Here is a 288,358-nt window from a genome sequence, read left to right on the forward strand (position 1 = left end):
GAGGTTAGCATCTATGACTTCTACTTCAATATTGACGACCTTCCCCCCAACACATATAGGAAAGGTCGGGATAATCCCACGCGGCTTATGAGAATGACCATCAAATGCAGTCAAGATGGTGGGTGAAGGAACAACCGAAGGTGATCCAATAGCCTTCCAGCATGACATCGACATGATGAATGTGGAAGCTCCTTCATCGATAACGGTACGAAAAATGTTGATTTTCCGGTATGTAGACTTTATTTTGAAAGCCATATGATGAGGGAGTCGCTTTTTGACATTTAACATGTCAAAAGTGAGCACTAAAGAATTATCTGGATCGACTGCTCCAATCACGAAAAGTAAAGCACTTCGCTGAGCCGGACACGACTGGAGAACCTCTAAAGCGGACATGGGGCACGAACTCTGAGCCAGATCCTCCACAATGGAGTAATTCTGGGCGGACCTGGCATTAGGATTAATAGTCACGCGTTTAGCGGAACCTTTCGGTATCCGTGGTATAGTCTCAACAGGGGGTTGCTCAATATGAAGGTCGGTATTTCCGGGAACAGTCTTGTCCTTGGAAGTCTCGGCTTCACCATAATCACGTGATCGAGTAGTCACATGGATGTTAGAACCCATCATGAAAACATTCGATGATTTTTCCCCTTCCTGGTTGCCCCCTGCGGAGGTACTAGGATTTGAACTCGCGCTAGCAAGAAGTTGCTGCCCTTGGGGGAAAGGGTTAGTTAACACAACCTGAGAACTAGAAGTCCCTTGCTGTCCTAACAAGCGCTGAGCATCTTCAATCTTAGGGCAGAGATGAGTTAAATGGTCTCCACTGCACAACTTGCATGGAAACTTAACTTTCTTTCTAGACTCATTTCTACCACCACCAGCGTTGTTGCCGGACTTATTTGCATCAGGCTTCCCATCCTGGTTCTTTTTCTTACCTCGTCCTTTATTTTTCCCATTGGAATTTTGATTTCCTTTGGGGTTATCAGATTGGATGGCATTAATTGAAGAAGTTTGGGAAGCGGGGGGATTAGACGATGTGACTTGGTTGTTAGAAGCAGTTTGTAAGGACAACTGCTGCAATTGGTTCAACAAGTTCACGGTAGTTGTGTCTACTGACCCAACGATACCATCCGCGTGCGGACCTGGCTTCGACTTAGCTACGTCAACCTTAGACCCAGGAGCATCTGGCAAGTATTTTTGTAGGATCCCAGACTGAGAGTAGATCAATTCTAATTGCTGGGCCCTAAAAATGGCTTGCTCCTCAGAAGAGACCCCAGACATGGAGACATCCTTGGAGATCTTGGGTTGTAAAGATTTCAGAAACCACTCGAGATGGTACTCCGAAGGGATTTCGGCTTTAATGAGCCTCTTTCTCCGTCTCCATTCCTGAATATGGTCAGAAATGTAAGTTGCCTTATCCTGACGAAAAGTGGCAAGAAGTTTAGTTTTGGCATCATAGCGGACAGGCAACTGGAAATGATTTAAGAAAATATTGGCTAAGTCAGCGAAAGATGTGAAGCTGCCCCCTGGAAACTCTATATACCATTTGGCCGCATTACCAGTCAAGGTGCGCTGAAAGAGTCTCAACCTAATCGAGTCATCGATAAGGGAGTTAGATGAGCACCACAAATGGAATGTGGTTACATGGTCGCCTGGGTCCTCACCACTCTTCCCTTCGAATTTTGGAATGTCCGAAGGGAGTCTGGTTGGGACCGGAGTCCAGGACAGATTGTATTTGATTGGGTCATTTGTTAACTTAGTGAGATCTGGCAAGTTCAACGTTGCTAGAAACGGAAGCCTAGGAGGACCTTGGGGATTCCACCCAGACTGGGCAGAACTCCCAAAGTTCTGAAAAGATTGTCTTAGATTTTGGGAGGCACCAGGCTGCCCGAAGTAACCAGTAGAACCAGCTGAACCAAAAGGCAAGCCTTGTGATCCAGCAAAATTCAGAGTTTGACCAACTCCGGCCGCAAAACCTCCATAACCAGCAAAGTTTCCTCCTAAAGGATTGTAAGGAGTTGATAACCCCTGATAAGGATTCCAAGCCGAAGCTAGGGGAGGAATACTTTGAAACGAACTAACCGTGGAGTACGGCCTATTCCCATGTTGGCCGATAAACGGATTCCCAGTTCCCGTGCCACTGACCCCAGGGTTAGTCCAACCTTGGAAAGGATTACTGCTTTATCCTACAGAAGAAAAAGGCATGGATCCTATCGTCGAGTTGGAATGTGGTATATGACCACTTACGAAAGGAAAACCCTGGAATGAAGCCGATCCGCCCATCATGGACGTAGTGGCACTAAACGGAACTGATGGAATACCCTGTGAGTGGGTGCCAAATGGAAAGAATCCAGTACCAAAAGCATTGGTTTGGGCATTTCCACTCGTGGACGGAATGGAGGTAGACCCAACTAAAGATGTGCTAGCAAAAGATCCAAACAAGGAAGCAGAGGAGATGGAAATCGTTCCTCCCCCTTGCACCGATGTTGGAGTTTGCATAGTCGTAGCACTTGTAGAAGCCATGCTTCCAGTAGTGGTCATCGATGGTAAGCGCGTAGCGTAACCTGGACTTGACGGTCTATGCGTCGGAGTCCCAACGTATTGTAATACGTCTGGATGACTAGATGGTAGTGGAGAATTCGGAGCTGCTAACGACTCTGAGAGTTCTTCTACCTCTATGTTATTCTCCGGTTGAAAGAGAACTCGAGAAAGGACTGGAGTGTCCCTCTCTTGTTCAGAAGTGCCAGGCCTTGATTGAACACTAATGCCCTTGAGAGGAGGATCAATCCCCGATGCGTCAACCGGCGTGGGACGGATCCCACCGGTAGTATTACCTCTGCGCCTTCTAGGAGAAGGCTCTAAACTTGGTGGTGAAAGACCACGAAGTCTTCGAGACCGTTTGGGAGATCGGTCAGCCACTTTGAATTTTTTGTTATGATCTAACTAAAGACTCAAAAAATTGAAAGCTAGGCCAACTAAGAGCACAGAGCACACACTATAAAGTCCCTAAAGATAACAGCCAGTCAAACAACTTCCAAGTATTTCTGCTCCGGGTGATTAGGACCGGACACCAAAATACAAGAAAGTGAAATAAGGGGCCTTCCGAAGATAGTCTGGGATGATGAGGGCCCAGTCCTATCAGCGAAGGTATCAGAGGAAGTTACGCTGACCTCCTAACAACAGCCTGCGCTGGTGCAAGCCCCCAAGCTTTGCAAGGGTGCCCTCTAGTAGTACTGTCGAGAGTGATGCAACGTTGACCTCAGGTGCCACGGGATTCCCCTCTGCAGCCACCTATGTAGATCCCTAGGAGTAGCAACTATGGATACCAACTCGTCGCAGAAGCCATGCGGAACAGTCGTGAGGTAAGTTCGGACAAGTAGGAGAGGGGGTATCTCTCTTCCCTGTCTTCACAGACCCTCGTGCTTAACTCCCAGATCTGGAGCTTTCTTGGTCTTCCTAACGCTATTGGATTTTCTCTCGTTATTCAGACTCCTACGTTTGACGTTTATATGGCCTTGGAGAGTTAACTCTCCACTCGCCTAATCCAAGGCCCTAAAATCCTAAACTTGTTGGTGTAACTGACTTAAACAAAAAGTTCTAGTGAATTTTAGTTAGCACTTGATTTTAAAATAGGTTGTTCTTTAAGTCACAAGGTAACGGAAGTGAAACTAGTGGTGTTTTTTGACGCAAAAGAAATTAATAAAAACTTAACTACATGCACATGCACTTTTTTCGTTTTTCGATGAAGAGCAATTTCTATAGGGTTCAGAGGAACTTCTAATAAAACAAAATTTTCTTTTCTTTTTGTTAATTCATGCTTCACACCCACAAAATTTAACAACTCTATGTATGCCTAAAAAGGTATGCAAATCTATCCTAATGCAACAAATATATGCGGATGCAAGATTTAAAACTACTCTAAAAACAAAAAAATGAAAGTTGCTTGCTTATCAATCTTTATCTTGCCACTTAAAATGTCTAGATGGAATATGAGATGCTACTATTCATTTCGTCTAAACACTAAAAACAAGTTCTAAGACAAACATAAAGCACTTTCACTCACTAAAAGGAAACCAAATGAAAACCAAGTTCAAGAAAGCAAAACTAAGTTTTTCAAAAAGATTTTCTTCAAAAGTAACAACAAAAGAGTCTTTTCAAAAATGCTCTCAACAACACTGAAACTTGTGATTGAAGAATAGGCAATCAAACACTTTTTCAAGTTGACACCACACAACGGATGAAAACTTAACAAAAATAAATTTGCTTAAAAGTACTCTTAACAATCAAAAGCAATAATGAAAGCTTTGGCAATGAAACCAAAAAGATGAAAAAGACAAATTCCAAGAAAGTGTCAATCAACAACTTTCATGAAACAAAGAAGTGGATGGTCACAAAAAGCGGTTTTTGTCAAGCAAACAAAAAGTAACCAAAAGCCAGGCTAACACAAAGATTGAGATCAATCTTCCTACCCTGATGAATCAGAGCAGCCAAGATTCCTAGCAAGAAATCTTGCGTGCTTTAGCAAAAAACGATGACGCTTGCAATCAACGAAAAACAAGACCAATACTTCTTATACTCAGAGAGAATTCGGAACAAGATGCTTGCTGTAAAACAAATAACTGATACTGGAAAATGACTGTTTCAGACTGACTCAAACTACCAGACAGACCTTCAGAGACAAAAAGATTTACAAATCTTGAAAATTGCAAGATATACGCGACTGTACTTATGTACAGAATGCGTGTATATGCTACTGTAACTAAGGAAACTTGCATATACGCGGGTTCACTTAAATCAACATGCGTACATACGCCTCTGTAACTAAGAAAAACAACGTATATAAAAGGTTTCAAGAAAAACAAACTGAAGAAACTGGCAAAACTTAAAGTTCAAGAACAGACCAGACAACAACAACAAACAAACAGGCAGTTGAGCCCTGATTAGCTTGAAAAACACCCAAACTAGGAACAACAAGAGTGTTGTCCCCAGTGGAGTCGCCAATTCTGATGGAGGGAAATGTTCCCCTAGGGCTTTTTGGGTTGAAACCCTAGCAAACAGAAAGTTGTCTATTCAAAGAAGCACACATTCACACAGCCATTATGCTATTATAAGCAAATTCTATTGTAAAGGGTACGTACCTTAGGTCCTACGTTCGAGAAGGCCCTTAGGGTCCAAACCCTTCTTGGAGTTCCCTTCTTTTCTTTTGCCCTGCAAAACAACCAATTCCAAAGAACACAGCAGTATATGGACAAAACCTTATAAAGAAACGATCTTCATGTTATAAATAAAGGTAGTTAGTTATGAAATCCAAACAACCATTTACATATGAATTCTGAACATGAATATCATTAACATAAAGAGGATTCATTTCGGGAACCAAGACATGTGTTTCTTTTATTATAGACAAATAAAGTACATAAAAAGGAATATTTTCACCTGAGTCACCTTCAACAGGCTCCAAGCAAAGCTTCCTTCCGGATCAGTTCCAGCCTCAAGCCTCTAAAGAACTCCTTCCATGACTCTCTCCATGATGTCACAAGTAATGGATGAACATCAACACACAAGGAAACAAGAGTTTCCTGTACAAATGGGGGAAGTGCAGAAGGTACAAGGGACTTCAGACCTGGTCAGGGGAAAAATCTCAGCATAATAACCTTTCTCTCTCTTCTCTCCTCCCTTAGGCCTTCCCTTTGAGGTCTTTTTATACCTCTCCCAAAGTAGTTTTTAGTTGGGAGTTGGTTGGGAATAGTTGGGCCACGGGCACTAACAGATGATCAGCAGGTAAAACCCGCAATCTCCGCCCGAAAATAAGGAATTTTATATTTTTTAAAGTGTTTTAATACATATACGCGGGTTGGGTATACACAGACCCGCGTATACACGCGTTTAACTCAGGGCAATGTCTTCAGATCCTATATTACATTCCTGAATGTCTGATTTCAAAGGTTCCATTTTAGGCTTTTTAGGAATATCATTTGAGTCGAATAAGTCCCCCAAAGGAGTTAATCCCTTGGGTAAGAAATTATCTTTGAGATTTATGACTTTAGTTTCATCATCAATTACTTCATCAATTTCCATTTGTTTTAACTCCTTAATGTCTGAATTTGTGAATTTTTTAGGATGAAGTCTGTCTATTGAATCTTCTTATAATTTGTTAATTTGTATTTCATTATCATGATCAAAATATGAAACTATGTATGTATCTATATTAATATTAGCAAATTCTTCATCTAATGTCAAAAAATTGTTATTCTGCTTATCGTTTTCAAATACTTGCAAGTTCTTTAAGTTGTCAGGTATAGCTGGTCTGTGCCTAACTTTAGCAGTGTACCGATGGTTGGGTTGAAAGGGAAACTTACAGGTACTAGTAAACATAGCCAAACTGTGAGCTTGCCTGTTATGTTTTTTGGGGATAACAGCAAGCTTGGTTTCTAAAAACGTGTTAAGAATTTCTACAACTGTACCTTTATAAAATCCCAGTTTAGGGTCTCTAGTTAGGTAAACACCATTAATTTGTTTAACTATCAATTCATAATCTCCCATAATTGATACCCTTATAGCTCCTAGTCTTTCAACCAGTTTAAGACCTAACAAAAGCGCTTCATATTTTGCCATATTGTTTGTGCATTTGAAATTTAACCTATAGGCATGACCTTCCGCATGATCATTCTCCAAGTTATAAATCCATACACTTGCTCCTGCACCTAGCTTGTTTACTGAACCATCAAATTCCAGATGCCATAAAATTTCATGCTCATAATTTGTATCTGGAGTGGTAGCTTATTTTTTAACTAGGGCTTCTAGGTTTTCTTTGTCTTCTGATATCTCATGAATTTGAACACTTGAATTTTCTTTTAGTACTGCAATTTATTTTGTTATGTTGTAATGTTATTTGAATCAACTTCCTATTTGGTTTCAACATTATAAAGAATAAAAGAATCCATGTCAGAATGTACTGAATATATAGGAAAGTTTTGAGGTCTCTCCTAACAACTCACTACATACTTCATCAAAGTTTCTCTATGCAGTTTCTTGGGATGTCCAAAGACTGAAATGGTAGCATAAGACATATCAAGTTGAAGGGATCCATGGAGTTTGGCACCCTAAGATCTGGACAATAGCATTCCATACTTGGGAGGTATATCAGCAACAACAATGTCCATGAGTATAGTTTTGGCAGGGTATTGAACCAGAGAAACACACAAATCCTTTATAAGCCCTAAGCACCTAACTTGACTTGAATCAAAGGAAAATAAATCCCTATAAGGCCTAGTGATGTCTAAGTTAAGTTTCTCCATAACAGACTTGGGCATGAGATTATGTGAAGCACCAGAGTCAAACATGGCATTATGTAATATTTTGTCATGGATGTTGAGGCTGACATAGAAGGGTGGTATCCCTCCTTCCATTGGTTTCCCATTTACATCAGGGCCAAAAATTAACTCAGGTTGGTCATCAAAGAGGTTTACAGAATCTTCATTTTCAATGAAATTTAATGATTTGCTTATTTGAGACCTGTAAGTATCATGTTTAATCAATTCTGTTAAAGGAACTGAAATTTTAAGTTTGGCCACCTCTGCCCCCAGATTGAAAGACAAAGGGGCTTTATCTGTTGGAACATTTGAAACTTTGGCAACAATGTTTTCTTCTTTTTCAAGATTTGGAGCATTCTTTGTTGGGTTTTCTAATATAATCTTTGGAGATTTTTCCACTGTTTCCTTGGGGGGAAATGAAGTGGAAGGTTGTTCATTAGTGGGCTGATTATCAGTTACATCTTCAATGGTGGGGCTGGGGGGGTTTTGATTTGATTTAGAAAGGATTTGAAGAGTTTTTGTCACTGGAGTTGTTTTTGTTTTCTTAGACTGATTAGGAACTATTTTCTGGTTTTGTTCTGGGGCATCAATATTTCTTCTGCTTCTTAAATTGTACTGTTTATGTACCTCAAAAATGGCAGAGTCGTACCCCTGCTTGAAATCAAATGATTCTCCTGTTTGGGTTTGGAATTGTTGGAGCATGTGTGATTCTTGGTCATCCTGAGTTAGGAAAACATTTTCCTCATCATCTAGACCCATCAAATTAATTTAAGTGTCTTGTTCAGGGTCTTCTAAGTGTGAGGCCTCTGCATAGTTTTCTTGGAAAGGTGGTTTGATATTCTGGTCAGGAATATTCTTTCCAACATTCTGGTTCTGGTTTTTCCTAAAGTTCGGATTTCTTGCTGGGGGAGCTTGCTGGTTATCCTAGTGAGGTTTTCTTTCAATGTTTTCGATTTTTTCCATCAACCTTTCCATTCCTTTGGCCAAAGCATCCATTTTTTGGTCAAAGGGTGAAGTTTCCTCTTTCAAGGGTACTCTTCTCTCATTTCTAGCTCTGGCTCTTTTGGCAAGCAGGTTAGCTTCAACGCTTACTGCTACACTCTGCATTTCTTCCAGAGTGGGGGGATTTCTTTCTCTTAATTGAAAAGCCATATTTGTATCAAATCCATCCAGAAATTTGATCAGGGCTAAGCCAGGTGGAGGTCTAAGGTCGAGTGGAATGGCATTATATACATTATTAAACCTAGTGCAATAGTCCTGAATAGTTTCATTTGGTCCCCTTTTAAGGTTTTCATATTCAAATAAAATTTGAAGGGGGTTCTTCTTCTTCTCCCACCTATTCAAGAATTGTTGGTAAAGGACTTCTAAACTATCTATGCTCTGAGGGGGTAGAGATCTAAACCATGTTCTCACTTCTCCAGCTAGAGTTTGGACAAAGATTCTCATATGGACATCTACTACGTCAATCTCATAAATTTCAAAGTAATATGTCATTTTCCTAGTGTGCTTTTGTGCTGTGTATGTTCCAATGCCATCAAAGGTAACCATTTTACTCTGATAGTCCTATGGCATTGCACCTCGGGGAGCAGGAATCACAAGGGGAGCATATCTGTTGGCCATGATTCTAGGTGGTGTAGGAGTGGGAAATAAAATTGGGATAATAGGGGGTGCTTGGGTTGTGGAGGAAGAATTAGAGGTAGTGGTAGGGTGTTGAGTAGTGATTGGATGAAGAGGGAGTGAAGGAATGAATGGAGGGGTGGATTGGACTTCAGAAATGTGATGGAATAATGATGAACTAATAGAAAGTGAAGCTGTTTCAGAAAGTTCAGGGGTTCTATCAGTGGTAAGGGATGACTGAGGGGAGTTCTGTAGATGTTGATCGATTGACAAGTTGGCTCGTTGGATTTCAAGTTCTCTGATGAATTTTGGATTTGGGACTAAGTCCAACAGTTCACTATCAAATGTAGTTCTAAACAGAGAAGTTTCAAAATATTCTCAAAAGGAAGGTCTTCTAAGAAAAGCCACTCAACAGGGCATGAATGTGATCTAAACAAAGGTCTAGGGTTGACTGAACTCTCTTGTCTTCTGACGATTCTCAGAATCAATTTGGGATTTCCAAACACAGGGGGGGGATTTGGATCAAGGTTAGCCTTGGTGTAATGAGTTCTCCCTGAAGCCAGATTTCGAATCTTTAAATGTTATTCTTTTATGAATGTTCAAAATAACTTCTAATAATCCTTTAAGATGCTTTAAAATTAAACTTTAGGTTTCTCAAAGGTTTACTTCAACTGAGGATTTGTTCTTCCCCAGTATGGTCGCCACTATGTTATCACTCAGATTTTCCTTAGAAGTTATTAAAAGAAGGAAAGAATCCAAGGTAACTACAAACCAATCTTTTAAGTACAGATCCTAGCCAATCCACACTCAGAGAGGGCTCTCTCTTTATGATTTAACATTGTTTTGTAACGATATTAGGCTAGTTATTAATGCTTAAGGAATTTGTTTTGATTTGTTTGGTGGAATTAAGGAAACAGATGGGTAGAGCAGGTATTCAGGCCATTGGGCTATGGAGTCAAGTAGGAAAGGTTTAACAAGATTTTATTAATCACCGAGGTAAGATTTCACAAGGCAATCTAGCACAGCAAGGACAAATATGAAGGTCTCAATGGATGAAAATATTAACCAAGGCCAAGGGCAATGAAGAATCCTTAACATGGATTAAGATGAAGAAGAGAAGTTTGGAAAATAGTGAGGGTAATTAAGAATCCTGTACTAAGGGCCAATAGAGGGAATGAATTACAGAAGTAAGGGAGCAACTAAGAATTCCCAGACTTAAGCAATTTAGTAGAAAACATCAAATAAGCAAACAGTTAAAACAGAGAGCACTTAAGCTAATTATGATGATATTATTTCTTGTTTTCTTTTAAGAATTATAATAAACACTTATGATATTTCATAACATAAAGGAAAACAATAATCAAACTCAGAGAAATGATACTTATTTGTTTCCCAAAGTGCACATTAATCGAGTGAAATGTCCTCAGCTTTATTTAATCTAGTAAACTAGTCTAGCCTTGATTACAATAACTCCTTTAGCTCAAAACAAAAAGTATATAGAAATGCTTTTTAATCCACCCTAATTACTTCAATTTGTGAAGTATTTATACAAAAATCAATACAAAATATCTCATAACTATATGAGATTTATTCTAGGAAACAAAAGTTATCTTCCACACGAAGATAAAGATAGATATAAAACAGATTGTTTGCTGTCCCTTTATTTGTGAATGTGCTAGACACTAGAACTCTAATTTGGCTCTTTCAGTTACCTTTGTACTTATGTGCTAGAATTCACTCTTATCTTCACCTACTGATACTCTTTACCTGTGCTGTTTCATCCTATATTACCAGAATTTACCATAGTCAACATTTTTTACTTCACAGATTTACTATAGTAACTTTATAGTATATCAGTTAAACTGGTCCACCATTCATTATCTGGTAATTTCATCCTGATCATCTTCTTGTAGACTTCAACAGCTTCTATGTACTTAGAAAAATTGGGTTTGCTGGTGAATAGATGTTTTACTTCATGTTCTATGTAAAATAGATTCTCCAGGCCATCATAAAGCACCTTTCCTGTAGGTAATGCTTTCACTCCTGAAGAACTTGCTTGACTCCTGGCCTATTTATTTAATCTCTCAATATAGTCTTCCTGTGTAATTAACTTATCATGTATAACTAGTGGGCTAGGAAGGCCTTTCTCTCTCAAAATTCCATATTTCAACATGAAGCTATCTATGTCTGCTTGAATACTTTGACACCTTTTCTCTAGATTAAGCATTAAGTTCCTTTTAGTAAGAACTTTCTTTATCTCAATAATGGTAGCTGTTCTATCCTCAATCTCTAACTCCTCTAGCTGGTGCCTGTTCCTGCTGTTCAAAAAATCAATTAATTGGTTTGCCTCTTTAGGTCTATCTCCCAGTTCTTCTTTAGTTTACTGTATAGCTTCCATAGCAACTTTAACTAACTCAGTCTGTTAAAAAATAACCTGAATTGAAGGACAAACATCATTGATGGAATCAATGATGTTGGCTCACAAAATATCATTCATATCTCCTAACAGTTTTTATAAGGTCAAGTCCTTCTCCAGGACTCTAATTCTTTCCTCCATACTTTGGTTCTTTCTTTCTTCTTCTTTATTCTGAATTTGTGCAAGTTCATAGTTTGTTTCCAAATTTGTCATTTGTTCTCTGAGATTTTGCAGTTCTGTAGCGTGGATACTCATTTGTTCCATGGCTTTAATCAACTCATATGTTGTTTTTGCTGATATCCCTGCACTGGTTGATGTACCTGTGGTTGAAGTAGTCCCTACTACTGGCAATGCTGTCATTGGTGGAAGTGTTGGTGCCAAGGAAGTTGCCAGAGTGGAGGGTACTGCTGTAGAAACTGTAGGTTTGATAGTTTGAGGAGCGGTGGCCAACTCACTTTGCTTAGACTATATAGCATTCTCTAATTCCTTCTCAGTTTCTTTTAACTGATCATTTAACTTAAGGACTAGGTCCATAAGTTCTTCCTCCTTTTGCCTCTCTATAACTTCTGCAATTTGAGGATGATGGAGAGGAGGGATCTTGAGCTGCTTCTTTAGTGCAGCTATATCATCATTTTTCTTTTTAATCAATTTCTTTGATGCTTTGACATCCTTGGGATCATGTCCCAGCTCTATCACCAAGTCTTCTAGAGTTTTTATGCTAGTGCCTTTAGCCTGAGAGGAGGCCTTTTCCAGTTGCAGCTATGCAGTGGTATTGTTCAATGAGTTCAACAATTGATGTGCTGTGATGGCCTTATTAGTCAATGTGGAATATACCATCTCGCCAGTTTGCTTGTGCAGTTCTATTTGGTCAATAGGATGGATATCCTTTGCCAAAATTTCAAAATCGGTCTTTAAATAATCAGCCATGGATCTTGGCTATTGCACAGTTGGTTTGAGGAAGCTCATCTTCATTTTTCCTTCCTTTATTTCAAAGGCTGACATCAACCTGGTCTGGTTAGTTGGAGCCATTCTGAGGTAGTGAGCATAGAATTAAGCTTTCAATTTCTCATTCCTTGCTTTAATTTCTTTATATTTTCCTTTAATGTCATGGCTTTGTTCAGAGGCGACCTTGAAAGAAGACACCTCTGTGCTTTGTTGTCTTTCCAATGCTTGTATATGTGAAGTAGATGGTGTCCCACTTGTTGGGATAGTCTCTATACTATCTGTCCTTTCTGCCATTGCGTTTCCTATGTTTTCCTCAGTGTATTCTTGTTCTACATGTGGGTTTAACCTTTGCCTTTTAGCGGAGGTTTGATCAATAGGCCTGCTGGAAGGAGCAACCTCTTCTTTGTCTCTTTTAAGATTTCTTTCCTCATTGAGAGGAGTTTGCAAAACAATAGGGTTGCTCATGATTTGTTCAGGTTGAGAAAGATCCTCTGAGATTTCAGGTTGCTCGGATTCTTCTTGTTGTTCTGAAAGCTCCTGTTGTTTTGATGGCTTTGCCTGTTCTGATGTCCCTTGTTGCTCTGATGGCTGTGTACTGGGTTCCTGTGACTGCCTTTGCGATGAAGTCTCTCCTGGAACTTGTACAAACAAATCTTCATCAAGCCTTCTTTCTAAATCCACCCATACATTGTCAACTTCAACTTGTGTGCTATCTTGATCTATTAGAGTGCCTTCCACCCATTCAAATTGATTGTCATATTGTTCAATTTCTGGGATCCTATGGTGGATGTAAGGTGATAGCTTATTTTTCTACCTTTTGTTACAAATGAAGCTGTGGGGGTCATAGTTCCAGATGAAACTATTTTTAATCTCAATCTCTAGAGGATTTCATCTGCCTCCTTTCCTCCTTCTCTATTATTGCGAATAAATGGGCCTAGATGATCTTTTATTCTCAGCTGAGCCTTCTTCTTAGTTTTGATGAAGTGAATCTCATCAGAATTGATCATTTGCCTGTAGTACTCCATAGCAAATAATCACATGGGGAGATATCTAGGTAATTTTCAAGGGGGCAACTCACAGCCATAAATTCTGATTTCAGTATGGTTTTGGTACAAGTACCAATCCCCTACTTTGTATTGTATGGAAAACTAGAGAATCCTCTTAATGTCTACACTGATTCTGGGAGGAGGATTTCCTAATAACATTGTAGTTACTGGATGTGAAAACAAGTCAATAAAGTCTGTGTATGGATAGTGAGAAGAACTAGACCTATGGAATAGATAGGTCTAGAAGATGACAGATCTAGGATTCCCTCTAGTATCAAGTTTTTGTACAGCGAAGGTGAATAAACCGTTCCTGCAGAAAAAGCTGTATAACTTGAGGATTAAAGATGGAGACTCAGTGACAGAGCCTCTAAACGCATTTAATACTGTGGTAAATCAATTAGCATCTATTGATATTAAAATTTTAGATGAAGATAAGTGCATCAGTTTGTTGTGTTCTCTATTAGATTCGTGGGATAGTCTGGTTATTGCAAAAGGTAGCAATGCAACTGCCTTGCAGTTTGATGAAATAGTCTCATCCTTGCTGACAGAGGAGATGAGACGAAAAAATATGGAGAGCCAGAATGGTGATGCCTTGTTTGTATGAGGATGGTCCTAGAATAGAAACAAAAATAATTCATCGAGTGGGAGATCTAAATCTAGAGGGAGATCTAAATCCCCACGAAAACCTATAAAGGTGCTGTGCTGGAAATTCGGAAAGGAAGGGCACTACAAAATGAATTGTAAATCTAAAGCTCCTGATAAAGGAAATGGATTTGATGATGCTCCTTCCGCAGAGGCGAAAACCACCTCAGATGAAGGTGGGGATGTGTAATTGGCTTCTTCAAGTACACATGTAGTTCATGAGGCATGGTTGATTGACTTAGGTGCATCCTTTCACTTCACTCCCCATAGAGTGTGGTTCTACGAGTATGAGAAATACGATGGTGGTGATGTCTTCTTAGGGGATGATAGGAAGGCTAGAATGGTTGTTCATGGAAAAGTAAAGTTGAGGTTGCAAGGTGGAAGGGTTAGAACACTTTCGGGTGTTCTGCATATTCCTGTATTTGCCAGAAATCTGATTTCTGTAAGCAAGTTGGATGATGCAGGTGTAAAAATAGTGTTCGAGAAGGATACCTGCAAGATGGTTCGGGGAGCACTGGTATTGATGCGGGGAGTTCAGATTGGAACTCTGTACATGCTGCAACGTAGCACGGTTGTTGATGGGTGCAACAGTTTTGTGGTTCCTAAAAATGGAGCAGAAAATCTAGTGGTCCCTGGAGAGAAGACCACGCTGTGGCATCAAAGGCTTGGACATATTGGAGAGAAGGGCCTTCGAATACCTGATGGTAAAGGTATGGTAGAAGGTATGAGTAATAGCTCTCTGGATTTTGATTTCTGTGAAAATTGTATATATGGGAAGCAGAATCGAGTGAGTTTCCCCTCTAGTGGTCAGAGGGCGAAACATATAATAGAGCTTGTGCATAGTGATGTGTTTGGACTTGTGAAGGTTCCATCACTAGGTGTGCCTGTGTACTATGTATCATTTATAGATGACTTCTCAAGGAATACATGGATATATTTCCTTAAGAAGAAATCTGAAATCTTTGGCAGGTTTAAAGAATTCAAGGCTCTGGTGGAAAACTAGACAGAGAAGAAGATAAAGGTTCCAAGGATAGATAACGGTGGAGAGTTTTGCAGTAAGGAATTTGAAGAATTCTGTAAGAAGTGTGGTATAGCATGTTAGAAGACTACTCCAAATACACCTCAACAAAATGGAGTTTTAGAAAGAATGAACAAGATGTTGATGGAAAGGGAAAGAAGCATGCTCAGTGGTGCTGGGTTAGGATAGGAATTCTGGGTAGAGGCGGTGGAGACAACATGTTACGTGGTCAATAGATCACCTTCATCAGTGTTGGAGGATAAAATTCCACAAGAGGTATGGACTAGTAAGAAACCCTCTCTTTCACATCTGAGGATTTGGATGTGATGCATATGTACATGTTCCAAAGGAGAAATGAACCAAGTTTGATAGTAAATATGAAAAGTGCATCTTTATTGGGTATAAGAATGGTTTACAGGGTTATAAGCTTTGGAACCCAGTAACAAGGAAGGTTGTGTACAACCAAGATGTGGTGTTCAGAGAGGTGAAAGATGTTATTAAACATGAAGTCCAACCAAATGAACCTGAGAAGATAGAGTTTTGAGCTAAAGGAGGAAGAATCAAACACTACAACAGAGGAGCAATCAGAAGATGAAGAGCCACAAACTCCGGGTGTGAGAAGATCAGTTCAAGAAAGAAGGCAGCCAGAAAGGTATAGTCCATCTTCTTTCTGTTCAAATTCTTCTTTATCTATTACTGATGATGATCCCATAATTGTGAAGGAAGCAGTAGATTCAGAGGATGGAAAACTCTGGAAAGAGGCCATGGTTGATGAAATTGCGTCTTTGCACAAAAATGAGACTTGGGATCTGGTGGAGTTGCCGACTGGAAGGAATCCCATTGGCAGCAAATGGGTGTTCAATAAGAAAGCAAATGTAGAAGGAAAGGTGGAGAAATATAAAGCTCGGTTGGTAGCAAAAGGCTATTCCCAGGTGCCAGGAATTGATTTTGGTGATATTTTTGCTCCTGTTGCCAAGGTAACTTCTATTAGAATACTTTTATCTTTTGCTACTGCTTTTGATTTTGAGGTAGAACAGATGGATGTGAAGACAACATTTATTCATGGGGATATGGAAGAGGAAATATACATGAAGCAACCTGAAGGCTTTGCGTTGAAGGGTAAGAAAGAACTGGTATGCAAGTTAAAGAAGTCTCTGTATGGGTTAAAACAGTCACCAAGGATGTGGTATCAGAAATTTGATACATTTATACGGGGACTTGGCTTCACTAGAAGCAAAGCATATCACTGTGTGTATTTTAAATTAATTGGTGATCGTGTTATTTATTTGGTCTTGTATGTGAATGATATGTTGCTGGTTGGAAATGACAAAGAAATTATCTAGGATTTGAAGACCCAATTGTCCTCCAAATTCAACATGAAAGATCTTGGTGCTGCAAACTATATTTTTGGCATGGAAATTAAAAGAGATCAGGCAAAGAGGAAGCTTTGGTTAAACTAGAGGAAGTATGTCGAGACAATATTGCAGAGATTTAATATGCAGGATAGTAAACCGGTGAAGGTTCCTATTCCTATAGGTGTAAAGATATTTGATGAACAGTGTCCCAAGACACAAGAACAAGAAGAGGACATGTCCCGTGTTCCATATGCAAATGCAGTCAGTAGCCTGATGTATGCAATGGTATGTACTAGACTAGACATTGCACATGTAGTGGGAGTATTGAGTAGGTTTATGTCAAAACCAGGAAAGGAGCATTGGACAGTAGTGAAGCAGGTTTTTTAGGTATTTGCGTGGCACTAGTGATTATGGTTTGTGCTACCAAGGAAGACCAGGATTGGACAGAGTGTTGGATATTCGTGGCTTTGTTGATGCAGACTGGGCTGGAGATCTAGATCAAAGAAGATCTACAAGTGGGTTTGTGTTTAACCTATTTGAAGGTGCAGTCAGTTGGATGAGTAAGAAACAATCTGTAGTGGCACTATCAACTACAGAGGCAAAATACATGGCAGCCATTCATGCAAGCAAGGAAGCAGTTTGGTTGCAAAGATTGTGCTCAAGTATGGGGTTAGTACAGGGAGGTATACGGATAGATTGTGACAGCCAAAGTGCAATTTTCTTGGAAAATAACCCTACACATTCAATGACAAAGCACTTTGTGAGGGATATGATAGAAGACAAAAGGGTGTTGATGGTAAAGGTGGACACTTTGAAGAATACTGTAGAAGCATTGACAAAATCTATGAGCTCTGAGAAGTTCCCTTGGTGTGGAGAAACAATGGGCATTGTAGGGCTAGATAAATGACTAAGCTCTCTTGTGCCCCCCTGTGGAAAGAAAACAACAAGTGGGAGAATGTTGGGTTGTGTTATATCCTTTCCACGACTAGCCCATGTAGTTAACCAGGGGGTTATAGTGGGGGCAGAGCCCCCCCTTCATTGCGCCGATTGCGTAGCGCGGGGGGGGAGGGTCACAGGGGGTTTGAGCGGTGCAGGTAACCCCACTCTATGGGGTTCGAGGCAACGCCTCATAACATTTTGGTTTTGGAACCTATCTTAGGTTGGGCGGACCCACCTATTGTTTTGTGCATGATTTTCACACTTGTTTTTGGAAGTGATGGTTTTAGTCCATGGTATTGGATGCGATGGTTTTCGGTCCAAGGTATTGGATGCTTCGACATGTATAAATATTTATTATAAAATTGAAAGGAACATAATGAAAAATCAAGCTGGTAGTCCCGATTTTGGGATCCAGGGGAAAATATTTCTATATATGTGCTTTATGTGTTATGCTCTCGCATTATTTATTTTATGTCTTTTAGAATTCGTATGCAGGTAATTTCTGTATGAGGTTAAAACCTACACTATTTGGGAAGTCAACACCATGATTCTTATATTTTGTCTCCATGACTGTAACAACTATTTGAACTTCATAACTACATGGATCCCTCTTTCCTTCACATCTCTTGCATCAAGCTTGCCTTTCTTTTGAGGTATCATGGAGCCCTCTCGACTATTCATTCTTGTGATAGGATCCAGGTCCTTTTTCTTGCTCATCACTTTCATTTTTGATATGAAGGAATTGCATTGATCCTTCCCACACTTTAAGCTGATCATGAATTCCCTATGAAAGTGATCTCTTTGACCTTCAAGTTATCTTCTCGCACTGCTACCTTCCATTCCCAAGATTGCCATATCTTGACTTCATAGATGCTAGGCATTAGATATTGATATTTCCTCAACATTCTTCATACATTTTCCATTCACATATTTGAAATTGCCTCAACTGTCATCATGTATTCTTGCAACATACTTCCAAGTAGAAAAATAAAAAGTTAACCAGATAATCAACAATTTAAAAACAGACTTACCTCATCATGATGACCTTCTTGTACCATCAACATCCTCATTGACTATCTCCACTTGAAACTTTTGTTCATGCATTAGAGTGCCCAAGAATCGAACTTGAATACCAAGTTACAACTTTTTCTTCTGAAGATTATACTGGATGTTAATCATTGTTTACTTATTCTAGAGAAAGTCCTAATCTTTTATTCATTTTAAAGTAAGTCAAATCCTATTATTTTCAAGCATCATATATCCATATACTTAAGCATATTATACAACCAAATTTCTTTTCACACGATTCTATACATATGAATCTTATCCAAAGTTTTACATCCAACATCCATTCTTATGCTTTCACCCAGTAATCTAGCTATTTTCCTTAAGGTGAACTTGCAACTTGGCCCATTGCATTCCTTCATCCCTTTTAAAAATATTGATTCCACATTACATGGAATGTCTACTAACCTTGTTATGATGCTTTTCCTAAGGACCTTCCAAAATGATGGCCCTTCTTGAATCATGATGATTCAACTAATCAAGATGACAACTTCTAATATAATATTAGATAATACCTGGATGAACATTATGCAAGAATAGTCTATCTATCTATCTTTCCAGATGATATTTACAAAGCAACTTAATCATGTAAATTCTAGACATGCTACTATCATATGCTTCTCCCTATGATGCTATGCATGATCATAATATCTAAAGGAAAGAACATATAAAGAACCTCGTTGTTGGGTGTGTGTTAAATTTTTCCACGACTAACATAAGGTGTTGTATGTTGCGTCAGGCGTAGTGGGAGCGGGGTCTGTGGGGCTTTCAGGGGGGAGGAAACCCCCTTGCATGGGGTCCAAGGTAGTGCCATGAGGAATTTTTTTATGTGGACCCAATAATAGTTGGGTAGACCCAAGGATGGGGGCAAACCCATAGATGGTGGGTGGACCTACCCATGGTCTCGTGCATGGGTTTTATACATGGTTTTTGCCCATTGTATTTTGTAGTTCTGTCAAGGGAACTATGGTTATGTTCTAATTCAAGGTTATGGATTGAGGCTTATGAATTCTTTGACATGTATATATATGTATTGTAACATTGAAATGAATATAATGAAAAATCAATCTATAAGTCCTAATTTTGGGATCCAGGGGAAGTATTTGTGTATATTTTTTTTTTCATGTTTTCACCATTGTTTATTTTTATGTTTTTACGAATTTATTTGCAGGTAATTTCTGTATGGGGTTTAAACCTACACTCCCACATAGAGTGCCTTATTTAATAGTAAATATCTTTCATTTTTTCGTTCTTTGACTTCTTTTCAGGTTCTCCCACTTCCTTGGCTACATGAGCTTCACTTCTTTCCTTTCTCTTGTTGTTTTGTTGACTTGGACAATCCCTCTTAAAGTGTCCAAAGTCATTGCATTTGATGCATTAAACCTTGAATATGTCTTTCTTCTTGGACTTTCCAAACTTTCATTTCTTTAGCTTCTTGACTCAGGCTAGAAAGGATTGAGACTTCTCATCTAACACAATCTCATATTTTACCTTGATCCTTGATTCTTACAACATGCATTGAGCCCACAACTCATCAAAGGGAATTGAATCTTTCTTGGAGTAAATACTTGTTTCAAAGCTACTTGTTACACAAAATATTGTCACCATGACTATTTGCAGTCAGTATGGGTCTATCATCACTCATACTGTCCTCCTTAGCAAGTCTCAAACCTCAGCTCTTCATTTCAAGCTTTAAAAATGAGAGAAAGTCTTTGAAAATCAATAAAGCTCTGGTTCCGCACTATCTCTTACTGTTACCTGTGGTCCCGCACCCCTTGGTCATGTTACCTGCAGACCTGCCTGCTCTGTCTCTAAAGGAGTGGGTGCAGACCACTGTGAAAGTAAAAAAGGCACAAGTTTATTCTTAAAAACTCACTTGTGGTTAATTCTGGATGCTTCTAGAAGGAATCTTGATGTGGATGGTTCGCTCCTAGGTGGTTCATGCATCCCATAACTAAAGGAGCTAATCCCTTGATGAGAGGAGCTTATCCCTTTGAAGGAGGGCTTTATCCCTTTGAAGGTGGACCTAGTAACTTCCCTCCATTGCACTATAAATTAAGGCATTGGGCTGGCTGCTAGGGAGGTTAGAAGCTGAACATTTTTGAGGGTAAATGCTGTTGGAATTGAGACTTCCTAGTTAAGATTGAGAGGAGAGATTACATACCTTTTGGCTTCTTTGGGAAGAGGGTGAAACTTGTCAAAGTAGAGGAGATTCTTGCTGGACCCTGGGAGGAGCTTGTATAGCATCAAGGCACCAAGGTTGTAAAGTTCTTCTTTGATTAAAGTTAATACAATCAGATTCATTTTTCTCAATAAATTGTCTTATATGGTTTGTTTCATGAATTCCTTGATCATCATGAAAAATATGCTTTATTATATTCATTTTTCAGGTGCTATTTAATGTGTGTGCTTGTTTGTGTTTTCAGATTCTTTAAAAGGGAGTTCATTTGGTTCAATGGAGCATGGCTTCCACAAACTAGCACTGGACCCGAGGTAGGCCTAAAACACCTGTTTGCCTTTATTTATAAATTGCATTTTTAGAGAAAGATAGAATTTGTTTGGTTTGATTGTCGCTAGATATCATTAGATACTAGGGAGGTCGGTCTTGTCCGCAAGAATGACTTATCCGGCCGACAAAATGGCGACTCCGCTGGGGACTTAAATTTTTGATTTTTCCTTTGCTTTTACTTTGACTTGAGAAACTGTTTCTTTGTTTCTGGTTTTTAACTTGACGTGTGTGGGATTGGGCAGGTTCAGTAGATCTTTAATTATTTTTTGTTTTTCGTACTTTTGGAAGAGGACCACACCCTCTGCTTGTAACACAGTGCGGATATCTCGCACTTTTGTTTTACACACAGAGCGGTACCGCACCTGGGTATACTGGGGGCCTGCGGACCCTGTCAAAATTTTGAAAAACTTGAAATTTTCTCTTTCAGTCAGCTTAGGATTTGTTTATGTGTTTTTAGCCTCTGCCCAGATCTGCACGTATCTTGTCAGAAACTTTTCGTAGGTTAATTCCATTGGCATTAGGGTTTTAGGTGAAATTCCTAGAAGTTTTGTGTGCCGGGCTTGATTTTCGTTTGGTCTTGTAGTAACTCAGAGCTTGGAAGCCTTAGAAACCTCAGATCACCTTGGTTTTTGTTGGCCTTCTTATGAGTCTGACCATTTTGTAAAATATGCCTTTGTTGAGGAATCCATCTTGTTTTTCTCTTTGCGAAACTTCGAAAGAACTTGTGTTGAAAGTTTTGGATTTCATTTTTAGAAAAGAAAACAAAAGCTGGTTGTTTTTTGATTAATTTGTGATTTTGGACAAATTAGTCCTTAGTTTGCTCATAACTAAGTAAAACATCCTTGAAAAGAAATCTTGTAAGCTTTTACTTCAATTAGTTTTTTAGAATTTATAGATCTCAAGATTAGATTTTAAAATAGTTTTGAGTGTTTTATAAAATTAAAAAAAAAAAATCTCTTTTGAAAAAGTTTGTTTTTGTAGTATTTGAGTGTTTGAAAAGAAAGGAAATTTTCGTCAGCATAACTAGTTGTCTCGTTTTTGAGTGTATTGGAAAAGACAAAAATTTCTTCTTTTGATTTGATTTTTAAGGAAAGATTTGTTTTTACAAGCATTTGCATCCTCAACTCTTTCTTTAGCTAGAAATTCATTGAAGAAAAAGGATTGCTTATCATCTTAAGTGCATTTTTAGTGATTTGGAGTCGAGTCTTCACACCATAAAGTTTCATCTCTGCACCTTTTGACTTAAGAAAAAACAAATAAAAATAACGCTTAAAGTAAAATCTATCTAGTAATCTTTTTATTTCTAGGGCTCTTTATCACCAACATAGCTTAGGCTAGTATCTTGGAGTAGAGAGTAATTAACTCTCCAAGATAGTAAAACAAACAAGTAGCTGTATCTTACGGTAGGAGATAAATTCCAATTGTTACATCTATGCTCTGGGAAGCTCCTCTTATAGGAGTCAAGCACGAGATCGTGTCCGAACCAGTGGGGTAATCAATCCTTTCTCATTGGGAACGATACTAGATATACACGTATTAAAAACGGTAAACCTCGGATTAACCATTGTCGAGGAGCTTGGGGTCACTTGTTGGTAAACCTTGGATTATGTCAAGGAGCCTTCAAGGGGATTGAGCTTGCTACTCTGACCTTGTGTGTGTATCAAATCATAGATTGTTCCCCCAGGTATATTTTTTTCCATTGGTAACCATAGTGACTATATTCTATAGGATTCTTTCATAAGGTGACGATGGAGGGAAGATCCCACTATACCTGGAGCAGACGTCGGCTAGACTCACTTGGATTTTCTGGGGGGTTCTCTTCACTTGAGACGGTTTAGTGGAGAAACTTGTGCCAGTCTATTCATTAAGTAGGTTTCCGGGGTAACTGTTCCAATTGCCATTTATGTATTGAATTCTGCGACGTTGGATTTCATCACCAACTAGTGTTTTCGGTATGGAAAGTTACCGGTTGTGTGTGGTTTGACCTCCTAGATTCTTTAGGCGTGTGATTCAAAAATTGTTTGGTTCTTTAGAGACTTTAGGTGGTTTTCATTGAGATTTTTCTTTGTTTGCGTGTGAAGTAGTTAAAATATTTAATCGTGGCTGAATTACTGAGGAAGTCCCGTAGACTTCGGGGCCAACCTCCTGAGTTTTCACCGAGCCAGCTTGAAGGGCTACGAGTCCTTGTAACTCCTAGTGACAGTAGAGTTGGGTCACTTAAAGAAGGAGAGTCTTCTTTAGTTATACATCCTGATTACCAAGTTCAAGCACCAGAGTATATTTTAGAACTTGTTTCTTTTTCCGAAGTTACTGGTAGTTTTTCTTCTACTAGTGAATTAGCCGAGGAACCTGAAATATCTGAACCTGAAACTGAACCTGCTGCTACTCCAACATCAGGATTTGCCTCTCCAACTTCTAATGGTCCTAGTTCACCCAGGGTAGAAAGAGTCATTACCCAAAATCTTCCTTCTAGACTTATTGCTATTGAAGAACTTGTTACTCCGGAAGAAGGTATACCTATCCCTGAAAATCAACCAGCTATAGAACTTAGGGAGCGTGAATCGATCTTTTACAGTCCACCTAGGAGGGACACTTGGTATCTTTCATTGACCAATTTTTTGGAAAACCCGGGATTAAGTTTTTCACCATCTCGCATTCCTTTTCATCCAACACCTAGGGGTTATTATCCTCCTTTGAATATGTCGAGACAATCGTCCATGTTTTATCAATCTCCAGACCTTTTTATATGGAGGTCCTTCTGTTCCCTCTGGGTATCAGTCACTTACTAGTACTTTTTCGGGATCATCTCCTTAACCTATTGAACAAGGGTTATTAACTGGTAATAACGGAACTAAGCTGTTGAGTGTAGAAGATATTCTTATGATGTCAGGTACCATTCCAAATCCACAACCTCAAGGTGGCCAGTTACTGCCTGGGGGGAAACCTCAAGGTCCTCAATTATCGCCTGGGGGGAAACCTCAAGGTACCCAATTACCGCCTAGGGGGCAACCTCAAGGATAATACATACCTACGGGACAGTACATTCCTCAAGGTCAACCCCAGACTCAGTATGTACCTCAAGGTCAACCCCAGTATCAATATGTACCTCAAGGTCAACCCAGTATTAGTACGTGGCTCAAGGTTATCAACCTCAAGGTCAGTACCCAACCTAAGGTTTCCAACCACCTTTCGCTCAGTCATTTGTCCAAGGAACTGGAAATGTACCTTTGAATTATCAACCCTACCCTCAACCCGGTTATGGTCCTCAATATGCTCAACCTGCTATGGGTCCATACCTCGGAATGAACTTAGTGTGGGATCCATCTCAATCTCAATAGATCTTGCAACCGAATGTGCAGTTGTCATCTCAATCTGGACAACCCTTGGTTTCTAGTTCAACCCAGCAACCTGTCCAGTCTACTATTCAAACTTCTGCACCTTCTGTATTTTCTCAGCCTAGGCCTAGTTCGCCTCGAACTCTGCCTCAAACGACTGTTGCAACTACTGCAACATCTGTTCCTTCAATCCTACCTACTTCTGGAGTATCTAGAGCTTCGGTTTCTACTGTTCCTGTATCAACTCCTCAAGAATATTTACCTCAGTCTGGACCCACAATTCAGACTTCGGTTCAAATGCGTGTAGGACAACCTGGCCCAAGTACGGTTGTCACAAGTCAACCTCAATTTACTTATCAACTGTACCAGGGATAGTACCAATTCGGTCCTGCTATGCAGCAGCCAGTCTATCAGTATCAACCGTACCCTGGATATACGTATCAACAACCTCAACAACCCCAGTACGGTCCAGTTAATCTTGGTTTTCCGGGAGGATATAATATCCCAAATGCAATTCCAATTCCTAGCTATCCTGGATATCCTCCTCCTGGGGTTGGTCTCATGACCCAGGGTTTCAGGGACCCTAATCGTCAGTTACCGTTCATTGCAACTTTGCCTGATTTGTCGCGCCTTATGAACGATCTGATAAATTATCTTCCATTTTGGCCACCAATGCCGAATAATTTTCCTAGTGATATTCCTAAGTTTGAAGGTAAATCAGGAGAGGACCCGTCGAACCATGTGATGACTTATCACCTCTGGTGTGCGTCTAACTCCATTTCAAAGGATTCAATTCGTTTAAGGCTTTTTCAACGCACTCTAATTAGTCTTGCGGCCAAGTGGTACATTGAGTTACCGCGAGCCACTTTTTATAATTTTAGTCAGTTAGCTACTTCGTTTTTAACTCATTTTTAGTTGCCAGTCAGATATGACAATGGCACAAAATTATTAACTTCATTAAAGCAATCAACCTCCACTTACATTTTAGATCACATTCATGAATGGAGACGTCGACGACGTTTAGTGAAAGTTTTTATTCCGAATCAGATCTTAGCTGAATGGTTTGTCAAATATTTATTACCGAAAATCACTGAGGATGTAGCTAAGGCAGGAGTCGTTACTGAAGAGTAAGTAATTCCTCAAGCTCAGTACCTTGACCTAGTTTATACGCAGTCAGGTACGATACACGAGAAAATCCCCGACCTTCCTAAACAAAATCAAATAACTGCAGCTCCTTCAGGGTCTCATGCCGCTGATGGTATGATTGGTATAGCTAATACCAAAAGTAAGAAGAAATCTTCCAAGAATTCTTCTCCTATCATAACTTTACCAGATTCCCCGACAGGAGATTCTTCCGCGGAAATTTCTGCCGATATTCATGTTGTAGAGTCATCTACAACCAAATCAAAATCCAATGGTAAAAAGAAAGGGAAGAAGAAAAATAAAACAGATAAAAATTCAAAAGAGAAACCAGAAAAAACGGAATCTACTGATGAGAAACACAAACCTCGTTATCCTTGTCTCATTTGTGATGAAGAGAATTTTACAAGAGACTGCCCTCATCGTGCTGAGGTTGTGAAAATCGTCAAAGGTTCCCAAACGCCTGCCATTTTGAAGGATCCTTTTGCTAGTCAAGACAGTAAGATGATAGGTTCTTCCTAATATGCCTCCGAAGAACCCATAATGATGATGTCTCATGTTAGGATTGCGACACGATCGCAAGATTATGGAAGTAAAAGACCTGTTGGTGGTAAGGAAGCAGAATCTTCTAATTCGAACCCATCAACTTCAATTCCCGGTTCCGATCCACTACAGATCGAGAAACCTAACCCAAACTTAGTAATCAAACCGCCCGCCAAGGGTATACTTCGAAAGTTAGCTTTCAATCCACATGTGAGAGCTGCTTAGAACTATAACATTGTTGAAGATTTGGCTATTTCACCTTCAGCAATGTCGGCTTTGGAGGTGCTGCAATCATGTCCAACACAACGGAAATTGCTATTGTCGGCTATAGGAGCTGTTGACATTCAGGACTCGAACCTTATAATTTTCGATCTAGAAAATGGTACACCTCGCTTACCTCATCAAATGGCTTTCCAGATTCCAGTGTTAGTAAAAAACAGACCTTGTTATAGGACTGTGATTGATGAGGGAGCCTCAACGTGTATTATGTCAATTCAATGTTTGATATCGCTTGGTTCTCCTACACTTAATCAATCCCCGACGATTCTATAGGCCTTTGATGGCCGTGGGTTCCATCCTTTTGGCATTCTACAAGATTTACCTATAGGGGTTGAAGGCAAAACTGTTAATCTAGATGTGGAGGTGGTTTATGCCCCTCTAGATTACAACCTTCTCTTGTGTCGTAGTTGGTCTTATGCTATGACAGCTGTTGTTTCATCGGTCTTTCGGCTTGTAAATTTTCCTCATAATGGAAAGATTGTAACTATAGACTAGCTAACTTACTTTTCATCTGACCCTGCCTCTTCTGAAAGTATCCAGCATGTCGGCAAAACAACTATCCCTTATAAGGATGTTGGAGTAGGACTAGTTAAAGATTCTGGTTTACTGGGAACTTTTTCCTTTCCTCCTCCTAACGTATCGCCTTCTACTGAAACCATTCATATGATTTCATCAGACACTATTGTTTATGATGATCCTTGGATCATACCTTCTGAATCTGAGATAGATTCATTTGGCGATGCTATGCCTTTGAGTCCATATGAAATTGCGTATCAAGCCGTACAGTCGTTTTCTGACCCTTCTTCAACCGAAATTGACTTAATCAATGTGGTCCATGAAGAATCACTTTCAACATCAAACTCAGATTCAACAACGTTTTCCGAACTTGTTCACATTGATGAGAAAATTCGTGAAATCCTGTGTGTTGATGATTTACCATGGGAAGATCTTGATCATAGATCTTCGTTTTTACCTGAGATTGATCGCTTTGAAAATGATTTTTCATCTATTTTTATGACTGATTATGTCAAGGAACCTCAGAATCCAATGAAAAATCCCGATTCTGAGTTAAATTTGGGAAATATTTCTCGAACTATTCCTATTGACCTTTCGGTTAAGCCTGGAATTGTTGAAAACATTCATATAGGTGCCTCTTGTACGGAAGATGAAATTCAAACATATAAGGCCCTATTTCAAGAATTCTGCGACGTGTTTGCTTGGTCATATGAGGAAATTCCAGGAATTGACCCAGCAATTGTTGTTCATGAAATCAAAACTTACCTGGATGCTAAACCTGTCCGACAACGTTTGCGTTAGATCCACCCGCGAAAAGCTGCTGCTATTAAAGAAGAAGTTGAGAAATTACTTAAAGCAGGTTTCATTTATCCAATTCCCTTAACGGATTGGGTATCGAATATTGTTCCTGTTAACAAAAAGCAAGGAACAATAAAAATATGTATCGATTATAGGTATATTATTCGAGCCTGTCCAAAAGATAATTACCCAACTCCCTATATCGATCAAACCATTGATGATTGTGCCGGCAGTGAAATATTCTCCTTCATGGATGGTTTTTCCGGATACAATCAAATAAATACTCTACCTGCTGATCAACCAAAAACGGCTTTCATTTGTCCATGGGGGACATTTGCTTATTGCAAATTACATTTTGGGCTCAAGAACACCGGGGCAACTTTTCAAAGAGCCATGTCTTACGCGTTTCATGACATCAAGCACATTGTGCAACCCTATCTCAATGATTTACCTGCTCATTCATTACATCGAGCCGATCATCTCATCCATTTACGAGCAATCTTTATGAGGTGTAGGCATTATCGAATTAGGTTGAATCCACATAAGTGTGTTTTCTGTATAGAAACGGGTCGGTTACTGGGGTTTGTTGTTTCGAAAGCCGGCATTCGCGTCGATCCCTCAAAGGTTGAAGCTATTGTCAAATTGCTTCCTCCTTCGAGTCTTCGCCAACTCCAAAGTTTGCAAGGGAAAGCAAACTTTTTACGTCGATTCATTCCTAACTACGTCGAGATCACAAAGGGTTTTACCCGGTTGTTGAAACAGAATACTCCATTCTCTTGGGATGAGATAGCTAACAAATCTTTTGATGCATTAAAACACGCGTTGACCCATGCACGATTATTGCATCCTCCCAACTACAACCAGGACTACTTCTTATATCTCGCCGCTTCGCATTCCACCATTGAAATGGTGTTAGTTCAGGAAGATGAATTCGATAGTGAACATGTGATATATTACCTTAGTCGAACCTTAAATCCAACCGAGCTAAAATATTCACATGTGGAGAAATTGGCATTGGCAGCTGTTCAAGCTGTCCAACGTTTTCGTCATTACATTTTACTACGTAAAACTATAGTAATTTCTGATTGCAACCCTATGATCTATATTTTGACGAAACAATTGCTAGGGGGCAAGTACTCCAAATGGATTGTGATCCTGTAGGAGTTTGACTCGGAATTTGAAAAGTCTAACTCAAAGAAATCTTTAGTTTTTGCGGAGTTGATGTGCGACTTCTCGCGTGCTGACACTGAAACTGTGGTAGAGGAGCCCATTGCGGACGAATCCTTGTTTCTAATCAGTACTTTAGATCCATGGTGTTGTGGAGGTAAATCCCCTTTGCAGACAGAGATGATCCCTACTAGCCCAGACCGGGTCTAGCAACAATCAAACAATGCTATCACGCAAGTTCCTAATTGCAAATTAAAGGTGGATGATGAGAACCTACTTGGATTCCAACGCTAATATTCGTAGAAGAGACGTCACTCTCGTTCCTTTGCTTCGGCCGATCACGATCCCCACGATCTCCGTGATTGGCCACCTGCACATGCAAAGCAAATACAAGCATAAAATCCAATAGATGCAATTATATATCAGTCAGAAAAGATATAACTCAACATCAATCATTACAAAGGACAATGAGAGTGGAACCATAATGACAGTCATCTATTATTGATAAACAACAAAGAAGAATACAACCATAGTTCTGACGTCAAATGGCTGGGTGATCAGCTGCAAAAGTCTTGCAAAGCTTGTTGGGATAAGCCTCTCTCTCCTTGGTGACAAGAATCTCCTCACTTAGATTTGGCCTTTTGGATGCAAAGAAGGCTCTTGCAACTTCAATCTCTTGAACTCCTGGAATTCTTACTATCACTAGCACTTGCTGGAACTAGCTTGCTCAAGGCAAAAGAACAAGCTTTTATAGATAGAGAGGAAGGAGATAGGATCAACCACAATATTCATGGGAATGGCTTTATCACTAAGAAGCTTCCATGAAAGGTGGCAAACCACTATGGAGATTCGAAGAGCTCAACATAGATTCAGTTGATGAATGGGTTAAGGAGAACCTTCGGAAGTTTGTTCGTTAAAAACTTTACCCAACTGGGTTGGCGCGAGTGCGACTCTGAGACAGAGCGCCAACTAGCGCGCCCTCTTTAGAGGATTTCCCCCATTGGCGCGAGCAGTAAACTGTGAAACCGCGCCAATGCAAAAGAGGTCTTTTTATGGGTATTCTGCAGGAGATGTCTTTAGGGCATATGAAGCTCATACTTAGAGGAATATAATGCAAGTGGTTTTAGGTTATGTCACTTCTCATAGGTCCCGGAATGAGTCCTCCAGCATGCGGGAGAGGGGTAACAGGGACGGTGACAAACGGTGACAAATTACTATGTAACACATGGTATGGGGATATCATAGTTTATCTCCAAACCCAATCCTTTCGGCCATAAATTTCAAGATCAGAGCGTCGGAAAATACGATTCCAGTCCCAACAATTCAAAATTATTGGAGATACACTTTATCGTCGTGGGGCAGACTCTGTTTTCCAACGTTGTTTAACTCATGAGGAAGCTGAAAGGGTTCTAAATGACTGTCACTCTGGAGCGTGTGGTGGTCATATGTCTGGGTTTACCACAACCCAAAAGATATTGCGCGCTGGCTATTTTTGGCCGTCTTTGTTTAAAGACTGTATTAACGTGGTCCGAAAATGCCACAACTGCCAAATTTTTGATCGAAAGATGCGTGCTCCACCTGCTCCTCTCCACCCTATAATTACCGTCGGTCCTTTTGCGAAATGGGGTATCGATTTTATTACATGTAACCCTCACTCGACCGGGGGGCATGCGTATATCATCCTTGCGGTAGATTATTTTACCAAGTGGGTCGAGGCGATGCCTACATTTGAGGCAGATGACAAAACTGCTGCGATTTTCGTGTTCAATCATATAATTGCTAGGTTTGGTGTTCCACAAGTGATTATCACTGATCATGGGCGTCATTTTTGAAATATTATGATGACTGAACTTACAGACCAACCTGGCCTGCGCCACGATAGTTCAACTCCATATTATCCACAGGCTAATGGTCTAGTTGAAGCCATCAACAAAGTTCTAGGCATCATGATTTGACGAATCATTGGGATTCATAGGTCGAATTGGCATAACATGCTATTTTCAGCGCTTTGGGCGTATCGAACCTCAGTAAAAACGTCAACTGGTTTCACTCCTTTCCAACTAGTTTACGGTTTGGAAGCTATGTTACCCATTGAATGCGAAATCCTGTCATTGCAAATGGCCATAGAATTACTTCCAGCCACTTCCGAAGAGGAAAAACGTGTGTTTTACTTGGCTTAGCTAGATGAGAATCGACGTGATGCTACACTAGCAATCGAAGCTCATGCCAAACGTATTAAAGCTCAGTATGATCGAAATGTTACACCTCGTAATTTTTCGGAAGGAGACCTAGTATTACTGTACGATCAAGAAAATGATAAATTAGGCGCTAGAAAATTCGTACCCATGTGGCATGGTCCTTATGTTGTTAAGCGAAAGCTGGCAAAAGGGGCCTATGAATTGGTAGACTTTGACAGGGTCTCTTTAGGTAAACCCAGAAATGGTCTTTACCTGAAGAGATATTATGCTTAAATCTGGGTGTGGAGATTTTTAGTTAGGTTAGTTTTCTTTCTAGCTGGTGTGTTTTAGATTTAAAAGTGTGCTTAGCTTAGAGAGTGTTTTCGTCATTATTCCTGCTTATCTTGATTTTACTCTTGATATTGCAGATGTCGACGTCTCTCCAAACATACATTGGTTTTGCTGATGGTGCTTGTCATAATACACGAAACATTTCTTCCGCAGCTTGGGTTATCTATTCGCCCTCTGATGAGTTGGTATCTATGCATGGGGTAAACCTCGGTCAAACAACAAACAAAATTGTAGAGTATAGTGCAGTGATTGAGTTATTATCTGAATCCATCTCATTTGGGATTCGAAGTTTGATTGCGAGGTTAGGTTCTGAACTCGTTGTGTTACAACTTAATAGAGTATATGCCATTAGAAATCTAGTATTATTGAGATTATTTTTGAGAGTTCGTCTCTTGGAACGTGAATTTGACTATATTGAATATCAACATATTCCAAGATATTTAAATACATTAGCAAATGCAATTGCTTCTCGAATGTTAAGTAGACATTTGAAATAATCATACAAGTAAATTTAAAAACATTCCATAACATGTTTTACAAGATAGCCGGTAATAGTGATATAACATAGCATAGAAGTGTGTCAAATATACATCGTCTTCGATCATAGGTTGAAAAACACCTTATGATTGGCAAAATGATAGTACAAAAAGAAAAAATGTCATATGAGTCTACAACAGGCGATCATCCTATCACTGGTGATGATCACGATAAGAAACCACTGTACGGGCCACCCTACAAAGGAACCTCCTGAAAGGTCCTGGGACCCCAATCACATAGCGCTTTAGCCTAAGAGGAATGTCATCTATGCTGGTCTCTGGAATGTCTGTTGTCAAATGCTCTAGATGGCTTTCCAATTCGGCCAAGGTCTCTGTAGATTCGTCTTGTGGGGCTAGTGCTGCTGCAGCTGGCTGTTTCCTCTCATAGGGCCGGAGAGTGGCTGGTCGCTCTAGACCTACATCTGCATTTGAAACTTTTACTATCAATTTTGGGACGACTTTAAAAAAAAAATTAAATTAGAAAATGTTGAAAATGATTCTACCTGAGTCATCCCATTGCTCTCTTGGTGGAAGAGCCATGTCTGGGTCACCACGATAATCTATCCCAGCATAAGGAAAATCCTGAATAGCAAAAACTTGGTTCTCCAACCAATGAAAATACTCAGGAGGAAATCGAATGACTTCTGTTCCCTCCTCAAGATGAGGGGCCATAACTGCAACCCAACACATCAGTTTGGGCTCTCGGGGAAGTCCAGCTCCAATGGTAAGATGCTGTGGGACCAACACTGGGACCCTCTCTAGACCAAAGCTCACAACTAAAGCACCGTATCCAAAGTTCTTCAGTTTTCCGTTCTTTGCTCTAGTCAGTTGGCCTTTTACATTAGCCAACACAGCCTCGCACCAGTTGAATATGGTGCCTCGAAAGCAGTCTACTGCCATCCAAATTTGGGATCCAGTGGCCACATGTAGTGCTGCACTTTCGCAGAGCCTGGCAACAGTAAATACAATCACGTTGAGTTCAGGACGGGAGATGGTTTTGATATCAATCCCTTTGTCTCTAGTTTTGTCATTACAGAACTCTAACCAGAGGCTATCGACAGACTGGCCACCTGGCCTAGTCCCAAATAGAGTCAAATGTTCACCTCTCTTAGGCAAACCAGTTAGAAAGTAAATGTATTTCGGCTCCATTTCGAGTTGGTGGCCACCAATAAAGAAACACTAGTCCTGTATATTCCACCTGTCTACCAGCCACTGCAAAAAGTCCACTTGGGCCCTCATGCCAGGTATGGCCCAGAATTTGTATAAACCGCATACCTTCAATGCATCAATCGAAGGTTGATGATTAATCGCAGCGAGATCCACATCCTCGTGCTCCCATTCCCTCCAGTCAAGCATAATGTATATCCTACATTCAATAAACAAGTGGATTAGAATATTTAAAATCAAAATTTTTGGGTGGAATTTGAAAAATTTAAGTTTGAAAACCTTTGCTGTGGGGACCGCACCCTCTATGTTAGAGACAGTGCGTAGGTCTACACTATGCCTTAACGGCAGGTGCGGGCCCCTGACTTTTTTCCTTTTACGAAAAAGTCGGGGTCCGCACGTTTCATATGCTATGCCTGCGGACCCCCGTGCGCGGTTTTTAACCTAAAAATTTCCTAAAAAACAAAATAAAACCCTAAAAAAAAATTTCAAATGGATGAAATGCAAGAGTAAGATGATGTGGATTACCTGGAGGTGACGGTGTTTGATTCCAACGGACGGATTTTCCGTAATCTTCACGGGAAGTTTCTGACCAAAAGCTCTCTTTTCTCACTCTGAAGTCAAACGGTAAAAATGAATTTACAAAATCCCTTTTTATAAGCTTTTTTGAATAAATGAATTTTTAATATGTTTATTTTTCACTTTAAAGAGGTAACTTTTGAAGCATTTTTATCTATTTTAAACAGGTATGAGTAATGTTTGAGTTTTTGTGCAAGATAACGGAATTTTCAGGCAAAATTGATCATTTTTGACAACAAACATTAGAGTCACCTTTAAGCTCTTTTCTAACTCCTAAAATATGAAAATATTGCCGAGTTTTTCTTTTTAAGCTCGTTAAAATGGAACTAAAGAGACGATCCACTTACAACCCTTTTCTGACCGTAAAAACATGAAAGGATTGTCGTTTCAAATTCGATATTGGTTATAAAACGACGTGTCATTGATCTCTTTTTTACTTTTTCGGATTAGAGACACTAATTATGAAAAGTACTCCTTGGTCGTAATGATCAAGCGGTTCTCTCAAAGTATTATTTTATACTTTGTCGGGCTTGGGAGACACAAATTTACGAAAAAGGATAACCATGGAGTTTCCTTAAGTTTTTTTAGACTCTCTAAAATTGAAAAATGCCGAGTTTCTCCTATACTGGACTCGTTAAAATTTAACAGTAAAGGACCTGTTCAATTACAAATAGGAACGGACCACTCCTTCTTAGGGTTCGAATTTAAACTAAGTTGGACTCATCCGAAGGATGAGCTTATAATCAAGCAAATGTTATCCTCCTCAAGCTTGTTAAAAATAAAGAGGTACTTGCCAGAAATGGTGGGGGAAAAGAGAGAAAAATGAGCCTGTTTGTCATACTTTGTGTCTCAGAAAAACATTTAATCACTCTTGAACACGACACTTTTTATTCACCTGGGTTGGGAAATCCTTTGCCTAACAGTTGATCAAACCATATTGAAAGTCTTCAGTCGGTTTCTGGGTATTAACTTTGGGTCAATTGTCACCAAACCATCTGCTGTGTTGTTATGTGTTCAAGAGGTCAGTGAAAATAAACCATTCATCTGCAAAATATCTGTCATCCATCTTGACCATCCCTGAGTCAGTCCTTGCAACTATATTTCTTCAAACTTGATCTATGATTTCGTGTTGTGGGCTTGCCTATGACGGATCGCTTTCTATCGACTTCAGCTCATTATCTAGAAAGATGATCTAGAAATCGTTGACCTTCGATCAAAGGATTTCGTGACATGTTCGACATCAACACATCTATTCACATCTCATGGATTGTACTGAGTACTTTGAGAGCCATTGACATTAATGGTGGTTTCTCTCACACTTGTTAACAATTTACATCATTGACTGGTAATCCAGTGGTTTCTACCATGTTCGACTTCGACACATTCATTCACATGGATAGAATCGTACTATTTCGGGAAGTAGAAATCAAGACCCTGGATCTAGTTTCCACCATCTAGGCTGCGAGGAATTTTGTATTCATTATACAGTAGACTATTCATAAACAGATGGCTGCGTCCATACTGTGTCTGTGTCTATACTTGTGATGTATTATAAGATCATTCCTATATCAGAGCAGTTTAGTTAGTTTTCTAGTCAGTTATGATCTGAGTATGGGAATGCCTACCTCAACGATGATATGATCTCATATATATATTTTGTATTGAATGTTTTTACAGGTTCCAACCGGGCTCTCCACAAGATGATCCTCAAAATGATAAAGTACTTCACTCTTCTTAGATGATAAATGAAATCGTCATCTACTACAGACTTCACACTTTAGGGGGAAATCTGTTACACAAAATATTGTCACCATGACTATTTGCAGTCAGTATGGGTCTATCATCACTCATACTGTCCTCCTTAGCAAGTCTCAAACCTCAACTCTTCAAGTCAATCTTTAAAAATGAGAGAAAGTCTTTGAAAATCAATAAAGCTCTGGTTCCACACTTTATCTTACTGTTACCTGCGGTCCCACACCCCTTGGTCATGTTACCTGTGGACCTGCCCGCTCTGTCTCTAAAGGAGTGGGTGCGGACCCCTGTGAAAGTAAAAAAGGCGCAAGTTTATTCTTAAAAACTCACTTGTGGTTAATTCTGGATGCATCTAGAAGTAATCTTGACGTGGATGGTTTGCTCCTAGGTGGTTCATGCATCCCATAACTAAAGGAGCTAATCCCTTGATGAGAGGAGCTTATCCCTTTGAAGGAGGGCTTTATCCCTTTGAAGGTGGACCTAGTAACTTCCCTCCATTGCACTATAAATTAAGGCATTGGGCTGGTTGCTAGGGAGGTTAGAAGCTGAATATTTTTGAGGGTAAATGCTGTTGGAATTGAGACTTCCTAGTTAAGCTTGAGAGGAGAGATTACATACCTTTTGGCTTCTTTGGGAAGAGGGTGAAACTTGTCAAAGTAGAGGAGATTCTTGCTGGACCCTGGGAGGAGCTTGTACAACATCAAGGCACCAAGGTGTAAAGTTCTTCTTTGATTAAAGTTAATACAATCAGATTCATTTTTCTCAATAAATTGTCCTATATGGTTTGTTTCATGAATTCCTTGATCATCATGATAAATATGCTTTATTATATTGGTTTTTCAGGTGCTATTTAATGTGTGTGCTTGTTTGTGTTTTCAGATTCTTTAAAAGGGAGCTCATTTGGATCAACGGAGCGTGGCTTCCACAAACTAGCACTGGACCCGAGGTAGGCCTAAAACACCTGCTTGCCTTTATTTATAAATTGCATATTTAGAGAAAGATAGAATTTGTTTGGTTTGCTTGTCGCTAGATATCATTAGATACTAGGGAGGTCGGTCTTTTCCGGAAGAACGACTTATCCGGCCGACACTACTCCATTCCAGTGGCAATGCATTTAGTACAGAGATGGTCATTTCTGCATAAAAAATTGATTCCGCAAGTCCCCGCAGATGGTCTCTTAGCTGAGATACTTTCATGAGAAAGGATGCCATATCCTCATCGTTTGATTTCTTCATTCTATATAACTCATTCCGCAAAGACATATTTTGTCCTAATGTACTTACAAAGTACAAATTCACTAGCTTGTCATACATAGCCTTGGAAGCTTTCAAGTTTGCAACAAAAGGAACAAGAAAATATTTAATAGATTCGACTATGATCCTTTGATCCCTTACTTCCCCTTTCTTGTACTTCACTTGTTCTTGTGTCTTGTCTTTTCTAGGTTCAATAATCTCCCTAGTAACATACTCCATTACTTCTTGATATGTGAGTATCAGTTCAATCCTTTTCTTCCATTCTAGATAATTTGATACTCCAACAAGCTTATTGCTCTCCCTGTAGAAAGAACCCATATGACCTATAGATTTAGACATGATGTAATAATATGATACTTGTTAACGAATATTATCCTTGATGATGTCTCCAACCTTCTTGATGATTTCAAGGTCTTTGGAGAGTATTTAATAATGTCCTTGAAAGATGTCCCCTAGGATTCCTTCAACAACAAATTCCAAATCCTTTTATGCTTCCTTTAAAGAGCTCTAACAATGAGTCTTCAAATCGATCCCTTCAAGAGATAATCCTTCTTGAATTCTTATTCTTCAAGATTTCCTTGAGAGTTTCCTTTTTCCTTCCCCTTGACATGTAATTCCTTCTAGTGTCCTTCCAACTGCCTTCCTTGTTCACCTTAGCTCTGATACCATGTTGGAAATGCAAAGTGACAAATTATTAATTCAATTTTCCTTAACCTTAATACTTGCTTGTGAACTTTATTATTCTTCTCGTGTTTGTTTATTAGATTTTCTTCATAAAACAAATATCAAGGGAAAAATAGAGACAATGGAAACATAAATTAGGCTCCAAGCCAGGGAAAAACCCCTCTAAGGGGAAAACCCAAAAATCTCTTCTCTTCTTATAGTATCTGCTTCAATTGAGACATAAAGACCCCAACCCTAGACCATGTCCTTCTCCAAGTACCAAGTCAGCCTTCCAAAAACCATTTCCCTGATTTTTCATCAACAAGATTCAACCTGCAACTTTGATCTCCTGCAATTATATGTGAATTCTTGTAATCACGAATTTTAGTAATCACACTCGAATTCCTTTAATCACAAGTTCCTGCAATCACACTGAATTCATGTAATAAAAAATTCAATTAATCGTATCCGAATTCCTATAATCGTGAATTCAGTAATTTCCCCTGAATTCCTGTAATCACAAATTCCTGTAATCACACCCGAATTCCTGTAATTTCACCCGAATTCCTGTAATTGCACCTGAATTCCTATAATCGTGAACTCCTTCTAGATATCAAAGTTGAGAGTGAGGGAGTGCTAAATGAGGTCGACCTGCTTCTTTATATAATCTTCTCAAGGGGTCAACTTCCCTCCTTTAGGCTAACTTCTATCTATTAGGGCCGACTTGTACTTTTGGAGTTTCTAGGACTTTCTAGACTCAAAAGTAATTAGTTTTACAATTACATTTCGCCTTCAAGGGTGTTATAAATATGATGTTGATTTTTTTAACTCATTACAATAAATCCTAAGACCTAACAAACCCTAGAAGCATGAAGAACATGATTTTACGTAGAAGACCATCAATACAGAGCATGAAAACCATGCTTTAATAATAATAAATTTTTCTTTTCTTCTCTTATTTGTTACATAGGATACATATCGAAATGAGTACAAAAATTATGAAGACAAAAACTAGTTACATTTTCAATAGTCCCTCTTAACAAACAAGAGAAGAAATTTGTTCTTGGGAAGTGAAGAAATTCTTTCCTATGTATTTTTGTATCTTTTCACTTCCCTAATGATTTAATTCTTTGGAGGTTCATTTTGTGTCCTCTCTTCTTTGATTTTTTGGAGCCTTTTTTGTTTTCCTTGGTGATGGTGGTTTGGATGCCTAACTGGTGAGCTGGTTTGGCCTTATAAAGTGCAACCGCAAGGAGATTGAACTATTTATGGGGGATTGATTGATAATCATTTCTTTTGTAAGCATATACCATCGTCATTAGGTCAAGGCTTTCTATTTCCATGAGGTCATCATCATTCATCATGTTAGAGTCTTTCAGTAGACTAGGGGCTTCTTCTATCACGTTCGTTTTGATCGCTTGGGTCATGGAAATGTTCAGGGGCACGATTTCCTCTTTCATTTGTTGCAATCTCCACGTTTCCGAGTTTTTCTCTAGGATTGGGGCTGAGGTTGGGGGTTCTTGACCATCATGGAAATAAGCAAACACCTCAAAACTATTGTTGGTGGCTTGCTTGTTAGGGGGCAAAGATGCATTGGAATTCTTGTTGTGACGACACTTGGAGAGAATCTTGGTGAATTCTTCTCCATCTTTGGTTGTCGTTTCATATGAGACTTTATTGAGAGTATTGAGAGTATAGTCTTGGAAAAGATGTCCATGCTCATGACCTTTCCTACATCAGAAGGGGACGTGCTCATAGTCAAGCATTTGGATCCAGTCAATGTCCTCTTATACAAAGCTGGTGGCTTTAGGGAGAGAGACAAAAATGTTCATGTAGATACAAATCCTTGCATAAGAGGTGTTTCTTCATTTCTTGGTTTGTTATGAAATATAAACGAATTTTCCCAACTTTTTTATGATCTCAGTGAGGATTTTAGGATCCTAGTACTCTTGTGGGAGTGAGTGTAGGTGAATCCACATCAACACCCATGAGTAGTCCTCTTTGTCAGGGTTGAAACACTCTACCGATTGTCTCATGTAGAGCTCAACTAAGTTGAAGTAAGGGCCACCCTCCATCACTAAGAAGAGGTCTTCTTCTAGTGAGGATATGATAGTGAAGAAGCCTTTGGAGAATAGTTTCATCTCATAGTGGGCCTCCAACTTCCAGCTTAGAGAAATCCAGTGGAGAAGGGCCTTCTCAATAGACTAGATATCAACGAATTTTCATACGAGTGTGTGTGTCCACATGTGCTCATTTCTAGTGTTGAACCTTTCCAGTGGGATGTGTAATTTGGGGATCTATGCAGAATTAACAATACAGGTATTGGTTCTTTTGTGGGATAGGCACTCGAATTTTATAGGAGCGATATGTTAGCCTTTTATAACTCCATAGCATCAACAATTTTGGACTGTAGGGGTTCCAAAGCAAGGTGCTGATTTTCACTTGCAAAGTGGTTGGAGTGACTGGTAGCCCCTCCTCCTATGCCGACCATTGGACGAAGATCAATAGAAGAGGCGGTCAAGGTCGAGGGTGTCGAGGAAGGGGGGAGGCTAAGTAGTGGGAAGAGGTGGCATAAACCTTAACAAGTGGAGTTGTGCTGAATTTTACATGGTATTCTATACTGATAATTATCTTTGATGGTTATGATCATTTTATCATTCTTGTTCATTAATTCCATCATTCAATAATTACAAAAAAGACATCAAACATGATTAGACAGTAAGATAATAAAGAAATAGCCACATAATAACACAAGAAATTTACCCTAGGAAAACCCTAATAGGAAAAACTCAACAACCTTTTCAATACATACTTCTTTAGACAAATAGAGATACATATCTAAGTCAACTATGTCATACCTAGTTAATCCTCTTAGTCAAGTTAAATAGCCAATGCTCTTCTTCTTCATTCAGAAAACGATCATCATAATCTTACCTCAGAAGTGTGAACCTTTGTGCCTTAGGCTTCGCTTCTCTACTCTCTATGTTTCCTCTTACATATACCATACGAAATCATAAAGATATTCCATATGCTTACTCTCTATGCTGCCTCAGACATATACTATTATGTAACCAGATCACAAAAACTAAAAAAAAGATAGATCAACGACTTAAAAATAAGCCACTTCAAACATCACATAAAAAAACAATTCTTGGATGATTCAAATGAAAATACCTACTAAGTGTATATAGGAGTCTAAAGGGCCAAAATATAATTAGGGCCTACATAAAAATAATAATGTAAGGGCTCAATAATAAAATTAGTGGGTTTCTATGGGGAAAAACAGTAACAATATGGGGGCTACACTAGTATTATAGGGACCCTACATGCCCCTCCGCTTCAAAAAAATGTTGTCCTCAATGTTGGAGTGGTTCCAGATGCTTTTGTATGAAATTCCCATCCTCTCATGTGGAATATTCAATAGGTAAGTTCTTCCACTTTATGAGATACTGTTATGAAACCAGCTCAAGAAAAGATAGAAAAGATAGATCAACGCCTTAGAATTCAGCCTCTTCGAGGGGGCAACCTCCTTTACATTACATAAATGAACAATTCTTGGATGATACAAATGAAAAAACCTCCTTTCTATATATAGGAGTCTAAGGAGTCACAATATAATCTAGCCGACCTAACAATAATAATATAAAGCCACAAAAATAACAATAGAGGGATTCTATGGGGCACAGAAATAACAATATGGGGGTAATAGGGGCACAACAATATAAATAAGGGGTATAACTACAATAGTAATGGGGTAATCACTAGTATTATAGGGACCCAACATGCCCCTCTCCGTAAAAAAAGTGTTGTCCTCAACGCTTGAGTAGTTCTGGATACTTCTGCATAAAATTCTCATCCTCCCATGTGGAATCTTCAGCGGATAAGTTCTTCCACTTGTTGTGGTGTCAACCTTATAGGTTGTGGAAGACTAGGGGCAACAACACTTCCGTCTTTATAGTTGTGAGTGGTATGCTTCCTGGTTGCCATAATTTTGCTTTCCATTTTTCTTGCTAACCTGAATGCCTTCTCTAATGAATCCGGTTCCCAAAGGCGAACATCATGTTGGATATTATCCTTTAAAGACCCTATGAACACATCAATCCTATGCTCCTCTGGAATATCTTTTACCCTTATGTTCAATTTTTGGAACTCCTCAATGTGCTCCATTACTGAACCCTTTTGTTTGAGACTTATCAATTGGCTAAAAAAAGTGTTGCTTTTTGTATCTTCATAATGTGCTATCAATTCTTCCGTAAAAATTGCCCAAGTGATAAATTGTTTACGAGAGCAAAGCCATTGATACCATACAAACTGATTTGGTTCCAAATATACAGTTGCCATACGTACCTTTTGTGCGTTTTGCACATTATTGAGATCGAAGAATTGATCCATCTGTAATATCCATGTAGCGGGATCCTTGCCATCAAACTTCCTCATATCGATTTTGGAATATGGTGATTCTTCAATCCAACATTAGCGTCTATGGTATCATGATTAACATTTCTTTTGTTCTCATCATGAGTTTCCTTTACTACCTTTTCACCATTAGTGACCCTTTCTTGTAGCAACTTCTTCAATTCTTCCATATCTGTCTTCAAATCTATCTTCAAATCTGCCATGTCTCTCTTCAAATCTGTCTTTGAATCATCCATATTAGCTTCCATGCCCTTTATCTTAGATTCCACGCCACTTATCTTAGCTTCTATTAGCTTTTGTGAGCGTGACATTTGTTGCACTTGTTCTTGTAATTTTGATATATCATGTAGCATTTCTTCTTCTTCTTCATGAGTCATGCTAGAGCTTTCAGGTTCCTTACTAGGTGTTTGAATTTTCTTTCCTCGGGGCATCAGTTACCGATAATAATGCTTTACTGTGCCCTTTGAATTCCGTTAAACCAAGCTTACAAAAAAAAAAAAAAAAAAAAAACTACACACCTTTTTTCACTTTATAGAAGCCTGATATTGAATCTGATGTATCTCTGTAATTTCAGATCATCCAGTTCTGAAATTGCTACCTATAGTATCCTTCTGTGTCCTCTTTCTAATGCCACAAGTTTGAGCCAAATTGGATTCTCCAAGGAAGAGTTCTGTGAAATCTCCCACAGTGACTTGCTTTTAGACTGGTTCAGTAGAGCGAACTTGTACGACGTGCCATGAGTCACTGTTTCAACCTTTGAATATGAAACACACACACAAGAAACTACAGTCTGTACTCTTTCTGTACCTTTTTACGAAATTTCAATCCGATCCTCAGAGAGAGAGTTATGACGATTTTCCCCAGGTCACCTGTTTTGAATGTAATTCAGGAGTCTGCAAAAAGGCCAACTTCCTCAGATCATATCTCCGAAAGTATCACGCGAAAAGCTCTGAAATTTGGACCCACGGTTCAGCGCCAATTCGTCTAAAATGGGTTTCTTTTGCGACTTCTGAAACATCACAGAAAAAAAGTTATAGCGAAAAGTCTACGATGACCTGTTTGGAGCAGCAAAACCCTAGAATCCAAAGCTCTGATACCAAATGTTATGAAACCAGCTCAAGAAAAGATAGAAAAGATAGATCAACGCCTTAGAATTCAGCCTCTTCGAGGGGGCAACCTCCTTTACATTACATAAATGAACAATTCTTGGATGATACAAATGAAAAAACCTCCTTTCTATATATAGGAGTCTAAGGAGTCAGAATATAATCCAGCCGACCTAACAATAATAATATAAAGCCACAAAAATAACAATAGAGGGATTCTATGGGGCACATAAATAACAATATGGGGGTAATAGGGGCACAACAATATAAATAAGGGGTATAACTACAATAGTAATGGGGTAATCACTAGTATTATAGGGACCCAACAGATACTATGAAATTGATTGATTTAGTAAATGTCATATTCTTGTTTCTGTGATTTCTTAATTCTCAAATACGATTTTTCCTTCCTTGTCAATTTCTGTAAATATAGTTTGAACTGAGATATTTTCACCTATAACCTTCTTTAAGCATGAAACATGGAAAAATGGGTGTACTTGTGAAAATGCAGGCAACTCCAATTTAGTATGGCATCATACCAATCTTTTGCAACACCTTATAAGGGACATAGTACTTGAGTGATAATTTATTATCCTTGTTAGCTTGCTTGAGGGACATTTTTTTGTATGGTTGTAGCATAAAAATACCCAATCACCCACATCAAAAATTCTTTCACTGTGATGTTGCTCTGCTTATTGTTTCATTCGATTTTTGCGCGAGAGTTAGGTTATCCTTTAAGATTTGGAGAACTTGTTGTTTATGCTCGATGTGATCTTCCACTGCTTGAATCTTAGAATTTTCTTTTGAAAATGATGTCATGGATGATGAATGATATCCATAAATCACCATAAATAGCGTCACTTTTGCTACAGTATGGGAGGAAGTATTACACCACCATTCTTCCAGAGGTAACCACTTGACCCATTGTGTTTGTTTATCAAATACAAAGCAACGAACATATCCTTCCAAACATTTGTTCACTATCCCAGTTTGTCCATCAGATTGAGGATGATAAGATGAGCTATGAGATAATTGAGTACCAAGGCAAGAAAATAATTATGTCGAAAAATTTCTAGTGAAAATAGAATCTCTGTCACTCACGATATTCTTTGGGTTTCCATGTTACTAGCTTTTGAACTATTTTCACAGATGGAATGTGACTGTACTAGCTTTGAAAGGATGAGATAGTGCACAAAATTACACATACTTGGCAATTCTATTAACAACCACCATGATGACACTCTTTCCTTCAGATTTGAGTAAACTTGTGATAAAATAAATTTAGACCTCCTCCCAACGTTGACTTGGAATGGCTAATGGTTGTCAAAAACTTAGGGTCTTAATTGTCTCCACTTTATTTTGTTGACAAACCAAACATTCTGCTACAAACTTATGAATATCAAATTTAAGGCCATCCCAAAAAATTTCCTTCTTGACCTTGTGGTAAGTTTTTAAAAATTCCGAGTGCCCTCCTATAGGAGAGGTGTGAAATTCCAAAATAACCTTTTGTTTTAGTTGGGAATTCTTACATAGATATAAGCGTCTTTGTACCATAGTGAATCATTTTTCCAGATAAATGTATCATATGCACTAATATCTTGCTGCAAATTTTGAATGAGTTTCCACACCTCTTTGTTCTTCCATTGAACCCTTGCTTCAATTATCCAATTAGGCTGGATAATAGAAATGGCACTAAGCAATGCTTCCACATCCTCCTCCCCTTCTTGAGAGTGCATCTGCAATAAAATTTTCTTCCCTTTTTTGTAGATGATTTCAAAGTCATAACCCAACATCTTTGCGACCCATTTTTGTTGTTCTTCTAAAGATAATATTTGTTCTAAGAAGTGTTTAAGACTATCATGATATGTGTTTACATTAAAATGTCTTCCCATTAGGTAAGGGCATCATTTTTTAGAGTTGCATGTAGTATTTCCAACATTTCCTGAGTCTTAAATAGGTTTGTGTAAATACTTTCTTTTAATTATATGACTTTCAAAAGAAATGGGGTTTCCTTCTTGCATTAGAACAACACCAGTGCCATTTCTCGAGGCATCACATTCCACAATAAATGTTTTTGTGAAGTCTAGTGTAGCTAAGACCAGAGCTTGAAACATGATTTCTCTAATATGTTCAAAGGCCTTAATTGCTTCTGGAGTTCAAAAAAAGAGTGGTGCTGTTATTTTACCATAATTCTTAACAAACCTATGATAATACTTCGTCAGCCCATTAAATCCTCGAAGATGCTTTAAGGTTGCGGGGATTTTCAATTCATTTATGGCTTTAATTTTCTTAGGGTCTACCTTAACACCCTCGTGAGATACAATATTCCACTTCCTGTACCCCAAAGAAACATTTGGAGGGTTTTGCATACAATTGTTTCTCCTCCAATAGTTTGAGCACCCTATCAACATGTTGAGCATGATCTTTCCAAGGCTTGTATATTAATATATCATCAAAAAATACGAACACAAATTTTCTAAGGAAGGGTTTGAAAATTGAATTTATCAAACCTTGAAATGTGGAAGGTGCATTAGTAAGGCCAAAAGGCATGACGTAAAATTCATAATGACCTTCATGAGTTTTGAATGTTGTTTTCAGAATGCTTTCCGTATTCATTCTAATTTCATATAGGAAATTTCAACCTAAAAGTGGCCTCCTAAGGAAAAGAAAGAAATTAATAAAAAATGTAATGTAGATAATTTTTAATATTATTTTACTTTTATTTATGTTCCACATATTTATTAGCATAAAAAAATTTAATATATTATTTGCAATTTTTTACTTTTATCTAACACTTATATATATATATATATATATATATATTTGATTGCCTATATTTATATTTTGTTTTTAACTGTCAATATATATTTTATTTTTAACTATTTTTTAATGACATTGTCTACCAAAACGAAAATTTCCCACAGAATGTATTTTTTGGCCGGGATCTGGTAATTTGACCTTTCTGGAATATATTTTTTAATGATTTAGTATATTATATTTAACTATAACCATATTTTATTTTTAACTATTTAACTATTTTATATTTTATATTTAATTACTTTTTAACTATTGAGCTATTTTATATTCTTTATTATATATATATATATATATATTTTTTTTTTTTTTTAATTTTTTTTTTTTTTTTTTAGGCATGGATATTAATGGAAAATGGACTTGCATTTTTAATTTATATTTTTTCACCACTATGAAGATTTGCATTGCATTAATAACCTTTTCAATATTGTAACTCATATGGGTAATTTAGTTAAAAGACATTGCATTAATAGTTTTTTCAATATTGTAATCCATATGGGTAATTTAGGTAAATGACATTATTAAAATATTTCATGAATACCCAAATTAATAATAAAATATTTCGTCGATACCCAAATTAATAATAAAATATTTCATGGATAACCAAATTAAATAATTTAAAATTATTTAGGATATGTACCTCTTTTTAAATTTAAAGGATTTTGATTGGTTTACATATTATAACATGGAAATTATGTGAAAATTTCATGGGCACTTTTATGCTGAAATTTCCTCTAATGGATGATATCCTAAGCGAAGATTCAACTTAGTGAAATAATTTGCTCCATGTAGTTCATCTAACAATTCATTAATGACAAGAATGAGAAATTGATCTTCAACAGTGAGCTTATTGAGCTCTCTATAATCCAGACACATACGCTACGATCCATTTTTTTTGTGCACCAATACTATTGGAGAAGAGAAAGAACTTTGGTTGGGTTGTTATACCTATGTCTAGCGTTTCTGCAACCATACATTCAATTTCACTCTTCTGGGCATAGGGATATCTGTAAGGTCTAATGTTTGGAGGAAAACTTCATGGAATCAAGTGAATAACATGTTCATGATTGCGAATAGGTGGGAGACATTTAAGAGTCTCAAATACCTTGGAATAATTGTCAAGGACTCTTTGGAGATCTGGAGAAATGGATGACTTAGATGTTTGAACATCTAGTGAACATAATTGTGCAATTAACCCTCGTTGTTCCTTATTAAAATCTTTCCATTAGAGTTGAATATATTCCCAAGTTTCCTTGTGATACCCTTTATTCAATTTCCTTTCCTTCCGAGAAAAAATTCAAAAAAAGTTCTTAAAAATAAAAAACTATTGTCCCCGAAGATTGTAACCATTGGAATCCTAATACAACATCTGTGCCACCCATTGAAATGAAAATCATTGGAGTATTCAATACATATTCCCCCATGGTTAGATTGATATTATGGAATTTCCCTGAGCAATTTATAGTTCCTCCATTTGCAACTATCACTTGGCATCTGGTACCGGATATAGAAAGAAATTTAATTCCTTGGATATCTTACAATGGATCAATCAACACTATTACCCTTTTCTTCTTGATATATCCTTCTATCTTGAGAGTTTAAGGAGTGGTGATTCTTTCCAATGCATTACAAGATATGGTTGGATTTATTTCTTCTTTTTCAATCCCCAGGGTTAGTTCCTAGTGTATATCGTCTTCTTTTGATGTTTCTTGTTCATTTTCTTCCTATTATTCATAGTCTATGTAAAATAATTTATTTTAAGCACACTTATGACCTTTAGTGTATTTTCTATCACAATTGTAACAAATCCCTTTTTCTCTTTTTTCCTTGAGTTGTTGTGGTGTCAGCGTTATAGGTTGTGGGAAGCTAGGAGCCACAACACTTCCATCTTTATAGTTGTGAATGGTAGATCTCCTTGTTGCCATAATTTTGCTTTCAAATTTTTCTTGCTACCCCAAATGCATTCTCCAATGACTTAGGTTCCCAAAGGTGAACCTCATGTTGGACATTATCCTTTAAAGTCACTATGAGGATATCAATCAGATGCATCTTTGGAATATCAATTACCTTGATATTCAATCTTTTGAAATCCTCAATGTTCTCCCCAACTAAACCTTTTTATTTGAGATTTCCCATTTGGATAAAGAAGGTATTTCTCTTCGTATCCTCATAATGGTCTATCAATTCCTCTGTAAAAATTATCCAAGTGACAAGTGCTTTACGAGAACAAAGTCATCGATACCAAACAAATTGATTGGGTTGTAAATATAAATATGCAGTGCATACATTTTGTGTGTGTTTCATATTGTGTAGATCAAAGAACTATGCCATCTGTAATAACCATGTTATGGGATACTTTCCATAAAACTTCCTCATATCGATATTTGGAATATGGTTGGTCTTTAGCCCAAAGTTGGAGTCTCTAAAATCATGATTCACATTCCTTTTATTCTCATCATGAGTTTCATGGCATACCTTGTCACCACTAGAAAACCTTTCTTATAACAACTTTTTCAAAACTTCCTTCAAACCTTCCATGTATGCTTTTAAACCATCAATCTTAGCTTCCATTTGATTGTTGGTTTCTCTTTGTGATAACAAAAATTGTTGCACTTGATCCTGTAATATTGATATATCGTGTTGCATTTCTTCTTCTTCATGCATCATAGTAGATATTTATGAAGACTTAATCGGTGTAGATTTTTTTTGTTTATTTGGGAGACATTTTTGAATCAATTAATGATATATATGCTTCACTATGACCTTTGAATCACTTCAAACTGATTTTCCAAACAAAAGTTATGCAATTTAAAAATACACACCTTTTAGAGGTTGATTTTGAGCTTGTTGATAGGATGATCTTGAAACTGTTGTTTCTATATAATTTCAGCCTCTAAGGGTCCAAAATTGCATACTGTGTCCTCTTTCCAACCCCACTAGTTAGACTGAGATTGGATTCTTTAAGATAAAGTTAGACCAAATTTCTTAAGATGACCTACTTATGGATTGATTCAGTTGAGCAAAATTGTGTGGATTTCCACTTATCATTTTTTCAACCTTCGGCCTTGAAAATCATACCCAATAAACTACAATTTTTTTACTTTTAGCTATTCTTTATGAAATTAAATTTGGATGCTTGAAAAGAAAGTTGTGACGATTTTCCCCGAGACATTTGTTTGAGACACAATTCTAGAGAAACAAAAAACATAAATTCCTTGAACCATATCTCTGAGAATATATCGAACCAAGCTCTGGAATTTTTACATGATGTTAATCAAATTTTTTTCTCCACGTGGTTTTAATTTTAGCTTCTAAAGCCTTGCAAAAAAATATTTATAGCGGAAATTCCAAGATGACCTGTTTGAGGCAACAAAACCATAATATCGAGAGCTATGATACCAAATGTTATGTAACCAGATTAGAAAGACAAAAAAAGATAGATCAACGATTTGAAAATAAGCCTACTTGAGGGGGAAACCCCCTTTTACATCACATAAATGAACAATTCTTGGATGGTTCAAATGACAATACCTACTAGGTATATATATGAGTCCAAAGAGTCAAAATATAATTAGGGACTACATAATAATAATAATGTAAGAGCTCAACAATAACAATAGTGGGATTCTATTGGGGACCACAATAACAATATGGGTACTACACTAGTATTATAGGGAGCTAACATAAAACATACAAAATCACAATTATATTCCATACACTGTCACAAAGATGTTCCATATGTTGCCATAAAGATATTCCATATGATATTGCAGACCATCCAAAGTGCCTCAGAGGATGTGAGCCACTTTCTGTCCTTAGAAGGAAAAAATGATGGTATTTAAATAGTTTTCTTGAAGGCTAAATATATTTGTCTCTTGGATGAAGCCGACATGATCAATTAGATGGCCGACTTGACTAAGAGGAGGCTGACCTTAATTTTGAAACCAAAAACCTTAATTCAAAAAATTCAAATTTCTTCCTTTGAAAGTCACAATGGGACTTTGTTATTGCCTAAAAAATGATCACCTAGCCATTTCTAACTAGGTGGATCAAAATACACCATGTAGGATTAATTTTACCATAGTAAATCACTTTCACCATAGAAAATAACTTATTACACCATTTTTGTTAAATTATTTTTGTTTAAAATTAAAAAACTCCATGAGAATAATTAAATAAATCATTATTTATTTAATTTTCTCTGGAAATAACTATTAAATCATTATTTGATAATTATTTCTTATCACATTTGACTAAATCAATTTGGAATCAAATAGATCACTATTTATTTATTATTCCTTATTCTTATTTTTGTAATAACTGTTAAACTACTATTTTAATTATTTCAAATTCACACTTTTCTTAACCCTCAAAAAATGATTAATAAATAATTTTATTTGTTAATTACTTCAATAATTTTCTAAATAAAGATATTTGACCATTTTGAATATCTTTTCCCTCTCCAAAAAATATAATAAAATATTATTAATGGCTAAATTTTGATTTGGTCAATAATATTTTATTATTTTCGAATTCCTAATTTAGCTCAATACTTTGTTAGAAATAAGAGGATTTTTCATTCATTTTTCACCATGATTATTATCATCGTCACCATTATAATATTATGACATTTGAGGTCCCACTTGAGTTCCATCTTGCTTTTGGGTTTTCTACATATTGAGAGAGAGAAACAAATCGCTGAAGCACAAGGACATCAAAAGGACCCATCCCACGGAGGGGGATCTACAAACCCATGTTGTAAATCTTCCTCACCAAGTGTTTTTTAATAGAATATTATTAATTTAAAGTCATATTATTTGGTTATTGCAGTTTTCTTTACTATTGCTATATGCTTTGGACTTGCATCATATACTTTCTTGCAGGGTTTTATCATGTTTTATTGTAGATTTGAAGCATAGAAGAAACCATTTTCTATTATTAGGGTCACTTGTCACCAGTGACTTAAGGGAAGCATTTTTGGTACACATACTAAAAATTTTCATACTAATAAGTTTAACTCAAAATGATTTTTATTTTGACTCTTAATATAAAAATATGCTTTACAAATTCATAATGACTTAAACATACATTATGAAGACCAACCATAGTTACAAAAATTAACACTCCCTCTTAACTAGGGAGGTATTCATAATGATTATCTAGATTTTTTCATGTTGATGTAATTTCTCTATGAAAAGGTTATAATAAATTATCATCAATCTTATCAGCATCTCTGACATCATTAGCATCATCTCATCATTAACCACTATTTGAAATCTCTGGTGCATTGTCATCACCAACTAGTAGGTATCTATGATATCAACATCACCATCATGAACATCTGCTAGTAGCCATATCCGAAGCGGTACCAAACACATGGCAATGTCATTAGCATATCAGGACTCACTCCTCCAAAGTGAATGGTCCTTAAATCCCATGACCTCTTCCTAGGCCAAAATGATGATACCCTCAACTAGCAAGCACTCACTCACCCTTCCTAGTAAGCACTCTAGGTCAAGCCCTCACTCAACCCCTCCTTGTTGGTGATTAGTGTATAGATGTTGAAAGGACCTCACTCCACCCTAATCGGTGTGTGATAGGGGTCAAGGACCTCACTACACCCTACTCTAAGTGTGATTAGGGTTCAGGACCTCACTTTAGCCTACTCAGTGTGTGATCAGGGTCTAAATGTTGAAAGACCTCACTCCACCATTCCTAGTGTGTGATCATGGTCTAGATGTTGAAGTGAATTCACTCCACCATTCATGGTGTGTGATCAAGGTCCTCTTCTAAGATGCACTCTCTCAAACTGTTGGCTTGATGGGGCCTGACCTAGGTTCAGAGTTATTTAGCCAAATAAATCCATGTACTACTGACCCTTTCGGCAACAACCTGCAGAGCACAGATTGAGGTCTCACCCGAAGCAGTAAGGGGGGGATGCTGGAACCAAGTTTCCGCAGCCTTAAGATGTTTGAGGGGTTGATTTAGTCTGACTGTGAATATCTTCGTGAAGGTTACTTCGCACACTTTCCTTGTCCTGCGAGGCCTTCGTGCCCTGTTATACTTAACTTTGCGCAGCCCTAACCAGGGGTTGAGGAGCTTTCGCACTGCTAAAGTAGCGATCTACACTATTTCCCCGTGTTGCACCGCAAATCTTACTTATATTCCTATACCAGTTAGTTATCTTCATGTAACCAGATACTTTAAATTATATTCACTTTTTTAGCACATTCATATAAGTTTGCGCAACAAATAAACAGTAAAATTTAAATTCATACCCAATATACTTCAAAGTATAAAACAAGAAAAGATACACATAAATATTGTCAAACTTCTCTTTATTAATGCTTTAATCGGTTACAGACTCTACCTACCCTGCGCACTCAGCTGCAGGGGTCCTGTTGGCTTGTTGAGGCCTAATCCAGGTTCAAAGTTAGTTAGCCAAACAAATCCCTGTACTACTGGCCCTTTCAGCAACAGTCCACGGAGCGCGGACTGAGGTCTCACCCGAAGAAATATGGGGGGATGTTGGAACCAGGTTTCCGCACCCTTGAGATGTCTGAGGGGTTTGATTGAGTCCAACTATGAACACCTTCGCGCAGGTTGCTTCACACACTTCCCTGACCTGCGGGGCCTTCGTGCCCTGTTATATTCACCTTCGCGCAACCCTAACCAGGGGCTGTGGGGCTTCACGCTGCTGGAGCAGCGATCTGCACTATTTCCCCAAGTCACACCGTGGATATTAGTTTTCTTCTTATAACAATTAGTTATCTTCACATAAACGTATACTATATATTATATTCACTTACTCAACACATTTATATAAGTTCACGCAGTAATTAAACAGTAAACTTGCAATTCATACCAAATATACTTCAATGCATAAGACAAGAAAAGATAACCAGAAATATGGTAAAACTTCTGTTTATTAATGCTTTGACCATTTACAAACTAGAATTTCCTTGCACACTCAGCTACAGGGGTCCGCGCACTCAGCTGTGGACTACTAGGCCTCTGCGCACTCAACTGCAGAGCCTTCTCCTACTCTACGACCCATAACTAGAATTTACACTTAAGATACTCCGTTATGCTTCTATTCCATGATCATCAATCCATTATGTCCCTTTACACTTAGAGCCTTGCTCTATTTATACAATCCCATGGTCCGCGGACCATGGGTAGATCTCTCAAACCGACTCTACATTTACAAAAATAAGGGCGGACAACCCTATGACTCTATTACAACTGCACGCTCCGCGCCTGCAATTTTCGGAGTCTTTACAATGGAATTAGTCAAAACTTGGGCTTTAAGCCCCAAAACTTGCCTTGGGGGGATCCCATGCCCAACATGTCTGCGCACTTAGCTGTGGAATACTAGGCCTTTGCGCACTCAGCTACAGTGCCTTCTCCTACTCTATGACCCAGAGACTCGACTTTACACTTTTTACTCAGTGCTTCCTCATTATATCTTCTATCTTTTTTCTATTAGATGTCCCTTACACTTAGAGCCTCGCTCTATTTATATAATCCCATGGTCTGTTTATATAATCCCATGGTCTGCAGACCATGGGTAGAACTCTCAAGTCGACATTACATTACAAAAGTAAGGGCAGACAAACCTATGACTTAGTTACAACTTCGCGCTCCACGCCCACAAATTGCGGAGTATTTACATAAACTTAGTCAAAACTTGGGCTTTAAGCCCCAAAACTTGCCTTGGGGGCATCCCGCGCTCAACAAAAACCTAACTGTTGAGCACTCTGGGCATCTCGAACCCATTATCCCTACCTAGAGAATGTCCATCCATGTTGCAGATGTTACTTTGGAAACTCTAGGATAAATTCCCTCCTTTGGAAAATATTCCTCATCAAGAAAGACCCCTCCTAGCCCTTGGAAGAATTTAATTTGGTTAAGGAAAAATATATTTTTAATATGAAAATCAACATGTGAACAAAAGGTCAGGTTGGGCCAAAAGAGACTGGACACCCTTGGAAGCCTATAAATACAAGTCAAGTGAACATAATTTGGATATCATCATCAATAATCTTCTTCTTCTCTCTTCTTTGATTTTGCTCACACAAGTCTAAGGTTGGTTCATGGAATTCATTCATACATGTCCAAAATTGGAAGGTTTGAGCTCCCACGTTTGAATTATGGTCTTAGCTGGAACATGAAAATCTAGGTTGTAGCTGCTCAAATATATGGTTCTTTGTGTAGGCGGATAGTTGCATCTTCCCACATGGTCACAGGCTCCATGCATCTGTGACCTAGGGTACTTTGACAGTTGACTGCATATCTTGATCGTTGACTGCAAGCTTGGAACTTTGATTTTGATCAGTATTGTTGCTAGGTTATTCTCTTGGATATTGTTTGGTTGGTTTTAATGGATAATCTTATAATTGGTGAATTGAATCATTGTACTTTCTCTTTATTGAACATTTTACGACAATCTAATAAGAATAATATTTTGGAACGGTTTCCCCCCTTGTGGGGTTTTTCCATGGTCTCCAACCAAATTGTGGTGTCTCTACGTGTACATGTTTTTATTCTAATGTTCCTTTTATTATTATGCTGCATACTTGAAGCTATTTTTCTTTCAACATAATTGTTATTGATGTTATGATGATATGGGGTAAATGCAATGCAAATGGTGAAATGTTTGTTAATGTAATTATCCAAAGTAAAGAACAATCTAGCCCTAAGAAAAATTAACATGGTATTAGAGTTGGGTTAAAGAAAAATCATTGAAGATCACCCCTATGACGACACCATTGATGTTAGGGTTTGAAGGATACCCTAGGTAATTTGGTTATTAGGGTTTGCTGGATAATATGAGGTTAGGGTTTGGAAGAAACCCTTGAGTATGATAAAGGCTTGAGTTATTCAGTCTTGAAACCATAACACGATCAATTAGAAGTTTTTCTTGAACTTGTGATATATTTAGTGTAACCCTAGTTGGACTAGTCTCAATTAGGCATGGTTGTTGATGAAAAAAATGGAAATATTGAAAGAAACATTGCTATATGGATAATGGACCATAATAAATATTGAATGCTAGTTAAAGAGGGATTCAATCACCTCTTGTTAAATATAAGTACCTTTTTGATTTATTTCTTCATGAAATTATTCTTATTTAGATTTATTTGATTATTTCTTATCCCTCATGCATGAATACTTGATTATTTGAATAGTTCTAGCCTCCAGATGAGATGTGATAAGAAAATCCTTCTTGACGATCATCTAAAGTGTAGGAAAAGAGACCCAGTGTAAAAAGAGAAGAGTTGGTGCTAGAACAAGAGGAGCTACCTGATGAAAGTTCTTGCAAAGTTGAGAAAGTAGCATAAAATTCGAAAATTACAATATCTAAGTGTTATAAGTTACTAAGGTATCATAATATTACAAGGTATGTATAGTATATTGTTTCTATGTTATGATTTAACTATAATATTGAATGGTAAGGTAAGCCTTTCAGAGGTATGACAAGAATATCACCTTCATAATTATTAATGATTGTGTTAAGAATGGTAACCCAGATGGAAATTGATCTTCTAATTATATTCTTGTTGAGTTGTGACTACTATGTAAATGTGATAAAAATGCATGCCTTGACTTGATGGTTTAGTAATGCGATAAAGAAGTGAAGTTGTGATTATGATCCTCAAAGTATGAATATAAACTTGTCATCTACCCTAATTATATGGCATTAACCTTTGATGAATGTGTGATGACATGTTCATATGTGACAATGAATCAACTAATGATGATTTGCCATAAATTTGATGTATATATGCCTAGGAACCTGATATAGATTGACTATGTGATCTGACAATTTTGTTGATACATGATAGTATTATGATAGATAGGTTGATGTCTTGATTGATGATTCATGAGTCTTCTCATTTAGAGGGAGAGAATCTCCATGAGATCCCAACACGTATTATTATTTTCGATGTAGGATTGTAGAATAAAGCTAGGATGTTGTTGAAGGAAGAGACCAAAGTGACTTTGTGATACATTATATGATGTTGAGAGTCATGTTCCTACTAAAAGGTCCTTGAGAAGTTGTGCCGATATTAGGGATATGTCATATCTATGAGTACTATGATTTAGGTTGAGTCTTCCACATTTGAAGTAATAGTGAAAGAATGGGTTTGGAAGGATGCTATGGACGAAGAATGTGAATACTTTATGAAAAATGATGAATGGGATATTGTTTTAATACCTAAAGAAAACCTCAAAATGGTTGTACAAGATCATTGAAACATGGGGTTGATGGAAGCATTGAAAAATACAAGGAAAGATTTGTGGCTAGAGGATTCTCCTAAAAAGAGGGAGAAGATTATGATGATATCTATGCACCCATTGTTTCCCTTGCTTATAGTCAAGGATGGAAACTTCACCAGATGGATTTAAAGACATCATTTCTTCATGGAATTATACAGGAAGATATATATATTGAGTTGTAATACCCTTCCCAAAATTCACTCGCATTTACTTGGTCAGTGGGGTAAACATGAGATGAGAGTTACTGTGCATGACCCAATTTCCAAGATGCACCTGTGGAAAATGGGGTCCACATGTCTAGAACTGACTAGTGACATATGATCACACTATTATTATCCTAACTTGACCCGACACTATTTCCTTTCAGTTTTGTTTCCTTAAAATTAACATAACTTTCTATAGTTTCAATAAAACAAAAAATAGCTCATGCATTCATATAAATCAACCATGAGCCATCAAACCATGAATTAGATCTAGATCAAGAGCACATCATATAATAAGAAATATACCATGCATGTAACCAAAATTTAACTAGAATGAGACAATGACATACCAGTCATATAAATAACAATAAATCAACACTTATGCTCATTGATAATCAATAAACAATAACACATATTAACATATTCATTGTACCAACCAAGTCAGGGAATTTCACGTACCACCCGACCATAGATTGGGCTGAACCAAATATCTCTTTCAGCCAATCACCCTCGTGCCATATTCCAAGAATGAATGTGGGATTACATGGGATAAACCAAAACATAACCAAATAGGGAATCCAGAGGTTAAATCACCTCCACCCTCAATCCAAAATTATCTCCACCTAAATTGGTCTAGAGATCACTAAAACCAACAAAATATTGCATGCCTCAAAATTTCTTCACCATACCCAAAGGAATTTTCTTGTCTCCACCCACTTGTCCAGGGATTCTCGGAGAAAGTTATCTCCATACCAACCCTTGGGATTTTCCAGAGACCACCTCAACCAAGATCCAAAATCTATCGACAATCAAAATCTCAACCAAATATCGAACCCACTACATCATGGCTATCCAGGAAATGACATAGGCAAGGTTGTACACCACTGTCAAATCAGAAAACCCCATTCTAGTGACAAAAAAAAACCAATATACCAAATGCATGAACCATGAATTCAAATATGAGTAAGATAATCACACATACAACTTGTTACCTGCAAAATCCTCCTGATCGATTCTCTTTCTTTGCTTCATTTCTGGCCTTGCTTACTACTGCTTAATTCCTCTTACGATCCCTTAATTTTCCTTGCTTGTTCCTTGCTATAATTTCTTGTGTATTCCTTGTGTCCCAATGTTCTCTCTCTCTTGTTGTAGCTGCTCTCTCGTCTTTTCCTCCAAGTGAACAATGCTAGAATGTGCAAGAAAGTGTTGGAATGCTCCCTCTCCTCTTTTATTTTATTTTACTTTTACTTCAATTTCCCTTACATGCATATTCTTGTCTCTTCATCTTCCTTTTCTCTTATTTTCATTTATTTATTGAATTAATTTCCATTAATTTCCCTTTACCTTTTTCCAATGCCATTACTAGTGCCATCTTCAATGTTATATGACTCTTATGACAAGTTAAAAATATTGAAACTATGACACACATATTGCTTATGGAGCTTTATAAATATAGTTTGATACAATATTTACAACGAAACATATATAAATATATATAGACACATTTTGCTTCAACCAACAAACAAATAAGGATATAATGCTTTCATCTGATCAACCATCTCCCATGTAGCCTCATCAGGCCCAAAGTGTTTCCATCGCACTTTGCTCTATTTCTCGGTTCCTGAGCATAATATTCTTCTGCTGCAAGCTGCATTGAGGCTTTGGCTGGAACTCTCCATTTGGTTCCACCTGCAATAAAGACGAATCAATCACTGTTAGGTCCCTATAATACTAGTGATTACCCCATTACTATTGTAGCTGTATCCCTTATTAATATTGTTGTGCCCCTATTTTCCCCATATTGTTATTACTGTGCCCATAGAATCCCTCTATTGTTATTTTTGTGCCTTTATATTATTATTGTTAGGTCAGCTGGGTTATATCGTGACTCCTTAGACTCCTATATATAGAAAGAAGGTTTTGTCATTTGAATCATCAAAGAATCATTCATTTGTGTAATGTAAAGGAGGTTGCCCCCTCGAATAGGCTGAATTCCAAGGTGTTGATCTATCTTTTCTATGTTTTTGTGAGTTGGTTTCATAACATTTGGTATCAGAGCTTTGGATTCTAGGGTTTCGCTGCTGCAAATAGGTCATCGTGGCATTTTCTATATAACTTTTTTTTGCAACGTTTCAGAAGCGAAAAAAAAATCCATTTGAGACCAAATCGCATTGAATCTCAAGTCTGAATTTCAAATCATTTCACGCTATATTTGCGGAGATATGATTTGAGAAAGTTGATCTTTTTGCAGACTCCTGAATTACATTCCAAATAGGTGAGTTGGGGAAAATTGTCATAACTTTCTCTGTGAGCATTGGATTGAAATTTCTTAAGAAGGTATAGAAAGAGGACGGACTGTAGTTTCTTGTATATATTTTTCAGAGCCAAAGGTCAAAACAGGGACACGTGGTAGGTTGTACAAGTTCGCTCTACTAAACTAGTCTATAATCAGGTCACTGTGGGATATTTGGCATAACTCTTCCTTGGAGAATCCAATTTGGATCAGACTAGTGGCATTGGAAAGAGGACACAGAGGGCTACTGTAGATCGCAATTTCAGAACTGGATGATCCGAAATTACAGAGATACATCAGAGGCAATATCGAGTTCCTACAAAGTGAAAAAAGGTGTGTAGATTTCTTTTAAATTTTTGCTTAAGCTTGGTTTGAAAAATTATTTTGAAGGAATTCAAAGGGCATAGTAGAGCATTATTATCAGTGACTGATTCCTCGAGGAAAGAAATTGCAAACACCTAGTAAGCAACTTGAAAGCTCTAACATGACTCATGAAGAAGAGGAAGAAATGCTACATGACATATCAAAATTACAAGACCAAGTGCAACAAATGTCACTCTCACCAAAGCTAACAGAAGCTAAGATAAATGGCGTGAAATCTAAGATAAAGGGCGTGGAAGCTAAGATGAATGGCGTGGAAGCTAAGATGGAGATTTGAAGATAGATTTGAAGACAGGCATGGCAGATTTGAAGACAGATTTGACAAATTTTCTACAAGAAATACTTACTAATGGTGAAAGGGTAGTAAAAGAAACTCATGATGCAAATAAAAGAAATGTTAATCATGATTTCGTAGACTCTAATGTTGGATCTAAGACCCACCATATTCCAAAAATCGATATGAAGAAGTTTGATGGCAAGGATCTCACAACATGGATATTACAGATGGAGAAATTTTTCGATCTCAATAATGTGCAAAACACACAAAAGGTACGTATTGCAACTTTATATTTGGAACCAAATCAGTTTGTATGGTATCAATGGTTTTTATCTCGTAAACAAATTATCACTTGGGAAATTTTTATGGAAGAATTGACAGCACATTATGAGGATACAAAAAGCAACACTTTTTTTAGCCAATTAATAAGTCTCAAACAAAAGGGTTCAATAATGGAGCACATTGAGGAGTTCCAAAAATTGAACATAAGGGTAAAAAATATTCCAGAGGAGCATAGGATTGATGTGTTCATAGTGACTTTAAAGGATAATATCAAACATGATGTTCACCTTTGGGAACCGAATTCATTAGAGAAGGCATTCAGGTTAGCAAGAAAAATGGAAAGCAAAATTATGGCAATCAGGAAGCATACCACTCACAACTATAAAGATGGAAGTGTCGTTGGCCCTAGTCTTCCACAAACTATAAGGTTTACACCACAACAATTGGAAGAAAAAAGAGCAAAAGGGCTTTGTTACAGTTGTGATAGAAAATACACTAAAGGTCATAAGTGTGCTGAGAAGAAATTATTCTACATAGATTGTGAAGAGGAAGAAGAAAAGGAGAAATAAAGGTCAAAAGTAGAGGATATACTCCAGGAAAAAAGCCTAGATAAAGAAGAAATGAATCTGACCATATCTTGTAATGCATTGGCTAGAATTACCACTCCTCAAACCATCAAGATAGAATGACAAATCAAGAAGAAAAAGGTAATAGTGTTGATTGATTTAGGAAGTACCCACAATTTTATTCATTGTAAGATAGAAAAAGAATTGAATTTCTTCCTATATCCAGCACTAGAGTGTCAAGTGATGGTTGCAAATGGAGGAATGATAAATTGCTCTGGAAAGTGCCATAATATCAAGCTATCCATGGGAGAATATGTATTGAATAGCCCAATGCTTTCCATTCCAATGGGAGGTGCTGATGTTGTACTAGGAGTCCAATGGCTACAATCCTTGGGTACAATAGCTTTTAATTTTCAAGAAATTTTCATGAAATTTTATGCGGAAGGAAAGGAAGTTGAATTAAGGGGTATTGCAGGGAAACCAGGAAATAATAAGCTCTAACGGTATGACAAAGCTTCTTAAAAAGGAACAAAGAGGTGTAATTGCACAATTATGTTCACTAGATGTTTCCACATCGAAATCATCTATTTCTCTAGATCTCCAAAAAGTCTTGGACAATCATTCCAAGGTATTTGAGACTCCCAAAGGTATCCCACCTATTCGTGATCATGATCATGCTATTCATCTAATTCTAGGAAGTGTTCCTCCAAACATCAGGCCGTACAGATATCTCTATGCCCAAAAGAGTGAAATTGAACGTATGGTTGCAGAAATGCTAGAGGTTGGTATAATTCAACCTAGTCAAAGTTCTCTCTCTGCTCTGGTAGTGTTGGTGCACAAGAAGGATGGATCATGGCGCATGTGTCCGGATTATAGGGAGCTCAACAAGCTCACTATTAAAGATAAGTTTCCCATTCCTGTCATTGATGAATTACTGGATGAATTGCATGGATCAATTTACTTCACAAAGTTGGATCTTCATTCAGGATATCATCAAATCAGAATGAAGACTGAAGACATTTCGAAAACAACATTTAGAACTCATGAGGGTCATTATGAATTTTTGGTCATGCCTTTTGGCCTTACTAATGCACCTTCTACATTTCAAGGTTTGATGAATTCCATTTTCAAACCCTTCCTTAGAAAATTTGTGTTAGTATTTTTTGATGATATACTAATCTACAACAAGTCTTGGAAGGATCTTGTTGAACATGTTGACAGGGTGCTACAACTATTGGAGGAGACACAATTATATGCAAAAAGATCCAAATGTTTCTTTGGAGAACAAGAGGTGGAATATCTGGGTCATATTGTATCTCATGAAGGAGTTAAGGTAGACCCTAGCAAAATTAAATCCATTAAGGAATGGAAAATCCCCACATCCATAAAGCATCTATGAGGATTTCTTGGGTTGACAGGGTATTATCGCAAGCTTGTTAAGAATTATGGGAGAATAGCAACACCTCTAACAACATTATTGAAGAAAGATGCATTTTCATGGACTCCAGAAGCAACACAGGGCTTTGTACATCTTAAAGAGGCAATGTGCCAAGCACCAGTCTTAGCTACACCAGACTTCACAAAAACCTTTATTGTGGAATGTGATGCTTCGGGAAATGGAATTGGTATTGTTTTAATGAAAGATGACAGACCCATTGCTTTTGAAAGTCGTCCAATCAAGGGAAAGTTTTTACACAAAGCTATTTATGAGAAGGAAATTTTGGCAATACTACATGCACTTAAGAAATGGCAACCTTACCTAATGGGAAGACACTTCAAGGTAAAAATAGATCATGATAGCCTTAAATACTTTTTAGAACAAATATTATCCTCTGAAGAGCAACAAAAGTGGGTCACAAAGATGTTGGGTTATGACTTTGAAATCATCTACAAAAAAGGGAAGCAAAATGTGGTGGCAGATGCACTCTCAAGAAAGGATGAGGATGTGGAAGCATTGTTGTGTGCCATTTCTATTATCCAACCAAATTGGATAAACAAAGCAAGGGAGGAATGGAAGGATGATGAAGAAGTGTGGGCACTTATTCGAAAGTTACAACAAGATTCCAGTACATCTGATACATTTAGCTGGCAAAATAATTTGTTATGGTACAAAGATCACTTATACCTCTGTAAGAATTCCCAACTCAAACAAAAGATTCTTATGGAATTGCACACTTATCCCTTAGGAGGGCACTCAGGATTTTTAAAAACTTACCACAGGGTTAAGAAGGAATTTTTTTGGGATGGCCTTAAATCAGATATTCAAAAGTTTGTGGCGGAATGTTTGGTTTTCCAACAAAATAAAGCTGAAACAATTAAGACCCCGGGTCTATTACAACCTTTATCCATTCCAAGCCAACGTTGGGAGGAGGTTTCAATGGATTTTATCACAGGTTTACCCAAGTCTGAGGGAAAGAGTGTCATCATGGTGGTAGTTGACAGACTTACCAAGTAAGCACACTTTTGTGCATTATCACATCCATTTAAAGCCAATATAGTTTCTACTGCATTTATGGAAACAATTCAAAAGCTACATGGAAACCCAAAGATTATTGTAAGTGACAGAGATACCATTTTCACTGGAAATTTTTGGACAAAATTATTTTCTTGTCTCAGTACTGAGTTAGCTCATATCTCATCTTATCATCCTCAATCTGATGGGAAAACTGAGATATTAAACAAATGTTTGGAAGGATATCTTCATTGCTTTGTCTCTGATAAATAGACACAATGGGTCAAATGGTTGCCTTTGGCTGAATGGTGGTATAGCACTTCCTTCCATACAACAACAAAAATGACCCCATTTATGGCACTTTATGGATATCAGCCACCATCCATCACATCATATTTACGAGAAAATTATAAGGTTCAAGCAGTGGAACATCACATCAAGCATCAACAACAAGTCCTCCAACTATTAAAGGATAACCTCGTGTTGGCGCATAATAGAATGAAACAATAGGCAGATCATAATTGCAGCGAAAGAAGTTTTGATGTAGGTGATTTGGTATTCCTACGGCTACAACCATATAAACAAATGTCCCTCAAGCAAGCTAGGAAGGATAATAAATTATCATCAAAGTATTATGGTCCGTACAAGGTGTTGCAAAAGATTGGTATTATGGCATACAAATTGGAGCTTCCCGCAACTTCTCGAGTGCACCCAGTTTTCCATGTTTCATGTTTAAAGAAGGTTATAGGCGACAAGCTCCCAGTTCAAACAATATTGCTAGAACTTGACGAGGAAGGAAAAATTATATTGGAACCGGAAGCGGTCACAGAAACAAGAACTCGACAGCTACAAAATCGATCAATTTCAGAGTATCTCATCAAGTGGAAGAACTTATCCACTGAATATTCCACATGGGAGGATGTGAATTTTATACAGAAGCATACAAAACTACTCAAGCATTGAGGAAAACACTTTTTTGAAGGAGAGGGGCATGTTATGTCCCTATAATACTAGTGATTACCCCATTACTATTGCAGTTGTATCCCTTATTAATATTGTTGTGCCCCTATTGTCCCCATATTTTTATTACTGTGCCCATAGAATCCCTCTATTGTTATTTTTGTGCCTTTATATTATTATTTTTAGGTCGACTAGGTTATATTGTGACTCCTTAGACTCCTATATATAGAAAGGAGGTTTTGTCATTTGAATCATCAAAGAATCATTCATTTGTGTAATGTAAAGGAGGTTGCCCCCTCGAAGAGGCTGAATTCTAAGGCATTGATCTATATTTTCTATCTTTTTGTGACTTGGTTTCATAACAATCACATGATCAACATCCTGCACATATATTTTAAGCTATGAAACATGGAAAAAATAATGGAATTCCACTAATGGGGGAAAAACAAGTATGTAGGCCACTTGTAGAATCGTCTCGAGGATCTCAAAATGCCCATAGTATCGATGTGCCAACTTGGCACATGATTCAATCCTCAAGGATCTCTTCTTGTGCTTGATATGTAAGTACATATGCTCTCCAACCTGAAACTCCTTGAATTCTCTATGCTGATCCACAAAGCTCTTCTGCCTATCATGTGCTACCTTTAAATTCTTTTTGATAACTACATATCTTGCTCCATCTCTTGTAACATATGAGGTCCAATCAACACCCTATTCACTGTATCACTGTAGCTAATAGGAGTATTACAACTCCTCCCACATAGATCATCAAATGGAATCATCTTCAAGGATTCTTGATACCCATTATTATAAGCAAAATACACTAGTGGAAGATACTCCTCCCACTTTTTTGGCTGATGCGTGGCATACATCCTCAACATATCCTCAAGGATATTGTCAGTCCTCTCTGTCAGCCCTTCTGTCTATGAATGTTACAATGTATATAAGGCTATAGTTATTCCAAAGCCTCCAAATAACTCCTTCCAAAACTTGGAAGTGAACTTGGCATATCTATTTGATATAATACTCTTGGGAACTCCATGCAACCTCACTATCTCCTTAATGAATATTTGACCCACTTCACTTGTTGAATTAGTAGAATTAACTGCAATGAAGTGAGCTACCTTGCTCAACCTGTCATCCACAACCATGATGGAATCATTTTTCCTTGATGTCATTGACAACCTTGTAATGAAATCCATGGAAATGACCTCCCATTTCCATTCCAGAATCAGAATAGGCTACAATCGACCAACTGGATGATTGCATTTATCTTTCACCTATTGATAGTCAAAACACTTACCAATGAACTCAACCACCTCTTTCTTCAGACTAGGCCAATAGTAGAACTTCTTAACAATTTTCTAAGTCTTTTGGTATCCTAGATGGTCTCAATATGAATTGACATGAAATTCTCTCAAAATGAGCTTCTTCAACTCACTACTATTAGGCACATAGGTTCTGCTCCTAAATCTAACCAAACCATTTGTTGTGAGGTTTTACTCCTCGTCATTATCACCCTCACCTTGCTATTTCAATCTCTGCTTCAATTGTTGGTACCTATCATCATGATTCATTCCATGTAATATTCACTCCTTTAAATATGTCCCATAAGAACTCAAGGCTAAAATATGATTCACTTGCACTCTCCTAATAAGTGCATTTGCAACCCGGTTCTCTTTGCCTTTGATATGCTTGATTTCAAAGTCAAACTCACTGAGAGTAGCCAACCATCTAGCTTGCCTTGCATTCAAATTGAGTTGGTCAAACAAGTACCTCAGTACACTATGATCACTCATCAAAATGAACTTCTTTCTAAGGAGATAATGTCTACACTTCTTAAATGTATGATTAATAACTTCCAACTCAAGGTCATGAGTCACACAATTCTTCTCATTCTCATTCAACCTTATGATTCATAGAAAACCAACTGCCCTTCCTACATTAGGACTCCACCAAGTCCTTCCTTACATGCATCTGTACAAACCACAAAGTCCTTATGAGGAACTACAAACCTCAAAACTAGAGCATTGGTAAGCAAATGTTTTAACTGATCAAATATAGTTACACGCTCAACATTCCATTCAAACTTCTTCCCTTTCTTATGAAAAGATGAACTATGATAACTAATCTTGGAGAAGTTCCTGATGAAACTCATGTAATAACCTGCTAGTACCATGAATGATCTTACCTCATCCACATTCCTTAGAGCTGGCCACTCCATGATAGCCTTAATATTTTCTAGGCCCACTGTTGTCCCTTCCTTGGAAACAATAAGTCCCAACTAATGAATCTGAGAATGAAAGAAGTTACACTTGCTGGGCTTGGCATACAACTTATGCTTTGTCAAGAATCTCAATATTGCTACCAAGTGCTTTGCATGCTCTTCTTCATTCTTTGAATAGACCAATATATCATCAACAAGTATTATCACAAAATTATTTAGGTAAGGGCACAACACACTGTTCATCAGACACATGAAGGTGGTTGGAGCATTAATAAGACCAAAAGGAACCACCACAAACTCATAGTGCCCATACCTCGTACAAAATGCATCCTTATATATGTACTCTTCTTTAATGAACACATGATGATATCTTGATCTAAAGTTAATCTTTGAAAATAATGCAACCCCCCTCAGTTGATCAAACAAATCATCAAATTGAGGTAATGCATACCTATTCTTGATATTCACCCTGTTCAACTGCCTGTAATCAATGGACAATCTAAGAGTATTTTCCTCCTTCTTTACAAACAACATTGGTTCTCCCCAAGTAGCTGCACTTAGACTTATGTATCCCTTATGAAGCGTCTATTTAAGATACAAATTTTATTCCACCAAGTTGGGAGTGATTATCCTATATGGTGCCTTAGATGTTGGTGCTTCTCCTTGTATCAACTCAATAGAGAAATCCACCTCTCTATGAGGAAGAAATTTTGGAATCTATGCAAGAAGCACAACCTGGAACTACTGTAAGATAGGATGCCTCTTCTAAAATTCACCATCCTCATAATCCAATCCTTTGTCACTAGAAATATGTACTGAAAACAATACACATCCTTTACTACAGTTGTGCTTAACTTGCATGGTTGTAATCATCATGGTAAATTTTAGGGGCGAATTATAGCCCAAAGGTGAAATTTGAGGGTTTTTACATTTTAAGAGGGCAATTTTTTTATTAAAAACCCTTTTCATATAGTTAGCCCCAATTTTTTTTTTTTTTTTGTTGACTAGCGGAATCGACAACGATAGTGGTATCGTACTCGCGTTACACAGGGTCGAATCCCACAGGCTGCCACTATAATCTCTAGGAGGAACTGCCCAGCCCGCAAGAACGACCCTCAGTTAAGACAAGACTTGAACTCGTGACCTGCACAGCGGCATGAACGACTTAGCAGATCGTCCGTTGGCCATGATACCAAACCCCTGCGGGCATAGTTAGCCCCAATTTTATTTAAAGAATAATTAATTTTTTGATTTTAGCCCAAAATAAAAAATGTGCGGATAAACTAATCGAACCTTCATTTGGCCCGATTTGCGGGTTTTGGGAAATCGTGTTCCCTTAAAATCGCCAAATTTTGATATTTGCCCCTAGTTTGGGAGACTAAAATGATTTAATACCTTACATTGGGTGCAATTTTTTTTAATACGATGGGCCAATACCACATGCCCAAAACCCATCTCTCATTTCACAATCAAAATATTTATAAATATTTTATTTGAATTTAATTTTATAACATTTTTTAATTAAATCTAAAAGCAAAAATATTAAAATTACTTTTAAGATATATCTAAATCCCTTATCGCATTCAAATATATGATATATAAATAATAGTTATAAATTAAGATCCATTTTACCATATAAGTTAGTCTAATAAGTTTGTAACCATATTTAAACTTTATTAATAAGCACATAAAATTTTAATACTTATAATATAACAATTTTTTTAACCATGGATATTCACCCCCACTTTACCATGGACATTATCAAGTTGTGAACATGCTTTGTTACAATACCATGGGTCAATACCACATGCCCAAAAACCATCTCTCATTTTACAATCAATTTTTTTTTTTTTTTACATTTTTGGTATGGAAAAGATATTGTAATGTCAAGTTATGTTATCTAAACATTATGGCTCAATCAATTTAAAAAAATTGATTGATTAATTAATTAATTAAAAATTAAAAAAAATAAAAATTAATAATTATAATATTTAATAATTAAACCAACCTAGATCCATTTTAACTTTGGATCTATCTAGAGATTTGATAATTAATAACCCTAAGTTAAAATGAAAAGTCTACGTTATTATTTTATGTAAAATTTTTAGGTTATTATTTTTTTAAATCAATTTTCGTTGAGTAAAGGTAAATTTGAAATAAAAATAAAAATAACTCTATGTAAAAATGAAAATTATACATTATTTTTTTATTATTATATCAAGAGATATTGTTTTGTCCATTACTGGTTTTTGAGCTCAAGGTTTATAAGAACCCATGGTATTCATGTGGAATATAGTCTATTTAAAGGGGGGGATTATACCATCCTAAATCCACCTTCTCATTCTCCCTCTTTCTCTCTCTCTCCCTCAGTTTGATTCACATTTCACATTAGCCTTAATTGTAGATCTCTCAAGCTTAGAGAGGGATGGATCTTGGCTCATGTATATCTAAAGAGAGGTATGCTATGAATTCTTAAAGTAGTATACTTGGATTTGCAAAATGTAATATTTTTTTTACATAGGGATATCTTAAAGTAGTATACTTGGATTTGCAAAACGTAATATTTTTTTTTACATAGGGATATCGTTTACTTTTGATTATGGTCTTGCCTGTTAAGTGCCCATATTCTAGTTTTCATGAGTTTTGCTTATGGTTTTGATTAGGTGCAACGTCTATGGCTCTTTCCTATTAAGTGTCTACTGCGTTTTTATTCTCATAAATTAGCCTAGATCCATCTTCTCCCTCTTCCATTGGGTATCCCTCGAAACCCTCAGTTTTGATTCTCATTTCCCACTCACTAGGTTTTGATTATGATTTCCCATTCACCTTAACTAAGGATGGATCTAGGTTGGTGTGTATCAAAAGATAGGTATATTGTGAATCCTTAAAGTATTATACTCTGATTTGCAAAATGTAAGGTTTTTTTACATAGGCATATAGTTTATTGGATTTGCAAAATTTAAGTTTTTTTTTTTTTAGGGATATGGTTTACTTTTAATTATGGTTTTGATCAGGTGAAGCATCTATGACCCGTGCCTATTAAGTGCCCATATTCTACATATCACTTGGGAGGTTTGCATAGGTTGATCATGATTGTGAAACACTATTCCAAAACAAAGACATCTATCCACTTAATTAATCTTTTTTTTTCATTTTAGATTAAAATAAAAGTCAATAATATGAAAATATCAATTATGGGACTGAAAAAAAGCTAGAAGCACTAGTAGTTGTTGGGAGATTTCAGGTTTTCTAATATCATGAGAAAAATGCTATTTTTGTTGCTTTATATGTTATAGTTTGTGTACAGTAAAATATGGTATATTAATGACTTAATATCACTTTCTATCTTAATGGTTAATTTTTTTAAATTCATTTAAATTATAATTAATTAACTTGATATAAAAATTATTGATGAGACAATATTATATAAAGGGAAAGTGATTTGATAATTATAATCACAAGTTGTCCAAATTTGTGAGTGAATGATTATCTTCACTTTCAATTTCTGAATTGAGATATAATTAAATTTGTAATGGTTTATTTATATAATCATCACTCAAACATGATATTTTTCCACAAGGAGGTCACTCACAAAACATTATATATATATATATATATATATCTTATTTAATTCCAAAACTAAAGAGGTCATTTCAAGTTACAAGGGTTTGTCTAATATATATATATATATATATGAAAATTAACCATCATGCAATATAATATTATGTTGACTCTGTTAAATTAAAACATAAATTATTATTTTAATATGATAACTATAATTATTATTTTATATGTGTCCTTAGAGGTATCCTAAAGTGTTGTTAGATTCTAGCTATTTCATTTTTTATCATGTTAAGGAAACAATTATAGTACCTAAGGTGACCATGTATATTCATTTTAAAATTTAAATATTTTGTAATAATTTTTGTCAATATAGGCAATTTTAAAACTGAAATCCACTAAGCAAAATCATAACAACACTTATCTACTAATCTCTCTCAAAACTACATCTCTCCCTAGACTTTTGTAATTAATATACATCTAAAAAATAAATATTCAAAACTGAAAACTAAATCTCTCCTTAGTTTCAAATGTTATATAAAATCTTTTTTAATTAGTACATATTTAAAAACTAAATATTCAAAACTTATTTTTATTCACACCGAGCGAAGTTTTCCAATGATGGTCTAAAATCCAAAACCCTAGTATAAAAAAAAGATTCCTTGCCACATGATAGGCTTCTTTGCGCTCAAATTGCTGGGAGGATGATACTAAGATGTAAAAAATGGAAATTCAAAAAATACTGTAAGATAAAGAATAAATAAGTTAATTACATTATAATTTTTTTGAGTTGAATTGCAAGCCGCAACCCTCAAAATGTAACAAAACATTACTTAAATCATGATCAGGCTATTTACCTGCTCGCAAATAGTAAAATCTCATCTTCCTTCTTAGCTCTTGTGAATATATGTAGGGCTCTACATTTTAAGGACGTTGCTTTGAAATGTTGAGCATTTTTGCAGGGAAGAAACCTCTTCTTTGACTGATGCGAGGGGTTCTCACTTATTTTCAGCTAGGGCTTTGCATTTTGGGGTTTCATCTTGATACATAAAATTCCAAGGAAGACGCGGGCTTATTATCATTGTTTTGCTTGGCAGTAGGAGTTTTATGGTTGATTTCTATTGCAAACCTTTATGTGCTATAACCTTTCATGCTAATTTTCACCATGCATATTTTATTAATATGTTCTTTTAGTATGTAATGTTGGATTTTTTATGATTTTTAGTACTAAAAAGTTTTTGGTTTGAGAATATTGTCGATACAGTTGGGGCATACTTAATGATGGACATGGCTATACCTGTACAATTTGTTACAACAAAAAAATGGGAGAATTCTATCTCCAATACTCATATTTGTTCATCTCCATCTAAAGATAGGTAGGATGAGTAAAAAACATTTCACAAAAAATCTATGCTCTAACATAGCTACTTGGCAACTATTTTACAAAATAATTATATAACAAGATACATATATAGATCATTCCTAATTTTTCAATAGGCCTCAAAGGAAGCACCCAAACTCAACGAGCAAGGATTGTAATCCCAATGCTTTGTTCCATTTAAATTCTTGTTCTCACATTTCTTTCCCAGATTTCCTCCCTCTCATGACTGGCATAAAGCTTAATGTTTGTTTAGCTACACTTGCATAAGTGAGAGTTCTAATGTCTACCTTTGTTACCCCTAGGTTGAGGGAACATCTTCCCTCACTATCTTTAATCATTGTTCCTCCCATGGATTATTAATTTGTTGTTTCACCATTTTTCCCTTGTATTTCTTCTAAGTTTTTCCATTTTCACCATTTTTATTTTTTTCACTTATCTTCTTCATGTCAATTTTCTGAGGACTTATTGTGGCTCATTTCCCACTCCTCACTCATATATTTATATTCCAATACATAATAAATATATTTATATTCTATATGAGTAATATACATATTTCAGTCCTCGAGGGATTGCTTAGAAAACAAGGTTCATAGTCATTACAAGAAATACTCATTACGAGTACAACATATTGTCACATGTAGGATTTATCCCTACCACTTGCGCTAAACTTAATTGACTTTCCATGAGAAATATATTTATATTCCATATAAGGAATATACTTGTTTTGGTTCTTGATGGATTGATTAGCAAGGCTTCAAGCCATTACAATAAATACTCATTATGAACTTTGTTAGCCCTTTACAAATCCTTTATTATTTAGTGAAATATTTGCCACGATATTACAAGATTTTATAATCCAATGAAAGATTCGCCATGATTTTACAAGATAATATAATTTGGTGATAGATTCACCAAAAAAATTATATATACATATTATATTATTGATAAAATCGCCTTCCATTTTTCCTATGTATCATGGGGATTCACCCATTTATTATATATATAAATTTAGGGTGGTTCTTAAAATTTTCCCTGGTAATCATCCTCACTAATGTAGGATTTACTTTCCATGCAAGACTCTCTTTTATCTAGTCTCATCTAGGCACTCAATGGCCTTCTCACAGAAATCTACCTTAGACTTATGAATAAATAACCAATCCATGCCCAATAGCATGTTATATGAATCCAAAGGAAGAAAATTTAGGTGTGTTGTTGTAGGCATGCCATTAAGATAAAATGCACAATATTTAACCCAATGGTGAACTCTTCTCTTGGTCCCTATAGCCAATAACATGAACCAAGATTCTGCATGCATCTTTTTATTCAAAAACACTGATCCACCAATTCAGAACTAATATAGCTATAATTTGATGTAGGATCAATCAAAATGGAAACAAATTGATCACAAGGCTCACCTTCCATCCTGAGGATAGATGCTTGGTGGTCTAGCTACCTATTATCAATTCCTGCATAGATCATGTGAATGTTCTGAGATACATCCCCAACTTTCTCCACCTCCTAAGCATTGTATATATGAGGTCTTCCACCCTGATACATCATACATTACTTGCGATGATCTCCACCACAAGTCCAACACTTTAATGGTTCTCTACCACTGCCTTTATTCTACTACTCCACAAGTTGAGATCCACACCATTTCTTCGCTGCATTGAACTTCTTATGCGGGGCCACATTTTCATTATCTCCTACATCCTAAGTTCTTCCTTGCTTCTTGGGCCATTTTCCTTTAGTCTTATCGCTACCCTTCCAATAACGCTTGAACTCAGGCTTGTGCTTTGACTATTCATAGGAATGCTTCAAATTCCTAATGGCTTCCTCCAATGACCGAGGTTCATCAAACTCAATCTGGTATTTGAATGATACTGGAAACCCACTGATGAAACCTTGTATCTTTGATTTATCATCCTTGAGATATGGCACATATATCAATAACTCTAGAAATTTGGTTTTATATTCTTCATTTGACATGGAACCCATCTTGAGATCATAAAATAACTCAACCTTTCCATCATGATACCTCTAAGATAGGTACTTCTTTATGAAGGGTCTCTAAAATTCTTCCCAAGTTAGTTTATCTTCACTAATTCCCCTAACATGTTTGACATCTTCCCACCATATATCTTCTTTTCCTTTAAGAATGAAGGTAGCTATCTCAACTTTCATATTCTTTGAGTAATAATGAAGTTTGAAGAATTTCCTCATTCTGAGTAACCATACTTCTACATCTTATTATTTGGTCATCTCACCATCAAAAGTAGGAGGCTTGGATTTCTTGAATTCCTCTAGAAAATACTCCTTCCTACTCTTGCTATGATAATTCCGATGAGGATGGCGATGATGTCTCTTAGAAGCAAAGCTAGAATAAAATACATTTGTTATCCCTCCTCTCAGGTGTATCCAAAATTATGCTACTCTTTACTATATCATCTCTGTCCATCCTGTACCTTCTCTTGCACCTAATTCCATCTTCCCCATTAGTCTTTTCTTCCTATCTGTCTCCATGAATGGTCCCCATTTGTCCTTGCTTCTGCAAATATGAAAGGTTTTGAAGAATGACCGCATTAACCTTAGCTTGTATTTTCTTGAACTTTTTTAAGTCTTTCTTGAACTTAAATAAACTTCTCATTATCAAATTTACAACTTTTGATATTTTCCCTCAAACTTCTCAATGTGTTTTCTAGATCAGGAGAGTCTCCCTCACCCTGCTGCTCAACTGAGTACTCCCATCCCACTAATTTATCTTCTAGTCTGTAAGGGGAGTCATACGAGCTGTATTCAACCATTCACCCATTCTTCTCTTCATCTCTTGACCTTCCATTTTCCTGCAAAATGCCATTGTTAGCTAAATAAAATCATAATCAAAAGTATTACCTCAATTTACTTCTGGTATCACTATTGCAACTACACAGGTCAATCCAAATTAGCAAGCTACATAATAATATCACGAACATATCAATTCATTCCACAATATTGATAAATTAAATATCTTGTATGCAACAATAATTGGCATGCTTATAAACATAATAATTTTCATGCATAAATAATTGACCAATAGACATGCATTTATGTCAAACATATGGATTTGCATACAATTGTCTTTTACCTCGAGGTCTAGTGCTATAAACCTGTTTTTATACCACTCTATAACACCCTATCCCACATTCACCCACTTTTACTTTCTCACGAGGGTAAACATGAGATGAAAGTTACTATATACTTATGTAAAATGGGGTCCACATGTCCAAAACTGACTCCAAACACAGTGACACATGATCACACTGTTATCAACTTAACTTGACCCAACACTATTTCCTTTTAGTTTCATTTCGTTAAATTTAACACAACTTTCTATAGTTTCAATAAAACACATATTAGTTCACGCATACATATAAATCAACCATGATCAATCAAACCATGAATTAGATCTAGATCAACATCACATCATTTAATAAGAAATATGCCACGCATGTAACCAACATTTAACAACAATGAAGCTATGACAAACTGGTCTTATAGGAAACAATAAATCAACACTTATGCTCGTTGATCATCAATAAAGAATAACAAATATTAACATATGCATAGTACGAACAAATTCAGGGACTTCCACGCATCACCTGGCCATAGATTCATCTGAACCAAATCTCTCTTTCAACCAATCACCCTTGTGCCATACTCCAATATTGAATGTGGGATTACATGGGATAAACCAAAACATAACCAAATAGGGAATCCAAAGGTTAAATAACCTCCACCCTCAAGCCATATTGATCTCACCTAAATAAATCTAGAGATCACCAAACCAACACAAGCTTGGATGCCTCAAAATTTCTTCACCATATCCAGAGGTATTTTCCTGTCTCCACCCACCTGTGAAGGGTTTCACGGAGAAAAACATCTCCACCCCAACCCATGGGATTTTATTGAGACCACCTCAACCAAGATCCAAAATCTACTGGAAATCCTAAGCTCAACCAAATGGAGAACCCACTACATAATGTCTATCTAAGAAATGCAATAGGAAAGACTGTGCACCATTGTAAAACTAGGAAAATCCCATGCCAATGACAACAAAATAACTAATAAACAAATGCATCAACCATGAATTAAAATCCCAGCAATATAATCACACATGCAACCTATTACATGCAAAATCCTCTTGTTGGCTACTCTTTCTTTACTTGATTTTTCCCTTGCTTACTGCTCTCCAATTCCTCTTGTGCTCCTTTTCTTTTCCTTGTTTGTTCATTGCTTTCTTACTTGTGTCTTCCTTGTGTCGCAGTGTTCTCTCTCTCTTGTTGTAGCTGCTCTCTCCTCTTTTCCTCCAAGTGAAAAATGCTATAATATCCAAGAGAGTGTTAGAATATTCTCTCTCCTCTTTTCTATACTTTTCTTTTCCTTTTTCTTCAATTTCCCTTGCATGAATATTGATATCTCTTCATCTTTCTTTTCTATTATTTTCCTTGATTTCTTAAATTAATTTCCATTTATTACGCTTTTCCTATTTCCAATGCTAATGCAAATGCCCATTTCCATTACCAATAAATAATTAACCACAAGTGATGCCCAATGTAATGTTTTCCCCCTCATTCATCTTGGAATAAGTGTCCCCATGACCTTGGTTTTATTTTTGCTTTTATAATATCCCTTTATTTACATAAAGATTTAACCTCATGTTGTTACATTAACAACCTTGGGGATTTGAAGTGAAGGATAGGAAGACTCATGTTTTCAGGTTGAAGAAATAATTGTATGGTTTGAAGCAAGCTACCCAAACCTAGTATGCAATCATAGACAATTATGTGGTGAAGCTTGGAATCAAGAAGCATTAATTACCTCACTCTCTTCTTCAAGATAGTTCAAGGTATGCCTTTGATTTGATTTTATATGTTGACGATCTATTCTTGATAAGTAGTGAGCCTTTAATGATCAAGTATAAGAAGGAGTTGGCCTCTAAGTTCAAGATGAAGAATCTTGGTATGATGCACTAATTCCAGAGATGTGAGACTACATGGATACACCGATGATTATTGGGTTGGAAACATTATTGACAGGAAGAGTACATATGGGTGCCACTTTATTTTGGGATTTTCTATTGGATGAGAAGGAAATAGAAGTACATAGTTTTAAGCAGGGTTGAGGTAAAGTACACTATTGTTAGCATGGCTAATTTTGAGGTAGTTTGGTTAAGGAATCTCTTTAGAGAGTTGTTTAAGTAGGTCCTTGATACAACAATGGGATCTAATTGGAAAAGAAACCCGTATATAGCTAGGAGAAAGGTATCTTCATTTGAGAAAATGTTGCTATATGAGACAAGCTTGGGGTTATGGTTGTTGCCTTCGTGAAAGGAAGAAAGGATGAATACGATATCATTTTTATGACATGTATTTTATCTAACATAATATTTGATTTGATGTTCCATATGAACTAGAAAATAAAGGAATGTTGCTCAAAAGAACTGCATAAAGTAGTGTGATTGAACTCTTCAATGAATTTTTTGAGTCGGTACTAGATATGAGAACTTTGATATGTTTTTGATCTTTAGAAAGTAGCATGGATTGATGGATATGACCCTCCTAGGTGAGGGTTCAGGTTGATCAAGGACACTGAGCTATGATCTTCCCCACTGTTTGAGCTCCTAGGGTGAGGAATTGAGTTGAAGAGCTCCAAGGTTTGAGGGAACTTGTGGACAATAGGTGTGTATGATCCTTACCTCAAGGTAAGTTTGTATCTCCTCTATTATTAGCTTAGGGCATGTATGATCCTTACCTCATTAGAAGTGTGTATATCCTCTTTCCAAGTATACCCCAGTTTGAATTTGTCTTTCCTAGCCATCTGGCTAATGGGTGTTGGCTACTTGAATTAGGCGATATCCTTACCATTTATGATAAGTGGCATCTCACTCAAGCTAAAGATGTAGGTGTTCTACCACTACCTCTTGAGGGTTATGTTGGGAAGATCAACAAATAGTAGAATGTGTGTGATCCTTACCATTTATTGTAAGATGTATCCCTCTATTATCGTCAGGTATGGGGGTACGCATGATCCTTACCTCATAAGGTAAGTGGCATCCCTCTTATTGTCTTTGGATTCCCAAGTAGTAGCATTAAGATCCTTGCTGGAAGAGTTTCCGGGGATGTAGCATTGAGCTCCCCAGTGGCAGAGTTTCCTAGTTTGTAACATTGAGATCCACACTAGTAGAGTTTCTCTGGCTGTAGCATTGGGCTCTTCGTTGGAAGAGATTCTTGGGTAGTAGCATTGGGCTCTCTGCTGGTAGATAATCCCGGGTAGTAGAAGTGGCTCCCTGATGGACATAAGGAAGTAGCTTGAGATCCCTTGTGATGTCAAATTATTTTTATTTTCAATTCGAGTGTGTTCAACATATGAACATAGACGAGAAGAGATAAGCATGGATGAGCATAGATAAAATTTGATTTGATATTTAAGATGGGACACATGTTGCAGTCTGTAATTTCTACCTAGATGAGAGAGAGTGTTAATATGGAAGCTTAGGGACAAATTCCTTCCTTTGGAAAATCTTCCTCCTCAAGAAATACCCCCCCTAGCCCTTGAAAAAAATTAATTTGGTTAAGGAAAAATATATTTTTAATATGGAAACCCACATGTGCACAAAAGGTCAGGTCGACGCAAAAGAGAAATTGGACACTCTTGCAAGCCTATAAATACAATTCAAGTGAGTGTCATTTGGATATCATCATCAAGCATCTTATTCTTCTCTCTTCTTTGATTTGTCTTGTGCAGGTCTGAGATTGGTTCATGAAATTCATTCATACAGGTCCAAAATTGTAGGGTCCAAGCTCACACATGTGAATTAGCGTTTTTGGTCTAGGCCCATAGGGTTGTAGTAGGAAAATATTGGTTGTAGCTGCTCATATACAGGGTTCTTCATGTGGCTAGAGATTTGCAATGCATGGATGGTCATAGGCTCCATGCGGCTGTGACTTCGGATATTTTGACAGTTAACTGTGGGCTTGGAACTTTGATTTTGATTAGTATTGTTTCTAGGTTCATCTCTTATGTAACAACCCCAAGTTAAAATTTCATGTAATAGAGTTAATAAAGAAAAAATAAGACTAAGGTTATGGAACACATATTCCAAACTGAATGTTGAGAAAAACATCCTAGTGGGCATTCATTTGGTTTATTATGGCTAAGGGGAAACTGGCAAGGCCATTGGCAAAGGCATTGAAAGGGAAAATAGGCATTAAAAGACATTTTATTTATGAAATAATGGAAAATAGGAGAAAAGGAAGGTGAAATATCACAAGTTTCATGTGAGAAGGAAATTGAAGAAAATATAGGCCTCAATGATAAAAAGGCTTCTAAGTATCAGTTCACAACTTTTGTCAATACAACCTTTTGTCTCATCAGTTTTGGAGTGTTCTCTCTGTTATCTCTCTCTCATACTCTTGCACACTTAGAGCACTATTGGAGCACTCTAGCATTGGAGAAAGGAAGACAAAGGAAGGAAAAGAAAGCAAAGGGAAGCAAGGATCAATCAAGGAAGAGTTGGATTAAGCGGCTACAATGGGGTTAATTTACAATTATTCAGTTGCATGTATGATTTCCTTGCTAGTTTTGGCATGCATGGTACATGCATGTGTGTATTTTGTTCTTTTGCTACCATTGGCATGGGTTTTTCTAGGTTTGACAGTGGTTTCAACTTTGTCTTGCCATTTTCGGATAGCCATGGTGTGATGGGGTTCTTTCATTTGGTTTAGCTTTGGATTACCAAATGGTTTTGGAACTGGGTGAGGTGGTCTCAGGAAAATTTCCAAGGGCCTAGGAATCCCTTGACCGATAATAATGGGATACACGATAAAGCCGAAGGGTGGATACGGGAAAATTCCTCAAGGTATTGGTGAAGAAATCTGAAGGCATCCAAGCTTGTTTAGGGCCTAGTGATCTCTTGATCGTGATGACGAGATTGCGGTAAATCCTAGTGTTGTTTGTTTATTGTTTGGCCTAGGAATACCTTCACCAGTAATGATGGGATTGTGATAAAGCATGATTGTATAGATGATGGTTTCGAGCCTAGAAATCCCTTGATTGGTAATGGCGGGATATGCGATAAAGCTTAAGGAAGCCCTAATTTTTTTGTTGTGAGTTCCACATTCATACTTGGAATATGGAACGTGGGTGATTGGTTGAATGAAAAATTTGGTTCAACTCAATATATGGTTGGGTGGTACGTGGAAGTCCTTGACTTGGTTGGGTTTTCCATATGTTAATAAGAGCTCTTCTCCTCTTGTATTTCATGAGTAATTATATTTGTTATTATGTGGCTTTGATGGTTGTTATATCATTGTTATTATTCTAGTTATATGCTGGTTATAAGCATGGTTTTATGACAAACTTTAGTTATGGATCTCATCATGTTTTGATTAGTAAATGAATCATTATTGAATGCATGACCTAATATATGTTATTGTATCTATTGTGAGAGGGCATCAGACCTTCTTGATGATTTTCAGATAAATATGAGACCCCTATGTTCAAATTTGAATTTATAGCATGTAGATTACATGTTCTCAATCTGTTTGATGAAATGGATGTCATGGTTGGGCCTGGTCAGGTCAAGTGCTTGACTAAGTTTTGTATATATATATTTGTCTTGATGCATTTTATCATTCTACAAAGTTCTATCAAGTTTTTGGTAGAGGTATGGATCATAACCTTGAAAAAGTGGCTCAAATATTAGGATCACATCCATATAACTGAGTAAATTAGACTACAGTCGCTAGGAGGAAAGGTCATCCATGTGACTGGAAGGTTAAATTGGAATTTAGGCGGTGTTATTCATGCGTCTGGGAGTCCAAGTCAGTGAAAAAGTAGTATCGCTTAGTGTTTGGACACCTGGAGTGTTTGTTTAGCCTCTAGGTGTCCTGTATTTCCCGAGAGAGGTCAGTAAAGTTTTGGTTGGACGATTCCACTTCGTTAACTGTTCTTAGGAGGATGAGTCATATCATAGTAACTCTTCATCACATATTTACTCTTATGGAATGGTGAATTTGGGTAAGTGTGGAAGGAGTGTGTTGTAGATTGGTATCAGAGCATGGTTCAACACTTGGACTGGATGGGGGAAATGTGTTTTTTCATGCATGCATGAAGGTTTTATATGTTCTTGTTATTTATGCATGGTGGTGGTCATTGTTACAATTGTCTTGTCATGAAAAAATTGATGATTTTGTTGTTGGGATGTGTTTGCCATGAATGCATGTCGCTTGTATATGTATTTGTTATACATGTTAGTGTCTATATGTTTTTATGCATGCATTATTATGGGAATGGTTGTCTTGCATGAGGTCATGGTATGACCCTTGGTATTGTCATGCATGATGTCAATATATTTTTATGATTATGATTATACATGCATCGTGCTAATTTTGTTGATCTTGCAGACAAGATAGTCTCCCCTGAACTTCACTAAGGGATGTTGATTAAGTTTATATTTGGTTTAGCTGACATGGTATACTTGCAGGAAGAGGAAGATCAAATATGACTAGAAAAATGGTGGATTATAGTTTAGAAGACTCTCCCTATAGATCATATGAGAAAGATGGTGATGGGTACTCTCCTGACATAGCAAACACTTTGAGAAGTTCGAAAGCAGAAATTAGAAGTTGCAAAGCAGACAATGACAAAATTATTCAGTTATAGGAAAGGCTTACCAGGGCACAACAGAAACAAGAAAAGGTCAATGCAGTCATCCTTCAGAGTTTGTAAGACTTGCAAAGACATGGACAACCACATATCAATTATGTATAAGAGGAAAGGACTAACGGGGCATATGGTACCAGATCTCGCGATGGGCACATGTAAGATATAGATGACACAGTCAGATAGGAAAGGTTCTTAGATACATCAGCTAAGAGAGGTGATGGATATGGGTTCTACTCTAGTTCTTGTTGAGACATGTATCATGGTCATCATTGCTAACATCATCACAAGAGGAATGACAAGGGATATTTATTAGATTAGTTCAAGAAATCCAAGATACCTACATTAGATGGAGAATTGAATAAGCTAGAAGATGCAGAGGCATGGTTTCTTGGAATGAAGAAGTTCTTCGAGTTTCATGATTACACAGAGAACATAAAGGCCATGATAACTATTTTTAGTCTCAAATGGAAAACAAACATCTGGTGGGAAGATGTGAAGCGGGCTAGAGACATCATGATAGAGGAGTTGAGTTGACATGAATTCAAGAGACTTTTTAGGAAGAAGTACTTGTCAGAGAGGTACTATGACAATAAAGCCAAGGAGTTCTATGAGTTGAAGATGGGATCAATGACAAATGAGGAGTACACGACTAAGTTCTTGGAGTTATTGAGGTATGTACCATATATTAAGGATGAGAAGGCCAAATTTCAGATATTTGTCAATGGATTACCATTAGCATTTAAGGATCAAATTGAGTATGATGAGCCTCGATTGCCGGAAGAAGTCATTGAGAAATTGAAGCACTATTATGAGTAATCGAAGTGTAAGACAAAGTCTAAACAAGGTTGGAAAGGGAAACATAAGACTAAAGGAAAATGGCCACCAAAGAAAACAATACCTCAAGATGCAAGTGAGAAAGAGAATGTTGTTCCTTACAAGAAGTCTGATGTAGTTGGAAAGGGACACGGGCTACTTCCTGGAGAGTAGGAGAATAAAGGTGAGGGTAAAGGACAATTGCAATGTTTGATATGTGGCAAGGAGCATATCAAGAAGGATTTTCCATCGTATTAGGTTGGTAGACATAATATATATAGTGCACAGGAGGTGCAAACAGTTGGGGACGTTGGGTAGAGCATTCATCAGATCTATGCAACATTGGATAGCAGGAAACCGGATCACCAGACATTTATTATCGATATGGGCATAATATTTGTGATCAATTTGTTTTTATTTTGATTGAACATGGATTTAATTATAAGTATGTTAACTTGTTGTATTGTTCAACAACCCCCATTTTAATATATTATAAATTTCCTATGAAATTTATTATATTAAAATAGGGACCCTTTAGTTTTAGAAAATCAACATAAAAAAAATTGTTAATAAGGAACTATAACCAAAGTTTAATACTTAGGATTTTTAATTAAAACCCAAGTATTAAACCTTGATTATCCAAAAAACCAAATTTTAATAGCCCTCGAGACCAAAACTATACTTAGGCTTAAAAAACCTTAAGTATTAAAAAATATGGATTATTTAATAAAAAAAATAATAATCGGAGTTTTTAATTCCCAAAGGTTTTATATTTATAAACTCTGACTCATTCAAATCCTACATCACAAAGTTTCTAAAGGCTAAGACTCCCCCGCATCGCAAATAAACAAAGTTCTAAGGCAAGACCCCTTCGCTAATTCCATTTGCGATTGCGATATGATATCAGACCCGACAGGAAATCAACTTCACTTCATTAAAATCCTGCATCCACACAATCACAAGAACCATTGCCCAAGTCTCGCTACCTATTTATTTTGCGATATGCGATTAAGCTCGAACCCGATGAGATTATAAAATCCATTCCATAAATCCCCCGCATCTAGAGCTATCGCAATTACCAAAGAGTCCTGCCTCCTGCCTATTGCGATTGCAATTAGACCGGACCTGACAGGATTATTAACTGTGTTTCTAAAAGACCCCGTGTCTGTGACTATTGCAAAGAGTTCCAAAAAGCTCAAGTCCTACCTCATGATAATTGCGATTGCGATACCCGAAACTGACAATATTATTCACTCCAACCCATAAATCCCCCACGTCCACGCAGTCACAAGAATAACAGTCTCAACACTTCCACACCACCGATTGTGATTTGTGATTAGCCCCAGACCCGATAAGAATTACATGTCAATTCATAAAAAGTATCATGTTCGAGACTATCGTAGTTCTATTAGCCATGCTGCCTATTCCAAAGACTCCTGCCAAATGCGATTGCGATATGCGATCAGGCCCAAGCCATCTGCCACATCATCCTTGTCATCATCCATGACATCATTCTCCATGTCAGATGCCATGTCATAGTGACATCACCATGACGTCATCCCACAGATCGTAAATCGCAAATATTTCAAGACTGTTGGTGTTGTACCACTTTGTTATTGTGAAATGCGATCAACCCCAGACCCAACGAGGATTATAAATTCCATTTCATAAATCCCCGCGTCCGTGGCTATTGCAAAATCCACAGAACTTAAGCCATTCCTCCTCTACCCATTCCGATTGCGATTTGGTCTTATTTAGATTTTCATCTATTTCAATAGGGATTCTCCTTGCTTGAAATATGACGATAATTCAACTCTCGACCTAAAAAGTGATTGTGATTATTCTGAGTTCTATCCTCAGTCTAAAAGCGATTGCGATTTGTGATAAAATTGTAAAGTCCACTTGTCTTGTCACAGACCTCACTTCACATTCCTCTCCATGATGGTTGTGTTCGGATTTATTATGCTCTACATTTTTATCCTGATTTCTTGCAAAACGTGATTTGTTTCAAATAAAACTCGCTTATCAGTCACATTTATTTTCAACTTACTGATTCATGTTTTCTGTTATCTCAAAATCAGGCCCTAGAAGGCTGCAGACCAGGAAGAATTCAAGTAACTATTTCAAACCAACTTTTGGCTGAGGCTTAGCCTCCTCAACCTGAGAGGGCTCTCTCAAAGGTTAATGATTTTGATAAAGATTAGATGGCTAACTCTATGAAACAAGTATGAAAAATATGAATGGTGGAAACACATTAAACAAAACTATCCATTGGGCTTATGGAGTCAACAACACCTCAATATAACAATGAACTCAACCTTACATGGAAGTTAGGGCATTCAGCGTTTAAATATTCAGAACATAAACTCATATGGGACACACAGTTTATGCATGTATACAGGAAGTCAGAGCACATTCAGTGAATTCTAAGTGATTATACATCCATACCACTGTAAGAATTAAGAAAAAGGACAACATCACATATTCTGAACATGAAAGCCCTTCATGAATCTTGAGAAGCAAAGTCAAGCATGTATTATTGAAAATGAGTCATACATATGCCAAATACAAGTTTTTCCATAAAAATTTCCAACCCTTTGTACATCAGATGTTCTTCTATATATAGAGCTCTTTACATGCTTGGATTCCTTCCTCCATCATGAGGGGAATTCGAATTTACCATCAGTGACACCTATTCTAACCATAAAACAAGACTTTAAATGCATTTGACAACTAACTAGTAGTCCTAGAGACCTAATACAACTAGGAGTGTAACTCCTTATCATGATTCAACAACCTTATCTAAGCATTTAAAGCATTATTTGACAACTTGAAACCTCAAGAATTCGAATTTGATGAAGCCTCCCACGTGGTCATCTGACTGCTGAAGACAAACCCTAGAAATTAGGGAACATGTTTCCTTGTTTTTAGGTTTAGAATCCCTGAAAATGGCACGTGGGACAGAGCCTTTATCTCCTCATCCATGACACATTTTACGAAACTGAAGGAGGTTTTTGTAGCCCATGTTTTCTAGAACAAAAATATCTCCTGTTTTTTTAAAAAATTCCTCCAGCTGTTTAGAATCTATCCTTGAAAAACACGTGTCAAACAGGAAACTGTCCCTTGCTCTGTTCTGGCTGAAAAATAGGTCTTGGGATAGAGGTAATAACTTCTCGTACAAAATGTATTTGGAAAAACTGAAGGAGGTTTTTGTGAACCAATCTGTTCTTAACAAAAACCTCTCTTGGTTTGTTGAAACACTTTTCCTACCGCCGAGAATGTGTCTTTGAAAAACGGGTGTAAAATAGAGAAATAAGCTTGTAGAAAACTGCACCTACAGCAGTTTCGTAGCGCAAGTTTGATCCTTCATTTCTCCCAGATCATAATGGATTTGAAGAAAGTGGAAGAGGTTTTTGTACTTTAGTATCTTAGGAATGAAAACCTCTTTCACTTTTCAGAGAGTAGTTTTCCACTGCTCAGAAACTCTTCTAGACGTTGACTGGTAGAAACTAGGAGAGAAAGTTCCTCTTTTCTAGAGTTTCTTTTTTGTTCTTCTCTTCGACCTTCTGCTACTTGTTTTTCCCTTGCTGGATGTTTAAACCTTGTAAATACTCCCTTTCAGAAATCCTTCTTCACAAATATTTGCTTTTTGTTTCTCAAAATTGGTCCATCAAGTCATAATATGCAGCTACAGCAGTTTCGTAGTGCGCTACGAAACTGCTGTGCATTAGGCATCACCTACAGCAGTTTCGTAGCGCGCTACGAAACTGCTGTGTAATTTCAAAAACACAGCTTAGGATCAAAATCTAACTTTCTTGTGTCTTTCCTTTTTCTGCAATGACTTTTCCATTTGACATGAAATTGTTCAACATTGAATATCTAGACACCATTCTTCAAGGTAAGTATCAAAAGGTAATTTGTCAAAAATTAGGACTTAGCCTTACTTCTATCATCTTTATGCAGCTGTAATGATGTTTCCTTAGCCCTAGGGCTAAGTCTTGTTTCAGCTCTTATGATATCTCCTTTTTTTTTTGAGAATTGTTTGAGTGATAACATTTTCCATGTTCATGTTCATGACATAGGAGGACAACTGTGTTGATAAGTGACAATTTAGTTCAAACAAATAGACAAACATCCAGAGAATCTGATGGAACAAACAAAGCTGATGAAGACAACAAATCACATTCAGAACATTACTACCAAAAACTATTTTTCTTTAAGCGTATTGAAGGGATCTGTTTAAATGCCCTCAACACTTTGCACAATACATTCAGTTGTTTTTTGCTATTTAATCTTACTTGTTGTATGAAATAAAGCTCTTGAATTTTATGAAAAAAGGCTTACAAAATCTCGCACTATTGTGCTTTCATCCTTTTCTCAATAGAACGACTGGAACATTGTTTGGGAATTTTCATAAAGAACTTTGAGAAGTTGCACTACTGTACTCCTCAAATCATCTTTGCGAGAAAGACTAGACTGATGTTATTTATTTTATGACCCGAGCAACGTGCATCTGTTATTTCTATCTTTGTGCCTCTGTTTTGTCTTTTCAAATTTCTTATTACATGGTATTTCTACTCTTCTTTGCAATTCACGAATTATTGAAGGCATTATTGTATAAAGGATTTAGAGTTGTAGGTTAGAGGAGAAAACTCAGATCTGAAGGATTATTGAGGATTTTTATTTTGCACTCTGAATTACGTTTTGATGGGCAGAGTTCATACTATTACAACTTTACTTTTAAAAGCAGAAGTTAAAGCATTGTAAAAGACTGTTGGAGACCAGAGCCATATAAATGCATTTAATAAATTGGTATTTTTAGTACTATTGTTTTAAATACTAGTTTCATTTTATAATGGGAGGAATGTGTCATTTTTTTCATATTTATGCACTATTGTCGCTATGAGTAATTTGTCTCAATCATATGTTATTATTTATCTATGCTCTTATGTGTTGAATTTTGATTTATGAGTAACTATTTATTCAGAAATCTATCTTTTAAAATCGATTTAGCAAATAATGATATGTTGTGAACTATTTCCTCAAATTCTTGTTTAATTATTCGAATTATCGATTTAACAATTAATATCATTCTGTGAACTACTTCCTAAATGTTATCGGTTGATTATTTAAATTAGGAGGTCCCTGAATAGAATATGTTTTGGTATTCATAATGTCAGTTAATTGAACTATTTTGTTAGCTTGATATTCATTATAAGCCAAACATATTTAAATCCCAAATCATTTAAATATATGTCTCTCAATTGGGTTAGATCTATATCTGCCTAATTGAGATAGGATTAGGATTTAGTTCCTTTTTATTGCATTTTAGAATTAGCTTGCATTTAGATTAATTCTACATTTCTGGAAGTCCTCTTTTGAGGCAAAACTTTAGATTAGTTTGGTTGTTCCACAAAAACAACTTAAGGATCATTCTTCTTGCCTAATCAGTTTGAATAATTCATCTGATGGCCCTAGCTATTAGCAATTAGAGATATATTTAAAGATGATAGCGGTTTGGAGAAGGTAACTAGACCTAATTGAACGAGTTGGAGCCACTATCCAAAACAGAAAAGGAGATGTTTTAAGGTCCAGACCGAGTGATTGTCCCCAATGTTGTGGTAGCGATTTTCGAGGCCTCAACATTTTTGGTGCTAGAAGGAGGGCTTGGAGACCATGAATGGGAAGTAAGTCCAATCCAGAAATAAAAATCCATTCTAGGAGCCATTTCCCCTCCAAATATCCTACAACTTCCAGATACCCTCCAGAATCTCCTACCTTCAGATAAGGAGCTGTACAATCACCTCCTAAGTCTCCTAGAATAATTCCTGAGGTAATCCCTCTGGATTATTCTCTAGAATCACCAGAAATTACAACTTTGATAAAGAAATGGGAAGACATCTCCATTTCAACAGAAAATTTTGAACCATCCGAAGTTTTTGAAGGAAGTATAACTTCTATTTTTCAAGGAAATAATGTTTTAACTCAGTCCCGAAGTGAAAAAGTTGGAATCTCGCCATTTGAATTTCCACTTCAATCCCGTTGAACGAAAACTACTACATTAGATTCTCAAACATCTACTAGTGAGATTACCTCATTCTCTCATTCACCAACATATCCATTTCTTCCTTTTTCATTTCCTTTCTGTCTACCAATCACTTCATATATTTCCATTTATTCCACACAAACAACTAGTGCCGCCTCAAGCAGTACTATTACAACTACCAGTTCTTCTTTCATCACATCCACCTCCCCAACTGTTACAATGGCAGCTAGACCATGGTCCAATCTGAGAGTTGTTCAAATGCCAGCACCACTTCATCTTCTACCAAAACATCCTGAAAGATGGCTTCCCAAATTCAATATTGATGATGGGTTACTTGCTGAAGAGCACCTTCATAATTATATGTTAGTCATCAATCTTAGTGAGGTAGATGAAAAAGACATTGTTGTTAGATTATTCACATACACTCTTACAAGATCAGTAGGATCTTGGTACTTTTCATTACCAGTCAATTCTATTACTAGTTGGGATGTTTTTGACTAAATTTGGTGATGATCGCTCAATGATATCTCTTATCAATGACCTTTCCAATTTAAAAATGAATTCAGGGGAAAATATAAAAGATTTCAATTCCAGATTTAACAAATTGTTAAATACAATCCCAACTGCTTCTAGACTTGGTGTCAATGTACAAATTGAATGGTATATTTCATCTCTTCCTTCTAACATAGCAATTTTTGTAGATAGATCTAATAAAAATACCTTGGCAGAAAATATGAAAAAGTTGTGTCTATAGAGAAGGGGATAAATGAACTAGAAAAGGAGAAAGATCAGGAAAATAGAAAATAAAAAGGAGTTACATTTAAGGATGAAGCTAAAAAGAAAGCACCTAAATATCCATTTGATCTTGAAGGCTTACAACAAGTCCTTAAAACTTTATCTAACGAGATGGTAGAGTTAAAAAAACAAGTAGTTGAATCTTCTTCCAAAACACCTTTTAGAACATTCAGAAGAAATCAACGCCCTGATCCACAACCTCCAAATGTGATCTCTAATGTAGAAACTGATGATGAAGATGACGTAGAAGCAACATTTTCTGCTGATGAACCCCAAGATGAAAAAATAACTGAGTTAAATGGAATGTTGGATTTTATTCTTCTTGTTTCTGATAGTGAAAATGAATATGAAGAATTACCTGTTAGCACAAGAAGTAAAGGTCCAGTTGATCCTATACAACGAATTCAAAAACAAAAACCTTCAACTTCCACTGCTAAAGATAAAGTTGTTGTTAAAAAATCCACTTCTAGTTCCCCTAAGTAATTCCGTCTTCATCCAATTCTCCAACTTCACCCAGAACCTTTGTAGTTTCAGATACTATTGAGTACAATATAGTTGAGGATATGAAGAAAATAAAAGCAAAAAATTCCCTTCATGAACTCACTAAACTCAAACAATAACAGAAATTTCTACTGAAAGAATTGAACGCAGTACCTGCTTCTCCTCTTCCTACTGCTGTGGTATCTAAAGCTTCTAGCAGAATGGGTAAACCTCATGGTCATTCATTATTTGATTCCTCTGATGCTATTAAGATAGGTGACAAGTCTAACTCACATAACCCTCCTTTTCTTTTGACTTTTGAAATATTTAATAAAAATGTACATAAATGCTTAGTAGATTCAAGGGCTTCTTTGAATATCATGCTGTATTTAGTTTGTCTGAAATTAAATATGCCACCCCAGAAAACTGTAGTTCACATTGTGTAACTCGATAGGAAAAAATTCAAAGTCATAGGAGAAATGAATTCAATTATTATTAGATTATGTTCGAACCTTGAAGCTTGTCAAATAATTGATATACTTGTTGCTGATATCCGTGATTGCTACGATTTAATTCTTAGTAGAGATTGGTCAGAAAAACTACACGGTTATTTTTCCACTGATTAGTCTCACTTATGGCTCCCATTTAATGGAAAGCCAAATCAAATAAGAATCAACCAAGAAAAACACATGAAACATTTAGTAATAGATTTCGAAGGTGAAAATGAGGCAGTAGCATTTAATAACAACATTCTTGGAAACTACTCTACTGAATCATTTTTTGAGAATTTTAAAGCACAAACGTCACCATTTTTGAGTAATTATGTAACTTCTCAAATTGAAATTTTTTCACAAACATAACTTTCCAGATGTGTAAATATGCTAGAAAAATCATTAATTAGTTCTTTATTCTGGACATTGTATTTTGATGGGTCGAAATCAAGTGATGGTGCAGGAGCAGGTTGCATATTGATTAATCCTAAAGGTGTGAAGACAATGTTGACTTGCAGATTGGAATTAGAATGCAAAAATAATATTGCAGAATATGAAGCATTGGTAGAAGGTATGTATAAAGAAATTAGCCTTGATGTTAAATACCTTCAAGTTTATGGATATTCAGAAATTGTAGTTAAACTAGTAAGAAACTGTTGGAAATAATACTGAGAGGGGGGGTGAATCAGTATTATCAAGTTCTTTTAACAAATCTTCCTTATTTATACTTTGAATTATTTTTGCATATCAGTACCATAAAATAATGAGCATGAACAAGAAAAACAGATAGTCACACCAAAGAACACCAGATGTAAGGTGGAAACCCAATGTGGGTGAAAACCACCTGCTGCAATATGTCTCTATCTTCTTTCAAATTAGAAACTCCTTTTACAATGATTTTTTACTGGTGCAGTCCTTTACCAGTACACAGGCTGCAACCTGCAGAGAGCTACAACTCTCTCGTTTTCCAGTCTTTCTTGGAAGGGAGCTACAACCCCCTACTTCTTTTCTTACAAGGACCACTTTTCATAAATTTTCAAACTGGATCCAACAAAACATTGAAGCTCATAATCAAACAACCTTCTCAATCACCCAATCACCAGATCCATACATATACAATGATATTATGAGAGTTATCAACCAGATCTAGTACATAAAGATAAGTCATTAATCATGCTATTATCTGAACTCAATACCAGTAACCAAACATCAGTTATGCACCCAAAACCCTGCAGAATAGTCAAAGGCAGTTAAAACAAATTTTAAGCAGGGAGCGCAACTTCACTGGTATAGATCTGCGGATATTTGTACTACCTCCGCATCTGCGCCTTCTGTGGCGCCGCGACCACCACACCTGCGCCTTCTGTGGCGCCTCCGCACTGCGCCTTCTGTGGCGCCTCTGCACTGCGCCTTCTGTGGCGACTCCGCACTGCGCCTTCTGTGGCGCCTCTGTGGCATCTCCGCACTGCGTCTTCTGTGGCGCCTCCGCACTGCGCCTTCTATGGCGCCTCCGCACTGTGCCTTCTGTGGCGTCTCCGCACTGCGCCTTCTGTGGTGCCTCCGCACTGCGCCTTCTGTGGCGCCTCCGCACTGCGCCTTCTGTGGCGCCTCTGTGGCGTCTCCGCACTGCGCCTTCTGTGGCGCCTCTGTGGCGTCTCCGCACTGCGCCTTCTGTGGCGCCTCCGCACTGCGCCTTCTGTGGCGCCTCTGTGGCGTCTCCGCACTGCGCCTTCTGTGGCGCCTCTGTGGCGTCTCCGCACTGCGCCTTCTGTGGCGCCTCCGCACTGCGCCTTCTGTGGCGCCTCCGCACTTCCGCAGCTGCAGCGCTCGAGAGATCACCCTTCACAGATTCGCTTTCAACTTCCCTTTCATAGATCAAACTTTTAAAACAATAATCCAATATTTCAGATCTTAAGATATTCGATTTGCAAGAATGAATTAGCCAAGTGATTTCCTTTGCTTTATATAGGCAAGCTTCTTCCTAAAATCATGGATCAATACCATAGATAACCAATACAAGGGGCCCAAAAACATGGGGCTCAATAATACCAAGGACTAACCACCATGGACCAAAGGTAAGTTCTCCAACATATACACACTTTTGACGAGGTACCATGGTCCAAAACCATAGGTTCAAATACCAAGGACTAACTACCATGGACCAAAGGTAAGTTCTCCAACATGAAAGTGCGTGAACTTTTTCTCTACATGAAATAAACTTTTCTCTACATGAAATAAGATTTTCTCTGCATAAAAGTGCGTGAACTTTTCTCTACATGAAATAAACTTTTCTCTGCATATAAGTGCGTGAACTTTTCTCTACATAGAATAAGCTTTTCTCTGCATATAAGTGCGTGAACTTTTCTGCACTATAATTTATCATCTGAGATGAGTGGGTTGCCATCAAGTACAACATATGTATCATAAAGCCATACCAGAATCATAATGCCAACAATCTCCCCCTTTGGACTTGATGGCAACCTCAAAATCTTCAGCTCATTCTCCCCCTTTGACATCAAGGGCAAAGGGTTATGCTCCCCCTAAGAGCATGCTCCCCCTGAATATGAACCAAATCTGTAAAGAAGAAACATAATCCACCAAACACCATGAAAGAGATAGAGACATATTGCAGTAATATTCAGATCAACATCCATGATCGCCTTCTGTACATCCTCCATAATGCCAACAATGCATTATAAGCTCCCCATGAACCAGTGCTATTTGATCTTCAACCAATCGCAACCCAGCACATGTACGCATATTCCCGTACAACCAACAATCAGAAGAGATTCAACAACAAGATGATGCATCAACAACCCCCAGCTTTTGCCTGAGGTATTCAAAAGTCTCCCTGGGCAATGGTTTGGTGATTATATCAGCAACTTGTTCCTTAGAAGGAACATACTCCAACTTGACCTTTTGTTCAAGCACTTGTTCCCGAAGAAAATGATACTTGATTGGTATGTGCTTGGTTTTTGAATGCATGACTGGGTTCTTTGAGATGCTGATTGCACTTGTGTTATCACATAAGATGGAGATAGGTGGTGTACAAGTGATTTGAAAATCCTGCAAGGTATGCATCATCCAAAGGAGTTGAGTGCAACAAGATGCAGCAACAACATATTCTGCTTCAGCTGTAGATAAGGCAATCGAACTCTGTTTCTTGCTGAACCAAGATACTAGTCTGGAACCCATAAAGAATGCACCACCACTTGTGCTCTTCCTGTCATCCACGCTTCCGGCACAATCGGCATCTGTATAAGCATGAAGTGTGAGATTTGTATCTCTAGGATACCATAAACCATAATTTTGAGTCCCTTGAAGATATTTGAAAATTCTCTTCACTGCCTGAAGATGAGTCTCCTTCGGATTTGCCTGAAATCTTCCAACTATTCCAACTGCATGCATGATGTCCGGTCGGGTACCTGTCAGATAAAGTAGACTTCCAATCATAGATCTGTAGGTTGGTTGATGTACTGCTGCAGATTCATCATTTGCACTGAGGCTACATCCTGTGACCATGGGTGTACATACTGGTTTTGCATCTTCCATGCCATATTTCTTCAAAATCTGTTTGAGATACTTGGTTTGAGACAAAAAGATTCCTCCTTCCTTTTGTTGGATTTGCAAACCAAGGAAATATGTCAGTTCTCCCAGCAAGGACATTTCAAATTCTTTCTGCATGACCAAGGCAAAGCTTTGACTCATAGCTTCTTCATTGCTGCCAAAGATAATGTCATCTACATACACAACAAGTATTAGCAATTTGTCATTTTCAACTTTTATATAAAGATTGCTATCTGCTGACCCTTTTGAAAAACCTTGTTGATGAAGATATTTGTCCAAACGATAGTACGAAGCCCTTGGAGCTTGTTTGAGACCATAGAGAGCCTTTTTCAATCTGCATACAAGATTTGGATCATTTCCAAGAATGAAACCATCTGGCTGCTCAATATATACTTCTTCTTCTAAGTCTCCATTCAGAAAGGCTGATTTCACGTCCATTTGAAATACTTTGAAGTTTTGAAAGCTTGAGAGAGCAAGGAACATTCGGATGGCCTCAAGTCTTGCAACAGGAGCAAAGGTTTCTTCAAAATATATTCCTTCTTGCTGCGCATACCCTTTACAAACAAGTCTGGCCTTGTTTCTAATTACTTCTCCATTTTCATTCAATTTATTTTTGAAGACCCATTTTGTTCCTATAACATTCTTATCTTTTGGTCTAGGAACCAACTCCCAAGTGTTGTTCTTTTCGATCTGCTCAAGTTCTTCATCCATTGCTTTGACCCAACATTCATCTTTGCATGCCTCTTTCACATTTTGTGGTTCAATGGAAGAGAGTAATGCCAAATAGCTTGAAGCTTCTGCAATTGTTCTTCTTGTTTGTACACCTGCTTCTTTCTGCCCCACAATCTGAGATTCTGGATGATTCTTCTGAACATATCTGGATGGAGTCTTCTCTTCTATTCTTGTCTGCTCCTCTGGTTCTTCTTGAGGTTCTTCTTCTTCATCATTCTGTCTTTGAGGGTAGCCTTCATCTTCTTCGATGTCTTCATGATGTACTTGCCTAGGAATGTATCCCTTCTCATCAACCACTACATCAATGCTGTCAACAATTCTACCAAGTCTTTTATTGTAGCACTTGTATGCTTTGCTATGTGGAGAATAACCAAGAAGAATGCCTTCATCTGCTCTAGGTTCAAGTTTGCCAAGTTGCTCATCAGTATTCTTAATATAGCATTTGCTCCCAAAGATTTTGAAGTGCTTCACCGAAGGAGTCTCACAACACCAGAGCTCATGAGGGGTTTGAGTGCTGTTAACACGGACATTTGTTTTGTTGAGAATAACAACCGCAGCATGTGCAGCTTCACCCCAGAAAGTTGCGGGAGTACCCGACTCATCAAGCATAGCACGAGCCATTTGTTGGACTGTTCTGTTCATTCTTTCCACAACTCCATTTTGCTGAGGAGTTCTAGCTGTAGAGAATTCTCTTCTTATCCCATGTTCTTCACAGAAATCGAAAAATTCATTTGAGGTAAACTCCCCACCTCTGTCGGATCTGAGACACTTAATTTTGTGTCCTGATTCATTTTCAACCAAGGCTTTGAAGGATTTGAATTTTTCGAATTCTTCATCTTTGTGCTTCATAAGTCCTAACCAAACAAACCTGGAGAAGTCGTCAATGAATAATATCAAGTATTCTTTTCCTCGAGGTGTCCTTTTCCTGAATGGACCACATGTATCTGTATGAACTAGCTCAAGAGGCATGCTAGCTGATCCTTCCTTCTCTGGAAAGTTAGTTCTGGTTTGCTTTCCAAACTGACATGATTTGCATATGGTGTTGTCTGGAATTTTGATATCTGGAAGATCGCGAACTGCCTGATATCTGCATGCTTTCCTTATTTATGAAAATCTTAGATGCCCCAACCTCCGATGCCATAACCAGTGTTCATCATCCTTGCTCAGATAGCATTGTTGTTGTCCTTCTTCAAATATGTATAGATTATTTGGAGTTCTTTTACCTTTGATAACTGTTTTACCTGTATCAAGATCACGAACAAGACATCCATTTGATCTGAATATCACCTCGGTTCTTTGATCACACATCTGGCTGACACTTAGAAGATTATGTTTCAATCCATCAACATACAAAACATTTCCAGCTTTGACCTTTTCTTTTAACTGAGCAGTGCCTTTTCCTTTTATAGTTGCAGGAGTATCATTTCCAAAAGAAACTTTCTTTCCTTTTTCTAGAGCAGAATATGATTCAAGTTTTTCTTTATCACCTGTCATATGCTTCGAACATCCACTGTCAATGTACCATAGATTTTCCTGTCCCTCTGCATAAAATGCTATCCCACATCTTTCTAGTTGTGGTTCCTTTATTCTCCATGTTTTGGTGCTTGAGGCTTGTTCCTTTGTCTGCTGAAACCTGCTCCTGCATTCAGAATCTTCATGACCAAAGTTATTGCAAATAGAACATTCAACTTCATTTTCAAGAACCGAAAAGTTGTTATAGGTCCTTTTGTAATCCCGGTCATACTTCTTTGTTTTTGAGCTTCTCTAGTCATGATCGTTTTATATGCAACACATTGAGCTGCTTTGTGACCAAAGTTATGGCAAGAAAAACATTGTCCATTGAAGAAACTTCTGCGGTTATCAAATCTACCGGCCAAATGATTGTAATTTCTATTTTCATCCATTCTTGAACCAAATTGAGAAGATTTTACCTGTGGCTGGTTGTAGCTTTTGTTCACCCTTAAGACGGATTGCCCCTGATAGTCTCTGTTTGCAATTCGTCCCTGCTTTACCTGATGGTCTCCATTGTGCTTTTGCTCATTTCTTCTTGCTACATCAAGATAACTTTTTGAGGTGGATGCTTGAGAAGTTTCTCCATTATAGCCCAGACCTGTCTTGTTTAGTGGAGAACGCTGTACATTGATAATCTCATCCAAAGTTTCAGATCCTTTGACAAACTTAATATTAATAGCTTTTGTTTTCTCAATCTCTTTTCTAAGACCAACAATTTCACCTTCTAATTTTTCAAGATGTTTTTCCTTTTCATCAATTTGAAATTGTAGAGTATCAATGATCATATTCTTTTCTTCTATACATCTCTTGAGTCTAGTAATTTCTTCATAAAGGCTATCCACATCTATAGCATCCATATAGTCATCATCTTCAAATGCCATTAACAATTTATAGTCATTACCTCGTTCATCTTCATCACTATTTGATAGACCATCACTATCTTCATGAGTGTAGTAGCTTTTCTTATTTGCACTCTGTTTCTTGTTCCATCTAGCAGGTTCCTTTCCTTTATCCTTATAAGGACATTTTGCAGCATAATGACCTACTCTTCCACAAGCAAAGCATTTAAAAGGTAACTTACCTCTGAACCTTTCAGAACCCCTTTGAAGATTTCTGACAAAATTTGATTCTTCTTCTTCTTCTTCTGGCACGTGACTTGCTTCATAATAATCTCCTTTGCCTGAAGCCTTGAAAGCAGCTTCTCTTCTGTCTGAGGGACCTCCCTTTCTCATTTCATAAGCAGTTAGTATTCCGTGAAGCTGAGACATAGTAAGAATTCGTAGATTTTCCTTTTCTTCTATTGCAGACACTTTAGATTCAAACTTGGGGGACAATGATCTATGAACTTTTTCAACCACAATAGCCTCTTTTATTTCTTCACCCAAATTTTTCATGCAATTGACAATCTCATCTACCCGAAGAAAATAGTTAGCCACACTTTCATCATTATACATCCTGAGATTCTCATACTGAATCCTGAGAGTTTGAAGTTTAGCACGCTTTACCTGTTCATCTCCTTCGTAGCTCAAGACAATCTTGTCCCATATTTCTTTTGCGGATTTATATTGCATAACCTTTACGAATTCTGTTTGAGATAAGCATCCCAGCAAAGTATTGACTGCTTTAGCATTTGTTTCATATTTCTTCTTTTCGGCCGCATCTGTAGGAGTAGCTGAAGGAAAAGTGTAGCCTGTATCTATGATATCCCAAACTTCTGTACCAAGAGATTGAAGATAGGCAGTAACTCTTACCTTCCAATAATTGAAGTTTGTCCCATCAAAAATTGGTGGCTTGATTGATGCTTCCCTCTCGTAGTTGCTCATGATGAATGATCTTCCTTCAAGCGATCAAGCTTCTCCGAAGGACCTGCTGTGATACCAATTGTTGGAAATAATACTGAGAGGGGGGGGTGAATCAGTATTATCAAGTTCTTTAACAAATCTTCCTTATTTATACTTTGAATTATTTTTGCATATCAGTACCATAAAATAATGAGCATGAACAAGAAAAACAGATAGTCACACCAAAGAACACCAGATGTAAGGTGGAAACCCAATGTGGGTGAAAACCACTTGCTGCAATATGTCTCTATCTTCTTTCAAATTAGAAACTCCTTTTACAATGATTTTTTACTGGTGCAGTCCTTTACCAGTACACAGGCTGCAACCTGCAGAGAGCTACAACTCTCTCTCATTTTCCAGTCTTTCCTGGAAGGGAGCTACAACCCCCTACTTCTTTTCTTACAAGGACCACTTTTCATAAATTTTCAAACTGGATCCAACAACAACATTGAAGCTCATAATCAAACAACCTTCTGAATCACCCAATCACTAGATCCATACATATACAATGATATTATGAGAGTTATCAACCAGATCTAGTACATAAAGATAAGTCATTAATCATGCTGTTATCTGAACTCAATACCAGTAACCAAACATCAGTTATGCACCCAAAACCCTGCAGAATAGTCAAAGGCAGTTAAAACAAATTTTAAGCAGAGACCGCAACTTCACTGGTATAGATCTGCGGATATCTGTACTACCTCCGCACCTGCGCCTTCTGTGGCGCCGCGACCACCACACCTGCGCCTTCTGTGGCGCCTCCGCACTGCGCCTTCTGTGGCGCCTCCGCACTGCGCCTTTTGTGGCGCCTCTGCACTGCGCCTTCTGTGGCTCCTCCGCACTGCGCCTTCTATGGCGCCTCTGTGGCGTCTCCGCACTGCATCTTCTGTGGCGCCTCCGCACTGCGCCTTCTGTGGCGCCCCCGCATTGCGCCTTCTGTGGCGCCTCTGTGGCATCTCCGCACTGCGCCTTCTGTGGCGCCTCCACACTGCGCCTTCTGTGGCGCCTCTGTGGCGTCTCCGCACTGCGTCTTCTGTGGCGCCTCTGTGGCGTCTCCGCACTGCGCCTTCTGTGGCGCCTCTGTGGCGTCTCCGCACTGTGTCTTCTGTGGCGCCTCTGTGGCATCTCCACACTGCGCCTTCTGTGGTGCCTCCGCACTGCGCCTTCTGTGGCGCCTCCGCACTTCCGCAGCTGCAGCGCTCAAGAGATCACCCTTCACAGATTCGCTTTCAACTTCCCTTTCATAGATCAAACTTTTAAAACAATAACCCAATATTTCAGATCTTAAGATATTCGATTTGCAAGAATGAATTAGCCGAGTGATCTCCTTTGCTTTATATAGGCAAGCTTCTTCCTAAAATCATGGATCAATACCATAGATAACCAATACAAGGGGCCCAAAAACATGGGGCTCAATAATACCAAGGACTAACCACCATGGACCAAAGGTAAGTTCTCCAACATATACACACTTTTGACGAGGTACCATGGTCCAAAACCATAGGTTCAAATACCAAGGACTAACTACCATGGACCAAAGGTAAGTTCTCCAACATGAAAGTGCGTGAACTTTTTCTCTACATGAAATAAACTTTTCTCTACATGAAATAAGATTTTCTCTGCATAAAAGTGCGTGAACTTTTCTCTACATGAAATAAACTTTTCTCTGCATATAAGTGCGTGAACTTTTCTCTACATAGAATAAGCTTTTCTCTGCATATAAGTGCGTGAACTTTTCTGCACTATAATTTACCATCTGAGATGAGTGGGTTGCCATCAAGTACAACATATGTATCATAAAGCCATACCAGAATCATAATGCCAATAGAAACATGATGCATTGTATCTCTACACACTTGAAGCATTATCAGTCTTTGGTTCAGTCTCTCACTTCACATTTTTTAGCGTTTAACCTTTCTTATATTCCTAGGATTCAGAATGCCAACGCTGACCTTCTTCCTAAAGTTTCATCAAAATTGATCCCATCCAAAGATTACAGTCACAATATATTTTCTGTAGAATTAATCTTTAGGCCATCCATTCCCAATAATATCACCAATTGGCGGGTATTTAATGATGATGAAGATATTTTAAGCTTCTTAGCTTCTGAAAAATCATAAGATGGCCAAATAATTGATGAAGATGAACACGACAATCAATTAAAACAGAAAATCAAGGATAATCCTATACCTAAATTTGTAGTTAAACTTTAGGATCTCTATGATTTAAAAGATAGATTTAAAAGAGTTACTAATTCAAAACTACAGAGTTCAACTTTGAGATTTGAATTAATAAATCTTGGGACAAATCTTAAACCTCAGAACATCAATTTAGGACTTGGTCTCTGGTCTGAAGAAATATTATCCTTCATCCATTTGTTAAAGAAATATAAGGGTGTCTTTGCTTGGAGTTATGAATATCTCAAAATGTTTAACACTTCCATCATTCAACACATAATTCTGATGACATCTAATGATAAACTTGTCCAACAAAAATGAAGGAAAATTCATCCGAACTTAGAAAATCAAATAAAAAAGAAATGGAATAAAATCCTTAAGGCTAAAATCATTTTTCCTATTAGGCATTCAAGATGGGTTTCCAACTTGGTACCTGTTAGGAAGAAAAACAGTGATATCCGCATTTGTATAGATTTTAGGAATCTTAATAAATCTAGTCAAAAGGATAATTTATAGCAACCCACTATGAAACAGATTTTCCGATCAGTTGCTTGTTCTGAACTTATGTCTTTCCTTGATGGTTTCTCAGGATACGATCAAATCATGGTCCACCCAGATGATAGGCTAAAGACTACTTTCAGAACCAAACGGGGAACTTATGCCTACCAAAAAATGCCATTCGGTTTAATAAATGCAGGACCACTTTCCAACGAGCCATGGATATAACTTTCAAAGGTCTATTAAATAAAACGGTTGTTGTTTATCTGGACGACATTACCGTTTGTTCAAATAACATAAATAATTATTTGCAGGACTTAAAACAAATTTTTGAACGCTGTAGAAAATATGGTATTTCATTAAATCTGAAAAAGTTTTTTTTTTCACTCTTAGTGAAGGGAAAATTTTAGGATTCATTGTGTCAAAAAATGGAATTTACATTGACCCTGATAGAATAACAAAAATTTCAGAAATTTATCCATCATATAACAAAAAAACATGCAATCATTTTTTGGACAAATCGATTTTGTCAAAAGGTTTGTCCATGATTTATCACAAATTATTTTGCCATTATAGAAAATGATTAAGAAAGTCACAATTTTTAAATGGGGCTATCATGAAAAGAAAGCATTCGATTTAATAAAAAAGACAATTATCCATGCCCCTTCTCTAAATACTCCGAATTTCTCTAATCATTTCATCTTATATACCTTTTCTTCTTCAACATCTCAAGCTGCTGTTTTGACACAAATTAATAATTAGAAAATGGAAGCACCCATCTCTTTTTTCAGTTCAAAGTTTTAGGGTGCTAAATTGAATTTTTCAGAAGTAGAAAAACATGCATTTGTTGTTTATAAATATGTAAAGAATTTTAGACCTTTTCTTTTAAAAACACACATGAAAGTAATAGTTCCATTCCCAACAGTGAGACAATTACTAATGCAGAAAGAAGTAGGAGAAAAGAGAGAAAATTGGGTAACAACTCTGCAGGAGTATGATATTGAAATTAAACCATCCAAAATTGTCAGAGGGCAAGGTTTTTGCAAGTTGCTTACAGGAGAATCCAACAAACCAGCCGAAGGGGACATAGGTATCAGTGAACACATTTATGAGGTAAGTGTAATTGATGTTGAGTCCGAATACACTATTTTATTTTTGTATTTGAAAAATGGATATGCTGCTCCTGAACTCAATTATAAAATAAAAATAGATTTACGATTAAAAGCAAGTCATTATGAGATTGTTGATAACATGTTATTTAGGAGAAACTATGATTCCATACTGTTAAGATGCCTTGAAAAATTTGAAGCACAAACAGTTTTGCAGGAACTTCATGATGGACAAGCAGGTGGACACTTTGGAGGAGATACCACTGCACACAAAATCTTACACGCTGGATACTACTGGCCTACTCTCTTCAAAGATACTCACGCCTACGTAAGAAAATGCAAAACATGCCAAATTTCTTCTGGAAGACAACGGTAACCAACCTTGCCTCTGCAACCAGTCAACATCAAACAACCTTTCGAACAATGGGGAATGGATATCATGGGCGAGATCGTTCCTCATTCTTATAAGCAACATAGATATATTCTCATTGTTACAGATTACTTCACTAAGTGGGTGGAAGCAATTCGCTAAAGGTAGTCAATTCTGAATCTGTTATTGAATTTATTGATCAATTTATCATTACGAGATTTGGTTTTCCTTCTGCACCTATATTTGATAATGCATCCTATTTTTCAGGTACAAGTATGATTGAATTTGCAATTAGGAAAGGTTTTAAATTTAAATATTCTGCTAATTACTATCCCCAGGGAAACGATTTGGTAGAATCCACTAAAAAAAATATCCTTAGAATAATGAAAAGAACTGTAGATCAAAATCAAAGACACTGGCACACATCTTTATTTGCTCTATGGGTTGATAGGATAACTTAGAAGGCCTCTATAAGCACTTCTCCATTTAACCTAGTCTATGGGAAGGAAACCATCCTTCCATCACATTTAGCTCTTCCTTCATTAGCCCTAGTTCAATTTATTGAAGAAACGCCTTCTTCTTCCTTGCAATTAAGAAATCCACAAATCCTAAAATTAGAAGAAGAAAGGGAAAATGGCAAACTCACACACACCAAGCATCAAGAGATGGTGAAAGCTTCTTTTGATGCAAATTAAGTCACACAAAGATCCTTCCAAGTTGGAGATCTAGTTCTCAAGTGGGACAAAGCACACAAAGAAAAAGGGAAACATACCAAATTTTAAAAATTATGGCTTGGTCCATTTTAGATTGTTGAATAGATAAGTCCATCTACATTTATACTTCAAGGTTTATCAGGAAAGGGAGATTCTCTCTCTGTAAATGGGTTTATCTTAAAGAAATTCTTTTCTTAGGAAATTTCATACAAAATAAAAAAGAAGAAGAATAATAATAAAAGTCTATAAAATCACTTCCATTGTACATCCCATTGCAATTTATTTTCCTTTTACGGATTTTGTTAATAAAATGTTAAATAGTACTCTATTGACTTTTCAAACATCTCTTGAATTTATTTTTATTTTTTCATTTTGAAGGTAGGAATTTTTAAGAAGTGGCTATCAAATTTGAAAATTAGATAAAAATTATATAACTCTAAAAATATTTTCCATTAAGTTGTAAAATCTTTAAAAAACCTCAAAAATAATTATATCCTTTTACTCTAGTTTCAGTAAAAAAATGTTATCCTTAAAAAGTAAAGACCGTCTTACGACTAAAAACTTTCAACTTGGATTTGTCATCCAAAACCCTTAAGGAGTCAATAGTCCTCCCCATCCATTAAAAAGGGAATTTTTTAGAGTGTAATTCTAAAATATAATAAATCTAAAAAGATAAGAGGTCTCATGACGAGCCTACTTACCATGTTCATAAGGAACCAATTAAATTGAGATTACCACACTGAACACCAAATCAGGGTAATGGCTTATGTTTTTCAATTGTAAGACAAGGGGTCTCATCACGAGCCAACTTGTTTAGTTTTAATTATTACCAGTGAATGGCATTGTTGTTATCTGGCCATCAAACCAAGACAATGGATTTTTAGCATCATAAAAGAAAAGAAAAGAAAAATAAAATTTACCTCTAAATTTTGCACTATTAAATGGACGGGCCACTGAATTGTTGTTGGTTAAAAGGTAACCCTATCGAGGCTATGAATGTCTGTTGGCAGCAGTGGCTCTACCTGTGACAAATGAGTACACTACAAACTAAGTTGTAAAAGGCCCCCTACTTTATTTTATAAACTGATTTATGAATGATACAAGTAAATAGGAGTTTTTCATTCACAAAAGGCTTTAAAAAGAAATTGCAATTTAATGAGTTTTATAGTAAAAGTAATTTTATTTATCTAAATGTTTTGAAAAGTAGTTTCCACTTCTTTGATTATTTCTACTGAATTTTTAGAAAACTTCATTTATCAGGGATAACTGGTTCTTCTAGTGAATCACCAATTGTTGTACTATTCAACAACCTCCATTTTAATATATTATAAATTTCCTATGAAATTGTTTATATTAAAATAGGGACCATTTAGTTTTAGAAAATCAACATATATATATATATATATATATTGTTAATAAGGAACTATAACCAAAGTTTAGTACTTAGGATTTTTAATTAAAACCCAAGTATTAAAACTTGATTATCCACAAAACCAAATTTTAATAGCCCTCGAGACCAAAACTATAATTAGCTTAAAACACCTTAAGTATTAAAAAATATGGGTTATTTAATCAAAAAACAAAAAATAACCAAAGTTTTTAATTCCCAAATATTTTATCTTTATAAACTCCGACTCATTCAAATCCCACATTGCAAAGTTTCTAAAGGCTAAGACTCCCCCACATCGCAAATAAACAAAGTTCTAAGGCAAGACCCCTCCACTAATTCTATTTGTAATTGCGATATGATATTGGACCTGACGAGAAAATCAACTTCACTTCATTAAAATCTCGTGTCTGCACAATCACAAGAACCATTGCCCAAGTCCCGCTACCTATCTCTTTTGCGATATGCGATTAAGCCCAAACCCGATAGGATTATAAAATTCATTCCATAAATCTCCCGTGTCCAGAGCTATCACAGTTACTAAAGAGTCTTGCCTCTTGCCTATTGAGATTTCGATTAGATCAGACCCAACACGATTATTAACTGCATTTCTAAAAGACCCCGTGTCTGTGACTATCACAAAGAGTTCCAAAGGCTTAAGTCCTTCCTCATGTTGATTATTATTGCGATACCCAGACTTGACGGGATTATGCATTCCAACTCATAAATCCCCCGCATCTGCGTAATTTCAATAATCACAGTCTCAATCCTTCCACACCGCCGATTGCGATTTGTGAGAAGCCTCAGACCCGATAAGAATTACATGTCAATTAATAAAAAATATCGTGTCCGCGACTATCACAGTTCTATTAGCCATGCCAGCTGTTCCAAAGACTCCTGCTATATACGATTGCGATATGCGATCAAGCCCAAGCCATCTGAACACTTAGAAACATCATTGAGATTGATAAGAGAGCATAAATTGTATGCCAATCTTAGTAAATGCAATTTCTTTCAGACATAGGTACATCATTTGGGACATGTCTCCAAGGAAGGAATAATAGTGTATTCGGAAAATATAAGAGCTATCATGGAATGGGAAACTCCTAGAAATGTGGATGAGGTTAGATCATTCATGGGGTTTGTAGGTTACTACATGAGGTTCATCAGGAACTTCTCATAGATTTTCTATCCTATTACATCATTTGCAGAGGAAATGAAAGATATTTGATTGGAAAAATGAATGTGCAACTAGTTTTGAGTAGTTGAAGCAGTTGCTTACAAATGCTCCAGTTCTCAAGATTACAGATCTAGATAAAGAGGTCGTGGTGTGTACAGATTCTTTCAAGAGAGGACTTGGTGGAGTCTTGATGCACGAGGGATAGGTGGTATGCTATGATTCAGGGAAATTGAATGAGCACAAGCAGAACTATGTGATGCCTGATCTTGAGTTGGCAACGATTATCCATGCATTGAAGATGTGGAGGGATTATCTTATTGACAGGAGGTTTGTATTGATGAGTGATCATAATGGGTTGAGATATTTATTTGACCAATCGAATATGAATGTCAAGAAAGCTTGGTTGGCCACAATTAGTGAGTTTGACATCGAGATCATGTACATTAAGGGTAAAGAGAGTAGGGTTACGGATGATCTTACCAAAAGAGTGCAGGTAAATCGTATAGCAACTATGAGTTCATATGGGAAAAATTTATAGGATCAGATCTTAAAGGCAGGACACCAAGATGACAGGTATAGGGAGCTTATGAACAGGTTACAATAATAGGGTACAAGTGATAAGGATGTGGACTATCATCTCACAATGGATGTTTTGGTCAGATTTAAGGACAAGATCTATGTGCTGGACAACAATGAACTCAAGAAGCTTATTTTGAGGGAATTTCATGTTAAGCCATATTCAGGTCATTCGGGATATCAGAAGACATTAACATCGGTGAATAAGTTCTATTACTAACCGAATCTGAAGAAGGAAGTGGTAGAGTTTGTGGCTAAATGTTTGGATTGTAAACAAGTAAAAGTAGAGTGTAGGAATCCAGGTGGTCTACTACAACCAATTCCAATTCTAGAGTGGAAATAGGAGGTCATTGTCATGTATTTCATTACAGGTTTACTGAGGATATCTAGACAACATGATTCCATCATGGTTGTGGTTGACAAGTTGACTACGGTAGCTCATTTCATTCCAGTTAAGTCTACTTATTCATCTAGTGAGGTAGCATAGGTCTTCATTGGGGAGATAGTGAGATTTAATGGTATTCATAAGAATATTGTGTCTGACAGAGATGCCAAGATCACTTCTAGGTTTTGGAAGGAGTTATTTATATGTTTGGGGTACAAAGTTGGCCTTCAATATAGCTTATCATCCACAAACATATGGACAAATAGAGAGGGTCAATAGGATTTTGGAGGACATGTTTAGAATATATGTTATGCATCAACAACAAAAGTGTGAAGAGTACCTTCCACTGGTTTAGTTTGCTTAAAACTTTTTGTAGCAGGTACAAACACCCTCCAAAAATTTTCCTATGCTTCAATTCTGGAGCCTTCCTTCTTAACCATGACAACTCATATCGCATTGACCCAAGTATTCATGCTTCAACTAAGACACATATTTTCATTTTTGCTTGTGTTTGCTTACTTAGTTGATTTTTCTAACTCACAAGCTGATCTCCCAACTTGGTCCCATAGCAGTTATGGGATTGCCTCTAGAAACTGCATAATCCCTGAGGGTAAGCAACCTTGATGATGCAAATTGCACAGTCCTGACTGCCAATGAACCTTGAGCTAAAAAATGCGCGGTCATGGGATGTAGCCCAATGCTAAGTGCAAAAATTGTGCAACCCTCACTGAGCTCAGAAACTGCGCAGTGCACTGGGCTGGAAAATTGCCAAGTTCCCAAAACTACACAATTTTTCCCGATAGTGTGCATGGAAAGTTTCCATGAAAAAATCCCTAAAGAATAGGGATCTATTTTTAGTATCCCAAAGGGGGTACTCATGCTATTTTTAGAAACTTCTGGCAAGTGTCAATTTTTCCTTGTTTTTAGGCATGTGCATCATAAACCCTAATTTTTCCAAATATATTTAATTGATGCTTCTAGAGATCATTTTCACACTTGATATTGGATCTCTAGCATTACCGAGGAGATCAAGGAACCTTTGGTATGATTGTCATTGATTTTTCGAATGAGTTTTTATTTTGTCGTATTTTACCATTTTTCCTGTCGCTTTTTGTTGTTTGGCTTGTGTGAGTGATATTTGACTTCTTTCTCTTCATGGTTGCTCACGTTTTGTCTTTTTTTTTTTAACTTGTAGAAGTGTTTTTTTAATTCTTAGATTGAATTTCCCAAGTGCCACATTAGGTTTCCTGTTTTTACACCAATAGTCAGCGTTGCGATGACTCTCTTCACTTACTTCGTTTTCCTTATGTTTGATCAATTGATGCACTTGATTCACATAAAATTGTCTACAATTAGTCAGATGGGTTTCTCTTGGACAAATTTCACTTTTCCCAGCTGGCACTACGCAATCCGGAGGCTCAAGCCATAAGCTTGGCTTATGGAATTTCATAGTCCAAGCCGGCTCCAACTGTGCACTTCGTAGTTGCAGTATCCAACCTCCCAGCTTGTCCATTGAGACTGCACAATTCACAGTATTTCCTAGAATTATACCCAGGATGAGCTGCACATTATGCAATTTCAATCATCAGGCTTCCACCTTAGCTGTTGGGGCCACGTAGTTCCCACAGGTAGCCAGTCCCCCTTATCAGGAAAAATTGTGAAATCCTTCCCATCTAGTGCTTGGTTTGCTACTTGAACTTGCCTTGTAAGTTGTTTTTCTTAAAACTGACATTTTCTTTCCTTGAATTTCCTTTCTATCCCATAGGTACAACATTTGTTGATCATATCTCCAGTAGTCACTCTTACCATGGCATCTAAGAGAGATGCATCAAAGGAAACCACTGAGAGTTGTATTGGGGAAGCAGTTGAGAAAATATCAGTTGATTTTCCAGTGTATGTAGATACTCAACTGTTTATAGAGAAGGGATCATCACTGACATGGAAATAGTTTAAAGACACTTTTTCAAAGGACTTTGAGCTAGACTTAGAGGACTGAAATGTTTATCTCAGTATCCAACAGTCAGGGTTATACAAGGTTGTATGCACGTATCCCACCTTCCTGTGTACAAACATCATCAGCTGGATTGTCTCTCACATGGATGAGAAGGCCATGACATTGAGTTGTTCCAACAAGCAGAATATTGCCACCTTCCGGGCAGAAGATTTTCAGCAGATGTATCTCTTTCTTGAGCTAATAAAGTGCATGGAATCACTCTTCTATTCCACCCACAACTATGTGAACACAAGAGAAATTATCAAACGCTAGGTGAAAGATCCATCGAAGTTTTGACAGACACCCACCCATGTGTACAAGACAAAGTCCCTCAAGAAGCATTACCAACTATTTATTATCTTTGTTTGCAGAATATATGGTCAAGGGAGCACACAATCCTTTCCTGAAGGGTGGGCAGTCTTATTGGATTAGTTGGTGTATGATGGGAGGCCATTCAATTATTCAAACCTGTTGGCTCAAAAATTGAAGGCCCATGTAGCACATGCTTAGAATCTACCCAATGGTGAGTGAGAAAGGTTTTATATGTCTGCATACTTACTGGATGCAATCTATGCACAACAAAAGTTACGTGGAATCAACTGGACATGGACACCATGAGAGACCATCGTTAATATCTATTGCAAGTTGATTTCAATTTGCAATTATCGAGGAGTAATGGGACGACTAACTAACCACTTTATCATCTCATTGTAATATCTTATCTTTGACCAAGATCCACCTTACATGTCACAAGAAGCAATGGAGGGGACAATAGACATTCCTGATTGGTATGCCTCACTAGGTGGCACCTTCGTTAGAATGTTTGGCAGAGTGAAGCCTTCGCATGTCTTACCAAGGTATGCCACTGAAAAATTGATCATGCAAGAAGTATTATACCATCTCACTATAGGGTTATCAGTAGCACTACACGGGAAGAAGAAAAGACCATGGCCCACTCTTCCTTTACAGGATTATACGAGATAAATGACTTGAAAGTTGCAGATGACGAGGCTAAGGAGATAGTGAAATTTGAGTTCGAAACTAAGGAATTTAATTTGTACGATATTCTACTTTTCGTGGATAGGCAAGGAATTTCATTAGCCAGAGGAGGATCCTTGGAGGTACTACTAAAATTCCTCCAGACTGAGTGAGCCAGTCAGTTTAGAAAGGACTTTATAGGTTGCTCCATAGATAGCGGAAAATCTAGAAGCAACAGTAGAAGAAGGAAGTAATCCCATGAAGGAAAATGGAAAGAGGAAGATCGATGACATTCTAGAGGGAGAACAAATATGAAAAATGAAAGTAGATCCTATTATTAAGAAAGCAGTAGGAGAAAATAGGAAGAAAAGGATGCAGAGAGTAGAGCGGAGGAAGAGAGAAATGTATAGGTTGCAGGAAGAAGAGAAGAAGTTGAAGGAAGAACAGGAGTTGAGGAGGAGAGAACGAGAATAGAAGAGAAAACATGAAGAAGAACAAAGGCAAGGCGTGATGATAGAGGAGAAAAACAATGATATAGGTTGAGGAACAGGAACAACCAACATCTGAGGAGGAAGGTGAACTGATGTAGGATCAGGAGATCTCTCAACAGATTGAGAAGTTGATTGAAGTGATAGACATGTAGATGGAACAAGAGCTGCAACATGAAGATGTTGATCTAATGTTGAGAGCACCAAAGGTCATCCCTCAGTCTCCACTACCTCTAGCAGAAGAGCCATCCCCGAGCGAGCAAGGAGATGCTATTCTCCTTGATGATGATCCATTCATGGATGTGTACAATATATCATTCGACGATTTCCAAAAGAGGATTTTACAAGCATGGAGGAAGCACTTTTAGAATGATTGTGCATCACCTACATTCATTAAAGAAAGGGCGATAGTGTCAGACACAAGGAAGCATCCAAATGCCATTGCCGAAGCCAGCTTGGCCTATGTAGGAACAACGAGACCAAATGTTCTGTATTTGATGACCGAGAATGAGAAACTGACACAAAACTTCTAGGATATGAGGCAAGAGGTAGAAAAAATCCAAGCAACAATGCAGAATATAGTTTCCACATCGGGGGAGATGAGAGCAGGGATACTTGCTTAAGTATCAACACTTGGAGAAACCACAAGGAAGCTCTATGAAGGGTTTGTCACTGTATATAAAGCAATTGTGCATTTGTATGGCTTACAATAGCAGATAATTTTCTTGTTAAGAGTCTCAAAAACATATTAGCTGTCATTGCCTATGTACAAGAGTGGCAATGCGGTTCAAAGGGGCCTCGCTTGACTCAGTGAAGAAAATGAAGCCATAGGGAGAGTTGGAGAAAGCGAAGGTTCGAATGTTGATTCATAACAAGAAGTATCTCACCTCATTCATTGGAAGCATACATGCCTCATATCTGTGATTGTACAATAGTTTGGATGTCTTGGTGAGAACACACCAGATTTGATCAGTCAGTTCACTCACCAAAGCTAAACCTAAGAACCAAGTCCAAAAAGAGGTCGAAGAGTACTTGGAGTGGATAAGACAAGATTCCATGAGGTAATACTTGGAGATGAATGCATAGAACACGAAAAATTTCGTTAGTGGTCCTGTCAAATTCATAACAATGTTATTCATGCTTCAGAACGAGTTGGACATGGGTTTCAAGATAGTATACTCAAATGCCATGGAGGATAGAGTCCGCTTCCAGAAGGACACCGTTAATCAGTTTGGGGACACCATCACAAAATACCAAGCTTGGCACCAATATGTGACTGAGAAGCAACAAGTGGAGGTTGTTGAGTTGGACTTATTGAAAACTCCATCATCATAGTGTTGTGTCTTGTTAGGCTGTCAAGTTTTCTCTACCCTATTTTGTCTTATATGGGTACATGTGTAAAATGTAATATTATTTGTAATTATGTTGTAAGAGAAATTCCAAGTGCCAATATTATAATATAAAAAGTCATCATGTAATGTAATGTGTCATTTTGTAAAGAAGTTGAAGAGTCATGAGGGTAGTCTAAAGGTCACAAAGGGGAGTTGAAGAGTCACCTCGTATTTTTATAAATAGATCGTCATGACTCATGTAACAAGATTTTGGCAGCCAAGCTTTTGGCTAGGCTTAGGCTTAGAAAGAACTTGGGAGTATTGTGAAGAGCCTTGGCTTCTCCATAGCGTAGAGTTAATATACTTCTTTGGAGGACCAGGTGCTCTTGACTATAAGGTTCCACTATTGGGGCTAGTGGTCATCAAAGGTGTATGTAAGAATGGAACTTCACTTATAATAGTAAATCAAAGATGCCACACTTTCATGCATATGTTGTTAATATAGTAGGGTTATTATTGTTGCATTTGAAATGTATGTTATTAACTTACACATATGCTTATGAAATATTTCGTTTGCATTTGTATGAATCTTGTTGAATGCATGTCATTGTATTAATCCATCACTTTAACTTGTGGAATATTCTACATCTTAGCTTGTGATGTCATTTTTCTTGTGTGTTCCTTTCAAGCTACGTACTACTACAGGATTCCAAGGGGCACACTTCCTTCTCCCTTAGCGCATTGGAACCTTCATGCATAACACTTGACTCTCTGTAGGGTCACACACTTGCTCTCACCCAAAGTTATCATACTTCGCTTTATGCATTTCCGTGGCCAAGGCATAACATTACCACCCATTGTTGGGACTCCTACTCCAAAAGGTGTGAGGTCTAGTTGGGACTTCATATCAGGGAGATCCCTTGAATGTTGGTGGGTCCAACACCATCAAAACAACAATGGGTATCAAGGGTCACTGAGGATGAGTCCATTTGAGGCAATGTATGGGTGGAGTTGTAATACTCCCATCAGTTGGAGTGATCCAGTGAATAGGGTGTTGATAGGACTAAACATGTTGGCAAAGATTGAATGGGAAATGCAAGTTATCAAGAAGAATCTAAAGGAAACAGAGTATAATTTTTTTTCTCATGCAGATCAGCATAAGGAATTTAAGGAGTTTCAATTTGGGGAGCATGTGTACTTGCACATCAAGCCCAAGAAGAGCTCCTTGAGGATTGGTTCATGTGCGAAATTGGAACCTTGGTATTATGGGCCTTTCAAGATCCTTGAGAGGATTGGACTAGTGGTCTACAAACTTGCACTGCCTCAAATAGTGAAAGCCCATGATGTTTTCCATGTTTCATTACTTAAAATATATGTCAAATATGTTGATCATGTCATTAATTTTTATATATTGCAGGTGGAGCCATAAGGAGAATTCCAGTCAGAAGCTTAGTGCATTTTGTAACGGAAACAACTCATGCTCCAAAACCAAGAAAGTTAAATTGTAGTGGAAGCACTTTGGGCGCGATGAAGCTACATGGGATATGGCTGATCAAATGTGGGCCATGTATCCTTAATTATTTGCCAGTGAAGGAAAATGGGTTTTGGTGTGTGTATATTCATGTATGGTTGTTATTGTAAATACCATAATGAGTTGTGTTATAAATATCCAATAAATGATATGGGTGTCATGTTGTTATGTTTGTCATGATGGTTTTACATTTCAGTAGGTTAATTGTAAATACTACATTGAGCTAAGTTATAAAGCTCCATGGGTAGTATGTTTTGGTTTTCAGTCGCCTTGTTGATTGTAGGTGTCATCGAACATCGAGGACAATGTTCCCTGAAGGGGGAGGGGTTTGTAACAACCCTGGGTTAAAATTTCATGTAATAAAGTTAATAAATGCAAAATAAGACCAAGGTCATGGGACACGTATTCCAATATCAATGTTGGGCAAAACATCCTAGTGGGTGTTCATTTGGTTTATTATGGTTAAGGGTAAATTGGTAACAAAATTGAAAAGGAAAAGAGGAATTAATTGGCATTTTATTTATAAAGTAATATAAAATAGGAGAAAACGAAGGTAAAAGGTCACAGGTTGCATGTGAGGACAAAATTGAAGGAAAATTAGAGGAAATTGAAGAAAATAGAGGCCTCAATGATGAAAAGGATTCTGAGGATTAGTTCACAGCTTTTGTCAATTCAGTTTTGGAGCTCTCTCTCTATTTTCTCTCTCTCTCTCTCATACTCTTTCACACTTAGAGCACTCTAGCATTGGACAAAGGAAGGCAAAGGAAGGACAAGAAACCAAAGGGAAGCAAGGATCAAGCAAGGAAGAGTTGGATCAAGTGACTATAGTGGGATTACTTTGAAAGTATCAAGTTGCATGTATGATTTCCTTGCTATTTTTGGCATGCATGGTATATTCATGTTTGTATTTGGTTCTTTTGCTGCCATTAGCATGGGTTTTTCCATGTGTGACAGTGGTTTCAATTGCTTTGCCATTTACTGATAGCCATGGTGTTATGGGGTTCTTTCATTTGGTTTAGCTTTGAATTGTTGGATGGTTTTGGAACTGGGTGAGGTGGTCTCAAGAAAATTCCAAAGGGCTTATGAATCCCTTGATCGGTAATGGCGGGATACACAGTAAATTCTAAGGGTGGAGACAGGAAAATTCCTCAAGGTGTTGGTGAATAAATCTAGAGGCAGCCAAGTTTGTTTAAGGGATACTGATCCGTTGACTAGTAATGGTGAGATTGTGGTAAAGCCTGGTACTGTATGTTTATTGTTTGGCCTAGGAATACCTTGAATGGTAATGACGAGATCTGTAACCACCGTTGTTCCACATATATACAAGTAACCGACGACCCGGGTAAATATGGGATGAGAGAGGCAATTATGGAGGGACTAAACCTCCTTAGTGACCTTAAGGAAATGAAATCAATGGAACACATCAACCATACCTTCCACATCAGCAATAACACCCCTAGGAGACATCTTAGCCTCTCAGACATCCTACCGCTGGGTCCCAATGATCTTTTAGACCTATTGACCTATGGATGCTCTCATTATATAGGCATGCCAGCGTCCAAGGACCTCTGGACACTCTCATAGGCTTGCAAGCTAGCGTCTAGGGACTTTTCCCAACAGACCTATGCTAGCGTCCATAGAATTCAAGGCACTTTTCTAGTCTATAATTTTGACCACTACCCATAACTTGTTATAAATTTTAGAATCCATCAAAGAAATGATGACAAGATTACTAAACCAAAAATAAGCCTCTGGACTAGGCCTGACCATCCCCAGCTGGGATTGACATTTTGTCAAACACTTGCATCAATGCAACCTTCAGGTCTAGGATACAAGACAGAGCATGAATGACTGAAAACTCTTATGGAACATGAAAAGAAGGATCACCACCTTCTCCATTGAACTGTTATAACATCAATTAGGTCTTGCATCCATCAATTTAACAATTACAAGTAAATACATGAGATAACCATGACATGAACCAGTCAATTAACCATGCTTATAACCAACATAAAACCATGTAAATAACATAGATATAACAACCATTAAATCCACATATAAACAAGTGCAAAATCAAGAGAACTTAGCTTTCATTAATCATAGGAAAATCTGACTAGGTTCGGGACTTCCATGTACCACCCGACCATAGACATGGCTGAACCAAATCTTTCTTTCAGCGAATCACCCCCGTGACATTTACCAAGCATGAATGTGGGATCTCATGGATAAACCAATCCAAAAAAAATGAAGGGAATCTAGAGGTTAAACCACCTCCACCGTCACCAAACTGTGATCACACCAAAACCGGTGCTCTGATCACAAAACTAAATTGAACTTGAAATGCCATCTAGAATCCATCACTATCCTTGAGGAATTATCCATATCCTCACTTCTCAGGCTTTACCACAATCCAATCCTGGATCACTAGGACCTAAAATGAGATAAGTCTCTCGTGCTTTACCGTAATCCAAACCCATATCATTAGGACCTAAATTGAGACTCCTCCCTCAGGATTTACCATGTATCACTCCAAAATCGGTCAAGAGATTCCTAGGCCTTTGGGAATGAACCTTGTGCCTCGGATTTCGAAATCCATCTGGCAAACCAAATAAAAAAATGAGATAAACATCCCAACATACCATGACATCCATAAAAAGGAAAGGCTAGGCTGAAAACCACTACCATAACTCAACAAAACCATTCCACCGACAACAAGAGAACCATACACCAACATGCAAAGCCATGCATGTCAAAACTACCTAGGAAATCACACATGAGATATGTTACTTGCAAGTATTCATACTGAAGCTGCCTGATCCTGCTCTTCCTTCCATGATCCTTTCTTTCCTTCCTTTCCCTTTGCTTGCTTTTCCTTCTTGATCCAAAGCTAGAGTGCTCCAAGAAAACTTTAAGTGACCAAGAGTGAGAGAGAGAGAATAATGAGAAAGCTACAAAACTTGAACTGACAAAAGGTTACCAACTGATCCTCAGAAGCCTTTTTATTACTAAGGCCTCTATTTTCTTCATTTTCCATTATTCTCCTTCATTTTTCTCCTCACATGCAACCCGTGACGTTTCACCTTACTTTGCTCCTAATTTACTTTATTTTCTTAATAAATGTGCCAAAAATTAATTTTTTCCTTTTAATGCCTTTTCCTTAGACTTTGCCCATTTCCTTAGCCATAAACACATCCAGTGATGCCCACTAGGATATATTTTCCCAAGATTAAGCTTGGAATAAGTGTCCCTTAACTGTGGTCTTATTTTGCCTTTATTAAACTTTTATTACATGGAATTTTCACCAGGGCTATTACAGGATTGCGGTAAAGCAGGGTTGTATAGATGAGGGTTTCGTGCCTAGAAATTTCTTGACTGTTAATGGTGGATGTTGTAGCCACTGCAACAACCCCTCTAAAATTTCAAGCTATTCAAAATTTAGGAGCCCCTTTTACCTCTTTAAGAGTTTCCCTCATCCTTAGAGTGTGTTTAAGAGCTTGAGAGGCTAGAAAAGTCTCGTAACAACCAAAGGATTTTTCTTGGTCAAGCTAAGTTCATAATCAGGTCCAATCCATCCAGTCACAGGCACATGATGCAGACTTTCCTTCACCTACGACTAATGCAACCCATGCGACCTGGCCAACCCAAGTCACATAGGTTGCATAAGTCAAAATGGTAAAATCGCAACCCTCGCGACTGATGCGATGCGTGACCAAGAGGTTGCTGGATTGAAGAGGTCACAAGGTCCCAAGCACCTAGACATGTGACTTGTGTGACCCTTGTGACCTAGCGACCAATGGGTCGCATAGGTCGCAAAGACCAATTGCCCCAGCCATGCGACCCTTGCAACCATGTGGTCGCACATGTCGCAAGGTCACACTCTTCCCCGATCCAAGACTTGTGACCCCTCTCACGTGCAGCCAAAACTATTTACAACTCATTTCCAAAGCTCATTTGGTAACAATTCCTGGGTCGCACAAGAGAAGAGGAGACTTTGCAACTAGGGAATGCACACATTTTTCTTAAGGTAGGCGACCTTTCCTCTTCCCCAGTAATCATTCTTTCCATCCAGGTGTCGCAGTCTTCCACCCCAAACCTGTAAATTCCAACCCTGGGGTTTTTATCTGCATTTCGACCTAGTTTGCACCATGAATCTCAAATCAATGTCTTTCAACCTCATGAGCCCCCATTAATTTTACTCACGTCCATTCCTTTTTTAATTTATTTTTATTTTTCATTTTTTATTTTATTTTTTTACTTTTTTTGTGCACCCAACCATTCTGCTCTAAGGAGTTCTAGAGACCTCTCTTAAGTCTCACTCTTCCTTTCAGCTTGCAAAGTGCACAGATCGTGCGGCAAAAGCTGCGATAGCGTAAATCTTGTGACTTGTGTGACCTCGCGACTGATGCGACCTCACGACCTTAGCGACCTTGTGACTGGCACAACCCCCAAAACCCATGACTTTGCTCAAATTAACAAGTTGCTAGGTTTCACTCCTCTCCGGGCGACCACTACGACCTCTTTCGCTTGTGACCTGCCTAAAAAAAATCTCCTCACAACCTCTAAAACTGATTTTGTTTTTTAAGCACTCTCTTTTATTTTCATGTCGTCACTCTCATCGTGGGATTGTTTGTTTGACATGCCAAGTGACATGGAGCTAGACTGCATCTCCATCTCCTCTTTCGAAGATGAGATGGCACCCCTAGCTACAAAGGCTTATTGTAAAAGCTCAGGGAGCAGTTCACTAGAAATATTAGTATGAGGAACCACCTATCTATGGAGACACATCCTGCAATATCAATAAGAACATGAGGCTCTCCTGGTACAACATTTATTAAGATTTCAAAAATTCGAACATACCATAAACCCAGGAAGACTTCCTAGTGTACCTGAACGTCAAGAGGTCCAAGCTCCACAAGATAGCGTCACACCCTCCCATTTTTCTATGTGCCAAAACCATCAATTAGATCCTACAAATCACAGATAAAAATTCATGGACAGTGAGGGACCATACTGACACACCCTTAGCAAAGATATCTTCTACAAAAAATACCACTTACTATAGGTTTTGTTGGGAGTTGTAATTAATGATTAAACCTATTACAATTAATTGTCAACCCAGATTTGTAAACATGAGTTGTACTACATTTTGGTGCAATATTTAAATGTAGAGTATATGATTTGCTTCTCATCGTTAAGTACAAAACTAGTTAAGCATTCATCTCATAAGAAAACTGAAAGAATTGAACTCAATCCACTCTATGTCTATTCTAATTCACTGAAATCAAATGACAAATGAAACTGAAAACTTAAATGAAATTCATCTTAAATACAAAACTGAAGTGAGAATGCAAACTTTTGAAATCAAACACTTAAGTAATGAAACGGAATAAAGGGATGAATGTAATTTTGTGAAATCAAATCCTATCCCGTTACTTCTAATTCACACAAGTCACACTGCTTCTTATTTAAAATGAAAACACTTCTTGAGTGTACTTAAAATGACTGCAAGCTAACACTACAAGGATAAAATCTCAACCAAAAGTATCTAAGTTATCAAATCCTAGACTACAGTACTGGAATGTAAACTTACTCTATGACTGCATTCAATCACTCAAAACAAGGTAAAAGGAATCATACTACAACTTAAATCACTCATTCGAAAGCAACCTGCAAACTTCATTAAAGGAAATAAGAATCAATCCTTCATCAATTAAACGAAAAACAAAATTAAATTATTCTATGATAATTTAAGCTATTTCAATTGGCAGTTTGTAGTGAAACGCTCCTATGGTAATAAACATTCATGAAAATGCCTAAAGGGAATCAAATGATTTGATAATGAAAAATAAGTAATGCAATTTCTATTTGTAATTAACTAAAATTCACTCAATGCACATTATCAATCAGGCTTCCTATTCTATACAACGAAATCCACATGATATCAACCTTGCTGCAACAATGAATTACATCGACTTCAACATACGAAGATTGCGTTCTGCGTTTTCAACAATGGATCAACTCATCACAGGCATTCGACTCACAACATAATTGAACGAGTTTTCATATGGTTGTAAACAACATAATTAAGGAAAAATACAACTCGTCGTTTTGGGAAAATAGAGCATGACTGAGAATCACAGGTTTGCACACAAATCTTTGTGACTCACACAAGAACTACAAATTAACATTTATGAATTGAGTGTCTGAAATTAAATTCAAGGTTAGAACACTGAAATCGTTCCAAGCCAATGACAATCTTCACGCAATGTATAAAAGATTTAATAGACAAACTAGAAGCAAATGAAAACTAGTTATGATGAATTGACACACAACTATGCTTCCTAAAAATTAATACAGAGCTATTCCTAGATGATGGTGGGCCCAACCACACCTGGGGAAGCTTAACTACTTATAGAAAAAAAGAGAGCTTAACACATTTAATTCAAGAACTCACAACAAACCATCAAGTGAATCGATCTGAGCTTAACACATGGCCATAATCACAGTCTTCGATTTATAAACAATATGTCCTGAAACAATACTTCGATGATAGTTTTGCAATGACAATATTCTCTTTAACTAACTAACCCTAGCTATTACAATTCAGGCCTTTATAGGCATCGATTTAAGTTTAAAACAATAATAGACCATACATGGCAAGTCCAATGACTTGGCTAAATTAATCTTTCAAATCAGATCGCTGGAATGACCCTGTTCTACTTAGCATAACAAATCCTTAACTAATCCCAATATTGGCATAGGCTTAGTTCAACGAGGATGGTGAAGATCTTCATCATGGCAGATATCAAACTCATTTGATCATAGCTATAGGTGGCCCGATCATCTAGAAGCATGAGGCCTATTCATCCTTTATAGCGTTGAGTACTGATCCTGAAGTGGTTGTTAAGTATAGAAATGGTAGAACATGGCTTGTGGACAAGCACTCCCTTGATATTAACCTGCTCATGTTGCTGCAATACTCACACTCAATCATATTGATTAGTTAGCTCGTTAGGAACAACTTAAATTCACTTCAAACTTAACCAATAAACAATAAAATGATACAAATGAAATGCTTTACCTCATGTCAGGGTTTTGACAGTTTTAGGACAATGAAAGTGATAGGAGAGTAGGTATAGGAGTACAAAAATGACAAAAATGGAGGTGGGGAATAGTGAAATTGGGGACAAAATAGGGCACCAACATCCTCCCACGCCTATTTGGATGCATGCCGTCATGCATCTATTACATCCACCAAAAAGGAAAAGTGTGTCAAGTAAGAGGAACTGTCGTCAAAGACCAACAGTCATAATGAACACTTCTATCCCCCATTTAACCAGTGGGGAATATTTCTTGAACTGGAGGGCTAACCCCTATGCACTAAACTTTTTAGTGGGCATAAACCTCGATGCTTTCCAATAGAAAAACTTCTTTTTCTTGCTCGTCAGTTCATCATTGTAGGCATACAACCTCATATTGGAGTCTCTAACCTGGTGATTGACCTCATTGACATAATGAAACAGGACCTTATACTTATTAGATTCTCTTTGAGTTTAAAAATCATCTTTTGCAGTTTTACAAATTGAATCTCTAGATTCTCCTCCGCATCAAAGGTAGGAGCGCTGGTAGGTGTTGTTGATTACTAGGATGCGCTGCCTTCAGGTGATTTCCCAATTCTTCCTCTTGGTTAAGAAAGATGTTGACTGGCCTTAATAGCACTTCTACTCACTGATGGTCGAATGCGGGATAATGTTTCTAAGTCCCATGCAATATCCATAGGGATATTTGCTTCAGATGTGGGCATGGGGACTTTTTCAAAGGACGATTCGAACTTTTGTGTATCAAAATTAGGGGATGAATAAATGTGGACACGATCGAAACTTGCGCCTTTAGCCATGGATCACTGGGATTGAGCCATACTACAGGTTCTTCATCAGCCCTGAGCAGAGGTCTTGGCCAGAGAAGTTGAGGGTTTATTGATGAGGAAAAGGGCTCGCCTGCATTTTTCTTGGGTTTGGCGCTCTTGGGAATTTGGGAAGGTTTCGACTAGGGATCTGCTGATTTATCTTCTATCATGGGGCTCAGCTCAGGTTGGTCCAACTCAACTCTATCTCTTTTTCTTTTTCGTTTCTTCCCACTTGGGTTTTCACAGAAATTTCTTCTTCTCTATTTTTCAAGGATTTACCAGCTGCCTGGGGGGTTTCATGAATAAGAATGGGAGAATGGGTAGGAGAGGTAGGTTTTGATTAGGATTTAGGCACAAGAGTAGTGTTGTTTTGCTTCAACGACCAACTCACTTTTTGTTTCCATCCTTTTGTTTGATTTTCTTGCCCAGGAAAGTTCCCAACTAAGAAATCTTCCCATGACCTCTTTCTCTTTCGGAGCTCAGTGACTAGTAGAATTTTAATGAGGCTATGGTGATACAACACCGTCTCAAGCTTCCCACTCTGAGACTGCACCCCTCAGGCCATTTTTATGAAAACTTAGCTTCAATAAGTGGGGAATGTTTAACTGCTTTTCTTCTGTGAAATAAGTCATCAACCGAATGTGATAGAGGAAAACGACCGCATAACTTCCTTCAGAAGTTATGAAGCATTGTAGCATTGTGTGCAATAGGTGCCATTGTTCCTCTATGCAACCCTGTAATACTCCCTTTGCCTAGTTGAGAGACCTGTAAGCAAGCTTCAAAAACATGGTGCAATTCAGAATATTCAATTTCCCACCCTTGAAGAATAGTTCGCCTTCCATTGGTAGTCGATGGCTCTACTCACTAACTCCTTTGTAACTCTAAAACTTAAATTTCCATCCTGAACATGCTCCCCATCAAAACTTTGCACAAACGCCAAGGCGACCTAATAATTGTAACCTTATAATTTCTATAGAAATATCGTCCATCCTTTCTCTTCCACAATGCCATTGCGTTGCTGATACTCGGGACTGCCCACAAACTGGTTGAAGGTGGGTTCATGGCGATCAACTCCCATTTTGCTTGGCACCTGCATTCAATTAAAATTTCACTCCTTCCGATTATCTGTTGCCTCTTTGTCACTCAATGACTTTGTAACCTTGGTCTCAGACATCCATCATATTTCAGAACTTGGGTGAATGACATCATAATCATCACGATTAATTGGAAGCATGATACTGGTAGCGTAATGATAATCGACCCATATGTAACTGGTGTAGAGTGTTAACATCATGGCCGAATGAGAGTTGGCACACACATACTCATGATTGCTGAGAGATAACATGAGGTGATGACGAAGAGAGGACAGGGAAGCATATCATTACACAATGTGGGAGGAATGTAGGTGATGTGGGATTAGGGGATGGAAAGGTTAGGGAGATATAGACAGGATTAGGAGAAAAATTAAAATGAGGGATATGTTTAGAGTTGCATTCATATAGCATGCATTTTAACTATTCGTTGATCAAATTTAAGAAAATTAAAGTGCATACTTGAGCTACTTAAAATAATAGTGATTTCGTGGAGATTTCCTTGTTTTGATGTAGTGCCTAGGTATTGAAAAAAATGATGCCGATAGGGATAATGCTCAAGTTACAACTGCGATCAATATTTTGGAAATGAAGTTCAATGACATGATCTTTAATTTTTACAGGTTGAGTACAGATCCTGTGAATCAGTCCTTGTGTATATCAATCAATATAAATAATCATCCTTAATTGATGGTAGGAATGAGTACTAATTGTGAAACATCCTCATACAAGGAAAACATAATCCATTCATACTTCCAAAATTCAGAACACAACTGTGATAGTAGATTTGCAATTTACATAGTATGGAACACAAAATTTTGAGATCCTTTTACTTGATGCCATATAACATGCTGATTATTGTTCTTCAGAAGACAAATAAAAAATGTTTACTATCCCATGGATTTTTAACCAGGCCTGGAATGATAATTGCCTGAGGCGTTTCATATTTAGAGAGCTTGAAATTACATGAAAGAAAGCTCCAAGGGGGTTTCTTTTCCGTAAATATTCTTCTAAGCCTGGAAAAGAATAATTCTATACCCAACAGATCCCTAGCTACTGCCACTCTATTATTTTAATGAGCCTAGAGTAGCCATTGCTCGAGGTTGTCATATTTAGAGGGTCTGAGCTACCCAAAGAAGACATTTTACGAGCCTGGATCAGTTATTGCTCGAGAGTTTTATTTTCCAAGAGTATGAAACATCCAAAGAAGACTCCAAAAGGCTCCTTTTCCATATTAATCCATCAAGTCTGGTTAAAGGAATAAACTTACCCAAGACAAATTTCTCCTTTATTCTACATGGGCTGTGGGGAGAAACACCTAAATATATATAAAAGTGACATCCCACTGAGTATTATATATCTATATATATATATATATATATATATATATATAATAAAAGAAACTAACTAGATGAACCATTAAGAGGTTGGTCATTCTCATGCATCGGCTCCATCTCTGGATCTCTAATTACCTCCTGCAAAAATTATAGTGGTTGGTGATAAATTTTTAGTCGGTGGCCATTCACTGCAAAGGAGGTTTGACTGCCATCAATAGTTTAATGTGAATTGAACCATTGTCAAAAACCTCATCCACTTCATAGGGACCCAATCACCGAATGGAGAATTTGCCTTTAAAGTGTTTAAACTTACTATCATAAAGCAAGGCCCAATCTCCTGGACGAAAAATCTTCTTCTTAATAAACCTATCATGCCAATGAGCTCTATGATATTGCACCAACATAGTTCGATGAAATGCATCTTGTATAATTTCATCCAGCTCATTCAACTGCATTAACCTTTGTTCCTAAGCTTCATTCAAATTCATCCCAAGTTGAGCAGCTGTTCGAAATGTTTTCACTTGAAACTCAATGGGTAACATCACTTTCTTACCATAAAATAACTCATACTAGGTGTGCCCTGTCACATTCCTCCAAGTGATGCGATATGCCCTTAATGCCTCCAACAACTTGTCAGCCCAATCTCTATGATGAAACTGAATGGTCTTAGTTAGGATGGACTCTAACACTTTGTTTGTGGATTCCACTTGCCCAATTGCTTGAGGGTGATAAGGAGTAGCTTTCAAATGTTTAATATGGTATTATTCAGTGAGAGCTTTGACCAATTTTGAGGTGAACAGCGTGCCCTGGTCGGTAACAATCTCCCGTGGTATCCCAAACGAGTGAACATATCTTCGAAAAGAAATTCCACTACTGCTTTCTCGGTTGCAACATACAAAGATTTGGCTTCCACCCACTTTGTGACATAGTCGGTGCAAAATAAGATATACTTTTTCTTATTTAACATGGGGGAGATAGGTCCCATGAAATCTAATGCCCATTTCTCGAAAGGTTGGATGAAAATTTGTGTCTGAAGGGGCATCTCATCCGAAGAAACTGTCCTCCCCATTCTTTGACAAGCATCACAACTAGATATGAACTTTTTAGCATATTTGAAAAGCAAGGCTCAATAATACCTGGTGCGAAGGACTTTGTATGCAGTCCTTTTGTCTACAAAGTGCCGCTCACAAGGCTCACTATGGCAGGATTTCAATACATCAAACATCTCATTTTCTCGCACACATGTCCTCATGATCAAGTCGGGTCCACTGTAGAAAAAGTCCCCATCTATCCAGGAGTAGTTGGCACTTCACTGAATAATGTTATGTTTCTCCCTGGTAGATAGATTTTGAGGCAATTTCCTCGATACCAAGTAGTTGGAAACATCGGCAAACCAAGGAGTAATGGTAGATATAGCAAACAATTCCTCATCTAGAAAATCGTTTGGCACTGGCTCTGGTACATTTTCCTGCATCACATTCATTCGAGACAAGAAGTCAGTGGCCAAATTATCTCGCCCAGGTCTATCGATCACAATTATATTAAACTCTTGTAAAAGCAGCAACCATCTAGTGATCCTACCATTAGTGATAGGTTTGTTCATCAGGAATCTAATGGCAGCGTGATCGGTATGGACGAAGGTCTCATAACCAGTTATGTAATGTCTAAATTTGCTAATGGTATGAATAACTTCTAACAATTCCTTTTTAGTGACAATATAATTTAGTTCAATAGGGGAAATATTCTTGCTAAAAAAATAAATAGCGTAAGGTGAGTGATCTTCCCTTTGTCCCAAAACTACTCCAAGTGTGGTGTCTGAAGCATCGATGCAAATATGAAATGGCAAGGACCAATTTGGTCCCCTCAACACTGGAGCGGTGGACAATTTGTCTTTTAATACCTAAAAAGCATGTTGACAATCATCATTCCAAACAAAGTCAACGTCCTTAGTTAATAATTTAAATAAAGGTGTTGCAATTCTCGTAAAATTCTCAATAAATTGACAATAGTAACCTGCATGTCCTAGAAAACTTCTTACCTCTTTTTGTGAACTAGGAATGCAAATATGCGAGATTACCTCAATATTTGTTGGATCAAATTTAATTCCTTCAAATGAAACATGATGGCCCAAAACTATCCCCTTAGTTTGCATCATTTTTCATTTACTACTGCTAAGGGCTAGATTAGCTTCTTGACATTGAATCAATATCTTTTCTAGATTTGCCAGAGCTTGGGAAAAATCATCTCCATATATGGTGAAGTCGTCCATATACTTCTACACAATCATGGATCAAATTAGAAAAAATGGCTAGGACAACTTGCTTGAAAGTGGCTAGGGCGTTTCAAAGGCCAAAATGTAGGGCTCGATAAGCATAATTACCGCAAGGGAAAGTGAAAGTGGTCTTCTCTTGGTCTTCGTCAACTATTTGAATCTAATTATACCCACCGTACTCGTCTAGAAAATAAAAATACTTCTTAGTAGAGAGTGTGTCAAGTACCTGATCGATGAATGGGAGTGGAAAGTAATCTTGTAGAGTGTCTTTGTTCAACTCCTTGTAGTCCACACATATGCACCACTTACCATTCTTTTTTGGAACCACCACCAAAGGTCACACCCACCTGCTATCTGAAATAGGATAGATAAAATCTGCAGCCAACAACTTCTGCAATTCCTCTTTTACAATCTCTTTCAAAGCTAGGTTCATGCATCTCTATGGATGTCAGATTGGTATCATTTCCTTGTTGATGTAAATATGGTATATGCACATATCTGGGTGTATGCCCCTCATGTCCAAATAGTCCCAGGCAAAAGCTCCAGATTTCTCTTGAACCATGCTCAACAATTGCTGCCTCTACTATTCATTTAATTCATTACCAATGTACAAAAATTTCCCTTCGTTGATTTCAACTGGTTCGGTAGTGAGCTCATTGTTGTCTTCTATTGCTATGAACGAGGCAAAGATAGCTAGATGACAAGCTTCCTGAAACTCAATACTGATAACATGCTGATAACCAGTAAAATAAATAGGGTAATCAATATAAGAATCGTTAGATAAAAATTGCTGTAAAATATGATCTTCTGATTGTTCGTGGAGTCCTCTAGATTGTTCTAATGATAACAAAGGAAACATACAATCCTCATCTTTGTAAGGACTCTCTAACCAAAATGGTACTTCAACAACAGTTTGAGCAGGGGGAAAAATTGACAATGTTTGATTATGTAATCCATTGGAAATGACCATTTCTCCACTTCGGCACCCTATCACAGCATCTGCAGTGGCTAACCAAAGGTGCCCTAGCACTACAAGGCGTCCTGGTTTTTTTGGAGAAATGACAATGAAATCAATGGGATATTGCAAGGAAGCAATAATGACCACTATATCTTGTAAGATTCCCATGGGTTTGATAATGGATTTATTTTCTAATTCCAAGATAATAGGGGTAGGTTTGATCCCTTGTAACTGTAAATATGTCATGGTTTCAAAATTCATGGCATTAATTGTTGTTCCTAAATCTACAAGGGTATTCGGTAAAGGTACTCCATTGATTTCAATAGTCACTATAGGATTTCTTGGGTCACTATATTTTGACAGCAAGTCTGAGATCATTCTAGACATTTTGCTCATGACTTTCATGTTTTGATTCTTATGTCCTTTCCTTCCCGGTTTCTTAATACAAAGGTCTTTAATGATTTTAGTGTAGATAGGAATGTCTCTAATGGCTTGTAGTAATGGAATTTTAATACAAACATTCCTTAATTCTGATTCTAAATCATATTCAATTGGAATTTCCTCTTTCTTAACAAGTAATCTTTCCAGGTAAGGAGGTTCATTCGGTTCTTCTTTTTGTTTTTGTTTTTCTTGCTGGCTGTGATTTTTGGTTTGTTCTTGAGGGACCTCTTCCTCAATAATGACAATGGATTTCCCTTTATTAACTGTTTTCCCTGATCACAATTGAATTTCGTTTATTGGGACAACAGTGATCATATAGGTAGGAAAAGGTTGTGCTTCTATGTTTTGTATAGGTTGAGGTTGTTTATTATGATTGGGGTTAGCTATGGGTTGCACAGGCAACAAGATAGGATGGGGCGAGTTTAATGATGATGGTGCTTGGGCAGGAAATGGATTAGATAGTGCAGGTAAAAGCTGATGAAAAGGAGGAATAGACAACGAGGGCTATTGATAATAATTTGGGTTATACCCCTGCTGATAAGTTTGAACATTTGGATTATAGGACGTACTAGGCATATTTGAGTATGGAGGGTAGGATTGGTTTTGGAAAGTGTTTCCATAAGGATTTCCCCTCCAATACTAGTTCCAAGGAGTGTTTTGAGATTGAGGATTAAACCAAGGAGGATAAGACAACTGGGAGTTCCAAGGTTGGTTCTGACCATAGGTTTGGGGGCTTGGATCTTGAAACACATTTTGATTTGGGCTTCTCCAAGAGGGTTTCTTGCTTGTTGTTGAGGAATCATTTGTTTCAACATTACCCTTATAGATAGCTTTTAAACCGAGAAGAGATGGACACTTCTCGGTTGCATGTTCTAAAGTGAAAATCCCACAAAATTCAAAGACATTAATGGGACACACTCTCTCAGCATGTTTGTTTCTGCATTTAGGATAAAATATTTCCATGACAACCCTCTCATCTTCTTGTTTCTTTTTAAGTTTTATGGTGTCAAGCTGATTACCAATAGTACTCAGGATATTTGTTTTAAAATTTTCCAAAGGATTTCCTAATTCCACACTAGCGACAATATTAGGTACATATTTTTTATTTCTTGCCACATAATCTCGGGAGTTATCTTTGAGCTTTTTGCCTACTTTAGTCTAACTTCGAGAATAGGTGTGACATAATTCAACCACTTCAACAAAAGGCTTTTTATAAATATCCCTCCCACTTAGAATATTTAAGGTCTCAACACATTCATCCCTTAGTCCCTTCAAAAAGATATTCCTAACAATTTTCTCATCTAGGTGTGCCCCTTGGGATTTATGGAAATTATATAAGAAACGTTCAAGGTATTCTTCTAGAGTCTCGTCTTCTAATTGCTACATTCTCAAAATATCATTTACATATCTACTTTTACAGAAGTCTTGGTATTTTTTGAGAAAAACAAACTTCATATCATCCCAGGAATAGATGGTATGTTCACCTAGACTCATAAACCACCTAAGGGCTGCGTCTTTCAGGGTGGCTAGGAATAGCTTGAGCTTATGAGCATCCTCATAATAGTTATAACTCCTACATAAAATATCAAATTCAAATAAGAAGGCATATGGGTCTTCGGAAGACTTACCGTGAAAGAGTGGAAGAGATGCCATTGGTATATTTTTCATAGTGATATCTCTGGTTATATCTAGAATAGGAAACCTAAAAGTGGTTTCTTCTTCCTCCTCTTCCTCCAGTCCTCCCCTAGGTCCTTCATGGTTTCCTCTGAATAGGGTGTGATGCAGGCCTTCTCCTTCCCCATGACGTTCCTCATTGTTCTGTCCTGGTATGTTACGACGGGGGCCTTCTCCTTCTCCCATACGTTCTCCATTGTTCTCTCCTCCTGTGTTGGCCATGTTTGCTATAGGTTCTTGAAGAGGCCTGTTGATAATTACCTGATCAACAAGAGGTACTGAAGGGTGGTCCTTGATATTAGTTGATTCTAGATCTTCGAATGCAATTCCTTCCGTATTTTTGAAAATGATATGTTCAACTATTTCTTCTTCTTGATTTAGGATCTCCCTTTCCAAGGCTACTTTGCTGTAAGCACCCTTTTATTCCTCCTTATTCCTGCATACCAATTAGTAGGATTAATAATTGGAGTGTTTGCTAGGCCAAAATTTGTAGGAAATTTTGAACTAGCAATAAATCTACCTTGACTATCCCTAGGTCTACTTCTACTTCTATGCATAAAGGAAAAAGGAAGTAAAAGTTCAAAGATACGCGAAGATGGTCAGACTTTGGAGCAACCCCACAATAGTGGATGCGTGGCTCTTCACTCACGTCTTATGATACTTTCCCCGCCCTCTAACTACTTGCAATAACTTTGAGACTCTGTAATGATAATCTTGCTGGAACCAAATACAACTCCCTGACAACGTGTTGGCATTATGACACAGGTTTGGCACTATGGCACAGGTGTTGTCCTTGATGGAAACTCACTCAAAGGGCAGATCACAGTTCAGGCTCTCAGAATAAAAGAAAATGAGGTATACACAAGTTCCTCTTAACAAAATCGCGTATACACGCGGGTGTACCGATCAAAAGGCGCGTATACGTATGCATGCACTTTCATGCAAAGAAAAGCATGTACATGTGGGAAAACTTATGGTTGGTCCATGGTATTTAGTTCGACATATTTGAACCTATGGTTTTGGTCCTTGGTATTGCATCCAAAGTGTTGAACCTAGGTATTGAGTCCCTAATATTGGATCTCTATGGTTTTGGACCATGGTTTGAGTAAGGCCTAAGTCTATAAAAAGGGAAGGAGATCATTTGGCAAGGTATCAACTGAAGTATTGAATATCTTATGAAGAGCAAGATCTAGAATACTGTCATTGGGTTATGGTGCATAACTAGATCTGAATTAAGGAGGAACCTGAGCACAAGGAGAACGATAAGCTCTATTGATGGGTCAAGATCTTAAGGCCGTTTGAAGAGAAGTATCTTTGTGTAATTTTTGATCTGTTATATTTGGCACATGACAATCTGGGTATAACTAATGTCTGAATAAGTAAAAAGGATAAATTATCTTTTATAGATCTGTACGCAGGTTCAGTGCAGCAGAGGCGCATATACATGCTGGTTCACTAACTTAAAACAACGTATACGCAGGATGGCCTTGATACAGAAGCGTATGCATGCAGGTTCCACATATTGAAGTAGCGTATATCTCATGAAATATTTTTTAGCTACTTCTGTTTATTGCTGCAGTGTTCTGGGTTCAGAATTGGTGTTTGGTTACTGGCACTGTTTTCTGGTTACAACATTCTAAGAAGTTATTGGTTGATTCAGTATTTGTTTGTACAAAGGAGTTTTGCAGATATACTTGATGTTTGATTGATATTCATGGATCCAGTCTGAAAATTTATGAAACGTGGTCCTTGGAAGAAAAGAGAAGGTTGTAGCCTTCTGTAGGTTAGCACCTTCGTACTAGTACCTCAGCTAGTACAAGAGCTAAGGGGGTTGTAGCTCCCTTCCAGGAGAAGCTGAAGAACGAGAGAAGGTTGTAGCCTTCTGCAGGTAGCAGCCTGTGTACTGGTATAAGACTACACCAGTACATAAACATTGTAAAAAGAATTTTCTAATTGAAAGAAGATAGAGACGAATTGCAGTAGGTGGTTTTCACCCACATTGGGTTTCCACCTTATATCTTGTGTTCTTATGTGTGATTGCCTGTTCTGTCTTACTGTTCTTGGTTACTGTTCATATGGTTTGATGCACAGATTAATGATCAACATCTGAAGAAGAATTTAAATTACAAGTCTGCTTATATATGCTTGTTTCCTTAACTGAAGTTGCGTACATACGCAGTATTTACTAACTGAAGTAGCGTGTACAAATCTGATTGTGAAATGAAAAATAATTGACCTGATAATACTGATTCACCCCCCCTCTTAGTATTATTTCCAACAATTGGTATCAAAGCAGGTCCTTTAGAAGAAGCTTGATCGCTTGAAGGAAGATCTATCATCATGAGCAACTATGAAACATAAGCATCAATCAGGCCACCAATTTTTGATGGAAGCAACTTTGTCTATTGGAAGGTAAGAATCACTGCCTATCTTCAGTCTCTTGGTACAGAAGTTTGGGATATTGTGGAAATAGGATACACATTTCCATCAGCAACTCCTATAGATACGGCTGGTAAGAAGCAATATGAAACAAATGCAAAGGCTGTTAATACTCTATTAGCGAGCCTATCTCAATCAAAATTCGTCAAGGTTATGCAGATCAAAACCACAAAAGAAATATGGGACAAGATCATTCTGAGCTATGAAGGAGATGAACAGGTAAAACGAGCAAAACTACAAACTCTCAGAATTCAATATGAAAATATCAGAATGCACAATGATGAAAGCGTGGCTAACTATTTCCTACGTATAGATGAGATTGTTAATTGTATGAAAAACTTGGGTGAAGATATAAAAGAAGTTGTTTTGGTTGAAAAGGTTCTAAGATCTTTTTCTCCTAAGTTTAATTCAAAATTTTCTGCCATAGAAGAAAAACAGAATCTACAAAGTATTACCATGTCACAGCTGCACGGAATTTTAACTACTTATGAAATGAGAAAAGGGGGACCATCAAATAGGAGAGAAGCTGCATTCAAAGCCTCAGGAAAAGGAGATTACAATGAGTTAGGACATATGTCAGAAGAAGAGGAAGAATCAAATTTTGTCAAGAACTTTCAATGGGGAACTGGAAGATTCAGAGGTAAGCTTCCTTTCAAATGCTTTGCTTGTGGAAGAGTTGGTCATTATGCTGCCAAGTGTCCTCATAAAGATAAACTTGACAAAGGTAAGGAACCAGTTAGATGGAATAGAAAACATAATGTAAGTAAGAAGAGCTACTATACTCATGAAGACAGTGATGGATATTCAAATAGTGATGAAGATGAAAAACGTAATGATTACAGACTTTTGATGGCTTTTGAAGATGATGATTTCTTGGATGCTGTAAATGAAGAAGGTCTCTATGAAGAAATTTCTAAACTCAAAATTTGCTTAGAAGAAAAGAATATGATTATAGATACTCTGACATTCCAACTTGCTGAAAGAGAAAAACACAATGAAAAGTTAGAATGTGAAATTGTGGGACTTAGAAAAGATATTGAGAAATCAAAAGCTCTTAATCTTAGATTTGCTAAGGGATCTGAAACTTTAGATGAGATTATCAAAGTGCAGTGTTCTCCTCTAATCAAGACAGGTCTTGGATATATTGAAGAAGCATCTCAAGCACAGAAGCAAGCACAAAAGCCATCCACCTCCAAAAGTTATCTTGATGCAGCAAGAAAAAGTGAACAGGTTGACAATTGACAACAAAAGCATAATGCAGATCACCAAGTAAATTAGGGACAATTTGCTTCAAGAATGAACAAAGATTACCAAGTAAATTGGGGGCAATCTACTTCAAGGATGAACAGAAGCTTCAACCAACCACAGGTAAATCATTCTCAATTTGCGTCAAGAATGAATGTCAATGGAAACTACAATCATTTGGTTGGTAGGTTGATAATCGTAGAAATTTCTTCAATGGCCAATGTTTCTCTTGTCATAACTTTGGTCACAAAGCTTCTCAATGTGTTGCCTACAAGACCATCATGACTAGAGAAGCTCAAAAACAAAGGAGTATGACTGGGATCATGAAAAGGACCTACAATAACTTTTCTGCTCTTGAGAATGAAGTAGAATGCTCTATTTTTAACAACTTTGGTCATGAAGATTCTGAATGTAGGAGTAGGTTTCGGCAAACAACTCAGAAGGAGAAAGTTTCATTGAATTCTAAAACATGGAGAAAGAAAGAATCACAACTAGAAAGATGTGGGATAGCCTTATATGCGGAAGGACAGGAAAATCAGTGGTACATCGATAGTGGATGCTCGAAACATATGACAGGTGATAAAGAAAAACTTCAGTCATATAGTGCCCCAGAAAAGAAAAAGAAGGTCTCATTTGGAAATGACACCGCTGCACTCATAAAATGTAAAGGTTCTGTGTTTTTGAAAGAAAAGGTCATGGCTAGAAATGTTATGGATGTTGATGGCTTAAAGCATAATCTACTGAGTGTCAGTCAAATGTGTGATCAAGGAAATGAAGTAATATTTCGATCAAATGGATGCATTGTTCGTGAGCTTGATACAGGAGAAACAATGATCAAAGGCATAAGAACTCCAAATAATTTATACATACTCAAGGGAGGACAACAACAATGCTATCTAAGCAAGAATGATGAACACTGGCTATGGCACAGAAGATTGGGGCATCTAAGCTTCTCTCAGATAAGGAAAGCATGCAAATATCAGGCAGTTTTTGATCTCCTTGACATTAGAATTCCAGACAATACAATATGCAAATCATGTCAGTTTGGTAAGCAAACCAGAACTAATTTCCCTGAGAAGGAAGGATTAGCTAGCAAGCCACTTGAACTTGTCCATACTAATGTATGTGGTCCATCTAAGAAAAGGTCTCCTAGAGGAGAAGAATAATTTATATTTTTCATTGAAGACTTTTCCAAGATGTGTTGGTTAGGACTTATGAAGCATAAAGATGAAGCCTTCGAAAAGTTCAAAGCATTCAAAGCCTTGGTTGAAAATGAATCAGATCGCAGAATCAAATGCCTCAGGTCTGATCGAGGAGGGGAATTTACCTCAGATTAATTTTTCGATTTTTGTGAAGAACACGAAAAAAGAAGGGAATTATAAACTGCAAGGACTCCTCAACAAAATGGAGTAGTGGAAAGGATGAACAGAACAGTTCAACAAATGGCTCATGCTATGCTTGATGATTCTGTAACTCCTGCAACCTTTTGGGGTGAAGTTGCATTTGCTTCCGTCACTATTCTCAACAAGACAAATGTCCGAGTGAACAGCACTCAAACTCCTCATGAACTTTGGTATGGTAAGACTCCCACAGTAAAATACTTCAAAATTTTTGGAAGGAAATGCTACATCAAAAAGACTGATGAAAACCTTGGAAAATTTGAACCTAGAGCAGATGAAGGCATTCTTCTTGGTTACTCTCCCCACAGCAAAGCATATAAGTGTTACAATAAAAGACTTGGAAAAATTGTTGAAAGTATTGATGTAGTGGTTGATGAAGAAGGAAACATTCCAAGGCAAGTAAAATCTGAAGAGTTTGAAGATGATGAGGACTATCCTTCTACAACAAATCAGACTCATGATGAAGAAGAAACCCATGAGGCACCAAAAGAACATATAAGGATAGAAGAAAAGACGCCATCTAGGTACGTTCAAAAGAATCATCCAGAAACTCAAATTTTGGGGCAAAAGGAGGCAGGTGTACAAACAAGAAGAACCATTTCAGAAGCTTCAAGTTATCTAGCATTACTCTCCTCCACTGAACCACAAAATGTAAGAGAGGCATGTAAAGATGAATGCTGGGTAAAGGCCATGGAGGAAGAACTTGAGCAGATTGAAAAGAATAACAATTGGGAGTTGGTTCCTAGACCAAAAGATAAGAATGTCATAGAAACAAAATGGATATTCAAAAATAAGCTAAATGAAAATGGAGATGTGATTAGAAACAAGGCTAGATTTGTTTGTAAAGTGTATGCTCAACAAGAAGGTATAGAATTTGAAGAAACTTTTGCACTAGTTGCTAGACTTGAGGCCATAAGAATGTTCCTTGCTCTTTCTAGCTTTCAGAAGTTCAAAGTATTTCAAATGGACGTGAAGTTTGCCTTCCTGAATGGAGACTTAGATGAAGAAGTATATATTGAGCAACCAGATGGGTTTATTCTTGGAAATGATCCAAAACTTGTTTGCAGAGTCAAAAAGGCTCTCTATGGCCTTAAACAAGCTCCAAGGGCTTGGTATTATCGATTGGATAAGTACATCCATAACCAAGGTTTTACAAAAGGATCAACAGATAGCAATCTATATATAAAAATTAACAATGATAAGTTGCTAATACTTGTTGTGTATGTTGATGATATCATCTTTGGTAGCAATGAAGAAGACATGAGTCAAAATTTTGCCTTGGTGAGGTAAAAAGAGTTTGAAATGTCCATGCTTGGTGAGCTCACATATTTTCTTGGTTTACAAGTCCAACAAAACAAAGACGACATTTTTCTATCACAAACCAAGTATCTCAAGCAGATCTTGAAGAAATATGGGATAGAGGATTCAAAACTAGTATGTACCCTTGTGGTAACAGGATGCAGCCTTAGCGCAAATGATGAATCAGTAGCAGTACATCAACCAGCCTATAGATCCATGATTGGTAGTCTGCTCTATCTAACAGCTACTCGACCAGACATTATGCATGCAGTGGGAATAGTTCAAAGGTTTCAAGCAAATCCAAAGGAAACTCATCTTCAGGCAGTTAAGAGAATTTTCAAGTATCTTCAAGGAACTCAAAACTATGGCTTATAGTATCCTAGAAGTACAGATCTCACACTTCATGCATATACAAATGTAGATTTGGCAGGAAGCATGGATGACAGAAAAAGCACTAGTGGTGGTGCATTCTTCATGGGTCCTAGATTAGTATCTTGGTTCAACAAGAAATAGAGTTCAATTGCATTATCTAAAGCTGAAGCAGAATATGTAGCTGCTGCATCTTGTTTCACAAAACTCCTCTGGATGATGCAAACATTGCAAGACCTACAAATCACTTTTACTCCACCTATCTCCATTTTTTTTGATAATACAAGTGCAATCAATATTTCAAAGAATCCTGTCATGCATTCAGAGACTAAGCACATACCTATCAAGTATCATTTTATTCAGGAACAAGTGCTTGAACAAAAGGTTAAATTGGAATATGTTCCCTCTAAGGAACAAGTTGTTGACATACTCATCAAACCATTGCCCAGGGAGACATTTGAATACCTCAGACAGAAGCTGGGGGTAGTTGATGCATCATCTTGCTGCTGAATCTTGTCCGTTTCAGAGAAAAGTGGTTGTACGTGAGTTTCATGAGAAGGATCCGTGTACATACACCGGTTTATGAAGATACAGTCGGTATATGTTGGTTTAAAGAAAAACAGTGGGCCAGCTTCAGGATGAAAAGAGTCTGATATAGGTCTGGCAGAGACCATCTGGCACAGGTTCAGGGGGAGCATATACTCTTGTAATTATGCATTGTTGGAATTATCTTAGAAGATCTTGGTTTACTTTCACAATTGTTTTAATTTCAGGTGGAACAGGTGCATGAGGAAGAGCATGGTTGCTGGTATGATTGATGATTGACAGATGCTAGTCTTGCTGTAGATATTTCTTCCCTTATCAAGGCCATGTAACAACCTATCTTGGTTTCCCCACTATGCCTGGGATGGATGAAGTAATGTTCTTGTTGTTATCATGTGTAAATTCTTGGTGTATCCCCACTTGGTTGGGTAGATGAGTTAGTCCCCAATTGGTTGGGAGATGGATGTATGTATGAGTCCTTGGTGATAGAAAGGTCATTTATAATGTATAAAGACATGTTTCTTTTGTAGAACATCTTCTTGCAGACCTTGCCTACAGTCAGGGGAGCTTGGACAGCACAACAGAGCAGAGATTTCAGCATGAATTCAGAGGGAGCATAACCCTTTGCCCTTGATGTCAAAGGGGGAGAATGATTTTGAGTGACTTGGGGTTGCAATCAAGTCCAAAGGGGGAGATTGTTGGCATTATGACATAGGTTTGGCACTATGGCACAGGTGTTTTCCTTGATGGCAACTCACTCAAAGGGCAGATCACAGTTCAGGCTCTCAGAATAAAAGAAAATGAGGTATACGCAAGTTCCTCTCAACAAAATAGCGTATAAACGCGGGTGTACCAATCAAAAGGCGCGTATAGGTATGCACGCACTTTCATGCAAAGAAAAGCGCGTACATGTGGGAAAACTTATGGTTGGTCCATGGTATTTAGTTCGACATATTTGAACCTATGGTTTCGGTCCTTGGTATTGCATCCAAAGTGTTGAACCTAGGTATTGAGTCCCTAGTATTAGATCTCTATGGTTTTGGACCATGGTTTGAGTAAGGCCTAAGTCTATAAAAAGGGAAGGAGATCATTTGGCAAGGTATCAACTGAAGTATTGAATATCTTATGAAGAGCAAGATCTATAATACTGTCATTGGGTTATGGTGCATAACTAGTTTTGAATTAAGGAGGAACCTGAGCACGAGGAAAAGGATAAGTTCTATTGATGGGTCAAGATCTTAAGGCCATTTGAAGAGAAGTATATTTGTGTAATTTTTGATTTGTTATATTTGGCACATGACAATCTGGGTATAACTAATGTCTGAATAAGTAGAAAGGATAAATTATCTTTTATAGATTTGTACGCAGGTTCAGCATAGCAGAGGCGCGTATACACGCTGGTTCACTAACTTAAAACAATGTATACGCAGGATGGCCTTGATACAGAAGCATATGCTTGTAGGTTCCACATATTGAAGTAGCGTATATCTCACGAAATATGTTTTAGCTGCTTCTATTTATTGCTGCACTGTTCTGGGTTCAGAATTGGTGTTTGGTTACTGGCACTGCTTTCTAGTTACAACATTCTGAGAAGTTATTGGTTGATTCAGTATTTGTTTGTACAAAGGAGTTTTGCAGATATACTTGATGTTTGATTGATATTCATGGATCCAGTCTGAAAATTTATGAATTGTGGTCCCTGGAAGAAAAGAGAAGGTTGTAGCCTTCTGTAGGTCAGCACCTACGTACTAGTACCTCAGCTAGTACAAGAGCTAAGGGGGGTTGTAGCTCCCTTCCAGGAGAAGCTGGAGAATGAGAGAAGGTTGTAGCCTTCTACAGGTAGCAGCGTGCGTACTGGTATAAGACTGCACCAGTACAAAAACATTGTAAAAAGAAGTTTCTAATTGAAAGAAGATAGAGACGAATTGCAGCAGGTGGTTTTCACGCACATTGGGTTTCCACCTTATATCTTGTGTTCTTATGTGTGATTTCATGTTGTCTTACTGTTCCTGGTTACTATTCATATGGTTTGACGCACAAATTAATGATCAACATCTGAAGAAGAATTTAAATTACAAGTCTGCTTATATACACTTGTTTCCTTAACTGAAGTTGCGTACATACGCAGTATTTACTAACTGAAGTAGTGTATACAAATATGATTGTGAAATGAAAAATAATTGACCTGATAATAATGATTCACCCCTCCTCTTAGTATTATTTCCAACACAACGATGCCAAAATATTGGGAGTTTTAATTAATGATTAAACCTCTTACAATTAATTGTCAACCCGGATTTGTAAACATGAGTTGTACTACGTTTTGGTGCAAGATTTAAATGTAGAGTATATGATTTCCTTCTTATCGTTAAGTACAGAACGACTACTTAAGCATTCATCTCATAAGAAAATTGAAAGCATTGAACTCAATCCACTCTATGTCTATTCTAATTGACTAAAATCAAATGACAAATGAAACTGAAAACTTAAATGAAATTCATCTTAACTACAAAATTGAAGTGAGAATGAAAACTTTTGAAATCAAACACCTATGTAATGAAATAGAATAAAGAGACTAATCTAAGTTTCTGAAATCAAATCCTAACCTGTTACTTCTAATTCACACAAGTCACACTGCTTCTTAAAATGAAAACACTTCCTAACTGTACTTAAAATGACTGCAAGCTAACACTACAGGGATAAGATCTCAACCAAAAGTATCTAAGTTATCAAATCCTGGACTACAGTAATGGAATGTAAACTTACTCTATGACTGCATTCAATCACTCAAAACAAGGTAAAAGGAATCACACTGCAACTTAAATCACTCATTCGAAAGCAACCTACAAATTTCATTAAAGAAAATAAGAATCAATCCTTCATCAATTAAACGAGAAACAAGACTAAATTATCCTATGATAATTTAAGCTATTTCAATCGATAGTTTGTAAAGAAATGCTCCTATGGTAACACACATTCATGAAAATAACTAAAGGAAAATCAAACGATTTGATAATGAAAAATAAGCAATGCAATTTCTATTTGTAATTAACTAAAATTCACTCAACGCACACTATCAATCAGGCTTCCTATTCTACACAACGAAATCCACATGATATCAACCTTGCTGCAACAGTGAATTACATCGGCTTCAACATATGAAGATTGCGTTCTCCATTTTCAATAATGGATCAAGTCATCACATGCAATCGAATCACAACATAATTGAACGAGTTTTCATATGACTGTAAACAACATAGTTAAGGCAAAATACAACTTGTCATTTTGGGAAAACATAGCATGACTTTGTATCACAGGTTTGCACACAAATCTTTGTGACTCACACAAGAACTATGCATTAAGATTTCTAAATCGAAGTGTCTGAAAGTAAATACAAGATTCGAACACTGAAATTGTTCCAAGCCAATGACAATCTTCATGTAATGTACAAAATATTTAACAAACAAACCAAAAGCAAATGAAAACTAGTTATAATGAATTGACACACAACTATGCTTCCTAAAAATTAATATAGAGCTATTCCGAGATGATGGTGGGCCCGACCACACCTGGGGAAGCTTAACTACTTACAGAAAAAAAGAGAACTTAACACATTTAAACTCACAACAAACCATCAAGTGAATCGATTTGAGCTTAACACATGGCCATAATCATAGTCTTTGATTTATAAACAATATGTCCTAAAACAATACTTCGATGATAGTTTTGCAATGACAATATTCTCTTTAACTAACTAACCCTAGATATTACAATTTAGGCCTTTATAGGCATCAATTTAAGTTTAAAACAATAATAGACCATACATGGAAAGTCCAACGACTTGGCTAAATTAATCTTTCAAATCAGATTGCTGGAACGACCCTGTTCTACTTAGCATAATGAATCCTTAACTAATCCCAATATTTTCATAGGCTTAGTTCAATGAGGATGGTGAAGATATTCATCATGGTAGATATCGAACTCGTTTGATCACAACTGTAGGTGGTCCGATCATCTAGAAGCATGAGGCTTATTCATCCTTTATAACATTGAGTACCGATCCTGAAGTGGTTGTTAAGTACAAAAATGGTAAAACATGGCTTGTGGACAAGAACTCCCTTAATCTTAACCTGCTCATGTTGCTGCAATATTGACACTCAATCATATTGATTAGTTAGCTTGTTAGGAACAACTTAAATTCACTTCAACTTAACCAATAAATAGTAAAATGATACAAATGAAATGCTTTACCTCATGTCAATGTTTTGATAGTTTTAGGAAAATGAAAGTGATGAGAAAGTAGGTATATGAGTACAAAAAATGACAAAAATGGAGGTGGGGAATAGTGAAATTGGGGACAAAACAGGGCACCAACAAGTTCCTTGAGAAGAAAGAAGATTTCAACACCCGGTGGCTCTCCATCTTCATGACACCTACCAAAACATCTCGAAGGAATGGTGGAAAGACCCATCTAAAGTCTGGGTTAGGACAAATCAGGTGTATAGGACAGATGGTCTGAGAAAGGTTTATCAACTAATTACCACCATGATGTGCCTCTTGTATGTCAAAGTAGATTGTGATGTATTCCATGGTACTTGGGTTCGTCTCATGTACGAAGTTGCCACCAGTGGAATAATCTTCAATTAGGCAAGAATTCTTGTGTCGGCCTCGAGGACGAACATCATTGCAACAAAGCATCCAGAGCCAGAGCAACCACCATAATTATACAAGGCCTCATACCTCCTAGATGTTGTGTGTGCAAGATGCTAGTTCGACAATTGGAGCTATAATTAGGATGCGTCCGCATCCAGCCCTGTGTACCACCACTACAAGGTCTTCATACACACCAGCTATAAGGGTACGATTGATGTCATTTCCGAGTCTTTTATCACCCAATTATACCAGTGACTATTCAAAAAGGAGTTACCGTGCATGTCGAAGAGGGCCATGGAAACCATTGTCAAGGTGGCACATTGGTTCCCAACCTAGGAAGGTACATTCATTAGAGTTTTTGGTTCCCATAAGGGACCGCATGCTTTTCCAAGGTTTGTCACAGATAAAGTACTCTTGCGAGAAGTATGCTACCAGATGACACAAGTTTTCTCAAAGGTACTAAGCAAAGGCAAGAAGAAACCATGACCGACTTTGCCACTTGTCATCAGAGCATATGTAGTTGAGAACTTCAAGCAAGTGGAGGCAGAGGTTGAAGCTTTGAAAGGTAGTCACTTTGTAACCCTGGACTATCGTATGTATGGCCCTGAGAAAGTTGTGGGTGCATATTGCAAGAGAGCTAATTTTAACTGGTCATATTCACACGTTAGGCAGGATCATGAAGACGAGGTCAATAATTAGTATAACACCATTAGGGAACTCAACCCCAGTGAGAAACATGCAAGAGACGAGGAGTTCCCTGAACACTCCCAGGAGAATGTTAGTTTGAAAGAGAGGTCCTCCACCTTTAAGAAGAAACAACAGGAGAAATAAAGGGCCAACGGGAAACCCAAGAAGTAGAAGGAGAAAGAGGTCAAAGATGTCCCAAGTGACCTAGAAAAGGGGAATGATAACGAAACGTTGGAATAAAGGAACGCCGCCCTGGAAAATAAGAAATAAGAGCTCAAGAGAAAAATGGAGGAGGAGCTCAAGTAATCACAAGAGTCAAGTGACTAGATCCAACTCAAAAAGAAGAGGCGACATGAAGAGGAAGAAAGGAAGAAACAACTAGAATAAAAGCAGCAGGAAGAACAAAGGGCCAAGGAAGAGGTAGAAAATGAAATACAACAAGAAGAGCAAATAGCTAGGGAAGAGGAAGTGAAGAAGAAACAAGAAAACGAGCTAAAAAAGAAAGAAGAAAAACTTAAGCAGGCCGAAGAGTTCAAGAAGCAATAGGCGCTAGCAGAATAAGAGAGGTGACAGTTGGAGGAAGAACAAAGGAGAAGTAAAGAAGTGGAAAGCAAAAATATTGAACATGGAGAAAGTAGTAAGACATATGAGCTGGACACAGAACAAGGTGAACTAGCCCCATTAGATGTCACTCCTTCTACTCCCGTCACTGGAGAACACCTTCCCTTACAAGAGCTAGGTTTCCCAAAGGAGCAAAAACAGGAAGTCCTAGACCTCAGTAACTTCATCTTCAACCAAGTCAGCCTCAAGATCATGTAGGAGAGAAAAAAGTGTTATGCTAGAAAGCCAACGAAACCCTTATTGGTCACCATAGCCAAGGAGATTTTTCCTGCCACCACAGTGAATCCTGGGATGACCGTCTCAACTGGAACGACTTTTGTAACCACAATGGAACATAATGTGGCTCAGTTGAGCAAACAAATCACAGAGCTCTAGAATAGTCTTTACGCATTAGAGCAAAAGGCTGCTAGAGAAGAGTAGGAGAGGAAGAGAGTAGAAGAAGAGAATGTGGCCCTCCATTTAATTCACTCCAATACAACGAAATTCCAGGCAACAATCAAGGGAGAGGCAGAGATGATGAGGGAAGCCATGGAGATGGTCTATGGAGAGATGTCAAAGCTACATTAGACGGTGGCCCTGATCTTGGACATAAAGGCTCACACAAAAGAGAGGGTGGCTATGTTAAAGGAAGCCATTGTTTCCTTATATAGTATGCATGAGTGGTCCATCAAGTACCTAGGAGCACCGATGGTAGTCCTGAAGAAGGATTGGATCACCATGCAAAATGCCAAGTTCTAGATACACATCAAGATCTAGTCAAAGGATAAAATAGCCAAAGATGTGGATGGGGTGTTGGATTCATATAAACACCTTTTTAGCGGTTTGGAGTCTATGATTGAAATTCATGGAGTTATGTCCATCGAGGAAGTCGGGCTTGTGAGAAAGCAGGAAGATATCTCATGGGAAGTTCAGGTGTTCATCGATACATAGAGATAGGCAACCCTTGCATAAGATCTTCCCATTACAAAGGAGAATATCACATGCTATGTTGTGGAACTAATGAGAATGTACACCAAATTGGTAACCTTGGGGAATTAGGTGAATGCCAAAAGGATCACTCTCATACCGAATTCCCTTGAATTCCTACACATACATGATGAAGAACAACCACAAATCACCCCCATTGTAACCGAATACAAGTTGTGGTGCACATACATAATGGAGCAAGTCCACCTGGACATTCTCGAACTTTCTATTGTTAAATTGATAGATTAGATTATGAACTTATTTTGTGATTTTGGCAATTAGATAGGATATGACAATTTTGGAATGTAAAGGGTCATAAGGAAGTCCAAGAGTCACCAGGTAGTTGAAAATTCATGAGGAATCTCAAGAGTCAGGGGTAGGTGACGAGCCACCCTCATTTTATAAGTACACCCTTAGGACACATTGTAAAGGAATTTTAGATGATGACTTATTTTGGGACAATACTTTTTCGAGAGAACTTATGCTCTTCTGAGATATGCAAGGAGTAAATGTTATTTTCCACTATTGGATTACACAAATATTTTATGCCATCATGCCATGAATATTCTTCGCTTGATGGTTTGGATGTTTCTGAGGGTTCTTTGATACATAGTCTGTTAATGTGTTGTCTCGTGCTACAAAATTTGTTTTGCTACACATGGATGGTATATGTTTTGCTAACTCTATGCTTGTAATGGTGAATTGTTTCGTTGATATTCATGTAATCTTATTGTTGACTGTGTGCTTACTTACACTAAAAGATGCTTGATTATTGTGAACTTCTTCATAGTTTTTAAGAACTTTATTTTATGGACATGAGTATTATCTAAAGTCTGCTGACAGTTACTTTGTGCAAGGTTTATGTTTTTTATAATATTTATATTCATGGTATGCCTATTATAAAACTTTTGTCGGTTATTTCCTTGTATTTATTGAAGTTCATGCATTCAATTGAGCTTGCATCCCACCCTTGTATGAAGCAAGCTCAACTCATCTCAATGGAATTCGAGCCTACATATCAGACAGGATCCCTAAATAAAATGGTGTAGGCTCTAATTGAGATCCTACACCGGGGAGATCCCCTTTACGGTTGGCGGAGAATTCTAGACAGTCAACAGATTTGGTGCTAGAAGGAGGGAATGCTGGCAAATACCAATGCATGCCCTTACACTAAAACATCCCCTCAATCTAGTAACCAACCCCATCCCCCCACCCCTCCCAAAATACTATACCATCCCTCTTTCGGTCCACCTTTCCTAACACCCCATAAAGGGGTTTCCCAACCTCCCCCTCTTGAAGATGCACCGGAAGGTCATGAACTTCCTCTCTTTGAAGTCACCAACGAGCAACTGAGGGCGATGTGCCCTATTAGTCGTCAGTTTTCCAAGGGTTTGAAATGAATTTCTGCCACTAACTCCCTGTTTGACCCTCACACCTCCATGCCTCATCACTTGCATCAAGGCGTCCTAGTTAATTCCATATCACAGTTAATCGGGCTAGTGCTCAATGATGATGCGGACGCTGTTGAAAGGCTCTCCATTGAGGGGTTGGAAAGCCCCTCGACATCTTAAGGAAAGGACCCTAAGAGTACATTAATAGGAAAAAAAACTAGTCACGACGGGGAGGAACACAAGGGAACAATTAATAACCCCAAAGATACCCCTGTGAATAACAAACCTTTGAGAGAGAATATTGAAGGGGCCCTGGGGCACGGGACTGAGGATAATCTTAGAAGCCGCATTAAATTATACAATAATGAGTGGCTTCTGAGATTCCTTGGGAATCTAAGGAACTTGAGGAATGTGAGAAACACCAGATACCTAGGACACCTCATAGTTCCTTGAGGGAATGACAAGAACCCTCCCCACATCAACGGAGGGTTAGGCACAAAGAGCGAGTCAGAGGGGAACCCCCACAACCCCCTTTTTCCTCTTCCACCTAGAAGTAACTACTGTCAGCCTTTGGCCTGGATGGATCAATCTCCATTAGGCATTAGGGGAAAACTCCATGACATGCCCCACCATCTCGAGAATCACCTCCCAAAAATCAACCTTGAAAAGGGAAACCTTAGCTGATGATCATATTAAAAATTTCTACTTAGCCTTGAAAATAATGACGGTGCAACACGATGACGTGGCTTTCCTCCTTTTCCCTCAAAATTTCAAAATAATGCCACCACCTAGTATCAGTCACTGCTCATGGCTTTGATTCGAACATGGGAAGAATTCTGGAAGACCTTTCTTGATTAGTTTTCTGAAGACAAGATGCCTTATATTCTCCTCACTAAGCTCAGTACGTTAAAATTCCATAAGAAGGAGAAGGTGAAATATTTCAACCAAAGATTCACCACCATTTTGAATAAGTTCCTGACAAATGTGGCCCTTGATGACTCCATCACAATCTATTATTACCCCATAGCCCTTCCACGGGACATGTTGGCTTGATGGGGCCTGACCCAGGTTCAACATTATCTATTCCAACCAAAAAAACCCTAACCACTGGCCCTTTCATCAACAACTTGTGTAGCGTAGGCTGTAGTCTCACCCAAAGCAGTATTGGGCTATGAAAAAACTAGGTTTCTACATCCAGAGGTTTGTGTGATAGGTTTCTTTAGTCCTAGGGCGTAGGTCTACCTTTTCGAACCCTTAACCCTTCCGAACAGACAATTACGGTAAATTCACTTAAATGGCTTCTAGATCTTCATGAAGGTTCTTAATCATTCATAACATGTATAATTATTATTGATCTACTACTTTTGCGCACCAGATAAGAGTTAATTCATATAAAGTTTAACATAGAGAGAAATCATAGATACTTGCAGAAATAAGAAATAATACATGGATGCATCAGAATTGGCTCCAAAAGTGTCTTTATTAAATATAATTGTTCCAGTTCAAATTTCTTTTCCTTGCACACTCAGCTGTAAGGACCTGCGCACTCATCCCATTGACTTATCAAGGTCTACACGCACTCAGCTATAGGATACTTCCCGTTTCACCTAAGTACAAGAAACAAACCTTTCCTGCCTTAGCTTACTTCCCCTTATAAAAATTCTTCTTCAATATTAGTTACCTCTCTAGACTCGCTATAACTCATCTATATATAGCATTTTGCTTACAATACTATGGTTTGCATACCATGGGCGGGTCTCAAAACCTCCTATCGCCTACCCACCTAAGGGACTAAAGCCCCTTTAACTCATACTATCTTCACACTTCACTTCAACATTTCACGGAGACTTTATATTTTATACAAAAATTAACCCAAAATTTGACCAAAACTTAACCCAGGGACCCCATCTCAACAAGCTCCTGTTACATAGTATTTTGTCACACCTCCTGCACTTCCCTGTGATGTACTTCATAGTGCTTGAAACATGACCATTATATAGTATACTCATCCATGTATGCAGCTTAGATCCCTCCTAACACTTTGATTGGAAATTTCCTTAAGCTTTCCCTGAAGAAATATCTCTTTAAACCCTAAAATGAGGATCATTGCATTTATAAGGCTTAAAATAGCGATGGTCACTTGTTTCAATGTATTTGACCAGTGATGGCATCGCTCTGTTCTGTTGCATACCTGCGATGATCCTAAAAAGGAAAATTTTCCAAAGAGGATGAGAAGCTTCATGATCTAGAAGCTTCCAGGGCGGTGAGCTGGAGGTTGTTTCGTATAGATGAGGTCGAATCCTCTCATCTTGGCCTCTTGGTCTTATGCATATGAGCTACCTCCTTGAGATGAGGGCCTAATATTATATTTGGAGAAGTCCTAACTCCCTTTCCCAGCCTATAAATTCATCCTCTCCCATTCCCAAATGGTTGGTCTATGTCTATTTTCACCCTTATGCTAAGCTTGTACCTAGAGGCTATTCATTAGACTTGGAGAAGGAGTGATTGGAGAGTTCTTGGCTTAAACTTGGATTACCACCCAAGGAGAGACTTTCAACATCAAGGCTTTGGTTGTAAGATTCCCTTTATTTCTTAATAATATAAAACTGTTGGTTCATCTTCCAAATATATATATATATATATATATATATGTTCATGTATTATTTAGCTTGCCATTCTCTTGATCACTTGTGCAGGTACATAAAGACTGAGAGAAGCAGGAAAAATTCCGTGACACAAGCGGTTCAAGGCCCTCAACAAAGGAAATCAAAATAACATCAGAATGAGGTAGTCCATCCCTTTCGTTCTTCTTTTCAATTATAACCTAGGAAGATGTCTAGTTGATTGTCACTTCGGGTGCTAGACCCACTCATTGCGCTAGAGGGATCGTCTCCATCCGCAGTGAAGATTAACCTTGTCAACAAAATGTTGACTCCATTGGGGAGCCTATGATATTTTCCTTCCATTTATTAACCTTGTCTTTTGACGATTTTGATCAACCATTCATTCTTAGACTTCATTTATTGTCTGTAATTAGTCTCACTTTCTGGTAGATGCTTGAAGGTTGTTGATTTGAGCTCTTCTTGAAGATTTTGTGTTTTTTCTTTGTTTTTATCTCCCATCATGTTTTTAGCCCTGACAGTCATGATGATATCATGGGTTTGTTGATTACAATAGCGATGATCGATGCTTTTCTCTTAACAGGTGCGATGATTGCAGAAGTTAAAGAAATTTAGGGTTTGTCTTCTTGTTTTTAGTTCTTTTTGCCTTCTTCGAGTGATTTACCACTGTGACCTTATTTGACTCTTTATTGTTTTATTGCAATCACCTCTTAACTTGGTTTAAGTGTGGTTGAATTTTGATTAGCTTTTTAGGGTTCTAGGTCTTCTAGGTCAACCTTCATCCACTCGTTGATCTTCTCATCAGAGATTGATTACCTGTGCTAAAGAGTCTTTTGTATGTTTGGACATCCTTGCAAATCACTTTTGTTTCTTGTGTCTTAAGTTGGTTTCATTAGTGTCAGATTGAGTAGATACTTTGAAATTCACTTAAGTTCCATTTGACAAACAATAGATTACAAATTGATTGTCTCATTTGAATCAAAAGGAAGTGTTTTCTTTGAGTTTTGTGTTTCAAAAAGGAAAAGTGAATGTGTTTATATTTTCATAGTTTTTGAAGCATTTTTGTTGCACTAAAAACATTAATGTGAAAGGGATTTTCATGTTTTTTGGCTTGCTTGCATTATCTTTTATTTTTTGCATTAGATTACATTGATTGCACTAAAGTGAAAAGAAAAAATCATCATTATATCTTAAGGTATGTTTTCTTTAAGCTTTGTTTTGGTAGTGCATTTGCTTATGATATTCAAGATTAGATTTCATGTTTTTTCATTTAGTGTTTGGAGATTGTCATGGATGCACTTTTGCATTGGTTTGATGCATGATTTGGGTGATCTTATTCCCTACGTAGATAGCTTTCATTGAATTGAAGGATTTCATTTCATCATCTAGTTTCATTTTTGGAATAGGTAACATCGTTAAGGCCTTGAAACCGAAACATAATTCCAAGATAAAATTTAATATCTATCAATTAATGTAAGGAGCATTTGAAACATTAACGTTCATACTTAGTGGTCTATGCTAGAGACGTGTTCCAACGTCTATAAAACTTAGTAGATGTCATTCTCTTCAGCGTTAGACAATGCTATCATGGACTTGTGCTCCCTGTACCATTGATTATATAAAGGGAGACCCCCATAGGTTGCAAACCTTTATCCATAGGAAGCCGAGTGTGTCGCCTTGTAAACGTGATACATTGAACACAACATTTATGGAGATTTCCTGTACATACGTCAAGTCCTTGGGTAAATTTATTTGCTTCGGTGTATATTGCAGTTCAAGGTTACTTGGTACTCCTTTTACCTAGATTCACCTAAGTAGTCATTTTGATTTTTTTCGACTCTTTAAATTTGAAAATATCATCGAGAACTTATCCTTTCAAGCTCACTAAACCATCGAAAGATACTAGTCACCTTTTCGTCCTTTTCTCGACTCTTAAAAGATGAAAAGGCAATGTTTTTGTTTCTAAAAATAACTGCCCACAATCAACATGTCGAACCCAAGCAGTTGCTTCTTGGAACAATATTGAGTAATTCCCTGTTAATTTCAAGATTGTTAAAAATCTCTCAACGAATCTCATTTCCTTTTTTGCTTTTGAGAGGAAGCATTATGGCTGAACCATTGAATTCATCTTATAGTTCCCCTTCATTATCTAATACTGAAGGTTCCTCCCAAGGAGTTCATCCAGAGCTTCCTCATTCACTTGAAGATCAAGATTTTGAACTTGGGATTATTCTAAGTGTCCAACCTATGTCTTCTCATCCACCTCCATCGAATTCCTGGTCACCTCAAGAATGTGACCTTGATACCCCTAATAATCCTATTCATACTCCTGAGAGTCCGCAGAGGCTTGTTATCTATTCGTCGAATCCGATATTCGATTATATTATGATATCTCCTCAGCATCCTTACAATCCTTATGATCAACCTAGTATTCCTTTGGAGTTATCTCCTTGTACATATCGGGTTCCTCGTTACCAGTTGTTTCCATCTATGGAGTCAAAAGGTGAAATACGAATCTCTTCTCTGGGTCATTCAGAAGTTTCTGCTACCCATATTCCTCATGTCGATGATGAGAAATGATATGAATTTCCTCTAGAAGGCTTTTCTTATATAGGAAGAGTCCCATATCTCACCTTTCCTCACACTAGTGGACCCATGTTGCCACCTGGTTATAAAAACTTATCTCAGTTAGTTCCTGGTACTCCTAGTGCTTAGTCATTGTATCAAAACCCCATTTTTTCTTCAAATTCTATTCCTACATATTGCCCGTTCATTCAAAACATGACCTCTCGAACTTCTGTACGAACTGTTGTCACCTCAGTTCCTGTTCAACCTATGATTACGTTTGAGCATGTCGCATCATTTCAACCGACCCTTTTGATCCAAACGACTGTTTTAGGTCAGGTTTCAGTGAGTTCTTCTACCCCTCCATTAAGTGGACAAAATGTGCCACCACCTGAGGGGAAAGATCTGAATACTCGCCTTGTGTTAGGTGAAACCAATATGAGTGAATTATAAACTCACATGGTTGGAGTGAATCAACCTTATTATGGTGGTATTCATAATCTTGTTGGTCCATCCGAGTAAGGTAACATCCAATATTAGCAGCCTTATATGGCTCAATTTCCACTCCAATAGGATTATGTCCCATATGGTTCGTAAGCCTTGGTTAATCCATCTTACATTCCTTAAGCAGGAGCTTATGTTTAGCCTGGTCAATCCGCTATTCCTGGTGGATATGGTCAGATTCAATTCGGAAATTATCAATGCCTACAGGGTATATCCCAAGGAACTGTCTAGCAGCCCTTGTAGCAGCAAGAAAAACATTTACAACTGCAAGGGAAACCTTTGTAGTAGCAAGGGAAACCTTTGCAGCAGTAAGGGAATCCTTTGTAGTAGCAAGAGCAAGCATTGGAACAACAAGGGCAACTTTTACAACAACAGGGAAGCCTTTGCCGTAGTCTCAACAACCTTTGCAGCCACAAAATCAGTTTGTTCATCAGTCTACTCAACCTTTGTACTTGCAAGGACAACCTTTGCAACAACAAGGTCAAGCTTTATAGCAGCAAAGTTAGTCTTTGTAGCAACAAGGTCAACCTTCGCAGTAGCAAGCTTTATATGCATATCAACAAGGTGAGCCTTTGCAAGCCCAAGGTCAGCCCCTACAGTAACAGGGTCAATCTCCTTATGTCCAAGGTCAACATGTTCAACTAACTTATAACCCATATGCTGTGTACAATGCTTATCAACAACCTATGGTGGGTCAATATCAAACCTACCCTTGACCAAATCCACCTTATGGTCAAGGTAAGCCTCAGTGGGGACAACATCGGGTCTCGTATGGACAAAATCCTCCACTGTGGGGCCAAAATCCTTACCAGCAAGGTTGGAACCCACAGTTTGGGTCTCCTCAAAGGCGCTATATGCCCTTTAACATGAAATTTCCTTTCTTGGCTACGTTGGAGTTGCCTGATGTCTCGAGGCTCATGAATGATCCCATACTTCATTCACCTTACTGGCCTCTAGTTCCAACTAAAATTCCAAGTGATTGTCCCAAATTCGAGGGAAATTATAAAGAGGATCTACAAGCCCATGTGATGACATATCACCTATGGTGCTCCTCCAATTCGTATGTTGACGATTTTCTGTCTACGCCTCTTTCAAAGAAACCTCACAGGTGCCGCCGTAGAATGGTATATCGATTTGCCTTGAGGTACCTATGCTGACTTCAAATCTCTGGATATGGCCTTCCTCACCCACTTCCAATTGCCAGTTCAATATGAAATTGGCACTCATTTTCTCACCTCCCTTAAGCAAGACATCGTGACCCACATTTACGATCATATCCATGAATGGAGATGTGAATGTCACCTCATCAAATTCGATGTTGATGATGATTTTTTGACTGAATGGTTCACAAAATCATTCGTTAACAAGATTGCTAAGGATATAGATATGGCTGGATGTGTTACTAAAGAGAAAGCTATCGCCCATGCCCAATATCTAGACTTAGTCTATTTGCAATCTGGCACATTGTATGAGATGTTGCCTGATGCTCTGAGACCATATTCAGATCTAAGAGCATCAAAGTCTCCTTGTTATCATTCTGTGATTTTGAATATTAGCAAGACAAAGTCACAAAAGATACATCAAATTGCTTAGGAGTATAGGATCTAGCCCTCCCAGACCCAGAGAGGGCTCTCTATGTATATTTAGGATTTAACTTTATTTCCAATGCTTTAATGTGTTAGGCTAGATAAAATAATGAAATAAATTTATCACTTGATTTCTTGGTTGTTTGTTTGTTTGGTTGGGGTAGGTCATATTTGGATCCTTTTGATTGGACTATGGAGTCAAAGAATGGGTGGTAACATCAATTTTCCAGAGAATTTGCAAGGCAAGCTAACTATATTTACTAGATCTAAAGCAGAATGAAAAATGAGATAACAGAATAATGATATTAGTAATGATTAAAAAGCAACTAAGTATTTCTTAATCATACATCACAGGAAAACATTTATATTGTAAACACAGATGGAAATAAGGTGCTTCAAGAGCATATCTTAATCTATAATTTCTAATTTACAATAAGACTTAATGATGCACAATGAATAAACAACAATACATTCAATCATAGAAAGGAATGCATCACCAGATTAACACAATTCAAGTAGCTTGCAAACGGTCCTTTTTTTGATGCTCCAACTCGAAATTACAATGCTTCAAACAGAAAAGATAGTTTCAAATGACTTGGGTCCAACCATTAATATTTCCGATGCATGAAGTATTTAACAAAAACCTACAACGATTGCGTTATACAGTTGGAAATCTGTTATTAATTACACTGAAAGTAAATTGACTAATGTAATCACGAAGTGGCCACGATGAGAAAAATAGGACATTTGGTCCTCTTTTTTAGGGATGCTGTTGCTGAGAAATTAATTTCGCTGTAGTGGCCATCCTAACATGGCTAGTGCTAATTCAGATCTACACTGTCACTTCAATCATCCTTGTCTTTCTCCTCTTGATAATCACACAGGTCACTCCATGCTTCTTCATCTGGAATCTTGATCTTAATTAACCTCCTGTATATTTCATCAGTTTCAATGTATTTTGCAAAAGTGGGTTTGACCACAAAAACATGTTTTAGCTCTTGCTCGATGTAAATTGGATTGTTGATAGCTTGCAACAATGCTTTTCCTGTTATGCTGCCTTTAATGTTGGAGAGATTCACAACATCCAGGGCTATGCCTTGGAGCCCCTTGACATAATATTCTCCGCCCATGATTTTGTCATTGATAACAAATAGAGAAGGGAGATGTTTATGAGTTAAGGGCTCAATTCTATTAAAAAAGGTGTTCTTTGTTAGCTCTAAACTTTGACATTTTTCTTCTAGTTGTACATTCAGGTTCTTCTTAGTCAACACATTTTTTACCTGAAGAATAGTTTCTGTTTTGTCTGCTACTCCCAACTCTTCTAGCTCACACCGGTTCCTTGAATTGAGAAATTTGATTATCCTGTTGGTTGTTGCTGGCATGTCTCTGAGTTCTAGATTAGTAGTTGAAATAGATGCTTTAGCTTTTTCAAATAAATCCTTCTGTTCAAAGATAATTTGTATGCTGTGCTAGATTTCATTGATGCCATTGATGACGTTATGCCAAATGATCTCCTTCACTCTTCCTAGAGTGTTACCAATGGGTGATTCCTTTTCATATTTTTGCAATATTTCAATTAAGCTCCTTGCCCTCTGCATCTCTACTGAATGGTCACTTTCATCTCTTTTGATTTAGGCATGCAGAACACTGACTTGGGTTTCTAATCTCTTGATTTCTTCACTCCAAAGGTTCATGCCTTTCATGGATCTGGCTAGCTATTCTGTATTGCTTCCTATCCCTGTAGCAGCTACTTGTGGTGTGGCTGTAGGAAGAGCTGAGAGAGGAAGAGCTTCCATAGTAGTGCTGTCCATTTGTGCTACCTTATCTTTCTATTGTATCATTTTCTCCATCTCTGCTTCCATTTTTTTAATTTGGAGAGATTTTTCTATTATTAACTTCATCATTTCAGCCTTCTGACTCTCTGTTTCCTCTATCTCTTTGGTCAAGGGATCATGTGTTGCAGGCATTTTGAGCTGCTTCTTCAAAGCTGCTATATCCAACTCCTTTTTCTTGATTACTTCTTCTGCTTCTTTTACATCTGAAGGATCATACCCAATTCTCACTACTAAGTCTTCCAAAGACTTAATTCTGTTGTCCTTTGACTGAGATGAAATCTTTTCCATCTTTAGCTAAGATTGAGCATTTGACAAGGCCACCTGTATTTAAAACAAACTCATGGAAGTACTAGTTAGAGTAGAGGAAATCATTTCACCTGTTTGTTTGTGCATTTCCAGCTAATCAATAGGATGAACGTTCTTGACATCAAACTCAAAAGAAGTTTGTTTGTAATCGGCTGGAGTTTTGGGTTCTGCTGTCTGTGCCTCCAAGAATTCCATATGCATTTTTCCTTTTTCTGAATCAAAGGCTGAGAGAAGTTTGCCTTGAGAAGTTTCACTTTGTTTCCAAAATTGAGCATAAGTGCTCTTTTTCAACATCTCATTCCTGATCTTTATCTCTCTGAAGGTGTCCAATATGTTCTCCTCCTTTTCTCCAGTTACATTTGTAGATGAGGAAACTTGAAGAGACTGCTGCCTTTCTGAAATTGGAGTGTTAGGAAAAGATTGACCTCCAGTTGGGGATGAATCCGGAATGTCAATGAGATTGATGACTATTTGCTACAGTGATTCTTTTCCTATGTCCATGTGCCTCCTGGCCCTTTTTCTAAATTTTAGTTTGAATTCAGTCTCTGATGACTGATCTTCTCTTGGCCTTTTCCCTGTTGCTCCCTCTTCTTGTTCCTTGCCTTTGTCTGACCTATCTTCTGTCCTTTTCCTTTCCTACTGTCTTGGGGTTTGTACACTTGAGGAAGAAATTACTTGTTCCTCAGCCTCTTGTAGTGTGTCAGGCATCCACTCAATCTGGTTCATGTATTTTTCTATTTTAGGCCTTTGAGTGTGAATGTAGGGTGTTGACTTGTTCTCCACCCTTTTCTTGGAGATGATTCCCCAGGGGTCATAGGACCATGTAAAACTGTGATAGAACTTTGATTCCTTTAATTCCTTTTCTATCTCCTCACCTATTTCCCTGCTGTTACAAATGAAAGGACCAATCTGATATTTGATCCTAAATTGTGACTTCTTCTTTACTGCTACAAAATGTATTTCATCTGCATTGATCATTTGTCTGATATATTCAAGTGCAAAGATCCTCATGGGGAGGAACTTTGGCAGCTTGTAAGGGGCCAACTCACATCCATATACTCTTAATTTAGTATAATTTTGGTACAAGTACCAATCTCATATTCTTGCTTGATCTGACAACTGCATGATCCTTTTAATTTCTTCACTGATTATGGGTTCTGTAGTCCCACTGAGGAGGCTCATTGCTAGGTAAACAAACATTTCTGCAAATGTTTTGTAGCTGAAATCCTTTTTATCTTTCATCACTAATGTTGTCCAGAAAATAACTGATTGGGGTTCACCTTCTTCATTCATCTTGCTCATTGTAAATTGGAACCTGTCTGCCTAAAAATAAACAAACATATATACTAGAACTAAAGAGTATTGAAACACTTCCTCTGTGATAAAATTTGCAAATTGTCATGGATGGCATCTGCCAGGAATTGACTAAAGTTGAATAGGAGAAAGGGCTTTGGTTCTTTTGATGAAATAGATAGAAAACCTATGATAGCTTCATTAAGCGATTGATCTCAATAATAGCCTATAAATAATAAAGAGCAATGACTATGTGTCTAGTTCTATCAGGGAAAACAGGGGAGCAATAAGGAGGATTCTTGTTTAGTAGAGGTGTTTTCTTAGTCATGAAGAGTTCTAAGGTTTTAGCTCTCTTAGAAAAATCTAGTTTTTGATACATTTCAGTGAGAATCTCATGGGAAAAGGGAGTAGTTCCTTCAATAAAAGGAGCCTGCATCATCTGCATAATGGACTTCGCATCAATGTTAAGCAATACATGTCCTGTTGGGGCCATCACTGCCCTTTGTTGTGGGTTATAGAATAAGTGGCATTTATTGATCAATTCTGGGCAACTGTGGGTTTTAGGGAAGATATAGAAAGGTAAATTAGTGTCCCAGAGGCCTATATCATCCACTTCATCCACAAATGTATCCTCCCACCAGCAGTATATGTCAAATAAATCGAACTTTGAGAGTGTCTCGTGTGTCTTGAAGTCCTTTTCTGCAAGTGGTATGTGATCCAAATCCAGGGGTGGATGCACCATTGGATTAAATACCTCCTATTCTTTCATCTTGGGTGCCATGACTGTCTTCTGTAAAAACCTTTGAAAACTGAACTGTGTTGAATTTGCAGTGGCCTGCAACAGAAAGTGATGAGAAGAAATGGGAATTTCAAAGAGGGAGAAAGAAAAGGGATGAACCAAAAGCGAGATTCGAGAATGGAAATGCATGATAGCTATAGAAAAAGGAGTTTTCTGCGACTATGATGCTATTTCTATATGCTCACTGCGCTCTCTGTGTATGACTGAATGAAATTTTGAATTGCACCTGTAAGTGAAGAGAGAATGTTAAAATTTGTAAATGGCGTGAAATGGTGCATTTGTGGTTTTGGGGTGTTTCTATTGGATTGGATTGAAGTGGTGCAGTTTTGTTGGCTAACGGTCCAGCCAATTGAATGCGCAATGATGGGAAAGGAGATGATAGGTGGATGGGATGGATTGGCGTCATGAGGTGGCAGGAGTGATAAACGGTAACAACGGGGGCAGTCATTTAGATAAAGCGGAAAATGCTTTTCGAAGGGCCCTGGGAGTGGTAAGCGGAATAGAGGGGGGCGGTGCAAAATCTTGAGAGCGCGACACATCAATGGCTTGAAACCACTAATTTCGACCCCCCCTGGGATTAACTTTTGGATGGTGAAGGCGCCTGGAAAAGCATATGGTCTATCAGATCGTATGGAGTGAGCAGGGATTAGGTGAGAGGTGGGGGATGGGTAATATGGGATGTGATAGGTAAGTGACTGGTGGGGTAGGGAAATAAATAAGGGGTAGACTATAGGGATATAGGGGTATAGAATAAGGTTATGGAAAATAACGTAAGACCCCTTCCCTTTTTGATTTCTTTTCCCGATATTAGAAAAAACATTGAGATATGTCATCACACTTTAATAGAATTTTTTATGTCTTTTCACCTTTGCAATTTTTCTCAACCTTCCTACCCTTTATTGTTCTAATCTAACATTTTCTCTTTTTGCATTTGTAGGGTGAATTTGGACTTGTAGAACCTTTCTCCTTTTTTTCTTTGATTCTAGCCTACTCTATCACTTATTTATCCCCTTGGTCCATATTAAATAGTTGAACCAATTTTATTTCTACCTAGCTACTGATTTACCAAGATTAAACTATTTGGAAGATCTTTATTTTCTACCCTATCAACAGAAATTGAAATTTGTTAAATAATGCTTAGACTATATGATTTGAACAACATTTGGGGTTTTCTTTTTCTTCTTATTTTTTCTCTTTTCTTATTTTTTCTTCTTTTTTAATCTACCCTCTTTTCATTTCTTTGCTTTTATCTTTTTTTTTTGTGAAATCAATTGAATCTTGAAATCCGCAAATTGTGAAATACTCAATCACCTTGAGATCCTAGAAATTATAGGACCCTAACACTCCCGATGTATGGTGTGATTGGTTTCGTGTCTCAGACTTCCATGAAAGCTTCTTCGAAGCAGAAATCTATTTTAAGCACTAGTTTCAATAATCCTTCAAAGAATTCAAACAACTCTAGTAAACCTCTGAGGTACATGTTGTTCAATCTACCGCAATAGATAAGGCCTCTAAAGGTAAGAAAAACGGAAAAGGTAAAGCTAAACTTTATGCCCCAAAACAGGACCCACCCAAATCATTTGCTGATGATGTTTCTGAAAGAAAGCCGAAATATCCTTGCCTCATATGTGAGGAAGATCATTACACCAAGGGTTGTCCCTAAGGCTCTGAAGTTAATCACTTGTTTAAAGGGACTTTGGCTATCTTAAAATAACCATTTCCATCTCAGCAGACATAGTTGGTAGAACAACTGCAATCTTCTACCTCTTCTCGCTCCCAATTTTTCTTGATGCAAAGTTCATCACCTATTTCAATTTCTACTCGAACAAAGGACTATCAAACCACACATAAGAAGACGGTGGAGAAATAAGTCACCAATATTCCTTCTAGTTCTACTTCGACTAGTTCTACTCCACTCCATATTGAGTGCCCTAACAGTGAGTCCGTAATCGACCACCCCCCAAGAGTGTTCTTTGGAAATCATCTTATAATCTGAATGATAGAGCTACACAACACTACAATATTGTTGAGGATTTAGCTCAAGCACCTTCGGTGATGTCTACCTTGGAGGTTCTTCAAACTTGTCCAACGCAACGGAAGTCATTGTTGTCTGCTATAGGTGCTGTTGATCCTTCCGATTTGAGTCTGATTACCTTTGATCTTGAAAACCACGTGCCTCGTCTTCCTCATCAGATTGCTTTTCTGATCTACAAATTCTTATTAAAGGAAATATGTTCCATTAGACTTTTATTGATGAAGGTGCTTCTACTTGCATCATGTCTATTTCATGTTGGAATGCCATTGGCTCTCCTTCTCTTAACCAATCCCTGAACACTTTGGATGCCTTTGATGGCAGAGGCTCACGTCCATACGATATTCTCATGAACTTGCTGAATACATTGGAAGGAAATACCTTTGAATTAGAAGTAGAAGTTGTAGATGAAAATCTCAACTACAACCTTCTTCTTGGGTGAAGTTGGACCCACGCTATGTTTTGTGTGGTTTTTTCTTTGTTCCGGGTGCTTCATTTTCCTCATGAAGGAAAAATTGTCACAGTTAATCAACTGTATTTTTTCTCTTCTAGCTCATCGAACGGCAATGTCACTTACGTGGGAAGTGTCGAAATTCCTTATGAGAGTGTAGGGGCAGGTCTCTTCAAAGACTCTGCTTTAATGGTACTTTTACTCTCCCACCTCCGCATGTTAATTCAATCAATATGATCTCGGTTTCTAGGGATCCTTGGATTATCCCTATCCCAAATCAAATTGATTCATTTGGCGATTCTATGGTTTTAAGTCCATTGGAGAAAAATTATCAAGAAATCATCTTAGCTTCAATGGCCGCTTCAGAAAGTCATACTTTTTTCAGTAGGAGATTGGACACTTATGTTCCATCTCCTTGGCTTGGTTCTTGGGATTCTGCAGATCTGTTGAACGAGACATTCCCCATCGATGAGAGTATCATTGAGGTCATGTCTTTGGATGAAAGTCCATGGAAAAGTCTCCATCATTGTTCTTCATTTCTTCCTAACCTCGGTGAGATGCTTTTCTGTCTTAAAGAGTTTGTTTTTCATTGTCCCATGCCTCCACTTCAAACACCTATCTTGGTTCATGAAGTCTTGTCGGAGGGTAATATGGGGAACATCACTGCTACTATGCCTCTTGACATTTCCATTAAACCTGGGATTGTCGAGAACATTCATATTGGGGTTTCTTGTTCTCGATATGAGATTAGGATTTATACTCAACTTTTTAAAGAATTTCGAGGCGTCTTCGCATGGTCATACGAGGAAATTCCTGGTATTGATCCAACAATAGTGGTGCATGAGATTCCAACTTATCCTGGTGCCAAGCCTGTTCACCAACAATTTTGCACCATGCATCCTCGAAAGGCTGCTACTATTAAAGTAGAAGTGGAGAAGCATTTAAAAGCAGGTTTTATTCATCCTATCCCATTGACAGATTGGGTGTCCAACATTGTCCCTATTGCTAAAAAGAAGGGCACAATATGTGTCTATGTTGATATCAATTGTGCATGTCCCAAGCACAATTATCCCACTCCTTTTATTGATCAGATTATCGACTAGTGCTCTGGGAGTGAGATTTTCTTGTTCATGGATGGTTTTTCTGGTTACAACCAGATCAACATTTCATATGCTGATAAACATAAAACGACATTAATCTATCCCTAGGACACTTTTGCTTATAAAAATATTAATTTCCATTTAAAGAATGTTGGAGCTACCTTCCAACGAGAAATGTCTTATGCATTTCACGACATTCAACATATTTTTCAACCTTACCTTGACAACTTACCTGCTCATTCTACTAAGCCATGACCATCCGTATCATTTAAGATCCATCTTCTTGCAATATGGGCATTATAACATCCGTCTCAATCCACACAAGTGTGTGCTTTGCGTTGAGTCTGCCCGACTCTTGGGTTTTGTAGTGTCCCACAAAGGTATCCAAATCGATCCTTTAAAATTTGAGGCCATTTTCAACTTACCCCCCCGTACCTCATTGTTGCAATTGCAGAGCTTGCAAGGAAAGCCTAACTTTCTCCATCGATTCGTCCCTAATTACACTGAACTCGCCAAAGGTTTTAATTGCTTACTTAAGAAGGGGATCCCTTTCATTTGGGATGAAGTTTCCCAAAAATACTTTGATGCTTTGAAAGACACACTTATCAGTGCTCGTTTACTGCATCCCCCCGATTTTTTTACTTGACACGATTACTTCCAATAGTTGGCTGCAACTGATACTACTATTACTATGGTGTTAGTTCAGGATGACGATGATGGAAATGAGAATGTGGCTTATTATTTAAGCCAAAATCTTCTTGATACTGAGTCTCGATATCCCCATGTCAAGAAGGTTGCATTGGAAGTAGTCCATGCAGTCCAAATATTTCGACAATATATCCTTTTACGGAAAACCACAATGATTTTTGATTGCAACCCCATGACCTACATACTGACTCGTCAGTTACTAGGGGTAAAATACTCCAAATGGATTATTATCCTTCAGGATTTTTATTTGGAGTTTACTCCCACCGAATAAAAGAAATCGCTCATTTTTTTTGAGTTGATCTGTGCCCTTCCATATGCAAGCACTTCAACTGATTTTGTTCAGTAGATTCCCGATGAAACTATGTTTCTGATCAACACACTCGACCCATGGTATGGAGATATTATCTTTTATATTCAAACCCAAACCTTCCGATCTTAGTTGTCTTGATCCAACCGATGTCGCATCTGGCATCAGTCCTAACCCTATCAAATCCTTGGTGATACATTGTATTGTGTCTGTGTGGACTCTGTTCTTCGCAAGTGTCTCACCCTAGAAGAGGCTGAATGAGATTTGAATGATTTCCACTCTGGTGCCTGTGGTGATCATATGTCAAGCTACGCCACCGCTCAAAAAATCCTCCACGCCATTATTTCTAGCCTTCTATCTTCTAAGACTGCATTCTAGCTATTAAAAAATGCTACAAATGTCAGATTTTCAACTGCAAGCAGCGTGCCCCACCCACACCCTTACACCCACTAATTACCATTGGCCCATTTTCTATATGGGGAATTGATTTCATGACATGTAACCCTCACTCAGCCGGGGGGCATGGTTATATAATCGTTGTTGTCGACTATTTTACTAAATGGGCTGAGGCGATGCCTACATACAATGCTGATGGTATTACTGTTGCTCAGTTCCTTTATAACCACGTCATATCATGTTTTGGTGTTCCTCAAGCCATTGTCACTGACCATGGATCACATTTTCTTCAATATATGATGGAAGAGCTTACTGCTTAGTTGGGCCTTCATCATGATAGCTCAGCTCCTTATTATCTAAAGGCCAGTGACCAAGATGAGGCAGTTAATAAGGTTTTCATTACTATGCTTCAGTGTACTATTGGGAAGCACAAAAAGGATTAGAATTTGATGCTATTGTCAGCTCTTTGGACTTATAGAACTTCTGGTAATATTACTACTGGATTCAATCCATTCTAGTTGGTGTATGGTTTAGAGGCAACTCTATCAATCGAATGCGAAATCGCTTAGTTCAAATTAGCTATCGAAATTCTTCTGGATACCTCGCTTTAAGAGGAACAACTTCTGTATCTCGAGAGGCTCGATGAGACTCATTGCATTACTATGATGGTCATTGAAGCTCAAAAGAAACATGTCAAAGATCATTTTGACCAAACCATTTCTCCCCACACTTTTGTTGAAGGTAACTTGGTCCTTCTTTACGATCAAGCCAACGATAAATTGGGAGCAGGAAAGTTTGAACCCATGTGGCATGGGCCCTACATCATTAAGCGCATCTTACAAAAAGGTTCCTATGAGCTATGTGACTATGAGGGAAATGCATTGTCACAAGCTCGTAATGGGTTGTATCTAAAGAAGTATTATGTGTGAAATTCGTGTAGTGAATTTTGTACATTAGTGTGTTAATTAATTAGTGTGCATTTTTTAGTTTTGGTGTGTTTGTTTTCTTGCAGACGTGTTTTTCTACTTACCCTGTGTTCCACTCAGTTTGCAGATGTAGTCAAGCCATTACATTGGTTTTGCTGATGGTGCTTGTCATAGCACACGAAATGTGTCTTCCGTAGCATGGGTAATCTATGGCCCTAATGGCAAGCTGATTAACTTACAAGGTATATGCCTTGGTCGAACAACTAATAATATTGTTGAATACAATGTAGTCATTGAACTCTTGTCAGAAGCAGTTGCTCTTGGCATTAGGGATTTAGTTGTCAAGTTGGATTCACAGCTCGTTGTGTTACAGTTAAACAATCATTATTCAGTAAGAAATCCACAAATATTGCATATGTATCTATGTGTTATATTACTCGAAATAAATTTTGATTTCATCACATATCAGCATATTCCATGTAATTTAAATTCATTAACTGATGCATTAGAAAATTTTGTTCTTGACAGGAATTTGCGTCATTTATAAAACTGAACATATTATGGACACATAAGTAGAAAATAAAACATGCATATATATATATATATATATATATATATATATATATTGTGTCTGTTAAAGTGTTTACATAAGGATGTAAAAAAATAGAGTGTTCTAGGACACTTGGCTTTCAAAGCCTACAAAATGTGTAAAAGAGCTAGAAAGGCTATCAGCCTGCACGGTGCTCATGATGGCATGAGACCACTCTGATCACTTGACCTAACAATCGACATAGTCTCATAGATAATCCCACTGTGTGTCTCTACCAATGAAGTGGGACCTTATCAATAATGGCATACTCTGGACTCCTCGAGTTATCGACTCCAGGTTGCACTCCATCTCAGCTAAGGGGTCTGCCCCTTCTTCATAGTCTGCGTCCACTATTTGATGAGAAACTCACCATGCTATTGGAAACATGCCTGGTGGTCTCTCTGGTCCCACAAATGCACATTTATCACAAGTTGAGTCTTAGTTTACACTCTTACAAAAAATCATAAAACTTGGAAAAAATCCAAAAAACATGTTTTTACTTGCATCAGTCCATTGTTCTCCTGGTGGCAGAGGTAGATCTGGATAACACCTAAAATCTGTATTAGCATAAGCATAGCCATCTACCACGAGTAGTTGGAATTCTAGCCAAACGAATAATTGTGGTGGGTAATGCATATGTTGACCCATTCCTCCTCGAGGCATGAGTTGAATCCATCTCATGATTTTCGGATCTCCGGGGGAGGGATTTGGTACCTCTTCCCACTGATACCAGAATAAGGGCACTCGCTTTAGAAAGAAGGTCACCAGTATTGATCCAAACAAAAATTTCTTCAGTTGTCTATTCTTCCCCTTGGTTAGTTTCATTTTCATATTTGATAGAAGGTCTCCACACCAGTTAAATATGGTGGGAGTCAAACATGCAATAACATACTAGAATAGGGATTTTGAAGCCTCATGCAAGGTTTGTGTGCCGAATACACGTGCCATAGTGAACAAGATTGTTCTAAAGACAAGGTTGTTGGTGATTATTGCTATCTTCACCTTCCCTCCATTGGTCATTTCAGAACCTGGAAAATGCCTCTGGACTAGAGTCCTTGTACTTTCACCTCCTTGGCGAGATCCAGAGAGTTGGATCGCTGCCCCTCGCCAGGGCAATCTTGTGATGAAGTTCATGGCCTTTTATGATGAATATCTCTCGATCTACATCCTAGATACTGATCAAGTAAGGCAACAATTCTACCTGGGCCCTTAACCTTGTGGTCTTGAAGAACTTTAGCAACCCACAATTCCTCAAAGTGTTTAAGCATTTAGGATTCTGAGCTGCTTGGTGGTCTTCGGCCTCATGACCTATTTATCTCCATTCCAAGACCATGATCTCCTGAAAAACATCATTTAACACTAATTAATGATTTTTTCATGGGTTAAAATCATAAATTTTAGCTTGAAAAGAGGGTTTTCCTTCCAAAAAATTTGCCTCGATGCCATCGCGCCTATTTTTACAAATAGAGCGATATCATCACATGAGCCTTTAGGCTTGAGTGCGATCATCGTGGGTCCGATGACCATACGCGCGATGATCATCTATGCCCTAAAAATTAAAATTCATCCCTTATAACATAAAAATTACTGTTTAAAATGCATAAAAAAGTGATAAAATGCAAGAGCAGGGATGGGCCTATTACCTGTTGCAGACGGTTCATGACATGGCCCTTTGGATCTCCCGTCACGATCACTTGAAAATTGGGAGAATTAATTTACAAATGCACTATTAGAGCTTACTATGGTAAAATGGTAAAAAATAAAATTACTTTTGGTTATTTATATGTTTTGCAAGTCACTTTTTGTTAATATTTTCATAACATTTTAATGTTTTTCTTGATATTAGTGATGGTTGCATTTATTTGTGCAGTTACAGGTACCTCAAGTGAACATTGATCATTATTGACTGATTCTTGCGAGTTTTATTTTATCTCTTTTTTGGACTCATTAAATAAACAAAAAAGGAACCCCCCTGAAGTCATCTTTGAGCTCTTTTCCGACTCTTGAAAAATGAAAAGATTGCTGAGTACTTATCATTTTGAACTCGTTAAAGTAAATGAATCATTGTCACCTCAATATACGTTTACCCCTTTTTTAGGTTGAGATTGACTAATTACGAAAAAGGTACACCTTGTTTGACATGGTCAAGAGGTTCTCTCGAATATTGTTTTCTACCTTTTTGGATTCGAGAGACAAATTACGAAAAGGGACATGATGGAGTTTTATTTTTCGTATCTTTTTCAAACTCTCTAAATATGAAAAAGATACCAAGTTATTCTTACGTTGGACTTGTTAAAATTTTACGATGAAAGACTCGTCACCATGATGACATGAGCTTCTCCTTCCTAGGGCTCGTCAAACTTACTAGGATGGATTTATTTGAAAAATGAACTTACATGATGAGCATATGCTATCCCCTTCAATATTTTCATAGAAATAGTTGGGGCACTCGCTAGAAATAGTGAGGGAAAAATGAAGATGAAACATCCTTTGTATAGGCAGCATATTGCTCTTGAACATGACACTCTTCTTCTCTCGTGTTGGGTTTGGGATATCGTCACTCAGTCACTTGTCCTCCCAGGTTTGGATGATCCATTTTACCTCTCATTTGACTATTCCATATTTTCATCATGACCTTTAGTCTTATGTCAAGTCAGATGCTACCACACTCCAGAGTTGTGTCACCAGTGTTTAAGAGAAGTCCAATCTACAGTTACTTACCTAACCATTGTTTGAGTTGTTGTTATAGTCTTGAAAGTTATTCCAATTTATTCCTTGTTACGTGTCGATGATGGGGGATCCATAATTTCCCTCCTTCAATAGTGTTGGGTTGTGTTATATTATTTCCACGACTAACCTACGTAGTGAACCGGGGGGTTAGAGGGGGGCGGGTAGCCCCCCTCTACGGGGTCCGGGGCAGCGCCCCAGGAAATTTTTTTTTGGACCCTATATTAGGTTGGGCGAACCTACCTATGGTTTTCGGTCCATGGTTTTGGACGCAATGGTTTTCGGTCCATGGTTTTGGACGCGATGGTTTTCGGTCCATGGTATTGGATGCTTCCGCATGTATAAATATGTATTGTAACATTGAGAGGAATATAATGAAAAATCAAGCTGGTAGTCCCGGTTTTGGAATCTGGAGGAAAATCTCTGTGTATATGTGTTTTATGTGTTATGCTCTCGCATTGTTTATTTTTCTGTGATTTAGAATTCGTATGTAGGTAATTTTTGTACGGGGTTGAAACCTACATATGGTATCAGAGCTATTTTGGCTTCAAGGGGATGCCTTTGTTGCTGAGGGGTTTCGCTCGGGCCTGTGATAGACCCTGTTCAGTGGGAGATCTGTGAGATCGATTCTAGTGGTGAAAGAAGATGGTGAGAAACGGAAAGATAGAGATCGAGAAGTTCAATGGTCAGAGTTTTGAGTTGTGGAAACTCAAGATGGAGGATCTGTTGGTGGATAAAGATCAGTGGATCGCGGTAGATCCAGGTACTAAACCAACGGGAGTGACCGATGAAGAATGGAAGAAGTTGGATCGGAAGGCAAAGAGCACAATACGATTGTGTGTCTCAGATTTAGTATTGCTGAATGTATCAGGGGAAGCTACGGCGAAGGCTTTGTGGGACAAGTTAGGGACTTTGTACCAATCTAAGTCTCTGGTGAATAAACTGTTCCTGCGAAAAAAGCTGTATAACCTGAGGATGAAAGATGGAGACTCAGTGACAGAGCATCTGAACACATTTAATACTGTGGTAAGTCAGTTAGCGTCTGTTGATATTAAAATTTCAAATGAAGATAAGTGCATCAGTTTGTTGTGTTCTCTACCAGATTCGTGGGATAGTCTGGTTATTGCAATAGGTAGCAATGCAACTGCTTTGCAGTTTGATGAAATAGTCTCAACCTTACTGAGGGAGGAGATTAGACGAAAAAACATGGAGAGCCAGAAAGGTGATGCCTTGTCTGTACGAGGATAGTCCCAGAATAGAAACAAAAATAAGTCATCAAGTGGGACATCTAAATCTAGAGGGATATCTAAATCTCCAGGAAAACCTGTAAAGGTGGTGTGCTGGAAATGTGGAAAGGAAGGGCACTTCAAAAGGGACTGTAAATCTAAAGCTCCTGATAAAGGAAAGGGATCTGATGATGCTCCTTCTGCAGAAGTGAAAACCACCTCAGATGAAGGTGGGGATGTGTACTTGGCTTCTTCAAGTACACATGTAGATCATGAGGCATGGTTGATTGACTCAGGTGCATCCTTTCACTTCACTCCCCATAGAGAGTGGTTCTGCGAGTATGAGAAATACGATGGTGGTGATGTCTTCTTAGGAGATGATAGGAAGGCTAGAATCATTGGTCGCGGAAAAGTAAAGTTGAAGTTGCAAGGTGGAAGGGTTAGAACACTTCCGGGTGTTTTGCATATTCCTGCATTGGCCAGAAATCTGATTTCTGTAAGCAAGTTGGATGATGCAGGTGTAAAAACAGTGTTCGAGAAGGATACCTGCAAGATGGTTCGGGGAGCACTGGTATTGATGCGGGGAGTTCGGACTGGAACTCTGTACAAGCTGCAAGGTAGCACTGTTGTTGATGGGTGCAACAGTTCTGTGGTTCCTAAAAGTGGAGCTGAAAATCTAGTGGTCTCTGGAGAGAAGACCATGCTGTGGCATCAAAGGCTTGGACATATTGGAGAGAAGGGTGTTCGAATACTTCATGGTAAAGGTATGGTAGAAGGTATGAGTAATAGCTCTCTGGATTTTGATTTCTGTGAAAACTGTGTGTATGGGAAGCAGAATCGAGTGAGTTTCCCCTCTGGTGCTAAGAGGGCGAAACAGATATTAGAGCTTGTGCACAGTGACGTGTTTGGGCCTGTGAAAGTTCCATCACTGGGTAAGTCTGTGTACTATGTATCATTTGTAGATGACTTCTGAAGGAATACATGGATATATTTCCTTAAGAAGAAATCTGAAGTCTTTGACAGGTTTAAAGAATTTAAGGCTCTGGTGGAAAATCAGACAGAGAAGAAGATAAAGGTGCTGAGGACAGATAATGGTGGAGAGTTTTGTAGCAAGGAATTTGAAGAATTATGTAAGAAGTGTGGTATAGCATGGCAGAAGACTACACCATATACACCCCAGCAAAATGGAGTCGCAGAAAGAATGAACAAGACGTTGATGGAAAGGGCAAGAAGCATGCTCAGTGGTGCCGGGTTAGGACAGGAATTCTGGGCAGAGGCGGTGGATACTGCATGTTACTTGGTCAACAGGTCACCTTCATCAATGTTGGAGGATAAGACTCCACAAGAAGTATGGACTTGTAAGAAACCCTCTCTTTCACATCTGAGGGTATTTGGATGTGATGCATATGTACATGTTCCAAAGGAGAAACAAACCAAGTTGGATAGTAAATATGAAAAGTGCATCTTTATTGGATATAAGGATGGTTTAAAGGGTTATAAGCTTTGGAACCCAGTCACAAGGAAATTTGTGTACAACCGAGATGTGGTGTTCAGAGAGGTGAAAGATGTTATTAAACATGAAGTCCAACCAAAGGAACCTGAGAAGATAGAGTTTGAGATAAAGGAGGAAGAATCAGACTCTACAACAGAGGAGGAATCAGAAGATGAAGAGCTACAAACTCTGGCTCTGAGAAGATCAATTCGAGAAAGAAGGCAGCCAGAAAGGTATAGTCCATCTACTTTCTGTTCAAATTTTTCTTTGTCTGTTACTGATGATGATCCCAGAACTGTGAAGGAAGTAGTGGCTTCAGAGGATGGAAAACTCTGGAAAGAGGCCATGGTTGACGAAATGGCATCTTTGCACAAAAATGAGGCTTGGGATCTGGTGGAGTTGCTGGCTGGAAGGAAACCCATTGGTAGCAAATGGGTGTTCAAAAAGAAGACAAATGCAGAAGGGAAGGTGGAGAAATACAAAGCTCGGTTGGTAGCAAAAGGTTGTTCCCAGGTGCCGGGAATTGATTTTGGTGTTATTTTTTCTCCTGTTGCCAAGGTAACTTCTATTAGGTTACTTTTACCCTGTTGCTGTTGCTTTTGATTTTGAGGTAGAACAGATGGATGTGAAGACACCATTTCTTCACGGGGATTTGGAAGAGGAAATCTACATGAAGCAACCTGAAGGCTTTGCAGTGAAGGGTAAGAAAGAACTGGTATGCAAGCTAAAGAAGTTTCTGTATGGGTTAAAACAGTCACCAAGGATGTGGTATAAGAAATTTGATACATTTATACGAGGACTTGGCTTCACCAGAATCAAAGCAGATCACTGTGTGTATTTTAAATTAATTGGTGACCGTGTTATTTATCTGGTCTTGTATGTGGATGATATGTTGCTGGTTGGAAATGACAAAGAAATTATCCAGGATTTGAAGACCCAATTGTCCTCCAAATTTGACATGAAAGATCTTGGTGCTGCAAACTATATTTTGGGCATGGAAATTAAAAGAGATTGGGCAAAGAGGAAGCTCTGGTTAAACCAGAGGAAGTATGTCGAGACAATACTGCAGAGGTTCAATATGCAGGATAGTAAATCGGTGAAGGTTCCTATTCCTGTAGGTGTGAGGTTATCTGCTGAACAGTGTCCCAAGACACAAGAAGAGGAAGAGGACATGTCCCGTGTTCCATATGCGAGTGCAGTCGGTAGCCTGATGTATGCAATGGTCTGTACTCGACCAGAAATTGCACATGAAGTGGGAGTATTGAGCAGGTTTATGTCAAAACCAGGGAAGGAGCACTGGACAACAGTGAAGTAGGTTTTCAGGTATTTACGTGGCACTAGTGATTATGGTTTGTGCTACCAAGGAAGACCAGGATTGGACAAAGTGTTGGATATTCGTGGCTTTGTTGATGCAGACTGGGCTAGAGATTTGGACCAGAGAAGATCTACAAGTGGGTATGTGTTTAACCTATTTGGAGGTGCAGTCAGTTGGATGAGTAAGAAACAATCTGTAGTGGCACTATCAACTACAGAGGCAGAATACATGGCAGCCACTCATGCAAGCAAGGAAGTAGTTTGGTTGCAGAGATTGTGTTCAAGTATGGGGTTAGTACAGGGAGCTATAAGAATAGATTGTGACAACCAAAGTGCAATTTTCTTGGCAAAGAACCCTGCTTATCATTCAAAGACAAAGCACATTGATGTTCAGTATCACTTTGTGAGGGATATGATAGAAGACAAAAAGGTGTTGCTGGTAAAGGTGGACACTTTGAAGAATACTGCAGATGCATTGACAAAATTTGTGAGCTCTGAGAAGTTCTCTTGGTGTAGAGAAACAATGGGCATTTCAGGGCTGGAAAAATGACTAAGCTCTCCTGTGGCCCCCTGTGGAAAGAAACAACAAGTGGGAGATTGTTGGGTTGTGTTATATTCTTTCCACGACTAACCTACGTAGTGAACTGGGGGTTAGAGGGGCGGCGGAGCCCCCCCTTTGTTGCGCTGATTGCACAGTGGGGGGGTCACAGGGGGGTTTGAGGGGGGCGGGTAGCCCCCCTCTACGGTGTTCGGGGCACCGCCCCGGGAATTTTTTTTTTGGACCCTATATTAGGTTGGGCGAACCTACCTATCGTTTTCATTCCATGGTTTTGGACGCGATTGTTTTCGGTCCATGGTATTGGATGCTTCGGCATGTATAAATATGTATTGTAACATTGAAAGGAATATAATGAAAAATCAAGCTGGTAGTCCCGGTTTTGGGATCTAGGGGAAAATATATGTGTATATGTGTTTTATGTGTTATGCTCTCGCATTATTGATTTTTCTGTGATTTAGAATTCGTATGCAGGTAATTTCTGTACAGGGTTGAAACCTACAAATAGGTTGTTTCTTGTCAACTCCATTTCATTATCTAGGAATATGACTTAGAAACTCCCTTTCAGTACCTTAGAGCTTGCATACCTTAATGGAAAGTTATTCGCATCCGAGGACAAGTCTTAATCATTGTCTTTTGATCAGGTGATTCCCTGAGTGTTCGACTTCAACTTCATTATCACATTCGTGGATTGTACTGTTGTACTTTGAGAGCCATTTTCATTATTGGTGGTTTCTCTCGTACCTGTTAACGGTCCACATCATTGGCTAGTAATTAGGTGGTTTTCTATCATGTTAGACTTCAACACATTTATTCGCATGATTAGGATTCGTACGTTGATCGGGTTGGGATGGAGCAAAAGACCTTGAGTCTTGTATGTTGTGACTCAAGCTACATGGAGTTATATGTCATTCATGATTGTACAAATGTTTCTACTATACAAATGGCTGTGACCATACCGTGGGACTTTATATTAATGATGATCCTTGTTATTTGGATGGTTGCGCCCATACCATGGATCTTTTCATATAGTATTCATCATCCAGATGGCTGAGTCCATGCCATGGATTCATGTCTTGATCTCAGATATGTATACGTATATGCATCGTTTATTTTCAGGTCTCCTAACAGTGCGTGTCCTCATCCTTACAAGAGCTTGTAAAGAATCTCAGCCATCACTCCTTGTTCTACCTTCATGCTTTATGGGGAATCCGTTACACAATATTTTGTCACACCTCCTGCATTTCCTTGTGACGTACCCTGAAGTGCTTGAAACATGACCATTATATAGTATTCTCATCCATGTATACAACTTAGATCCCTCCTAACACTTTGATTGGAAAATGGCTTGAGATTTCCCTAAAGAAATAGATCTTAAAACCCTAAAATGGGCATCATTCCTCTTATAAGGCTTAAAGCAACGATGGTCACTTGTTGCACTGTACTTGACTAGTGATGGCATTGCTTTGTTCACTTGCATGCTCGTGATGATTTCAAAAAGGTAATTTTCCCAAAGAGGATGAGAAGCTTTGTGATCTAGAAGCTTCCAGAGCAGCATGTTGGAGGTTGTTTCATATAGATGAGGTAGAATCCTCTCATACTGGCCTCTTGGTCTTATCCCTTTGAGCTACCTCATTGAGATGAGGGCCTAATCCTATATTTGGAGAAGTCCTAACTCCCTTTCCCAGCCTATAAATTCATCCTCTCCCATTCCCAAATGGTTGGTCTATGCCTATTTGCACCCTTATGATAATCTTATGCCTAGAGGATATTCATTAGACTTGGAGGAGTGCTTGGAGAGTTCTTGGCTTGGACTTGTATTACCACCCAAGGATAGCCTTTCAACATCAAGGCTTTGGTTGTAAGCTTCCCTTTATTTCTTAATAATATACAGTTGCTGGTTCATCTTCCAAAAATATATATGTTCATGTATTATTTAGCTTGACATTCCTTGATCAGTTAAGTAGGTTGTTATTAGATTTACTATTGGTTTTGACATGCTTTGTTGTCTCTTGATCAACAGGTACATAAAAATTGAGAGAAGCAGGAACAAGTCCGTGACACAAGCGGTTCGAGGCCCTCAACAAAGGAAATCAGAATAACATCAGAACGAGGTAGGCCATCCCTTTCATTCTTCTTTTCAATTATAACCTAGGAAGATGTATAGTTGATCGTCACTTCAATTGCTAGACCTAATCATTGGGATAGAGGGATTGTCTTTGTTCGCAGAGAGGATTAACCTTGTTAATAGCCCCCAACACAAATTGGGTGACTCTTCCTCGAGTCACTCGACTGGCATTGCAATTTTGTTATGGAGTTCATGGAACTCCATCTTGAGAACCTACAAATCAGCAGTACCCTGTACCATGACCTGTTGTACTTCTTCGACCAACTTCTCTGTAGTAGGGCCTTCCACCACAAGGCCTATTGTCCATTGCTTCCATTGGATGGTCTTCAAATTGTCTTGAACTAATAGAGTAAGTTGTCTTGCCTCCTCTGTCCATGGTTTTGTTCTGGCCCTTAAGATGGCCTCTTTATGGCACAACTCTTCAATCTCTATCTGTAGCTGTTTTCCTTCCTGTAGTCGTGCAAAGCGCTGGACTGGGGCCAAAGTGTGTGCAGTCAACCTAATTTAATGAAAATGATGCTTCTTCTCTCTAATATCAGTACTGATCTTCTACAAAGTGGGGTCCTCCTACAGAGATGTCCAAAGTTCCATGGCATGCTCGAATAAGTTGGTGCATTCCTTGACTGCAGTGTCTAAGGTGGCCATTCCCTCCTTAATTGCTTCTCCACACTGCTCCCGGAATTCTAGCGGAGTGGTCAGCTGCAGCAGAACTTTAGCCATCCAATCATCTACAGTGCACCCAACGACTACTTTTTGACCTGACTACGTGGCACAGCCTCCATGGTGTAACCTCCTTGGCATAATTCGTCTTGGTGCCCTATTTTCTTCCATCGCGCAACGCCCTTACTTTGTCTTTCCAATTATTGGGTAGTGTAGTTTATAGTCCCGTACTTCCTTGCAGCTGCATGGACTACTAAGACTATCCTGCCATCATATAGTCATTGCATAGGGGTGAGATCACCCTTCTACAACTTGAATTAACTATCATTGACTTTTCCTGGAAACAATTCCTCATTCATCTTCGCGAGCTGAACTGCACCACCATATCTAATTTCTTTGACGACATACGACCCCAACCAATGCATTTGAAATTTTCCAGGAAACTTCATGATTTTTCTATCATAAAGTATCACTAAATAATTTACCTGTAACTTGCACTACTTAATATGTCGACCGTGCTAGTACTTTTCATGCTCCTTTTTCACCTGCTGGTGAGATCCTATCAAAAACCTATCTTCTTCCAATTTCATAGCTATGCAAGGCATTCCTCCATAGTCTCTCGATCAACCATATCAGTTAGCGCTAAAATCTGTAGACTCAATGCAATATACTCCATGGGCATCATAACCTCTATCCCATAGACAAACTTGAACAAAGTTTTGCCTATCAAATTTTTACATGTTGCCCTATATGCATATAGGATTGCTGGTATACGTACATCCCAATCATTCCTTTTCTCATTGCAGACCTTTGTCAACGTACTCTCCAAGATCTTATTGAATGATTCAATCATACTGTTAGCTTGAGGATTATAGGGCGTACTCTTCTGATGATAAACCTGGAATTCTTCAAGTATCGCGACAATTTCTTCATTAAGAAATGAGTATGCCTATCACTCATCAGTATCTTAGGACACCCAAACTGAGTCAAGGAAAATTCAAAAAGGAACTTCGTAGCATCATCAATACTACAGTATTTGACCGACTATGCTTTTTTCATATTATCATCAGTAATTTGATGTGCCTTCCACACAACATCCGTGATGAACCAGAATTGTTTGGGGTCCTCGCTTTCCACCCCTTTAAAGATCAACATATTCATTGTGTTCTCCATGTTGAATGGTTGATGTGGTGGTGGAGGTGGAGGTAGCGGTGGAGTGGATGGATGGGTTATCCCCGGGATACCCTAGCTTACTATCTCCAACGTGCTTTGCGGTGTTCTCAGAATAGTTCCTTCATCGTCGCTATCAGAAGATCCTAACAACGAGATGCATTCGGAGTCTAAATCTTCATTTCTTTTGAAGGGTTTTCTACTTCACATAGTCCCAAATATTAATGTAATGGCATAATCCATTTTTCGAACAATAGCATCTTAATCCAGGATTTTAGAGATTTTAAGTACTTACCTCTTGGTCCATTGAAGAACCTGTGTTCTACTTCACTATATCTGATGGCCATATCAATCACGAGCTCAGTGATGAATCCTCCTAAGATATGATCAATCCAATGATCAACGACCCACACGATGTTATTTTTTTAAGCTTCCAAATGCTTTACCAGTTTTGGGGTCCACACAATAGGGTTTTCAAGCTTTCACGTACCCTGACTATCTGCTAACCTAGACAACCACTCGTGCAACTCGCAAGGAAAGAAATAGAATAAGGCTTCAAGATCGTCTATCTACAGGTATCTATTGAGCCAATCTTCCTTGGATAAACATAGATTTATGTTCTCCTGTGCTGCAAACACATGGAGTTTTTGATCAATCCACTTCTCAATTTATTTATTAGTAGGGAACAACTTATTCGACATCACACATTCCTTAGATAGATCCAGGTCCCGACAACAGAACCATTTGTTGGCTTGATGGGGCCTAACCTAGGTTTAGTGTTATTGGCTCCAATCAACAAAACCCTAAATGATGGCCCTTTTGGCAATAACCTATGTATCATAGGCTGTAGTCTCACCCGATGTAGTATTGGGGGATGTCAGAACTGGGTTTTTGCATGCAGAGGTCTGTGTGATAGGTTTCTGTAGTCCTAAGGCATAGGTCTACTTTCACAAACCCTTAACCCTTTCGAACAAACAATTACTGTAAATTCACTTAAACAACTTCCAGATCTTCGCGAAGGTTCTTAATCATTCAAACATGCATAATTGTCACTGATCTACTACTTTTAAGCACCAGATAAGTGTTAATTCATATAGAGTTTAACACAGAGAAAAATCATAGATACTTGTAGAAATAAGAAATAATACACCTATGCATCAGAATTGGCACTAAAAGTGCCTTTATTAAATATAATTGTTCCAGTACAGACTTCTTTTCCTTATGCACTCAGCTGCAGGGGCCCACACACTCAGCTTGCAGACTTACCAAGGTCTTTGCGTGCTCAACTGCAGGAGTCTTCCCCTTTCACCTAAGTACAGGAAACAAACCTTTCCTACCTTAGCTTACTTTCCCTTACCAAAATTCTTCTTCAATCTTAGTTACCTCTTTAACTGGCTATGAATCATCTACATATAGCATTTTTCTTATAATACCATGGTCCATGGACCATGGGTGGGTCTCAAAACCTCATATCACCTACCCACCTAAGGGACTAAATCCCCTTTGACTCATACTAACTTTGCACTTCGCTTCCACATTTTGTGGAGACTTTACATTTTATACAAAATTTAACCCAAAATTTGACCAAAACTTAACCCCAGGGACCCCACCCCAACAGGACATTATCGTGTTCATTAAACTTGAAGCCAAACCCACTCTAATAGAAAACTTTGCAACAACCCTAGAACTGGAGAAGAGTTACTCTCTATAGGCGCCCTCCAGTACGACTCGCGAGAGGAGGAAAAACCATCCACTAAGAAAAATCAAGCCTCAAGCAGTAAGCTCGTCGACAAAGACAAAGATTGCTTTGATTTCGAAGGATTAGCCAAATCTTTAAATAAATTGACTAATGAAGTTTCCAAATTGGAAAGGAAGACTAGTGTCACCTCCTCAGGAGGTAAACCCACCAAACCTTTTTTTTGAAAGACCAACAATCCACCCACTAAGACACCTCAGGGATCTAGTATGAAATTCAATGTGGAAGAGCTAGAAAAGGACAATTTCTTCACTTTCAATTAGGCCTCTCATTCTGAAAAGACCTACCCCTAGTGGCTCCATAACATGATCATCTTAGTATCCTAACTCCCGAAGATCAGGCCACGGGAGAAGGTGAGGAAGAAACTAATGAACCTGAAGAGGAAACCTTACCCCCCAATGATGATCCTCCATCCACTATGCTAGCCTTTGAAATCATCTGTGGAGGAGAGGTTCTGACTGCTCAAGAGGCCATTGTGGGGGACACCCTCCCCCGAAACCTCCCAAAAGTTATAGCCTCAGTAGTAAGGGACCTGTGTCAGAATCCACACTAGAGGATAAGAAAAGGGCTTTGTTAAGAAGGATTCTTACACCCACTAACACTAGCCATCCATCCACCCCTTCCCCTAAGGGGGCACCTGACCAAAGCCCTAAGGAATCCCCGAAAGGTTGAAAAGGAGTCATATTTTCACCCAAAAGTTCGACCAAAGGGGTTGTAACTAAAACCACCTTGTCCTTGCAATCCTCTTTGGAATACACTTCGTCCATAGAAATGGAAAATAATATCATCGAGGACATGAAGAAGATGCAGGCCAACATCTCATTGTATGAACTGGCCAAGTTGACCAGCCAACACAAGTTTATTGTCGAAACCTTTGCCGCCTCTCCCGCTACTTCAAAACCTTCCTCGTCATCCAGGGCTAACTCCTCAGGCCAAACCTAGGCCATGATTGACCTTCAAGCCATTGTAAATGCCACCAATGCAAACTTGAGAGGTTCAATCCCCCCTTTCCTTCTGACCTTCAAAATATTCAACTTTAATGTGCACAACTTCCTCGTCGACTCTAATGCATCAACCAACATCATGCCCTGGTTGGTTTGCAAGAAGATTAATATCCCGCCTAAAAAGATGGATGCTAAGATCATTCAACTAGATAGGTCCCAAGTCTTGACCATAGGTGAATTGAATAATGTTGTAATTAGGCTATCCTTTGATTCTTGGGTGCATCAGTTCATCGACATAATTGTAGTCTAAATCCTAGAAACCTACAGGTTACTCCTTAGTAGGGACTGGTCCTGCAAGCTTCAAGGCTACTTTGCGATAGACTGGTCCCACTTATGGTTACCCTGTAAAGGAAGGAATAATCAAATTAGAGTCAACAATGAACCTTGCATGAAACACAATGTTACCGATCTTGAAGGCTCTAATGAGCCAATCATCTTCGCCCAAGAAGAGCTAAGGGTGTTCTTTCTTGTGACATTATTGGGTTTCTATTAGTCCAAAACATTGACCATTCCCCCTAGTACCCAGCCGGAACTCCCATCACATTACCTGAGCAATCAAAATGAAATCTTCACTCTGAATTTGCACACTCCATATTCACCCATTCTCAATGATGGAATCTGGACGTTATATTATGTCGCGTCCAAGGCTCACGACAAAGCTGGAGTGGGTTGTGTCCTGGTGGATCCCAAAAGGAACAGATTTTTGATTTCTTGCAGGTTAGAGTTCCAATGCACCAACAACATTGCGAAATACAAGGAATTGATCCTTGGCCTCAAGAAAGGTATAGATCTAATGGTGGAGTGTGTGAAGGTAATCAGGGACTCTGAAATTATTAGAAGGCAAGTATGCGACACAATTAATTTTTTGTCACTGTACCCAAAAAAATACCAACAAGAGGTATGGCATTTGATAGTCTCTTTTAAAGCTTTTAACATGATTTCTATTCCTAGATTCAATAATGCCACTGTGGATACTCTGGCCAATACAATAGTTAGATTTACACCCCTTAGGGATGGTTTTTCAATTGAAATTGTTTATAAACTTTCTGTCCCTGATAATATAACTAACTTACACGTTTTCAATGATGACCAATAGATACTGGAGTTCATGACGAATGCTAAAGTGTTTAAGGACACAACCATCAAGGAGGAAGAACATGAAAGGTCCCTCCATGAAGAGGCATAATCACGCAAGGGGAATTATATACCTAAAGGAGTGGTCATGTTAGAAAAATTATTTTATTTACAGAATCACTTTTGGGTCCCATCGAACGGGCCCACAGAATACCAAGACTCAAAGTTCCACCCTCTTGCATGAGAAAATCAACCTTGGAACTGATTCCGATCCCAAATTCGTCAACATAGGACTGGGATGATCCCATGAAGAAAGACAAGCCCTCATTATCTTGTTTAAGAGGTACCATGGGATTTTTGATTATACATATGACGACCTAAAAACCTATGATATGAAGATCATCCTACATGTTATTCCTACCAAAGAAGGGGCCAAGCCATTTCAACAAAAGTTGAGGAAAGTGCATGCCACTTTAGAACCCCTTATCTAGAAGGAACTAAAGATCTGTTGGATGCTTGCATTATCTTCAAGGTTAAACACTCTACATGGGTATCCAATCTGGTCCCAATACATAAACAATATGAAGAGATCCATTTATGCGTCGATTTCTGGAACCTCAATCTGGCATCAAACAAAGCAAATCACCTAATCCCCTCTATGGAACAGATTCTCCAAACAGTCTTGGGATAAGAAATATTCTCCTTGCTTGATGGCTTCTTTGGCTACAATCAAGTCTTAGTAGTTGAACTAGACCAGATTAAAATGACCTTCAGAACGAAGTGGGGAACATTTGCATTTTGTCGCATGCCATTTGGGCTTATCAATGTCGGGAAACATACCAAAGAGCAATGGACATCACTTTCAAGGGTTTAATGGGCCAGAGTGTGGTGGCCCACCTTGATGATGTCACTTTATTTTCAAAGAGGAGGTCTTATCACCTTCACCATTTGAAGTAGATTTTCGAATGGTGCTAAAAATATGGAATTTCGCTCAACCCTAAAAAAAGCGTATTCACAATTTCTGAGGGAAATATCCTCGAGTGTATCATCACCAAAGATGGAATCAGTGTCGATCCTGATCATCTAAAAGATATAGTTCATATCCCTCCACCAGGCAGCAAAATAGACGTGCAATCATTACTTGGAAAAATCAATTTTCTCTGCAAATTTATTTCAGGTTTTGCTTAAATTGTTAAGCCTTTGTAGAATATGGTAATGAAAGTTTCGGTTTTCAAATGGAGTTAAGAATAAAAGGAGTATTTTGATCGCATCAAGAGATAAATCGTTGAGTCCCCTTCCCTTTTCAACCTGGACTTCAGTAGGGACTTCATCTTATATAATTTTACCTCAGATTCATCCTTAATTGTAGTCCTCACACAAAAGGATAACAACAATGTTGAACGTCCTATATATTTCATGAATACAAGGCTGCTAGGCTCCGAACTCAATTACCCCGACATAGATAAGCAGGAATACATGGTCTACAAAGAAGTGACACATTTCAGACCATATATTCTCAAAAACCACATCACAGTAATGGTCCCGCACCTGACTGTCAGATTACTCTTTGTCTAACAAGAGCTGGGTGAGATGAGAGCCAATTGGATGAATTCTCTTCAAGAATATGATTTGGAGTTAAAACCCTCACATACGGTAAAATGGCACGAGCTTTGTAAACTAACTATTGAGGCTATAGATCAACATTGTTTAGAGGTAGAAGGATGGGAGCATGAGATGGAAATGTACCAGAATGAACTACTCCACTCACACGATCCCTCCTCATGGTACTCTGACCTGAAACAATACCTAGTGCAGGGGACCCTCCTGCATACTTTGTCCACAAGGCAGAAGAGAGAAACAAGACTCAAGGCTGCTTCATATCAAATGGTCTAGCGAAACCTATTCAGAAAGCACCACCTTGGCATGCTACTAATATGTTTGGACTATGACGAGGCTCAACGAGTGTTGAAAAAATTGTGTGATGGACCCACAGGAGGCCACTATGCGAGTGACACCACAACCCACAAGATTATTCCGACAAGTTTCTATTGGCCCACACTCTTCAAGGATGCACATGCTTACACTTGAAAATGTACCATTTGTTAAAAGCATGCAAGAAGACAGGTTCATCATCTGCCTCACTCCAACCCATAATGGTAGAAGAGTCTTTCCAACAATGGGGGTTGGATTTCATTGGAGAGATCGTGCTAAACTCATCAAAGCACCATAAGTATATAGTCACAACCAAAGACTATTTCACTAGGTCGGTGGAGGCAATCCTGTTACGTAAAATCAATGACGACGAGGTAATATCTTTCATCACTCAATACATCATGGCCAGGTTTGGTGTCCCAACCTCACTTGTGTTTGATAATGCTACATATTTTTTGGCCTTAAAGTTGTATTATTTTTCTTTGGAGAACAATATTATTTTAAAACATTCAACCAACTATTACCCACAAGGGAATGGCATAGAAAAATCTACCAATAAAAACCTCATCCGCATCCTCAAAAAAACCTTTCTTTCCCACCAAAGAAACTAGCACAATGCACTCAAAAATGTCTTGTGGGTTAATTGGGTCACACCCAAAACATCCCTCAGTACATCTCTCTACTTCCTGGTTTATGGGAAAGAAGCCTCCTTGCCTCCTAATCTTTATCTCCCTGCCCTCAAACTATCGCAAGAATCACAAGGCTCAAGACAAGGGAGAAATTTTCTATTCACCAATATCGGATTAAGAGGTAGTTTGACAAGACTTCTGCGGGAACCTGTGAATTCGGTGTGGGAGATCATCAAGTTATTAAGTGGGATCAGGCCCATTAGGACAAGGGAAAAAACACCAAGTTCCAAGCATTGTGGATTGGTCCTTTCCAAGTCAAGGAGAAAATTGGCCAACATACCTATAAGTTGTAAACCCTAAGAGGGTAGGTTGAACCCCTTCCTATGAATGACCAAGACCTCAAATTCTACTTGACCTCTAGGTTGTTAGGCCCACGCTGTACTATAGTTCCCTCTTGTTTTTCCTTTCACATCAGTTTGTATTTTTAGTTCAATTTGAGTTTCGTTTGCTTTGAAATAAAAGTTTGGAATGCCAGGTTGAGGCTGAAGTGGCCATGTGATTTGACTCCCACAGATGCTCTATGGAACCTCCTTTTGACTAAAGCTTAAGTGGTGACCAAAATAGAGTATTAAAAATTAATAGTAGTGGGGAAATTGATGGCACACATGGTCCTTTTTTCTCGCGTTAACCTATCCCAGCTGCTTACTTGGCATGGATTTTTCATTGTTCTAGCTCACCCATTGGGTTGTGAATGAGGGGAAGCTAAAGAAAACTCTTTGGGCACACACACATTTTGGGAAAATAATAAGGTCTTTGAAAAACTAGAAACAACCTCTTTGCAAGCCAAATAAGTCGGGATCCATCATCTGCCCAGGCTTACATAGACACCTGAAATAAGTGCAAATAAGCATAGATGGATAAGTGCCAAAGAGCACATCCATTAACTAATAAGGGCTAAAAGACTAATAAAGGCTTCCTGCACAAATAGGTGAAGCAACGACTTCATTATGGTACTATACAGGCTCGCTGGGAGTGGAGCAACATTTCCAATTTCTAGGTAGTGACTCCAATGGGGTACTATTCAGGCTCATTAGAGGCAGAGCAACACTAGAGTACTGTGACTATTATAACGAAAATCCTTAAATCTCATTTCGTTACTTCAACATCCTTTTCCTTCCCGGATCAACAGGAATTGATGCCTTATTCCATGTGTTAAAGGCCAACTTTTTACAAACTAGGGGTAGCCGACTAGTGTAAAGAAGAGACCCAGGTACCATCAGTGGGACCCGCAACTATATTGAAACAACAATCATTGAGATCCCCCTTAAGCTAGGACATAAGGCATCTCGATATTCTGGAGTTCTCCCAGTGAATTACCAATTTTAATAGCTACTGCAACAACCCCTCCAAAATTTCAAGCTCTTCAAAGTTTAGGAGCCACTTTTACCTTTTCAAGAGTTTCCCTCATCCTTAGAGTATCTTTAAGAGTTCGAGAGGCCAGAAAAGTCTCTTAAGAACCCATTGCATTTTCCAAGTCAAGCTAATTTTCTAATCTATTCCAAGCCATCCAGTTGCAGTTGCATGATGCGACCTTTCCTTCCCCTGCGACTAATGCAAACCATGCGACCTGGCTAGCCCAAGTCGCATAGGTCGTATAAGTCAGAATGATAAAATCACGATCCTCATGATTGATGTGACCACGCAACGAAGAGGTCGCTGGGTTGCAAGGTTCCAAGCACCCAGACATGCGACTTGCACGACCCTTGCGACCTAACGACTTATGGGTTGCAAAGCCTAATCGCCCTAGTCATGTGACCCTTGTGACCTAGCGACCTTATAGTCACATAGGTCATAAGGCCACACTCTTTCCCTATCTGAGACTTTTGACCTATGCGACCCCTCACACGTGTGACTGAAACTATTTATAGCTAATTGCAAAGCTCGTTTCGTAATGGTTCTTGGGTCGCACAACAGAAGAGGGATATTTGTGACCAAGGAACAAGCACGTTTCTCTCCAGGTAGGTGACCTTTCCTCTTCCCCAGTAATCATTCTTTCCATCTAGGTGTCACCCTCTTCCATCCCAACACTGCAAATCCAACCCTAGGGGTTTTTATCTACATTTTGACCTAGTTTGCACCATGAATCTCAAATCAATGTCTTTCGGCCTCATGAGCCCCCACATCCATTCCTCACCCTTATCCGCCCCTTTTTTCCCATGTGACTCACCATTTGGCCTTGAGGAGTTCCATATACATCTCTTACGTCTCAGTCTTCATTTCAACTTTCCAGTGCACATGTCGCGCGGCCAAAATGTGTGATAGCCTAAATCTCGCGACTTGTGCGACCTCACGACTAGCACAACCTCACGAATTGAGAAACCTTGTAACTAGAATGACCTTGTGACTGGCATGACCCCCATGAATTGTGATTTTTCTTAGCTTACCAAGTCGCTAGGTCACACTCCTCTCTAGGCAACCACTGTGACCTCTTCCATTGTGACCTACCTAAAAAAAACCTCCTCATAACCTTTGAAACTGATTTTGTTTCTTAAGCACTCTTTTATTTTCATGCCGTCACTCTCATCGTGGGATTGTTTATTCGACATGCTAGGTGACATGGACCTCAACTGCATCTCCATATCCTCTTTCGAAGATGAGATGGAACCCTCGACTACAAAGACTACTCGTAAAAGCTCGGGGAGAAGTTCACTGGAAACCTATCAGTATGTGGAACCACCTATTTATGGAGACATGACCTGCAATATCTCTAAGAACACAAGGCTCTCCTAGTACAACATTTATGAAGAGTTCACCAAGCCAAACATAGAAAAAACCTAGGAATACTTCCCAGTGTACCTAAACATCAAGAGGTCCAATCTCCACATGATATCATCAACCCCACCATTTTTCTGTGTGCTGAAACCATCAATTAGATCTCGCAAAGCACAAATACAGATTCATGGACAATGAGGGACCATATTGGCACACCCTTAGTAATGATCTCTTCTACAGACATTTTCAATTAATACATGCTCCGTGAGAAGAAGGAAACCTTCAACACCTAGTGGCTCTCCAACTTCATGACACCTACTAAAGACATCCCGAGGGAATGGTGACAAGACCCGTCTAAATTCCAGGTTAGGGTAAATTTGGTGTACGGGAAAAACAATCTAAGAAAGGTTTATATAATGATCACTGCCATGATGCGTCACTTGTATGGAAAAACATATTGTGATGTATTCCACGGAACATGGGTCCCTCTCATGTATGTCGTCGCCACCCTTGGAACAATATTCAACTAGGCAAGCATTCTTGTGTCAGCCCTGAGGATGAACATCATTGCAGCAAAGCATCCAGAGCCAGAGAAACCACCAAAATTCTGCATGGCCTCAATCCTCCTAGATGTTGTGTGTGCAAGATGCAAGTTTAAAAACTAGAGCTATAATTGGGATATGTCTGTAGCCATCCCCATGCACCACCACTACAAGATATTCTGGGACACCACCTATAAGGGTATGGTCGATGTCATTTCCGAGTCTTTTATTGCCCCACTATACCAGTGACTATTCAGAGAGGAGCCACTGTGCATGTCGAAGAGGGCCAGGGAAACCATTGTCAAGGTGGCACATTGGTTCCCCATCAAGGAAGGTATGCTCATTAGAGTTTTTTGTTCCCATAAGGCCCCGCATGATTTTCCCAGGTTCGTCACAGATAAAGTACTCCTGTGAGAAGTATGCCACCAGATGATGCAAGGTTTCTCAAAGGTACTAAGCCAAGGCAAGAAGAAACCATGGCCGGATTTGATCCAAATGGATCCTAGAAAACCCTATAAGTCTTCTAAAGATAAAAACTATCGCAAAATAAGAACTCTTAGAAATAGCAGATAACACTATCGGGAGTGAGAAAAATGAAGAAATGACCAAAAACAGAGCTATCGGAGGTGTGGATAGTGATGCACGAGAGCTATCGGATCTAGCCGATCAACGGTCGAGCTCCGATCTGCATATCGTAATTGGCGAAGGCAGGTGGAGGCTATCGGGGGCTACCACAAACTTATTGCAACAATGATCAGCGTGATCAATGAGGATTGTCAATGAAGCGTGCAGATCGACGGCCCAAGTTAAATCACAATATCGCCTCGAAAACCACAAGGGAGTGCTTACGAACGGCTCGGGGCTTATGCAATATGCGATTGCAACTAGTCGCATCGCAATATCGCGTCGAAGCATTACAAAGGAGCAGGGCTATATATATATATATATATATATATATATATATATATATATATATATATATATATATATATATATATATATATATATATATATATATATATATATGCGATGCGATGGCCAGACCTGACGAAATTATGAACCAAATTTAATACATATTGAGTTCCATAAAACAACATTTTTTTATATATTTTTGAGTTTTCGTAAAATAAACGAAAAGAAAAGGGAATGCACCGATGCGATGAAACCGGACCCGAAAGGGTTTGTAAATGCTGTTACATCATTATTTCAAGTCTGCCATAAAGCCATTTTGTGATATTTTCAGTGTTTTAATGTATTTTCCAAATATAAAGGGAAACCAAAAAATGAGCGGGATTTCGGGCAGGCTGTAGGCAGTAAGTGGTTTTGGCTGGGCTCAGTGCGAGCCCATACACTGACTACCACTTGGCTAGGTTCCAGAGAGAGAAAACCACCCTTTTCGAGCGGTTAACCCCCGTATGCATGAGCCACCCGAAATGGATCTCAATTGTTGGATCAAGACCACTCAGATCAATGGTGGATATGCAATGGCAATATACAGGTGGACCCGATAGAAGTATAGAGCATATTTAAGGATATTTGAAGTTTGATAAATGACAGTTTGGCAAACTTTCTTGTTTTTTTAGTGTATTTCTCTGTGTAAATAGAGAATGCTATTTTTGGGGATTTCAAAGGCCCGATGGTCCCTTCCGTTGCAGAACAGGTGGGCACCTTCCCTGAAGACATTATGCCATGATTGCTAATGCTTAGAGGGGGATTTGAACGGACAGAGGCCGAGAAGCCAGAGAGTCCAAAAGAGGAAATGAATAAACAATGCCGAATTGGCTTAAAAGCCATAGAATGACAGAGGCAGAGACATGCAGTACTGAGGCAGAGCAAAAACAAAGGCAGAGAGTGAGAGAATGAGTCTGTGTTCTCTGAAGGGCTTGAGGGATTCAAGCAAAACTTTTGTTGTTTTGTATCTGTGTGTTGAGACTCAATTGAGCTCATTTTTTTTTGTAAAACTCTGCTCTTGAAGACATAATAGAGAGGTCACCACTTAAGGTTGGACCAGGAGACATAGCCCAAGAGTTTTGGATGAAATCTATATTAAACTTACTATGTTTATGTGTGTTTGTCTATTATGTTTCTTTAACTTCTTCATTGTCTATGTTATTCACAATCTTATCGATCCATTACACTAAGTAATATTTATCGCTCGTCATTGGAGCATATGTAGTTGAGAACTTCATGCAAGTAGAGGTGGATGTCGAAGCTTTGAAGGGTAGTCACATTGCAACCATGAACTATCGTATGTATGACCCTGAGAAATTTTTGGTTTCTCATTGCAAGATAACTAATTTTAACTGGTCATATTCACACGTCAACAGGATCATGAAGAAGGGGTCAATAATTGGTATAATTCCACTAGAGAACTTGGCCCCACTAAGCAACATGGAAGAGACAAGGATCTCCTCGAACAATCCCAGGAGAATGTTAGTTTGCAAGAGAGGTCATAAACCTTGAAGAAGAAATAATAGGAGAAATAGAAGGCCACTGGGAAACCCAAGAAGCAAAAGGAGAAAGAGGTCAAATATTTCCCAAGTGACCCAGAAAATGGGGATGATAATGAAATGCAGGAAAAAAGGAACGCTGCTCTGGCAAAGAAGAAACAAGAGCTCAAGAGAAAAAGGGAGGAGGAGCTCAAGCAATCACAAGAGTCAAGTGACTAGGGCCATCTTGAAAATAAGAGGTGACATGAAGAGGAAGAAAGGAAGAAACAACTCGAAGAAAAGTAGCAGGAAGAACAAAGGGCCAAGGAAGAGGTAGAAAATAAAATACAACAAGAATAGCAGATAGACAGGGAAGTGGAAGAGAAGAAGAAATGATAACAAGAGCAAAAGGAGCAAGAAGAAAAAATTAAGTAGGACAAAAAGCTCAAGAAGAAACATGCACTAGTAGAACAAGAGTGGAGGTAGTTGGAGGAAGAACAAAGGAGGCATAACAAAGGAGGAGTAAAGAAGAGGGAAGATGAAAGATTGAATGGGGAGAAACTAGTAAGACATCTGATCTGGACACGGAACAAGGCGAACTAGCCCCATTAGATGTCCCTCCTTCTACTCCCCTCACTGGGGGACACCTTCCCTTACAAGAGCTAGATTTCCCAGAGGAGAAAGAAGAGGAAGTTCTGGACCTCACTAAGCTCACCTTCGACCAAGTCAGCGTCAAGTTCATGCAGGAGAGAAAAAGAAGTTAGGCTAGAAACCCAACGGAACACTTATCAGTCACCACAGTAAAGGAGATTGTACCTGAAACCAAGGTGAATCCTTAGATGATCGCCTCGGCTGGAATGAATTTTATTACTGCAACAAAACAGAATGTGGCTTGTATGAGAAAAAAAATCACAGAAATTCAGAATAAGATTTATGCATCGAAGAAAAAGGCTGCTAGAGTAGAGTAGGAGAGAAAGAGAGTAGAAGAAGAGAATGCAGCCCTCCATTTAATTCACTCCAGCACAACGAAATTCCAGTCAAAAATCAAGGGAGAGAGAGAGAGATGCTTGGGGAAGCCATGGAGATGGTCTATGAAGAGATGTCAAAGCTACATCACACAGTGGCCTCGATCTTGGCTATATAGGCTCACACAAAAGAGAGGGCTTCTATGCATGAGTGGCCTATCAAGTACCCAATATCATCAGTGGTCATCCAGAAGAAGGATTGGATCACGATGCAAAATTCCAAGGTCCAGCTATGCATCAAGATCCAGTCAAAGGAAAAACTATCTAAAGATGTGGATAGGGTGTTGGATTCATATAGACTCCTTTTCAGGGGTCTGGAGTCTATGATCGAAATTCATGGACTTCCTTCCATTGGGAAAGTCAGGCATGTGAGAAAGTAGGAAGATATCTCACGAGAAGTTTAGGGATTCATCGTTACATATAGATAGGCAGCACTTGTAGAATATCTGCCTTTTACAAAGGATAAGATCACATGATATGTGGTGGACCCAGTGAGAATGTACAAACTGTTAACCTTGGGGAATCAGGTGAACTCCAGAATGACCACTCTCATACAGATGCCCTCGAATGTCTGCATAGAAATGATGAAGAACAATCATAGATCACCCCCATTGCAATCGAATACAAACTATGGCACACATACCTAATGGAGCAGCTCCACCTGAGCATTCCCGAACTTTATATTATTAAATTGATAGATTAGATTATCAACTGATTTTGTGATTTTGGCAATTACATAGGATAAGACATTTTTGGAATGTAAATATTCATAAGGAAGTCCAAGAGTCACCAGGTAGTTGAAAAGTCACGAGGAAACTCAAGAGTCAGGGGTAGGTCAAGAGCCACCCTCATTTTGTAAATACACCCTCATGACACATTGTAAAGGACTTTTAGCTGAGGACTTATTTTGGGACAATATTGTTTTGAGAGAACTTATGCTCTTCTGAGATATGCAAGGAGTAATTTTTATTTTCCACTATTGTATTACACAAATATTTTATGCCAGGGTGCTATGAGTATTCTTCTCTTGATGAATTGGATGTTCCTAAGAGTTATTTGATACAAAATTTGTTCATGCATTGTCTCATGCTACAAACCTTGTTTTGCTACGGGTGGGTGGTATATGATTTGATAAATATATGCTTGTATTGGTGAATTGTTTTTTTGATATTGGAGTAATATTATTATTCATTGTGTGCTTACTTATGCTTATATATGCTTTATTATTGTGAACTTCTTTACAATTTTTAAGCACTTTCTTTTATGGACATGAGTCTTATTTGAAGTCTGCTGACAATTAATTTATGTAAGGTTTATGTTGTTTATAATATTTCTATTCATGGTATGCATGTTATAAAAATTTTGTCAGTTATTTCCTTGTATTTATTGAAGTTCATGCGTTCAATTGAGACCGCATCTCACCCTTATCCGAAGCAAGCACAACTCATATGAGCAACAGTCAAGCCTACATACTAGATGAGATCCCTATATCTAATGGTGCAAGGTCTAATTGGGATCCTACACTGAGGATATCCCCTTTACTATTGGCAGAGAATTCTGGCCTGTCAACTACGGGATATGTGGTAAAGCCAAAGGAAGCCCTGGTTGTTTTTTTGTCACTCCCACATTCATGCTTGGAATATGGAACAAGGGTGATTGGCTGAAAGGCAGATTTGGTTCTTATCAATCTATGGTTGGGTGGTACATGGATGTACCATACCTGGTTGGCTTTTACATATGTTAATAAGAGATCTTCACCTATTGTATTTCATTAGTAATTATACTTCTTATTATGTGGCTTTGATGGCTATTATATCATTGCTATTATTATGTTTATATGCTAGTTATAAGCATGGTTTTATGGCAAAATTTAGTTATGGCTCTCATCGTGTTTTGATTAGTAAATGAATGGTTATTGAATGCATGACATAATAGATGTTATTGCAACTATTTTGAGAGGGAATCAAACATTCTTGCTGATTTTTAGATAAGTATCCGACCCTTATGTTCAAATTTTCATTTATAACATGTAGATTACATGTTCTCAATGTGTTTGATGAAATGGCTGTCATGGTTGGGGCTAGTTAGGTAAAGTTATTAACTAAGTTTTATATTTATATCTTTTTCTTGATGCATTTTATCATTATGGAAAGTTCTATCAAGTTCTAGGTATAGGTATGGATTCTAGCCCTGAAAAAGTGGCTCAGATCTCAGGGTCACATGCACAAAACTGAGTAAATTAGACTACAGTTGCTGGGAGGAAGGGTCATCTATGTGAATGGATGGTTACAGTCGAATTTAGGCAGTATTATGCCCATTCCTAGGAGTCCAAGTCAATGAAAATAAATCTAACTTAGGGTTTGCTCACATGGAGTGATTGTTTAGTTTTGAGAGTCCTACAGTTCTTGCGGGAGGTCAGTAAAGTTTTGGTTCGATGATTCCACTTCTTTAACTATACCTAAGAGGTTGAGTCATATCATAGTTACTCTTTATCACATATTTATCCTGGTGTACCAATAAACTTGGGTAAGTGTGGGAGGAGGGTGTTACATCTTGGATATTGTTTGGTTGGTTTTGTTGGATAATCTTGTAATTGGTGAGTTGGATCATTGTACTCTCTCCTTGCTGAACATTTTATGACAATCTAATAAGAATAATAATTTGGAAGGGTTTTCCCCCTTGTGGGGTTTTTCTGTGGTCTCCGACCAAATCACAGTGTCTCTATGTGTGCATTGTTTTCATATGATGTTCCTTTTATTATTCCGATGCATACTTGATATTATTTTTCTTTCTACATAATTTATATTGATATTATGATGATATGGGGAAAATGCAATGTAAATGGTAAAATGTTTGTTAATGCAATTATCTAAAGAAAGTAACAATATATCCCTAATAAAAATTAACAATATATATATGAACAATCCTTTTCAACAAGATGGGTAATCACCATGAGCACCAACTTGTATTTAAAGCACACAAACTTCTTCTTGGGAAATGGATTCATAAAAAAATAAGTTTCCTTATCATCGGTGGAGATGTACTTGAGCCTTATTGCTGTCCTCTGTAACATGTCACTGATGTAGTGGTAATGGATCTCACGGTACCTTGACTCATCATCATGCTATTACCAATACTTGATTAACCAATATTGCAAGCTATAATCATACTACTTCATAGCTCGTCTTTCAAACTGCAATAGACTCATCCTTTGAGTTCAATAACTGATTTGCTTCTTTGTTATCCATGAGATCGGATCCCAATAAAAGGAGATGTAGAAAATTCCTATTTTTTGCAGTTACACTGACTCTGCCATGATCAACTATACCATCATGGTACTTCAACACATAAGTTAATTTGCTTCCTTTTCTTGATTTGCGTATTCCTCTTGAAATATATTTTTCCATAACAATCATGATTTGCTTCTTGTCATCAAATATCTAGTCAAGATATTTCATCTCTAATTCGAAGGTCCATCTCCCTCTGAAGCTGAGCAAGGGTTCTAGGATATATCTTCCCTCTAGAGAAAATATTTTGGCCAATGTAACTCTCTTTGAATATGAGCTTTTCTTCTTCCATCAACTAGTCATGTAGGAACAACCTTTATCCACCAATCCAAGTGCATAAATATAATGAGCCTATACAAAGGATTCTTTCTACTTACAAGCGTGGGACTTCTTCATGTACCTCATGAGATTGAGGTAGTTTACACATACACTTATTATTTCATCAAGGAAGATGATCTCTAAAACTAACATAGAGCATTCATATAATAAACCTTTTAATAAAGTGTTCCTGATAAAAAGTCCCTTGACAATCTTCTCCCTCTTACAAAGGTAATCCTTTACTTTGTACTTATTTCCATCCAATCATATTTGTTTTGAAAAAAATCAAGGGAATTCTGCTCCCTCCGTGTCCAGATCTCGTTCATCACACTAGCTCATACCAATGAGAGTATCTCCATAAAACTTTGCACTTTTCTTCCATCTGTTGCGAAAAATCTGGGTAGTCTTCAATATGTATCTGCACCCTTCATTAGGAGGTCATGGAAGAACAATCATAACCAAGAAAATAATTTAGGACAAGATACCTACTACTAGTAATATCCACACCAATAGTAAAATGAGAGAGATGTAAAATACTTATATTTTGAGAACATGTCAACTCCCTCTCGAGCTTTCATCCATGCACGGTTTTGTCAGCTTATTTACATCATCATGATGCCATCCTTTTGTAGAGTGTTTATCTTTAGAGGAAAATTCGTTCAAACCCTTTAGAATGCTAGGGCTTATAAACGATTAGCTATGGTTTTTAACTATTAACCCTATATTCTCAAGCCCTAGATATATGATAATCAACCTTGTAGAATTTTTCAAGTCAATCCACAAAACTTCAAAGCTACATATGCTTTCACATGTATCTATCATACCAAATCTGAAAAGTGACTTATCTTCCTTCTTGGTTCACATATTCTTCAACAATCCTTGTAGCAATGCTAGAGGAATACTAACCATAGGACCTTCACACCTTTTGATATCAATTATTGATTAGAAACAAGGGTTTCAGAAGGAGTTTAATTGTAAATGACCATCACATGAAAAACACATTTTGAGTAGTCAACAAAAGGTGATATGTTTTAAACATGAATGAAATGACATTCAAGACAACTCTATGATATATTTTTGTATTCCATTGAAGGACAACAATTTTTGGCATTGTCCTTTATCACAGTCTTACACAAACCTTATTACTTTTTATAGTATCAAGGCATTTGTTAACTCACACTTCAATTCCTTCATAAGATATGTCACAATAGATTTATTATTCCAAACTTTGAACCAAATGTTTGCAAGTGAACAATCTCATATCTGAATTAAAGAGTGTAAACCTCAAAGATCATTTGAACTAGAAATCATTAGTTTCAAAAATATTTTGAAACAAACTTGTAACTTAGAATTATACTTGGTCTTAGCTAACAAAGCCCTTTGGAATATAAAAGAAAAATGATCATACCTCACATGTCATCATTCAGGTGAGAGTCTCTATCCTTCCAATTCTCATTATTTTAATGTAGACAAGGTTGAATCACAACATATCAAATATACATACCAAATCAGTTCATCTTCAATACATTTTGACTTTCTTATATGTATAGAACATAAACCCTATAAGTTGACAACTTCTGAATTTGATTTCTTTAGAAGCTAATTTATCAAAAACTCTGAGATTATTTCTTTAAGCTTTATGGATACTTTATGTAATTCGGGCTTCTTTGAATTACTCGACCTTTATCATTGAGTTCTCTTGGTATAACCTTAGTACTGGATCACCTTGCGGTCTATTAATAGTATTCTTGGACTTGAAACGAAAACATTTCTTGATTTAGAGGCATTTTTAGCCGGATTAGCATCCACATAAATAAGACATGATATAAAATTTAGGATAGATTCCTGAAGACATCATTTGACCTTCTGAGCTCTTTGAGAAAGCAAACAAAAGATGGAAATAGCCTAAGGGTATTCATAATTGAACACACCTTGTATAGGCTTAGGTTCTATTGGATTTTTTTTGTTTGTATGGACATTTTTTCCTAACTACAATCTTGAGATTGTTCGACCTAACAACTCTAAGAACTTCAGATTGAATCGAGGCTTCTTCAATCACTGGATAGTTCTTCAGTAGAGGATGCAAATGATTCAAACCTTTATTTGATACTCCAAACTTCAACCTTTTTCGGAGATTGACTTGAGGATTTAGGGCCTTTTCCTCCTTAGATGAATCTTTCTTTTATTTTCAAACCTCAGGTCTTTTGAGAACATTGACTAGGGTATCACATATGCTATCTCTTGAGGCTCCTCTTCTAAACTAGCTCTGATCTCATGTTAGATTTTTCATGGTATTTTATATGATAATTATCTTTGATGATTATGATCATTTTATAATTCTTGTTCATTAATTATATTATTCAATAATTACACAAAATACATCAACCATGGTTAGATAGTAAGATCATAAAGAAATAACCACACAAAAACACAAGAAATTTAAATTGGGAAAACCCTTATGGGAAAAACCTAGCAAATCTTTCAATTGAGAATTCTTTAGACCAACATAGATACATATAACTTTGTTAAACCTGGTCCATCCTCCTAGTGAAGTTAATTGGTGCATGCTCTTCTTCTTCATTCAGAAAATCATCATTATGACATTGCCTCAAAAGTGTGAGCCTTTGTTCCTTAGACTTCACTTCTCTTCTCTCTATGCTACCTTAGACATAATCACATAGATATTCCTTATGCTTGTTCTCTATTTTTCCTCAAACATATATCATATGAAATCAAATAGATATTCCATACATTGCCATAGAGATGTTCCATACGATGCCACATACCATCCAAATTTCCTCAAAGGATGCAAGTTTTCTCTCCTTAGAGGGATGAAATGATGGTCTTTAAATATTTTTCTTGAAGGTCGAATAGATGTGTATCTTGGATGAAGTCAACATGAAAAATTATAGGGTTTGATTGACTAGGAGGAGGCCGACCTTCATTTGGAGCCAAAAACTTTAATTAAAATATTCAAATTTATTCCTTTGAAAGTCATAATGGGGCTTTAGCATTAAAATATGCTTCATAAATTCATAATGACTCCCAAACATACATTATGAATATTGACCATAGTTACAAAATCAACAAGTTGCATAGCATGTTGGAAAGCGTAAGCACATCAATTAGAAATTACATTGGTTGACCTTACTAGTTGATGTTAAAATGATATACTATTTTTAAAACAATGGAACTTATGAAAAATTAAATGATTGCGAAGAGTTATGAAAAGAGAATAACCAAAGAATAAAAGAAAGAACTGTAATGACCAATATTTTCATGTCCCTTGATAAATGGAAGTGAATTTAGAGGTACAATGTTTAAGGGGGTGATGTTAAGTCAATAATTTCCCATGCTAATTATAGGTTTATTTCAATCTGCATGACATATGAAAGGGGTTGAAAATAACCTTTGTCGAACTCAAGTTATAAGGTTATGTATTCACTTGGTAAGAAATCACATTGAGACCTTTATGTTGTAGAGATACTTGTGAGTATCTAAGTGGGAGGTCCTCAAAAACCTTATCAAGTTTGAGTGTTAACACTATTAATTGTGAATAGAACCATTGATGTTATGTATACAGATCAAAATAACACAAAACATAAGAAAAGTTAGATCAACGACTTGATAGTAAACCACTTTGAGGGGGAAACCTCCTTCTAAATCACATAAATGAAAAATTATTGGATGAATCAAATGACAAGACCTTCTTGGTATATATAGTAGTCCTCTTTGGTTTTTTGTGAGAACAAAATTTGTTGCACTTGGTCTCATAATTTTGATATATCATGTTGCATTTATTCCTCTTCTTCATGTGTCGTAGTAAATATTTATGGGGGATTAATGGGTGTAGAATTTTTCTTTGGGAGAAATTTTGGGAAAAATCAATTATTTCTACGCTTCACTATGCCCTTTGAATCACTTCAAACTTATTTTCCAAATAAAGGTTATGCAAATTTTAAAAATACACACCTTTTAAGAGCTTGATTTTGAGCTTATTGATCTGACTGAACTTAGAACTATTGGATCTTTGTGATTTCTGCCTCCCAAGGTTTGAAATTGCATCCTGAGGTAGCTCTCCATGTCTTCTTCCCAACACCACAAGTTAGACTGAGATTGGTTTCTTCAAGTTAAATTTATGCCAAATCTCCCATGATGACTTGATTATGGACTAGTTCAATAGAGCGAACTTGTATGAGATGCCATGTGTCACTGTTTCAACATTCAACCATAAAACTCATATCTAAAAAACCACATTTCATATACTTTTAGTTACTTTTTATGAAATTCAATTATGACAGTTGAAGATAAAGTTATGACAATTTTCCCTTGGGCACTTGTTTGAGACTAAATTCTAGAGCATACAAAAAAAAAACCCTAAATTCCTTGGACCATATCACTTAAAATATAGTGAAACAAGGTATGAAATATTAATCATATGTTCATCAAGATTTTGCCTCCACATGGTAAAAATTTCAATGTTTGAATATTCATATAAAAAAAAATAGGAAAATTCCATGATGACCCATTTGAAGTAGCAAAACCCTAGGATCGAGAGCTCTGATACCAAATGCTATATATCCAGATAAAAATAACACAAAAACATAAGAAAATATTGATCAATGACTTGATAATAAGCCAATTAGATGAGCCAACCTCCTTTTACATCACAAAATGAACAATTCTTGGATGATTCAAATGACAAGACCACCTTGGGATATATAGGAGTCTAAATGGTCAAAATATAATTGGAGCCTACATAACAATAATAACACAAGTGAAAACAAATAACAATAGTTAGCTTCTATGGGGCACAACAATAAAAATATAGGAGATACACTAGTATCATAAGGACCTAACAATTGGATTCATTGGCACTATTATCATTAGATGGAATGACAAAGTGTACAATAGTAACTAAAAAGTCTAGATTGCACACCATTTGGTTGGTGATCTCTCCCAAGAACCCATTTGTGGTATTTAAATACTTGAATGTCCTTTGAAACAAAACATAGGAAAGTTATGTCTTTCAAGTCTAATATTATATATGACCCTTTTGTATAAGCCTAATACATTGAATATAACAACAACGACGAGTAGAAAAGTGGTTTGAAGCAATAAGAGCAACATAGAGCTTTCAATAAGGATGAGAAGTTAAAAGGGAAAGGGTAAAATAAGAAGACTATTGCCACTTCATTTGCCAAAGACTCTTACAAACAATGTAACCATTGCAACATTGGTTGTCACACCATAAAAATCTTGGAAATTGCATGTCATAAAATGCTACAAATCACAATTAGGAGTGTAATTTATTGGAGACATAGGAAAGAAGATGATAAAAAAAAGATCAAAAATGATATTTTATGTGGACATAACAAAGGAGATGATAGAAAGACTTAGATTTGGAACTATAAATTTTCTACATATGAATGTAGAAGGATGTGAATCAAAGTAGCCTCTATCATAAAGAAGAAGAGGAGATGAAAAAATTCCAAATCAAGGTTTAGATAAAGAATAACGTATACAATTTATTTGTCTCTGGTTCACAAGAAAATATCATCACAAAGAGATTGATAAGTTAGGTTTAGAGAGGTATCATCACCTTCATTCATACCCTTTGGGATGGGTAATGAAGGATGTAGAGTTAAAATTTACCAAGAAATGAAATCTTAGATTGCAATGGTTTGTATCTTGAAATCTCAATGATAATCACACATGTCAGGGCCTTAGATTGGGCATTGACTTGTCAAAAAATCAAGAACAAATAAAAAGTTAGAGATTGCAATGTCTCAACCTTGCCCAATGGGTTAAACCATTGTGATTATTGTCAATGGGTTCATGATTGTGATTTTCTCAAGTTGAGCCATTATGGTCTCCTATTGGACAATTTATTCCTAATCTTCAAAAATATTAATTTCTAGTTTGAGGTTTTACATTTATGAGTATGATTGAGATTCCAAAATTCTTGAAAGTTTTCCATTAAGAGTGTTGAGAGAATTCAAGGTATTTGACTATTTATTGCATCATCAAGTGGGTGGCATTTCACCCATATATATTGATTTTGGATTTTTTGATTCCCTCAGAAGCATCATGATAGATGTTTGATATTATCTTAAACCTTTTAGCTATAATTTTCGAGCTCCTCCCCTATTAGAAGGGTATTGTCTGTAAAAGTGGTAAAGTTTTTCAACTCTTACTATTTAGAGTACCAACAAACTTTGATTTATCCTTTCTTATTCTATATTTCTTCCAATGTATTTTGTTATTAGAAAGTACAAAAATGGATAGTTTACATGAGCCTCAAAAGAATGGGGTAGACCATCCATTCTTTATTGATTTTTTTTGCAACATCATGCAAACATTCTACCATGGGGTCATGTTGATTTTACTAATGGGGGAATGATACATTTACCCATTGGGCCATGCTGATTTGGTTAGGGGTAAATGGCTCAAGGGAAAAATTTCTCTCAAGAAGCCATGTTGATTTGACTGGGTATATTGATACATTCACCCATGGGTCCATGGTGATTTAGATAGGGGTGAATGGCCCATGCTACTCACATCATTAGGTTCAGGGTAGAGTGATATATTTGATATAGTGGGTTTGAAAATATTATCTAACGAGGTTTTTACCCATTAGTAGGGTTAGCAATTCTATTCTAATGTTGATTTTTCATGTAGGTTCCATAAGTGAGGGGGTGAACAGCCACATGTTATGGGTGTCCACTAAACATTAGAGCTCTATATTCCTAGATAGACATGTGAGAGGAAAATCAATCAACATAGCAAGCCCATTGAATCTTTTCTAGTGGAGGAAAAATTCAACTAAAGGAGAAATATGTTGTCTCAATTCATCTTCATCATTTTCAATCTCTCTTGTTTTGATAGCACGTGTGAGAAATAAGGACAATTGACCATCCAAGTTAACCAAGTTTATTGATCAACTTTTCTAGAAGCAGCTGTAAACTGTTTGGACAAAGTACAGTCGAGTTTGACTGCAACAAAGGCTGCATGTGTGAAGAGTTGACCACAGATTTGACCAAGACACACATGGAGATTGCTGACCACAAAATGCAAGGTTTGGTTACAGTTAACAACAATTTGGACACAAGGTCAAATTTGACCAGGAATTTAACCATCGTAGACTTTTGTTCTTCATTTGACTGATTTGATCACTAATTTGACCAGGTTTGAACGGTATATTTGAATTATATATTGGTACATATTTATAGATGAATTTATGATTTGTAAACCTTTTTGAAAGAAAAACTATCCTCAAGAAAATATTGTTGGGTTTTCTCCCAAAGTTAGGTTTCCTAAGGTAAAATTATTGTCTCTATTATGCATGGTTGTCTTTCTATGTTCTTTATGATTTATGTTCATTAATGTTGAGATATTCTAAGTATAGAGATTCAATGATAGCAACGACATAAAAATACTAATTGAAAATCATTAGGAAGTAATTATCTGGCAGAGAATTATATTCTACTTAACTTGCCATAGAATTTCAACATTCCTTAGTGGGATTTTAACATAACTAATGACCTTTGTGCACTATTTAGACTACATGGTTGTCCATAAACTACCCAAAACACACCAAATTTTTACCTTGTAATTGTTAAAAACCTCAATACTTGGATGATAAAACCATTATAGAATGTGAGTGTGCTAATGTAAAATGATACAAGAAAAATTAAACAATCCAGTAAACTATGATCCCATAATTATAAATGCAAACTAATACATACATTCATAATGTAACAAACTTAAAAATAAATAAATCCATAACCTAAACAAAAATAAGTTTACATATTCTTTAACAAGTCTATAACACCTATCTTTAAGAATTTTTTCACCTACTAGTTGTTGAATAAGGACGTTCCACCCAACCATGGCTCCATGTGGCAATAAATATCTTTGTAAAAAAGTCCACCCTCAAGTTCAGGCTATGAATCTAGTAGGGTGAATTTCTATGGTCTAACTCCAGTTTCCCTCACATAGCCCAATTTCCAAAATTTATAATGAATTTCCCACTACAAGATTACAAAATCAACCAACCCCACTTTCTCTTAAGAATATACACCACAAGGAATGTGATCACCTTCTTTGCTACAAACTCCATAAGGCTATCCCACATTTCTATTGGAAACCAATATAGGTTGGCCAAGGAATATCTACTATGGGGAAAAAGGGAAGTTTTCGTGTTAAGTAATTTCCTCTATTCTCTTAGAAAACACCTAAAAGCTAAATGATATTCCTTCATGGTTTCATGGTAGAAAATTATCATAATTTTATGACAACAAATACTATGATAGTATGATCTCAAAGAGAAAAGAGAAATAGGAATGAACTATAAGTATGAGAACCCTCCTGCATGCCAAAAATCATATAACATATATGAATGTTCAAGAGATCCCATGATTTGATATGAAGTGCACACATTTGACTTTGCAACTAACCCCAAAGTAAAATACTTGTGTAATCATATAGAGAAGGTTTAATAATAAAAATGTTAAAGAACTTAGGTAGCAATAAAATAATATTATTCTCACCCAATTCTCTAATCACCCCTTTATTTTGTATTTTGTGGATTGATATCTCCTCATTCTTTGTATTTATGTGTTTGTAACTTGTGATGTATTTATACAATAGCTCAATGTACAAGTTACAACTCACATATATCTGACTTATATCAATTTCATTAAATACAATGCATTAATAATATGTCAATAAAAACTAGGTTATTACATTATCCCCCCCCCTTAGATTTTCATTGTTCTCGATGTAATATCAACATTATGTACATTGTCCTTAATATCCAAATTTAAAGCAAGTGTGGATCCACTTCTTACATGGCACCCTCCAGATCCCACATTACTTCTTTAGGTTCATAATGGATCCATTAGAACTTTACTTGCATTATGGATGTGTTCCTTAGCACAATAGCCTTCTTGTATAGGATGCATATAGGTTGTATTTGGAAGTCTCCTTTTGGTTCCATCTGGATCAAAGCCCAATCAATGACATGGTTAGGATTGTGCACATACTTTAAAAAAAAAGATAGATGAAATACATTATGATAATTTAAGGTAGTAGATAATGCAAGTATTTATGAAACAAGTCCTATCCTATCTAAGATATCGAAAGGACCATAAATTTTCAATGTGAACTTGGTGTAGATCCCCAACTTGAAGGAACTTTTCTTTGTTTTCAATTTTAGAAATACATGCTTTGAAAATTTAAATTCCCTTAGTATTCTACCTTTATCTGCATAAATATTTTACTTTTTCCATGCTACATGTAAATTTTGTTGAGCTTTGACCATATTCCCTTCCATTTCCTCAAGCAACATAAGTCGAAGCATCAATTTGTCAGTTGGATTATCCCAATTTATTGGGATATTGCAATTTTTGTTATACAAAGCATCTAATGGACTCATCTTCAATGAAACATGATATTATTTATTGCATGCAAACTCTATTTAGCTTAAATATTTCTCCCACCTAGATGCATTGTTCATCACATATATTATTATTATGTTCTTAATCACTTGATTAACTCTCTCTATTTTACCGTTACATTGTGGATGATATGATGTATTTATATTAAGAGATGTTCTAAATATTTTGAAAAACCATTTACAAATATTAGGAGAAAAATTTGGATCTATTTCTGAAACAATTACCTTAAGTATCCCATGCAAACCAACAATATATTTCATGTAAACATATGCTATATTAGTTTCCTTATGGGTTGAATTAGGTGGAATACAATGTGTATATATTGTCAACTTGACCATCACTACCATGACGAAGTTACATTACTTTATCGTCTTGGGTAACTTACTGGTCAAAGCAATGGCCACTACTTTCCATTTCCATTATGGTATAGGTAATAACTATAACAATCAACCTAGATGTATATGCTCAAATTTTACAATCTTTACATTACATACATCTAGCTATATATTCAACAATGTCTTCTTCATTCATGGAAAAAAAATATTAATTCTTTATCACTACAATTTTCTTCTAATATACAAGATGTTCAACATATGGAACAACATGCATCTCATTCATTACAAGTTTCCTTAATTCACAAGAGTTATGAACATAAACCCAATTTTTATGTATAAGGATTCCATCATCTTCCATCTTATATTATTCATACTTATGTCATACTTATATTTTCTGTAATCATTCTTTTACCTCTAGGGAATGCACATATGAGATACGAACTTCCAAAATTCTATTCATAAATTTGATTTACATAAGCTAATGGTTGTAACGTGCATTTAATGTATTCTTCTATTGTATGTATCAAGAACCTTCTTCTCTTTCCCTTAAATATGATTGACATCAAAATTACATTCACAAAGAAATTTTGGCCATCTTGTTTTCTTGAAATTTGAAGCTTCTGTTCAAATAAATATTTCAATCCATTATGGTGTGTTCTTAATTCAACTTTTCTCCCCATCAGATAGTGCTTGCATATATTCAATGCATGCATAATGGTAGTGATATTTAAGTCATGAGTGCATAAATATTTATCATGCCCCTTATGCTTGTTGTTCATCGCATATCACAAGAGTTATGAACATAAACCCAATTTTTATGTATAAGGATTCCATCATCTTCCATCTTATATTATTCATACTTATGTCATACTTATATTTTCTGTAACCATTCTTTTACCTGTAGGGAATGCACATATGAGATATGAACTTCCAAAATTCTATTCATAAATTTGATTTACATAAGCTAATGGTTGTAACGTGCATTTAATGTATTCTTCTATTGTATGTATCAAGAACCTTCTTCTCTTTCCCTTCAATATGATTGACATCAAAATTACATTCACAAAGAAATTTTAGCCATCTTGTTTGCTTGAAATTTGAAGCTTCTGTTCAAATAAATATTTCAATCCATTATGGTGTGTTCTTAATTCAAATTTTCTCCCCATCAGATAGTGCTTCCATATATTCAATGCATGCATAATGGTAGTGATATTTAAGTCATGAGTGCATAAATATTTATCATGCACCTTATGCTTGTTAAATTCATCGCATATCACATTCCCATTTTGAGTAAGAATTCCGTCAATTCCCTCTTTGCAAGTGTTTGTCTAGGATGAGTAACTCCACGATATGGATTATACTAATGTGAATTCATATTTATATCATGAGATTGATCCTCATTCATATTCCAAGGGTCCATTCATCTTCATATTCTCCTACATATAATTATTTACATTTTTATTTACAAGAACACAAATCCTGAAGAATTATGTGTCCAACATTCCTCCCCTTCAGCCATCGGCCCATGTTTGCGAGCCCAAGTATCATTATGAATTTTTAAAACTTCTATTTTGAGTTCTTTGGTGAAGATGTCTACAATTTTTTCATTTGTGGAACAATGTCTCAAATGAATAGTCTTGACCTATAGATGATATTTAGTGAAATGATACTTTGTGTTGATGCATTTGGTTTTATCATGGAATCTAGGATTCTTGGCCAACTTAATTGTAGAATTATTTTCAACTAGAAAATGAGTAGAATTCACTTGTTTCTCCTGTAAATATCCAAGTATTTTCCTAAGCCACACAATCTTCCGTGTTTCCTCTACAACTGCAACATTGTTTTCCTCTTTTGTAAAATATGATGGAACTGGATATTTGTGTGACCTTTAGGAGGTAGCCACTGATCCAAGACTCATAAGATAGCTTGAAATGGACACTCCATTTTCTTTTCCCCCTACAAATCTGAATCAAAATATCCAATCAAGTTGAATTCACCCACTTGTGAATACTTGAGTCCAAAGTCTTGAGTTCCTTTCAAGTACTTTAAAACTATTTTTGTACAATAACAATGTCCTTCACAAGGATTTCTCCTAAATTTGGAAATAATATCAAAAACAAAATGAAATGTCTATTTTAGTGGTAGTGAGATACATAATACTTCCCACAAGCTTATTTGTACCTAGTTGCATCTATTAAAATTACAAGAGAGAAATATAAATTTATTGAGAGAAGATTAAAAATGACCAACAACAAATAACAAATCATAAACACAATGTTTATCTTGAAAAAACCCACTTCAGGGAAAAAATAGCTAACAAAATATTTTATTAGTCCCTTGGCTAAAAATAGACCAAGTCAGCCAAGTGAGCCTTCGTCACTCACCTTCCTAGATAATTACGATGAAGTATTCCCAAGACTTCTAAAGGATTCATTACATGAAATCCATAGACATGAAACCATGGGAAAGAAAAACTATGTGCTTGAGACCACCATTACTTTTACCAATCAACTTTGACTCTTTCATCGAGTCAAGTTGATCTAACAACCCCCCCTTAAACCTTGACCTGGGATTTTCCTTGACTTGTGCCTCCATGCTCTTGACTTAGAACACTTGATGCTTCACAACTACATGGATTCTCCTGCATAGAGTGCCCCTATCAATACAAAATCCATGAGCTGCTATCTCTTATATGCTTTGTTTCTTTTCAACTCCATGCCCCAAGCATCCAACCTTATGGTCCTTTTGTGCATTCACACTCAAATTTTCATTAGCATATTTCTTATGGATTATCTCCCCATCACTTGTACTTAATTTTTTATTTCCTTTTCTGATCTATATTGGGTAGGGCCATACTTTGTTGTCTCATGCTCTGTTGTTCCCAATTTTGTGCCAATTTTCTTACTATTTCCGTGTCCCAAAATGTCAAGGTCTTGCATTCCAGAAACCTTAGAAGTAAACATAAAAAACATTTTACACTAAATACACCTAGTCATAAAAATATTAATGAGAGGGCTGATTTTATTATACAAAATTATTTCAATCCAATCCAAAATCCATGGATTGATCCTATAATTTAATATATCTTTGTTTTTACAATTACATCACTAGACTAGACACGAAATCAAACAAATTCTCCACCATTTCCTCTTTGTCCTCGCTCTTGGTGTGTCATAATGGGTTGGAGTGTAGTGTCTACTCTATTCATATTCTATAGGTGCCACTAGTTTGTGATGTTTCTATGCAGTAGGATGGCTAAGATATCCATGGTGTAATGCTCGTTGTTGTTGGCCTTGTGGGACTTGATTCTTGTCAAGAGGCATCACAAGAGCTTTATATTTTCAGGGAAAAACTCTAACAATATGGGATGAATTTCAATCATATTGTGGCTATGGTGCCACATAATGTAGTCAAATAGTCATATTTTCCCTCATCAAACCTATAAAGTTTTTGGACAAGGAGCTCCAAGGGTTTGTTCTCTTCTAGGGTGCCCATAAGCACCTAAGTCACCTCCTTGATCCCTCAACCTTTCTTTGAATTCTTGAACTTGTAGTTGTTAATGACTTGGTTTTGCAACTATTAACCCATATCCAAATCCATTTCCTATTTTCCCCAACCCCATCCATAACATCATCAATCCCATGACCACCCTTTTCATCATATTGTCCACCATCTCTTCTTTTGTCAAATGTATGTCAAACTCAACTCAAGTTCTTTGATAAAACATACTAGCCTTTAATTCATTCTCTCCTCACCCCTTCTTGGTATTCATTGACCTAATCACTTGATCCACCATCTCATCAAAACAAAGTTTTGGATCACCCCTAAAAATCATTACAGATCATCATCTAGTGGGCATGAGACTCAACAATTATAACCACTACCCGCCTCTATGAAAACAACGTATCCAACCCTATGGAACTCAAAATGATCCCAATATTGGGAAAGCACATTTTCACAAAGGGAATTTTCATTAAAAACTCATAAATCAAGGCCACCCTCACTGGAGAGTCCAGGTTAACCCTTCGTTTTGATCCCATGCTAAAATTATCAGAGAGAAGTATAAATTAACTAAGAGAAAATTAAAATAAACCATCAACAAATCACAAATCATAGCCAATGTTTATCTTTGAAAACTCCATTCTAGGGAAAAAAGAAGCTAACAAGATATTCTATTAGTCCCTTAGCCAAAACTCGACCAAGCCAACTAAGTGGACCTTCACTGCTCCCCTCCCTAGCCTAGTACAATGAAGTTTTCCCAAGTCTTTTAGAGGCTTCATTACATGCAAACCATGGGCATGAAACTGTAGGTAATAAAAACCATGTGCCCAAAACCACCACTATTTTACTGAACAACTTTGACTCTTTCACCAAGTCAAATTTATCTAACGACATCCTCAAATTCATTTCCTTCTTTTAGTGTGAGCTTAAAACTTTATTCCATTGGAATAGAAAAAGGGTTGCGTTAGCCATGCCAAACCTATTAAAAAATTCTTCAATGTACTTCTTTTGAGAGATGAATGTTGGGTTGTGTTATATTCTTTCCACGACTAGCCCACGTAGTTAACCAGGGGGTTAGAAGGGGGGCGGAGCCCCCCCTTCGTTGCGCCGATTGCGTAGCGGGGGGGGGGGGGGCACGGGGGTCATAGGGGGTTTGAGAGGTGCAGGTAACCCCACTCTATGGGGTCCGGGGCAGCACCATGGAAAATTTTGTTTTTGGACCCTATATTAGGTTGGGCGAACCTACCTATGGTTTTGTGCATGATCTTTTGCACATGGTTTTGGACGCGATGGTTTTCATTCCATGGTATTGGATGCTTTGACATGTATAAATATGTATTGTAACATTGAAAGGAACATAATAAAATCGAGCTGATAGTCCCGGTTTTGGAATCAATGTATATGTGTTTTATGTGTTATGCTCTTGCATTGTTTATTTTCTGTGTTTTAGAATTCATATGCAGGGAATTTCTGTACGGGGTTAAAACCTACATTTCGTATTAGTGGTGTTTTGGCTTCAAGGGGATACCTTTGTTGCTGAGGGGTTTCGCTCAGGCCTGTGGTAGACCTTATTTAGTGGGAGATCTGTGAGATCGATTCTGGTGGTGAAAGAAGATGGTGAGCAGTGGAAAGAAAGAGATCGAGAAATTTAATGTTCAGAGTTTTGAGTTATGGAAACTCAAGATGGAGGATCTGTAGATAGATAAAGATCAGTGGATCGCGATAGATCTGGGTACTAACCAAAGGGAGTGCCCGATGAATAATGGAAGAAGTTAGATTGGAAGGCAAAGAGCACAATACGATTGTGTGTCTCAGATTCACTATTGCTGAATGTATCAAGGGAAGTTATGGCTAAGGCCTTGTGGGACAAGTTAGGGACTTTGTACCAATATAAGTCTCTGATGAATAAATTGTTCCTGCGAAAAAAGCTTTATAACCTGAGGATGAAAAATGGAGACTCGATGATAGAGCATCTGAATGCATTTAATACTGTGGTAAGTCAGTTATTATCTGTTGACATTAAAATTTTAGATGAAGATAAGTGCATCAGTTTGTTGTGTTCTCTACCAGATTTGTGGGATAGTCTGGCTATTGCAATAGGCAGAATACAACTGCCTTGCAATTTGATGAAATAGTCTCATCCTTGCTGATGGAGGAGATGAGACGGAAAAATATGGAGAGCTAGAATGGTGATGCCTTGTCTGTACGAGGATGGTCATAGAACAGAAACAAAAATAAGCCATCGAGTGGGAGATCTAAATCTAGAGGGAGATCTAAATCTCTAGGAAAACCTGTAGAGGTGGTGTGCTAGAAATGCGGAAAGCAAGGGCACTACAAAAGGGACTGTAAATCTGAAGCTCCTAATAAAGGAAAGGGATTTGACGATGCTCCTTTTGTAGAGGCGAAAACCACCTCAGATGAAGGTGGGGATGTGTACATGGCTTCTTCAAGTGCACATGTAGATCATGAGGTATGGTTGATTGACTCAGGTGCATCCTTTCACTTCACTCCCCATAGAGAGTGGTTTTGCGAGTATGAGAAATATGATGGTGGTGATGTCTTCTTGGGGGATGACAGGAAGGCTAGAATCATTGGTCGCATAAAAGTAAAGTTGAAGTTGCAAGGTGGAAGGGTTAGAACACTTCCCGGTGTTCTGCATATTCCTGCATTAGCTAGAAATATGATTTCTGTAAAAAAGCTAGATGATGCAGGTGTAAAAACAGTGTTCGAGAAGGATACCTGCAAGATGGTTTTGGGGGCACTGGTATTGATGTGGGGAGTTCGAATTAGAACTCTGTACAAGCTGCAAGGTAGCACTGTTTTTGATGGGTGCAATAGTTCTGTGGTTCCTTAAAGTGGAGCAGAAAATCTAGTGGTCTCTGGAGAGAAGTCCATTCTGTGGCATCAAAGGCTTGGACATATTGGAGATAAGGGCCTTCAAATACTTCATGGTAAAGGTATGGTAGAAGGTATGAGTAATAGCTCTCTGGATTTTGATTTCTATGAAAATTGTGTATATGGGAAGCAAAATTGGGGGAGTTTCCCCTCTGGTGATAAGAGGGTGAAACAAATATTAGAGCTTGTGCACAGTGACGTGTTTGGACCTGAGAAGGTTCCATCACTGGGTAAGTTTGTGTACTATGTATCATTTATAGATGACTTTTGAAGGAATACATGGATATATTTCCTTAAGAAGAAATATGAAGTCTTTGATAGGTTTAAATAATTTAAGGCTTTGGTGGAAAACTAGACAGAGAAGAAGATAAAGGTGCCGAGGACTGATAATGGTGGGGAGTTTTGTAGTAAGGAATTTGAAAATTTTTGTAAGAAGTGTGGTATAGCACGGTGGAAGACTACTCCATATACACCTCAACAAAATGGAGTTGCAGAAAGAATGAACAAGGCATTGATGGAAAGGGCAAGAAGCATGCTCAGTGGTGCCGGGTTAGGAAAATAATTCTGGGCAGAGGTGATGGAGATAACATGTTACCTAGTCAACAGATCACCTTCATCAGCATTGGAGGATAAGACTCCACAAGAGGTATGGACTCGTAAGAAACCCTCTCTTTCACATCTGAGGGTATTTGAATGTGATGCATATGTACATGTTCCAAAGGAGAAACGAACCAAGTTGGACAGTAAATCTGAAAAGTGCATCTTTATTGGGTATAAGGATGGTTTAAAGGGTTATAAGCTTTGGAACCCAGTAACATGGAAGGTTGTGTACAGCCGAGATGTGGTGTTCAGAGAGGTGAAATATGTTATTAAACATTAATTCCAACCAAAGGAACCTAATAAGATAGAGTTTGAGCTAAAGGAGGAAGAATCAGACTCTACAACAGAGGAGGAATCAGAAGATGAAGAGCCACAAACTCCGGGTGTGAGAAGATCAGTTCGAGAAAGAAGGCAGCCAGAAAGGTATAGTCCATCTGCTTTTTGTTTAAATTTTGCTTTATCTATTACTGATGATGATCCTAGAATTGTGAAGGAAGCAAATGGTTCAGAAGATGGAAAACGCTAGAAAGAGGCCATGGTTGATGAAATGGCATCTTTGCACAAAAATGAGGCTTGGGATCTAGTGGAGTTTCCAGTTGGAAGGAAACCCATTGGCAGCAAATGGGTATTCAAGAAGAAGACAAATGCAAAAGCAAAGGTGGATAAATACAAAGCTCGGTTGGTAGAAAAATGTTATTCCTAGGTGTCAGGAATTGATTTTAGTGATATTTTTTCTCCTGTTGCCAAGGTAACTTCTATTAGATTACTTTTATCTGTTGTTGTTGCTTTTGATTTTGAGGTAGAACAGATGGATGTGAAGACAACATTTCTTCACGAGGATCTGGAAGAGGAGATCTACATGAAGCAACCTGAAGGCTTTGCGGTGAAGGGTAAGAAAGAACTAGTATGCAAGTTAAAGAAGTCTCTGTATGGGTTAAAATAGTCACCAAGATCAGAAATTCGATACATTTATATGGGGACTTGGGCTTCACTAGAAGCAAAGCAGATCACTGTGTGTATTTTAAATTAATTGGTGACCATTTTATTTATCTGGTCTTGTATGTGGATGATATGTTACTGGTTGGAAATTACAAAGAAATTATCCAGGATTTGAAGACCCATTTATCCTCCAAATTCGACATGAAAGATCTTGGTGCTGAAACTATATTTTGGGCATGGAAATTAAAAGAGATCAGACAAGAGGAAGCTCTGGTTAAACTAGAGGAAGTATGTCGAGATAATATTGCAGAGGTTTAATATGCAGGATAGCAAACCGGTGAAGGTTCCTATTCTTGTAGGTGTAAAGTTGTTTGCTGAACAGTGTCCAAAGACACAAGAAGAGGAAGAGGACATGTCCTGTGTTCCATATGCAAGTGCAGTCGATAGCCTGATGTAAGCGATGGTCTGTACTAGACCAGACATTGCACATGCAATGGGAGTATTGAGTAGGTTTATGTCAAAACCAGGGAAGGAGCACTGGACATCAGTGAAGCGGGTTTTCAGGTATTTGCGTGGCACTAGTGATTGAGGTTTGTGCTACCAAGGAAGACTAGCATTGGATAGAGTGTTGGATATTTGTGGTTTTGTTGATGCAAACTAGGCTAGAGATCTGGATCAGAGAAGATCTATAAGTGGGTATGTGTTTAACCTATTTGGAGGTGCAGTCATTTGGATGAGTAAGAAATAATCTGTAGTGGCATTGTCAACTATAGACGCAGAATACATGGCAACCACTCATGCAAGCAAGGAAGCAGTTTGGTTGTAGAGATTGTGTTCAAGTATGGGGTTAGTACAAGGAGCTAGAAGGATAGACTGTGATATCCAAAGTGAAATTTTCTTGGCAAAGAACCCTGCATATCATTCAAAGAAAAAGCACATTGATGTTCAGTATCACTTTGTGAGGGATATGATAGAAGACAAAAAGGTGTTGCTAGTAAAGTTGGACACTTTGAAGAATACTACAGATGCATTGACAAAATATGTGAGCTCTGAGAAGTGCTCTTGGTGTAGAGAAATAATGTGTGTTGCAGGGCTGGATAAATGACTAGCTCTCTTCTGGCCCCCTGTGGAAAGAAAACAACAAGTGGGAGGATGTTGGGTTGTGTTATATTCTTTCCACGACTAGCCCATGTACTTAACCGAGGGGTTAGAAGGGTGGCAGAGCCCCCCCTTCATTGCGCCGATTGTGTAGTGGGGGGGGGGGGGTGTCAGAGGGGGTTTGAGGGGTGTAGGTAACCCCACTCTATGGGGTCCAGGGCAGCACCCCAGAAAATTTTGTTTTCGGACCCTATATTAGGTTGGGCAGACCCACCTATGGTTTTGTGCATGATTTTTCGCACATGGTTTTGGACGCGAAGGTTTTCGATCCATGGTTTTGGACCCGATGGTTTTCGATCCATGGTATTGGATGCTTCAGCATGTATAAATATGTATTTTAACATTGAAAGGAAGATAATGAAAAATCAAGCTGGTAGTCCCGATTTTGGGATCTAGGGGAAATCTCTGTGTATATGTGTTTTATGTGTTATGCTCTCGCATTGTTTATTTTTTGTGTTTTAGAATTCATATGCAGGGAATTTTTGTATGTGGTTAAAATCTACAATGAATATGCACTTTGGATATTGAGTCACTTCAATTCCCAAGTATTAGTGAGGATGTCCCTAACCTTTCATCTTGAAGCCCTTTTCCAATTCTTTTTTTATGAATGTTGTTGTAGTCAGTTTTATTTTATTCTAAAAAAAGGGTAAAAAATGTATATGCATTAATTAAAAAAATATGTATGAAAATAAAACTAAACAAAAAGAAGAAGAAGAGAAAAGAAAAAGAATAAAGTCAAGGGAATGTTGGTGCATATATTTTTAAAATCTAATATTTTGCTTTAAAGTTGGCGTAGACCCAAAGTAAAATCCAGATGTTAAAAATTTATACATTTATTTTAATTGCAAAGTGGGACACCTTGGTGTTGGAACAAGAATTAAATAACTGTTGTAGCAGCTACAACCACCCTCCAAAATTTTGGCCTGCACCAATTTCAGAGCCTCCTTTGAGAGCTTCACTTGATGATTACACACACTTGGGTTCACTCCGTGAGCTCGTGTGAGCCTTTGCATCCGCCTTGCTTTCTCTTTTCATTCAAGTTCTTGTATGTTGGTGTCTAAGTCGTGCTTGCGACCATGTTTTTTTTATGATCGAAGTCTTCACTTCGTGTGTGCTTTTTGTGTTTGCTATGAAAGAATCTGTCACACTCACACACGAAGTCACAGTCACTGTTGTGCAAACATCGTCTCAATCATGAGTGTCGCGCTTGTCATTTGCACCGTCGGTCAATCATGTTGAACATGTGTGTCTAGATGGTTTGGGTCGTTTCATCGTCGAGTCATGTGAGTGTGTGTTTGTATGATCACCTATGCATCTTTCAATCATTCACACTCTTAGTATTTTTCGTTGAAGTTCTGATGACTAGACTCCCCTCTGACAGCCGGACCATCATCCCGCTTTCGACTCGATCAACTGTCAACCAGAACATCGCAAAAGCACCAAGCTAATCTTTGCAAGTTGCACTGCCCGCAAGCAATCAAATCATCTTCCATGCTAACCACCCGAACAGTCGGACCCGGCAGTCACCCCGAGATTGACTCCCTCCAAAAATTGTGTAGAGGCCAGTGACCACAATCGCTCAACTGATTGAGGAAATTGCACAGACAGGTCGGACAGGTACCAAGTGCCCGTCTCTGTCTCCTTCAGAAAATTACGTAGTTTTCCCAGTCAGTCATTAAGACAGTCAACTGACTGCTCATCCAAGAAATTGTGTAGTTTTCATGAGCAGGCCTTCTACTGCTTAGCAGTCTGTTCAGCTCAGAAATTTTGTAGAGATGATCAGTAGGCCGATTTCCCAGCTTTAGTGCAATTTCCCCACCAACAACTCCTAGCAGCAGACTGATAGTTCCCTCCAAGAATTGTGTAGTTTCTGTTGCCATTGACTGAGCATCCAACTGCAAGTTCCCTTTGGGAATTGTGTAGTTTTGGCTGCCAGTGACCCCTACAGCCAACTCCCAGTTCCCTCTGGGAATTGCACAGTTTTGGCTACCAGTCTCCTGGGTAGTTCCTCCCAAAAACTGCACAATTTCTACTTGCTGACCCTTCATGCAGCCTGGTCCATTCCTCTGGAAAATTGCACAAATCTGGTTGTCCAGTCCGTACTGCCCGTTCATTCTAAAAAATGCACAAAGCATGCCTACCTTGCCTTCTAGCTTCCCGAACTGTCACTCCCAAAATTTGCACAATTTTTCTTCCTAGCCGAGCCAGACCTCGCAAATAGTCACTGTCGACTCAGATTGCCCATCTCCATCCCTTAGTGACTCTTGTGCAGTTTTCATCAACAGTTCCTAGAGCCATCATCCCACTTCACAACTTGCTGCCTCTCTGAGTCTCTTACATCTGAAATGATCATGTGCTGTGGTAGACTAGGAGGTTTTGGATTTCATGTCATCTCGTCATGAGTGATTGAAGGTATAGGTACACCAACAAACATGGAAAGACGACGAATGGGATGAATGAAGGGAGTACACGCAGAAGGAAAGTATCACCAACAAACAAACGAATGATGCATGTTAAATGGATGAACATGACGAACATGCACCTTTGCGAACAAATGAGCCTGTCAAGCCTTCTAACATGCAAGCAAGGAATAACATGCTAAAGCTTCATCAAGCGAACCAAGGACCATTGAAGACTCTGCACACTTTGCCATGCAGAGGTGAAGCTATGGTACACCATGAAGACATCCATCATCCAGCAACACTGTTGGTTGACATGCACTCCAACAATAGCACGAATGTACCTGCATTGTCATGTCAAGTCATGTCGAGTCATGTTGCCCACATCTCCACTATGGGCCATGTTGTCAATCAATGTGATGTAATGTGGAAGTCCAAGAGACCCATTTTTTGAACAAAGATTCATGTAAGTCGAAAAATCATGGGATTAAAACTGTCATGATGGTAATCGAACATCCACAAGGGTCAGTTTCAACCTTGACTATAAATACCCCCTCATTTGTAAATGCAAAGGACTTTTCACCTCAGCTCCTCCCACATAGCCAAGAGAGTCTGTAATATTTTCTTTGAGGAGTAAGCAGTGGCTCCAATGCCCTACACTCAGGGTTAGTGATGTATGATGTAACAACGTGTCTTGGAACTTTCACTTAATTCAGAAGCTTGCTAACAGGCCAACATGTTTTCACACATGTATTGTATCTATTGTAGGACTAATCTTTAACACTTGTAATCCATGTTGCTTTAACCTATGTTCTACATCTGAAATGTTTCATTTGTTGTAATGCATAATATATTAATGGAAATGTGTTGTATATGCTGTTAACATTGTCTCGCTCGTGTAGACTACTCACAACCATTGCACTCGTTCAGACTGATTTGTTGAGTGATGTACGTGTTATCTTACCTTGTATGTTGTGACTGTCGCATCCGTGTGGACTGCTCCTTAGAAATCTGTGCATGTCCTGTTGTGTTGTGTGTTCCTAACAGAGTTGGGACTATATCCCATCCAACCTGGAATTCACTTTCACCCTCTCCCCCTTTACAATGAAAGAACCATTGACATGAGTACACTTACACTCACTAGGCACGCGAACCTCACTTCCTGAATACAAAGCAAACCACTCTCCTATGTTGACAAGCAAGAGTTGAGGAAAATCCTTAAGGCAATGGTAATTGGGCCATCATACCAGATGGGAATCCCACACAAAAGGGTGTGAGGTCTAGTTGGAACTTCATACCGGGGCGATCCCTTGAATGTTGGTGGGTCCAGAATCGTCAACAAGAACACACAACTCGTCTGGCGCAGTGTTGTTGCATGCATCCGGGTCTCAAATACGGTGAGTCCAACATCACAAAACAATCGACAGTTATGTGAGAGAGTTCCCCCGAGGAAATACTTGGGAAAAAAACTATCAGGGTGATTGATGACTGCGATTGACCCCTATTACTCTCCTATTTGAAACAACTTACCGCTTAGGGTGCTCCCGGGAGTGGTAAGTGGTTTCCGCCATACCATGACTCTGCAATAAGCAATTGGGATCAGGAAAGCGAGTATGCTTCTCAATATTCTAGGTCAACCCTCCTCATGCCACCTCACCCACCTTTTCCACATCACCTATGACGCAGTTTACCACATCATCCATCTGTACTCCTTTGTCTTCACTATCATAACTCTGTTTTTCCTACTCTCCTACCTATTAAACCCTCATTTTTTTTCTAAATTATTAATTTTGACTATTGTCTCACACCAACTGTTGCCATCTTCAAACTTCAACATTGTCACGAAATTGCTTGCATACTTACCATGTATTTAAACAACCACAATTACTCTACATATTTTAAAAGAAATTCAAAATGATTAAGAAAGTTGTTCTTTTTGGTTCTTCGACTCACATTCTTCTCATGGACACGGATCACAATATATTTGACCATGTATGTCCTTTTAATTTGATGGAAATTCGTCAGAATGTCCTTGCTAACTAGATTGAGTCAAAAATATCTTCCAAAATGGTCAAGTTAGGTATATTTTCTACAATTATTCCTCAGACATACTTGTTCCCAGAGTTTGTTAGTTGGTTGACTTCTCCCCTATACCCATAGAGGTGTTATGTCATGAATTCCTTGGGAGAAAACATTTTGCAAGTTTCCTCATTTCTAATTTTCCAAGCCTTTAACTTCCCTCAATATGACAGCTACAACACTTCCTCTAATGAAACCCTCTTGTATGTTTATCAAAACTTTTCAGGAGAGAACAAAAACAAATTGTACAATTATATTCTGCCTCTAAGTATGGTATTTCCTTCTGAGTTAACCCAAGTTACCATAATTTGTTTTTATGATAATGTCAGGCCTACGTTATAAATAATTGCCAGAATCCCGGGAAGAGATGAAACCTCAATGGTAAATTGTCAAGATATACTATTTCACTTACTGATGCAACTTGATGTTGTATTGGATATTCCAACCTTTTGGGAACATGCAATTAATTCAGAACTGCTAAATCCCAGTATTGTTGGGTGTTTTAGGTTTTCTTCATTATTAGTATACCTCTTCCTATATGTGAATGTTGATCAATTTATGGACTTGTGTCTGAATGTTATGGATATAAATAAGAAAAAGCAAACAATGGTCAATTGGATAGACCTAGTTAGGAGTAAGCCAAACAATGAGGGTTTTTCTTATTACATTGCCTCCTTCATGTCAAATGTGTATAGAATTTTCAAAAACTCTGACCCTCCCAGAATCTTACCAAAGGCTCAATCTTTGTTAGAAATGAGAAAATATCTAAAGGTTGGAAACTAGTTTTTATTTAAAGATTATATAGAAGTCAAATTGTATGGAGGAGAGGTTCCACCTTATAGCCTCCCTTATTTTGTTCCTATAAGGATATTTGCATTGGAATTGATCAGACTAATTCTGAGCGTGGATCAAATACACTTCTAGTTACCCAGGATTGTTGGCCCATTCATTGTTAATAATGGGAAAGCCGCTGAGGAGGCTGAAAAGATGCTACAAGCAATGAATTTCCAACAAGGAGAAAAATGCTGCTATGATCCACATCAAATTATTTCAAAGAGGAGATTAGAGATTTATTGTGCCCCTTATGCACATGAACCAAAGCCTAAGTTGGAGAACTTAGAAAATGGTGCCTTGGTTGAGAATAAGGAAGAATTGAAGTAGAAACTCCTCTCCCCACTTAAAAAGGACTAAAAAGAGGTGTTGTTGATGTTATTGATCTTGAGGGAGAAAGTTCTCAAAGTAGTAAAAAGCCAAGATCACAAGGAGGTGAAGTAGAACTTGAAAATCTCATTGAGATACATTTTAGTGAATTTGGTTTTCAGTTGCAGCTTGGAGGAATGAAATATGCACCATCATCCCCAACTCCCAGTGAGGAAGAGAATAAATCTCTGAATGTACTAAAAGATACTTATGACCAGATAGAAGAAATCAGTAAAAATATAAAGGCCAATGTTATCACACAATTGGAAGCTCAATCTAGCTCTTCTTACGAAACCAAACTTCTTTCAGTGATTGATTTGGAAAGAAATAAATGAGAACTCTCTTTTAAACATCCGGTTTCACAATCAATTTCTTCTGGAGCTGATTTCAAGACAGTCAATTTGTTTGTCAACACAAAATAATTTCCATTTCCAAACAAGATAAACTTGCATAGGCAGACAAGAGAACTAATATATAATGATCTCAGGAAATCATCATTGGCAACCAATAAAACAAAGGCCTTATTGGGAAAGGTAATTTATTAGCTAAAGTTGGAGAGAGCTAATTCTCGAGCTCTCCACACTCAAAATGAAGAATTCAAAAAGTTGATAATTAGGCTTGGAGTAAATTTAGAAGATAAGGCAGTTGTTCAAGTTTTGATGAAAAATGCAGAGTCTGAGATCCAAAATTCGAGAAGAAAATTGAAGTTCCCTACCATTGAGAATATTCAAGCTCCAAATTTGGCTCAAATTTAAAAAGAAAAGGAGATTCTATGAACTAGTGGAAATGAATAAGGAGGTAAGAATTCTCAAGGTGATCAATGCAGGTTTGCAGTAAAAAATAGACAACCATGTCTGCAAAATTGTGGTGTAGCCAGAGTCAAAAGCCCCACTAAAAAACTCACACAGTACACTGAAGACTTCAGAGGACGAGTTAAAGAAATTATAGAGAGGTATAGATGATACAAAGGAGCAGTTGAAGCACAAGGAGAGACAATTGAAAATGGCCAGAGAAAATGCAACTTAACATCACAAAAATTACCAGTTAGCTTGTGATGAAATCAAGGAGTGGAAGGAGAAGCTAAAAGGTAATATGTCTCATTCAAGAAAGAGCGATCATCTAGAATGACATTATTCAAAAGGTCAAAATAATATAAGATCACATGGTAGTTATGGCTGAAGGAAAAAAAATGATCAAAGATTATGAGTCTGTTATTTATACTAACAAAAATGAATCTCAGGAGAGTGCACAATTGGCCAAAAGAATAATTGATTATCTCAATGTCAAGTCTTCCCAGGAGTTGAGGGTAGTGGACATAATAAACATAACACCATGGTGGAAGAGTTAACCAAGATGGTGCAAAGAAATATGTACAAAAAGCAGGATGAATACAAATTGTTGAGGTGAAGGAGTCAGTGGTAACATTTAATTTTGACTTTGATAAAAGAATATGAGCAAGATTACCCTCATGTTGGGACTAGCAAAGAAATATCCTCCCTAGGGAACAATATTAAACATTGCTAGTGGAGGCTGAGAATAAGATTAATGCTTCTCATGAAAGAACAAAAATTTTTAAAAGCAACAACAATTATAAATTACTTGCAGAGGGATTTTCAGTTGTTATGGTTAATTAAAACTTTGTTCACTGAAAAGCCAACATACAACAAAGTAAACAATCTCTGGGTGGCATATAACACTATGGTGCAATGCTCAACTCCAGACTTGAATCTATGGAAAAAGTGCAATAATTTGGTGCTACCAGTAAAAGTATGAGCTATGGGACCAGGGACTTCATCAAGCATGCATGAAGCTGTGCCGAAGTCCCAAATGATCGAATAATTATGTTATTTGATTTTAATGCTGGAAAATATATTATTTTGTAATTTCATGAAGTATAAATAGTTTCACATTTAAATTTTTATGAGAACTAAATAGTTATGAAGTAGTTTTGATAGTTAACAGTTTTGTAATTGTCTTCAATGTAATCATTTATTTAAAAATACATGAAGGGACCTGTTTTGGGGTTCCAAATTTTGGCCTCAGAGAGGATTTTTGTTGTGTAATGTACAAGACTTTCTTGGAAAGGTAATAATATTTTTTTGGATGATTCCATCTACTTTTTGAGTGTGACATGTTATTTGTTTCACTGTAAATCATTACATGTTCTTCTTCTTTTAAAAATGTGTAAATAATTTGTTGGTTCTTTTGGATGATACATATTTACTTCTTATTTTAATAGCTCACAATACATGTATATCTTTATTAAAAGTAGCCTTAAATTGTGTTACGTATTTTAACCATTCCATTGCTATAGTATTTCATGGTTTCTACTAAGATTTAGTGTAAAACATTTTGTCTCGACAACGTTATACATTAGATATTACACTTTTTCTTTCTTTCAATTTTACTGCAACTTCAAAGAGTCATTTTCATAGGTAGTGTGGGAATCTTGAGATATTTCATCTTTTCTTGAAGAGTTACCCACATATTACACATCTGAAGTACATCTCTGGGCAGCCATGTACGAGATGTTAAACAAATACTATCAATTTGTTCTACATTGATGTCCTAGGCACTAACCTCCTTTCAGCTAGAGGTCGTACCTAGGGTTACAACATATTTTGGTGTCATTGAAGGGGAACGAAGAATAAAGTTAATTTTCCCTGGGTTTTTCTTGAAACCATTTGTTTGTGTGGTGAGAAAAGAAAGTGTGTTGGCTGAAATTTATCACCAAGTGGGAATTAAAAATATTAATTTTTGCTCCAAGAAGACCTCATACATGGTCAAACACTTCCTAGCAGAAAACCCCAAATCTATCTAATCTTGAGAAGCTTATTTCTAGAAGGGTTTGAAGGGAAAACCAGTCTCCTAAAACCCCAAGTCCTACTTTGTCTTCCCCTGGTTCTAGTTTTTTTTCTCAGAATATTGAAGAAAGAAACCAATTTTTTTCAAGAAACTTGGAATTTTCAAAGGAGAACTTTCCTCCTCCTCATTTCCTTTTGCGAAACCTACTCTTGAAGAAAATGTTAGAAAATTATATATTATGGAGAAATGGAACACATAAAATATTGCAGAAATATAAACACAGAAAACACATAAAACAAGAGAGACACAAATATACGTGGTTCACCCATTTTGGGCTACTTCCATGGAGAAACAGCCAGTCCTTATTTTATTATATTATCTAGCAAACTGAAGAGATACAACCTACAACAGATCCGCTGTAACACCCTCTTCGCTCTCAATCTCCTCTCTCTTCCTCACTCAGAATACATACATACATAGAGGCAATACAATTCCCTCATATATAGTCAGGGGTTGCCTTCTAGGGAAAAAAACCATAAATTAAACATAACTTCTACTGTCGGATCATCCGCCTAATAAACGTCCCAGATTGACTAGAAATTACTAGACTTTTACAAGGTAATTTTACATCTATTTTTAGCTTCGGGGGTGCTGCCCCTGAACCCCCATTGGGGGACCGCTGCCCTCGGACCCCCCAGCTGAGGGGGATCAGCCTGCTAATCCCCCACCCAGGGGGGGGGGTGGGGAAGTCCCCCCCGTGTGGAGGGGTGTACAGTCTTCCTGGGGTATACATCCGGCTGAGACCTTTGAATACAGAAGATAATCAGGCTCCACACCCAACAATCTCCCACTTGGAGACTGATTATAGCAACTCCATCGCTACTTCATTTGCTAGACAATTACTTCACTTTGGACCTAGTTGTTTCTCATATTCTTCATCATACTTGAAGCCCAATTGAAACTTAGCAGATTCTCAGTTTCTCCCTGGTTACAACTTTTGTTAACATATCTGCAAGATTCTAGCTAGTGTGTATCTTTTCTAGCTTCAACTGTCCATCTTTCAATGTTGACCGTATGAAATGGTACTTGAGCTGTATATGTTTAGTCTTGGAATGAAATACAAAGTTCTTTGCAAGATGTATGGCACTCTGGTTGTCACTGTATAACCTGCCCAACTCTAGCTTTTTACCCAATTCATCCAGAAACCTTTGTAACGAAATCATTTCTTTACTAGCCTCTGTAGCAGCAATATACTCTGCTTCTGTTGTTGAAAGTGCAAAAACACTTTGGATTTTTGAAACTCAACTGACATCTGTTCCACCTACAGTAAATACATATCCTGTAGTGCTCCTCCATTATCTCTGTCACCTGCCATATCTACATCAACATATCCCTATAGAGCAGTGTTTGAACCACCAAAGCATAATTCTTGATTTGTGTTACCTCTCAAATACTTGAGAATCCACTTCACCGCCATCCAAGGTTCTTTTCCTGGATTGTTCATGTACCTTCTTACAACTCCCACTGCATGTGCATTATCAAGCCTTGTGAAGACCATTGCATACATTAAGCTTCCAACTACTGATGCATATGGAACTTTAGACATATGAGCCATTTCTTCCCGAGTCTTAGGACACGCCTCCTTAATTAATTTGAAATGGCTAGCCAAAGGTATACCAACTAGTTTTGCATTAGGCATATTAAACCTTTTCAACACCTTTTCTATGCATTCACTTTGAGACAATGTTAATTTGTGATTCTTCCTGTCTCTAGTTATTCTCATACCAAGGATTTGTTTTGCAACACCCAAATCCTTCATTGTAAATGAGTTTGCCAATTTTCTTTTTGAGCACATTTATTTCCTGCATGTTAGAACATGCAACAAGCATGTCATCTACATACAATAACAATATAATATAGTTGCCATCATTTTTCCTTTTGAGATAAACACAATGATCAGAGTGACACCTAGTATAACCTTGTTCAGACATAAACCTGTAAAATTTTAGATACCACTGCCTTGGAGCCTGTTTTAAGCCATACAAGCTCTTCTTCAACCTGCACACTAGTTTCTCCTTCCCTTTTACCTCATATCCTTGTGGCTGCTACATATATATCTCTTCCTCCAAATCCCCATGGAGAAAGGTTGTATTTACATCTAATTGCTCAAGATGCAAATCTTCAACTGCTACTAGACTTAAAATAGTTATTATTGAAGTCATTTTAACAACAGGAGAAAATATTTCATCAAAATCAATACCTTTCTTCTGTGCAAACCCTTTCACCACAAGTCTAGCTTTATACCTTTTTCTACCTCCATCTTCTTCCTTCAACTTGTAAACCCATTTATTCTACAATGATGTTTTACCTATAGGCAACCTGACTAAGTCCCAAGTCTGGTTATGTGCTAAGGAGTCCATCTCTTCTTTCATGGCTTGCTCCCACTTCTTCTTGGTTTCTACCAGCACTGCTTCTTCATAACATTTTGGTTCACTAGAATCAATCAACAATACATAATATAATGAAGGAGAGTATCATTCAGGGGGTCTACTTATCCTGGTAGATCTTCTAACACCACTTTCAGGTGTTTGAGGTGCTTGTTGTTGTCGTGGTTGTTGTTCTAGCTGTTGATCATTATGATTTTCAGGCACCATCACTTTTCCTGTGATATTGTCAAGCACTGTGTATTCTCTATTTTCTTTTTCCTGTTTCTTTTCCTACAGTTGATCCTTATACAAACCTTTTCATTGAATATGACATCTCTGCTCCTAATGATTTTATGTTTTTCATAATCATAAAAGTGATAACCAAAATCATTAACACCATATCCAATAAAGGTATATTTTTTTGATTTTGCCTCAAGCTTTGTTCTATTTTCTTTATTAATGTGGACAAAGGTTTCAAAACCAAAAATCTTTAAAAAAGAGTAGTTTACCTTTTTAACTATCCATGCCTCCTCTGGAATACCACCATCCAAGGAACTTGAAGGCCCTTTGTTTATTAGATAAACAACAGTATCTACAACATCTGCCAAAAATTGTAAAGGCAATCCTACATGCAATCTCATGCACCTTGCACGCTCCATGATTGTATTGTTCATCCTTTCTGACACACCATTTTCTTGTGGTGTTCCTGGAACTGTCTTCTCTCTGCGAATTCCATTCTCAGAACATTACCTATAAAACTCTTTACTGCAATATTCACCTCCATTGTCTGATCTGAGACACTTCAACCTTTTTCTTGTCTCATTTTCAACCAAAGCTTTCCATTTCTTGAAAGTATCAAATACATTAGATTTATTTCAAATACAATAAATCTAGGTTTTTATGGTTGCATCATCAATAAAAGTAACATAATAATGAGAGCCACCAAGAGATGATATCTGAGCAGGTCCCTATACATTTGTATGCAAAAGCTCTAATTTTTCGCTCTTCTTTTCTTTGCCAACTCTAAGGAATCTGACTCTCTTCTGTTTTCCATAAACACAATTCTCATAGAATTTTAAATCAACATGATTCAAACCTGGCAACAAATTTCTTGAGTGAATAATCTGCATCCCCTTCTCACTCATGTGCTTGAGCCTTGATGCCACAATGTCATATCTTCTCCTGTAGAGGTTAAAGCATTAACAAAATTAGAAATACCATTGCATAAATACAATGTACCAACGTTTCCTCCTTTCGCTATTACCAGGGATCCTTTAGTGACCTTCTAGGTTTTATCTGTGAAATTAGTTACTTAACCTTCACCTCCCAACTGTCTTGTTGAAATCAGATTTTTCTTCAGATCTAGAACATTCCTTACCTTCTTCAATAGCCACTGATTTCCATTTTGTTGTTTTATGAAAACTGTACCCATTCCAATGACTTTACAGGGCTTATCATCACCTAATCGAACCTGTCCAAAATCTCCTTGAACATAATCATGAAAATGTTTCCTATCAGGTGTGGCATGGAATGAGGCCCCTGAATCTACCACCCAGTCATCAATAATATTTTCTAATGAAAGAATCAAAGCACATTACAACACATCACCTGTTACATTCACTTCATGATTTCTTTCTTGCTGCGCATCTCCTTCTTTTCCCTTCCAAGACTTGCAATCTTTCTTCAGGTGTCCTTTCTTCCCACATTTCTAGTACATTATCCCTGATCTGGACTTGGATCTGCCTTTTCTTGACTTACTGCGATATCCTGGTCTCTTTCCTCTTTCCACTTTTCTTCCCCTAGTCTCTGCAGTCAAAGCATTACCTAATGTCTCACTGGAGCTTTTCCGTCGCATTTCCTCACTAAGGATTGCACCGACAACATCATCAAACTTTAAAGTACTAGATCCAGAGACAGAGTTACTAATGGCCATGACTAAACCATTCCAACTTTCTGGCAATGAGCACAGAAATAACAGAGCCTTAACTTCATCATCAAAAGTTACCCCTACAGAACTTAACTGACTTGTAACTGTATTAAAATCATTTAAATGATCAACAACAGATCCACCTTCTGACATCTTCATATTAAATAAACGATTCATAGGAAATACCTTATTTAAGGTTGAGGGTTTTTCATATAGTTTGGCCAATGCCGACATTAAACCCTTTGTTGTTGTTTCCTTTGAAATATTAAATGCTATTGACGCCACTAAGCACAGCCGTATTGTTCCAAGTGGCTTTCTGTCAAGAATATCCCATTTTGTGTCTGTCATACTCGTCGATTTCTTTGTCTTTCTGCTCAATGGTAGGTACAGGTCTCTTTGATACAGATAATCTTCCATCTGCATCTTCCACAGCTGGCAGTTTTGGCTGTTGAATTTTCCGACCCTAAACCTACCATCTCCCGCCATTACTCCCACTTGAAATAGGAACCCTTCTCTCTCCTGTGAGTTTATCAGCCAAATAAACCTTCAACTATAATACCAGTTGTTAGAAAATTATATATTATGGAGCAATGGAACACATAAAATATTGCAGAAATATAAACATAGAAAATGAATAAAACAAGAGAGACACAGATATGCGTGGTTCACCCAGTTTGGGCTACATCCATGGAGAAACAACCAATCCTTCTTTTATTATATTATCAAGAAAACTGAAGAGATACAACCTACAGCAGATCCGCTGTAACACCCTCTTCGCTCTCAATCTCCTCTCTCTTCCTCACTCAAAATATAGACATACATAGATGCAATACAATTCCCTCATATAGTGAGGGGTTGCCTTCTAGGGAAAAAATCCCTAAATTAAACATAACTTCTACCATCAGATCATCTACCTAATGAATAGCCCAGATTGACTAGAAATTACTAGACTTTTACAAGGCAATTTTACATCTATTTTTAGCTTTGGGGGCGTTGCCCCCAAACCCCCGCCAGGGGACCGCTGGCCCCCAGATCCCCTAGTTGGGGGGGATCGCCCCCCCCGAACCCCATAGCGGGGACAAGTCCCCCCTGCGTGGAGGGGTGTATAGTCCTCCTGGGGTATACATTTGGCTAAGACCTTTGAATACAGAAGATAATCAGGCTCCACACCCAACAGAAAATTCCTTTGAATCTGTTTCTTTTTCTTTCCCTATTGTGTTAGAAGTTGAAGAGATAAAAATTGTTGACATTTCAACTGCATATTAGACCATTCTTGATTTTTCTCAACCTTTTCAAATCTCTATAGTTCCTCCACCTTCTATTACATCTCAAGAAAGGAGTATTTTTCCTCCCCTTAATCAAAATATGGTGATTCCATTTTTTCTGTTGAACATATATGCTCCTATGAATTTTCCTAAACCCATGAACACAATGCATTGAGATTATTTGAAGCTCTTTCCAAGATTCACAGGAGAGGATGAGATTACAACAAAAAATCACGTGGTTACTTTCTGTGCTTTTACAAAGAATTTAAATGTTGAATATTTGGATGTGGTGATGAGGTTGTTTGAACAATGTCTGGATGGAGATGCCAGAAATTGGTTCAAAACCATCCTAGCAAATTCAATTAATATGTGGGAAGAGTTGGAGAATTTATTCATACAAATATGGGGAGATAAAAAAGAGATCATTGATATTTTTCTAACATAACTTAATTCCATTAAAATGAAATCAAGTGAAGAGGTTGCAAGATTTATCAAGAGATTTATTAAATTATATAACAATCTTCTAATAGAAATTAAACCTCCTCATGCAAATTCTAAGGTGGTTTTGTCGGGGATTTGAATCAGATTTCGTTTTTAATTTGAGGGAAAGGAGATCCCCTACTGTATACCATATTCAAATAGATGTCATGGAGATTGAGGAAAATTTGTCTGTTGTTGGAGAACTAAAACCAAAAAATTCTCATGTAGATAAGAAAAAGGGAAAAAAAGAATCTAGATCTTCAAGCTAGCATAAAGGTCCACAGGAGCAGGAACTATACTAGATGACATATAACAAGTTGGTGAAAATGGAGTTCGAAAATAAAAATCCTCCTAAACAGATTCAAAAAGCACAAAATATAAATTTTAATCCTCAGTTTAGAAGACCTCCTTTGCAAATTTTGCAGAGGGATAGGAAGGATAAAAAAGATTAGGTACAACCCCCTTTATATCTTCAAGATGAACTAGAGGAATAATTGGAGGAAACTTTAAAGTTTCAAGAAAATAAATACTATACCTTATCAAAGGAGGAAGAAGGTGAAGAGAATCTTCCTCAGGTTTCTCTAGATGAGGAGAAAATAGATAATTATTGTAGATGGTTTTCAGATATGATGCAGGTCAAATTATGTAAGAAGTGTGATCTCATGTCAAGGAAGAGATCTAGAACTCAGGACTAGAATGAGGAGAAACCTAAGCAAACTGTTCAAAAAACTAATGATAAGGGAAAGAAACCAATTTGATCTATTCTAGTCTAGCATTGGCAGTCCTTCAAAGGTTAGTAGGTCAAGGTGAATCAAGAGAAACAAAAAAATCATCCTGCTCCAAGTAAGCGGAAGATTCAAAAGGATAAAATAGTGGAAGAAGAGCAAGAAAATGCAAAGAAGAATGAGCATGCCTTCAATTTTGAGAAGGAATTGGAGAAAGTTAATATTCCAATCCCATTGACCGAGCTAGCAAAGTAGCCTATTTACAAATATCATATCATATACTTTATCAATTATCTCAAGTCACTGTTACTGTAAATATAGTCAATTTGTAAGAAGAAAGGCCAATGGTGATGTTTGGTCCTCATGTTGCACAACTGCAAGCTTGACTCAGGGGCCTCTCATAATTTGATGCCTCTTTCTCTTATGAAACAGCTGAATTTATAAAATCACTAAACCATAAAAAGTTATGTATTCTTTTGACACCAAAAGAATAGTGTGTAGGCTTGATTAAGGATTTAGTGGTATCTCTAGCACAAATCCCAGTCACAATTATTTCGATGGATATAGTGGTTGGATACATCCCAACAAAATTTAGAATGTTTCTTTCTAGATCTTGGGTCTCGAAGTTGGGAGGAGTTCCGAAGCTGGATTTCACTTATGCAATAACTCCAATATTTGGTGGACAAGAAAGAAGGCTATATAGGGAGTCCAGATTTGTTAATACAATTAAAAAACAAGGAATTTCAATTAATTGCCTAGTATATAGCCAAGGTAAGGATTTTTCTTGTTTTATGTTGGAAGTGAATGATGAAATCGCTGAGGACACTTAGGTGCAAGTTCCTCCAAAAATTCAGAAGAAAGAGGTAATACATAATTTTGTTTGGAAATTATATTTGATGGTGCATATTAAAAAGAGTGAAATGGTGTATGGGTTTTACTGCTTTCCCCAAAGGGTGAAATGGTCCCTCTTTCTTACAAATTGGAATTTGATTCCACAAACAATATTATAGAATATGAAGCTCTAATTATTGGTTTGTAGGCTACTACGTATATGAAGATCTAAAAAAATATAATAGATATATTATACAACATAAGATTCCACTAAAATCAGGGGCCAAGCCATACAAGAAAAAACTTAGAGAGATTAACCTCCTGCTGCCTCCTTCAATTGAGAAAGAAGTGAAGAACTTGCTTCAGGCTAAAATTATTGTGCCTTTAAGATATTCAGATTGGGTAGCAAATTTGGTACATGTAAGGAAGAATAATGGGGATATTAGGTTGTGTGTATATTTCCAAAATCTAAACGTGGCATCATTAAAGGGCAACTACCCTCTTCCCAAAATGGATCAGATTTTGCATAATGTTTTAGGTTCTTCAAGGTTATCAATGATTGATGGGTTTCTTGATATAACCAAATAGTTGTCCATCCAGATGATCAAAATAAGATAAATTTCACAACACCATGGGGAAATTTTATGTATGCTAAGATGCCTTTTTGTTTGATGAATGTTGGAGTTACCTTCTAAAGGGATATGGACATACCCTTTGTTGGAGAAAATGATAAGTTTGTAGTTATATATCTAGATGATATTACAATTTTTTTATAAATCTGATGATGAACACTTGGGACACTTGCAACAAACTTTTGAGAAATGAAGGAAATATGGGCTATCCTTCAATCCTAAAAAGTCTCATTTTGATCTTAGAGAAGGGATTTTATTGGAGCATATTGTATCAAAAGAAGGAGTCAAAATTGATCCAAAACATGTGGAAGCAATAAGTAATATACCTTTACCCATGAATAAGAAGGAGGTATAGATTTTCCTGGGCAAAATAATTTTTTTCAGAAGATTTATTCCAAACTATGCAGAGATCATAAAGGAAATTATTCATATGTTAAAGAAAGATACAATAAGTCAGATGGACTCCAACAACCAAATAACCTTTTGCAAGGATTAAGAAGGATTTTTTAGAAGATCATGTTTTGTAAGTCCTAATTATCAAAAGCCTTTCCAAATTTTTTCTTTTGAGTGTCCTACTACAATTGCAACAGTGCTATTGAAAAAGAATGAAGATAATAAGGAGCAGTCTATGACATTTTATAGTCAGGTACTAAGGGATGAAAAACTTAAATACAATATTTTAGAGAAACAAGACTATGCCCTTGTTAAAGATTTAAAAGAATTTAGGACATATATTTTACAATCTAATATCACTGCATATGTGCTTAACACACTTGTCAAATATGTTGTTATGAAACCAGCTCAAGAAAAGATAGAAAAGATAAATCCACGCCTTAGAATTCAGCCTCTTCGAGGGGGCAACCTCCTTTACATTACATAAATGAACAATTCTTGGATGATTCAAATGACAAAACCTCCTTTCTATATATAGGAGTCTAAGGAGTCACAATATAATCCAGCGGACCTAACAATAATAATATAAAGCCACAAAAATAACAATAGAGGGATTCTATGGGGCACAGAAATAACAATATGGGGGTAATAGGGGCACAACAATATAAATAAGGGGTATAACGACAATAGTAATGGGGTAATCACTAGTATTATAGGGACCCAACATGCCCCTCTCCTTCAAAAAAGTGTTGTCCTCAATGCTTGCGTAGTTTTGGATACTTCTGCATAAAATTCTCATCCTCCCATGTGGAATCTTCAGTGGATAAGTTCTTCCACTTGATAAGATACTCTGAAATTGATTGATTTCGTAGCTGTCGAGTTCTTGTTTCTGTGACTGCTTCCGGTTCCAATATGATTTTTCCTTCCTCGTCAAGTTCTGGCAATATTGTTTGAACTGGGAGCTTGTCGCCTATAACCTTCTTTAAACATGAAACATGGAAAACTGGGTGCAATCGAGAAGCTGCAAGAAGCTCCAATTTGTATGCCATAGTACCAATCTTTTGCAACACCTTGTACGGACCATAATACTTTGGTGATAATTTATTATCCTTCTTAGCTTGCTTTAGGGACATTTGCTTATATGGGTGTAGCCGAAGGAATACCCAATCACCTACATCAAAACTTATTTCACTGGGATGTTGATCTGCCTGTTGTTTCATTCTATTTTGTGCCAACACGAGGTTATCCTTTAAGAGTTGGAGGACTTGTTGTTGATGTTCGATGTGATGTTCCACTGCCTGAACCTTAGAACTTTCTCTTAAATATGATGTGATGGATGGTGGTTGATACCCATAAAGTGCCAAAAATGGGGTCATTTTTGTTGCTGTATGGAAGGAAGTGTTATACCATCATTCAGCCAGAGGCAACCATTTGACCCATTGTGTCTATTTATCAGATACAAAGCAACGAAGATATCCTTCCAAACATTTTTTTACTATCTCAGTTTGCCCATCAAATTGAGGATGATAAGATGAGCTATGAGCTAACTGAGTACCAAGACAAGAAAATAATTCTGTCCAAAAATTTCCAGTGAAAATAGGATCTCTTTCACTTACAATAATCTTTGGGTTTCCATGTAGCTTTTGAATTGTTTCCATAAATGCAGTAGAAACTGTACTGGCTTTAAATGGATGTGATAATGCACAAAAGTGTGCATACTTGGTAAGTCTGTCAACTACCACCATGATGACACTCTTTCCCTCAGACTTGGGTAAACCTGTGATAAAATCCATTGGAACCTCCTCCCAACATTGGCTTGGAATGGATAAAGGTTGTAATAGACCCGGTGTCTTAATTGTTTCAACTTTATTTTGTTGGCAAACCAAACATTCTGCCACAAACTTTTGAATATCTAATTTAAGGCCATCCCAAAAAAATTCCTTCTTAACCCTGTGGTAAGTTTTTAAAAATCCTGAGTGCCCTCCTAAGGGAGAAGTGTGCAATTCCATAAGAATCTTTTGTTTTAGCTGGGAATTCTTACAGAGGTATAAGCGATCTTTGTACCATAAGGAATCATTTTGCCAGCTAAATGTATCAGACATACTGGAATCTTGTTGTAGCTTTCGAATAAGTGCCCACACTTCTTCGTCATTCTTCCATTCCTCCCTTGCTTCGTTTATCTAATTTGGTTGGATAATAGAAATGGTGCACAACAATGCTTCCACATCCTCATCCTTTCTTGAGAGTGCATCTGCAACCACATTTTGCTTCCCCTTTTTGTAGATGATTTCAAAGTCATAACCCAACATCTTTGTGACCCACTTTTGTTGCTCTTCAGAGGATAATCTTTGTTCTAAAAAGTATTTAAGGCTATCATGATCCGTTTTTACCTTGAAGTTTCTTCCCATTAGGTAGGGTCGCCATTTCTTAAGTGCATGGAGTATTGCCAACATTTCCTTCTCATAAATAGCTTTGCTTAAAAACTTTCCCTTGATTGAACGACTTTCAAAAGCAATGGGTCTTTCATCTTGCATTAGAATAGCACCAATTCCATTTCCTGAAGCATCAAATTCCACAATAAAGGTTTTTGTGAAGTCCGGTGTAGCTAAGACCGGTGCTTGGCACATTGCCTCTTTAAGATGTTCAAAGGCCTTTGTTGCTTCCGGAGTCCATGAAAATGCATCTTTCTTCAATAATGTTGTTAGAGGTGCTGCTATTCTCCCATAATTCTTAACAAACTTGTGATAATACCCTGTCAACCCAAGAAATCCTCGCAGATGCTTTATGGATGTGGGGATTTTCCATTCCTTAATGGCTTTAATTTTGCTAGGGTCTACCTTAACTCCTTCATGAGATACAATATGACCCAAATATTCCACCTCTTGGACTCCAAAGAAACATTTGGATCTTTTTGCATATAATTGTTTCTCCTCCAATAGTTGTAGCACCCTGTCAACATGTTCAACATGATCCTTCCAAGACTTGTTGTAGATTAGTATATCATCAAAAAATACTAACACAAATTTTCTAAGGAATGGTTTGAAAATTGAATTCATCAAACCTTGAAATGTTGAAGGTGCATTGGTAAGGCCAAAAGGCATGACCAAAAATTCATAATGACCCTCATGAGTTCTAAATGCCGTTTTCAGAATGTCTTCAATCTTCATTCTGATTTGATGATATCCCGAACGAAGATCCAACTTGGTGAAGTAAATTGATCCATGCAATTCATCCAGTAATTCATCAATGACAGGAATGGGGAACTTATCTTTAATAGTGAGCTTGTTGAGCTCCCTATAATCCGGACACATGCGCCATGATCCATCCTTCTTGTGCACCAATACTACTGGAGCAGAGAAAGAACTTTGACTCTTTTGAATTATACCAGCCTCTAGCATTTCTGCAACCATACGTTCAATTTCACTTTTTTGGACATAGGGATATCTGTACGGCCTGATGTTTGGAGGAACACTTCCTGGAATCAGATGAATAGCATGATCATGATCACGCATAGGTGGGAGACCTTTGGGAGTCTCAAATACCTTGGAATGATTGTCCAGGACTTTTTGGAGATCTGGAGAAATAGATGATTCCGATGTGGAAACATCTAGCGAACATAATTATGCAATTACACCTCTTTGCTCCATTTTTAGAAGCTTTGTCATACCATAGAGCTTATTATCTTTCCTGGTTTCCCTGCAATACCCCTTAATTCAACTTCCTTTCCTTCCGTAGAAAATTTGATGAAAAGTTCTTGAAAATTAAAAGCTATTGTACCCAAGGATTGTAGCCATTGGACTCCTAGTACAACATCAACACCTCCCATTGGAATGGAAAGCATTGGGCTAGTCAATACATATTCTCCCATGGATAGCTTGATATTATGGCACTTTCCAGAGAAATTTATTTTTCCTCCATTTGCAATCATCACTTGACACTCTGGTGCTGGATATAGGAAGCAATTCAATTCTTTTGCTACCCTACAATGAATAAAATTGTGGGTGCTTCCTGAATCAATCAACACTATTACCTTTTTCTTCTTGATTTGTCCTTCTATCTTGATGGTTTGAGGAGTGGTAATTCCCGCCAATGCATTACAAGATATGGTCGGATTTATTTGTTCTTCATCTAGGCTTTGTTCCTGGAGTATATCCTCTTCTTTTGACCTTTCTTGCTCCTTTTCTTCTTCCTCTTCACAATCTATGTAGAATAATTTCTTCTCAGCACACTTATGACCTTTAGTGTATTTGCTATCACAACTGTAACAAAGCCCTTTTGCTCTTTTTTCTTCCAATTGTTGTGGTGTCAACCTTATAGGTTGTGGAAGACTAGGGGCAACAACACTTCCGTCTTTATAATTGTGAGTGGTATGCTTCCTGGTTGCCATAATTTTGCTTTCCATTTTTCTTGCTAACCTGAATGCCTTCTCTAATGAATCAGGTTCCCAAAGGCGAACATCATGTTGGATATTATCCTTTAAAGACCCTATGAACAAATCAATCCTATGCTCCTCTGGAATATCTTTTACCCTTATGTTCAATTTTTGGAACTCCTCAATGTGCTCCATTATTGAACCCTTTTGTTTGAGACTTATCAATTGGCTAAAAAAAGTGTTGCTTTTTGTATCCTCATAATGTGCTATCAATTCTTTCGTAAAAATTGCCCAAGTGATAAATTGTTTACGAGAACAAAGCCATTGATACCATACAAACTGATTTGGTTCCAAATATACAGTTGCACACGTACCTTTTGTGTGTTTTGCACATTATTGAGATCGAAGAACTGCTCCATCTGTAATATCCATGTGGCAGGATCCTTGCCATCAAACTTCCTCATATCGAGTTTTGGAATATGGTGGGTCTTCGATCCAACATTAGAGTCTATGGAATCATGATTAACATTTCTTTGGTTCACATCATGAGTTTCCTTTACAACCTTTTCACCATTAGTATGTATTTCTTGTAGAAAATTTGTCAAATCTGTCTTCAAATCTGCCATGTCTGTCTTCAAATCTGTCTTCAAATCATCCATCTTAGCTTCCATGCCCTTTATCTTAGATTCCATGCCATTTATCTTAGATTCCACGCCATTTATCTTAGCTTCTGTTAGCTTTTGTGAGCGTGACATTTGTTGCACTTGTTCTTGTAATTTTGATATATCATGTAGCATTTCTTCCTCTTCTTCATGAGTCATGCTAGAGCTTTTAGGTTCCTTACTAGGTGTTTGCATTTTCTTTCCTCGGGGCATCAGTTACCGATAATAATGCTTTACTATGCCCTTTGAATTCCTTCAAACCAAGCTTATGCAAAAATAAAAATAAAAAACTACACACCTTTTTTTACTTTGTAGAAGCCTGATATTGAATCTGATGTATCTCTGTAATTTTGGATCATCCAGTTTTGAAATTTCAATATATGGTAGCCTTCTGCGTCCTCTTTCCAATGCCACAAGTCTGACCCAAATTGGTTTCTCCAAGGAATAGTTATGCAAAATCTCCCACAGTGACTTGATTATAGACTAGTTCAGTAGAGCAAACTTGTACGATGTGCCATGAGTCACTGTTTCAACCTATGGATCTGAAAGGTTCCTGCAAGAAACCAAAGTCCATCCTCTTTCTGTACCTTCTTACGAAATTTCAATCCGATCCCCAGAGAGAAAGCTATGATGATTTTCCCCAAGTCACCTGTTTTGAATGTCATTCAGGAGTCTGCAAGAAGACCAACTTTCTCAGATCATATCTCCGCAAATATTGCACTAAAAGCTCTGAAATTCGGACCCAAGGTTCAGTTCGATTTATTCTCAAAGGGGTTTTTTTTTTTACTTCTGAAACGTCACAAAAAAATATTTATAGCGAAAATGCCACGATGACCTGTTTGGAGCAGAAAAACCCTAGAATCCAAAGCTCTGATACCAAATGTTATGAAACTAGCTCAAGAAAAGATAGAAAAGATAAATCCACGCCTTAGAATTCAGCCTCTTCAAGGGGGAAACCTCCTTTACATTACATAAATGAACAATTCTTGGATGATTCAAATGAAAAAACCTCCTTTCTATATATAGGAGTCTAAGGAGTCACAATATAATCCAGCTGACCTAACAATAATAATATAAAGCCACAAAAATAACAATAGAGGGATTCTATGGGGCACAGAAATAACAATATGGGGGTAATAGGGGCACAAGAATATAAATAAGGGGTATAACGACAATAGTAATGGGGTAATCACTAGTATTATAGGTACCCAACAGATGTACTAATGTAGGGGGATAGTGAAGGGAGAATAGGTAAATGGATCACTAAGATACATGAGTATGAAATAGATATTATGGAAAGAAAACTGATAAAGGGATAGGCATTAGCCAAGATCTTGAAAAAATTTAATTACCAGGCGATGGGGATAAATTTATTGGCTGAAATGTGTAAACCAAAACCAATTGTTGGTGAAGGCCAATATAATGAAGAGGATAATAGAATTGCATATAAATATCTATTTTCTAATTGGTTTAAAAATATTATCCATTATTTACTATTTTTTAGTTGTCCATCAAATTTTGATAGAGAAAAATATAAGGCCTTAAGAATGAAAGCCCAAAAATATGTTATTTTAAATTGTCAGCTATATTGGAGGGATATTGTTGGTGTTTTTTTGTTGTGTTTAACAGAGGAATAAATGACATAAATCATAAATTAATATCATGGTTGCAGCTATGGGGTCATTATAGTTGGAGAGTTATAACACAAAATCATGAAGGTTGGTTTTTATTGGCCCAACCTATTTTCTGACATGTATAATTTTGTTAAATGTTTCAAATAATGTCAACTCTTTGCTAAAAATAAGTTGGCACCATTACCATTAATTCTGGTATTTGTAGAAGATCCTTTTAGTTAGTGGGGGTTGGATTTCATAGGGGAAATCAACCCACTTTCCAGTGGACATCACAAGTGGATCCTAACAGCCACTGATTATTTCACCAAATGTGTGGAAGCCATTCCAACCCGAAATGAAATGGACTAAGTGGTTATTAAGTTTCCAGAAGAAAACATATTTGCTAGATTTGGTTGTCCTAAAAAGTTGGTTACAGATAATGCTTAGTTATTTAAATCTACAAAACTGATTAACTTTTTCCAAAAGTATAATTTTATTATTAATCACTTTAACACCTATTATCCACAAGGAAATGGGTTGTCATAATCTTATAATAAAACTCTGGTTAGAATTCAGAAGAAGACTATTGCAGAAAACAAGAAGAATTGTGATTCCCAACTTAAGTTTTCTTTGTGGGAAAATAGGGTGACAACTGAAAGGTCCACTAGAAAGTCACCTTTTGAACTGGTATATGGAATAGCATCCTTATTCCCAAGTTAATTAGCTAATCTAGTAGTTGCATTAATTCAAGATGCTGAGGAAAAACCTAATGCATTGACCAGGAGAATAAATCAATTGATGGAAATGAATGAACCAAATAACAAGTGACTAAAAATTTGATTCATTATCAAGAGAAGACGAAATTTTATTTTTATAGGAAGGCCAAGGATAGACTTTTTCAGTTTGGAGATATTGTTCTAAGGTGGGATGTTAAAAGGGAGGACAAGGGTAAACATGGCAATTTAGACCCTTTATGGTTTGAAACTTACAATATAGCAAAAGTGTGAGGTATAAACACCTTCATTATGGATAATCTTGATGGAGAATTGTTGTAGCTACGTGTCAATGGGAAATATATAAAACATTGCTTCCAACATTTAGCATTATTTATTTTTTCCATTGTAAATATTGGTGTGCCCACTATAAGTATCCAGTGTGCTTACTCATTACATTGTCATAGCTACAATATGACTCCATGCCCAAGGTGAAGGCATAAATCCACGGTTCTTAGTGTTTTTTTCCAAAACACTATCATAAGGTGGAGCCAGTGTTGTAGTCAATTTTCTTTTATTCTGTTAAAACAAATGGTAAAAATTGTATATGAAAAAATTACAAAAATATATATGAAAAGAAAACTAAACAAAAGAAGAAGAAGAGAAAAGAAGAAGAATAAAGTCAAGGGCCTATTGGTGGATATATTTTTAAAATATAATGTTTTGTTGTAAAAATGACGCAGGCCCAAAGAAGAATCAATATGTTAAAAATTTATACATTTATTTTATTTTCGAAGTGGGACAACTTGGTGTTGGAGGAATAATTAAAGAATGCACACCTCGTCTAGAGCAGTGTCATTGCATGCATTTGGACCTCATATACAATGAGCCTGACATCAAAAAATAATCGACAATTATGTGAGACAACTCCCGTGAGGGAAGACTTGGGAAAATAAATGTTGGGTTGATTGATGGTTAATATTGACCCGGACAACACTCCTTTGTGAAACAACTTACCGCCTAGGGTGCTCTTGGGAGAGGTAAGTGGTTTCCTCCATACCACTACGTTGCAACACGTGAGTGAGATTAGGTGAGAAAGTATCCTTCTCAACATTCCATGTCATCCCTCCTCACACCACCTCACCCAATTTTTCCACATCATCTGCCACATGGTCTGCCACATTATTTATTCATACTCCTCTGTCTTCACTATCATAACTCTGTTTTCCCCACTCTCTTGCCTATCAAACACCAATTTTTACTGAATTATTTCATTTTGACTGTTGTCTCATGCCAATTGTTGTCATCTTCAAACTTCAACTCTATCACCAAATTTCTTGCATACTTACCAGGTATTTAAATAACCACAATTACTCTACAAATTTTAAAATAAATTCAAAATGACTAGGAAAATTGTTTTTTACCATTATTCAACTCACATTCCTCTCATTGACATGAAGTGTGATATATTTGACCCTATCTGTCCTTTAATTTTATGGAACTTCGTTAGAATGTCCTTGTTAACTTGACTGAGTCAGAAATATCTTCCAGAATGGTCAACTCAAGTCTATTTTATACAATTATTCCTTATACATACTTGTTCCTAGAGTTTTTTAGTTGGTTGAATTCGTCTCTAGGCCCACAGAGGTGTTATGTCATGAATTCCCTGGGAGATATTATTTTTCAAGTTTCCTTGTTGCTAATTTTCCAAGCCTTCGACTTCCCTCAATTTGATAGATACATCAATTTCTCTAATGAAACCCTCTTGTTTGTTTATCAAAACATGTCAACAGAGAACAAATATAAATTGTACAATTATATTCTGCCTCCAAGTGTAGTCCTTCCTTCTGAGTCAACCCAATTTCCCATAGTTTGTTTTGATGAGAATGTCAAGCATGTATTACAAATAATTTCCAGAATCCTGGGAAGAGATGAAACCTCAATAGTAGATTTTCAAGCTATAGGGAAATTTCACCTAATGATGCAACCTGATGTTGGACTAGATATTCCAACCTTTTGGGAATATGCAATTACTTCACGACTCCTAAATTTCAGTATTCTTGGGTGTTTTAAGTTTCCTTCATTATTGGTATACCTCTTCTTATATGTGCATGTTGACCAGTTTATGGACCTGGGTCTAAATGTTATGGATGTAAATAAGAAAAAGAAAACACATTGGTGAATTGGACAAACCTAGTCAGGAGTAAGCCAACCAAAAGTTCACTCCTTTTTACAAATGAGCAAAGATTTGAAGGTTAGAGACTAGTTTTTATTTAAAGATTATATGGAATTTAGATTGTATGGAGCAGAAGTTCCACCTTATAGGCTCCCTTCTTTTGTTCCTATAAGGATATTTGCATTAGAATTCATCATATAAAGCCTGATCCTTGATCAAATACACTTTGTCCCATCTAGAAAAAGGATTTTTATTCAAATTTCCCACAACTGTTGCCCCATTCACTGTTAATAATAGGAAAGCAGTTGAGGAGGCTGAAAAGACGTTGCAAGCAATGCTATGATCCACATCAAATTATTTCAGAGAGGAGATTATAGATTTCTTGTGTCCCTTATGCACATGGACCAAATCCTGAGTTGGAGACATTAGAAAATAGTGTCTTGGTTGAGACACAAGGACGCATGGAAGTAGAAACTCCTCTCCCCACTAAAAAAGTACTGAAAATAGGTGTTGTTGATGTTATTGATCTTGAGCGAGAAAGTTCTCAAAATAGTAAAAATCCAAGAAAACAAGGAGGTGAAGTATAACTTGAACATCTCATGGAGAGGCCTTCTAATGAAGTTGGTTTTCAGTTGCAACTTGGAGGAATGAAATGTGCACCATCATCCCCAATTCCTAGTGAGGAAGAGAATAACTCTTTGAATGTACTGAAAGATACTTATGAGCATATTGAAGAAAGAAATAAAAAGATAAAGGCCAAAGCTATCACATAATTGGAAGCTTAATCCATATTTGGTTATCAAACTAGACTTATTTTAGTGATGAATTTGGAAAGAAATCAATTGAAACTATCTTTTACACATCTAGTTTCAAAATCAATTTCTTCTAGAGCTGATTTTAGGATCACCAATTTTTCTGTCAACACAAAAGACATTCTATTGCTAGACAATATAAAATTGTAGGGACAAACATGAGAATTGATATATAGTGATCTTAGAAAATCATCATTGGCAGCCAGTGAAACAGAGGCCTTATTGAGAAAGGTAATTGATCAGTTGAATTTGGAGAGAGCTAATTCTCGAGTTCTCCATAATCAAAATTAAGAAATCAAAAAGTTTATAATCAGGCTTGGAGTAAATCTAGAAGATAAGGTAACTATTCAATTTTTGATGTAGAATGCAAATCTTGAGATCCAAACTTTGAGAAAAAAACTCGAATTTTCCTGCTAAAGAGCATATTCAAGCTCTAGAGTTGGCTCAAATTGAAAAAAAGAGGAGATTCTAACACGTGAACTTGTGGAAAGGAATAAGGAGGTAACTGTTCTCAAGGATCTCAATGCAGGTTTACAACAAAAATAGACACCCATGGCTGCATAATTGTGGTGCAACCTGTCTCAGAAGATCCCACTGAAAAATTCATCAGAGTTATGACAAAACTAAATATCTCAGAATATGATTTAAAGAAATTATAGAAAGGTCTAGATGATACAAAGGAGCAGTTGAAGCACAAGGAGAAACAACTGAATATGTCCAGAGGAAATGAAACTCAATATCACAAGAATTACCATTAAAATTGGTATGAAATCAAGGAGTTGAAGGAGAATCTAAAAGGTGATATATCTCTCATTCAAGCAAGAGAGATCATCTGGAATGACATTATTCAATAGGTAAAAAAAGTATGGGATAACATGGTAGTTATGTCTCAAGAAAAAGAAATGATCAAAGATTCTGAGTTTGCTATTTATAGTAAAAAAATTGAATCTCAGGAGAGTGCATAGTTGGCAAAAAGAATAATTGATTATCTGAATTCCAATTCTTCCCAGGAGTTGAGGGTAGTGGACATAATATACAAAACAATTGTGGTGGCAGAGATAACCAAGGTGGTGTAAAGAAATATGTACAAAAAGCAAGTTGAAAGAAATTTGTTGGAGGTCAAGGAATCAATGGAAGCATTTAATTCTAACTTTGATAAAATAGTACGAGCAGGGTTACCCTCATGTTGGGACCATAAAGGAAATCTCCTTGCTTGGGAACAATATGAAACATTTCTAGTAGAGGCTTACAATAAGATTAATGCTTCTCATTAAAGAACAACAATTTTAAAAGGAAAAGCAATTGTAAATTACTTGCGGAGGGATTTTCAGTCGTCACGGTTAATTAGAACTCTGTTCATTGAAAATGCAACATACAACAAAGTAACCAATATTAGGATGGCATATAACATAATGATGCAGTGCTCAGCTCCAGACATGAATCTATGGAAAAAGTGGAGGAATTTGTTGCTACCAGTAAAATTCTAATTTGTGGGACCAGGGACTTCATCAAGAATTCCTGAATATGCACCAGAGTCCCAAGTCACCGAATAATTATGTTATTCAATTTTCAATGTTGGAAAATATCTTATTTTGTAATTTCATGAAGTAGAAATGGTTTCACCTTTAAATTTTTATGAGAATTAAATAGTTATAAATTAGTTTTGATGGTAATTGTCATCAATGTAATCATTTATTTTATAACACATGAAGGGACCAGTATCGGGGTTTTGAATTTTGGTCTCAAAGAGAGAATTTTTGCTGTGTAATGTACAATAATTTCTTGGAGATGTAATACAATTTTTTCTAGATGATTCCAACTATCTATTGATTATGACATGTTCTTTCTTTCATTGTAAATCATTATATGTTGTTCTTCTTTTGAAAATGTGTAAATGAGTTGTTGGTTCTTTTTTATGATAAAAAATTACTTATGCTTTTAATAGCTCACAGTGCATGTATATCATTATTAAAAATAAGCTTAAACTGTGCTCCATATTTTCATCATTTCATTTTTGTTTTCTTTCATGGTTTCTACTAAGATTTAGTGTAAAAGATTTTATCCCTGCAACCTTATACATTAGATGTTCCACTTTTTATTTCTTTCACTCTTACTACAACTTCAAAGAGTCATTTTCCCAAGTAGCGTGGCCATATTGAGAGATTTTATCTTTTCCCCAAGATTTGCCCAAATATTACACATTTTAAGTACATCTTTGAGCAACCATGTATGAGATGTTAAACAAAGACTATCCATTTGTTTTGCATATATGTCATAGGTACTGACCTCCTTTCAGCCAGAGGTTGTCCCTAGGGTTACAACAGATGCAATATAGATTTCATTATTCCTTGTTATAAACAAATAATCTACATACATTACAAGGCATATATCAATATTTCTGAATTTCTTGACAAACATAATTGCATCATCAAGGTTAATTTTGGGTGTGTGTTATATTCTTTCAACGACTAGCCCCAATAGTGAATTCGGGGGGTTAGAGGGGTGCAGTAGTCCCCCTCTACGGGGTTCAGGGCAACACCCTAGGGAAAGTTATTTTTTGGACCCTATATTAGGTGGACGGTCCTACCTATGGTTTTGTGCATGGTTTTCACACATGGTTTTGGGCATGATGGTTTTTTGCCCATGGTATTTTGTAGATCTGGTCAAGGGAACTATGGTTATGTTCTAATCCAGGGTTAATGGATTGGGATTTATGGATGCTTCAAAATGTATATATATGTTTCTAACATTGAAAGGAATATAGTGAAAAATCAATTTGGTAGTCCCGATTTTGGGATCTAGGGGAAAATCTCTGTGTATATCTGTTTTATGTTTTATGCTCTTGCCATTGTTTATTTTTGTTTTTAGAATTCGTGTGCAGGTAATTTTTGTACGGGGTTAAAACCTACATTTGGTATCAGAGTTGTTTTGGCTTCAAGAGGAAACCTTTGCTGCTGAGGGGTTTTTCTTGAGCCTGTGGTAGACCTTGTTCAGTGGGAGATCTGCTGGATCGATTCTTGTGGTGAAAGAAGATGGCGAGAAGTGGAAAGATAGAGATCGAGAAATTTAATGGTCAGATTTTTGAGTTGTGGAAACTAAAGATGGAGGATATGCTAGTGTATAAAGATCAATGGATTGCGGTAGATTTGGGTACTAAACCAACGACAATGTCAGCTAAATACTGGGCGAAGTTGGATTGGAAGGAAAAGAGAACAATACGATTGTGTATCTCAGATTCAATATTGTTGAACATATTAGGGGAAGCTTTGGCAAAGGCTTTGAGGGACAAGTTAGGGACTTTGTACCAATCTAAGTCTCTGATGAATAAACTATTCCTACAGAAAATATTTATAACTTGAGGATGAAGGATGGAGACTCAGTGATAGAGCATCTGAACACCTTTAATATTGTGGTAAGCCAGTTGTTATCTGTTGATATAAAAATTTCAAATGAAGATAAGTGCATCAGTTTGTTGTGTTCTCTACCAGATTCATGGAATAGTCTAGTTGTTGCAATAGGTAGCAATACAACTACCTTGCAGTTTGATGAAATAGTCTCATCCTTGCTATTGAAGGATATGAGATGAAAAAATATGAAGGGCTAGAATGGTGATGCCTTGTCTGTGTGAGGATGGTCTAGAACATAAACAAAAATAAGTCCTTGAGTGGGAGATCTAAATATCCAGGAAAACCCGTAAAGGTGTGCTGGAAATGTGGAAATGAAGGGCATTTCAAAAGGACTGTAGATCTACATCTCCAGAGAAAGGAAATGGATTTGATGATGCTCCTTCTACAGAGGAAAAAACCACCTCATATGAAGGTGGGGATGTGTACTTTTCTTCTTCTTCAAGTACACATGTAGGTCATGAGGCGTGGTTGATTGAATGAAGCACATCCTTTCACTTCACTACCCACAAGGAGTGGTTCTGCGAGTATGATAACTATGATGGTGGTGATGTCTTATTAGGGGATGAAAGGAAGGATAGAATTTTTGGTTGACAAAAATTAAAGTTGAAGCTACAAGGGAAGGATTAGAACACCTCTGGGTGTTCTACATATTCTTGCATTGGCCAGAAATATGATTTCTGTAAGCAAGATGGATGATGCAGGTGTAAAAATAGTGTTCGAGCATTGGTATTGATGCGAGGAGTTCAGATTGGAACTCTGTACAAGATTTAGGGTAACACTTTCATTGATGGGTGAAACAGTTATGTGGTTCCTAAAAGTAGAGCAAAAAATCTAGTGGTTTCTGGAGAAAAGACCATGCTATGGCATCAAATGCTTGGACATATTGGAGAGAAGGGCCTTCAAATACTTCATGGTAATGGTATGGTAGAACGTATGTCTAATTTCTCTCTTGATTTTGATTTATGTGAAAATTGTGTATATGAGAAGAAGAATCGAGTGATTTTCCCCTCTGGTGCTATGAGGGTGAAACATATATTAGAGCTTGTGCACAATGATGTGTTTGGACCTGTGTCAGTTCCATCACTGGGTAAGTCTATATACTATGTATCATTTATAAATTACTTCTCAATGAATACATGGATATATTTCCTCAAGAAGAAATCTGAAGTATTTGATAGGTTTAAAGAATTTAAGGCTCTGGTGGAAAACTAGAAAGAGAAGAAGATAAAGGTGTTGAGAGTTTTGCAAGAAGGGATTTGAAGAGTTCTGTAAGAAGTGTGGTATAGCATGACAAAAGAATACTCCATACACACCTCAACAAAATGGAGTTGTAGAAATAATGAATAGGAAGTTGATGGAAAAAGCAAGAAGTATGCTCAGTGGTGTCAGGTTAGGACATGAATTCTGGGCAGAGGTGGTGGAGACTGCATGTTAGCTAGTCAACATATCACCTTCATGACATTGGAGGATAAGACTCCACAAGAGGTATGGACTGGTAAGAAACCCTCTCTTTCACATCTAAGGGTATTTGGATGTGATGCATATGTACATGTTCCAAAGGAGAAAAGAACCTGGCTGGATAGTTAATATGAAAGGTGCATCTTTATTGGCTATAAGGATGGTTTAAAAGGTTATAAGATTTGGAACCCAAAAACAAGGAAGGTTGTGTGCAACCGCAATGTGGTTTTTAGAGAGGTGAAATATTTTATTAACATGAAGTACTACCAAAGGAACCTGAGAAGATAAAGTTTGAGCTAAAGGAGGAGGAATCAAACTCTAGAGCAAAAGAGGAATCAGAAGATGAAGAGCCACAAACTCTAGCTGTGAGAAGATCAGTTTGATAAAGAAGGAAACCAGAAAGGTATACACTAGCTACTTTCTATTCAAATTTTTCTTTATCTATTAATGATGATGATCACAAAACTGTAAGGGAAGCAGTATATTCAGAGGATGGCAAACTCTAGAAAGAGGCCATGGTTGATGAAATGACATCTTTGCACAAAAATGAGGCTTGGGATCTCATGGAGTTTTCGTCTAGAAGGAAACCCATTGGAAATAAATGGGTGTTTAAGAAGAAGATGAATGAAAAAGGAAATGTGGAGAAATATAAAGCTCGGTTGGTAGCAAAAGGTTATTCCTAGGTGTCGAGAATTGAATTTGGTGATATTTTTTCTCCTGTTGCCAAGGTAGCTTCTATTAGATTAATTTTATGTGTTGTTGTTTCTTTTGATTTTGAGGTAGAACAGATGGATGTGAAGAAAAAATTTATTCATGGGGATATGGAAGAAGAGATCTACATGAAACAGCCTAGAGGCTTTGCGGTGAAGGGAAAGAAAGAAAGGGTATGCAAGTTAAAAAATTCTTCGTATCAGTTAAAACAGTCACCAAGGATGTGGTATCCGAATTTTGATACATATATACGGTGACTTGGCTTCACCAAAAGAAAGTCGGATCATTGTGTGTATTTTAAATTAATTGGTGACTGTGCTATTTATTTGGTATTGTATGTGGATGATATGTTGCTGATTGAAAACAATAAAGAAATTATCCAGGAATTGAAGACCCAATTGTCCTCCAAATTCAACATGAAATATCTTGGTGTTGCAAACTATATTTTGGGAATGGAAATTAAACGAGATCGGGAAAAGAGGAAGCTCTGGTTAAACCATAGGAAGTATGTTGAGACAATACTGCAGAGGTTTAATATGCAGGATAGTAAACCAATGAAGGTTCTTATTCTTGTAGGTGTAAAGTTATCTCCTGAATAGTGTCCCAAGACACAAGAAGAGGAAGAGAACATGTCCTGTGTTCCATATGCAAGTGCAGTCGGTAACCTGATGTATGAAATGGTCTGTACTAGACTAGACATTGCACATGAAGTGGGAGTATTGAGCAGGTTTATGTCAAAACTAGGGAAGGAATATTGGACAATAGTGAAGCAGGTTTTCAGGTATTTGCATCGCACTAGTGAATATGGTCTGTGCTACCAAGGAAGGCTGGGATTGGACAAAGTTTTGGACATCCATGGCTTTGCTGATGCAAATTGGGCTGGAGATCTGGATCAAATAAGATCTACAAGTGGGTATGTATTTAAACTATTTGGAGGTGCATTCAGCTAGATGAGTAAGAGGTAGTATGTGGTGGCACTTTCAACTACAGAGGCAGAATACATGGCGACCACTCATGCAAGCAAGGAAGAAGTTTGGTTGCAGAGATTGTGTTCAAGTATGAGGTTAGTACAACGAGTTATAAGGATATACTATGGCATCCAAAGTGCAGTTTTCTTGGCAAAGAACCCTGCTTATCATTCAAAGACAAAGCATATTGATGTTCAATATCACTTTGTAAGAGATATGGTTGATGACAAAAATGTGTTACTGGTAAAGGTGGACACTATGAAGAATACTATAGATGCATTGACAAATTTTGTGAGCACTTGAAATTTCTCTTGGTGTAGAGAAATAATGGGTATTGTAGTGCTGGACCAATGGCTATGCTCTCCTGTGGACCCCTGTGGAAGAAAAAAATAAGTGGGAGAATGTTTGGTGTGTGTTATATTATTTCCATGACTAGCCCCAGTAGTGAAGCCAAGGGGTTAGAGGGGGGGAAGCCAAACTCCCCTTCATTGCGTCGGGCATAGTATGGGGGTCACAGTGGTGGAAGCCCACCTCCCCATCAAGGGGTTTGAGGGGGGTGGTAGCCTACCTCTATGGGGTCTAGGGAAATGCCCTGAGGGAATTTTTTTTTTGGACCCTATATTAGGTGGGCAGACCGACCTATGGTTTTGTATGTGGTTTTCGCACATGGTTTTGGGCATGCTGGTTTTTTGCCCATGGTATTTTGTATATCTAGTCAAGGGAACTATGATTATGTTCTAATATTGAGTTAATGGATGGGGTTTATGGATGATTCAACATGTATATATATGTATTGTAACATTGAAAGGAACATAATGAAAAATCAATCTGGTAGTCCTGGTTCTAGGATGTAGGAGAAACATTTTGTGTATATATGTGTTATGTTTTATTCTCTCACCATTGTTTATTTTCTGTTTTTAGAATTTGTATGCAGGTAATTTTTGTACGGAGTTAAAACCTACAATTAAAGTGTTTGAAATTTAAATTTCATAAGTATCTCAATTAACTTTTCGTACCAAGATCATGGTCCTTGTTTTAGGCCATCTAAGGATTTTATTGAGTTCACATATTCTTTATGCCTTCCCCTTCAAAACAAAACCTTCTAGCTAAGAATTGAAGACATCCACTTATGAATCTACATTTAACAAAGTAATATTCATATCTATTTGATGAATTTTTCATCAGTTTGAGCTACCAAAGCAAAGAGATTATGGTGTCCCACTTTGTTGTGGGGGAAAAGTATCCTTGTAATCGATACCTTCCTTTTGTGAAAACCCTTTTGCCACGATCCTTGCTTTGTGCCTTCTAAATGAACCATTTGATTTGTACTTTCTCTTGTAGACCCACCTACAACCAATTGATTTGGTTCCAAATGGAGTGTCCACCACCTTCCATGTTCCATTCTTTATGAAAGCATCATACTCATTTTGCATTACTTCTTTCTATCATCATGAGAAGCAACTTCTTTAAAGGAATTGACTTCTTTAATCGAAACAAATTCTTTACGAAAACATCATAATCATTCTACATTAAAACTTTCTAGCCATCAATTCCAATTTCTCACCCTTGTGAGCATCATTCCATGCAATGACTGCTATATGGACTATTCAAAATCATGAGAAATTTGGTCAGTTGAGACTAATAATCATGGATATGGCTATATTTTAATGACTTGCTCTACAAAGTTACTTAATTCTGAAAATGATATCTAATGTGTTGCACTAAGAAATCCCATGCTTAAAATTAAAAGAGTGAAGGGAGCTCTAATTGAATAGTTCATATGGAACAATACTTGTTAAGGTTTTGCAAATGGGGTAAAAATCTAAGTGGGCTTGATTGTGGGTAAAACTCCATACTTAAGTGCGCTTGATCAAGAGTCTTGGGATGGGTGACTTCTCAAGAAGTCATGGTTATCAGGTGAAAGCCTTGAAGGTGATGATTGAAGCTATGCAATTTATTTCGCTAGTATCAATCCCATTTATTCACCCTTGTGAGCATCACCTGATGCAATTAATGCTATGTGGACTACTCAAAATCATGAGAAATTTGGTCAATTGTGACTAATACTCATGGATATGGTCATAGTCTATTTACTCACTCTACAAAGTTAGTTAATCCCAAAAATGATATCTAAAATCAATAATTAACAAATACGGAATTTAACCCTCACAGTGTATATTTTAGTTTATTTTTATTAGTTTTTTAGTGACAAAATGTTCAATTCAACATCCATGAAAATTTACAGTTCATATTGGTATCAAAGCAGATTTATTTGGGGAATCTCCTTGGAAGTTGTAGGGGGTCTGAGAAGTGGTGTAAACAAATAATTCATAGAACCCTAACCATGGCCAATGCATCTATTCATAGTAAATTTGATTTAGAAAAGAAGAGATTAATTTAGGTTGGAAGCACATGTCACAAATATTAATAGCAATATTAACCTCCTTATTGTAGAAATTTGATAGAAATTTCAATTTCTCAAGGTTTCAAACTAAAAAACAAGAGACACAATCATACTTTGCAATTCTACGGAATGGAAATTACTATTTAGAACAACATGCATAGACGTGCAACAAGAAAAACCAAAAGTACACAGTGATTTCTAGGGGAACCCAACTGGGAAAAGCCCCTCAAAACTCTTTGCATTAATTAGTTGAATAGTGAAATTATTACAATTTCATTCTCCAGCTCTGAGCACCACCTGCAAAAGAAAAAATGTTCTCTCTACTGAATGAGAACCTCTAGCCATCACTTAGCCACTTTATTCCTCCTCCATCCTCCTATTTCCTTGCAAAATTCTGAGAAAATTTGAGCTCCTAAACAATAGGGAAGACCCCATTTCCTTGCATAATTCCCAAGGAATTGATCTCCTGACTGCATGCAACAATTGTAGTCTCAAATAGTATACACTTACTGCTACACTAGCCTTTGTCTCCACCACTTCAACTGAGCAATTCAAATTCCATGCATGTCTAGGCTATTTTGGGTTGATTTATTACTTAACTAACAAATCTCTGACTTAGACTGTTGCCTCATTGCAAAAATGACCTTCAACTGACTCTATTAATTGTTAGAGGTTAGTTAACAAAGCACAACTTAAAATAACTGAACTAGATTGCTAAAATTTAGCAATCAACACATGCATGATTGAACTCCAAGCCCACTAACTCGAATTTATTGAGCTAACTAAGTGATAAGATCCATGCCAAACTATTTAATTGTCGCCAAGCTATCCTACTAATGTGGAAATTTGATTTGCTCAATTCGAATAAGGCTAAAGTCAAAATTGAGCATTTTTCTTTCTACAATTTCAACACTCCCTCTTGGCAAGAAAAGGATCTACACAACCCTAATCCAACTCCCATGTAATGTAATGTAACAAGACTCCCTCTCACTGTTGTTGTTTGTACTGCAAAAACTGACCTAAGAAGCATCCAAAATATTTAATAAACTGTCTCTGAGCTGTAATTGTCTCCTAAGCATCTGAGTGCTACTAGTCTCGACACTATCTACTGGGAAAATTTCACTGTTTTTGATTCTATATTGTGCCTCCTGCACTACTTTAAATACTACTATGTGCTCCTCAAGGTTTGATTGAAACTAGTTTGAAACTGTTGCTCAAGATCTCACTGCATAAACTAACATTGTTCCTTCTGATACTGAATATTGCGGGCCCCTGTAGCAAGGGTAATGATCCATGAGAAGAGTATATTGCAATTGCTACTACTCTCCTATGGAGCCTGCCAAAATATTTGCAACTATGGGGTTAAGGCTCGACATCACACCACCTCACTCCTAGAGGTATAAATGCATGCATGGAAAAATGTACCTCTATCTTATAGATATTTTTCACTCTAACTCCAATCTGCTTCACTTTCCCAGTAGCTACATGTTTTAGAAAAGCTTTCCCATTATTGAGAATAACATCACAGCTTCTATCCTCTAATACTGCTACAAATATCAGGTTCTTCTTCAGCCCAGGTAAAAAAATAGCATATTTTAGGTGAAGAGGGGAGGCTTTCTAACTATTAAAGGTGACAATACCAATTCTTGTAGCACTATACCTCCCGTCATCCCCCCATTCAATTAGTATCTGGAGATCCTTCTTCTCTAGGCTACTGAAAAATTCCTTACACCCTACCATATAGAATGAGGCACCAAAATCAAGGTACCATATACTCCCCATAACAATGTTGACCATGTATGCTATTAGGGTGAAGTCTAATTTGAATTGTGAAGCTAATGCTTCACCTCTTGATCCTCCTGAAGGCTTCTTGTTAGACTTCTTATGAAGACATTTTTTTGCATTGTGCCCATATTCGTGGTAGTGGAATTTTTTTATCTTGCTCAAGTATTTCTTCTCGCCATTTGGCTAGATTCAGGTTTGTTTTGGATCTTCTTTCCTTTTCGCTTCTTCCCCTTCCAAACCAAGGAAAAATTATCTTAATCCTCTAATCTGGATGATGTTCCATCTCTAGTATTTCTTCTGATCTCTTATTGAACTAAATCTGACCACAACCTTTTCCAATTTGGTAATTTTTCCCTTCCATTCACAGCGTTCTATTAGCCATGTCAAGACTTGGAAGGCATAGAAGAGCTAGTCTCACCGAATCATCTTCTGCATCATTCACCACAACTCTCCCAAGCTCATCTCAAACTCGTGTGAATATTGAGAGGTATTGTGGAATAGTATCATTTTTCTGCATCATATTGTTTTGAAGTTTGTCTTTTAGGGGACAACTTTCTATGGTCATTGTTATTTTCAAATAGCTCAGTTAGTGTATTCCACATAACATATGGTGTTTATTTTCCATGGAGATTTGAGACCACATGTTTTGGAATCATGATTTCCATTACACCAAAACTCGGAGGTGTTAGTAAACATACGCATCCTTAGAATTAACGGATCCACAAGAAGTGGTTAAGCACATGTCATGAAACACATGGGGAGAATTGGTTATGCAATGTACAACAATCCCCACCCAAGAAAGAGCCAACTATGATTCGAACTTGAGACATTTGGCTCTGATACCACTTGTTGAAATCACGATTTCCATTACACCAAAACCCGTAGGTGTTAGTTGCGGATGCATTGTTGGAGTCAACAGTTCCACGAGAGGTAGTTAAGCACATGTCACGAAACACACGGGGAGCATTGGTTTATCCCATGTCCAACAACATGGTCTCTCACACCTTCCAGGATGATCCTCCTGACTCTTCCAATGTCCTACTTCCACTGGGCTAACTATTGTGCATTCGATGTTGATGGCTTTTTAATGTTAGTCTTGGTGTATTCAAGCACTCCATTATTATCAAGCACTACTTCCATCCAATCCTTCAAGGCTATGAATTTAGAGCTACCTTCAAGGATGTTAGTTTAAATCTTTGAAGCCTTCCACCAGCGATCAAACATGCTCTTACAAAGTGGTCTTAGGGTGTCAAAGTCAAATTTTGTCATTTCAGTGAGTCTTCAAGTAAAATTTGGTCACTAGGTATTAGGTCTAGGATTTGTTTTCACTCCTTTGAAATTTTTCCAAGTGTCGGTCCATGTCACCATTCAGCTGAGTGTACCATCATTCAAAAATTTTTCATCATCATTTCAGGTTCCAGTGGGTCATTTTACTCCTTGTTCGTGCTTCAGTTGTACTTGGTTAAGGCTCATTTCTGTCTCCTAGGGTTTTGAAGGTAATTTTTTTTGGATGGTCAAATCATCAACAAAACTTGTATCCTAATGTTCATATACCTTCCCCTATCCTTAATATACCTTCTTAAGCACTTCCCATCACTAATATCCCTCAAATTCATCATTTTCTCACAAACCCTACCTTATTGCTATAATTTGACAATTTTCTAGGTTAGGCCCGTGTTTTTCCCTTTTGGACCCCTTCCCCTCACTCAATATTTAAAATTCCACTTTCCCCTACTTCCTAACATCCTTCTCTATTTTCAAAAAAAATTTCAAGAATTTAGAAGCCCCTTATCCCCTTCATTTCCCTTCATTTCTACAAATCCCCTGTTCCACATATCGGGATAAGTTTTATTAAAATGATGTTTCTAAGAAATGGAAGATGAATTTGAAAAACGCGAGAGAGGTTTTTTTCCATCATTGACCCAAGAATAAAAACCTCTTTCATTTTTTACACAGGTGTCATGGTTTGGGAGAAATGTCGAAAACATCATTTGCCTCAGGAGGGTTAATGCACCTCTGGAGTGACCTTGGTAAAATCAATTTTTTTCCTAGATGGAATGACAAAACGACTTTCTGGATGAGTCAAATGATAAGTAGACACAAATATATTTCCAATGAGCTATCATGAGCTCAATTTGGAGTTGACAAAGACCTTCAAAATTTGACTGCAACAACACTCTGCATTTAGGCAGCCTCATTCTGCACATTTTGACCAGTCTTGGGAGATTGGACTTTTAGCACGGAAAATGAACTCCAAATTGAAAAATTCAAGATGTTATGGAAATTATACTTGACAATATTTCCACTGAGCTATCTCGTGCCCAATTTGGACACCAGGAAGGCCTTAAAAAGTGGTCTACAAAAAGGTGCTACACACCTGGCAAGGTTTTCCAATGTAAAATTGCACAGGCACTATGCATCTGGGAGGCACTGTGCATCTGCCCAGCTAAACACCAAATCACCCAAATTGCTCCAGAACTCCTAACTCACCTTAAAATCTTCAGTTCCTGTCTCTTAAAAGTAAGTTCATCTATCACATCTTATGTATTAGGGTTTTGTTGCCAAGTTCGGAGTTTTGTATTTTTCAAATCTAAAACCCTAGCTTCTAGGGTGAAACCCTAGTTTTCCTCATATCACTAGTTTTTATATACCCTATCTACTTTCCATTGTTCAATAAACCCAATTCATACATACCACATTTCCCAAATCCCTTTCCCCTCCTACATTTTCCCTAATTCCTACTTACACTCTCTATCAACCCTTCAAACCCTACCCACTCTCCCTACAAACCCTACCCACTCTCTCTAAAACCATACTCATCCCTAAAATTTGTTCATACAACATACTCTCACATATTCTATCATCTTCATTTCATTCATCCAACTTATCCCATCATTGTCCATAAGTGTTCAAACCCACAGAAAAGCAATGGAAAGAGACAATGAATATGACTATGAAGAAGAGACATTCAATGATAGTTCCATGGAGAGACATAAGTAGCAAAGGAAACCTCATAAAGGAGGAAGAATTATCAGAGAAGAGCCCACTAGTTTGAGGGAGTTACAAGCTTGCCAACTTGTGATCCAGGTGGATATTGGTGGCCACCTGCCAAGGCCACTTGGACCCCCACCATTGTTTCTCTCAGCATTTTCAGTTTCCTTAATTGTAGCACAACTTACTATTTTTAGCAGTTTTTCGGGTCCTGAACTTCCAGAGCCATTTTGAGGCCCTAAACGACGTTTTTTGGGAAAACTGGGAGCAAAATGGGTCCATGGACTAATTTTTCTCTTCCTAAAGTTGTAGTTCTCAGATAGATCTTTCTAACGAGATATTGTGCATGTCAAACGGAGATCATATGCCAAAGTTACGACCTTGGGCAATTGATGTACCAATTTACCCAAATGGGGCCCACAGTTTGGCTTTTCATCTTCTAGGGTTAGGTTTTTGGATGTTTATAGTTTTCCATTATTTCTCAACAATAAATAGGCCTTAGAGCCTCATTGTATGACAGTTCAGAGGCATGTAACCGCCACATCTCTTCTTAGAGATAAGCTACCATTTCCTTAGCTGATTTATTTTCATTACTATTTTTAAGCATATTTCAGTATTTTACATTGATGAAATGAAGTATTGTTTCCGCTGCATATCTATGTTTATGGTTATCTCTGTAATTTGTTGCGTTCCTGTTTAAATTCGGATCAACTTGCCATTTCTTGCTTTAAACATCAGGCATGCTTTGATTTTTGTGAAATGATAGAAAGAGTTAGGTTTCACCATGAGTTGGCTAGGTTGTTTATGACTCATTTATATAGTAATGAAGTAATCATTGCCGGAGTAACCTTTGCAATATCGCCAGCTATTATTTTAGAGGGCCAACATAGATAACCAAATGATGAGGCACATGGGCTATCGCTACAGGACACGGAACAAAATTTGCAACATGAGAATGAAGAGGATGAAATCTAGGTTAAGGAGAGCCTTAGAGGGAAAGAAAGAGAAAGATAGACTCATAATATTGGCTGAAGCCTCACTAGCACATCAAAGAAACTAATGGTGGTGTCCCATGCCAAATATGGGCAAGTTTTGATGATTTTTTTTCTTTTTCAAATTTTGAAATTTTGAAAACAGGAAATTGGCTAGTGGCACTGTGCTTTTCCTTGAAGCACTTTTTGGAGGAAAGGCCTATATATTTGGATTCAGTATTATGAGAGCATCAAACCCAGAAAATTTCAGCAATTTTGGAGCAAAACTAGGTAACCAAAAGGTCACAAAAATACAAAAAATTGACCTCTCTGCCTCCTTTTGGACACACAGAAGTAGCCTTGGGAGATTTCACTTTTGATGGGGAAAATGACCTCAAAATGAACAAATTCAAGATGTTCCAAAAACTAGACAGGAAGATCTTTCCAATGAGCTATCTTGGGCTCAATTTTTCCAAGGGTAAGGCCTCCAAAAGTGAGTCTTAAGTGGCGCTGCGCATCTAGCCATTGGCGCTACGCATTGGGCCAGTTTGCCAGAAATTCAAATTTTCACTTGTTCTCATTGCAAGTTGACTTTTTCTCTCTTCATGGATAGCTTTATGATTGTAATCAATGCCGGTATGTAAATGTAATAGTGAAATTATCTTAGAGGGTAGATTCATCAGTTTGAGGTGGCTTGGGGGTCAATGAATCAGTTTCCATGATTATAGAGGCAAGTTGTTCCACTACCTATATTCTTGTTCCCTGTTTGGAAATGGTTGCAACAACTCCTTTTCTCTTGGTTTCAACCCCTGATGGCTAGCATAGGTGGCTTGATGTATATATTATGTATTTTTTCTGTTATTAGTAGAGGTTGGACTCTCTTGGATGCTCTGAGCTATATTGGACACGTTTATCAGTAGTTTAGCAAGGAAATAAACTAGGATTTGCAGCTATTTTTATGGGATACTTCTGGTATGGTGTTTTTGCATAGTTTCTTCTTTTTTTATCAATTTTTCTCATGTTTTATGTGTGCCACAGTCAAATTCATTGCTTCTAGCTGAATGATATCAAGATAGATAGGCAGAATTCATTGTTTACAGTGCTCTACCTTGGGAAACCATTTAGTTTTTGATGTTTTCTACTGTTTGAGAAGGATACATCTTTGCATGCCCTCCTCAACTCCTGACCAGTATTAGACCTCTCATCTCATTCAATTTCAAGTGCTAAAGCACATACCTACCTCGCCCCATAGAACACCATGCATCCTGAATTGACTTCCCGAACCCAAAACGGACTCCATTTGATCTAGCAACAAAACCAACAAAATCAATCAAAAAACCCTAGAGTTACTATATCTAGCCTAAAATCCATATGTGATCCAGTGATCTTGACTGAGATTCACAAGGAGAGAGCCGTCTCCCAACCTGTTAGGGCTAGCTACCAGGTTAAGCTTGGTTTGTGGTTATCCTAGGATTTCCTTCCTTCATCCTAAGGTTAATCTAGGCTCTAACACAGGACATACTCGAATCTCAGTCTATTGAAAGACATTCTCCTAAATATGAAGAAAAATTAGTGCACTGAAGCTGTAAATTTGAAATTATTGAGGGAAAAATTAAAAATATTGGTTCTATTGTGATTTCAGGGCTTTGATACCATGTATAAATTTGATAGAAATTGCAACTGCTCAAGATTTAAAACTAGAAAACAAGAGGCACAATTGTACTCCTACAATTGTGCGGAATGAAAATCATAATTTATAACAACAAGCATAAACATGCAACAAAAAAAACCAAAATTACACAATGATTTCTAGGGGAACCCAAATGGAAAACCCCTCAAGCCTCTTTACATTAATCAGTTGAATATATAAACTATTACAATTGCATGCTCCATCTCTGAGCATCACTTGAAAAATAAAAATTGTTCTCTTTACTGAATGAGAACCTCTACCCAACACTTAGCCACTTTATTCCTCCTCTCTTCTCTATTTTCTTGAGAAAATTTGAGCTCCTAAACAGTGGGGAAGTCCCTATTTCCTTGCACAATTCCCAAGGAATTTATCTCCTGACTGCATGCAAAACTTGTACACTCAACTAGTATACACTTAATGTTATACTAGCCTTTGTCTCCTCCACTTCAGCTAAGCAATACAAATTCCATGCATGTCTGGGCTATTTTGGGTTGATTGATTAGTTAAATGAAAAGTCTCTAAGTTAGAATGTTGTTTCAATGTACAACTAACCTTCAATCGAGTTTATTAATTGTTAGAGGCTAGTTAACTCAACACCACTGAAAATAATTGAACTAGATTGCTAAAATTTATCAATCAACACATGCATGACTAAAATCCAAGCCCACTAACTCGAATTTAATGAGCTAACTAAGTGCCAAGAGCCATGTCAAACTAGTTAACTAACTCCAAGTTGTCCTGCTAAAGTGGAAATTTGATTTACTATATTTGAGTAAGGCTAAAGTCAAAATTGAGCCTTTTTCTTGCTACATTTCAATACTCCCTCTTAGAAAGAAAATGGATCTACACAACCCCAATCTAGCTCTCGTGGAATGTACTGTAACAAGACTCCCTCTCACTATTTTTCCTTCTACTGCAACAACTGCAACTAAGAAGCATCCAAAATACTGAATTAACTTTGTCTCTGAGTTGCAACTGTCTCCTAAGCATCTAACTGCTACTAGTCTTTGCATTGTCTAATGGGAAAAATGTATTGTTCCTGATTATGCACTAAGCCTACTGCAATTCTATCAATACTACTATATGCTCCTCAACATCTGATTTCAACTAGTTTGCAATTATTTCTCAAGATATGACTACATCAATTGACACTGATCGTAACACCCCCTCCCTGGTCTACCCAAAGCAACCATTCCAACTAGGGTAAACATGAAAAGAGAGGCTACTATGAACCAATTCGACCTTCTATGTCACCTTAAGGAAGTGGAATCAATAGAACATCACATACAATCATCCAACATTATCCATAAACCCCTTACGAGACAAGTCAACCACTCAGACAACCTATCCCTGGGTCCCACTGTTATTCTGCAACTCATAGGCCTCAGTTGCTCTCATGACATGGGAAAGGGAGTGAACGAAAAACTATTCACTCTCACAAGCCTGCTTTCCAGAGACTGTGGTCCAAAATTTCTAGTTCTGTGTCAGCGACCCCGAGATTTGAGCCACTTTTCTAGCCCATAAACCCAACCTCTGCCCAGAACTTGTTGTAACTTTCAGAAATCATTAAAAACATGATAACCATGCTAATCAATCAAAAATCAACCTTAGGACTAGGGTTGAGCATCACCAACTAGGACTGAAATTCTATCAAACACTTGGCATCAATGCAACCTACAATTCTAGGATACAAGAAAAAACATAAGTAATTGAAACAACTTATGAGACATAAGCGGAAGGATCATCTCCTTCTCCATTGAACTACTACATCATCAATTAGGTCTTTCATTCATCCATTTAACAATTACAACTAGATATATGAAATAACCATGACATGAACTAGTCATTCAGCAATGCTTACAACCAACATAAAACCATATAAATATTATAGATATGACAAGCATTAAATCCATATATAAATCAGTGAAAAAGTAAGAGAACTTAGCTTTTATTAATCATAAGAAAATCCAACTAGGTTCGGGACTTCCACATACCACCCGACCATAGACATGGTTGAACGAAATCTCTCTTTCAACCAGTCACCTATGTTCCATATTCCAAGCATGAATGTGGGATCTCATAGAAAAACCAATCCAAGAAAAACTAAGGGAATCCATAGGCTAAACCACCTCCACCCTCATCAAACCATGACCACACCAAACTGGTGCTCAAAGCAATCATTCAACCATGCTTATAACGAACATAAATCCATATAAATATCATATATATGACAACCATTAAATCAACATATAAATAAGTGAAAAAGTAAGAGAAATTAGCTTTTATTAATCATAGGAAAATCCAACCAAGTTTGAGACTTCCATGTACCACCCAACCATAGACATGAATGAACCAAATATCTCTTTCAGCTAGTCACTCCTGTGCCATATTCCAGGCATGAATGTGGGATCTCATAGAAAAAACAATCCAAAAACAACTAAGGGAATCTAGAGGTTAAACCACCTCCACCCTCATCAAACCGTGATCACACCAAAACCGGTGCTCCGATCACAACCAAATCGAACTTGGAATGCCATCCAAAATCCATCACTATCCTTGAGGAATTTTCCATCTCCTTGTCTCTCAAGCTTTACAGCAATCCAAACTGGATCACTAGGCCCTAAATTGAGACCAGTCTCTCAGGCTTTGCCACAATCCAAACCAAGATCACTAGGCCCTAAACTGAGACTTCTCCCTCAAGATTTACTGTGCATCCCACCAAAACTAGTCAAGGGATTCCTAGGCCTTTAGGAATGGAACTTGAGGCCACCTCTGCCCCGGATTCTGAAATCCATCTGGCAATTCCAAAGTTCCAAAACCAAAATAAACATCCCAACATACCATGGCATCCGGGAGAAGGCTAAGATAGGCTGAAATCCATTGTCATAACAAGGAAAAACCATGCAACCGACAACAGGAGAACAATAACATGCAAAGCCATGCATGTCCAAATCAGCTAGGAAATCACACATGCAAAGGGTTCCCTGCAAGTATTCCTGTTGAATATTCTTGATCCCACTTTCCTTTCCTTGACCTTGATTTCTTTTCCTTTCCTTTCCTTGCTTTCTTTTTCCTTTGCTCCAAACTAGAGTGCTCTAAGAAAACTCTAACTGTCCAAGAGTGAGAGAGAGAGAGAATAATGAGAGAGCTCCGAAACTCAACTCATCAAGCCTTGCACCGAGTGAGCTTGATCCAAGAGCTTCACACTAGCTAAGAGCTTGCCAACTGATCCTCAAAAGCCTTTTTATGAGTGAGGCCTCTATTTTCTTCACTTTCCATTATTTTCCTTCAATTTCCTCCTCACATGCAACCTATGACCTTTCACCTTACTTTTCTCCTAATTTCCTTTATTTTCATAAGTAAATGTGCCAAAAATGCTTTTTTGCCTTTTAATGCCTTTGCCTTAGCCTTTTCCAATTCCCTTAGCCAAAACACACATCCAGTGATGCCCACTAGGATATCTTTGCCCAAAATTTAGTTTGGAATATGTGTCCCTTACCCGTGGTCTTATTATTTCCTTTATTTACTTTATTACATGAACTTTTCACCAGGATTGTTACAGAACCACCCCCCCCCCCCCCCCCCCCAACCCTCCCCCTTGGGGAACACCGTCCTTGGTGTTAAACCACACCATGACCTTAACAAAATTGTTGAAAAAGAAACATATTGCCCATGGAGCTTTATAACTTAGCTTGTTGTAGTATTTACAATAGAATACCTTCTCAAGAGAAAAACATCATGACAACGTGACTATATAATAATCATACCGTATACTGAAGCTTTATAGCACATCTCATTATGGTATTTACAATAATCACATAAACACATATGCACATTTGTTAAACCAACAAATAAAAGGAAATGCTGCCTGTATCAATCAACAAGGGAATCCAAAGGATCACACCTCCACCCTCAAAGTAATACCAAGATTCACCTCCTTTTGTTACACTTACTCATGCACAAAGCTTTGCCCGCGTCTTACATTACCTGTTGGGTACCATACAGCTATCCCCGATCTCCATTAACTTCCTCCTTTCCCAACCAATTCCAAGATTTGAGACATAAAAGGAAATACCAAGAAACAAACAAGAAGCAAAACCATGAAAACCAATAACAACATGGCACCACAACAAAATGGCATAGCTATGCACCAAACATCTAAAAAATCATAAATCAATCGCAAAATACCAAAATCCCAAGACTAACAATAGGCACCATGACTCAATCCCTATGGTTCCCAAGGAAAGATCAACGTGAGCCTTCTTCAAGATTCATGGAAATCTCTCTTGCCATGCAACTCCCTGTATTATACTGCCATAAACACATAATGCCAGTGCATAAATAAACATAGCAATACATCAGTTACCTTATCTTGTCGTGCCAAGCTTGTTTCTTGCAACTAAAAACATCCACGCCATTTCTCAAGGGACTCAAATTATCTTGATAGATCCACATGTAACTAGAGACTAGCTAATATATTTGTCAAGTACATTTTCATGAATCTAGCACATATCCACATAATGTCAACAAAATCAAGGTTACAGAGACTTCCTGTATGTAAAACACTCATTTGTTTGGAATTACGGTTTCCAAATATAGCCATAGAAATTCTTGCCCAATTCCTTTCTTTTACCTTTTTCCTTGCTGCAATCAACGCTTAATATGCACTGTCGCATCACCCAACTGTTAGTTATATAAACACATCAACTATTACCTTGTCACGCTAATATCAAGAATGTTTCCTAAAACTTCTCACACATGTCAACAACATGTTCCACATATAAAGACAATCATATCTATCAATTTGAAATCAACCTTTCGTAGGACTAATGATCATGTCATAATCCATAGTCAATTCATAGTCATCTGTCATAATACATAATACTACAACTATCACCTATCATAATTAAGTACATGGCAGCTATCTCAACTCATATGTATTAGCACAATCATCTTAAAACAATATCATTTGAACACATACTCATATTATGCAATTCATCAAACATTCAACCAACTTGCAACATACCATGTTAAATAAATCAACTAGACAACATAATAAAACAATCAACCACCAAATATACAACATAAGCAAACTCATACCTTACTGTGTCTCAGGGGAGGTTATATTGTTTGCACAAACAATCTAGTTAGCATGATATAACTTCACAACATATAAACTCAAACATAAATAATATCATAATATCCAGAATAGTAACTGGCTAAAATTTTTACATCATAACTCATACATGATTATCATTCACACATATGAAAAATCAATCTAGATTAGTACAACACCATTTCACAAATATGTCAGCTCATACCTGAATATCATAAACATAATCATCTTCAAAGGCCAATCTAATTTAGCATGATACATATAACATCAAGGTATAAATGCTATAACCCTAATCATCAAAATAACTATCATTCTCATCAACGACATATAACTAATTGTCATGATAATTATCATATAACAACAACAAGTTAACCTATAACATACTCATAAGCAACATATAACATAATCATAAGGTTATCTAATGTAAAACAACAATAACAATGCATACAACTACAAGTTACTATCATTCTTGACTATCTGACACATGTGCATATAACTACACTAATCAACTAACATCTATCATGAATGTAACCATAATATCAAAATACATGTACATAACCATAATGTATATAAACCTAATGCATATAACAACCATTAATTTATGTACCTGCATGCCAAACATACAATACCTGTATGGCGATATTTTCTTACCCCAAGTCCAATGTTGCAACCTCATTATGATGCTCTGAATCTCCTGCTCTATCTCAACCAACACATTAGCATCATAAAAATCAATAGCGCCATGAAAACCCAAATTGCATACCATGACTTCACAAGGCATGTTTGACCTACTATTCTTTCATAACTATAACCAAGACCATACATACATGACCACAACCATTACTCCATTGTACAAATTTCCCCATGCAACTATCAACCTACATAAGCAATGCTTAATCAACTACACATACGCATAACTGCATGTAGTTGAGAATAAGCGATCAATTCTTGTAATCAACCTAAAATACTAATGCATGTAATTAAATAACCAATAATTCAACCCAACATACAAGGATGTAATCAAGCTGCATATACTCATGTAACCAGTCATACACTCCTGACAATCTATTCGATAAAATCAACATCAAGTTCCTCATGACAACCTTACTACAACCATGATCAATCATTATGCAATGCAAAAAGCAAATGGAATGCAAGTGTAAGAGACCCACATGCAACTAACATGCATGCATGACCAACACATTCACCGAAGGAGACCACAACCATTCTCTGATACCATTATGTAGTATCATATATGATGAAAAGAGAGTGAAACCTGCTCTGATACCAATCTATAACACTCCTTCCTAGGTCTACCCAAAGTAATCATGCCAACTGGGGTAAACATGAGAAGAGAGGCTACTATGACCCAATTCGACCTCCTATGTCACCTTAAGGAAGTGGAATCGACGAACATCACATATAGTCATCCAACATCATCAACATACCCCTCAGGAGACAAAGCAACCACTCAGACAACCTGTCCTTGGGTCCCACTACTATTCAACAACTCTTAGGCCTCATTCACTCTCATGCTATGGGAAAGGGAGTGACCAACAACCTAAAGTCACTCTCATAGGCCTGCTTGCCAGTGGTCGTGATCCAAAATTTCCAGTTCTATGTTAGTGATCTCGGGATTTGAGTCACTTTTCTAACCCAGAATCTCGGCCTCTACCGAGAACTTGTTGTAACTTTTAGAAATCATTAAAAACATGATAACCATGCTAATCAATCAAAAATCACCCTCGGTACTAGGCCTGAGCATCCCCAACTAAGACTGACATTATGTCAAACACATGGTATCAATGGAACCTACAGGTCTAGGATACAAGATAGATAAGTGACTGAAACAACTTATGAAACATAACCAGAAGGATCACCTCCTTCTCCTTTGAACTACTACATCATCAATTCAGTCTTGCATCCATCCATTTAACAGTTACAAGTAGATATATGAAATAACCATGACATGGACCAATCATTCAATCATGCTTATAACCAACATAAAACCATATAAATATAAGAGATATGACAACCATTAAATTCACATATAAATCAGTGCAAAAGTAAAAGAACTTAGCTTCTATTAATCGTAGGAAAATCTGATTAGTTTCGGGACTTCCACGTACCATATGACCATAGACATGGCTGAACCAAATCTCTATTTCATCTAGTCACCCCCATGCCATATTCCAAGCATGAATGTGGGATCTCATAGAACAACCAATCCAAGAAGAACCAAGGGAATCCAGAGGTTAAACCACCTCCACCCTCATCAAACCATGATCACACCAAAATTAGTGCTCCGATCACAACCAAACTGAACATGGGCTGACAACCGGAATCCATCACTATCCTTGAGGAATTTTTTGTCTCCTTGTCTCTCAGGATTTACCATGATCAAAACCGGATCACTAGGCCCTAAATTGAGACCAGTCTCTTAGAATTTACTGCAATCCAAACCTGGATCAATAGGCCCTAAACTGAGACTTCTCCCTCAGGCTTCACTATGTATCCTACCAAAACGGTCAAGGGATTCCTAGGTCTTTGGGAATGTAACTTGAGACCACCTCCACCTCGATTCTAAAATCCACCCGGAAATTCCAAAGTTCCAAAACCGAAATAAACATCCCAACACACCATGGCATCCAGAAAAAGGCTAGGCTAGGCATAAATCCATTGTCATAACTTGACAAAACCATACCACCGACAGCAAGAGACCCATACACCAACATGCAAAGCCATGCATGTCCAAATTAGCTAGGAAATCACACATGCAAAAGGTTACTTGCAAGTATTCTTGCTGAAGCTGCTTGATCCCGCTTTCCTTTCCTTGACCTTGCTTGATTTTCCTTTCCTTTGCTCCGAACTAGAGTGATCCAAGAAAACTCTAAGTGTCCAAGAGTGAGAGAGAGAGAGAGAGAGAATAATGAGAGAGCTTCAAAACTCAACCGATCAAGCCTTACACTGAGTGAGCTTGATCCAAGAGCTACGCACTGAATAAGATCTGTTAGGATATTCCGACACATAGGATATAGTTAAGTTCAACTTGGTCTAGTATAGAGTTAGGTTAGAGTTAGGTAAAGTGTGTTTCTTTACCGTTGTACATTTTGTAACTTACAATCCGACGGTCACAATATGTAGTGATCCGACGGTTCACTCTCACCTCGGTATTACCGACACTTGATCCGTGGCTTGACACCCGATTGGTCCATGAGTTCTATTTAAAGCGCATGGAGGGTCATTGTTCGGGTAATCCGTGCATGAGAGAAGCTTATGTAAATTTTCATTCTTTGATTAATAAATTGCCTGTAGTACCCACGTTGGGACAGGCCGTGGACTCTTTCCCTCCTTGCACTTTGAGGGTTTTAACCACGTCAAAAATACTGGTGTATTGATTTGAGATCTGGTTGTGAGCGGTGTCCTTTTGGTGTTCTTTCTGAGGAACTTACCCTGTAAATTCCTACATGGTATCAGAGCTATTTGAGGGCCGCGTCCGTTGGTGATCCAAATCTGAAGCCGGTAGAACTGCATGCGGCTGTCGTTTCCTAGATCTGCTATTTCTGACTGCTTTCGGGCCGAGAGGACTGCTCTGTTGCGTTCGGAGCATCTGTTCCAGTGAGGAACCCCTTTCGTTTCACGCGAAAAGGTTTCCGGTAGCCCTAGCTGTGTCATTTTTCAGATCGGGAGGTATACAGTGTTTTTTTGCAGTTTACTGTTATTTTCTCTCTGCTTATTTCGGTCTCAGTTTATTTAGCCTTTTTTTTAACCGGATCTATACCTTTCATTTCTGCGTATGCTCTTTGCCCTGCGACTCTGTGCGATCTGGGCAAATCAGAAACAGAAAGGAAGGATTTTTCTCATGCGTATGCTCTTTTCCCTGCACCTTAGTGTGATCTCGGAAAATCAGAAACATTGAGAAAAATATTTAGTTTTTTGGCTAAAGCTAACTTAGAGATTTTTTTTAAAATTTCTAGTTTTTTGGCTAAAGCTAACTTCGAGCCGCAAGGTTTGTTTTTCTTTGCATATTCGTGTTGGGTTTTGTGTTTTGTGTTTTGTAGGGAAAAAGAGCTTTCTCAAGGCAAGCATGCAAACCAAGCCCCCCCCCCCCCCCCCCCCGTGAAAGTCATTGGAAAGCAGCTAAAAGAATACTTCGTTATGTTCGAGGTACAGTACAGTTTGGGATTCATTACAGTGCCAAAGTAGCTCCTCTGTTAGTTGGTTTCACTGATTCTGATTGGGCTGGTGACCCTGATGATCGGAAGTCTACTGCCGGTTATGTCTTCACTCTTGGTTCAGGACCTATTACATGGGCTTGTAAGAAACAGGCTGCCATTTCTCTTTCGTCAGTAGAAGCAGAGTATCGTGGTGCCGTGGAAGCTAGTAAGGAAGCCTTGTGGCTTCGTCAGATCCTATCAGAGTTTGGCTTTGAGCAGCAGCATCCAACCACACTTTGGTGTGATAATCAAAGTGCCATTCAGCTATGCAAAGATCCAGTCCAGCATTAGCGCAGCAAACACATTGAACTACACATGCACTTCATCAGAAAGCTCATTCATGACCATGTTCTTGAAGTGCAATATTGTCCAACAGATGATCAGGTTGCAGACATCTTCACAAAGGCTCTCACAGAGGCGAAGTTCACTAAACTTCGATATATGCTTGGAGTTCAGGAAGTTGTCACTAAGGGGGGATAGGCTCTAGTGCCTCCTTCCTTCTCCTATTGTGTCATATTTGTAAATCCTTCAATCCTATCCCAAGTTGTTCTTAAGGGGGGATGTTAGGATATTCCGACACATAGGATATAGTTAAGTTCAACTTGGTCTAGTATAGAGTTAGGTTAGAGTTAGGTAAAGTGTGTTTCTTTACCGTTGTACATTTTGTAACTTACAATCCGACGGTCACAATATGTAGTGATCCGACGGTTCACTCTCACCTCGGTATTACCGACACTTGATCCGTGGCTTGACACCCGATTGGTCCATGAGTTCTATTTAAAGCACATGGAGGGTCATTGTTCGGGTAATCCGTGCATGAGAGAAGCTTATGTAAATTTTCATTCTTTGATTAATAAATTGCCTGTAGTACCCACGTTGGGACAGGCCGTGGACTGTTTCCCTCCTTGCACTTTGAGGGTTTTAACCACGTCAAAAATACTGGTGTATTGATTTGAGATCTGGTTGTGAGCGGTGTCCTTTTGGTGTTCTTTCTGAGGAACTTACCCTGTAAATTCCTACAAGATCTTTCCCATTGATCATCAAAAGCCTTTTTATGAGTGAGGCCTCTATTTTCTTCATTTTCCATTATTTTCCTTCAATTTCATCCTCACATGAAACCTATGACCTTTCACCTTACTTTTCTCCTAATTTCTTTTATTTTCATAAATAAATGTACCAAAAATGCCTTTTTTCCTTTTAATTCCTTTGCCTTAGCCTTTTCCAATTACCTTAGCCAAAACACACATCCAGTGATGCCCACTAGGATATATTTTCCCAACATTCAACTTGGAGTACATGTCCCTTACCCATGATCTTATTTTTGCCTTTATTTACTTTCTTAGATAAAATTTTCACCGAGGTTGTTACGCTTATCCTTCTACTACTGAATATTTTGGGCCCGTGTAGCAAGGGAAATGATCCATGAGAAGAGTATACTACAACTACTATTACTCTCTTATGGGCCTTGCCAAAATCTTTGCAATTCTGGGGTTAAGGCTCAACATCGCCCCACCTCACTCCTGGAGGTATAACTACATGCATGGAAAAATATTTTTATAGCTCCAAATCTCACTCCTATGGTTTGTGATGCTGTACTCATGGCCTAGGCAACCCCTCCTTCCAGACCTGGTCCTAAAATTTAAAAAACAGTGTTTTATCCCTTATACGTGACATTGCCCTGAGTTAAACGCGTGTATACGCAGATCTGTGTATACCCAACCCGCGTGTATGTATTAAAACACTTAAAAAAATATAAAATTCCTTATTTTCGGGCGGAGATCGCGGGTTTTACCTGCTGATCACCTGTTAGTGCCCATGGCCCAACTGTTCCCAACCAACTCCCAACTAAAAAACTACTTTGGGAGAGGTATAAAAATACCTCAAAGGGAAGGCCAAAGGGAGGAGAGAAGAGAGAGAAATGTTACTATGCTGAGATTTTTCCCTTGACTAGGTCTGAAGTCCCTTGTGCCTTCTGCACTTCCCCCATTTTGTACTGGAAACCTTTGTTTCCTAGTGTGTTGATGTTCATCCACCATTTATGACATCATGGAGAGAGTCATGGAAGGAGTTTGTTAGAGGCTTGAGGCTGGAACGGATCTGGAAGGAAGCTTTGCTTGGAGCCTGCTGAAGGTGACTCAGGTGAAAATATTCCTTTTTTATGTACTTTATTTTTCTATAATAAAAGAAACACATGTCTTGGTTCCCGAAATGAATATTCTTTATGTTAATGATACTCATGTTTACAGTTCATATGTAAATGGTTGTTTGGATTTCATAACTAACTACCTTTCTTTATAACATGAAGATGGTTTCTTTATAAGTTTTTGTCCATATACTACTGTGTTCTTTGAATTGGTTGTTTTGCAGGACAAAAGAGAAGAAGGGAACTCCAAGAAGGGTTTGGACCCTAAGGGCCTTCTCAAACGTAGGACCAAAGGTACGTACCCTTATCATAGAATTTGCTTATAATAGCATAATGGCTGTGTGAATGCATGTTTCTTTGAATGGACAACTTTCAGTCTGCTAGGGTTTCAACCCAAAAATCCCTAGGGGAGCAATTCCCTCCAACAGAATTGGCGACTCCACTAGGGACAACACTCTTGTTGTTCCTAGTTTGGGTATTTTTCAAGCCAATCAGGGCTCAGTTTCCTTGTCTGCTTGCTGTTACTGTCTGGTCTGTTCTTGAACTTTAAGCTTTGCCAGTTTCTTCAGTTTGTTTTTTATTTTTCTTGAAGCTTTTCATATATGTTGTTTTTCTTAGTTACAGAGGCGTATGTACGCATGTTTCTTTAAGTGAACCCGCGTATACGCAGGTTTCCTTAGTTACAGTAGCGTATACACGCATTCTGTACATAAGTACAGTCACGTATATCTTTCAATTTTCAAGATTTGTAAATCTTTGTGTCTCTGAAGGTTTGTCTGGTAGTTTGAGTCAGTCTGAAACAGTCACTTTCCAGTATCAGTCTTTGTTTTTACAGCGAGCATCTTGTTCCGAATTCTCTCTGATTATAAGGAGTATTGGTCTTGTTTTTTGTTGATTGCAAGCGTCATCGGTTTTTGCTAAAGCACACAAGATTTCTTGCTAGGAATCTTGGCTGCTCTGATTCATCAGGGTAGGAAGATTGATCTCAATCTTTGTGTTAACCTTGCTTTTGGTGACTTTTTGTTTGCTTGACAAAAATCGCTTTTTGTGACCATCCACTTCTTTGTTTCATGAAAGTTGTTGTTTGACACTTTCTTGGAATTTGTCTTTTTGATCTTTTTGGTTTTCATTGCCAAAGCTTTCATTGTTGCTTTTGATTGTTAAGAGCGATTTTAAACACATTTATTTTTGTTGAGTTTTCATCCATTGAGTGGTGTCGATTCACAAAAGTGTTTGATTGCCTATTCTTCAATCACAAGTTTCAGTGTTGTTGAGAGCATTTTTTGAAAAGACTCTTTTTGTTGTTGCTTTTGAAGAAAATCTTTGTGAAAATCTTAGTTTTGCTTTCTTGAACTTGGTTTTCATTTGGTTTCCTTTTAGTGAGTGAAAGTGCTTTATGTTTGTCTTAGAACTTGTTTTTAGTGTTTAGACGAAATGAATTGTAGCATCTCATATTCCATCTAGACATTTTAAGTGGCAAGATAAAGATTGATAAGCAAGCAACTTTCATTTTTTGTTTTTGTTTTTAGAGTAGTTTTAAAATCTTGCATCCGCATATATTTGTTGCATTAGGATAGATTTGCATATCTTTTTAGGCATACATAGCTTTGTTAGCTTTTGTGAGTGTGAAGCGTGAATTAACGAAAAGAAAAGAAAATTTTGTTTTATTAGAAGTTCCTCTGAACCCTATAGAAATTTCTCTTCATCGAAAAACGAAAAAGTGCATGTGCATGTAGTTAAGTTTTTATTAATTTCTTTTGCGTCAAAAAACACCACTAGTTTCACTTCCGTTACCTTGTGACTTAAAGAACAGCCTAATTTAAAATCAAGCGCTAACTAAAATTCACTAGATTTTTTTTTTTTAGTCAGTTACACCAACAAGTTTAGGATTTTAGGGCCTTGGATTAGGCGAGTGGAGAGTTAACTCTCCAAGGCCATATAAACGTCAAACGTAGGAGTTTGAATAACGAGAGAAAATCCAATAGCATTAGGAAGACCAGGAAAGCTCCAGATCTAGGAGTTAAGCACGAGGGTCTGCGAAGACAGGGAAGAGAGATACCCCCTCTCCTACTTGTCTGAACTTACCTCACGACTGTTCCGCCTGGCTTCTGCGACGAGTTGGTATCCATAGTTGCTACTCCTAGGGATCTACAGAGGTGGCTGCGGAGGGGAATCTCGTGGCACCTGAGGTTGACGTTGCATCACTCTCGACAGTACTACTGGAGGGCACCCTTGCCAAGCTTGGGGGCTTGCACCGGTGCAGGTTATTGTTAGGAGGTCAGCGTAACTTCCTCTGATGCCTTCGCTGATAGGACTGGGGCCTCATCATCCCAGACTATCTTTGGAAGGCCCCTTAATTTACTTTCTCGTATTTTGGTGTCCGGTCCTAATCACCCAGAGCGGAAATACTTGAAAGTTGTTTGACTGGCTGTATCTTTAGGGACTTTATATTGTGTGCTCTGTGCTCTTAGTTGGCCTAGCTTTCAATTTTTTGAGTCTTTAGTTAGATCATAACAAAAGATTCAAAGTGGCTGACCGATCTCCTAGACGGTCTCGAAGAATTCGTGGTCTTTCACCACCAAGTTTAGAGCCTTGTCCTAGAAGGCGCAGAGGTAATACTACTGGTGGGTTTCGTCCCACAGCTGTTGACGCATCGAGGATTGATCCTCCTCTCGGGGGAATTAGTGGCCAAGCAAGGCCTGGCACTTCTGAACAAGAGAGGGACACTCCAGTCCTTTCTCGAGTTCTCTTTCAAGCGGAGAATAGCATAAAGGTAGAAGAACTCTTAGAGTCATTAGCGGCTCCAAATTCTCCACTGCCATCTAGCCATCCAAACGTATTGCAATACGTTGGGACTCCGACGCATAGACCGTCAAGTCCAGGTTACGCTACGTGCTTACCATCGATGACCACTACTGGAAGCATGGCTTCTACAAGTGCTACGACTATGCAAACTCCAACATCGGTGCAAGGAGGAGGAACGATTTCCATCTCCTCTGCTTCCTTGTTTGGATCTTTTGCTAGCACATCTTTAGTTGGGTCTACCTCCATTCCGTCCACGAGTGGAAAAGCCCAAACCAATGCTTTTGGTACTGGATTCTTCCCATTTGCCACCCACTCACAGGGTATTCCATCGGTTCCGTTTAGTGCCGCTACGTCCATGGTGGGCGGATCGGCTTCATTCCAGGGTTTTCCTTTCGGAAGTGGTCATATACCACATTCCAACCTGACGATAGGATCCATGCCTTTTTCTTCTGTAGGACAAAGCAGCAATCCTTTCCAAGGTTGAAATAACCCTGGGGTTAGTAGTGCAGGAACTGGGAATTTGTTCTTCGGCCAATGAGTAATAGGCCGTACTCCACGGTTAGTTCGTTTCAAATTATTCCTCCCCTAGCTTCGGCTTGGAACCCTTATCAGGGGTTATCAACTCCTTACAATCCTTTAGGAGGAAACTATGCTGGTTATGGAGGCTATACGGCCAGAGTTGGTCAAACTCCGAACTTTACTGGATCACAAGGCTTGCCTTTTGGTTCAGTCGGTTCTACTGGTTACTTCGGGCATCCTGGTTCCTCCCAAATTCCGGGACAATCTTTTCAGAACTTTGGGAGTTCTGCCTAGTCTGGGTGGAATCTCCAAGGTCCTCCTAGGCTTTTGTTTCTGGCAACGTTGAACTTGCCAGATCTCACTAAGTTAACAAATGACCCAATCAAGTACAATCCGGCCTGGCCTCCGGTCCCAACCAAACTCCCTTCGGACATTCCAAAATTCGAAGGGAAGAGTGGTGAAGACCCAAGCGACCATGTAACCACATTCCATTTGCGGTGCTCATCTAACTCCCTTATCGACGACTCGATTAGGTTGAGTCTATTTCAACGCACCTTGACTGGCAATGCGGCCAAATGGTATATAGAGTTTCCAGGGGGCAGCTTTACATCTTTCGCTGACTTAGCCAATATTTTCTTAAATCATTTCCAGTTGCCTGTCCACTATGATGCCAGAACTGAACTTCTGGCCACTTTTCGTCAGGATAAGGAAACCCACATTTCTGACCATATTCAGGAATGGAGACGGAGAAAGAGGCTCATTAAAGCTGAAATCCCTCCAGAGTACCATCTCGAGTGGTTTTTGAAATCTTTACAACTCAAGATCTCCAAGGATGTCTCCATGTCTGGGGTCTATTCTGAGGAGCAAGCCATTTTTAGGGCCCAACAATTAGAATTGATCTACTCTCTGTCTGGGATCCTAAAAAAATACTTGCCAGATGCTCCTGGGTCTAAGGTTGACGTAGCTAAGTTGAAGCCAGGTCCGCACGCGGATGGTATCATCGGGTCAGTAGACACAACTACCGTGAACTTGTTGAATCAATTGCAACAGTTGTCCTTGCAAACTGCTTCTAACAACCAAGTCACATCGTCTAATCCCCCGGCTTCCCAAACTTCTTCAATTAATGCCGTCCAATCTGATAACCCCAAAGGAAATCAAAATTCCAATGGGAAAAAGAAAGGACGAGGTAAGAAAAAGAACCAGGATGGGAAGCCTGATGCAAATAAATCCGGCAACAACGCTGGTGGTGGTAGAAATGAGCCGAGAAAGAAAGTCAAGTTTCCATGCAATTTGTGCAGTGGAGACCACTTAACTCATCTCTGCCCTAAGATTGAAGACGCTCAGTGCTTGTTAGGATAGCAAGGGACTTCTAGTTCTCAAGCTGTGTTAACTAACCCGTTTCCCCAAGGGCAGCAACCTCTTGCTGGCGCGAGTTCAAACCCTGGAACCTCCACAGGGGGCAACCAAGAAGGGGAAAAATCATCGAATGTTTTCATGATGGGTTCTAACGTCCATGTGACTACTTGGTCACGTGATTATGGTGAAGCCGAAACTTCCAAGGACAAGACTGTTCCCGGAAGTACTGACCTTCATATTGAGCGACCCCCTGTTGAGACTATACCAAGGATACCAAAAGGTTTCGATAAACGCGCGACGATTAATCCTAATGCTAGGGCCGCCCAAAATTACTCCATTGTGGAGGATCTGGCTCAGAGTCCATGCGCCATGTCCGCTTTAGAGGTTCTCCAGTCACGTCCCGCTCAGAGGAGTGCTTTACTTTCCGCGATTGGGGCAGTCGATCCAACAAAATCTTTAGTGCTCACTTTTGACATGTTAAATGTCAAAAAGTGACTCCCTCATCATATGGCTTTCCAAATAAAGTCTACATACCGGAAAATCAATATTTTTCGCACCGTTATAGATGAAGGAGCTTCCACATGCGTCATGTCGATGTCATGCTGGAAGGCCATTGGATCGCCTTCGGCTGTTCCTTCACCCACCGTCTTGACTGCATTTGATGGTCATTCTCATAAGCCGCATGGGATTATCCCGACCTTTCCTGTATGTGTTGGAGGGAAGGTCGTCAATATCGAAGTAGAGGTCATATACGCTAACCTAGACTATAATCTCCTATTAGGAAGGAATTGGGTATATGAAATGGACGCTGTTGTTTCGACTCTATTTCGTGTCATTTGCTTTCCTCATGAGGGGAAAATCGTTAAGGTTGATCAATTGCACTATTGTCTAGTCGATCCTCAACCAAGCTCTGACTCTACTGTCCCTTTAGTGGATAACCCTCGCCCGCCTACTGAGAATTTAGGAGTCGGAATGTATTCCTCATTGATGGGTACTTTTGATCTTCCCTCTCCTTTCGCTAAAATCAATGCCATTTCATCATCTAAGGAGTCCTCTCGAGAAGAGTTCTTCCGAACTCGTTATTTTTCAGACCCTTGGACCTTGCCTTCACCTACGACCACATTAGTTGAAGGACAAGTAAATGGAATGACATTCCCTATATCTGCAGCTGAGCTTAGATATCAGTCTATCGTAGACTCTGCAGATAACCACCCTGCTCCTTTTTCCGAAAAGGAGTTAGATGGTGATGTTGCCCCAGCTTGGAGCCTTGATTCTACCTCTGCCTTGGACTGCTTAGATACAATTTTACCTTCTGAAGAAGCAATCCTCGAAGCAATGATGGGTATAGATCGACCTTGGGAAGACTTACACCATCGTTCATACTTTCTTCCTCCATTGCAGGAAGTAGAATCTAGATTCTCCGAGCTCTTTACTAGTGATGTTTGTACGGTGTCAAACCCTTTGGCTCCAGCACACATTCGTGCCGAAGGAAATATGTCGGTGATTTCAAAAACGATACCTATAAAAATCTCTAGGGACCCTAACGTCGTCGAGAATCTCTTCATTGGAATTGAGTGTTCCCCTGAAGAAATTCAAATTTACACCGACCTATTTAAGGAATTTCGAGATGTATTTGCTTGGTCTTATGAGGAAATTCTTGGCATTGATCCTTCTATAGTTCAGAATGAGATTAAGACGTATGAAAATGCCAAACCGGTTCGTCAAAGGCTTCAGCCGGTTAACCCTAGGAAAGCAGCAGCTATCAAAGTTGAAGTTGAGAAGCTGCTAAAGGCGGGTTTTATATACCCTGTTCCTCTTACTGATTGGGTTTCTAATCCAGTCCCTGTGGATAAAAAGCAAGGAACAATCCGAGTATGCATCGATTTTAGGGACCTAAACAAGGCTTGTCCGAAAGATAATTACCCCACGCCATTCATTGATCAGATTATCGACGAGTGTGTAGGTAATGAGATTTTTTCCTTCATGGATGGTTTTTCGGGTTATAATCAAATTTCTATCCGTCCTGAAGATCAACATAAGACAACCTTTATATGTCCCTGGGGTACCTTTGCATATAGAAAGATGCCTTTTGGTCTTAAAAATGCTGGAGCCACTTTTCAGTGGGCCATGTCATATGCTTTCCACGACATCAAACATGTCATCGAAGCATACTTGGATGATCTCGCTGCTCGTTCTCGAAAGAGAACTGATCACCCTAGTCATCTTCGATTGGTTTTCGAGTGATGTCGTTTTTATAAAATCTGGTTGAATCCCAACAAGTGCGTTTTTGCGGTTACGTCCGGTCGGTTGTTAGGGTTCATCGTGTCCAATGAGGGGATTTGGGTTGATCCCTTCAAGGTTGAGGCAATAGTTCAGTTGCCTCCCCCGTCCTCGATTTGTCAACTTCAAAGTCTTCAAGGGAAGGCTAATTTCTTAAGACGGTTTATCGCAAACTATGCCGAGATCACTAAAGGGTTCATGCGTTCGCTACGGAAAGGAGTTCCATTTGTGTGGGACGACTTTGCGCAGCGATCGTTTGATGCTTTGAAAAAGGCATTAGTCTCTGCCCCGCTTTTGAGTCCACTGGATTATGGTAGAGACTTCCTTTTATATCTCGCGGCAGCAGAATCAACCATTGGTATGGTTCTCGATCAGGAGGACGATGCTCTCACCGAGCATTGGATTTATTATTTGAGCAGAGGCTTAATAGGTCCTAAACTTCACTATTCTCCGGTTGAGAAGTTGGCCTTGGCAGCTGTCCATGCTGTCCAACAGCTCCGTCATTATATTCTGCTACGCAAAACTTTTGTCTTAGCGGCAGTCAATCCATTTCAATTTGTCCTCAGTAGGCGAGTGATTGGGGGAAAATATAATCGATGGATAGTCATTTTGCAAGAATTCGATCTCGAGTTCTTGTCTGCCAAGTCTAAGAAATCCATGGTTTTCGCGGAGCTAATTTCTGAGCTACCTTGTGGAGAGGATACTATTTATGAGGAATTTTTCCCGACGAACATTTATTCCTCATCTCTTCACTCGACCCTTGGTATGGAGATATCATTGTCTATCTCCAGACTTCGAAGTTTCCCTCTACTTTCTCCAAGGATGAACATCGAAAATTAGGTTACCTGGCTAAAAACTATGTTATCATTGGTGACACATTATACCGTCGAGGGGTTGATTCAATCCTTCGGCGTTGTTTAACCTTAGAGGAGGCAGATTCAGTACTAAATGACTGCCACAGTGGGGCTTGTGGTGGTCATCTATCAGGGCTTGCTACAGCCCAGTGCATCTTACGTGCCGACTATTTCTGGCCTTCACTCTTTAAGGACTGTGTGGAAGCGGTTAAATGCTGTCACCCGTGTCAAATTTTTACTCGAAAGGTGCACGCACATCCAACTCCTCTTTTTCCCGTTGTCACTGTTGGTCCCTTTACTAAGTGGGGTATTGATTTTACAACTTGTAATCTGCCTTCAGCGGCGAATCACAGGTACATTATCGTGGCTGTCGACTACTTTACGAAGTGGGCTGAGGCCATGCCTACTTATAAGAACGATAGTGACATGACAACATTGTTTCTTTTCAATCAGGTTATCTCATGATTCAATATCCCGAGAGAGATTGTCACTGACCGTGGCAGTCATTTCCAGAATCAACTGATGTCTGAATTGGCTCTTAAATTGGGTTTTCGCCAAGAGCATTCGTCTCCTTATTATCCTCAGGCCAATGGACAGGTCGAGGCAGTCAATAAAACTCTTAAGACGATACTCCAATGGACAATCGATAAAAATCGGTCCAATTGGCACATTATGTTGTATTCAGCTCTTTGGGCATACCGAACCTCCGTAAAAAAGGCTACTGGTTTTACACCTTTTCAGTTGGTTTATGGGATGGAATCTATGTTTCCGGTTGAATGTGAAATTCCATCTCTTAAGTTAGCTATTGAGCTCCTCCCTGAGACTTCGAGTCTCAAAGAACGCCTAGTTCACTTGGAACATCTCGATGAGTAGCGTCGAGATGCCGCCACGATGAATGAGGCTCATAAGAAAAGGGTTAAAATGCAGTATGATAAGTTTGTCTGTCCTCGAGTCTTTTCTGAAGGTGACCTTGTCTTGGTCTATCACCAAGATAAAGACACCTTGGGGGTGGGCAAATTTAAGCCTATGTGGTACGTTCCTTTCATTATTAAACGAGTTTTAGAAAAAGGGTCGTATGAGTTAATCGACTTTGAAGGAAACAAGCTGGCGGAGCCCCGAAACGGGCTCTACTTAAAGAAGTACTTTGCTTAGTTTTTGCCAGGCAATGGCTTCTTTGTATTTTATGTATATTTGTACATATATCGTCGAGAGTTTTCTGATATCAGCACTTTTTGGTCTGCTGTGGCAGGTGTTGATGAATGATTTGGTCTATTTTGGGTTCGCCGATGGTGCTAGTCGGCACACTCGGAATCTCGCTTCCGCAGCTTGGGTACTCTATTATCCAACTGGTCAATTGATGGCATCAAGAGGCATATGTATCGGTCCTGCTTCAAATAATATGGCCGAATATACTGCCGTTATTAATTTATTATCTGAGGCAATCTCTCATGGGATCGACTCGTTGGTAGTGTATCTTGATTCTCAATTGATAGTGTCTCAATTAAATAACATTTATCGGGTACGGGATCCATCTTTATATCGCCAGTATTTAAGGGTGAGGTTGTTGCAAAGATCATTTACTTATATTAATTATTTGCACATTCCAAGATCTCATAATTGGTTAGCTGATTCTATCGCTAATCAGGCATTAGACTAGCACATCAATCATTCATCATAATAAAATCAAGCATCAAGAAGTCAAACTGTATATATATATCTATATCTATATATATATATATATATATCGTAAAGCGTCTCGAGTGTACATATGTGTGTCCAAAAATATACAAAATTGGGACGCAAATGCCCATAATCATGTCCGGCATATCTAATGCCTCGGCTCAGGATGAGCGTCTAAGTATGCAACTATCGCAGTGGCCACACACCGAAAAGTGCGAACCCAGTCATGTGGCATGCCAACCACATGATGCTGCATATCCTCAGGAAGGTCCTCTATGACGGCCATCGGTACTCGGCAGCTCAGTCTCGCCAAGTGTCACTGGATGTTGTTTAGAGTCCGTTCTGTATTAGCAGCTGCCTCTTCGGCTCCTTGGCCGCGCCGTCCATGCCGCGGGAACCCATCTGGTCGTACTGGCCCAATGTCTGGAACATGATCATCATATCAGTCATTTGAATCTCATCAAAAAATATTTTTCAAAATTCATCATTATATTTGAAAAATCCAAAAAAATCATAAAATCAAAAATCTTACCAATCTCGCCCCATGCTGCATTCGGTGGTAACGCTAGATCAGGATCTCCTTAGAAATCCAGCCCAACATAGGGGTAGTCATCCACGGCGATGATCTGCTGATCCCACCAGGTGAAGAAGTCATCGTCGAAGGCAGTCCTTGGTGTTATAGACAATTTTGTGCCTTGCAGCATCAGGCATGAATTGTCAATAATCCAAGGGATCCAAAGTCCCTAAACATGATGTTCCTACCCCTAGAGGAACAAGGTCAGCAAACCAACAGCTCTCAGATCAGTTCTCCACCTGAAAACACTCAAAAACAAGCAATCCTGAAATCAAAGCAGGTGCTCCACTAGGCTTCTGCGCTGAAACTCAACTCCTCCATGGTGTACCTACGTTGCAAAGCAGGTAGGACAAAGGCCACCTGCGCTGAGCGAGATGGGACAAGTGGCACACTGAGTCATTGCTCTAGAATCTTCCAAAAATGACACTTGGATCAGGGATTTCGCCTTGTGATGAGTCAGAGGCTCTGTTTCTCCAAGTGGAAGCAAGGTTCTCCAAGTGGACTCAAGAACTGAAGATCAACTGAAGAGAGAGAGGACACAATGCAGCTACACATCAGTTGAAAGCTGACTCATCCTTTCTCAATTCATCTATATATTGATCTCTCTCCTATGAGCTCAGGAGGCTGGAATTTTGTGCAAAGTAATGATATGCTGTTGGTTTCACTATAGAACTATTGGGTGATTGCTTGAAGGAGGTGAAGAGGAGAAATTCTTTCTTCTGGGAGGTGTTGCTGGATTGGGGCCTTCAATGGTTGTAACACTCTCAGAACTTTACTTCTTCCATTAATAAAAGCTATTGAGGTTCTTCTATATGCACTTGTTTCAATGATGTATTGTGATAATTGTATATTTGATTTATGCTAATCCTTGAATCAGTTATGATTGCATGCTTCTTGTAGTTTCCTTCTTTGTTATTTTGCAGGATCTCATTGTAGCTGGGCCAGCAAAAGAGCAAGGAGCTGGGAGCAAGCAGCAAAGAGAAGAGTTTGGATTCGACATTAAGCGCAAGGCAACGGTTAGTGCATTTCTTCATTCTCTCTTGCTTTCATAAAGAAGTAAACCTTAAGTAGTTTTCTTTACAGTTGTTGCTGAGGTACTATCACCCTTAGAGCGGGATAGGGTCATCCGAGTTGGATACTTTTCCCTACAACAAACTGGCGACTCCGCTGGGGATCGTATCTGTTTGATTGTTTGTAGTATTTTGCTATTCATTTCCTGAACAAAAGAGTACCGAATCGAAAAGCTTTTGACTATATCAAAAGCGAAGTAGAGGGCAGCTACTCTAGCTCATTCCTGGGCATGTTCATGATTTGAAGAGCTGATCTACAAGGATCCTTGTAAGCTCTTAGTGATAGCTTTTCATCTTCCTTGTCATCCCTTAGTGTGTGCTTGACTGATAGCTTCTGATTTGAGCAAAAACTGTGAATTTTTGAGAAAATTGTGACCCGGAAACTGAGAAAACGCAACTTTCGTTTTCCAAAGCAGGTAGTACACAGGCTACCTGCTTTGCAACGCAGGTCCCGAAGGGGCTACCTGCGCTGAGAGCCAGACTGGCTGTGCAGCACCTGCGTTGGCCCAATTGGTTGAAGGGAAAGTACCCCTAGAGTCCTTTGGGCTGAGACTCTACCAGACTGAAAATTGCTTATACAAAGAAACACACACACACAGCCATCTTTTTTACTTTTAAGCAAATCCTAATGTTTAGGGTACATACCTAAGGTCCTACGTCCGAGAAGACCGTTAGGGTGCAAACCCTTCTTGGAGTTCCCTTCTTCTTTCTCTGATCTGCAAGACAAACAAATCAAAGAAATCAACAGTACATGTATAGAAGTTTATGTATAAATCATCTTTATGCTATAAAGTTAGTTATAAATAATCTTTAAGTAACTACTTTCATAAGAATTCAACACAAGAATCTCATAAGCATAAAGAAAGATTATTCGGGAACAAAGACGTGTTTCTTTATATATAAAGGCAAATAAAGTACATATATCGGAAAGATATCACCTGAACACCTTCAGCAGGCTCCAAGCAAGCTTCCTCCCGGATTCGTTCCAGCCTCCAGCCTTCAACAAGAGCTCCTTCCAAGTCTTACTCAATGATGATGTCAAGGATGAATAATCACCAATACACATGGAAACAAGGGTTTCCTATGCAAAATGGGGGAAGTGCAGGATGCACCAAGGACTTCAGACCTGGTCTAAGGGAAAAATCTCAGCATAATAATCTTGCTCTCCTTTCTCTCTCTCCTTGGCCTTCCCTTTGATGTCTTTTTATACCCTCTCCAAAGTAGTTTTTTAGTTAGGAGTTGGTTGGGAACAGTTGGGCCACGGGCACTAACAGGTGATCCAGCAGGTAAACCCGCGATCACCGCCCGAAAAAGAGGAAATTATATTTTTTTTTAAGTGTTTTAATAGATACACGCGGGTTGGGTATGACAGACCCGCGTGTACACGCGTTTAACACAGGGCAAAGTCGCGTACAGGGAATAAAACACTGTTTTTTAAATTTTTGGACCAGGTCTGGAAGGAGGGGTTGCCCTAGGCCATAAGTGCAGCATCACAAACCATAAGAGTGAGATTTGGAGCTATAACAGATGCCCCCTAATGTATGAGGTCAGAAGGGGAACATGATGGCCGAAATACATTAAGTAAGTACAAGGAAAAGAACTCTGCCGAAAAACCGAGGAGGACTTCACCGGAATTCAGCCTGCCAAGCCACCGAAAGGAGATCAGAAAGAAACACTGTCTGAGGCGGGCATACCCATGCTCAGGAAAAGTAAAGCATGTCCGCATATCAAGTACAAGCGGATCCACTAAGTATATAAGTATAAATGACTGTAAAAATACATAATGGATCATCTGATCATAATGAGTAAGTACATGTCTGAATATCACATATAAAACTGTCAATGATGCTGAAAGATGCAACGGATCACTGAAATCAAAGACTGATCCCATAAGGTACCAACTGAACATGATGGAATAGGATGGTACTACACTGCAAACTCAGGTGCCAGCATATAGAATGTCGCCATGACGGACTGCAACATATAAGGTGGAATGGTGTCAACTAGCAGTAACAGGAGCAACTGTCAAGTGAACCAATGAATGCTGATACAACCTGAGGTCTTCACTGACCGCCGTGGTACATTTCTACACCATGGGAATAAATGATCTGAAGTCGACCATGTGAGAAATCGTTTAATTACCGGTCATTGATGTATACCGTTAACAAACGCGAGACTACCCACCGATAATGATAATGAGCGTCAAGGTACCCAGTACAATCTAACAAGTGTGAATAGATGAGCTGAAGTCGAACACCTGTAAGAATCTATCAATCAGGAGACAATGATGGTTTCCCACTGTCGATAGCGAGGAATCTGCCACTAATGACTGCAAACCCCAAGGTACTGCCAAATGGACTCTAGATCTTTGCCCCAGAGCAATGAGTCGGAGTCGATAGGGAAAGATCCGCTAGAAGGAAGGCATTAAGGCATCCTCCATCAATCTAGCGCGAGTGTAACCCGTAGGCCAATAATGTGGAAGGAATCGGACGAAGAAGATGTAGTAACCCAACCGAAAGTACGTTTCCGGCGTACACAAGATGTGGCTAGCGCACGGCAGAAACCCTCTGAACCAACCAATAATGAAAGCCGACACAGAGGCGAGGTATCCACCAATAGGGTCAAATGGAAACCAAGGTACTGCACGAATCCCAATGTGTGATAATGTATGCTGATGTCGAACACAAGGGAAACCACTCAGTCAAAGACCCATGATACTGATCGATGCTGAGCACAAGGTGACCTATCAATAATGAAAATAGGGCCAGGGTGCGGTCTCTAGGTCTGCCCTCAGAGCAATGTGTCGTCGTCGATAAGGACAAGACCCGCCAGCAAGAAGTCAATGGGGACCTTCTCAAACCGGCACGAGTGAAGGACCAATATAACTGATGTGATGATAGACATGATACTGACAACCAGGGATGGCCGACTGAAAAATGAGTCAAGAGACACCGCAGAAAGGCCGACTCAGGCTAACTTCCCTTGAACAAAAGCACGACTCAATGTGACTATGTGGCAGCATATAATGAATCTGTATAAGTTCGTCATGCAGGAGGCACGAACGAACCCTCCATATGACTGGAAGAGATAACCAATCGGGGGAGAACTGACTCGATAACAAGGTTATGGCTTACCTAAGTCAAACTAGATCCCACCCATGTGGAGGAGACTTTGTTTCGAGTGCTTTGTTCAAGGGCGACACGACTGACTCTAGCTGCCAACAATAAATGGAAATAATGTCCCTGTTCCCGCTCTTTTTGGAATATTTAATTTTTTTGTCTTTTTCTGATAAGCCGGAAAAAGAATAAAAGAATGCTATGGTACAGTGGAAAGAACGAGTGTCGGTGAAACAGATGCTCTAGTTCCTGGGAAAGGAACGTTCCTATGCTCAATGCAGGGAGGTGAAAAACTGGTCAGTGACACTCAGAGGTATGTCCCTTCCACGGATCTGGGTATGTCAAGCTGCAGAGGTCAAGGGTATGCAAGGTTGATTTTTTGCAGACGTCATGGTCAAAAGTGGGCTTAAACACGAGTCCAAGTGAAGCCGGCTATAGGCCAAAAGGTGCAAATGGTCAACATGCAATGCAGAAGTACAACTCAACACACATAGGAGCCTCTAGGATATAAGGCCAGAACGAAGCGAAGAAGCAAAGAAGAATGAGTCTTCAACGCATAAGTCATGGCGGGACTACAGAGGACTCCCGAGCCTACTCAAAACGAAGCAGCATGGGCAACAAATGTCAGTGAGGTGCTAACTAGGATGCCCATGTAAAAGGATGGCTCTACCATCATGTCATGATTTAAAGAATCGGCGAGTGAAAATGGCTTGCGAACCATAACATGATGGGGTCGACCCTACGGCAGATGTATCGGTCAAATGGAGGCTAGTATGCATAATGCAACGGAAAAATGGTGTCCCTAACCTATATGCCAGTGAGAACACGATACCTGCCATGGAACCGCCGCGAATCGTCAAAAAATGTCCAAAATGTCCTGAAAAACACTTCAATCTCGACATTCCAAGCTCCCAAGTTAAAAGTGACATGAAACCAAACAAAATAAAATTTTGAAAAAATTTTGCATTTCCAAAACTTATAAAAAGAAATTTTGGACTTACCATTTTCACCGTTTGACTTGGAGAGCAAATTGTGGAGCAAAAGGAGCAAACTTTCCCCGTGACTTATTCAACCGTTCAAACTTGCCGAAAACTTCCAGGTAAGCACTAAACTTGTCTTGCAATCAATTGTGATAGTTTTTAGGAAGTTTAATTAATGTTTCACCGTTAGATTTTTGCAAAAAATTTCTCTGCGGCGTACACGCGGGTTGGATGTATATAAATCGCGTATACGACGGCCCTACACGCGACTGTGTATAGGGTAAACCGCGTGTGCGCAGCGAAAAATTTTTATATAAAAAACTAATGGATGAATTTGATTTTTTCTTCCAGGATGACTCTCACATGGCGTGAAAGAGAGCACTCAGCTGTAGATAATGAAGTTATGGAGAATGATGAGGCATTAGATGCCTTACGGGGATGCGGATTGTTAAAATTCTTTAAGTTGCCGAATATGAAAGCAAATGTGCGTCTGCTCGAGAGACTTATTGATTACTGGGATGTCGAGGAAGAAGCTTTTATGATTGATCAAATGCCACTCAGGATAGAAGTGGAAGATATATATTTCATCACGGGCCTTTCCCGAAGGGGAGAGGTAGTCCACTCCCGGGGCAGGACCCGGAATAGTCTCAGCGTAGACGACTATGTACAACTTTACTGCCCAGGTCATCGGAAGGTCGGGAGTCAGATCTCGATCCCACACGTGGCGAGTTTGTCACTGCGGATAATCCTGTTCACCATAGCTCGAGTGAACGGGTCATCTTCGCTACATCAGGCATCACGAGTAAACATGAGCGTAGCAGTGGACTGTCTCACCACGGTGTTTGACTGGTGTACTCCCCTACTTGCCAACATGAAGGAGCAGCTTGCTTCTATCAGGAAGGGACAGACCAAGAACTTTGGGTATGGGACCATTTTATGCACATTTTTCTTCGAGAAGGTTCCTGCACTCCGTCCCAGGGTAGCAGTTCCCATCAGCAGTCCACGTGATCCACGTATGGGCCGGTGGGCTGACTTGATGAAACGTCTGGGGGGTGGGGAAGTGCCCAGGAATGCATTCGACGACGACTTTTTTGCTTGGTGGGAGCAACAGATCATCGCCATAGACGACTACCCCTATGCTGGACTGGATTTCCGAGGAGATCCTGACCTAGTGCTGCCACCAGATGCAGCATGGGGCGAGATCGGTAAGATTTTTTGATTTTTATGATTTTATGATTTTTAGGATTTTTCAAGCATAATGATGAACTTTGAAAAATATATTTTTTGATGAGATTCAAATGACTGATATGATGATCATGTTTCAGACATTGGGCCTGTGCGACCAGATGGATTCCCACGGCACGGACGGCGTGGCCGAGGAGCCGAAGAGGCGGCTGCGGATGCGGAAAGGACCCTCGCCAACGTGCAGCGACACTTGGCGAGATTGAGCTATCAAGTACCGATGGCCGAGATAGAGGACCTTCCTCCAGATATGCAGCGTCATGTGGTTGGAATGCCACGTGACTGGGTTCGCGTTTTTCGGCGCGTGGCCAATGCTATAGTTAGTTATTTAGCTGCTCATCCAGAGCCGAGGCATTAGATATGCCTGACATGATTATGGGCATTTGAGTCCCAATTTTGTATATTTTTGGACACACATATGTACACTCGAGACGCTTTGTGATATATATATATATACAGTTTGACTTTTTGATGCATGATTTTATGATGATGAATGATTGATATGCCAGTCTAATGCTTGATTAGCGATAGAATCAGCTAACCAATTTTGAGATCTTGGAATGTGCAAATAATTAATGTAAATAAATGATCTTTGCAACAACCTCACCCTTAAATATTGGCGATATAATGATGGATCTCTAACCCGATAAATGTTATTTAACTGAGACACTATCAATTGAGAATCAAGATACACTACCAACGAGTCGATCCCATAAGAGATTGCCTCGGATAATAAACTGATAACAGCTGTATACTCGGCCATATTGTTTGAAGCAGGACCGATACACACGCCTCTCGATGTCATCAACTGACCAGATGGGTAATAAAGTACCCAAGCTGCGGAAGCAAGATTCCGAGTGTGCCGACTAGCACCATCGGCGAATCCAAAATAAACCAAATCATCCATCAACACCTGCCAAAGCAGACCAAAAGTGCTGATATCAGAAAAACGCTCGATAAAATATGTACAAATATACATAAAATACAAAGAAGCCATTGCCTGGTAAAACTAAGCAAAATACTTCTTTAAATAGAGCCCATTTCGGGGCTCCGCCAGCTTGTTTCCTTCGAAATCAATTAACTCATACGATCCTTTTTCTAAGACTCGTTTGATAATGAAAGGACCGTACCACATAGGCTTGAATTTGCCTGCCCCCAAGGCGTCCTTATCTTGGTCATAGACCAAGACAAGGTCACCTTCAGAAAAAACACGAGGTCTGACAGACTTATCATACTGAGTTTTGACCCTTTTCTTATGGGCCTCATTCGTCGTGGCAGCATCTCGACGCTGCTCATCGAGATGTTCCAGATGAACTAGGCGCTCCTCGAGACTCGAAGTCTCAGGAAGAAGCTCGACAGCCAATTTCAGAGATGGAATTTCACATTCGACCGGAAAGATAGATTCCACCCCGTAAACTAACTGAAAAGGAGTAAAACCAGTGGCCGTTTTAACGGAGGTTCGGTATGCCCAAAGAGCCGGATACAACATAATGTGCCAATTGGACCGATTTTTATCGATTGTCCGTTGGAGTATCGTCTTAAGAGTTTTATTGACCGCCTCGACCTGTCCATTGGCCTGAGGATAGTAAGGAGACGAATGCTCTTGACGGAAACCTAATTTAAAAGCCAATTCGGACATTAGCTGATTTTGGAAATGACTGCCATGGTCAGTGACAATCTCTCTTGGGATACCGAATCTTGAGATAACTTGATTGAAAAGAAACAAAGCTGCCGTGTCACTGTCGTTCTTATAAGTAGGCATGGCTTCAGCCCACTTCGTAAAGTAGTCTACAGCCACGATAATGTACTTGTGATTTGCCGCTGAAGGCGGATTACAAGTCGTAAAATCAATACCCCACTTAGTAAAGGGACCGACGGTGACAACGGGAAAAAGGGGAGCTGGATGCGCGCGCATCTTGCGAGTAAAAATTTGACACGGGTGACAGCGTTTTACCGCTTCCACACAGTCCTTAAAGAGTGAAGGCCAAAAGTAGCCGGCACGTAAGATGCGCTGGGCTGTAGCAAGCCCGGATAGATGACCACCACAAGCTCCACTGTGGCAATCATTAAGAACAGACTCTGCTTCCTCTAAGGTTAAACAACGTCGAAGAATTGAATCAACCCCTCGACGGTATAAAGTGTCACCAATGATAACATAGTTTTTAGCCAGGTGACGTAACTTGCGACGTTCATCCTTGGAGGAAGTAGAGGGAAACTTCGAAGTCTGGAGATAAACAATGATATCTCCATACCAAGGGTCTTGTGAAGAGATGAGGAATATATGTTCGTCGGGTAAACTTTCCTCATAAACAACATCCTCTCCACAAGGAAGCTCAGAAATTAGCTCCGCGAAGACCATAGATTTCTTAGACTTGGCGGACAAGAACTCGAGGTCGAATTCTTGTAAAATGACTATCCATCTATTATATTTGCCCCCAATCACTCGCCTACTGAGGACAAATTGGAATGGATTGACTGCCGCTAAGACAAAAGTTTTGCGTAGCAAAATGTAATGACGGAGCCTCTGGACAGCATGGACTGCTGCCAAGGCCAACTTCTCAACAGGAGAATAGCGGAGTTCAGGGCCTATCAAGCCTCGGCTCAAATAATAAACCACGTGCTCGACAAGAGCATCGTCTTCCTGAACTAGAACCATACCAATGGTAGATTCTGCGGCAGCGAGATATAAAAGGAAGTCTCTACCGTAATCCGGTGGACTCAAAAGCGGGGCAGAGACTAATGCCTTTTTCAAAGCATCAAACGACCGCTGCGCAAAGTCGTCCCACAGGAATGGAACTCCTTTCCGTAGCAAATGCATGAACCCTTTAGTGATCTCGGCATAGTTTGCTATAAACCTTCTTAAGAAATTGGCCTTCCCTTGAAGACTTTGAAGTTGACGAATTGAAGACGGGGGAGGCAACTGAACTATTGCCTCAACCTTGAAGGGATCAACCCGTATCCCTTCATTGGAAACTATAAACCCTAACAACCGACCTGATGTAACCGCGAAAACGCACTTATTAGGATTCAACCGGATTTTGTAAAAACGACATCGCTCAAAGACTAATCGAAGATGACTAGGATGATCAGTTCTCTTTCGAGAACGAGCAGCGAGATCATCTAAGTATGCCTCGATGATATGTTTGATGTCGTGGAAAGCGTAAGACATGGCCCGCTGGAAGGTGGCTCCAGCATTTTTAAGACCAAAGGGCATTTTTCGATATGCAAAGGTACCCCAGGGACATATGAAGGCAGTCTTATGCTGATCTTCAGGACGAATAGAGATTTGATTATAACCTGAGAAACCATCCATAAAGGAGAAAATCGCATTACCCGCACACTCGTCAATAATTTGATCAATAAATGGCGTGGGGTAATTGTCTTTTGGACAAGCCTTGTTTAAGTCCCTAAAATCGATGCATACACGGATTGTTCCTTGCTTTTTGTCCACAGGGACTGGATTCGAAACCCAATCCGTAAGAGGAACAGGGTATATAAAACTCGCCCTTAGCAGCTTCTCAACCTCAGCTTTGATAGCCGCTGCTTTCCTAGGGTTAACCGGCCGAAGCCTTTGACGAATCGGTTTTGCGTTTTCGTACGTCTTGATCTCATGTTGGACTATAGAAGGATCAATGCCGGGCATTTCCTCATAAGACCAAGCAAATACATCACGATATTCCTTGAATAGGTCGGTGTAAATTTGAATTTCTTCAGGGGAACACTCACTTCCGATGAAGATATTCTCGATGATGTTAGGATTTTTAGAGATGTTTATAGGTATCGTTTTTGAGATTACCGACATATTACCTTCAGCACATGTGTGTGTTGGAGCCAAAGGGTTCGATACCGTACAAACATCACTACCAACGAGCTCGGAGAATCTAGATTCTACTTCCTGCAATGGAGGAAGAAAATATGAGCGATGGTGTAAGTCTTCCCACGGTCGATCTATACCCATCATAATTTCGAGGATTGCTTCTTCAGAAGGTAGAACTGAATCTAAGCAGTCCAAGGCAGAGTTAGAATCAAAGCTCCAAGCGGGGGCCACATGACCATCTAGCTCCTCTTCGGAAAAGGGAGTAGAATGGTTATCTGCAGAGTCTACGATAGCCTGATATCTAAGCTCAGCTGCAGATATAGGAAACGCCATTCCATTAACTTGCCCTTCAACTAATGTGGTCGTAGGTGAAGGCAAGGTCCAAGGGTCGGAAAAATGATGAGTTCGGAAGAACCCCTCTCGAGAAGATTCCTTGGATGATGAAATAGCATTGATTCTTGCAAAAGGAGAGGGAAGATCAAACGTACCCATCAATGAGGAATACATCCCTACTCCTAAATTCTCAGTCGGCGGGCGAGGGTTATCCACCAAAGGAACAGTAGAGTCGGAGGTTGCTTGAGGATCGATTGGAGCATAGTCCAATTGATCAACCTTAACGATTTTCCCCTCATGAGGAAAGCAAATGACACGAAACAAAGTCGAAACAACGGCTTCCATCTCGTACACCCAGTTCCTTCCTAATAGGAGATTATAGTCTAGGTTAGCATCTACGACTTCAACTTCGATATTAACGACCTTCCCTCCAACACATATAGGAAAGGTCGGGATAATCCCATGCGGCTTGTGAGAATGGCCATCAAACGCAGTTAAGACGGTTGGTGAAGGAACAGCCGAAGGTGAACCGATAGCCTTCCAACAAGACATGGACATGACGCATGTGGAAGCTCCTTCATCTATAACGGTGCGAAAAATATTGATTTTCCGGTATGTTGACTTTACTTGAAAAGCCATATGATGAGGGAGTCTCTTTTTGACATTTGACATGTCAAAAGAGAGCACTAGAGAGTTAGCTGAATCGACTGCTCCAATGGCGGAAAGTAAAGCACTTCTCTGAGACGGACACGACTGGAGAACTTCCAAAGCGGACATAGCACATGGGCTTTGAGCCAAATCCTCCACAATGGAGTAATTTTGAGCAGCTCTAGCATTAGGGTTAATTGTCGCGCGTTTGGCGGAACCTTTCGGTATCCTAGGTACAGTCTCAACAGGAGGTCGCTCAATATGAAGGTCATTACTTCCGGGAACCGTTTTATCCTTAGATGTTTCGGCTTCACCATAATCACGTGACCGAGTAGTCACGTTAACGTTTGAACCCATCATAAAAACATTTGATGCTTTTTCCCCTTCCTGGTTGCCCCCTGAGGAGGTCCCAGGATTCGAATTCGCGCCAGCAAGAAGTTGCTGCCCTTGGGGAAACGGGTTAGTCAACACAGCTTGCGAACTAGAAGTCCCTTGCTGTGCTAACAAGCGCTGAGCGTCTTCGATTTTAGGGCAAAGATGAGTTAGATGGTCTCCACTGCATAACTTGCAAGGAAACTTGACTTTCTTTCTTGACTCACCCTTACCACCACCAGCGTTGTTGCCGGATTTATTTGCATCGGGCTTCCCATCCGAGTTCTTCTTTTTACCACGTCCTTTCTTTTTCCCATCGGAATTTTGATTTCCTTTGGGGTTATTGGATTGGACGGCGTTAATGGAAGAATTTTGGGAAGCAGGAGGATTAGACATTGTGACTTGGTTGTTAGGAGCAGTTTGTAATGACAACTGCTGCAATTGATTCAGCAAGTTCACTGTAGTTGAGTCTACAGACCCCACGATACCATCCGCATGCGGACCTGGCTTTGGCTTAGCTAAATCAACCTTAGATCCAGGAGCATCTGGCAAGTACTTTTGGAGGATCCCAGACTGAGAGTAGATCAGTTCTAACTGCTGGGCCCTGAAAATGGCTTGCTCCTCAGAATAGACCCCAGACATGGAGACATCCTTGGAGATCTCAGGTTGCAAAGACTTCAAAAACCACTCTAGACGGTACTCCGGAGGGATTTCGGCTTTAATGAGCCTTTTTCTCCGTCTCCATTCCTGTATGTGATCAGAAATGTGGGTTGCCTTATCCTGGCGAAAGGTAGCCAGAAGTTCAGTTCCGGCATCATAACGGACAGGCAACTGAAAGTGATTCAAGAAGATATTAGCTAAGTCTGCGAACGATGTAAAGCTGCCCCCTGGCAACTCTATGTACCATTTAGCCGCATTACCAGTCAAGGTGCGCTGAAAAAGTCTCAACCTAACCGAATCTTCGATGAGGGAGTTAGATGAGCACCACAAATGGAATGTGGTTACATGATCGCCCGGATCTTCACCACTCTTCCCTTCGAATTTTGGGATGTCCGAAGGGAGTTTGGTTGGGACCGGAGGCCAGGCTGGATTGTATCTGATAGGGTCATTCGTTAGCTTAGTGAGATCTGGCAAGTTTAACGTTGCCAGAAATGGAAGCCTAGGAGGACCTAGGGGATTCCACCCAGACTGGGCAGAACTCCCCAAGTTCTGAAAAGATTGTCCTGGGATTTGAGAGGCACCAGGCTGCCCCAAGTGACCAGTAGAACCAGCTGAACCAAAGGGCAAGCCTTGTGGTCCAGCAAAATTCGGAGTTTGACCAACTCCTGCCGTATAAGCTCCATAGCTTGCAAAGTTTCCTCCTATAGAATTGTAAGGAGTCGATAACCCCTGATATGGGTTCCAAGCCGAAGCGAGGGGAGGAATACTTTGAAACATGCTAACCGTGGAATACGGCCTACTTCCTTGTTGACCGATGAATGGATTCGCAGTTCCTGCGTTACTAGCCCCAGGGTTATTCCAACCTTGGAAAGGATTGCTGCTTTGTCCTATTGAAGAAAAAGGCATGGATCCTACCGTTGGGTTGGAATGTGGAATATGACCACTTCCAAAAGGAAAACCCTGAAATGAAGCCGATCCGCCCATCATGGACGTAGCGGCATTGAACGGAACTGACGGAATACCCTGTGATTGGGTGCCAAAAAGGAAGGAACCAGTACTAAAAGCATTGGTTTGGGCATTTCCACTCGTGGACGGAATGGAGGTAGACCCAACCAAAGATGTGCTAGCAAACGATCCGAACAAGGAAGCGGAGGGGATGGAAATGGTTCCTCCCCCTTGCACCGATGTTGGGGTTTGCATAGACGCAGCACTTGTGGAAGCCATGCTTCCAGTAGTGATCATAAATGGTAAGCGCGTAGCGTAACCTGGACTCGCTGGTCTATATAATGGAGGCCCAACGTATTGCAATACGTCTGGGTAACTAGATGGTAGTGGAGAATTTGGAATCACTAATGATTCTGAAAGTTCTTCTACCTCTACGTTATCCTCCGCTTGAAAGCGAACTTGAGAAAAGACTGGAGCGTCCCTCTCTTGTTCAAAAGTACCAGGCCTTGCTTGGCCGCTAATATCCCCGAGAGGAGGATCAATCCCCGATGCGTCAGCCGGCGTGGGACGGACCCCACCGGTAGTATTCCCTCTGCGCCTTCTAGGAGAAGGCTCTAAACTAGGTGGCGAGAGACCACGAAGTCTTCGAGACCGTCTAGGAGACCGGTCAGCCACTTTGAATTTTTTGTTATGATCTTATCTAAAGACTCAAAAAATTAAAAGCTAGGCCAACTAGGAGCACAGAGCACACACTAAAAAGTTCCTAAAGATACAGCCAGTCAAACAACTTTCAAGTATTTCCGCTCCGGGTGATTGAGACCGGACACCAAAATACGAGAAAGTGAATCAAAGGGCCTTCCGAGGATAGTCTGGGATGATGAGGGCCCAGTCCTATCAGCGAAGGTATCAGAGGAAGTTACGCTGACCTCCTAACAACAGTCTGCGCCGGTGCAAGCCCCCAAGCTTCGCGAGGGTGCCCTCCGGAAGTACTGTCGAGAGTGATACAACGTCGACCTCAGGTGCCACGGGATTCCCCTCCGCAGCCACCTATGCAGATCCCTAGGAAAGGCAACTATGGGTACCAACTCGTCGCAGAAGCCAGGCGGAACAGTCGTGAGGTAAGTTCGGACAAGTAGGAGAGGGGGTATCTCTCTTCCCTGTCTTCACAGACCCTCGTGCTTAACTCCCAGATCCGGAGTCTTCCTGGTCTCCCTAACGCTATTGGATTTACTCTCTTTAATCAGACTCTTATGTTTGACGTTTTGTGTGGCCTTGGAGAGTTAACTCTCCACTCGCCTAATCCAAGGCCCTAAAATCCTAAACTTGTTGGTGTAATAACTAAAACAAAAAGTTCTAGTGGATTTTAATTAAGCGCTTGATTTTATTAGGCTGTTCTTTAAGTCAAAGGTAATGTAGGTGAAACTTGTGGTGTTTTATGGACGCAAAAGAAATTAATAAAACCTAGCTACATGCACATGCACTTTTGTTTTCGATGAATAGCAATTTCTATGAGGTTCAGAAGGCACTTGTAATATAAACAAAAATTTTCCTTTTTCTTTTCAGACTCCACACTCACAAAAACTAACAAAACTAAATATGCCTAAAAAGAGATGCAAATCTTTCCCTAATGCAAGGACTAAATGTGGATGCACCATTCAAAGACTACTCTAAAAACAAAGAAGGAAAGTTGCTGCTTTACCAAATTTTGTCTTGCCACTGAAATGCTTAGATAGAAGATGATTTGTTACTAATCATTTCGTCCAAACAATAAAAACAAGTTTTAAGATAAAAAACAAAGCACTTTCACTTCGCAAAAAAAAGGAAATCAGATGAGAAGCGAGTTTAAGAAAGCGAAACTCAAAAACTTTCAAAAGATTTTCTTTCAATCAAACCAAAAAGTCTTTTTCAAAGGAAAAACTCTCAAAAATACTGACACCAATGATTGATAAACAAGCAACCAAACACTTTTGTGAATTGACACCAATGAAATGATGAGAACTCAACAAAAATAAAATGTGTTCGAAGTCGCTTTTGACAATCAAAAGCAGCAATGAAAGTCCAAGAAATCAAAAGACAAGTTTCAAGGAAATGGTAACAAACAACTTTCCCGAAACGAAGGAGCAAGTGGTCATAAAAATGATTTCGTTATGCAAACACAAATGTCATGAAAACAAAATGGACACAAAGATTTTAAGACAATCTTCCCACTCTGCCGAAACAGAGCAATCAAGATTCTTAAACAGAAACCTTGTGTGTCAAAAATCAATGACGCTTGCAAACAACGAAAAACAAGACTAGCACTCCTAGAGAGAGTTCGAAACAAGATGCCCCAAGTTAAACAGAGAACTGTCACTGGGAATTGACTGCTTTAAACTGACCCAAACCACCAGACAGACATTCAGCCAAAAGAAAAATTATAAATCTTGAAAATTATGTGATATACGCGCCTGCAATTATTTGCAGAATGCGTGTACACG

The sequence above is a fragment of the Pinus tabuliformis genome, chromosome 3_2, assembly GCF_031772625.1.
Source record: "Pinus tabuliformis cultivar Carrire ecotype Pingquan chromosome 3_2, CPIR1, whole genome shotgun sequence".
Lineage (NCBI taxonomy): Eukaryota > Viridiplantae > Streptophyta > Pinopsida > Pinales > Pinaceae > Pinus > Pinus tabuliformis.